Source organism: Diorhabda sublineata, chromosome 8 (assembly GCF_026230105.1).
Source record: "Diorhabda sublineata isolate icDioSubl1.1 chromosome 8, icDioSubl1.1, whole genome shotgun sequence".
NCBI classification, from domain to species: domain Eukaryota; kingdom Metazoa; phylum Arthropoda; class Insecta; order Coleoptera; family Chrysomelidae; genus Diorhabda; species Diorhabda sublineata.
Genome location: NC_079481.1, coordinates 526 through 244,318, shown reverse-complemented (window position 1 = coordinate 244,318; position 243,793 = coordinate 526). Strand labels below are relative to the sequence as shown.

Genomic DNA, 243,793 nt, shown 5'->3' with positions numbered 1-243,793 from the left:
ATTAAAATTCTAAAACAAAATAAAAGGAAAACATAATATTTTTTAGAATGAGTTGAAAATTATTGTATATATTGTTGAAAAAGTGATCTGGGAACTTTTTTTTTTATAAAAAACAAAGGTATCACGAAAATTGCGACGATTTTTCGGTGTTCTAGAGTTAAACAACGAGAAAAACGTTTTTCCGTGTTTTTAACCACACTTTTCGGTACCCCCGGTACGTTTTTAACCGCTTAATAGTGTCATACACTATAAATATATTATATATATATAGTGATTATTGTAATTTCGTAGTTGTTAAACAATAGATATATACCGGTGATCGTAAAGTCATTAAAATATTTATTAAAAAAGAAAAATGAGTCATCGTAGGTGAACCGGCTGGTGACAAAACGTTTCTGGTGGGTGTTAGGGCCCTCACTGTCTCCCTCACTAACACGACTAGAGAATTTGTTTACTTGATTTACACGAATTACCATCTCGAGTCTCGAATTACGTTAAATGCTGTCAGAATTTCGTTTACGAATCATGAGTGAAAACAATCGTTGAAAGTTTTGTTTAAATTTAAATTTTTTGTTTATTTCGCGAGTGGTGATTTCGTTTTATAAACCATGGTTGGAAAAGCGGATTATTCTAGTACGTATTTTAATATAAATTCCTTTTATTATTCTAAATTTTTTTGTTTTTAAATCTCTTCCGATTCAAAATTAGTTTTGGACTTTCCAAAAAATTATCGAATTATTTTAATAAATATGATATTAGTTTGAATCATTAAAAACATTATATATTATCCAAATATTTCACTAAATTTCAATCTAAAACATCAAAAAATAAAATAATATTATATATCAAGTAGCTTGTAATGATGTTTAGGCTGTTTACATAGGACAGACATTTCGGTATTTAGAAAATAGATTAAAAACTCATCAATACGATAAATATTAATTTACGGATTTGAGATTTAAAAACGCATGGATTTACGTGAAATTCTGGAATTAAATTCTATTTACCCTTCACTACAAAATCTACCCTATGCCAATACGTAAAAATTATCGTGAGTGGTAAAAACTACCCCCTATATACATAGAAAGTTATATAAAAAAAATAAAACTCGTTTAATTTTTGAAGTATTTAGTCGATTAAAAAACCAGTAATCACTGCGGGCTAGATCTGCATTATAAGGTGGTCGAGGAAACTTGTGAATCGGTGGATTATATTGTTTTTTCTTCGACGTATAAGATATAAAATATATACGAAACATATGAAATACCATTAATTCGTCGGAATTATTTATCTAGTATCAATATTACAGGGTGAAAATAATATAATTTCGTCGATACGTCCGGTATAATACAGATATAAATCGATATTAGTATTGAATAAGCCGTAAAATCACATCCCTTCATAAACTATGGATGAAGTATTGCATTCTTCGCTTTCATAAAAGCCGTAGAGTATTTCCTGCATCGTTAAAATCGAAAAAAAAAAAGTCGAGTCATCGACCCCGGCCCATATTAGTCGAAGTTTATGTGTTTTAAATATATTAGTTAGCTCATATTAACACATACGTACAATGTAACTGGAACAATGTAATGTCGGGGGGTTATTTTTAATAATAATTGCGGCTCGGGTACAATAAAAATAATCGGGGCTTCAATTTTTCGATCGAATATCTCATCGCGATGTACGTCATTAAGATCAACACCCTGTATGATAAAAGAGTAGCCATTTAAACAATCTATTCACGTAGATAATGGAAACCGATGGAATTTTTATTAGAAAATAAACATTTGCAAGTGAAATATATTGAGATGGCCTCCCTCTAAGGTTTCTAGTAATTTTAATTTTTTCAGTTTATAGAATTTCTCTTGATTGTATAGTTTCTATGATCTATGATCTATTTCCTTTTATCTATGTTCCTCAATGGAATTATTGTAGTTTTTCTTTCCGTTGTAGTCTCTGCAGTTTCTCCAATCATTTCTTTCAACTAGCTGATGTTATTTAATGTATGTAGACTCAATTTATTGTAGTTTCTCTAATTTCTATACATTCTCCAATCCCTCCTTTCTCTTGGTTGATCTAGTCCAACTATTTTTGTAGTTTCTACAGTTTCTCCAGTCTCCTCGGTCTTTCTAAACACTTTTTTCCTTTTATCTATGTTCCTCAATGGAATTATTGTAGTTTTTCTTTCCGTTGTAGTCTCTGCAGTTTCTCCAATCATTTCTTTCAACTAGCTGAGGTTATTTAATGTTTGTAGACTCAATTTATTGTAGTTTCTCTAATTTCTATACATTCTCCAATCCCTCCTTTCTCTTGGTTGATCTAGTCCAACTATTTTTGTAGTTTCTACAGTTTCTCCAGTCTCCTCGGTCTTTCTAAACACTTTTCTCCTTTTATCTATGTTCCTCAATGGAATTATTGTAGTTTTTCTTTCCGTTGTAGTCTCTGCAGTTTCTCCAATCATTTCTTTCAACTAGCTGAGGTTATTTAATGTTTGTAGACTCAATTTATTGTAGTTTCTCTAATTTCTATACATTCTCCAATCCCTCCTTTCTCTTGGTTGATCTAGTCCAACTATTTTTGTAGTTTCTACAGTTTCTCCAGTCTCCTCGGTCTTTCTAAACACTTTTCTCCTTTTATCTATGTTCCTCAATGGAATTATTGTAGTTTTTCTTTCCGTTGTAGTCTCTGCAGTTTCTCCAATCATTTCTTTCAACTAGCTGAGGTTATTTAATGTTTGTAGACTCAATTTATTGTAGTTTCTCTAATTTCTATACATTCTCCAATCCCTCCTTTCTCTTGGTTGATCTAGTCCAACTATTTTTGTAGTTTCTACAGTTTCTCCAGTCTCCTCGGTCTTTCTAAACACTTTTCTCCTTTTATCTATGTTCCTCAATGGAATTATTGTAGTTTTTCTTTCCGTTGTAGTCTCTGCAGTTTCTCCAATCATTTCTTTCAACTAGCTGAGGTTATTTAATGTTTGTAGACTCAATTTATTGTAGTTTCTCTAATTTCTATACATTCTCCAATCCCTCCTTTCTCTTGGTTGATCTAGTCCAACTATTTTTGTAGTTTCTACAGTTTCTCCAGTCTCCTGGGTCTTTCTAAACACTTTTCTCCTTTTATCTATGTTCCTCAATGGAATTATTGTAGTTTTTCTTTCCGTTGTAGTCTCTGCAGTTTCTCCAATCATTTCTTTCAACTAGCTGAGGTTATTTAATGTTTGTAGACTCAATTTATTGTAGTTTCTCTAATTTCTATACATTCTCCAATCCCTCCTTTCTCTTGGTTGATCTTGTCCAACTATTTTTGTAGTTTCTACAGTTTCTCCAGTCTCCTCGGTCTTTCTAAACACTTTTCTCCTTTTATCTATGTTCCTCAATGGAATTATTGTAGTTTTTCTTTCCGTTGTAGTCTCTGCAGTTTCTCCAATCATTTCTTTCAACTAGCTGAGGTTATTTAATGTTTGTAGACTCAATTTATTGTAGTTTCTCTAATTTCTATACATTCTCCAATCCCTCCTTTCTCTTGGTTGATCTAGTCCAACTATTTTTGTAGTTTCTACAGTTTCTCCAGTCTCCTCGGTCTTTCTAAACACTTTTTCTCCTTTTATCTATGTTCCTCAATGGAATTATTGTAGTTTTTCTTTCCGTTGTAGTCTCTGCAGTTTCTCCAATCATTTCTTTCAACTAGCTGAGGTTATTTAATGTATGTAGACTCAATTTATTGTAGTTTCTGTACATTCTCCAATCCCTCCTTTCTCTAGTTTATCTAATTTCTCTCTCTTAAACCCTCTTTTCTCTCTGTTATCACTTTTCTTTGATTATTTATATAAATACCGCCGCCTCCGCACTGGAATCCACACGATAAGTACGCGATTATTGTACATTTTATAATTATTATGATCGTACTTGAATGTAGAATAGCTAATAAGTTGATAAAAAGTTAATAGTGTGTATTTCCGATTTTTTTTTAATCGTTTCCAAGGTTCAAAATGATGATATTTCTAAAAATAACCGCTAGGTAAATTGATAATATAAATTTTCCTGTAGCATATGTTCAAAAAAAAAAAAAATTCTCGACGCCGGAATTATTAAATTTTTTTTTTCGAAAGTATCTCAGGGTCAAATTTTTCATAATACACAATAATTGTCGAGGGCAGGTGTCGCGCACATGTAGACAACGTTGCCACGTTTAGAATGTAATAAGGGCGTTGAAGGAAATGTAAAACAATAAGGTTATGTTAGTATTTAACACTATAATAACTTTCTCTCGTTAATTCTTGTTTAATTACTTTTTAACCAGGTATATATTGAAAAAATATACATTTTTATGATTGATAACGTACTTTTTACCATTTTTCGTATTTCGAATCAATAGAGAAAATCATAACAAACGAGAAAAGTTCTTCGACCTCCGTTTGTATCCAAAGAATTTGATCCATCAATTAATAATTTATTCATATCATAATTGATAACATCTGTTATGACGTGCTTAATTAATTAGAGAATTATCAATAAATTGTTTCTATTGAAGGTCTAGGGAGTCGAAATTTAGAGCAAAAAAATTTTATGTTTGGTGAAATTTTAAATTATAATTCACCAAAAAAAATTCAAATTCTTATTTTTTTATATAACTCCATTAATTTTGAAGCTATTACATCCTACAAAAAACCATTTTAAAGGTAATTTTCAGGGCTACAAGACTATGTATGTTAGAAGGGTTTGAGACCCTTCAGATTTTATTAATAAAGGGTCAAAGGCTGTGGATAAGCAATCCTCGCACTATAGTGGCATTAATTTGGTGATAACTTCGTCAATTTTTATGCTACAAAAAAAATAAAAAAAGCAAAATAATCGTCATAAAAAATCCTTTAATTTGATTGTATATGTGTTTTTGTATCTCTCATAGTTATGGAGAAAACTTGAGCAAAAGAAATTTTTTTAAAAAATTTATTATATAATTCTTATTTTTTTCAAAATTATGCATTTCTAATCAGCCAAATTTTCATATGTCGTAAATAACATCCAAATAAAGTATTTGGTACAAGGAATAAGTTTAATTTTGATTTTCAATGAAATGGCATTAGTTTTAGTGCAATTTCTTTTTTTAAGTTTTAACTATTTTACATCATATCTCACTGTAATTTTAGTCGAAACGACTTTTATTAATAATCATTCGAAAGATCTTTTTAAGCTCTATAAAAAGTATTCTATAACTTTTTTTTGAAAAATGTCCTTTTTTCCTGTTATCTGAGGGTAAATTTTCAATTACGTAAAAGAAAAACTATTCAAGTAACTATAACTTGTTTTAATTAGAACATTAAAATCTTAAAATATATCTCAATTTGTTTGTTTTTTTATATACTTTATTTTTGTTCATTACAATTTTTTCGATAAAATGCATTATTACAGAGTTATACGTAAAAAACTATTGAAAAATACGGTTTTTTTAACGTACTTTTCAATTGCGAATAACTGAAAAACTATTGATCTGTCGAAAATATTTTATATAAAATTTTTTACTTTAAATTTCCCGATCTTTCGATTTCTGTTGTTATTTTGGAGGGGAAATGCTTGAATACCTGGCCCCAGTTCAACCACTTTTATATCATTTAATATTTCGGTTAATATTAGAATCACCCTCGTATTATAAGTAACGCCTTCTGGTGGGAATAACTAAATTCGAAAAAAAGAGTTTATTAAATCGAGTAATTTCTTTTACGTTTTATTTTTATTATAATAAATCACGTAGGTATTGACCTACTTATTATTTTTTTTTTTTGAAACATTCTACCTACTAATGTGAATGTATAAGAATTGCTTAATCCCATTAACACTTAACTCGATTCCTAAAAAAAAATTATCGACAATACGACTGGTCATTTATCTGTCTTATTATCGACTTATTTCTATTCGTAATACGCGTCGTCTGTTAATTTTTATTATCCTCCAATCGCAATACCGCAGGATTTTTAATTGTTTATATTACATCATTGTTTGCATTCAGTCATTCTAAGCAATGACTAAATTTTCATGTAAAACGTTTCCAACGGAAACTGATGCAGTACGTATTTTTAGATCTTAACTGTATTACCGATTTTTGAGTCACGTTTATGAATTTAATTTAATCTAGAGTCTTCAGGTGTTTGTAGATTGAAGTCCTGTTGATCTATTGTTCTGTAGGTTATGTCAATAATTGATTTCGTCTTCTTTTTTATAGATCTACGACTGATACCATTTGAATACCATCCACCTTATAAATGTGGGGGATATCACTCAAAGTTTATTTAAAATATTTACGTTTCGAGATGTGATATTCTCAAAATGTTTCATTTAAATCATCAACGAATAACTCAAAACGAAATAATTATCGTTTGAACTTATAGAAAATCAAACAAAAATGACAGTTAAAATAATTATGATCAATTGAAATGATCAATCAAGAAATTCTTCGATTTGTAAATTTAGTAAAGAGAATCCGTAGTATTTTCGAATTGATTTTATTTTACATAATCGTACATACGTTCTATTGATATATTGTTTGGCACTCAATCATTTTTTTTATATAAAAATACACTGCCGAGCACAAAATTAGGGTCATCCATTTTAATTTTTCTCGTTTTTATCGTGAATTCTTCCGAATCAGTTCAAACGAAAACGTTTTTGAACACTTAAAACATCGAATTGATGAGTCGTCTGCCTTGTTTGGCACTCAATCATTTTGTTTTGATAAAAATACACTGCCGAGCACAAAATTAGGGTCATTCAGTTTCATTTTTCTCGTTTTTTTGTGAATTCTCACGAATCTCACGTTTTTAGACTGTTAAAACATCGAATTGATGAGTCGTCTGCCTTGTTTGGTACTCAATCATTTTTTTTATATAAAAATACACTGCCGAGAACAAAATTAGGGTCATCCCGTTTCATTTTTCTCGTTTTTATCGTGAATTCTTACGAATCAGTTCAAACGAAAACGTTTTTGAACACTTAAAACATCGAATTGATGAGTCGTCTGCCTTGTTTGGCACTCAATCATTTTGTTTTGATAAAAATACACTGCCGAGCACAAAATTAGGGTCATTCAGTTTCATTTTTCTCGTTTTTTTTGTGAATTCTCACGAATCTCACGTTTTTAGACAGTTAAAACATCGAATTGATGAGTCGTCTGCCTTGTTTGGTACTCAATCATTTTTTTTATATAAAAATACACTGCCGAGAACAAAATTAGGGTCATCCTGTTTCATTTTTCTCGTTTTTATCGTGAATTCTTACGAATCAGTTCAAACGAAAACGTTTTTGAACACTTAAAACATCGAATTGATGAGGCGTCTGCCTTGTTTGGTACTCAATCATTTTTTTTATATAAAAATACACTGCCGAGAACAAAATTAGGGTCATCCCGTTTCATTTTTCTCGTTTTTATCGTGAATTCTTACGAATCAGTTCAAACGAAAACGTTTTTGAACAGTTAAAACATCGAATTGATGAGTCGTCTGCCTTGTTTGGCACTCAATCATTTTGTTTTGATAAAAATACACTGCCGAGCACAAAATTAGGGTCATCCAGTTTCATTTTTCTCGTTTTTATCGTGAATTCTTACGAATCAGTTCAAACGAAAACGTTTTTGAACAGTTAAAACATCGAATTGATGAGTCGTCTGCCTTGTTTGGCACTCAATCATTTTGTTTTGATAAAAATACACTGCCGAGCACAAAATTATAGTCATCCAGTTTCATTTTTCTCGTTTTTATCGTGAATTCTTACGAATCAGTTCAAACGAAAACGTTTTTGAACAGTTAAAACATCGAATTGATGAGTTGTCTGCCTTGTTTGGCACTCAATCATTTTTTTTATATAAAAATACACTGCCGAGCACAAAATTAGGGTCATCCAGTTTCATTTTTCTCGTTTTTATCGTGAATTCTTACGAATCAGTTCAAACGAAAACGTTTTTGAACAGTTAAAACATCGAATTGATGAGTCGTCTGCCTTGTTTGGCACTCAATCATTTTTTTTATATAAAAATACACTGCCGAGCACAAAATTAGGGTCATCCAGTTTCATTTTTCTCGTTTTTATCGTGAATTCTTACGAATCAGTTCAAACGAAAACGTTTTTGAACAGTTAAAACATCGAATTGATGAGTCGTCTGCCTTGTTTGGCACTCAATCATTTTTTTTATATAAAAATACACTGCCGAGCACAAAATTAGGGTCATCCCGTTTCATTTTTCTCGTTTTTATCGTGAATTCTTACGAATCAGTTCAAACGAAAACGTTTTTGAACAGTTAAAACATCGAATTGATGAGTCGTCTGCCTTGTTTGGCACTCAATCATTTTGTTTTGATAAAAATACACTGCCGAGCACAAAATTAGGGTCATCCAGTTTCATTTTTCTCGTTTTTATCGTGAATTCTTACGAATCAGTTCAAACCGAAAACGTTTTTGAACAGTTAAAACATCGAATTGATGAGTCGTCTGCCTTGTTTGGCACTCAATCATTTTTTTTATATAAAAATACACTGCCGAGCACAAAATTAGAGTCATCCAGTTTCATTTTTCTCGTTTTTATCGTGAATTCTTACGAATCAGTTCAAACGAAAACGTTTTTGGACAGTTAAAACATCGAATTGATGAGTCGTCTGCCTTGTTTGGCACTCAATCATTTTTTTTATATAAAAATACACTGCCGAGCACAAAATTAGGGTCATCCAGTTTCATTTTTCTCGTTTTTATCGTGAATTCTCACGAATCAGTTCAAACGAAAACGTTTTTGGACAGTTAAAACATCGAATTGATGAGTCGTCTGCCTTGTTTGGCACTCAATCATTTTTTTTATATAAAAATACACTGCCGAGCACAAAATTAGGGTCATCCAGTTTCATTTTTCTCGTTTTTATCGTGAATTCTTACGAATCAGTTCAAACGAAAACGTTTTTGAACAGTTAAAACATCGAATTGATGAGTCGTCTGCCTTGTTTGGCACTCAATCATTTTTTTTATATAAAAATACACTGCCGAGCACAAAATTAGGGTCATCCAGTTTCATTTTTCTCGTTTTTATCGTGAATTCTTACGAATCAGTTCAAACGAAAACGTTTTTGGACAGTTAAAACATCGAATTGATGAGTCGTCTGCCTTGTTTGGCACTCAATCATTTTTTTTATATAAAAATACACTGCCGAGCACAAAATTAGGGTCATCCAGTTTCATTTTTCTCGTTTTTATCGTGAATTCTTACGAATCAGTTCAAACGAAAACGTTTTTGAACAGTTAAAACATCGAATTGATGAGTCGTCTGCCTTGTTTGGCACTGAATCATTTTGTTTTGATAAAAATACACTGCCGAGCACAAAATTAGGGTCATCCAGTTTCATTTTTCTCGTTTTTTTTTTGTGAATTCTCACGAATCTCACGTTTTTAGACAGTTAAAACATCGAATTGATGAGTCGTCTGCCTTGTTTGGCACTCAATCATTTTTTTTATATAAAAATACACTGCCGAGCACAAAATTAGGGTCATCCAGTTTCATTTTTCTCGTTTTTATCGTGAATTCTTACGAATCAGTTCAAACGAAAACGTTTTTGAACAGTTAAAACATCGAAGGGTTCAAAATTTTTTCTTCAATGGCAGTTCGGAGCTCTGGAATGGCGCGTGATCCTCTACCAAAAACGCGATCTATTATTCCAACGACGAACCACCATCCTGCGTGAAATGAAGGATGTTAATGAATTTTGCATCGTTGTTTCCCGATAACTTTGGTTTAGTTATGGGACTTTCAAAAAAGTACGGATCCACGAGACCTTCAACGAATTCTGGTCGCGTCGACTGTAATTTCAGATTGAAGATGGTTATATCTGGCACTGCGTTTCTATACTTTCTTTTAGCAGCTGGAGCTACAAATTTGATGTTAAAATAAATCGATTTGTAGTTTCAGAAGTCACAATATATACATATGTTCAGATTTTGGCCATTGGAACTATTCAATTATACGGTTACATCTTTGGTTGCGCCTCCAATCGACTCCTGGATTACCTAGGAGTAAAATCGTCATTCATTACCTGTTCTATTTGATTTTTTCTTGTACCAAAGCAACCGCAAGCTTCTAAATTATTATTGAAGTGCTTGGATGTTGTTTGATTACGTAGATCCGATCGGTTAGTTTACTTCCTCAAAATTCTACGATACAGTCGGAATTGCAGTATTAGTTTATATAAAAAAATAACAATGTATTAGGTAGCAAAAAATCAGTCAGTCGCTGATACATTTGCGCGAAATCTTCGCAAAAACATTCGGAACGAACGACCGGGAAGTTCGACGTCCAGTCCGAAAGCGTCTCTCATTTTACGGATATCGAAAAGCGTCTCGACGCGTGCGACTTGTTAACAGTGACAGGTGCCATCGGGATGTGTTAATTTTTTTTTTTTCGGGTAACTAATTAGGCGCAAACGACGGATCTCGTCGTAGGGGAAAAAAAACAAAAAATATATAGATACGCGTTGCAATGGTGGGATATTATAATAACCAAGGTATTTATATTTAGATTAGATTGAGGACTATTATTTTTAGTTTTTGTTTACGGAGATTGAAATTTAATGCGCTCGGGAATTTTTTTTTTTTTTAATACGAAATATCGAGTCTTCTAAGTAATATCGTTTTTTATATTTGAAAATATCCAATATCTCAATTTAATTGTGTTGATAATAGATTTAGAATACGATTTATTCACTTTCTTTCTATGTTTATTGACGATTCAATACTTTATAATAAATAGTATACGAGGATGATTCGAGAAGTACTTGACCTAACCTAGAAATTGCGGTAGTTGCTTTAGAAATATCACTGTATTAGAATCAATATTTGAATATATTTGAAATATCTCATCCAAACCAATATAAAAACTCCACTAGATCCTACTCTGGATGAAACTTTTTCTTCAAATGTAACGTTTACGAACATGCACCCTGTATATAACCGGTATTTATAATAAATAAACGAACGTTAATGATTGTTTGTTTAAAGACAATAATTAAATTGAATCAGGTAGATTTTATTTTTACTCGAACGTATTCTATTTTTAGAATGTTTATCTAAACGGTGATCTGGTTGAAAGATTTTTTTTTTTTTTTATAAATATATTTCCGTATAAACATTCGTGAAAAAAATATCGAACATTGTTAATGTGATAGCTGTTTAAAAACTATTTATGATGTAAACAAATAATTTTATATAAATCGATAGTTAAATTGGGTTTGTAGAACTTACTAACAACTAAACCCGACAGATACTGATTCTAGATCATTTTAGACGTTTCTGGAACTTTCTACGACATTCTAAATCGATTATAATAAGTTGTACTCATTTTTAGAACTTTCCAGATCATTCGGAAACTATCTAGATTGATCTTAATCGATCGTAATTAATTGTACTCATTTTGGGTACTTTCTAGATCATTTGAGAAGTTTCTAGAACTTTCTAGAACGTTCTGAATTGATCGTAATATCTTGTACTCAGTTTAGGACTTTCCAGATCATTCGGGAACTTTCTAGCACGTTCTAAATTAAATTAAAACTTTCTAGATCATCCGGGAGGTTTCTAGAACTTTCTGGAATGTTTTTAATCAATCTTAATTAATTGTACTAATTTTGAAACTTTCCAGATCATTCGGGAACTTTCTAGCACGTTCTAAATTAATCATAATAAATTACACTCATTTTGAGTACTTTCCAGAACATTCCGGAAGTTTCTAAAACTTTCTAGAACGTTCTGAATTGATGGTAATATCTTTTACTCATTTTGAAACTTTCCAGATCATTTTAGACGTTACTGGAACTTTCTACGACATTCTAAATCGATTATAATAAGTTGTACTCATTTTTAGAACTTTCCAGATCATTCGGAAACTATCTAGATTGATCTTAATCGATCGTAATTAATTGTACTCATTTTGGGTACTTTCTAGATCATTTGAGAAGTTTCTAGAACTTTCTAGAACGTTCTGAATTGATCGTAATATCTTGTACTCAGTTTAGGACTTTCCAGATCATTCGGGAACTTTCTAGCACGTTCTAAATTAAATTAAAACTTTCTAGATCATCCGGGAGGTTTCTAGAACTTTCTGGAATGTTTTTAATCAATCTTAATTAATTGTATTCATTTTGGAACTTTCAAGATCATTCTAGAAGTTTCTAGAACTTTATAGCACGTTCTAAATTAATCATAATAAATTTCTTCCTTTTTGGAACTTTCCAGATCATTTAAGAAATTTCTAGAGCTTCCTAGAACCCTCTAAATCAATAATAATAAGCTGCACTCTTTTTGAAACTTTCCAGATCATTTAAGAAATTTCTAGAGCTTTCTAGAACCTTCTAAATCGATAATAATAAGCTGAACTCTTTTTGAAACTTTCCAGATCATTTGGGAAGTCTCTAGAACTTTCTAGAACGTTCTAAATTAATCACAATAAATTACACTCATTTCGGGAACTTTCTAGATCATTCTAGAAGTTTCTAGAACATTCTAAATTAATCATAATAAATTGCTTTCTTTTTGGAACTTTCCAGATCATTAAAGAAATTTCTAGAGCTTTCTAGAACCTTCTAAATCAATAATAATAAGCTGCACTCTTTTTGAAACTTTCCAGATGATTTGGGAAGTTTCTAGAACTTTCTAGAACGTTCTAAGTTAATCATAATAAAACGCATTCACTTTGTGAACTTTCTAAATCATTCTAGAAACTTTAAAATTCTTCTAGAACATTCTAAATCGATCATATTAAATTTTAGAAGTTTCTAGACCAAATTTTGAGATTTCTTCAGAGGTCGTTATGTGTTTTTTTGTATTCACCGTATATTTATTAATTGCACCATGATAGTTGTACGTAGGATGCATGAGAAGTTGCAGTTAATTTCATGGGTTATTGATAATATTTACAAGCTGGCTGAGAGTTTTTTTTTTTCGGCTCGCCATGTGTTTCATTCGACCTCATTCCACAAACTATTGCTAAAGATGATTTATCGCTTTTTTTTTCGCGTACAAGTGAACAACTGAATTTGACGTATTTATAAATTATCATTGGTTAATTTTAACTCAAAGAAATACGACTGACCCTCGTAAAACAATCTGGGCATTTTATTTTTTCGAGAAAACTCACAATTTAAATTTTCACTTTGATTTTAAATATACAGGATCGTATCTAGGGGTATTTCTGGGATAATTCAACTTGAATATACGGGGAAAATCGAAAATAACAGTAACCCGATATTATTTGTTCACAAATTTTTCACAAAAGGAATAAACATGATGTAGTTTCGATTATATAGGGTGGTATTGAAATAAATTTCATTGATTGTATTCGATATCAGATATTAACCACAAAGAAACCTATTTTTTCTTCCAATATAGATGAACTAAAAAAACAACGATCATAACAAACAAAATTCTCATTATCGTAACTTGTTTTTCCTTATTTCAATGACCTACACCGTTAGTCCAGTCAACAAAGGTGAAAATAAGATATTTGTAGAAAAATTTTGAATTTGAACAAAGTATTTATGATGAATATTAGATTTTGTTAAATGTAGCGTTTCGTGATTCATTTATAAAGAAAACACCCCTAATTTTCGTCCCTTAAAATGCTTCCAGATACTTTATTTTCAATATAAAACTGTGAATTTTTACGCAATTCACACTTGGGGGACTTGGAGCTGTAGCACAACGCCGACTGACGCCTCAATGTCAACAATGGCGGAGTGAGACGTGAGACGTCTGCACGGAGCGATCGGAGGTTGAAAAAACAACGGCTCTCGTATTTAGAAGGAATTGCTGTTGTTTACTGAACTAAATTCGGTTTAAAATCGGCGCAATTACCAATTTAGTTATTTATTTATTTATAATTAGTAGTGTATAGAATCTACACGTAATTTTTTATATATAAAAACTATCGACAAGATGAAAATTTAGTAAACGATGCATCAAGTTACGTTTCAATTCAATTTCTATCAAGGTATTTTTTCATAACCTCACTATTATTACGTAAATACATCTAATTTGCTTTATATATTATACCTAAACGTTGGAAATTTTCTTTTTAAGGTGTTCCCAATTCGGCAGACTTGGAAAACAACTCGAATCAAAAAAAATACACCGTGAATAGAAATGGAAAACACGGCGTCGTAATTCCGAAAGCTCTATGCGTCCTAATGGTCATAGGGGCGTTACTTTTGGCTATATTAGTAGGTCTGATAGTATTTTTCGTAGTTCCTCGATACTGTGATCAAGAAAAGTTACCAGCGGTTTCTACTAATCAACAAACTTCATCTGTCAATAATTCGCCCGAAAAAATCGAAGAATCCGCCGTGGGACACGAAATTGATGAGAGATTACCTAAAAACGTTGAACCGACGCATTACAAGTGAGATTTCTATCGTATTATTATCATTTTTTTCACCAAATTATCATCTTCGGAGACGCATCGAATGCTTTCGACAAGATCAGACATACCTAACCTAACATAACCTAACTAAATAATCATCTTCCTAGACATATCGAATGTTTTTGACAGGATCAGGCATACCTAACCTAACATAACCTAACTAAATAATCATCTAATCATCTTCCTAGACATATCGAATGTTTTTGACAGGATCAGGCATACTAATCATATGAGTATCTAGATAGATACATTTCAGTAGAGTTTCCCTGAGATGCATTTCTTTTTTATCGCACCAATTGGTTTGAAAAGGCACTTCCATCGAACCAAAAAGGCACCACTTGTACTACCCGAGTGTAATAGTGATTTTTTTCAGTACGACGGTTCTAGAAAATCCAAATTTGTACTCGAAAGATTTTTCCGAAAACACGATATGTAACAAGATATTGAAAATTAATTGGAACCATGAAAACGTGTCAAATTTAACGATCATTAATTTTAGAAATATGAAAATCGATAGTTAAAATAATAAAATAGACATTAGAAATTTTACGATCTTTTCATTACTAACCTACGCGATTATTGGTAGTTATTTTTGTTGATTGTTGATTGTTTTTTCTAAAACAATCATACTGTATTCAATAAGTGTAAAAAATTTAGAGAAAATGACGTAATTATTCATCATTCATCTAATAACCTTAAATTTTTCTTCGGGAAGGTTATTTTATGCAAGCACTGTTGTCAGATCGTCTATATTTCTTTTAGATTAAGGATTTTACCGGATTTGCGAAACGGTACGACTCAAGGTTCGATTGCAATAACTTTGAAAGTAATACAAGACACCGATGAAGTTTTATTTCATCTTAGAGACATTTTCATAGATAAACATTCCGTTAGTATAAGATCCACGAGCGATTCTAGTCAATTGGTTATCAGAGAACAAAATTATATCGAAGGCGATAAATACAAAATAAAACTTTTGAAGAATTTAAACAAAAATGAGGAATACGTATTAAATTTGGAATTTAAAGGGAGATTAAATGGTCATTTAAAAGGTTTTTACAAAAGTAAATACTACGATCGTCAAGGAAAGAAAAGGTGAGGTTATGTTTATATTAAAATTCGTCAATAAAGTTTTTGGTTTATTGTAGATTGATAGCGTCCACTCAGTTTTCGCCAGTCGACGCTCGAAGTGCTTTTCCTTGCTACGACGAACCTTCTTTCAAAGCCAAATTTCAAATTACCTTAGGAAGACCGTCTTCCATGACGACTTTATCTAATATGCCAATTCTAAATTCAACTTTATTCGCGTAAGTCAAAAATTTTGTTACTTTTCATTCGGATCAACAGGTCTCGAGCTACTGGATCCAAATTAACGCAGATTCCACCCTAAACGAAACGAAAATTCACTTTTTTTATGATGTGAAATTGATGTTTCTATTTTTATAATAAATTGTGAAATGTTTTTAGAACAAACACATCTGGTGTTTGGAGTTGGGACGAATACCCCGAAACGCCGAAGATGTCGACTTATTTAGTTGCCTTTATGGTGACGGATTTAATAGAGAGTCCGAGTAAGGGCGAGATAATAAAATTTTGGGCTAGGGAAGATTTGGTATCTCAAACTGCTTACCCCGCCGAAATCGGTTCGAAATTATTGAAATTCTACGAGGAATATTTCGATGTTGAATTTCCTTTACCGAAAATCGACGTCGTGGCTCTTCCCGAATTCGGTTTTAACGCCATGGAAAATTGGGGCTTGATAACATTCAGAGAAGACGTTCTTTTATACGATCCCTCCAGTTCCACGAATGAAGATAAAAGACTTACGGCTACGGTTTTATCGCACGAATTAGCCCATCAGTGGTTCGGTAATTTAGTTACCCCTTCGTTTTGGAACGACTTATGGTTGAAAGAGGGTTTTTCTAATTACATGGTATACATGGGCATCGATACGGTAGAACCGACGTGGAGATTCGGCGAGGAATTTATACCGAGCGAAACTTTGGTAGCGATGAACGAGGACGCTTTGGAAAATTCCAGACCGATATCGTTGGACGGAGCGAAAAATTCGAATCAAATCCGCCAACTTTTCGACCCCATCTCGTATAGTAAAGGTATAATAGTTTAAGCACCATTTTTAAGGGAAAAAAATCGGTGATTTTGATATATTTTCAGGTGCTGCTATAATTAGAATGATGAATCACTTTCTCGGCGAAGAAACGTTCAAAGCGGGTCTCGTCAAATTTTTGAAAAAATATCGAAATTCTAATGCCGATCGTAACGATTTATTCGAAACTTTTACTGAAGTCGCGCATACAAATAACGTTTTACCATCGAATGAATCCGTTAAAACGATCATGGATACTTGGGTGGAGCGTGCCGGTTATCCTGTCGTTAACGCTATTGCTAATTACGCACAGAATAAAATCAAATTATTTCAGGTGAGTTCTATTTACAATTTATTCGATATTTTCCCGAAAAGTTGTAAAAAATCCGGCTCGAAGGACCGAGAAATAACAAAAAGCGCTTTTATAACCCGGCTCGAAGGACCAATTATTGACAAATAGCGTTTTGAATTGAATATCTTCAAATGGAAATAAATATGACGTCGGTTTGAAACAGAAATTGTCGAGATTAAACTATAATTCATAAAAAAAAAAAATAAAGGACAACATTGGAATCACAATAAAAACTTACGCCAGATAACAATGAACCAAAGTTATAGAAAGATTCAAAATATTCCGGCTCGAAGGACCAATAATAAACAAACAGTGGTTTATAATGCGGCTCGAAGGACCATTAATAATAATTTCCAGTAATTTTGATTGTCTGGAATGGATAGAAGCATGGCGTCGAATTCAAATGATTAAAAAATGTCGGTATTAAGAGAAAATTCATAGAAAAACTTTGAAATATTCACAAAAAACCTCGTTCGTCATACTAATAAACGCTAATGTCTCGTAGGACCAATATTAACGAACGGCGATTCTATAATCCGGCTCGAAGGACCAATAATAATACTTTTAGTTGAAAAAAAAAACGTTTTTCTAGTAAATTTGGTAAATAAGGAAAAAATCCGGCTCGAAGGACCAGTAGGTTTATCGAAATAGTCATATCATAAGGATTTCTATAAAAATAACGAAGTGAAATTGGAAAATATAATGAAATAATGCAATAATTCGGCTCGAAGGACCAATATGCGACGTGTGACTCTAAAATAATCCCCATTTAAGGACTTTTATACAACTTACGACTTTATAGTGACGAATATGAACGAAATAATGCAATAATCCGGCTCGAAGGACCAATATGCGACGTGTGACTCTAAAATAATCCCCTTTTAAGGACTTTTATACAACTTACGACTTTATAGTGACGAATATGAACGAAATAATGCAATAATCCGGCTCGAAGGACCAATATGCGACGTGTGACTCTAAAATAATCCCCTTTTAAGGACTTTTATACAACTTACGACTTTATAGTGACGAATATGAACGAAATAATGCAATAATCCGGCTCGAAGGACCAATATGCGACGTGTGACTCTAAAATAATCCCCTTTCAAGGACTTTTATACAACTTACGACTTTATAGTGACGAATATGAACGAAATAATGCAATAATCCGGCTCGAAGGACCAATATGCGACGTGTGACTCTAAAATAATCCCCTTTTAAGGACTTTTATACAACTTACGACTTTATAGTGACGAATATGAACGAAATAATGCAATAATTCGGCTCGAAGGACCAATATGCGACGTGTGACTCTAAAATAATCCCCTTTTAAGGACTTTTATACAACTTACGACTTTATAGTGACGAATATGAACGAAATAATGCAATAATCCGGCTCGAAGGACCAATATGCGACGTGTGACTCTAAAATAATACCCTTTTAAGGACTTTTATACAACTTACGACTTTATAGTGACGAATATAAACGAAATAATGCAATAATTCGGCTCGAAGGACCAATATGCGACGTGTGACTCTAAAATAATCCCCTTTTAAGGACTTTTATACAACTTACGACTTTATAGTGACGAATATGAACGAAATAATGCAATAATCCGGCTCGAAGGACCAATATGCGACGTGTGACTCTAAAATAATCCCCTTTTAAGGACTTTTATACAACTTACGACTTTATAGTGACGAATATGAACGAAATAATGCAATAATCCGGCTCGAAGGACCAATATGCGACGTGTGACTCTAAAATAATCCCCTTTTAAGGACTTTTATACAACTTACGACTTTATAGTGACGAATATGAACGAAATAATGCAATAATCCGGCTCGAAGGACCAATATGCGACGTGTGACTCTAAAATAATCCCCTTTTAAGGACTTTTATACAACTTACGACTTTATAGTGACGAATATGAACGAAATATTGCAATAATTCGGCTCGAAGGACCAATATGCGACGTGTGACTCTAAAATAATCCCCATTTAAGGACTTTTATACAACTTACGACTTTATAGTGACGAATATAAACGAAATAATGCAATAATTCGGCTCGAAGGACCAATATGCGACGTGTGACTCTAAAATAATCCCCTTTTAAGGACTTTTATACAACTTACGACTTTATAGTGACGAATATGAACGAAATAATGCAATAATCCGGCTCGAAGGACCAATATGCGACGTGTGACTCTAAAATAATCCCCTTTTAAGGACTTTTATACAACTTACGACTTTATAGTGACGAATATAAACGAAATAATGCAATAATCCGGCTCGAAGGACCAATATGCGACGTGTGACTCTAAAATAATCCCCTTTTAAGGACTTTTATACAACTTACGACTTTATAGTGACGAATATGAACGAAATAATGCAATAATCCGGCTCGAAGGACCAATATGCGACGTGTGACTCTAAAATAATCCCCTTTTAAGGACTTTTATACAACTTACGACTTTATAGTGACGAATATGAACGAAATAATGCAATAATCCGGCTCGAAGGACCAATATGCGACGTGTGACTCTAAAATAATCCCCTTTTAAGGACTTTTATACAACTTACGACTTTATAGTGACGAATATGAACGAAATAATGCAATAATCCGGCTCGAAGGACCAATATGCGACGTGTGACTCTAAAATAATCCCCTTTTAAGGACTTTTATACAACTTACGACTTTATAGTGACGAATATGAACGAAATATTGCAATAATTCGGCTCGAAGGACCAATATGCGACGTGTGACTCTAAAATAATCCCCATTTAAGGACTTTTATACAACTTACGACTTTATAGTGACGAATATGAACTAAATAATGAAATAATCCGGCTCGAAGGACCAATTTTTTTATAATTCCCGAAATAATTAGTCTAGAACACGGGAATGCAAAAAAATCGTCACGAATATTAATGTTTTTTTCCAGAAACGATTCTATTTCCGTGAAAAAGATGAAAAATCTTCTTGGTGGATCCCGTTATCGTTCACGACTAATATAAACACCACGTATAACGATACCACGCCGAAATTTTGGTTGAAAGGTGAATACGAAATCGACCGAGACGTCGATCTCACTAACGCCACCTGGTATCTCTTGAATTTATATCAAACAGGTATAGCGGCACTAAATCTGGCGAATATACTGGATTATTTTTTTGATTAATTTTAAGGTTACTTCGTCGTTAATTACGACGAAAGAAATTGGATGAACCTCATCGATAATATCATGGTATTACCGACGACGATAAGGGCGCAACTCATCGCTGATTCCATGGATTTGGCGAGGGCAAATTTGATCAGTTACGATATACCCCTGAAGATGATCGCAAGAATGGCCGTCAACGATAAAGACATTATGTTCGTACCGACCGCCATCGCTTTCGAAAAATTGAGGTATTTGAGCGACATATTATCCTCGACCCCGGCTTTCGGATTATTCGAGGTAAGTGGTAATCGATTTCTCGATTTTTTTTTTGTCTAAATTATATATTTCCGAAATTAAAAATTGCGAGAGTTCTCGGTATATTTAATTGACGCTAACAAGTGTCATATGTCATACGGTAATAGATGACAGAAAGCGCAAGGTGACATATGACATATGACAGATGACTTACTGACCTTTCGGCGTTGCCAAAGCTATCGATTTTGTATAAACTCTCGATTATTTTTAATAATTAGCAAACAATAAAAATATTTAAATCGGAAAGCCGTATTTAATTTCCTGCAGCTTTTTTCAAAATTCGAAGCGGAGGTAAGAGTTTTAGTTTAATAAAATAGCTGCGCTAGACTCGACCATAGATACGCTTGTTTTTCGAAATATTTCGCTAGTTTACAAAAAATTTATTTCAGGAATATCACAGGACGATATTCAAGGAGACTTACGACAAAGTGACATTAGTAGATCCCATAGATGATTATAGGACAAGAAGAATACGTTCGACTGTGTTGAATTGGTCGTGTCGAAGTCCGGATTCCAGATGTTCTCATATGTCGAGGACGTTTTTCAGATCGTGGTTATCAGGAACGAAAAAGTAATTTGTCCAGGACACTCTTTAATCCGTATAATCGAATTTGTTATTTTTTTTTGTTCGAAGGATCGAGCCTAATCTACGTAAAATCGTTTATTGTACGGCGTTACGCGAAGGCGGACAAGTCGAATGGAATTTCGCTTACAAGAAATTCTTGGAAACGGCATCGCTTTCCGAGAAAAAAATCCTTTTGGACGCTTTGGGTTGTACGAAATTGACGTGGCTGCTTTCCAGGTACACGCTATAATTTCGATTCCATTATATAACTAACCCCAGTTGATCTTTAATTCTAAAAGTGGGATTGTTAAAAAAAAGATTTAAAAATGATTCATTTCCAGGTATCTCGATAAACTTCTCGATGATTACAGCATAAGGATTCAGGACGCCGATCGTTTGTTCGGGTCGGTTGTTAGTAACAAAATCGGGACGCAGATTGCTTTCGATTTCTTGAGGAAAAACTGGAATGCCTTGATCAAACGGTGAGTTTGACATTTTTTTTTTGACTATTTTGAAAGAATTCGCACCATCAGTAATTTATTATTGGAACGATGAGGCTCGAAAGACCAACAATACATTTTAACCCGGCTCGAAGGTGCATTAATGTCAATTTTAGTTACACAATATTCGAATAATCCGACTCGAAGGACCATGGGACGTTGAGTCTCAATCTATATCGAATTTTTATACAATTTGGAAAGTTTAAAGTGAAAATAATCGATTCTTTTACCAAACGAAACCATCAGGAACAAGATTTGTCCATATTTAGAACAATTGTCGTCGATGAGGCTCGAAGGACCAAAAATACCTTTTAATCCGGCTCGAAGGTGCCTTAATGTCAATTTTTTAGTTACAAAAAACTGATTTTTGATTGATTCCGACTGAATATTCGAATAATCCGGCTCGAAGGACCAAGGGAAGTTGAGTTCCAATCAGTATCATCGAATTTTTATACAATTCGGAAAGTTTAAAGTGGAAATAATCGATTCTTTTACCAAACGAAACCATCAGGAACAAGATTTATCCATTTTTAGAACAATTGTCGTCGATGAGGCTCGAAGGACCAAAAATACCTTTTAATCCGGCTCGAAGGTGCCTTAATGTCAATTTTTTAGTTACAAAAAACTGATTTTTGATTGATTCCGACTGAATATTCGAATAATCCGGCTCGAAGGACCAAGGGAAGTTGAGTTCCAATCAGTATCATCGAATTTTTATACAATTCGGAAAGTTTAAAGTGGAAATAATCGATTCTTTTACCAAACGAAACCATCAGGAACAAGATTTGTCCATATTTAGAACAATTGTCGTCGATGAGGCTCGAAGGACCAAAAATACCTTTTAATCCGGCTCGAAGGTGCCTTAATGTCAATTTTTTAGTTACAAAAAACTGATTTTTGATTGATTCCGACTGAATATTCGAAAAATCCGGCTCGAAGGACCAAGGGAAGTTGAGTTCCAATCAGTATCATCGAATTTTTATACAATTCGGAAAGTTTAAAGTGGAAATAATCGATTCTTTTACCAAACGAAACCATCAGGAACAAGATTTGTCCATATTTAGAACAATTGTCGTCGATGAGGCTCGAAGGACCAAAAATACCTTTTAATCCGGCTCGAAGGTGCCTTAATGTCAATTTTTTAGTTACAAAAAACTGATTTTTGATTGATTCCGACTGAATATTCGAATAATCCGGCTCGAAGGACCAAGGGAAGTTGAGTTCCAATCAGTATCATCGAATTTTTATACAATTCGGAAAGTTTAAAGTGGAAATAATCGATTCTTTTACCAAACGAAACCATCAGGAACAAGATTTATCCATTTTTAGAACAATTGTCGTCGATGAGGCTCGAAGGACCAAAAATACCTTTTAATCCGGCTCGAAGGTGCCTTAATGTCAATTTTTTAGTTGCAAAAAACTGATTTTTGATTGATTCCGACTGAATATTCGAATAATCCGGCTCGAAGGACCAAGGGAAGTTGAGTTCCAATCAGTATCATCGAATTTTTATACAATTCGGAAAGTTTAAAGTGGAAATAATCGATTCTTTTACCAAACGAAACCATCAGGAACAAGATTTGTCCATATTTAGAACAATTGTCGTCGATGAGGCTCGAAGGACCAAAAATACCTTTTAATCCGGCTCGAAGGTGCCTTAATGTCAATTTTTTAGTTACAAAAAACTGATTTTTGATTGATTCCGACTGATTATTCGAAAAATCCGGCTCGAAGGACCAAGGGAAGTTGAGTTCCAATCAGTATCATCGAATTTTTATACAATTCGGAAAGTTTAAAGTGGAAATAATCGATTCTTTTACCAAACGAAACCATCAGGAACAAGATTTGTCCATATTTAGAACAATTGTCGTCGATGAGGCTCGAAGGACCAAAAATACCTTTTAATCCGGCTCGAAGGTGCCTTAATGTCAATTTTTTAGTTACAAAAAACTGATTTTTGATTGATTCCGACTGAATATTCGAAAAATCCGGCTCGAAGGACCAAGGGAAGTTGAGTTCCAATCAGTATCATCGAATTTTTATACAATTCGGAAAGTTTAAAGTGGAAATAATCGATTCTTTTACCAAACGAAACCATCAGGAACAAGATTTGTCCATATTTAGAACAATTGTCGTCGATGAGGCTCGAAGGACCAAAAATACCTTTTAATCCGGCTCGAAGGTGCCTTAATGTCAATTTTTTAGTTACAAAAAACTGATTTTTGATTGATTCCGACTGAATATTCGAATAATCCGGCTCGAAGGACCAAGGGAAGTTGAGTTCCAATCAGTATCATCGAATTTTTATACAATTCGGAAAGTTTAAAGTGGAAATAATCGATTCTTTTACCAAACGAAACCATCAGGAACAAGATTTATCCATTTTTAGAACAATTGTCGTCGATGAGGCTCGAAGGACCAAAAATACCTTTTAATCCGGCTCGAAGGTGCCTTAATGTCAATTTTTTAGTTGCAAAAAACTGATTTTTGATTGATTCCGACTGAATATTCGAATAATCCGGCTCGAAGGACCAAGGGAAGTTGAGTTCCAATCAGTATCATCGAATTTTTATACAATTCGGAAAGTTTAAAGTGGAAATAATCGATTCTTTTACCAAACGAAACCATCAGGAACAAGATTTGTCCATATTTAGAACAATTGTCGTCGATGAGGCTCGAAGGACCAAAAATACCTTTTAATCCGGCTCGAAGGTGCCTTAATGTCAATTTTTTAGTTACAAAAAACTGATTTTTGATTGATTCCGACTGAATATTCGAAAAATCCGGCTCGAAGGACCAAGGGAAGTTGAGTTCCAATCAGTATCATCGAATTTTTATACAATTCGGAAAGTTTAAAGTGGAAATAATCGATTCTTTTACCAAACGAAACCATCAGGAACAAGATTTGTCCATATTTAGAACAATTGTCGTCGATGAGGCTCGAAGGACCAAAAATACCTTTTAATCCGGCTCGAAGGTGCCTTAATGTCAATTTTTTAGTTGCAAAAAACTGATTTTTGATTGATTCCGACTGAATATAATAAAATTCGTTGAATATTGGATTATCTAAATCTCTCTTCCATTTTTAACCATTTGGATCTTGAATTAGGTTGATTTTTTTTGATAGCAACAGTTTGTTAATCATCAAAAGGTAATTTAACGTTTCTATTTATTTTAAACAATCGAAACTGATATAAAAACAATTTTTGAGGCATTCAAAGTGTCGTGGTACTTCGAATCGTATTACAAAGGTTCACTATTCAAAAAATTTTGGTCCTTCGAGCCGGATTATTTTAATATAACTTCCATTTTGAACTATTGGAATCTTGGATTCATTTTTTATGAACTTTAGACGTGGTCCTTCGAGCTGGATTATAAAGTTCGTTCAATATTGGTCCTTCGAGCCGGATTATTTTAATATAACTTCCATTTTGAACTATTGGAATCTTGGATTCATTTTTTATGAACTTTAGACGTGGTCCTTCGAGCCGGATTATAAAGTTCGTTCAATATTGGTCCTTCGAGCCGGATTATTTTAATATAACTTCCATTTTGAACTATTGGAATCTTGGATTCATTTTTTATGAACTTTAGACGTGGTCCTTCGAGCCGGATTATAAAGTTCGTTCAATATTGGTCCTTCGAGCCGGATTATTTTAATATAACTTCCATTTTGAACCATTGGAATATTGGATTCATTTTTTATGAACTTTAGACGTGGTCCTTCGAGCCGGATTATAAAGTTCGTTCAATATTGGTCCTTCGAGCCGGATTATTTTAATATAACTTCCATTTTGAACCATTGGAATATTGGATTCATTTTTTATGAACTTTAGACGTGGTCCTTCGAGCCGGATTATAAAGTTCGTTCAATATTGGTCCTTCGAGCCGGATTATTTTAATATAACTTCCATTTTGAACCATTGGAATATTGGATTCATTTTTTATGAACTTTAGACGTGGTCCTTCGAGCCGGATTATAAAGTTCGTTCAATATTGGTCCTTCGAGCCGGATTATTTTAATATAACTTCCATTTTGAACCATTGGAATATTGGATTCATTTTTTATGAACTTTAGACGTGGTCCTTCGAGTCGGATTATAAAGTTCGTTCAATATTGGTCCTTCGAGCCGGATTATTTTAATATAACTTCCATTTTGAACTATTGGAATCTTGGATTCATTTTTTATGAACTTTAGACGTGGTCCTTCGAGCCGGATTATAAAGTTCGTTCAATATTGGTCCTTCGAGCCGGATTATTTTAATATAACTTCCATTTTGAACTATTGGAATCTTGGATTCATTTTTTATGAACTTTAGACGTGGTCCTTCGAGCCGGATTATAAAATTCGTTCAATATTGGTCCTTCGAGCCGGATTATTTTAATATAACTTCCATTTTGAACCATTGGAATATTGGATTCATTTTTTATGAACTTTAGACGTGGTCCTTCGAGCCGGATTATAAAGTTCGTTCAATATTGGTCCTTCGAGCCGGATTATTTTAATATAACTTCCATTTTGAACCATTGGAATATTGGATTCATTTTTTATGAACTTTAGACGTGGTCCTTCGAGCCGGATTATAAAGTTCGTTCAATATTGGTCCTTCGAGCCGGATTATTTTAATATAACTTCCATTTTGAACCATTGGAATATTGGATTCATTTTTTATGAACTTTAGACGTGGTCCTTCGAGCCGGATTATAAAGTTCGTTCAATATTGGTCCTTCGAGCCGGATTATTTTAATATAACTTCCATTTTGAACCATTGGAATATTGGATTCATTTTTTATGAACTTTAGACGTGGTCCTTCGAGCCGGATTATAAAGTTCGTTCAATATTGGTCCTTCGAGCCGGATTATTTTAATATAACTTCCATTTTGAACCATTGGAATATTGGATTCATTTTTTATGAACTTTAGACGTGGTCCTTCGAGCCGGATTATAAAGTTCGTTCAATATTGGTCCTTCGAGCCGGATTATTTTAATATAACTTCCATTTTGAACCATTGGAATATTGGATTCATTTTTTATGAACTTTAGACGTGGTCCTTCGAGTCGGATTATAAAGTTCGTTCAATATTGGTCCTTCGAGCCGGATTATTTTAATATAACTTCCATTTTGAACTATTGGAATCTTGGATTCATTTTTTATGAACTTTAGACGTGGTCCTTCGAGCCGGATTATAAAGTTCGTTCAATATTGGTCCTTCGAGCCGGATTATTTTAATATAACTTCCATTTTGAACTATTGGAATCTTGGATTCATTTTTTATGAACTTTAGACGTGGTCCTTCGAGCCGGATTATAAAATTCGTTCAATATTGGTCCTTCGAGCCGGATTATTTTAATATAACTTCCATTTTGAACCATTGGAATATTGGATTCATTTTTTATGAACTTTAGACGTGGTCCTTCGAGCCGGATTATAAAGTTCGTTCAATATTGGTCCTTCGAGCCGGATTATTTTAATATAACTTCCATTTTGAACCATTGGAATATTGGATTCATTTTTTATGAACTTTAGACGTGGTCCTTCGAGCCGGATTATAAAGTTCGTTCAATATTGGTCCTTCGAGCCTGATTATTTTAATATAACTTCCATTTTGAACCATTGGAATATTGGATTCATTTTTTATGAACTTTAGACGTGGTCCTTCGAGCCGGATTATAAAGTTCGTTCAATATTGGTCCTTCGAGCCGGATTATTTTAATATAACTTCCATTTTGAACCATTGGAATATTGGATTCATTTTTTATGAACTTTAGACGTGGTCCTTCGAGTCGGATTATAAAGTTCGTTCAATATTGGTCCTTCGAGCCGGATTATTTTAATATAACTTCCATTTTGAACTATTGGAATCTTGGATTCATTTTTTATGAACTTTAGACGTGGTCCTTCGAGCCGGATTATAAAGTTCGTTCAATATTGGTCCTTCGAGCCGGATTATTTTAATATAACTTCCATTTTGAACCATTGGAATATTGGATTCATTTTTTATGAACTTTGGACGTGGTCCTTCGAGCCGGATTATAAAGTTCGTTCAATATTGGTCTTTCGAGCCGGATTTTTTTGTTGTATTTGCCGAAAATATCGAAAAATCCACTTTTCTAAAATATTGCGTACAATTTTTGATTCCAGCCACGGAGATGGCTTCAATATCATCGCTAAAATGGTGAAATCCCTCGGACCTCAACTGAATACGGAATTCCAGTTATCGGAGGTGGGTATTATATACAGGATGTCTCGTTAATTACATTCTTTAAATATTTTTGTTATATAGTTGATCAGATTTAGAGACAGCGTGAATGGTAATCGGAGCGCGTACGCTCGAGCTTTCGACATCGCCGTGGAAACAGTTAGAGGAAACGTGGAATGGATGGAGAAGAACTACCGTCAAGTAGAACAGTGGTTCCAAAAATATAAAGATCGATTCGATTACGTATAGACCAAAAAATTAGAAATATCAATATTTATTTGATTTAGGTGAATAATTTATTTTCAGAAGCGGGGCCGAAATGATAAGTGCCTTAGAAAAACCGACTGAATTTTTTTTTTTTTAACGAACCTTTTAATTACTTCGAAACATTTTTAGTCCGTACGTTAATCGAACCGAAATTCTATTTTTTATTTATCAATTTTGAATCAACAATTTCACTTGTAATGCGAGAAAAATACTAAAAGAAAACAGTAATATAGAATACTTGTAGTTTTTTTATGAACACCGTGTATATTAGCGTCAACAAATCACACTGAGAAAAATTTTATTCGTCTGCATTTTTATCTCTTGCTAAACAATAAAAAGAACCTTGAAAAATGACCATTTAGAGCCTTAAAAATTCTTTTTTCCAATTTTTAACTTTTAACCCCAAATAATGCCTTAAAAAACCTTCTTATGACCTTAAAAAGGGATTTACAGCCTTGAAATTGGGTAAATTAGATACCTTGTTCCGATTTAGCTCACTTAAAAGCCATGAAAGAAAAACCTTCAGTCGAAACATCTCTAAAACTGAATTATAGAGCAAAATGCGTGGTATTAAATGTTTTTAAAGGAGCCTTTTACCGAAACACGTGAAGACCTTGGAAAGTGATCATTTAGAGCCTTGAAAATTCCAACTCAAACACACTTTGATGCTGTAATGTTTTAATGACCTTGAAATGTACCTAAAAATGTTAAAGACATTGGAAAGAGGGAATTTAGAGCCTCAAAACTCGTAACCGAGTTTTTCATTTGGTTTAAAACAAAATACGCTCATGTTTAGAGCTATAATGTGCTCTTATGCCTCTAAAAGTCACCATTTAGAGCCTTAAAAGTTTTTTGAGAAACTTCCAAAGGAAATTTCTCAAAAATTGACCGAAATAGAGCAAAACGAACCACACTCAGATCCTGTATATCCTTCTAAAGTACATATACAGACCGTGGAAAGGACTAAATTGACCTGAAAAACTTCAGACGTCGATATCTCAAAAACTAAGCGATATAGATAAGAATTGATACCATTTTAGAGCCTTTATGCTCTTCCAAATCACTTTAGAACCTATAAAAACCTTGGAAAATAATTATTTATAGCCTTAAAGCCTTTTGAGCAATCTCCAGATGATATGTCTGGAAAAAACTGAATAAAATTGTTCCTGAGTGCTTATAGAGACGTTGAAATAAGGTAATTTAGAGCCTCAAAACTTGCAACTCAAATATTTAGTATTCTAATTGTTTTAGAGCAAAATCTGTTCTGTTTTAGAGCTTTTTGTGGCTCTATAAACAAGGTAAATTGAATATTTACAGATTAGAAAGTTTTTTGACGAAAATATCTCAAAAATTAAGCGAGATAAAGCAAAATGAATCACACTTAGATCCAGTATATCCTTCTGCTTCAAATAAAATCCTGGTACAGACCTTGGAAAGGACTGTTTTGAGTCTTTTTGGTCGATTTTTATTTGATTTAAGTAATAGTACAGGTAAGTTCAATGGGTCGGGATATATGTATTGAAATAAGTATTTTTTTTTAATAAAATCGCCTATTTTATTGACATATAATAATATTTATGTATAACACTTTCTAATAATTACAAGTAATTGAAATGTACAACGGATTCGAGAGCTACGCCATTTTTTTCTTAAAAGTCTATTGCAGTCAATAAGTCGATGAAAAACAATCGAATTAAATAATGCAGCTACTAAATTTAAAGCGTCTCTTTATTTTTACAAAAAAAATCGTAATCGAAAAAAAAAATCGCGGACTAGTTGCAGATTTTTCTTCGTGTTATTTACATCATTTACAACAATATTTTACTCTCTATGTACATATTTATTAATTATCTAAATATATAGGAAGGGAAAACAACTTTTTGCTATCACGTTTATCGACATTCCTTTGATTTCACTTTCGAAAAATATATTTCGTTACCAATTTTCATTTTCCCGATCACTTTTCAGCGGAATCAGACAAAGAAAAAGTTTCTTTCGCGGTATAAAGAAATAGGACAATCGGTATAGTAACAAAAATTCCCGTATTGTTTGTAATTATGAACTAAAAATAAAATATTATAGGACAATCAGTATAGTATAGAAATTTTCGTCGTTCCTGAGCGGCGAAATTTTTGGACAACCGGTATAGTATGGAAAATTTTCGTGTTTTATGGTGTGAAATTATTGAAAACGAAAGTTTGATCGATTCGTTTATCATTATTCCAAGTATTAACACAAAAGAATTAGAAAATGAAATATATTATGGGACATGCTGTATATTAGAAAAAAATTGTTTGTTTTTTATGGTGTGAAATGCTGGGAGACGAAATTTGTTTTTCAAATTTCTATAGATTAACAATGCTAATACATAAAGGAAAATATAATGAGACAACCGGTATAGTAGGAAAACTTTTTTTTGTTTTTTAACTGACTTTCTACTCAAAATTAACATTATCAATGTTAGTATAATAACCTTGACGATAAAAAAAATGAAATTATAATGGGACACATTGTATAAAAATTTTTTTAGTTATATTGTGCAATATTGTGTAAAATACGTTTCGTATTCTGTTTTTTTTTCGAAATTCAAACTAACCTAAACCTAAGTTTAATCAAAAAGAAGAATGGCAGTGTATGTAGTTGATCTGTATAAGTGATTGGCACAGAAATTTTCTTATTTTTTCAAATAAACAATTAAATTTATATCGTTAAATAATTGTAACAACTGCTGATTCAAAAAACACCGTCCAAATTTTTTCACCTAAATACCCTCATCAAATACTAAACCTCAATTCATGCAACCACCATTACACATAGTTCCATTTAGGCAACTAGACTTACACAAATTTAGTGAACCTCAATTTAGGCAACCAGTATTACATGAATTGAGTTTCTATGCTTATTCCAGGCAACCAGTAATACATGATTTACTCGATCGATAAGTTCACATTCTGATAAAACGAAAAAAAAAATAGTTAGTTGGCTAAACACCATAAAAATTTGTGTTTACAAAATACCATTTACTCTACTTAACCACTAAATTTAATCTAAATACAGAATGTCTCACCGAATTTAAAGTTTTACATCTTGAATATTCAGTCGTGATCTAGACGTGAAAACTCGTTAAAAATCGTTTTTATCGTTTAGGTTATGGATGTTTTCACAGCAAGATTCTTAGTTTCAACGAGGGACATTCTGTGTGATAATATTTATTTTAAATTCTATAGTTTGTTTTTTCAAAAAGTAACATTTATTTTATTGATATAAGATATTATTGCTAGTCGATTTTGGTATTTTTTACTTCGTATTAAGTGAAAGTGAAAATTTAAAAAAAAAATGATTTCACTCCAAAACAATAAAATATTTATCAAAAAAAAAACATTTTTTATAACCAAATCGATATACAAGGTGATTGAAACATATGATGTTAGTTTGGTCTTAAATAAATAACGAGGTATCATATACAAGGTGAGCCAAAAACTTTATACAACAATTTAACAGATTTTCACCATATTAGTAGAATAAATTGAATCCTGTATACAGGGTGTGCTAAAAACTGTAAAAATAAATAGAATAAATGAACAAAATACGATGTGCATATAAAAATTACGAAAATATCAAATTGTTTTCAAGTGAAACCTATAAATAGAAATTAACGAACTACAGTCGATATATTTTGATTTCTCGATATTAACAGGACGTCCTATTTAGTGAAATAAATCTTTGTTTTGTTAAAATATTTCACCATAAATATAACAAATATTGATATATAAATATATGGAATTGACTTTTTTCTTCTTCTCTGTTTTTTTCTCTCATTTCTGGAACAAATTTCGAAATAATAATATGCGTTGAGGTTATGTTTTTTTAAAGTGGGCGGTGGCGTTGTCGTTTATGGTTAGGACGGCACGAGGCGTTTCTTTGGTGTTAGAAGACGATAAGGAGCTGCTACTGACGCCGGAATCGCTAGATTTTTCGCTCAAACAACTCCTTCCCAATATATTTGAGATGTTAGATTCCAGGCCTACGTCGCTGTTGCCCGTTCCGCCTGAAAACAAATAATAATCTAATCAGTACTATAACGTCGTTTTAATACGTGATATAATGATTGATACGAAATTGGTCCTTCGAGCCGCGTACACGAGGCCGTTTTCGAGTCCGATATTCATTGAAATCGGTAAAAAGACAGGAATTATTGATTTTTTTTGGAAAAATACGTAGATTGCTAAGAAAATAATGTGAATGGATTTTTTCAGACCTATTTTTATATCAAACATAATACTTTTGAAATATTATTTAAAAAGTGTCACGTAAGCAAACTTTTAAATACGTTTTTTGACATTTTTGGATTTTATTGCTCTGTGGATATCGTTCGAGACAGAAAATTACTAATTTTGGGCCGAAAGTTGGTCCTTCGAGCCGGATAGATGAAAATTTTTAATTTCCAGCTGAATTCCAAGCAGATTTTTATCAAAAATTTCTGAATTTGATACGAAAATTGTTCGTTCAAGTCGGAAAATTTTCAATTTTGTCTATTTTTATTTAGAATTCTTCATTTGAAATGAAAAAAGGCAAAAACTACAAATTTTGAGACGAAAATTGGTCCTTCGAGCCGGAAAATTTTTGATTTTATGTCGATTTTCATATAAAATTACTAATTTTGAAACAAAAATTGATCCTTCAAGCGGGATAGATAGAAATTTTTAATTCCTAGGAGATTTTTGTCAAAAATTTTGCGTCATAATTCATAAAAGACAAAAATTACTAATTGCGAGACGAAAATTGTCCCTTCGAGCCGGAAACTTTTCATTTTATGTCGATTTTCATATAAAATTACTAATTTTGAGACGAAAATTGGTCCTTCGAGCCGGAAAATTATATTTCGACGTTCGTCTTGTTTTTTTTTCAGAAAGAAAAAAGTTTAAAAGGTGGAAACTATTTGAGACCGGAAAAATAGTGATAAGAATAGATAAAAATTCGGAAATAAAAGAATTTGTAAGGAAAATTTTCGAAAAAATCTTTCGATGGACCTTCGAGCCGGAATTTCGGAGAAAGTTGATATAAATATGATTAGAAAAACAACATTTTTTGAAGGATACGAATATGTTTTTCAAATTCCCGAATTTAGAATATCCAAAATATCTTTTTCTCTTCTTACTTTGGACGTATTTATCCGACGGCAACTTGGTCGCATCTTCGGAATCTTCGAAATTTTTTCTAGCAGCACCGACGCCGGTTTGCCGGCCGCCAGCGGCCGTTTTCCCGCAAGGATCTATTAAAGAAGTTTGTCCATGGACACTTACGTAAGAATCTTTCGGTTTTTTCTGTTGCAGCAGCTGCAATTCGATGCTCGTCGAATTCGGTATGTTCGGTTGATACGACAGTTCCTCTTTGAGATTGATCAAATTTTTCTGAGCCTGTTTGACGCGCGCCAGGATTTCGTTGTTGCATTGCTCGACCACCGAATCCAAGTTGTTTTTGTTGTCGCTGAAACCTGAAAAAACACAAAAAACAATCGTTTTCACTTTAAAACTAATCTCCTTCGACGATTTTCGGAGCGGAACATCGACAACATAAGCGGAACAAACGGCCCAGGCGAAAAAGGAACAAACCTGTACTATCGCTGGTATCTGATTCGCCCTGCGGGGAGATATGTTGCGGAATTTGACGTTTACTTTTAACGGGGGCGTCGTAACAACCCGAATCGCGGAGAAATTGTCGTCTACCGAAAGGGGAATTGTTACCGATGTCTCTAGTTAGAGCTCTATGTTCGTCGCATTCGCTACTCGAGCCGGCAACGTCGCCTTCGCTACCTGCTAAAAACCAACGAAAAGTACATAAACATACCTCAATTAGTACCAGATTTAGTTCGCGGTGATTTCATTACCAAAAATCTGTCTTTATTTGTCAGATTTACCTTTTAGTGATACATTATTGGTCCTTCGAACCGGCATTTTCAATTTCAAAACGATTTTTTTCATGGAAACTGAACTTATATTGTGAAATTTTTCTAGTTTAACCACCCAATTTATCAGATTTACACCCTAGTGTTACAATATTGATAATTTGTGCCGGGTAAATAGAATTATTAATTTCAAACTGATTTTTATGAAATGTTTCATTAAATAATTGTTGATATATTGTGAAATTAGTGTAATTTTTATCAAATTATTCATTGAAATTTATTTAATATTGCGATATCTGTCTAATTTAATCACTCTATTTGCCAGATTTACGTTCTAGTGACACAATATTGGTCCTTCCAGCCGGATAAATATATTTTTTTGATTTCAAACTGATTTGTATTGAATTCTTCATTAAAACAGAATTGATAATCTAAAATTTGTCTTATTTAGCCTCTCTATTTATCAAATTTATTCTTTAGCGATACTAAATTGGTCCTTCGAGTCGGATAAACGGAATTTCATAAATTTAAATTATTTATTACAATTATCTCGGTTTCTATAGCAAATACGTAAAAATTCAACTAAAACAAGTTTATAAAAAATTTGATTTTCTATAATTTTCATCCGAAACTTTTTTTCGTAGATCCTTTCGTTTTCGAAATATTTCCAAAAAACTGGAAATTCATAAATTTAAATTATTTATTACAATTATCTCGGTTTCTATAGCAAATACGTAAAAATTCAACTAAAACAAGTTTATAAAAAATTTGATTTTCTATAATTTTCATCCGAAACTTTTTTTCGTAGATCCTTTCGTTTTCGAAATATTTCCAAAAAACTGGAAATTCATAAATTTAAATTATTTATTACAATTATCTCGGTTTCTATAACAAATACGTAAAAATTTAACTGGAACAAATTTATAAAAAATTTTATTTTCTATAATTTTCATCCGAAACTTTTTTTCGTAACTCCTTTCGTTTTCGAAATATTTCAAAAAAACTGGAAATTCATAAATTTAAATTATTTATTACAATTATCTCGGTTTCTATAACAAATACGTAAAAATTTAACTGGAACAAATTTATAAAAAATTTTATTTTCTATAATTTTCATCCGAAACTTTTTTTCGTAGCTCCTTTCGTTTTCGAAATATTTCAAAAAAAACTGGAAATTCATAAATTTAAATTATTTATTACAATTATCTCGGTTTCTATAGCAAATACGTAAAAATTTAACTGGAACAAATTTATAAAAAATTTTATTTTCTATAATTTTCATCCGAAACTTTTTTTCGTAACTCCTTTCGTTTTCGAAATATTTCCAAAAAACTGATTTTTTTCATATCAAAATCTTTTATATATATTTATATCGTAAAAAATTTTTTTTCTCAACATAATTTTTTATTTTTCACTGCCAGATGTACCAGAAAAGTAAATGAAAAAAAAAACTAATATTATTCAACCCCCCAAAACACCAGATTTAGTACCAATAAACGCAGCATTGAATAAACAAAATTCGTATATAAAAATACTAAAAAAAAAAAAACTTACAATCGAGTTCGTGCAAAAGCTGTACGGCGGTCAAAAGTTTCGCCCTGTGATCTGTATTGACGATCCCCAAATAATCCAGATCACTCGGTTCTAATTCTTTGAACAATTCCAAATCTTCGTAACCGTTCAATATAAACACAGATATATAATCGTGCAAACCGATTTTCTTCAAAAGATCCTCAACAGAAATCGGTTTTCCTTTGATGTTCCGGTGCCATTTGATATCCCGCTTCGACTTGACGGCGCGTTCCGATAAAAGTTCCACGTTAATAAATTTGAAAGTGCCCTTTTTCCCTTTACATATACCCCTCCATTGTCCGCTCGGATTCATCGAAACTATATCTATTATATCACCAGCCTGAAACGATTTCATAACATCTGAAGATGAACGAATGGTGGATCGAAACGTCTACTTACCTTAAATTTTAATACTTCCGTATCGTACGGACTCGGAGTTTGATCTACCAATGCCCTCGCCCTTCCTACTATTTGATCTGTCGGACTCGGTTCCGGTTCTTCCGTAGATATAGAGCTGTGATTGCTACCCGCTCTTACCAACGCTTGCGTACCTTTAAAAAACTTTTTGTTTGGTAATTTTCTCGATAAAATAAGCCATAAATAACACCAGATTCAGTTTCTGGTGAGAAAATTACGAAAAACGTTGGAAACCATACAAAACCGATGGAATAACCACTCTTTTTAACAGATTTAGTTCATATTTATCGAAAATTTACTACATTTAATAAATATAGTTACAGTGAGACCAAAAATAAACTACCGGGAACATCATAAAGTTCGATGAATTGACGTATCAACCACGATGAATACCAAACTTTGTTTCTAGTGAGTTTTCCGGTGGAATAATTCGAAAAAACATCGTAAAACGTAGGAAATTGATCAGATAGCCACTCTTTTTACCAGATTTAGTCTTTGTTTTTCGAAAATTATCATTTTTTTACTACATTTAATAAATATAGTTACAGTGGGACCATAAAAACTACCGGGAAAATCATAGAGTTCATTGAATTGATCTATATCAGCCACGATTATTACCAGACTTACATTCTAGAGGTTATTTTCGTCGAACAATTCAAGGAATCGAAACAATTGTTGAAGAATTAAATAAATTATAGATATCGTATGAGAAAAACAAGAAAAATTAGTCATTAAGCCTTCTTATGTACCAGATTTGTCTACAAGTTATTATACAATTTGTTGATTCGATCTATCGAATACTATGGATGAAAATTACTTACTGGAACCTGATCCACTGGGTAAACTTTCTACGGAACTGGCGGAACATTGAAATTGTTGTTCGGGAACACGTTGTTGTTCGGATGCATCGTTTTTTAATTTCGAAATTTTTCTTTGGACGTCCTCCCGAAGTCCTCTAACTTTACCCACCAAGCCGGAAACTCCAGCAGATCTACCATCGCTTGACTACAGATATGAAAAATCATACATTTGTTCGAAAATGGGAATTTTCAATAATTTTATGTCTCAATGGAATTTATACAGAATGTCTCATTTGTTTGGGTTAAACTTTTTGCTTGGTGGTTAAAATACAAATCCAAATTTCGACTTTTAAATGGATTCAATTATGAAAAACTGAATCAATTTTGTAGAATTTTGCATTGGGGGGATGAATTTGGGTGAATTTTCGAACATGTTCCAGTCCAAAACACAAAAAAAAGTTCGTTTGGGTATTGAAATTGAAGTAATTATGGAAGAAACAATAAAATCCAAAATTTATGATTTAATTTTGAAAAACTGAATCAATTTTGTAGAATTTTGGATTGGGGGGATGAATTTGGGTGAATTTTCGAACATGTCCCAGTCCAAAACACAAAAAAAAGTTCGTTTGGGTATTGATTTTGATGTAATTATGGCAGAAACAATAAAATCCAAAATTTATGATTTAATTTTGGAAAACTGAATCAATTTTGTAGAATTTTGGATTGGGGGGATGAATTTGGGTGAATTTTCGAACATGTCCCAGTCCAAAACACAAAAAAAAAGTTCGTTTGGGTATTGATTTCGATATAATGTCGGCAGAAACAGTAAAAATCCAAAACTTAGCTTTCAAAAGGATTTAATTTTAGTAAACTCGATAATTTATCCAATATATCAATTCCCTCAACTTGGTTATCAATTTTCGTACTCCAAATTATCAGATTTTGACACATACCACATGCACGGTCGCAATCTGCTGGCTACAATTACTAAAATCTTCTTGGTCTTCGTAATCCGAACTCTGATTTGGCGACATTCCATCTTCGCTCCTACAATACCCGCTAATTTTCCTAAAATGCCTAATTTTACCTTCCAATTGCGTATAAAATTGCGGCGAAACGATTTGCCCCAAATCGTGATGATCGGATTTACTGGTATCGACAGATAGAGTTGATAATCTCGAACCAACACTTTGTACATCAGAACCGGCGTAATCACCACTTTCCACATCCCTGCACGATCTACATAAAATAAAAATAGAAATCAATACTAAATACTATACATTGTATTTGCGTACCTTAAAGGTATAATAGCTGGTGGGTAACCGGCTTGAGACGGTAGAATTAATCCTCTTCTAGGCGCGATTCCTCCAACGGCTTGAGAATCTCTAGGAAGTGATATATCACCGGCGCTCCTCAAAGATATAACACCTTCTCCTCGGGTATCTTGTCTGGTATTTAACGTGAAACACACCCTACCGTTTTGGATGGTGGCCGAAGATCCTTCGTTGCAACCCATTAAAAAATCCTCGGGATCCGATTCGTAAGGGGGTTCGTCGTACCAATGGGCTGGACGATTAAGGGGATCGGCGTAATGGGACATTGGAGCTAACATGCGGACGTCTTCGTCGTACATATAAGTATCGTCTGCAATAACGAAAACTTATAATTTCAATCGTTTCAAGAAGTAGAAAAAGAAAAAGGATGTTTACCTCCCGATAACGGTCCTCTGATACCTTCTTTACCTAGCTGTAGCAAACCCTGTTTGATATCCCTTAATATCTAGAAATCGAATGAAAATATGAGATAACGGATAAATGATTTATTTAGATTAGATTTACCTCTTCGTGTTCTTTTGTAAACTTTTCGCGTTTCTTCATCGCTTCTTGGAGTTTAAGCTGAAATAAATCAATTTCCAAGCATTTGAAATCATCGGGGATCGATCTAAAACTTTCCATATAATCATTAAGAATCGATTACTAAATGATAATTTCGTAAATTTTCACTATTATCCTCGATAGTTTAACCAGGATAACATTTGAAACGATCTAATCGTTTAAGAAGTTTCTAGATTAATAGACTAACCTCGTACATCTATAATTATGTGATGAAGGTGTGCTATAAATAGCATTAGAATTATCGGAATATAAATTAGATAGTATTTTCGAGTGAAATGTAAAAAAATTTCGATTAGATCGACGGGGAGTTTCGTGGAAAATAAAATTCTGTTTTATGGTGACTTTCATAAGAGAAATCGTTGATTTCGAATACTAAAATCATCGGGGATCGATCTAAAACTTTCCATAATCATTAAGAATCGATTACTAAATGATAATTTCGTAAATTTTTACTATTATCCTCGATAGTTTAATCAGGATAACATTTGAAACGATCTAATCGTTTAAGAAGCTTCTAGATTAATAGACTAACCTCGTACATTTATAATTATGTGATGAAGGTGTGCTATAAATAGCCTCAGAATTATCGGAATATAAATTAGATAGTATTTTCGAGTGAAATGAAAAAAAATTTCGATTAGATCGACGGGGAATTTCGTGGAAAATAAAATTCTGTTTTATGGTGACTTTCATAAGAGAAATCGTTGATTTCGAATACTAAAATCATCGGGGATCGATCTAAAACTTTCCATAATCATTAAGAATCGATTACTAAATGATAATTTCGTAAATTTTTACTATTATCCTCGATAGTTTAATCAGGATAACATTTGAAACGATCTAATCGTTTAAGAAGCTTCTAGATTAATAGACTAACCTCGTACATTTATAATTATGTGATGAAGGTGTACTATAAATAGCATTAGAATTATCGGAATATAAATTAGATAGTATTTTCGAGTGAAATGTAAAAAAATTTCGATTAGATCGACGGGGAATTTCGTGGAAAATAAAATGTTGTTTTATGAAGACAACCATAAGAGAAATTGTTGATTTCGAATACTGGAAGGAAGTCTGCATTAAAACTATCCCTACCGGCATCATAAAACCGGGCAAAGGCAATAAAATCCGAAAAAAAAAATCCCATCGCCTTCACCGAATCTTGGTGACACTTTGATTTAGGTAGCCGTAAGCTAACAGGGGAAGGGAATCGAATTTGGTCTGTTTCTATTTCTTATTCCGTAAATTCAAAGTTCGTATCGTAGAAAGGATACGACAAAGTTTTCCCTTAAAGTAACATACGAGGGTGGTTTCGAATAAAATTGAAATTTTCAACTGTTCTTTTCAGTTATATTCATAATTTCGTATTTCGATCGTTTTTGAACTTATTAATTTACTTTAGATATTATTTGACAACAATATGGAGACGAGATTGTTAATTTTCAAAATTAACTGATACAAATCATCTCAACTTTGTCTTTTTTCTCGAGACAAGGCTCCAATCGACGTGGATTTCTCCAATTTTATCGTCTCACATTTCGGCTTCAATCATTGATGTATATTCAAAGATGTAGATCAAAATGATCGAGTCCGAACTTCTCCAATTCTTTTTTAAATTAACCCTGTATCCACTGAAACTACAGAACGATCTTCCAGTGTGTATAGATTCACTTCTACACCTTAAAAATCGTTTTCTTCGACAAATTTCGTACCCCACTAATTTTCTAAACCGAGAAACAATATAAGCGAACGCGTGCGTTAGAAAGAGATCGGAAACTACGACGAAGGTTACGATCTTTGGAGAAGTGATCGAATACCGTCTGGGGAATTTTAAGTGACCGTCTGAAAGATGTGACCCGATCGCCGTTGATGAGGTAAATATCGATGAATCGATTCGATTTATTTATTTTTTTTTCTTACCTTGTATATTGTTTCTTCGAAAGTATTCGGTGTACCGCCGTTCAATTGTAAATTTCTGAGTCTGTCGTAATCTCTGGGATCTACCATGGAACGCAGAACCGCGTGCTGACCTAGATCCGTTAGACCCAAACCGCTTTGGAGGACGCTATCCGGCGTATCAACCTAGAAATATTTAGTGCACTTGGTTTACGTAATTATGTAAATAACAATAAAAGTAGATTAAAGACATTAATACTTTACTTGACAGCCCGAACTCCAAGTTTGGGGTGCTACGAACGGTTCTATATCGTTCAAAACTTATTATTTCGATTGTCCTTTGGATTTTATAGACTGTAAAGACATAAATCAGCGACGAAAATACCAAACTGAAATATGATAAGTTAAAAACTTCCTTCCTGAAGTTTTTAAAATAACAAATCACCAAGACATTCGAGAAGTTTGAGTTTCTAGGTTAGGAACAGGTGAAGCATACGATCCACCTGCACAAAAGAGGATCTACATGGTGATGGTGTCCATATAATTGAAGATTCGTTTGAATTTTTGTTTTAAATCTTCATCCATATCGCGTCGGTTTACCAAAATGAGTTTTTCGACATGCGTTTATTCAAAAAAAATCTAGTTTCTATTTGAACAACCCTCGTATTAATATCCTGTATAGATATTAGGTAAAATCATTGTCGAAATACTTGGTATGTATGAGGATTTAGGGAAATGAAAAGGAAGAGGTTGTTTAATGGTAAAAATGTCGCTTAGAATCTGTTTCAACATTTTTTAAAAATACTGTTAAATATCAAGGTCTTGAAGATGTTTTCATCGAGTGTTTGGTAATGTTTTAATGCGTGGGTCCATCACTTTACACCCGAAATCGAAGAGCAATCAAAATAATGAGCTGAATAGGGAGTAAAGTTTCTAAAGAAGACAAAAATCGTCGCTTCTGCAAACAAGGTCATGGCGTCGGTTGTTTTGGGATAATTTTCATCAAACTATTAACGGCGAGTGTTATTATAAAATTTGAGCGAAGAAATCAAGCAAAAACGATGATATTTGGTTAAGAAAAAAATGTAGTTCCATCAGTGTACACATACGTTGTTTCGATGGCTAAAATTATTTAATTAAAGTTTGAATTGGTATTTAATGCACCCCGTTTGTCAAATTTAACCGCCTCCGATTATTTTCTGTACCTAGACTTGAAAAAGAAAAAGATTCGACGGTCATAGATTTACCAACAATTGTATCGTAAAATAAAAATATTTTTTTCCAAAATTTTTGTGACGATCCTCGTATATACGATTCTACCTCTTAACTACGCTTTTTAAAATCGTCGTATTTTCATATGTATACTCCATTTAAAAAAATCATTTTTGTTTTATACGAAGCTCTAAAATCGTAGTCGCGGAAATCCTACTTGAATATTCAAAAATATCATCCCGAAACCGCGTGGTCTTAAAAATAAAAAGGCACTTAGAAAATTGAAAGTTAAGTTAGTTAGACGAACTTTAATGACCCAAGAGTTCAGTAAATTTCTCGAATTATTCAGAAAAAAAGTGAAACATAACCTCAAATTCCATTTACAATTTTGATACTACCTATAAAGAGTTAATTGAAGTCGTTGAGGTTTTTCGTACTCCTTCAGACGAAGTTAAAAGCTTCAACTCAACTTTGAATTTACAAAACAAAAAACGCATCGTTTGGGAAAAAATAATGAGTTGGCTACAGTCGATTTTTGCTTATTTATATACATATATCATTTTGATCTGTCATTTGTCACGATTTTGTAGACATATTTTGCGAGTTGCTGTTGGTTTAATCCACGTCGAAAGTCGTAGAAAATCATCCATCGTCGTAATGTCAAATTTGACTTAATCGCATCGGCGTTGCCATATTTCTACTATTTTACCTTTTTTTTTTTTTGAAATTTAGTAGCTAATCAAGGATTATAATCATCAAAATTATTTGTAAAACTTTGCGGTCCAATCTAGTAAAAACGTTCCGTATATAAAAAAATGTGGAGATTATATATATATTTTTTTTTTTCGTAAAAAGGGGTAGTTGAGTGAAAAAAAGATACTGCGGGTTTCGTTAGGAATTTTTGACGTTATCGCTAAAGGGATTAGAAGATTTTTGTTTGAAAACGAAAAAGAAAAAAAAGTAGATTAATTGCAAGCAATTTGCATGAAATAATTTTAATCGTTTCTCTAGACTTTAGAAAAGTTTTTTATTAATGTTATTTAAGACGGTTGCTTTGTCTTTACTTAACTTTTTTGATTACACTTTTTGTAATTGTAAAAAAATAAATTACGTAAGTATTAATGAATTCAATGAATTTTGAATAATAATCAAAATAATTTCGAGTATAAAAAAGAATCTCGACTAAAACGAAAATACTCGATTTGAATACTTTCCATCAAAGACAATTTCACTTGGGCTCAAACACGTACTAAAAGTCGAGTTTCCATTCGAAATAAAATTTTTCGTATTTCAAAGCAGTTTTTCGTCTCTGCGAGCGCCAAGAAAAAAATAGAAACATTAACAAGTAGATATTAATGAAAGGAAGATTCCAAGTGGAGCGTTTTCCGGTAAAGCTCTTTCCGTTTTTATATTTCGATGTTTTGTTTCGGGTTTTCGTCGTATATATAAACTATAAGAAGTGACTATTTCAAGGTTGATGACACGTCTTTAGAAAGAGATACAAATAAGAGATGAGACACCGTTGGTACACGTTTTTTTTTTTATTATTATTATACACAATAGAATCGAACTAAAAAATCAGGGTAAATAACACGCTCCGCCGGATTTTTATCGGGTGGATGAATCGCATCGGTTGAAGAGACCACTCGAGACTCTCTGAAATAAAAGAAGACCGTGACATTGACGCTTTTTTTAAACCGAAAATCAAAGCCGGACAATACGAGATGGTTTTAGCCCAACCATTATGAAAAATGAACTAGTTTATACTCTGTTTCTTCGTTATAAACAGTAAAATATTGTGTAGCAAAGTTTAGACGAGACCGTACGACTTGGAAAGACCAAATGAGGTAACTAGGACATTCTCCACGCACACGGAAGTGTTACTTATGGTACAATCCTCGTATTTAGTTATAGTGAGCGCCATTATCTTATGCAAATAGACCGCATTTACTTTAAACGCGTTCGCAGGTTAAATTTATTCCCGCCTTAACCCTTTCGACATTACTTAGTCTGCGAAGTTCTCGGGTGAGAAAATAAACGGTAACATTTGAATAACTTTCACTCTGGATCCCTTTATGGGTCTAAGAAAATTCGATATAAATCAGAGGCATAGTTTGGGTTAAACTCCAACTATAAATTACTTAAGGAAAAATCAGGATTTTAATCTTCGCGTCCAATAAATTCCGCTACGTAACTTGATAATTTTAATAGTTTGAAAACGAGAAGACATCAGACAGATCGAATAAAACCCAAGATCTGACACAGTAGTTGATAGAAGGTGTCTTCGACGGAGCTTCCTTATACTGGGAGAGTTCTGGACCACTCGAAAGGAATTGCTACGAGTTAGTTACTCCCCAGGTACATAGAACGTCATTTAATCTAATTTCTATCCAAGTTTTTCCATTTTTTGTAATTAGAAAACTATAGAATAGAAATGTTTGATGAAAAGTACGTGCTTGAAAAATTCGTAATGGTTCTGATTGAATCATATTGTTTACAACTCTCAAAATTCTCTCCGAGAAGGTGGAAAACGACGAACCCGAAGAGCTAATCTGATTTCCACTTCGGCAAAGTAAATTGATTCCGTTTTGTATGTACGTTTCGGTTTTGGGTAACTACAACGAAAATTATTGTTTGGATGAATTTGTAATAAGGGTAAATAGACGTTATCTCTAACTGAGGAGAGCGAACTAGATGAGATTTTCAATGTGGGATTAGTTAAATACTAGATGTAGGTCGGGTTAGATTGAATATTTGCGGAGGAATTATCAAAATTGATGAATAAATCTAACCGAATAGTCAAGAATTGATGTAACGTGTCAAATTTTTCCTATACGACTGCGCCATAAACAAAAATTTATTTTATAAACCCTCCATTGTCAATTAATGGACAACCGGTATAGATAATCCCAAATTTCCTTCATGCAATATATTAAAACACTAATACGAGGGTTGTTTCTTAAGTTTTCGAAATCCCAATTCGATGTTTCGACTATTTGTTTTATACGGATTGGATTCATGGCAACCAAATGCTGATGGACTTTTCAGAATTTCAGTTTCAGCCTTTTGAAACTTCACGATTACATCTGAATAACAATTAGAAGAATTACATTCTTTAGAACCAGGAAATTTTGACTCCTCAACATCCCTTTCATCCATGAGGGAGTTTACTCTTTGGCTTGGTTCCCATCATATTTATTTTATCTTCCGCGGTTTTATCTTCTTCAACAACATTTTGAATTGATTGAAGATGATGTCAGAGCTTCCAGTGAAATGCTTCCAGAATTTAAATAAAATCTGGAGGCGGAGGAGTTTTACTGTGAAGAAGATTTTGTACGTTGGCGATTTCCATGGCAAAAGTTGCACTTGTCGAAATGTCCCTCGTATATAAGAAAAAATGAACTTGAACTAAATAAATGTTGGAGGGTTTGTCTTTAATTTAGTCGAGGTCCTTTTTGGAAAACGTGCTACACGAAATTAAAAATCTACATTGTCGTCCCGCTCTAATTGAAACGTCCTACATTATTCAGGTAAAATTAAAAGTTGCAGTTTTTTTTTTGTTGAACGCCGTGGTCTCGTTGTACGAAAGAACAGTAATTTGGAAAAATGTGAACATAAAGGGAGATCAAAATTGAATTTTTAAGTTAGTTTCGTAACTAAAATTAGATCATATAACATTCTAAACTGAGCTATATTAAAAGAATGTTAAAATAAAGATTATAAACTAGTTGAAAACAAAATCAAAACCAAACGTTATGATTTTTGTCTGCTTTAATGGAATTAATCAGCTTAGACATTTCTCCTTTCAATTTTTCTTGACCTTGTAAATGAAAGATCAATATTTGTACGTATTTTTTTCGTTGTAGTATTTCTCCGTATCTTCAGAATCAAATAAAAACTCTAAATCAGGCTACATTCCAATTAATAAATTTTTCGTGAAATTATTTTAGAGAAAAAAAAAATGTATGAAATAAACATGTAATACGACAAGAAAACTCTAACAAAACCGGCTATAAATCAATCAAATTTTCCGGAGCGTTTTACGTTTTCCATTTTCGCCCCGGTTTTTCTATCGCAACCCAATTTCCAGCAACCGTATACCTCCAGTAGTTGAAGAATTTATTGTTTATAGATACTAAATCTACATCTAATTTTCTAAAGAAACCGTTCTTTTAATCACTTCTTAATCCTAATTAGTGAAATCTTGTGTATTTTGCGATGAAGACTTCTTAAAACTGGAAAAACACACGAAATTATGAGTGAAATGAGTTATGCCGACGTTTTTTTACATGTGATTGCTTTACAATTGAAGAAACACACAGTTTTCAAAATCTCTCGATAACTACCAGGTTAAATGTTGTTACCGGAAAGCTAAATTGAGGCTTAACGCCACGAGAAATCCTCGTTGAAAGCTAAATTGAGGCTTAACACCACGAGAAATCCTCGTTGAAAGCTAAATTGAGGCTTAACGCTACGAGAAATCCTCGTTGAAAGCTAAATTGAGGCTTAACACCACGAGAAATCCGCGTTGAAAGCTAAATTGATGCTTAACACCACGAGAAATCCTCGTTGAAAGCTAAATTGAGGCTTACGCCACGAGAAATCCGCGTTGAAAGCTAAATTGATGCTTAACACCACGAGAAATCCTCGTTGGAAGCTAAATTGAGGCTTAACGCTACGAGAAATCCGCGTTAAAAATTAAATTGGTGCTTAAAGCCACGAGAAATCTGCGTTGAACCTAAATTGATGCTTAAAACCATAAAAAATCCGCGTTGAAAGCTAAATTGAAGCTTAGCGCCATGAGAAATCCGCGTTGAACCTAAATTGATGCTTAAAACCATAAAAATCCGCGTCGAAAGCTAAACTGAGGCTTAAAACCACCAGAAATCCGCGTTGAAAACTAGATTAAGGCTTAACCCCATCAAAAAATCTGCGTTGAAAGCTAAATTGAAGCTTAGCGCCACGAGAAATCCGCGTTAAAAGTTAAATTACGTCTTAACGCCACGAGAAATTCGCGTTGAAGCTAAATTGAGGCTTACGCCACGAGAAATCCGCGTTGAAAGCTAAATTGATGCTTAACACCACGAGAAATCCTCGTTGAAAGCTAAATTGAGGCTTACGCCACGAGAAATCCGCGTTGAAAGCTAAATTGATGCTTAACACCACGAGAAATCCTCGTTGGAAGCTAAATTGAGGCTTAACGCTACGAGAAATCCGCGTTAAAAATTAAATTGGTGCTTAAAGCCACGAGAAATCTGCGTTGAACCTAAATTGATGCTTAAAACCATAAAAAATCCGCGTTGAAAGCTAAATTGAAGCTTAGCGCCATGAGAAATCCGCGTTGAACCTAAATTGATGCTTAAAACCATAAAAAATCCGCGTCGAAAGCTAAACTGAGGCTTAAAACCACCAGAAATCCGCGTTGAAAACTAGATTAAGGCTTAACCCCATCAAAAAATCTACGTTGAAAGCTAAATTGAAGCTTAGCGCCACGAGAAATCCGCGTTAAAAGTTAAATTAAGGCTTAACGCCACGAGAAATTCGCGTTGAAGCTAAATTGTGACTTAACACCACGAGAAATCCGCGTTGAACCTAAATTGATGCTTAAAACCATAAAAAATCCGCGTCGAAAGCTAAACTGAGGCTTAAAACCACCAGAAATCAGCGTTGAAAACTAGATTAAGGCTTAACCCCATCAAAAAATCTACGTTGAAAGCTAAATTGAAGCTTAGCGCCACGAGAAATCCGCGTTAAAAGTTAAATTACGGCTTAACGCCACGAGAAATCCGCGTTGAAAGCTAAATTGAGGCTTAACACCACAAGAAATCCGCGTTGAAAGTTAAATTGAGGCTTAACACCACGAGAAATCCTCGTTGGAAGCTAAATTGAGGCTTAACGCTACGAGAAATCCGCGTTAAAAATTAAATTGGTGCTTAAAGCCACGAGAAATCTGCGTTGAACCTAAATTGATGCTTAAAACCATAAAAAATCCGCGTTGAAAGCTAAATTGAAGCTTAGCGCCATGAGAAATCCGCGTTGAACCTAAATTGATGCTTAAAACCATAAAAAATCCGCGTCGAAAGCTAAACTGAGGCTTAAAACCACCAGAAATCCGCGTTGAAAACTAGATTAAGGCTTAACCCCATCAAAAAATCTACGTTGAAAGCTAAATTGAAGCTTAGCGCCACGAGAAATCCGCGTTAAAAGTTAAATTAAGGCTTAACGCCACGAGAAATTCGCGTTGAAGCTAAATTGTGACTTAACACCACGAGAAATCCGCGTTGAACCTAAATTGATGCTTAAAACCATAAAAAATCCGCGTCGAAAGCTAAACTGAGGCTTAAAACCACCAGAAATCAGCGTTGAAAACTAGATTAAGGCTTAACCCCATCAAAAAATCTGCGTTGAAAGCTAAATTGAAGCTTAGCGCCACGAGAAATCCGCGTTAAAAGTTAAATTACGGCTTAACGCCACGAGAAATCCGCGTTGAAAGCTAAATTGAGGCTTAACACCACAAGAAATCCGCGTTGAAAGTTAAATTGAGGCTTAAAGCCACGAGAAATCCGCGTTGAAAGCTAAATTAAGGCTTAAAACCACCAAAAATCCGCGTTGAAAGCTAAACTGATGCTTAACACCACTAGAAATTGAGGCTTAACATCATCAGAAATGCGCGTCGACTATATATATAGACCCAAAGGATTTATTGGAGAAGCCAATGTTTACAACTGAATTTATCGTCTTCAGAGACTTAAGACTAAGTTTACCTTCAGTCTCCGAAGACGATAACATGGTCAATATACTAATTTCAAAGTGTGGTGACGTTGTTTAAATATACTTTGTATAATTTTTACCTGTTATTTTGGAGCAAAAATTCCCGTAAATGTTCCTAATTAAAAGGAATATAATCAAAAGCTTGTTTCGTTTAATAAAATTAAATTTGAGCTCAACTTTATGTATCTTCTTTATTCAACGGAATCGAGAGAAGACGGTTGTCAATTTTAATTGCTAGACAGTAAATTAATTAACATCAAAAGACTTACATTTTTTTTTTTTAACAAAAAATAGGGGTTGAAAATGGAAATTTCTCCAAACTTGCTGAAAGAAGGGAAAGTAATTTTCAGTACGAATTCAATTTCTAGGATAAATAATTCAATAAAAATATACAATATATTTTCGCTTATTTCCTCCACATAATTTGTACCGGGCGCGTCCACCGAATTTGATATAATCAAACAGAACCGGCTTCAGAATCCGTGTTGTGGACGAGCTGATACCAATAACAAATCGTAAACATTAAAAATTTGTCATTAAACGCATATTTTCACTGAAAATTATTATTTACCTCGTAAAAACCCAATCCAATGATATTCCTTATCGAATATATATTCGACGGGAAGGTGTTTCTGTGAATCAGTAATAATTTTCCTTGTAGAGAAAGCAGACACGTATGAAATGAAACTGAAAATTTACATTTTTCTATTCGACCGAAGGAACAGAAGACAATTTTTCCACGTCAACCGTCGAGGAGAGATATTAGATTAAATATCACGTTGCCCAAAGGAAAAGCCAGGCAACGGAAATTGATGACACCGGATATAGATTGAGTTGTTACGTGACCAAGTGTTATTTTTTCTTTTTTTATAGTCGCGATGTTATATTTGGATTGAAGAGTCGTTCTGTCAAAAGTATGAAGCGTTAAGATTTTTTTATAATATTTATACATGATATCTCGAAAAGTATCATCTTATTTTCGCATATTTCACCTTATCAACATCTATTAATCATCAACAGAAGTCTGCGGTGACATTTTCGATTCTTTCGAGGTTTGTTTTGTAAATGTTAATTAATCCTATGGAAAAAATCGAAGGGGGTTGAATCAGGAATGGGGATTCAACCAGAAAACACTTTAATTTCTATAATCTTTCAAGAAAATTTTTGTTTAATTACAAAGTTGTTTAGATAAAATTGCGATTGAGATATAAGCGATCAACTGATCTTGTAAATCGCTTGATTTTCAATGTCTAAATGAAAAGAAACTTCCCGTATTTTCCTTAAACCTCCAATTTTTTTTTTTTTCGAATACGATTCGTCCTTCAAAAGATTTTTTAGTACGTTTTTAATGAATTTCTTTGTCGATTCCTTGTAATCTTGACAAATAGCATGGTACAGAGACGGTTAATGAGTTCTTTTGTTAATTAAGGCTCATCTGGTTTTTTTTTTATAATTTTTAGTCGTTTTTTGCATCAGCGACATCAAAGCAGATTTTAGAAAAAAAATATCAGTGGATTTTCATTGTACAAGTTTCAAATTAGATAAAAATAAATTACGCAAAGCGAATTTTGGAAAATCAGATCATGGATAGATAATACAAACGAAAATATAGAAGATAGAAGCTAATAATATTAGAAAATCAACGATAGATACTAAATGATATCAATAAGGAGGATTCACGAGAAAATTTTAATAATTGGAACCAGATATTGACAGAAAACGGAATGGAAATGAACAAAAACAAAACCAAAGTTACGATAATGACGAATTTTCAAGAAAAACTTTAAATTTGGGTTGAGGACGAACTTATTAAAATGTACAAAGCAATTTAGAAATCAATTTTATTGACAAAAAAGCAGCGGAGATGAAATAATTTAGAAAATAAAAAATTTGAAGGTTGAATCAAGATAAAAATCGTTAGTAAAGATGATGGACGGAATTTATGAAGAACTTTTTATAAGGAACGAATCGAATAGTTAAATTAACACCCCTACATTCAATAGGGTAAAAAATCACCAGATTACAAATAAAACTCGAAATATGAATGCATCTAAATGTTCAAAGGTGTAAGAAATTAAAGAAATTTGAATTATTAATACCATTAAATCACAAGATTTATTTCGAATTTTTGACAATACAAAAGGCGGTTTTTGGAAACAAAAAATTAAGTATATTGAGACACGAAATTTGTTTTTACTATAATAGCGTACAAATTTCAGTTATACAGGGTGTTCATGGAAAAATTTTTTCGTACTACCCCTCGATTCTGAATTATATAGTTTCGATAATTTTCAACGGTTAATAAATGTTTAAATCGATAAAATTTACGGTTTATTACATGCACCAAATCCCGAAATACCCTGTATATGTTTGAAGGAATCTAATACGAAATATTTCTTTATGTTTTCTATACGGGATATCGTCGACGAATCCGGGTTACAAGCTATATAGAAGCTTAACACCACCAAAAATTCGCGTTGAAAGCTAAATTAAAGCTTAACACAACGAGAAATCCGCGTTGAAAGCTAAATTGATGCTTAACACTACGATAAATTCGCCTTGAAACCTAAACTGAGGCTTAAAACCATAAAAAATTCGCGTTGAAAGCTAGACTGAGGCTTAACACGACTACAAATCCGCGTTTAAAACTAAATTGAGGCTTACGCCTCGAGAAATCCGGGTTAAAAGCTATATAGAAGCTTAACACCACCAAAAATCCGCGTTGAAAGCTAAATTAAGGCTTAAAACCACCAAAAATCCGCGCTGAAAGTTAAATTAAAGCTTAAAGCCACGAGAAATCCGCGTTGAAAGGTAAATTAAAGCTTAAAGCCGCGAGAAATCCGCGTTGAAAGCTAAATTGATGCTTAACACTACGATAAATTCGCCTTGAAACCTAAATTGAGACTTAAAACCATAAAAAATTCGCGTTCAAAGCTAGACTGAGACTTAACACGACTACAAATCCGCGTTTAAAACTAAATTGAGGCTTACGCCTCGAGAAATCCGGGTTAAAAGCTATATAGAAGCTTAACACCACCAAAAATCCGCGTTGAAAGCTAAATTAAAGCTTAAAGCCACGAGAAATCCGCGTTGAAAGGTAAATTAAAGCTTAAAGCCGCGAGAAATCCGCGTTGAAAGCTAAATTGAAGCTTAACACTACGATAAATTCGCCTTGAAACCTAAATTAAGGCTTAAAACCATAAAAAATCCGCGTTGAAAGCTAAATTAAGGCTTAAAACCACCAAAAATCCGCGCTGAAAGCTAAATTAAAGCTTAAAGCCACGAGAAATCCGCGTTGAAAGCTAAATTAAAGCTTAAAGCCGCGAGAAATCCGCGTTGAAAGCTAAATTGATGCTTAACACTACGATAAATTCGCCTTGAAACCTAAATTAAGGCTTAAAACCATAAAAAATCCGCGTTGAAAGCTAAATTAAAGCTTAACACCACGAGAAATCCGCGTTGAAAGCTAAATTAAGGCTTAAAACCACCAAAAATCCACGTTGAAAGCTAAACTGAGACTTGACATCACCAAAAATCCGCAATGAAAGCTAAACTGAGGTTTAACACCACTTAAATCGATAAAATTTACGGTTTATTACATGCACCAAATCCCGAAACACCCTGTATATGTTTAAAGGAACCTAATACGAAATATTTCTTTATGTTTTCTATACGGGATATCGTCGACGGATCACCCGCTGTCTCTTAAAATAAAAAAGCGACGTTGAATTGTATTTTATCGAATTAACGTAATTTCCGGTACGGTCCTGTCCAAGAGGGTTGCAAGAAATGCCGAGATAACATAAGTGCGGCGCAATGAAATATGTAAATGTTGTATATTCCCCGTTTTCGGTAAAATAACTAGCGAGTTCTGAATAATTTCATCCCCCTTACTTGTTATTCTCGATGCTTACTCGAAAACACCCCGCCCGAACCTGGATCCCGTACAGGAACGGACTGAATTGGAAATCGAAAGATCTCCAAATGTTTCTTCGATAATTTTTCTGTTATCAAGAAATTTGATATAATTCTTTAGGACAATGTCGATTTCAAAAAGTTTATTCGAAATGGCAGCGAAAATCATTTGGATCTCGATGATTCTTGTTGGGGAAAAAAAATAATTGAAGTAAGACGATTTTTTACCCGTTGCGGGACGCCTCTGGCTGTAGCTGCGGCACGCCCATGCCTCGGAGAGCTGCCTCCGTGTTTTTCTTTTCTATGTGACGTTTTGAGACCGCGAAGAAACCTAGAAAAAGTCGTTCGTTTTTTGTTGGTGTTGGTATAATTTTGATCTGAAACAAAAAATTTTGAAATTATAAATTTGACTGTACTATTACGATGTGAATGCGAAATTTCTTCATACCTCTGTCGAAAAAACCGTCAAAAACTTCTCATTATACTAGCTTTGATTAGATATCGATTCATTAATAAAACAAGGAAAATTTCCAATTAAGATAAAGTGAGAAAAACTTTTAATTTGGAAACTTTTGATGAAACTATAATCAAATTTCAACTTTTCTATTCGAAATAAAAGTAATAAAACCAAATTTTTTTCCTAATTAAACATCACTATTTAGAATTTTTATTAAATAACGAATCGTCGGATGATTTGTATCTCGAAATATCTGTATTTAAAATTATGGCGGGAGCGCCCAAATTTTTTTTCAATATATGGCGAAGGCGTTGTTGCGACCGCCATAATTTCAAAAAAGTTTGTCGAAACCTCAAATTACGTCGAACTATGGATTTTATCGAACTGAATGATATGGAAATGTGGATATAAGAAAATTTGATATAAATAGAAGGAAAAGAAAGCAAGTCAAACGTCAAAATTTTATTTTTCTTTCATAAATTTAGTTTATAAAAAACAGAATTCAAATTACCACGTAATTATTTGTTATAATGTAAAATATTATGTTGTTTACGTAGGACAGACATCTCAGCGTTTAGAAAATAGAATAAACGATCATAAATAACTCGAATTTTATATAAAAAAACTATAAACTATAAAGATCGAAATCGAAATGTTACGTTTAATGGATTGTAAAAGTATATAAAAAAATCTAGGTGACTAAATAAGTTTTTAATAACATACAAATATAAAATATTTAACATATTTCATGTTGTAATGTTTTTTTTTTTGTATCACGTAAATCGATAATTGTGTTTATTCGAAATCTATTCAGGAATCCTGAGCGGAATCCCAACGCGTTTAATCAAATTAACAGTACCAAAGGCATACGTCCTAATGTAATTTCGAAATCACCTTACCACGCATGCATACGGAATTAGGACCTTGTCGAATCCCTTAATTTGTATTTAGATAAAAATCGATTCACTTTTACAATTAAATATTATTTAAAAATAATTGTAATTTCTATAAAAATAATAAATAGTGTTTGACCGCAATACGTATATAATAAAATTAAGAATCTGGCATGGTATAAAATGCCCAAAAGTCCGTTCATTATCAAAAACGACGCTTCCTCTTGTCCGTTTTTTTTTTTCCTAATTTATCGTTCTTAGATACTTAAATGCGGTTTTTTAAGCTTGACAAACCGCCAACTTTTGAACGAAGTTGATTACACTCGTACGATATTCATAAATTTAACTCTCAAGTTAATTAAATAGGATCTAGGATGTACAATATATCTAAAGTTAAAAAAATACACTCTGTATTTAGATATTAAGCTTGAGGATGCAGCAAAGCAGCTCAGAAATCATCCGAGATGCCTCAAAAATAAAACTCAAGAGAACCAAACCCTTCCAGTTAATTTATTGTTTATACTACAGAAATTGTATACTGAACTTTTATAATGATATTTAAGTAACTTTTCTTCGATTTCTGTAAGTTTTTTTCACGTAAAAACTGTCTAAATCAAACATTTAAAATTTTATTTTCCCAGTTTTTCTATATTAGTATTAGAATTGATTTGTTTCGACAGAAGATATTAACAACATGAATGAAACTAACGATAGTAACGAAATTTGTTTATTAAATAGTTGCGTTTAATATAAAATTCAATAATTTTATTAAAACACTTACCGTTTGGTGGAAATTCATAAAAATAAGCTGATCTGGGACTCAGACATCTGAAAAAAAAAACGGTTTTCTTACTTATTATGAATTGTATGTTTTCGATAACGATAAAACATACAAAAATTATGAGAGTAAAGTTAACAATAGAGAAATTAGAAATAGAATAGTAAAAAAGGCCACGAGGAAAATGAAAATTCAATGTTTGAAGAACAGAAAAGCTTCCAGAAATGTTGAAAGTAGGGAATTAGGAAGATTGTAGAATTCTAATAAGAAAAACTGGAAAAAACAGTAGAAATTTCAGATTGTACATTTGCTGAGACATGTAACTGAAGAAATCGAACACTCAAAACATTGTGCATTATCTAGGAGCTAAACTATGGTAACCTGGAGATGAAAATGACAACAAGGTATTTAATCCTCTGGTGAAGATATGGGCGATTCAAGACAAGTAAAAAAGTTTGTTAGATCACAAAGAGAACAAAGAAGATCAAAAGAAACATGGGACGACGTGATTTTTATACAACTAAATTATTTTGCACAGTGTATATTGGAGGAAAGTCTAGTATTGGAAAAATAGGTTTGTAAAAAAACGTGTGACGAACAAAGTTGTTTTCCGGGAAAATTACACTCACGACTTAGTAGTGCAAAAGTAGAATCGAATTTATAAGAAGCAAGCAAATATCAATACGAAAAAAACTTTCCTAATTCGAAATTGAATTGCGAAGTTTTAAGGGATAATCTTGTTTTTGGAACACGAAGAGTTTCACGTAGAAGATCAATGAGACGTTGTACGTGAAAGAAAATGTTTTCCTGAGGTTTCTCCAAAAAAAAAAAAGAAAAAAGTTTTCCCTAAAAACTATTTGTATTTTCAATCGAAATATATAGAAAAAATCGAAGAATTCAAATTTGGTTTTAAGGAATCGTAGTATTTAAAGTTTCAGTACATATTTTAATATCTTGTAAGGTTTTTAACGTATAAAATATATGATTTTTTTTTAATAAATTATTTAACAATTACCAGGGATGAATGTTAATTAATATCCTATAATTATCAAACAATATTAATTATATATGGTTACTACCCCGTTTCCATTAAGTTATTAAGCATAATCACGATAATAAGGTTGTTGAATTTCCTGTTAATACGACAATAATTTTAATTAATTCCAATTATTCTTAAGATGATATGAGATTTGTTGAAGAAACTTTCTTTGTGACCTTATAAGTCAAAATCTTGGAATACTCTACCAAAATTTAAGATACGCTCACTTCGAACATCGATTTTTTTGTTTTTATTTACATTTAAAAATGTTTTAATACCTCCTGTAACTAATTTTAATGAATAATTACAAATTTTTTATCATTTTCTTCTTAATTTTTTGTTTCTTATAGAACATATACAACGATGTGAAAACCAAATATATCCCAAATCATGAATGTTATCTATTTAAACAAAAGTTTGCCTTTTTATCAAAAAAATCTATCGAAAAATTCATCTTTATATTGTACAGATTGTCCCTTTAAAAGTATCAAGAGGAATTTTATGATAATACGCAGAAATTGAGAAAGAAATTGCCGTTTATATAGGACAGACATCGCAGCGTTTAGAAAATAAACTAAACGATCATGAAAAAAACTCACGTTTGGTAGTTGTGTTGTTGCTGATGACTGGCTACGTGTTGATTATGTTGTTGACCTAGAATTCGTTGTTGTTGTTGTCTAGCTATGTGAGCTGCGAATACCCCGTAACCAAATCCGTATATTTCGTCTTCTTCTTTGTCGCTCAAACAACTAGACGGCTGTAAACAAAATATATGAAAAAAAAAATTCAGATTAGATTCCGCTCGTTGAAATATCGTTTCTCGTAGCCGATTCCTCGGGTTCGATAAACCACGTCCCGGCGTTTCGAAAACTGATAACCACGAATCGGCTAACTGTCTTTGGAAGAGACATTTACTGTGTAGAAGAGGTCTGAGTCCAATTCGGAACTATTTAAACCACTGGTACACACCAAATATCAAAGAACTTCACCTGTAAAACGTTTCGTAAAGAAAAAAGGAGATTTCTGGGATTCAAACCTACATCGACTACCTAGAAGAGGATGAAACATTCTAAGGGCTGTATTATATCAAATTCTTGAGCTTTTCGATGCCGAGTTGAAGAAAAACTTCACTTCATTTGATATATAATTAAGTGCAGAGCCCCAGAACTTCAAGACCTCATCGACAGGCAGACGTGGTTCTACAGCAGACCCCGAGAACTTCAAGACCTCCTCGACAGGTAGACGTGGTTCTACAGCAGACCCCGAGAACTTCAAGACCTCCTCGACAGGTAGACGTGGTTCTACAGCAGACCCCGAGAACTTCAAGACCTCCTCGACAGGTAGACGTGGTTCTACAGCAGACCCCGAGAACTTCAAGACCTCCTCGACAGGTAGACGTGGTTCTACAACAGACCCCGAGAACTTCAAGACCTCCTCGACAGGTAGACGTGGTTCTACAACAGACCCCGAGAACTTCAAGACCTCCTCGACAGGTAGACGTGGTTCTACAACAGACCCCGAGAACTTCAAGACCTCCTCGACAGGCAGACGTGGTTCTACAGCAGACCCCGAGAACTTCAAGACCTCCTCGACAGGTAGACGTGGTTCTACAGCAGACCCCGAGAACTTCAAGACCTCCTCGACAAACAGACGTGGTTCTACAGCAGACCCCGAGAACTTCAAGACCTCCTCGACAGGTAGACGTGCCTCTACAGCAGACCCCGAGAACTTCAAGACCTCCTCGACAGGCAGACGTGGTTCTACAGCAGACCCCGAGAACTTCAAGACCTCCTCGACAGGCAGACGTGGTTCTACAGCAGACCCCGAGAACTTCAAGACCTCCTCGACAGGCAGACGTGGTTCTACAGCAGACCCCGAGAACTTCAAGACCTCCTCGACAGGTAGACGTGGTTCTACAGCAGACCCCGAGAACTTCAAGACCTCCTCGACAGGTAGACGTGGTTGTACAGCAGACCCCGAGAACTTCAAGACCTCCTCGACAGGCAGACGTGGTTCTACAGCAGACCCCGAGAACTTCAAGACCTCCTCGACAGGTAGACGTGGTTCTACAACAGACCCCGAGAACTTCAAGACCTCCTCGACAGGTAGACGTGGTTCTACAACAGACCCCGAGAACTTCAAGACCTCCTCGACAGGTAGACGTGGTTCTACAACAGACCCCGAGAACTTCAAGACCTCCTCGACAGGTAGACGTGGTTCTACAACAGACCCCGAGAACTTCAAGACCTCCTCGACAGGTAGACGTGGTTCTACAACAGACCCCGAGAACTTCAAGACCTCCTCGACAGGTAGACGTGGTTCTACAACAGACCCCGAGAACTTCAAGACCTCCTCGACAGGTAGACGTGGTTCTACAGCAGACCCCGAGAACTTCAAGAGCTCCTCGATAGGCAGACGTGATTCTACAGCAGACCCCGAGAACTTCAAGACCTCCTCGACAGGCAGACGTGGTTATACAGCAGACCTCGAGAACTTCAATTTATCTCGTCTCTTTGGAGATGTTCAAGCTTGTGAAATCTATATTACCAACATATGTTTGAGATCAATATCATCTTGATATACTTGAACTAGCCCCTTTTGTGCTTCTCACATAAAGAAAAAACAAAATTTCGTTCTAATAAACTCACCGAATACTTTCCAGGTACATATATTGGTTGAGAAAGCGAAGTAGTTAGAGGTGCGGATACCGGGGTACCTCTACCTGTCGTTGGACTGTAATTAGTAGGTGGTGTACTCGGTGTCGTGACTTTTCTATCTTTCGGTGACATTTCCGCCCATTCTATTCTTCTCAAATCTTCGAGATGTCCCAAAACGTCAACGTAATGAGTACTAAATAAATCGGCGTACCTAGAGGCGAGACCTTCTAAATAACCTCGCTCGCCTTCCTGAAAAAACGAAAATAAATTTACTCAATCCTGTAAACAGTAGGCAAACAATCGCTTTGAATTATTTCAATTTAAATGGCGCGTTCACCACTTTTTAAAATTTATTCGAAATTGTGGCGGAGGTTCCGCGCGCCGTCGCCAAAATGTTGATTACAGAATTAAATTATTAATTATTCACCCTGTATTCTCAATTAAATTGATATGTTTGATATCGTTTTCATTAGAAAATGAATTTTTTTCGATTTGTCTTTGCTTTTTTGAATCAGTGCAATTCATTTGTAAATACTGAACCGGAATACCCAAAGACGCATTATTTTAGTGATATAGAAGCCCAGGAAACACAGTTTTTTGTCTTTATAACGATTTTTATACGTATATGTAATAAATTAGTATAGTTTCATGCTACGAGCTGCAGTGATTTCAGAAAAAATCTTCGTTAACGGCATCCAAAATCGCCTAAGCTGATTCCCGTAGATTATTCCCACGCTTGACAAAATCTAGCTTCTAAAATCAATATCCTTGATATTTAAACTGTTGGTATGACATCTTTTATATAGGAATTGACCATTCTTTCGAGTTTTGAGAAGTTTTTATAAGAAGATGTTCTTAAATCTAATTATTTGTACCCACAGTCATTTATTCCTTTCATTTAGTCCTTTTAAAATGTTTATGTTTCTAAATCTTCTCGATTTTACGTCTCTTCCGTTTCAAAATTAGTTTTTTTTCGATAATTTTTGAAAGATTGATAAAACTGACGTTTCGACTTTTGTTTAAGTCTGTAGGGATCGGGATCATATTTTGATAAGGACTTAAGGAAACGTCAATTTTATCAATCTTTCAAGAAATTATCGAATTTTGAAATAGAAGAGAACTAAAATCGAGAAAATTTATAAACATAAATTAATGATCAATTCGATATCCTTTTGGTAAATATTTTGTGGACGTTTATGGACGCCTACACTCTTGGGAAATCCCGGCATCTTTCGGCATCGCTTCAGTTTAGAAAGTTATCCAAAGACTCTTGAAGAATATAATTGTGCGATAGCGAGTTATTTATATCTGAACGTTCACGAGATGTTATTAGTTTAGCAAACTTCGAGTATCCCGATCCCTACCTGACGATTGAAAAGTAACTTCCAAATTGAATAAACTACGAACTAAATATTTACATAAACCCTTTCGATGAAAATTTTTTCGTTAATCGACGATATAAAAATAGATTCGATGCGCATTTCTCCAAAACGGAGTGTTTGATGTTTGATCCGTGATTGAATCGAGTTTGTTTCTGTTTTCGGGTCACGCAACTTTCGGCTAATGACTCTCTAGAAAACTCCCGCTCCAACTTCGAGAGCTTTGTGTGTAACTTCGCGAAATTAAGAATGCTGCAAAATCAGAACAAACAATAAGGTGAAGGGAGAACTGGAAGTATTGACAAGCGATGAACTCGAGAGGAACCCTAAGAGAAGTTCGGATTTTTCAAGTTGCCCCATTGTTTTTATTGGATTTCGGGTTTAACCACTTAGGGGTATAAAGTCCGATTCGATTATAAACAAAAAGATTGTTCAAATATTATCCGATGTCTGTTGAAAGATTTTATTAAAAGTTTACTCGGAGTTTTTAGAATGATTCGGTTTCTGCGAACTGCAAGATTGTGATTTTTTTTTTTTTTTAAATTATAGTGTTTGGAAAATGTTCAAAACAATAAACGAGGTTGCAAACCGGTTGATTTTGCTCAAAATAAAACTTTTGGATGCACAAGTGGAAAAATATAAATATCTGGATGCAATAGTACAGGAAATGAGTTTGAACACACATTTAATGCAGAGGATTATTCTTTGCCAAGGTCTTTACATGTACAAACCATTGAAGAGATCAAGTTTATCAAGATATCAATACAAATACGGTTTATAAAGTTCATCAATTTGATGAATCACTTTTTCACGCTCTAGTAATTCATTTTGCTTATTAATTGAAAAAAATTGGACTTATTACCTTTGATAAGTTCATTTCTAATCAGTCTTTAGCTTATTATCGTTTTTGAGCTTATTAAACTCATAAATAAGTTTAAAAATTTAGTGAGACACTTTTTAATTGTCGAATTATTGATTCAGCTTAACAACAATTTGAAATTTAATTTTGGAAAAGTTGATTTTCGACAGCTTCTAGCTTATTAAGTTCATAAATAATCTCAAAATATTTGACGAGACACTTTTTGATTCTCAAATGATTCGTTCTTCTTATTAATTAATCAAAATTGATTTCATTATACCCTACAACATCATTTTGAAGCTTCGAGCTTATTAAACTCATAAATAAGTTTAAAAATTTAGTGAGACACTTTTTAATTGTCGAATTATTGATTCAGCTTAACAACAATTTGAAATTTAATTTTGGAAAAGTTGATTTTCGACAGATTGTAGCTTATTAAGTTCGTAATTAATCTCAAAATATTTGACGAGACACTTTTTGATTCTCAAATGATTCGTTCTTCTTATTAATTAATCAAAATTAATCTCATTATAGCCCATAACATCATTTTGAAGCTTATTAAGCTCATAAATAGTTTCGAAAAATCAATGTGACACTTTTCAATTGTCCAATTATTGATTCAGCTTATCAAGAATGTAAAATTGAACTTAACATATTTGGGAAATTCATTTTTGTTAGCTTCTAGCTTATTAATCTTTCAAAAAATTTGGTAAAAGTAAATTTGTAAAATAGTGAAGTAAAAAAGTGAATTGGTGAAGTGAAAGTAATATTTGGTGAAAAATAGTAATATTTTAGCTTAATAAGTCAATTATAGTAAATATATTAAGGTTAATAAAGTCGTTATCAATATTAAATTAATTAATTTCTATGGCCTTTCCCGTTCTGAATGGTGACTAACAAACTAATGTACCCAGAAGAGAAAAAACTAAACGTCCCAAATCCGTAAGTCACGAAACGATGTTTCGAATTCCGAATCGACTACTCTTCAAACCCAAGTAATCTCGCATCATTCAGAAGTACAAAGGAAGTGCCTTTTCAAGGACGAAAATTCCGGTGTGACGTATGGAACTTTGACCGGTAAAGTAGCGAAATTCCATATAGAAAAAAAAAATTATTTAAAACGTCTGTACGTCGTTTCCACTCGAGATTCTTTTTCTATTATTTTTTACGTTCCGTCTCGAGTGGTAAGTGTACATGGTCATTAAGTCTCGCCGAGGGGCACTTTTCAACTTCTTCGCATACACTCAACCGCGGAAAATATTCAAATTTACATAGCGGATACTTTCTTTTTCATTTATTTTTATATTTATATACGAGAAGATGTCGTAATTCGAAAGGGAAAAAATTCGAAAAACTGAACTATCTATTTAACCTCGTATATTTTATATAATAAGTGAGTATTTACAAATAAAGAAATTAACAAAACCAGTAAAGAAAATATAGGACGCAAAAAATATGATGAAGTAATTGATACTATACTTAAAAAAATGAAAAAATGACACATGAAAAAATATTAATGATAGATGAGGTTTCAAAATTAGTAATTTACAATTCAGAAATACAGTCCGACAGTTTCTGGTATCTAAATCCAAAGACAAAGGTCTTAAAGAGCTTGTCGTAACGAACTTTGGGTTAAATTTATAAAATCCGATGGACATCCTTTATATTAACATATAATTGAAGTCTTTAGTGTTAATTTCCTCAAGTATTACCAGAATTTCAATTCTCAATCGAAATATTTTGATACAATTGATGTCATATGTAGATTTTTTTATTATTATCAATAATTATGTCATTATCGTTTGTAATTTTATTAATTGATTTTCGCCACTATAAAATGACAACGACGTTTTACAGTTTACCATTTGAGAAATCCTTCGTTTCCTTGTCTCCTTTTGAATATACGAATAGGTCCTGTTTAGTGCATTTCTCATTCACGTGTTGTGTATTTTCCGGTTGACGAAGAACCACTCCGCCATTTGCATTGTTGATATCACAGACGAATGAATTTGTATGAATAGAGGCACGTATTGCTTTCTGCGTTTACAGACAACGTGCAACATGAGGGTGCCTTCCTTCGTCTTAATCTTTACTAACTTGTTGTTGTAGTCGTTAATTGGTAAATATACCGATTGTCCTTTGTCGTGCTCAAACTTCTAGCTCGGTTATATGTTTAGAAAAAATCATTTTGTTTAAAGTACGATAACCGATAAACAGCGACAAAAAAATTGCAGAAATTGATGATCTGGATCAACGGGTAGTTAACGGTATCAATTAGAATAATGTTTTAAGTCTGTTCCTTTTTAATATGGAAAAAAATGGTCGATCTGGAACACCAGACAGTTAATTGTATCAATTAGGATAATATTTAAATCTTCTTGTGTTCCTAGTGTCTGTTTATGGAGAACAATCTTGTTTGTCCCACCAAATCCTACATGTTCCCCTTTAGTATGGAAAGACTTTTTTGGAAAAATCTAGTTTTTCTGGACGCGTTATCCTTCTTCAAACTACTATCATCGAATAAAACAAATCTGGTTTCGATCAAAAAGAGGATAATTAGTTTAGATCTAAAATCTGGTGTCCGTGTTATATAGGCTATCTCCTGGGAAGTATCTTGGGTATATTTGATGGTGTCCTAGATCGGTTCCAGCAAATTTACGCGATTTTGATTATTATTTTTGTAATACTATCCATTAATGATTTTTTTTTTATTATTTCGTCTGTATTAACAACTTTATATCGTGTAGGTATGTCCGTTGTTTGATATTTCGCAACCAAAACATTTTTCTTTTAAAAATAGATATTCCGGACTCTTATTTTTATATATTCACATAAAAATAGACGATATTTAAGTCGTCTTGTGTTCCTAGTGTCTGTTTATGGAGAACAATCTTGTTTGTCCCACCAAATCCTACATGTTCCCCTTTAGTATGGAAAGACTTTTTTGGAAAAATCTAGTTTTTCTGGACGCGTTATCCTTCTTCAAACTACTATCATCGAATAAAACAAATCTGGTTTCGATCAAAAAGAGGATAATTAGTTTAGATCTAAAATCTGGTGTCCGTGTTATATAGGCTATCTCCTGGGAAGTATCTTGGGTATATTTGATGGTGTCCTAGATCGGTTCCAGCAAATTTACGCGATTTTGATTATTATTTTTGTAATACTATCCATTAATGATTTTTTTTTTATTATTTCGTCTGTATTAACAACTTTATATCGTGTAGGTATGTCCGTTGTTTGATATTTCGCAACCAAAACATTTTTCTTTTAAAAATAGATATTCCGGACTCTTATTTTTATATATTCACATAAAAATAGACGATATTTAAGTCGTCTTGTGTTCCTAGTGTCTGTTTATGGAGAACAATCTTGTTTGTCCCACCAAATCCTACATGTACCCAAAAAAGACTGTTCCCCTTTAGTATGGAAAGACTTTTTTGGAAAAATCTAGTCTTTCTGGACGCGTTATCCTTCTTCAAACTACTATCATCGAATAAAACAAATCTGGTTTCGATCAAAAAGAGGATAATTAGTTTAGATCTAAAATCTGGTGTCCGTGTTATATAGGCTATCTCCTGGGAAGTATCTTGGGTATATTTGATGGTGTCCTAGATCGGTTCCAGCAAATTTACGCGATTTTGATTATTATTTTTGTAATACTATCCATTAATGATTTTTTTTTTATTATTTCGTCTGTATTAACAACTTTATATCGTGTAGGTATGTCCGTTGTTTGATATTTCGCAACCAAAACATTTTTCTTTTAAAAATAGATATTCCGGACTCTTATTTTTATATATTCACATAAAAATAGACGATATTTAAGTCGTCTTGTGTTCCTAGTGTCTGTTTATGGAGAACAATCTTGTTTGTCCCACCAAATCCTACATGTACCCAAAAAAGACTGTTCCCCTTTAGTATGGAAAGACTTTTTTGGAAAAATCTAGTCTTTCTGGACGCGTTATCCTTCTTCAAACTACTATCATCGAATAAAACAAATCTGGTTTCGATCAAAAAGAGGATAATTAGTTTAGATCTAAAATCTGGTGTCCGTGTTATATAGGCTATCTCCTGGGAAGTATCTTGGGTATATTTGATGGTGTCCTAGATCGGTTCCAGCAAATTTACGCGATTTTGATTATTATTTTTGTAATACTATCCATTAATGATTTTTTTTTTATTATTTCGTCTGTATTAACAACTTTATATCGTGTAGGTATGTCCGTTGTTTGATATTTCGCAACCAAAACATTTTTCTTTTAAAAATAGATATTCCGGACTCTTATTTTTATATATTCACATAAAAATAGACGATATTTAAGTCGTCTTGTGTTCCTAGTGTCTGTTTATGGAGAACAATCTTGTTTGTCCCACCAAATCCTACATGTTCCCCTTTAGTATGGAAAGACTTTTTTGGAAAAATCTAGTTTTTCTGGACGCGTTATCCTTCTTCAAACTACTATCATCGAATAAAACAAATCTGGTTTCGATCAAAAAGAGGATAATTAGTTTAGATCTAAAATCTGGTGTCCGTGTTATATAGGCTATCTCCTGGGAAGTATCTTGGGTATATTTGATGGTGTCCTAGATCGGTTCCAGCAAATTTACGCGATTTTGATTATTATTTTTGTAATACTATCCATTAATGATTTTTTTTTTATTATTTCGTCTGTATTAACAACTTTATATCGTGTAGGTATGTCCGTTGTTTGATATTTCGCAACCAAAACATTTTTCTTTTAAAAATAGATATTCCGGACTCTTATTTTTATATATTCACATAAAAATAGACGATATTTAAGTCGTCTTGTGTTCCTAGTGTCTGTTTATGGAGAACAATCTTGTTTGTCCCACCAAATCCTACATGTACCCAAAAAAGACTGTTCCCCTTTAGTATGGAAAGACTTTTTTGGAAAAATCTAGTCTTTCTGGACGCGTTATCCTTCTTCAAACTACTATCATCGAATAAAACAAATCTGGTTTCGATCAAAAAGAGGATAATTAGTTTAGATCTAAAATCTGGTGTCCGTGTTATATAGGCTATCTCCTGGGAAGTATCTTGGGTATATTTGATGGTGTCCTAGATCGGTTCCAGCAAATTTACGCGATTTTGATTATTATTTTTGTAATACTATCCATTAATGATTTTTTTTTTATTATTTCGTCTGTATTAACAACTTTATATCGTGTAGGTATGTCCGTTGTTTGATATTTCGCAACCAAAACATTTTTCTTTTAAAAATAGATATTCCGGACTCTTATTTTTATATATTCACATAAAAATAGACGATATTTAAGTCGTCTTGTGTTCCTAGTGTCTGTTTATGGAGAACAATCTTGTTTGTCCCACCAAATCCTACATGTACCCAAAAAAGACTGTTCCCCTTTAGTATGGAAAGACTTTTTTGGAAAAATCTAGTCTTTCTGGACGCGTTAGCCTTCTTCAAACTACTATCATCGAATAAAACAAATCTGGTTTCGATCAAAAAGAGGATAATTAGTTTAGATCTAAAATCTGGTGTCCGTGTTATATAGGCTATCTCCTGGGAAGTATCTTGGGTATATTTGATGGTGTCCTAGATCGGTTCCAGCAAATTTACGCGATTTTGATTATTATTTTTGTAATACTATCCATTAATGATTTTTTTTTTATTATTTCGTCTGTATTAACAACTTTATATCGTGTAGGTATGTCCGTTGTTTGATATTTCGCAACCAAAACATTTTTCTTTTAAAAATAGATATTCCGGACTCTTATTTTTATATATTCACATAAAAATAGACGATATTTAAGTCGTCTTGTGTTCCTAGTGTCTGTTTATGGAGAACAATCTTGTTTGTCCCACCAAATCCTACATGTACCCAAAAAAGACTGTTCCCCTTTAGTATGGAAAGACTTTTTTGGAAAAATCTAGTCTTTCTGGACGCGTTAGCCTTCTTCAAACTACTATCATCGAATAAAACAAATCTGGTTTCGATCAAAAAGAGGATAATTAGTTTAGATCTAAAATCTGGTGTCCGTGTTCTATAGGCTATCTCCTGGGAAGTATTTTGGGTATATTTGATGGTGTCCTAGATCGGTTCCAGCAAATTTACGCGATTTTGATTATTATTTTTGTAATACTATCCATTAATGATTTTTTTTTTATTATTTCGTCTGTATTAACAACTTTATATCGTGTAGGTATGTCCGTTGTTTGATATTTCGCAACCAAAACATTTTTCTTTTAAAAATAGATATTCCGGACTCTTATTTTTATATATTCACATAAAAATAGACGATATTTAAGTCGTCTTGTGTTCCTAGTGTCTGTTTATGGAGAACAATCTTGTTTGTCCCACCAAATCCTACATGTACCCAAAAAAGACTGTTCCCCTTTAGTATGGAAAGACTTTTTTGGAAAAATCTAGTCTTTCTGGACGCGTTAGCCTTCTTCAAACTACTATCATCGAATAAAACAAATCTGGTTTCGATCAAAAAGAGGATAATTAGTTTAGATCTAAAATCTGGTGTCCGTGTTATATAGGCTATCTCCTGGGAAGTATCTTGGGTATATTTGATGGTGTCCTAGATCGGTTCCAGCAAATTTACGCGATTTTGATTATTATTTTTGTAATACTATCCATTAATGATTTTTTTTTTATTATTTCGTCTGTATTAACAACTTTATATCGTGTAGGTATGTCCGTTGTTTGATATTTCGCAACCAAAACATTTTTCTTTTAAAAATAGATATTCCGGACTCTTATTTTTATATATTCACATAAAAATAGACGATATTTAAGTCGTCTTGTGTTCCTAGTGTCTGTTTATGGAGAACAATCTTGTTTGTCCCACCAAATCCTACATGTACCCAAAAAAGACTGTTCCCCTTTAGTATGGAAAGACTTTTTTGGAAAAATCTAGTCTTTCTGGACGCGTTAGCCTTCTTCAAACTACTATCATCGAATAAAACAAATCTGGTTTCGATCAAAAAGAGGATAATTAGTTTAGATCTAAAATCTGGTGTCCGTGTTATATAGGCTATCTCCTGGGAAGTATCTTGGGTATATTTGATGGTGTCCTAGATCGGTTCCAGCAAATTTACGCGATTTTGATTATTATTTTTGTAATACTATCCATTAATGATTTTTTTTTTATTATTTCGTCTGTATTAACAACTTTATATCGTGTAGGTATGTCCGTTGTTTGATATTTCGCAACCAAAACATTTTTCTTTTAAAAATAGATATTCCGGACTCTTATTTTTATATATTCACATAAAAATAGACGATATTTAAGTCGTCTTGTGTTCCTAGTGTCTGTTTATGGAGAACAATCTTGTTTGTCCCACCAAATCCTACATGTACCCAAAAAAGACTGTTCCCCTTTAGTATGGAAAGACTTTTTTGGAAAAATCTAGTCTTTCTGGACGCGTTATCCTTCTTCAAACTACTATCATCGAATAAAACAAATCTGGTTTCGATCAAAAAGAGGATAATTAGTTTAGATCTAAAATCTGGTGTCCGTGTTATATAGGCTATCTCCTGGGAAGTATCTTGGGTATATTTGATGGTGTCCTAGATCGGTTCCAGCAAATTTACGCGATTTTGATTATTATTTTTGTAATACTATCCATTAATGATTTTTTTTTTATTATTTCGTCTGTATTAACAACTTTATATCGTGTAGGTATGTCCGTTGTTTGATATTTCGCAACCAAAACATTTTTCTTTTAAAAATAGATATTCCGGACTCTTATTTTTATATATTCACATAAAAATAGACGATATTTAAGTCGTCTTGTGTTCCTAGTGTCTGTTTATGGAGAACAATCTTGTTTGTCCCACCAAATCCTACATGTACCCAAAAAAGACTGTTCCCCTTTAGTATGGAAAGACTTTTTTGGAAAAATCTAGTCTTTCTGGACGCGTTATCCTTCTTCAAACTACTATCATCGAATAAAACAAATCTGGTTTCGATCAAAAAGAGGATAATTAGTTTAGATCTAAAATCTGGTGTCCGTGTTATATAGGCTATCTCCTGGGAAGTATCTTGGGTATATTTGATGGTGTCCTAGATCGGTTCCAGCAAATTTACGCGATTTTGATTATTATTTTTGTAATACTATCCATTAATGATTTTTTTTTTATTATTTCGTCTGTATTAACAACTTTATATCGTGTAGGTATGTCCGTTGTTTGATATTTCGCAACCAAAACATTTTTCTTTTAAAAATAGATATTCCGGACTCTTATTTTTATATATTCACATAAAAATAGACGATATTTAAGTCGTCTTGTGTTCCTAGTGTCTGTTTATGGAGAACAATCTTGTTTGTCCCACCAAATCCTACATGTACCCAAAAAAGACTGTTCCCCTTTAGTATGGAAAGACTTTTTTGGAAAAATCTAGTCTTTCTGGACGCGTTAGCCTTCTTCAAACTACTATCATCGAATAAAACAAATCTGGTTTCGATCAAAAAGAGGATAATTAGTTTAGATCTAAAATCTGGTGTCCGTGTTATATAGGCTATCTCCTGGGAAGTATCTTGGGTATATTTGATGGTGTCCTAGATCGGTTCCAGCAAATTTACGCGATTTTGATTATTATTTTTGTAATACTATCCATTAATGATTTTTTTTTTATTATTTCGTCTGTATTAACAACTTTATATCGTGTAGGTATGTCCGTTGTTTGATATTTCGCAACCAAAACATTTTTCTTTTAAAAATAGATATTCCGGACTCTTATTTTTATATATTCACATAAAAATAGACGATATTTAAGTCGTCTTGTGTTCCTAGTGTCTGTTTATGGAGAACAATCTTGTTTGTCCCACCAAATCCTACATGTACCCAAAAAAGACTGTTCCCCTTTAGTATGGAAAGACTTTTTTGGAAAAATCTAGTCTTTCTGGACGCGTTAGCCTTCTTCAAACTACTATCATCGAATAAAACAAATCTGGTTTCGATCAAAAAGAGGATAATTAGTTTAGATCTAAAATCTGGTGTCCGTGTTCTATAGGCTATCTCCTGGGAAGTATTTTGGGTATATTTGATGGTGTCCTAGATCGGTTCCAGCAAATTTACGCGATTTTGATTATTATTTTTGTAATACTATCCATTAATGATTTTTTTTTTATTATTTCGTCTGTATTAACAACTTTATATCGTGTAGGTATGTCCGTTGTTTGATATTTCGCAACCAAAACATTTTTCTTTTAAAAATAGATATTCCGGACTCTTATTTTTATATATTCACATAAAAATAGACGATATTTAAGTCGTCTTGTGTTCCTAGTGTCTGTTTATGGAGAACAATCTTGTTTGTCCCACCAAATCCTACATGTACCCAAAAAAGACTGTTCCCCTTTAGTATGGAAAGACTTTTTTGGAAAAATCTAGTCTTTCTGGACGCGTTAGCCTTCTTCAAACTACTATCATCGAATAAAACAAATCTGGTTTCGATCAAAAAGAGGATAATTAGTTTAGATCTAAAATCTGGTGTCCGTGTTATATAGGCTATCTCCTGGGAAGTATCTTGGGTATATTTGATGGTGTCCTAGATCGGTTCCAGCAAATTTACGCGATTTTGATTATTATTTTTGTAATACTATCCATTAATGATTTTTTTTTTATTATTTCGTCTGTATTAACAACTTTATATCGTGTAGGTATGTCCGTTGTTTGATATTTCGCAACCAAAACATTTTTCTTTTAAAAATAGATATTCCGGACTCTTATTTTTATATATTCACATAAAAATAGACGATATTTAAGTCGTCTTGTGTTCCTAGTGTCTGTTTATGGAGAACAATCTTGTTTGTCCCACCAAATCCTACATGTTCCCCTTTAGTATGGAAAGACTTTTTTGGAAAAATCTAGTTTTTCTGGACGCGTTATCCTTCTTCAAACTACTATCATCGAATAAAACAAATCTGGTTTCGTCCAAAAAAGGATAATTCGTTTAGAGCTATAATCCAGCGTCTATGTTTTACATGCAATCTCCTGGGAGTTAATGGTATCAATCAGGATAATGTTTAAGTCTTCTTGCTTTCCTAGTGTGGCGTGAAGATTTTTCCTTTCAAAAGCCAAACATTGATGAAATCTATTCTATAATAGCTGATGTTTGTATTTAGGAAAATAGACGTTTGGTGGTCCGAGTAGTATTAAAATTTGAAATGTTTTCATGTGATAAACAAAGAAAACTAACAGCGACATTTGCTGCATATACATCAAATAAATTATGTCTGCTTTTACATCCGTCTGCTCTTTGAAATGATATCGAATAAAGCACTCGCTATTAATTAAAATGGTGTCATGCCGAATTTGAGATTAAAAGACATTCGCATAGTCTAATGACGTCCTCGACGACGACGCCCGTCTCCGCCACCGGAGAAGTTCCTAATTTTTATTTCGTTTTAACTTAGACGTCCGACTATTTATAGTGAGTACACCAATGTTGAAATGGTCGATTGTGCAAACGCGTGATTATTATACGAGGTTTCTTACAAAAGATATTTGAGGAATCGGAAGTGAAAAATTAAACTCGGAAATTGAATTATTCTACAATTTTCTTATTTTATTGTGGGACCAGTAAAAAGCACTTGGAAGCTTAATTCCGTAGAATAAACTAAGGTCTCGTAATATATGTCCATTCCGGTCAGAAATACCGAGCTCGAGTCTACAACTGCTTTTCTATATTTAACAACGACCGAGTCTACCGTTTTTTATCCTTTTTCTTTTTGCCATCATTCTAGGTTATTATGGCCCATAAAACGTTAAACTCATTCGAAATAATAATCTTCATGTTTATTAGAGACGAAAAGCACAACGGGTGGCAGAGAGAGCTGCATAAGCTCGACGTATTTATATATATTCCCTTAAGGGCTCACGGAGGTATTATCTTTCTATTTTTCCGTATTTTGAGCTTTGACATAACTTTTCCGCGTCGGAATAGATGAATTAGTAGTTTAACAATGTTTGTATGTGTTTTTTTTTTTGGTTGTTTTTTACAATACAAGACTAAAACTATTACTACTTGGAAATGAAAGATTTTGAATTTCTCTCATCGAAAAATGAGTAAAGAAAATGTTAGGTTAGGGCATTTATGAGGCATCCAAGCTTATAAACCAGTCTCGTCAAATTCTAACAACGTCCACAAACTCCTTTCTCTATCTTTTTATTGGGGTGGTTTACTCCCCTTGCGGTTTTCGCTATTTCCTCATCTGCCTTTGTTTCTTGTCCATAGAGGTATCCATTATCCTTCTCACAGATTCTCGTTATGTGTCCTGCCCGATTTAGTCTTTTGTATACCTCACATTTTCTCCTCCAAGTTCTTCTTCTATTTCTTCATTTTTCTGCAATCTTCTTCTTCTTTTTTATGTATGACAGTTGATTTTTTGATCGTTTGAGCTATCCAGGTCCAATTTTTCACTTTCTACAGCAGTACTGACCACAAATAACATCCCATGAATCCTATTCAGACGTGGAGGTTTTAGATTTATGTTTGCAATCAGTTTCAAATGGTTAAGCAAGAAGTCTTTAGGAAAGTAGGACGAAAAACAGGAAGTTGTCGAAGGAAATGATCGAGGATTTTAATGTAATTATAATATTGAAGGTGGATTCGACGTTTATGTGTGGATTTCGATTCAAATTTGTGTTTTTTTTTTGTCTTTCAATTACCTGGAACCGCGTATGTTAATATAATGTCCCTTTTTTTACATTTGCATTGTGCAAATGCGGCAAATTTATGCATTAAATTTGCTCTCTTCTATTCAGAAGTACCCTTGAAATTAAAAAAAAAAAAAATTCAAAGGCCACCGCAATGTTTTAGAATCGCTCACACACATTCACAAATACAATGGATCCGGCCGTACATTTTTATTTCACATCTAGACGGCTAATTTTACAGGGAACAGGTGTTTGAAATTTTTTTTTTCAATAATTAATAACGTGAAGTAAAAATTGATTTGTTGGGGTTCGAAAATTTTTAAAATATACTTCAAAAATCACTCGTTTCAACATGTATCTAAACAAAGAGTTTATATATAATTATTCAGACAAGAATTTTGAGAAAAAAATCGTAGATGAACTTGGAATTTTTAGTTGGAACTCAACTTGTTTTGTTGGTTTTTATTGGAAACTTTTTGGTGTGAAAACTTTCTAATTGACGTGGTTAAGAGACGCCGCGTTTGGGGTAAAACTTAGGTAAATAGTTAGACCGAAAATTACGAAGTTTAAGGAACGAAGTATGTTTTCAGGGCAATTACAAACTTGTCTCCAACTTCATATCATACTCTAAAATGTTCATTATTTAGTTATATCTTTTCGCTTTTTTACCGTTCTGTAAAGGAAAAAAAAATCCTATTCTGTACAAGTACATCTCAATTTCGTTGCTGAACAAATAAACTCGAATATGGTAAATGTAAATATACAAATAGAAAAAAAGAAGTGCGGAGATCCTGGCGGAGGAATCTAAAGTATAAAAGCTACCACTTGCCGAAAAAGACCCTGAATAAATTCTACTTCGTTTTGGGGTCGTAAAGACTTGGGAAAATTGTTGAATCAAAGTCCCTACAAACAAATATTTTACAAGTGAAATTTGAACAGACGGTTTCGGTATTTTCCTCATCTAAAAAAAGGGATTTTTCATTTAATTTAATTACAATAAAAAACAATAAATTTATATAAGTTTTTATGTAATTTCAATATCAAAAAAACATGTTTGGTTAGACCGTTTCATATATGTATGTAAATCAAATTAGTTTTTCACATCAAAATACTCCCAAATTATTTATTATCAATTTTTTTTGAAAATAACTTCAACTAATACGTCGTTTTAGATCCAAATTTTAATATTGTTTATGGAAAATGTTTCCACCTTAAGAATTAACCGTTTCTTCTCAAAATAGGCGATTATTGATGAACATTTTTCTTCTGCAAGTGAAAATTTGAGGTGGGGTAACAATAAACAGTCGCCGAAGGCTAAATCTGGTTAATAAGGTGGTTTTCCAGCTAATTAAACCTCCTTCTTGAGGCGTTTCTTGAGTTCTGTTGTTTGAAAACCACTGTCTTGATTATTTTTCCGTATTAGAAGTTTAGTAGTGCGAATCCACATCAAAAATTTGGCTTAAACTGCATCAAATAAGTATGAAAAACGGTTGAAATATTGCCGATATCTTTTTGTTAAGAAATTTTCAAACAAAGCGCTTGCTTGAACCACAAATTTTCTTGTACAGATTTACATCTTGTAACTGTAATCGTTTAATTCCACTTAGAAAATCGATTATTTAAGTTGTACGCTTCTCACGTGTATTTTCTAGTTGTAAGGTACGGCGCAATGCAAATTGAAAAAGTATATGTCATGATGTAAAATTGAAACTAGTCTACATCGTCTTTTGCTGACTGAAAAGGCGGTTCGAAAACGTGATAAAACTTCATGTTTATATATCAACGTCCTTGAATTTATTTACTAAACTTTAGAAGAAAATATTCTTAAATACAACGTCCTAAGAATTGAATTACACCAGAGACGGAATTGACGAAAAAAATAACCAAACTTGAAATATGACTTTAAGGAAACTAATAATGTATCAAATACTCTGGAAATCTGGGCAAAACATCAAGCATTTTTCAATCAAGCAGCGATTAGAGCTAAACTACTACCCTGCAATGGATTCCGGGACACACTGTATTAGAGGGTAACGAAATAACTGACAGAATCTCTAAAATAGTGGCGGGCATACCCTTTATAGAACCTGAATCCGTCTGTGGTATCAGCTACAGAACCATAGAGAAACCGTTGAAGATGGTGGTAGATAGAAGTTACTGGGACAATCTACGCAGGCAAAAACTCTTCCGCAAAGTTAAAACCAGAGAAAATATATCGAATGTAATAAGAAAGACACCTAGAAGTTGCTTGATGCTCTATCTATATTCTCTGGAGGTGTCAGATACCATCAGGAAGCGTATGTAACAGAAGACGAGGATCTGTAGACATCCCACATAAAGATTAGGTTCCCCGGTATACGCTGTAAGATGGGGGGGCATAATAGATCAACCACACGTTAAAACCTGTACATTTGAATAAGAAAATTATCGCGTTGTTAATAATCATCCGAGAAATGCGAGATCGCCAAAAAAAAAGCTGTCGAAGACTTTCGAAACCGTAGTTTTGGAATATTAGTTTCAGGTAGCTATAAAAAATTTTGATTAGAATGTTACGAAATAATCGAAAAGCTACTTTACATATCCACCCTGTAGTAAATTTTATATTTTATATTCGAATTTTCGGCATTTTCCAATGTTTTTACACTAATATTTATTCGTTTCCTAAAAATAATTCTTAACGTTAAAGCGAAGTGATTTCGAAATCTAAATTTGTATTTACATTAGTTATCTCGAAATCCGGAAAGCCACCATCCGGACTCCGGGAGTCCGTGGAGGATTTCAATACATTTATATAGCGTGTAGACTTTTATTACTTTTTTCTTTTGGGGGGGAAATCCATTTATTTTTATTAGCATTTTTAGACCGCGCAATCCGATTCTTAGACAGTGTCTAATTGAATCTGACGTATAAAAAAGAATATTTCGAGATTATAATAAGTATGTCGGATACAAATAATCAATTGTAAAAAACAAAATGTTTTTTTGAGGTTATGTTAGTTAAATTTGACATTAACGTCGTTATAAATTGAAAACCGACATGTCTAGGTTGAGAAAAGAGAAGCGTTGCTTTTGCGATGCAATTAAACCGGGTCCTTTGAGTTATAAACGCAAAATTATGGAAAATTTGAGAATTGAGACACCCGCTACGGATAGTAATACCGATTGTAGTAGCGTCCCAACGAGTTCGAGCGCTCCAGATAATTCCAAACCAACACCCGAAGCTACCAAAGAAGAAAACATCAAACATCGAATAATGAAGAGATTTAAAATAAAATCGGACGGTGTTATTACATCTATTAATTGCGATACGTCTGAAGATAATGAATTTTCTTATAAAAAAGACAATGTTAAGGATAAAACTAAGAATAGCGAAAGAGTTTTGTTAATTGAAGCACAAAATGTAGATATTCAGAATCATCATTATACAATTTCTTAAATTATTACGATTATTTGTATTCACTACCGACTCCGGGAGTTTCTTATCGAACCCTTTTCAAGGTAAGTTCATTCTCAAACTTAAGCTTATTTAACAATTTAACCTTCCATTTGTAGCTATCCATAGTTATTAACCCCTAGTTTCTCATCCCTTTTCTTTCCAAATCAATCTGCACACCATCTAATATCTTTGAATCATTATTCTCGATCGTCCAACGTTTATTTTCATTCTCTTTAAACAGCCCCTCAAAAAAAATTCGCGGCAGTTAAATTTGGTGACTCGGGTTGGTACATGATAGATTAAAAACATATTTTTCGTACGGATGTTTGGTACGATGAACTGTATTTGTAGAAAAATCTGCGGGACTTTGAGCCGTAAGGGATTTTGAATTATTATAACTGTGATAACGAGGGAAACTATTAGCTTTTGTATGCACAACTCCGCGCGCGATTTCCCAGGTGGTTGTGTCAGAAATATACGTGACCACAAAACTGAATTTTCCAACTATCATACGTTAATAATCATGTCGGAGCTGCTATCAAAGCACAGATATAAAAACGGAACTTAAATATTGGATATACCTCGTAGTATTCAAAGCCCCGTGATATTTCCGACGATTCCGGTATTAAGTTTAATCAAAGATTTCATCGGATGAAGATTAAAAATTAATTAAATTTTGAGTTTTAAACTGGTATTCGTTTAAACGTAATGGCACCCCAAAAGCCGTTGGGTTATAAAACGACGACGCGCAGTCATTACCATTTTTAAATTACCCAATCAAAAAAAAAAAAAAGAATTAAATAATTGACGTTTCTTGAACAGAAAGGATTTTTCAAATTCCGAAATTGTTCATTTGTAGATTATTTAAACCCACGAACTTTAGAATTGAGGTTAACTCAATAATTAAATCACCGCGCGTTGTTCAACGCGATCCATTTTGATACTGAATTCGAGGTTATGATAATATTAATCTTTATTTTTTGATAATGAGGACAGTTGAGCTTTTGGACTGTTTTTATCTCGAAATAATGCTTGAAATTGGACTTTTAATTAATTAGAGAGAATCCAAAAGAGCTGATATCAAATCTCATCCTTTCAGAAAGCTTTCTCAAACACAGCTTCGTTTACCACAATTAGAAAAGGGGAACGAATAAATGAATATCTGCCCATGTGAGTTTTTTCCAAAAATAAATACAATAAACGGCTATAAAAACTTTTTGTTTGGATTGTCTACCTCAAGTTGTTTGATCTTTAATTAACTTGTTTCACGATAAAAAATATTATTGAGGAGCTTTTATATTTTTTCTGGGATCTTATCCGAAGTGGACATTCTTTTTCGAAATAAATCCGGTCGAGAATATATCAATTCGAGGAGATTATTGGCGAAATAACCAATGCTGATTGATGTATAATGGATGTTTCGAACGATTCATCATCAGATTGCGGATTTGTGGTTCATCGACGCGTAGTTTTAACGAAATCTGAGGATTTTATGGGAAAAATACTTATCATTGGTTACTTATAAATCGTGCGAAAAATAATTAATAAAAAACAAACCGGGTTTGGAATTTATAAAACTGTTCGTGCAATAACGAAAATATCCAAAGATAATTAACGCTTCACTGCTAACTGAATAGTAAACAACTTGTCCAGGTAAACATCGAAATATTTAATTTTCAGAATCAGTTGATCATTCAAAAGTATGAATGAACAACAACATTACACAAACAATTAATTCCTTGGAGTTACTAAATTGAATAAATTGATTTTTTAAAAATTAGTCATAGAAAACTTTGTAAGCAATATATATATATATATATATATATATATATATATATATATATATATATATATATATATATATATAATTGGAATGAATTTTACATTTAACGAATAGCACTTGTCAAATCGTTGAGCAAACAAAGCGGGCATTTCAATTCGCTAAAGCTTTGTAACAGAAATTTAACATTTCATAATAACTCTTGCGAATATTTTGTTTATCCCCAAGGAATATCGAGTTTGTGTGTAGTTTTGCCCGTTTCTCCAAGGATAAATTCGAAAGAGAATTCTCTCGTGTTTCAATACGAAATTGCTTGTAATGCAAATTCAGTTTCATTATAAAATTTCGTTTCTATATACGTGTATTATAACAAATTTTGATCTCGAGACTTCCTCGAGGAGCTCCATATTCAAAGCATCTTATTGTTACCCATATGGGTCCAGTATAGGCCCAGACTTGAACCAAGTGTCCTAAACTTGATGGGACTGTGTATAACTATCATTTATGTATCCCAATAAAGTTGGGCTAAAGTATAACTATCATTTATTTATCCCCAGAAAGTTGGGCTAACGTATAACTATCATTTATGTATCCCAATAAAGTTGGGCTAAAGTATAACTATCATTTATGTATCCTCAGAAAGTTGGGTTAAAGTATAACTATCATTTATGTATCCCCAGAAAGTTGGGTTAAAGTATAACTATCATTTATGTATCCCCAGAAAGTTGGGTTAAAGTATAACTATCATTTATGTATCCCAATAAAGTTGGGCTAAAGTGTTACTATCATTTATGTATCCCAATAAAGTTGGACTAAAGTATAACTATCATTTATTTATCCCCAGAAAGTTGGGCTAACGTATAACTATCATTTATGTATCCACAGGAAGTTGGGCTAAAGTATAACTATCATTTATGTATCCCCAGAAAGTTGGGCTAAAGTATAACTATCATTTATGTATCCACAGGAAGTTGGGCTAAAGTATAACTATCATTTATGTATCCCAATAAAGTTGGGCTAAAGTATAACTATCATTTATGTATCCACAGGAAGTTGGGCTAAAGTATAACTATCATTTATGTATCCCCAGAAAGTTGGGCTAAAGTATAACTATCATTTATGTATCCCCAGAAAGTTGGGCTAACGTATAACTATCATTTATGTATCCCAATAAAGTTGGGCTACAGTTTAACTATCATTTATGTATCCCAATAAAGTTGGGCTACAGTTTAACTATCATTTATGTATCCCAATAAAGTTGGGCTAAAGTATAACTATCATTTATGTATCCCAATAAAGTTGGGCTAACGTATAACTATCATTTATGTATCCCCAGAAAGTTGGACTAACGTATAACTATCATTTATGTATCCCAATAAAGTTGGGCTACAGTTTAACTATCATTTATGTATCCCAATAAAGTTGGGCTACAGTTTAACTATCATTTATGTATCCCAATAAAGTTGGGCTAAAGTATAACTATCATTTATGTATCCCCAGAAAGTTGGGCTAAAGTATAACTATTATTTATTTATCCCCAGAAAGTTGGACTAACGTATAACTATCATTTATGTATCCCAATAAAGTTGGGCTACAGTTTAACTATCATTTATGTATCCCCAGAAAGTTGGGCTAACGTATAACTATCATTTATGTATCCCAATAAAGTTGGGCTACAGTTTAACTATCATTTATGTATCCCAATAAAGTTGGGCTACAGTTTAACTATCATTTATGTATCCCAATAAAGTTGGGCTAAAGTATAACTATCATTTATGTATCCCCAGAAAGTTGGGCTAAAGTATAACTATCATTTATGTATCCCCAGAAAGTTGGGCTAACGTATAACTATCATTTATGTATCCCAATAAAGTTGGGCTACAGTTTAACTATCATTTATGTATCCCAATAAAGTTGGGCTACAGTTTAACTATCATTTATGTATCCCAATAAAGTTGGGCTAACGTATAACTATCATTTATGTATCCCCAGAAAGTTGGGCTAAAGTATAACTATTATTTATTTATCCCCAGAAAGTTGGACTAACGTATAACTATCATTTATGTATCCCAATAAAGTTGGGCTACAGTTTAACTATCATTTATGTATCCCAATAAAGTTGGGCTACAGTTTAACTATCATTTATGTATCCCAATAAAGTTGGGCTAAAGTATAACTATCATTTATGTATCCCCAGAAAGTTGGGCTAAAGTATAACTATTATTTATTTATCCCCAGAAAGTTGGACTAACGTATAACTATCATTTATGTATCCCAATAAAGTTGGGCTACAGTTTAACTATCATTTATGTATCCCCAGAAAGTTGGGCTAACGTATAACTATCATTTATGTATCCCAATAAAGTTGGGCTACAGTTTAACTATCATTTATGTATCCCAATAAAGTTGGGCTACAGTTTAACTATCATTTATGTATCCCAATAAAGTTGGGCTAAAGTATAACTATCATTTATGTATCCCCAGAAAGTTGGGCTAAAGTATAACTATCATTTATGTATCCCCAGAAAGTTGGGCTAACGTATAACTATCATTTATGTATCCCAATAAAGTTGGGCTACAGTTTAACTATCATTTATGTATCCCAATAAAGTTGGGCTACAGTTTAACTATCATTTATGTATCCCAATAAAGTTGGGCTAACGTATAACTATCATTTATGTATCCCCAGAAAGTTGGGCTAAAGTATAACTATTATTTATTTATCCCCAGAAAGTTGGACTAACGTATAACTATCATTTATGTATCCCAATAAAGTTGGGCTACAGTTTAACTATCATTTATGTATCCCCAGAAAGTTGGGCTAACGTATAACTATCATTTATGTATCCCAATAAAGTTGGGCTACAGTTTAACTATCATTTATGTATCCCAATAAAGTTGGGCTACAGTTTAACTATCATTTATGTATCCCAATAAAGTTGGGCTAAAGTATAACTATCATTTATGTATCCCCAGAAAGTTGGGCTAAAGTATAACTATCATTTATGTATCCCCAGAAAGTTGGGCTAACGTATAACTATCATTTATGTATCCCAATAAAGTTGGGCTACAGTTTAACTATCATTTATGTATCCCAATAAAGTTGGGCTACAGTTTAACTATCATTTATGTATCCCAATAAAGTTGGGCTAACGTATAACTATCATTTATGTATCCCCAGAAAGTTGGGCTAACGTATAACTATCATTTATGTATCCCAATAAAGTTGGGCTACAGTTTAACTATCATTTATGTATCCCAATAAAGTTGGGCTACAGTTTAACTATCATTTATGTATCCCAATAAAGTTGGGCTAACGTATAACTATCATTTATGTATCCCCAGAAAGTTGGGCTAAAGTATAACTATTATTTATTTATCCCCAGAAAGTTGGACTAACGTATAACTATCATTTATGTATCCCAATAAAGTTGGGCTACAGTTTAACTATCATTTATGTATCCCCAGAAAGTTGGGCTAACGTATAACTATCATTTATGTATCCCAATAAAGTTGGGCTACAGTTTAACTATCATTTATGTATCCCAATAAAGTTGGGCTACAGTTTAACTATCATTTATGTATCCCAATAAAGTTGGGCTAAAGTATAACTATCATTTATGTATCCCCAGAAAGTTGGGCTAAAGTATAACTATCATTTATGTATCCCCAGAAAGTTGGGCTAACGTATAACTATCATTTATGTATCCCAATAAAGTTGGGCTACAGTTTAACTATCATTTATGTATCCCAATAAAGTTGGGCTACAGTTTAACTATCATTTATGTATCCCAATAAAGTTGGGCTAACGTATAACTATCATTTATGTATCCCCAGAAAGTTGGGCTAAAGTATAACTATTATTTATTTATCCCCAGAAAGTTGGACTAACGTATAACTATCATTTATGTATCCCAATAAAGTTGGGCTACAGTTTAACTATCATTTATTTATCCCCAGAAAGTTGGGCAAACGTTTTTAATAAAGTTTGTTTTGAAAGTTATTCACTACGCAGTTTTCAAGAAATTTTCGGAAATTTGTATCCAATAGACCCAAAAGGACAAACATATTGTGGTGTTTTATTCTAATATGATTGGAGGGGGTGGGACACCCAAAATGATTTATCTATGTCAAACGATTTGACCATACTTTCGTCATTTTTTTTCTTCTTTGGTTTAACTATTTTTATTTACTTAATGAGTGTTTGTCGCGCGTTTTCAGTTTGTGGTTTAACGAAATCGGGTCGTGTGGATATTTTTTCATTGCAATTTCAACTAAACACTGTCCCAGTTCTACCAAAAGATTACTTAGTTTGGGAGTTATTCCCGACGCCGTTTAAGGGGATCATCGTCATCGGAAAACCGTAAAATGGCCGCATTACAACGAGGTCCCGTATCAACTTCCAGACCATTTCCGTTTTATCGTAAGATATATGGAATATACGTCAGAAAATAAATTTTTTTTTAACCCTTTCAATCTGGACTCGCAGAATATGTTACCAGTAAAACGATTGTCGATGTGATTACGAAAATAAATATATTGTATGAAAGGAATTTATATAAAACGACGATTGTTATAAAGATAATCAACATGGTTATATAAACGCGAATCGATCAGTGTATTTGTGAATGGCAGCTTTACAAAGTCTTCTTCAAGATCAAAAATCGGTAGTGACTCTACAAGGTCTAAATTCGATCAACTTTATCCAACAAAATCCCCACCTAGAGCAGTTTTTCCAAGACTTATTCGACAGGTAGCAGTTCGGGGATTACTATTAATGGAAAAGTGCCATCCCGAGGAATCGCTACCAAGGCACGTCTTTTCCGAACAGGACTTCAAAATCATAAAAAGTTTATCTTTTTCTACTTGCATTTTACATAAAAAAAACAGTTTTATTTAGATCATGGTTCTATTTTGTAGTTAAAACTTTCATTCCTTCGACGTAGAGGTGGTTTTCCTTTGGTTTTGTAACAATTTTGATAGATTCTTCTTTGAAACCATTAGGTGAGTCGCCTCAGTGGTTTACGTTCATTTTTCAAACATTACGAAGATACGAACGATATTTCGAATAACAAGGTGATTGTTTTATCATTTTCGAGTAACGTTTCAGCTCCGAATGTTATATGCAAATCAATATTATACCCCGTATGGATTTAAATATATATATATATATATATATATGAACGTGTGCGGTGGATATTTTTGAATTTATTTCTCCATATTCGTCAGGCTGTTGGGAATATTATTTCAATTTTCATATTTATGCATGCGAACTTTTTTTTTTTTTTTTAACAAAACATCGAACTATCTATTGAAAGAAAACCAAATAAATACGTAGGGCAATAACCAACTGAACTAACAAACGGAGAATCGTGTAGATATGCACAAATACAAATTACATATCGTTGATTATTCATCCATAATAATAATTTCGCCTAAAGGATAGAGGAACACGTCCGTCGCAAAGCTGCGGTTCGTTTTAATGCTTTCCAGCCCTGTGGGCTCCGGTAATTGCTATGCATAGATAACGTTTCCCCCCCGATAGATATAACGAATAAACATATGGACGTCGTTAAATAATTATTCACTAAATTTGTATAAACACGGAAATATTTCCGTCAATGTCTGTTTCGACAACAAAACTTCCTTACATTCCCAGTTATCAATCTCGACAACACACGGTTATTATAAGGCAAAAGCTGTAGATTTCTCTGACTTTGGTAATCATAAGTTATCTTGCTAGAAGACGACGACGACGAATTGCTCAAAACTACAATTCAATTGTTTGAAAACTGTTTATTGGAAATAACGATAAGCGTGAACTGGATTCTCTGCTACTAGTTTCAATCTTTTGGTCCTTGTTACATTGATACGTGTTATACCCCTGAACATTAATCAAAATGTGTTGAGTTGATTTGTAAGAAAAGTTAAGTGCCGACACGACGTGAATATATCTACAGTGTGTCCTACGTTTCAATAAAGTTGGCGTTGCAAAATTTTTTCGTGGAATTATGGAAAAATCGATAGTTTTTAATTATGGAATATAGAAGATTTTAAATTATTCATCGAATCTAAAAAGTCATTAGTAAGGGATTTTCATTTAGAGTGAGGATATTGAGAAATCGTCAATCGGTTCTGCAGTCCAAATGAAAATGATTAATTACGAATTCATGTAAATTTTTTTATGAAACGCCTGCCGAATTGCATAGAAGTAAGAGCACTTTTTAAAACTTCATAAATATTCATACACGTCACACTCGATAAGTCGTGTGACTAACTAAGAATCGATCATTTTAACGCTTCTCTAAATTCTCGATGCCGTTCTTTTAGAGGTATTTACCTTTTGCCTCTAAATAGGTTTCAGTTTCGGTATTTGTTCCTTGATTTGAACTAAATTTCTCACCGAAGAGCATTTTTTGGAGCTCGGTAGTCACTGAGGACCAAATCTGGACTATACGGTGGTTTGGAAAGCGATTCGTTCAATGCAACCATCGGTGTATTGTCTTGGTGAAAAAGTGATTCTAAAATAATGAAGACATAACCTTCCCAGCTCACTTTGGGACTTGGTTAACTTCCTACAGTCCACTCAGATGATGGTCGTTTTGATTGAGAAGTGAAGTGATGGATCAATCAAAATCCGATTTATTTCGTGTAAACATATCCAAATATTGCTTTGAATCATCAAAACGTTTTTGTTATTGATCGACCACCTCAATTAGACTACCAGAACGTTCACCATCATTAATGCGATTTTTTTTTCGATAGAACAGAGTCTTGATAACACTTTTGAAGCCATACAATATTTTTTTCATCAAAAAACAATGATAAATAAACAAACGAAATTGTTTTGAAATTAATAATTGTATAGCTTCACTTAAATGATTGTCACTTTTTTTTTGACTAATCGAAATGTCACGAAATTTGACACATAGTTTTTTGAAAGTTGGTACTTCGTAAACGTCATATGGATTTGACGATTGCAGCGCCATCTATGTATCAGTCACACGATTTATTCAACAATTATAGTAACTCTTCTAATTGGGCGTTGCGCTTGTAGTAATTTTTTTCGGGGCTGAAATAAGGGAATAAAATATGAAAATTTTCACTATAATAAAATTTTTTATCGAAGAAAAGAATAAAATTCGAATATAATATTCCCTAGGTGGTTTAAAAGCAGTTTACGAAAAATAAAGTAGAAACCTTTAAGGTCCTCCCGGTGGACGGTAGCAGCAATTTTCCTATTTTCTTTCCAAATATTAAAACGTAACACGTACCCCAGAGAGGTCATCTCCGTTCTCGGATACAAAGGTTCTCGGTTTCGTCGCTAAGAACAAAAGAAAAATATTTTTATTTCCACGACGTTTACTTATCTTTTACATGTAATATTCGGATTTCGAAAACGCAAAACTGTAAAGAACGTTCGAAATAAAGTAGAAATTTGAAAATTTGGGAGGTTTATCAATATTAGAAAACTTTGAATTTCTGTTAAAATATTATAACGGTGTCTGAAGATGATTAGTTATTATAGAAACGTGCGATTTAGTAAATATAAATGGAATCATCGTAAGGATTTGGAAAACAGAAAAAAATCGTAAAAAACTATGTAGAATTAGAAGTGAACATAATAAATAATATAGCAAATGGAGCAAATAATTTTCAATGTCTCTCTCGTCAGTAATATTAGTTTTGTTAATTGTCTTTTGTTCGCTTTATAGTCGCTATAACCTGAAATGATTTTCTTAATACAGATATTTCCATTTTCTTCTTCTCGGCGTCGTGTAGCACTTTACTTGGAATCTAATGAAGTTCATTAAATAAAATAAATCGCGACCATCTGCGCAATTATCTGATAATATTGCCGAATATAACGGAAGCTATTCAGCGCCAGATGTCAAATATTATTAAATGAGTCAAGTGGAAAATATTGTTCACGGTGGGTTCATGAAGTTATTTTGAAAATAGTTGAAGCGATCATTTGTTAGCGGTACCTACACTCTGTATATGTATCATCAGTTTATGTTACAAATCACGAAAAACAGAAACTTTGTTTAGAAACTTCTTTTTTTCAAAAATTAAGCAAAATTTGTTTTTCGGAAATGGTTTATCTAATAACAAACCAAAATTCGTTTTTAAAAATATATTTATATTTGTCTTAAGAAATTTTTATTATAAATTATGAACGAAAATTTGTATTTAGAAACTTCTTTTTTCAAAAGGAAACCGAAATTTGCTTTTGGGAATTGCCATATCAAAAAAAAATCAAAATTCGTCTTGAGAAACTTTGTTTTTCCAAAAAAAAATGATATTTGTCTTAAGAGACTTTCTTTTTCAATTAGAAACCAAAATTTGTCTTGAGAAACTTTATTTTTCCAAAAATAAGATGAGATTCGTCTTTAGAAATTTTGGAAATTTTGTTTTTGGAAAAGCGAACTGAAATTGGTCTTTGGGAATTTCCATTTCAAAAATAAACAAAAATTCGTCTTCGATTTTTCCAAAAAAAATTGATATTTGTCTTAAGAGACTTTCTTTTTCAATTAGAAACCAAAATTTGTTTGTGGAAACTTTATTTTACAAAAAATAAGATGAGATTCGTCTTTAGAAACTTTGTTTTTCGAAAAGCAAACTATAATTTGCCTTTGGGAGTTGCCATTTCAAAAAATAAGCCAAAATTCATCTTTAGAAACTTTGGTTTTTGGGAAAAAATACTGACATTTGTAGTTCCGAACTTTCTTTTTGAAAACCAAAGACATTTGTCTTAAGAAATGTTTTTTTTTCAATTATGAACCAAAATTAGTATTTAGAAACTTCGTTTTTTGGAAAAACAAACCAAAATTTGTCTTTATAAACTTTATTTTTCAAAAAATAAGATGAGATTCGTTTTTAGAGCTTTTGGAAATTTTGATTTTGGAAAAGCAAACTGAAATTGGTCTTTGGGAATTTCCATTTCAAAAATAAACAAAAATTCGTCTTGAGAAACTTCCGTTTTTCCAAAAAAAATTGATATTTGTCTTAAGAGACTTCCTTCTTCAATTAGAAACCAAAATTTGTTTGTGAAAACTTTATTTTACAAAAAATAAGATGAGATTCGTCTTTAGAAACTTTGTTTTTCGAAAAGCAAACTATAATTTGCCTTTGGGAGTTGCCATTTCAAAAATAAACCAAAGTTCGTCTTTAGAAACTTTGGTTTTTGGGAAAAAATACTAACATTTGTAGTTACGAACTTTCTTTTTGAAAACCAAAGACATTTGTCTTAAGAAATGTTTTTTTTTTGCAATTATGAACCAAAATTCGTATTTAGAAACTTCGTTTTTTGGAAAAACAAACCAAAATTTGTCTTTATAAACTTTATTTTTCAAAAAATAAGATGAGATTCGTCTTTAGAACTTTTGGAAATTTTGATTTTGGAAAAGCAAACTGAAATTGGTCTTTGGGAATTTCCATTTCAAAAATAAACAAAAATTCGTCTTGAGAAACTTCCGTTTTTCCAAAAAAAATTGATATTTGTCTTAAGAGACTTCCTTCTTCAATTAGAAACCAAAATTTGTTTGTGAAAACTTTATTTTACAAAAAATAAGATGAGATTCGTCTTTAGAAACTTTGTTTTTCGAAAAGCAAACTATAATTTGCCTTTGGGAGTTGCCATTTCAAAAATAAACCAAAGTTCGTCTTTAGAAACTTTGGTTTTTGGGAAAAAATACTAACATTTGTAGTTACGAACTTTCTTTTTGAAAACCAAAGACATTTGTCTTAAGAAATGTTTTTTTTTTGCAATTATGAACCAAAATTCGTATTTAGAAACTTCGTTTTTTGGAAAAACAAACCAAAATTTGTCTTTATAAACTTTATTTTTCAAAAAATAAGATGAGATTCGTCTTTAGAACTTTTGGAAATTTTGATTTTGGAAAAGCAAACTGAAATTGGTCTTTGGGAATTTCCATTTCAAAAATAAACAAAAATTCGTCTTGAGAAACTTCCGTTTTTCCAAAAAAAATTGATATTTGTCTTAAGAGACTTCCTTCTTCAATTAGAAACCAAAATTTGTTTGTGAAAACTTTATTTTACAAAAAATAAGATGAGATTCGTCTTTAGAAACTTTGTTTTTCGAAAAGCAAACTATAATTTGCCTTTGGGAGTTGCCATTTCAAAAATAAACCAAAGTTCATCTTTAGAAACTTTGGTTTTTGGCAGAAAATACTGACATTTGTAGTTCCGAACTCTTTTTGAAAACCAAAGACATTTGTCTAAAGAAATGTTTTTTTTTTTCAATTATGAACCAAAATTCGTATTTAGAAACTTCCGTTTTTGGAAAAACAAACCAAAATTTGTCTTTAGAAACTTCATTTTTCAGAAAAAAACTGAGATTCCTCTTTAGAAACTTTGTTTTTCGAAAAGAAAACCAAAATTTGCCTTCGGGAATTGCCATTTCGATAAAAAACAAAATTCGTGTTTAGAAACTTTGTTTTTCGAAAACAAAAAAAAATATTGTCACAAGAGCCTTTCTTTTGCAATTAGAAACCAAAAAACGAAAACGAAACGAAAAAACAAACGAAATTTGTTTATAGAAACCGTTTTTTCCAAAAATAAATTGTCAATTATCATAAAAAAACGTTGGGGGAAGTTTTATTTAGATAAACAGACAAACCAACGAATTGATTAAATAAAGTTTGTAAAAAGAAAAATTAGTAGGAACCAGAAATAAGTGGACTTAGGGAGAGATACATAACTTATAAAGAAAATAAAAACCGAGATTATTTTATATATCAAACAATACATGTGAACGTTCATTTTCAAAATAAAATAATTTCGACTATCAAATCAACAATAGATTGTATTCAACGATCTAATTTAATGAACAGTTACAACAAAATTTCTCTGTAACACAGTTTATAAACTCGACGAGGAGGTTCACCTTTTGTTTTCCATTTCCAACTTTTTTTCCCTCCACGCTTTTATTTATTTGGTAGGATGAATTAATAAAAACGTATACAACGTAAAGTTTTACACGCCGTTAGAACTTCATGTACGTTCTGGAAAAAAAAGGGAGACATAAAATATCCCCCAAAATAAAATACGTTGCGAAAAATATTCCGAATAAAACAATTCTCAACGAGGACGTTTTAGAGAAATTTTCAGTGGAGTGTAGTACCTAGTCTTACCTAGAGATGGCGGTAATTACTTGAAAAATATTAGAAGGTACACAATCTATACAAAACTTTTATTTGAAAGGCATTAGCTCAAATAATATGAAAGCTGAACTGAATTCTACGCAGAACGAGATTGCTAGTTCGTTTTCAACAGTAAAATATTGCGTAGCAAAGTTTAGACGAGACCGTACGACCTTCGAAGACCAAATGTTTCAATATTGAAGACACGATCGTGATTGTATTGTAGATTTTAGTTAGTAGATTGATTTACTTTAATTTTTAATTTAGTTAAAATCCGAAAGATAAATAAAAAGCCGACGGTTTTCTTTGCCGAGTAATGTTCCACAATTTCTACTAAACCGGTAAGACTAACGAACAATATAAATCAGCTTAACGTCGTGGCATTAATCTAAACGCCAGAAGGGATTAAATTTTGGACTTAATTGGTATAACTTTCGAATGGTTGGGATTTTTGAGTCCTTACGTCCCTATTTCACACTTAACCGGAAGAAAGATGTGAATAATTGTTTAGGAAAAAGTTTTTTTTTAATACCGTAGTACAACTGTCAATCCGGCACTGTCTATTCCTTATTATATCTATTCCTTTGGCATATCTTGACAATCAAAACGATTACCACTCGAACAATCGATCATAATCGATTATTATTTGATCGTAACTAATCGATTTTTAGCCAATTACGTTTCTAAATTCGTAAAACTGAATGAATTATTATGTTTCAATATGTGTTGTATAAAATTTAATATTCAAACTTTCTATTGGATATTGTTTGTTTTATTAGGGGTTCGTGATGTTTTTTTTATGACTTTTTGACATATAAAATATCCGTTTTTGACTAGCAGACATCACAACATATCCTGCAATTTCCGTTTTTAATTCATTACATACTGTTTATACGAAATGTAGAAGTTTATTTTGTGATACAGCGTACTGCATGGGATTTATTTATAAAAAGCAGTGGCTATATAACCAAACAGACTGAATACGCCAATATAGATTGACGAGCGTTTCGATAACCAAGTTATCATCTTCAGAAACTGAAGGTAAACAGTTTATTCTAAGAGTATTTCATATATCTGATTTTTCGAAAGCTTTGTCTTACTTTTGTATATGTTTATTTAATCTCTTATTTTTTAGACCTTTTAATATGTTTATACTTGTAAATTTTCATGATTTTTGGAGTGTTTTGTTTTAAAAAACGTCAAATTTTTATTTGTATTTCAAAAATTTCCAAAAAAAAACGAAATATGCCTAGAATCAAGAAGAAAAAGAAAATTCAATGAAATAATTTCGAAAAATAGACAAAAATGATACTAAATATGTAGTTAGTAGTAAAAATTTAATAAAAGAACGTCTAAAAATGTACAAAAACAAAAATAAAACTAACGTGTCAGTCTTACATTAAACATAGTCAAAGAAAAATATTTAACAGTGTAAAATTTGTTTTAAAAAATGGTAGTTTCGTTGTTGTTGACTTCCAACCTAAAATTCATCACCCTCTATATGTTGAAAACAATAAAAAAATCAAAAACAATTGCTCATAATGGATAGAACAAATTTTTAGAAAAATATAGAAAACCAAACACGTTTATCGGTTAAATAGTCACGCCCCGATTCGCATCAATTTGCTTTGTACGTTTTTTTTTTGTTGTCGTGAAATATTTTTTTATGGTTCACGCGCGCTTTTTTGCATTTATTTTTTACGACACTTTTTCAATTAGAGTTGATTGGTTCGTGTTTATGTATCCATCTTTTTATAGCGAGAGGAATAAATATGCATTTTTTGCAAATTGGTCATCGTAATTTTGAATAATTAAAAATGTAATAACAAAACTCGTTCACATTTTATCAACAAAAAAATCCAAAAACGATAATGTATAAATTAATATTGATATAGTTTCCGCGTTCTGATCAACCCTGTATAACAGAGTTATTTGATAGATACTTAAATTTCGTGATACGGCAACACTGATGTGAATATGTCAAATCTGTCATTGTCATCATAAAGTTTGACATTTGTAATGGCGGACGTGTTGTTTACTACGACTTTCGACGTAGATTAAATTAACTACAGAATGTTGATGAATTCGGTGACGAAACCCAATATCGAGGACGTTGTTATGAACCCACCCTTCATCTATAACATATAAAACGGTTTTATTTCTGCGAAACATTGTTAACAACCGATGTAAACATCTTCGCGTCGATGGTTTTGTTTCAATGCGCGCAAACGCGGCATCCATCTTGTACACAACTTTCTAATGTCAAAATTTTCAGTTAAAACACGATATACATGTCGAGTATGTTTGCTATAAATAAACTGAACGATCCACGAGATTTCAGACAGTTTTATAGTCAATATCCTTTGCAAAATGAAATTTCGTTTATTTTTTTTTCCCCAAAAAGATACTCATTTTCTTCTCACTTCTAAAACCATTTTGAAAACATCGCTATACATAGTTTTCTCTAGCTAGTATCTATAAGATTCAAGAATGAATGTTACAACGGGACGTAAAAGTGCTTTTTACGATCCCCGATATTAAATAGAATCATACAATGCAGAATTCTACGTTTAAAAACTACACCGAGAGAAATGTTGAAAAACTCATCAATTTAATCGAAAGACTATGGTAGAAACGGTCGAAAAACAAACAAAACATCATAGAAAAGAAGAAGAGGAAGTTTCAAAAGGCATCTAAATAGAAAAAGAACAAATAACAGTGAAAACAAATAAAAATTTAACAGATTGTTTATGAAATTGCAGCGTTTTGTTAGGTTATGTTGAATGAAATTCATATTTTTCATGATATCTCGTATAAGATTGAAAATTTTTTAAATCTATTGATTGCATTTTAGATTTTGAACCACGTAGAACATTTTATAAAGAATAATTTTTTTTCGTAATATCAACAATAAAAAAGTTAGAGTAGGTAATTTAATTTGTTACATGTTTCTCAGTGTAGATTTATATAAAACATGGAAATTCGTAATAAAAGTTGCAGACGGTGGTAGAATGAAGTTGTTAAAGTAACGGCGATGTTCAGAAACTATAATTTTGTATAATGTTCAAAAAAAAACAACTTATATATATATTTAAATAAATTTATTCATAAAATTTAACAAATTATTTAAAGTTATTTATTTGAAAAAATGATTATTAATAATAACAGTATGAGCTCTAATAGTAACTATTCCAACATCATCTAAATTTTCGGAATCATTTTTTGATTTTTCTTCACGATTAGAAGTATCGACAGCGTCTTCATCGAAAGCTACTTCTAGTTGAGGTATTGTCGTATCTTCGTTATCGTTTTCAATAATAGTACCCAGTTTGAGATCTTCTTGTTTAGAACTAGAAGGTTCGCTTAACATGATAGGTACATTCAAATCTTCGACGCTTCTTTCAACTGGACTCACGAATCTAACGGTTTTCTTCGATTTAGCTATTATCGGTTCATCGACGTCGGTCAACGTGGAATTCACCAATTGATTCTTCTTTATAGATTTAGCGAAATTATTATAATGTGAAGGTAATTTACGGATTACGCGCGATTTACTTTTAGTTATAACGATCGAATCGTTGGTATTAATACTTTTTCTACGTAAACAATGTCTCGGTGGTACTCGAGGTAATTTCTCCAAAAGTACTATGGGGAATGTACATTCCGTTTGCGTGGAAGTATCGCTGGTTCTTCTTCTCAATATATTCGTGTTCATTATTTTAGTAAACGAATCGGTAATTATGACAGGTGTCAAAACAGATCTGTCAATTTTGATGTATAAACTGTCAATTATTGTTGTAGAACTAGATATTAGAATGTGGGTTTTTTTTACGTAAAAAACACAAATTTCGATTAAATTTTGAGTTTATGTGAAAAAAAGTTTGTAATAAAAGTTATATATCTTTTAATTACTCACAACTTTGTCATTTAATTTTTTTCTATAAGACCAAAAATCGAGATAAACCGTTTTTCATCGAACTATTATTTTTTTTTGTTTCAAAAATTATTAACCAAGATTTATTATCTTTTAATACGAGGGCGGTTCGAATATAAGGTAATAACCTTCACAGGTTACATATTTTTGGGATTTCTTTGGAGTTTTGTCAAATCTTCATGAGGAATTATGATGAAAATCGAATTTTTTTCATAATTTACTAGTTTAAACCGTTTTGTTTCCCACTAGATCGAGTCAAAACACACCCCAAAAATGAACGATCCTTATATATTGGATCCGAATGTAAGAAAAAAGACTTGGACCAAATAATATCTCTCGTGTTTCATAAAAATCTGTTCAATTAGGAAAACTTTCAACGGATTTTCCTCCTAAAAGCTTTACAGCCTTCATATTCTGTCATATTTATTATTTTAACCCGCGTTGAAAGTATTTATATAACGAAAATCCGGAAGGATGTCTTTTTCGTGTTTACGTTTTGTCATTTTGCAATGAATTTATGAATGCTTTTCCGTGATTTTTTTAAATAAAATGTTCACCACAATTTCGTTTTACTTTTTATACCTAGTATGACAAATACAAACCCCATCTGTTCGCTATTACAGCAATGAACGTTACCAAATTTATGTTTTCAACATGAAGATTGATTATTTTCGTTGAAACATCCTGTACAATAGATTCGTTTATAAGGAAAATTATTTTAAATAAATTTCCTGCACTATACGCCAAATTAACTAAATTCTACAACAACACGCGCCATATTGCTTTCAAATTAAAATGGTTTATCGTAAAAATCATGGTGTAATAGAGACAAGGTGTGTTCTCGCGCACGACCAATGAAAATACCTTCCAAAACGCCGCCATATTGGAAATTCAGCCAATCACAAGACTGCGCGGATTTAAATTACATTTATTTATTGTTTTTTTTTTCACGCCAATCAATGTTTGAATTAAGAAAATATAAAATTTGAGTTTGAGCTAAATAATGGGAATATGGCGGCGTTTCGGAAGTGCGTAGAACAGGTCGAAAATTGTTATACGTGTAAAATATAGTTTTTTTCTATTTTCTTCTACTGATTAATAGACGGCGCTAGTTGTATCACGAAATAAACAGTGTCAAAAAAGTCGAATTCACATCAAGATCTTTAAAGGAGTATCTAATGCAATATTCGTCGAGGTATTAGCCAGGAAAGTAGTTGGTTTCTCTTTTGAAGAACGTCTGAATACATTTTAACGTTCAAGTGATACAAAATTACGAAATTGATGATAAAAATGGACGAACCAAATAACTGTAGTTGTAGGAAAGATATTAAAACGTTGTAAAAAACGATGTACAAATTGTAAACATTCTTTTGGTACCACCTCCAAGTTTAAATGTTCAGCTAGAAGAAAAATTCAATCCAGAATTCATTAGTATCTAGCTCGTGATATACGAGGTCTGGTTTGAGTCGATGGTGAAGCAAAAAATAACAAAACTCCTGAAGAAACTTATTGAAGAAGACTTGGTAAATGAAAAAAACGTATGGAAAGGTGTGTGGCGAAGGGATAAAACGCCCAAATTAGAACTGAAGACTTAGACGGGGCTGCTGTGATACGCTTTGTGACTATTGTTGTTTTTTGATTTTCTTTTTTTACATCTACATAACTAAAACTGAAATTGATTAAAATATTTTTGTATTTATCAATTTCTTCGGCAATAGATGTACTATAAACAATTTTAATATTAATGAATAGTGTACCTACTGGATAATGAGAAAAATTCATAAATTCCGATGTAGCTCTTGAAACATTTTCCATTTTACAAATCTGCGTAATTTTTTCTTCTGTATTTCTTTGAACGAGTAATTGAAAGATCTGCATTGAAAGCAACTCGACAGAAAGAGTCCTAAAAAGGATTTCAACGAAATAATTTCACTTGCAAATTTGAATTCGCAAAGTCGACCGGCGATAATCCATCTTTTGTGGACAATTTACATGGAATATATTCGGTAAAAGCCTCTATTCGAAAAAGAGCAGCAGACTCGGTCAGATTTTATACTCCTCCGTTTACTTTAATCTCTTTTAAACGATCCCAAACCTCTCGAAAATATGATAAATTTTCCAAAAAAATAAACGTCTTTGATTTTTATCTATTATATTATATATTTTAAATTTAAGTACGACCCATCAATTCGATGTTTTGTCTGTTCAAAAACGTTTTTTCGCCAACAACTTGTGGTCATTATGAAAGACAAAAAATTTATCTAGTCGTAGTTTAAAAATAAGAAAATTTCGTTAATAAGAGGGTGTTTCGCAGCTGCTATATTTCAATCTAATGGTTTAATTTTAAGTGGATTTTCCGACATCGTCATCAGCCGCAAATTTATATTGCAGAAAGTAAGTACGAAGTTTATGGGGTTGTGTTCTTCTTAATTAGCTAATTATGCATAACACACTGTATATAGTGTACACGCGGCGGACTTTCATTTACCGTCGAAATAAACACGCGGCTAATTAAAAGTTATTTCACTAGTTAAACTCGTCTACTCGATGGGGTATTAATTTTGATGAAAGTTTCCCGTTTTAGATTGTGTCGGATGTACGAATTTACGAATTTATTTCATAATTTTCATATTAAAACATTTCGTTTTAGATATTTATTATAAATTAAGCCTACTAAAGCCGAAACGTCAAGCTTTGTTAACAAAATCAACTCTAATTCATTGAAAAAAATCATCATCCAGAATTTTTTATAAACTTTGGTCTTATATCTAGTAACTTATTGCCTCAATTCCGTATTTCTAAAGTGTTTGTTGCCAAATTTTAGAATTCCAAAGTATCTGTTATCAAAATTTTGCACTTCTTAAATACCAGTTGCTAAAAATCACATTTTTAAAGCGCTTGTTGCCACAATTCACAATCATTTACTTTAAGTAAATATCTCTTGCCACAACTTACTGTTTTTAAGGTGTTCAAAGCCACAATTTACGATTCTAAAATGTCTATTGTCACAATTCACTATTTCTAAGGTGTTTAATGACACAAATAACGATTCCTGAGTGTTTTTTCCCACAATTTTGAATTTCTAAAGTACCTATTGCCACAATCTTGTATTTCCGAAGTGCTTATTGCCACAATCTTATATTCTCAGAGTGTTTATTGCCACAATTCACATTTGTTGAGAATTGATCAATTGACAGCTGACCCGAACCCAACCCAACCTTGACCCTATCCAACTTCACACTATACTTTTGTTTTATATAGAGTCAAAGTTGGTAGTTATGTATTTTAATGTATTCTGATTTTATTAAATTAGTAGTCGATAAGCACCTTTTGACAGTTTCATGTAATAGTGACACGAGCGAAAAGAAAGGCGAAAGAAAAACGTGCTCTGAAATTTTTATTCCGTCATTATTATTTATTTGAACGCACTTTGAAATCCTGTTCAATAAATCGAACATTGATCAAGATTGGACTCAATTTATTTGCAACTACAAACCCAAAACCCACTGTAAATGAAACAACAACATTTCTGATATATTTGTTGCCAAAATTTTGCTTTACCAACGTATATTTTATCACAATTTGCATCTCTAGAATGTCTTTTGTCATTATATTGTATTCCTCGAGTACTTACTGCCACAATCTTATATTTCCAGAGTATTTATTGCCACAATTCACATTTCTGATATATCTGTTGCCAAAATTTTGCTTTACCAATGTATTTTTTTCACAATTTGCATCTCTAGAATGTCTTTTATCATTATATTGTATTCCTCGAGTACTTATTGCCACAATCTTATATTTCCAGAGTATTTGTTGCCACAATTCACGTTTCTGATATATCTGTTGCCAAAATTTTGCTTTACCAATGTATTTTTTTCACAATTTGCATCTCTAGAATGTCTTTTATCATTATATTGTATTCCTCGAGTACTTATTGCCACAATCTTATATTTCCAGAGTGTTTGTTGCTACAATTCACGTTTCTGATATATCTGTTGCCAAAATTTTGCTTTACCAACGTATATTTTATCACAATTTGCATCTCTAGAATGTCTTTTGTCATTATATTGTATTCCTCGAGTACTTATTGCCACAATCTTATATTTCCAGAGTGTTTGTTGCTACAATTCACGTTTCTGATATATCTGTTGCCAAAATTTTCCTTTACCAATGTATATTTTATCACAATTTGCATCTCTAGAATGTCTTTTGTCATTATATTGTATTCCTCGAGTACTTACTGCCACAATCTTATATTCTCAGAATATTTGTCGCCACAATTCACGTTTCTGATATATCTGTTGCCAAAATTTTCCTTTACCAATGTATATTTTATCATAATTTGCATCCCTAGTATGACTTTTGTCATGTTTTTATATTCCTAAAGTATTTATTGCCACAATTTTATATTCTCAGAATGTTTGTTGCCACAATTTACATTAGTTGTCATAAATTTGGTTCATTAAAATAAAAATGAAATTGATACATTCTATATATTATCATTATTTGATGAAATCATCGGCTTCTGAACCATTCGATTTTAACGAAAAGTGAGTTTGAGAGTTTTGGGAAAGTTAGCGACAGCTTGATGGTGAATTTCGACCACGTTCTTCTCCGATACCAATTAATAAATCGTTTATGATAAATGAAAGGCAAGCAAACAACTCAAACAGCGTAAATTATCTAAAGTAAAGCCGATAAATCAAAGTTTATATGTGATTAATGAAATTCGTAGTTTTTGACAATTCAATTCGAGGAATTCGTACAAACTATCGAACTACATAATAAACAAATTATTTATTGATCAAAATTAATGATTCAAAGTTTGAATTGCTACCTCATACACCATATTCGCTAAATTTAGCCCCCTCGGATTATTTTCTGTTACCAGACTTGGATAAAAACCTCAGCAATTAAAGATTTTCCTTTGTTGGGCCAGGTACTTATGGAACCAACCAAATTTTTTTTCTTTAGTCCACTATGTATTTCAAAAAAAGGGGTTTCATCTGACGCTGTTATAATTAACGAATAAGCTAAAGATATTATTTATTCAACAAGTTTCGAGCAATGGGAGTTTCAAGTTGTGCAATTTGCCTACGATAATGTCTGTTTTGAATTAGTTTTCTCGATGTTTTAATATTCATATGATTTATATTTTTTTAACTTTTTCTTGGAAACGAGTAAAAGTTAGTGGGTCACTCGAATAATACACTTTATTCTCGAGAGATATATACATTTATCAAGATTATCCTTATCCATTCAAAAATATCAAATATATTTAAAATTTTGTGATATCTGTAATTATTAGTGGTTGCAGTTTATTTTATTTGTAAGAAAAATCATGTTTTTCGTCGATTTTTATCATCGTCGTTGATTGGACAACTATTATTTCCATTATGTTATAAACTACATTTCGATGAGTTCGTAGACAAACGGTATTCGGTGGTTCGAAGAGAGTTGACACCTGACAGTTTAATGCACGTCAAAAGTCATAGAAAATCAATCAACACGTTCGGAATACGTTCACCAATACAAACGTCAATGATGACATTGTCAAATTTGACGTATTATAAGTAATTGTCATTTTTATGAATTGATATGTATGAATGGACATTTTAGTGAATAAAAATTATCGTCGAAAGTGGTTTATTTAGCAGACGTCAACGACACAAAGAGCTCCGATGAAATTCTACGGGGCAATTTCTTAACAAAGAGCTATAAAACACTTTGGGCGCGATTTTTCTTGAAACGTGTGACCGGCAAATGTAAGTAGGCGATATGTCTCCCAAAAATTTCCCGTCCGACGAGCTTATATATATAAGCGGATTTTCTATTCTCTTTTTTTTTGAATTATCTGTTCTAAGGACATAAATTAGATTGCGACACGGCTTGTACAAAAGAAAATTACACGAATTTAATGAAATTCAGTTATTTCGACTATACTTTATATTTTTGTAATATTTTATTAAATACAGTGTGTTCGAAAAGAACTCAACAGGTTAAAAACTCATTTTTGGATAGTTAACTTTTCGGAGATTTGATAAATTGATAAAATATTTCTAAATCTTGTCCTGAAATTTGCCAGGATATCGAAATATACTTTTAATTATAATAGAATATATGTATAAAAAAGAATAAAAAGATGATTGGGGTCACCGTATTGGTAATACGAGGCTTCAAACTTCGAATTCTATTGGAAAACACGTTCGAAAAATCACCTAGACCAAAATAATAAGAATATTGACCCTAAATTCCAGAGAAATGTTTTTGAATATTAGATGTATGTAGAAAAAAAATCGGGACGATGATTGGGGTCACCGTTTTGGTAATACGAGGCTACAAACTTCGAATTCTATTGGAAAACACGTTCGAAAAATCACCTAGACCAAAATAATAAGAATATTGACCCTAAATTCCAGAGAAATGTTTTTGAATATTAGATGTATGTAGAAAAAAAATCGGGACGATGATTGGGGTCACCGTTTTGGTAATACGAGGCTTCAAACTTCGAATTCTATTGGAAAACACGTTCGAAAAATCACCTAGACCAAAAGAATGAGAATATTGACCCTAAATTCCAGAGAAATGTTTTTGAATATTGGATGGATGTAGAAAAAAAATCGGGACGATGATTGGGGTCACCGTTTTGGTAATACGAGGCTTCAAACTTCGAATTCTATTGGAAAACACGTTCGAAAAATCACCTAGACCAAAATAATAAGAATATTGACCCTAAATTCCAGAGAAATGTTTTTGAATATTAGATGTATGTAGAAAAAAAATCGGGACGATGATTGGGGTTACCGTTTTGGTAATACGAGGCTACAAACTTCGAATTCTAATAAAAAACCCGTTTGAAAAATCACCTAGACCAAAATAATTAGAATATCGAGATGAGATTCTAAAAGAGTGCTTCTGGAAGTTGGGATATGTTAAAAAAATCAGAAATTCACGAACTAGGAAGTTTGGGACACCGGATTTATCGCCATGCGACTATATTGAGAGAGGCACTTGGCGATGCGGACGTAGAAATTTTTACGTCACGAGACGAGGGATTTTCCACGAAAAAAGAATTGGAAAGTTTCCGGAAAAGAGACAAATGTGTGTAGAATGTGACGTGGACTATGTAGGAAAATTGTGAAAAATTTCGGTCCGGTAACATTGGATGGTTGAACGGAAGAGCTGATCTACGTCAATACCCATTTTATATAAGGTTATGAAAGTGTCTATATCAAAATTTTTATAGACAAAAAATTGATGTTAAAATTCGCGTCTTATACTATACGAAGAAAAATTTATGTTTAATCAAATATATACGCGAATAGCGAGTTCGTTTCTTAGCTCCATAAATGTCTCTCTTTCTTATCCGACGAATGTAAATTTATTTCTGAACCGTGAAAACTGCCACGATCAATTCCTTTTTTAGCATTTTTCCAACAGATAACAAGTGAAAAATCTTTTGTTTTCGCGAAAATACATCCTCTATTTATTTATTTATTTATTAACGATACAGCATGTCCCGAAACTGTTCAACATAATAGAAAATTTCGAAATTTACGATTTTTATTTTCGATATACAGGGAGTTTATATTAGTAAAAGGTAAAACAAACTTTAATCAGTATAAAGTTTAAACGACTAGTTGCGATCGGTTTTCGATTACATCGCTGAAACTTCAATTAAATTTCCGGAAACGTCAAAGTTCGTAAACTAAATACAAATAGAAGCCCAATTCAATATTTACTATTAATTGCGCTAAAGTTTTGGTATAGGAGATGATATTACTAAAGATAAAAGACGTCCACCACACCATATTTTTATTATACGAGGATGGTTCTATAAGTAATTGACTCAGCGTCGTTCAATGAGGATTTGTGGATTTTTATCAACATTTCTCGAGTCGTCGCCTCATTTGGTCTTCGAAGGTCGTACGGTCTCGTCTAAACAATATTTTACTGTATATGTTATAATACGAAATTCGGTACTTAACGCATAAATAATTGTATCCCCATCGGTATAGATTAACAAGAAGCTTTTAATTATACTCATTTCTGGGATTATTATCAATTCATTCATAGTTAAAAGCATCATTTCAAATATCTATACCGACATCAATTTCCGTGATTAAATGTATGCTACTGTTTAATATTCAAACGCACATATACAAGGGCCAATCCCCGCGTCTATTATTTCCATTCGTCATCAACAATTCACCGTTCAGTTTATTTTAATCGATTAGGGGTTGAATCGCATTCCGATTGATGCGATCCGATGAGAATCGTCGCGAAATTTATAAAAATATAAAAGTCGTTCGTTCGATTTAGGTTAGGTATCGAGAAGGGATAATTCTAGCTATCAAAAATCTTCATATTCTATTTGGTATATTATGTTTTTTAAAAATGATATTTTGATGTGTTTTTTTTTAAGGAAAACTTCGTCAAACTTCTATGAAATTATGAATAATACATAAAGCTGTTACTAGTCGCGTATTTTCTTTTTTTTTACGTCTACAAGGATGATTTATCTGACCAGCATTCCTTCTGACACGATTATAGACAATAAAATTCTCGATATGTACACCTCTACATACTCGAGTACCTACGACAGATTAAATAAAATTAACAAGTTTCGCCTACGATTTATTTTGTTAACGGCGACAATTTTCACCGTGGTATAAATTATGTTTTTGTGGGACGTATAAAAGAAGAATGCAACAGAGTCGGTTTATTTCAAAAAAAAAAACGCTGGAAATTTATCGTAATTTATATAAAAACTTATATAAAAATCACAAAAAGACATCAATGATTAAATTCGAGATGATAAATATCAATCGCCACTCGTAAAATTTGCGCTGTATACGTGGGAAGTACGATTATTATTTTTATATTACCGTTCGTATTTAGATATTTAATGATTTGTACGAGTAAATTTGATACTGAAACCAGCCCTGCTTGTAAATCCCACTTCTGTTTTATCATATAAAATTCGATAATAAAACTCGGTCGACTTCAGAGGTAAAGACCACCAGCCGAAAAGAAACAATTGCATCCGTAGGGAAAAAGGTTGTTCAAATTGAACTGCCGACGCTATGTTATGTAAATAAGTAGATTTTCTATATATACAGCGTGTAAATAAATTCATTATTTCGAAAACACGATTTACATTAAGTAAATAAATAAGGTATTGGGGTCTAAAATACTAAATTTATTGAGTTTTGACAGTTCTAAGATACATCAAACGTGCTAAACCTCAGAGGGTATGGACAGCGAGTTAAAACCTTGTATTTGTATCCTAGGGTTAATTTGAGCGCCCGAGAAGCTGCAGCTGGGTCTTGGTGGCAGTTTGGGATAGCAGTATCATCGGCTGTATATACAGATACATCACTCCCTGTGGCACACACGATATTATCGGTTTGGTCTACGATTTTTACGATTTGTTCATGTACCAAACCGTTTCAAAGGCCTGTGCTATATCCAAAAAGAAAGGACAGTATTTTGGATCGAAAATCGATGATACTTGTCGAGAAGATTGAATTGTAAAGTTTGGATACAAAAATGTATGTTTGAGGGTTGTTTTAGGATGATATTTCATAAAAAAACACGTCAAGTTTTTTAAATTTAGATACACTAAATGATTAAAACATTGAATTGGAAGGAAAATTGTATGTTTAAAAACGTAATATCTATAAAAGTATAAAGAGTTTTTTACGGTTATTATTAAAAAAAAATAAACTAAGAAGAGACGTTCAAAAATACGCAACATCTGCTATGAATCCCAGTTGCAGATGTTAATTTAAGTAGTAGCGCTCTACGTATTGATTGACATTTAAAATTGAAGAATTTTAATCAACTGAAATGAAATTCTTGATGCGGATATAATAGTAGGAAACGCGATTTTGGACTTTCGACTTTGTCGAATCGAAATGGATCAGATGTAAGGCCATAATTAATCAAAAAAAAGTCTGCTGGCTATCCACTATATAACTGAAAATAAAATAAAAAAAAAACCTTTACATTTATACGTTCAATTCCGCATATTTATGAAGAGTTATTATACGGAACGTCCCGCTTATTATTTAAAAATAAAAATCAACTGTCAACATTCAAAATGTCAAACTTCAAGATGGTAATGTCAGATTTGACGTAATCATATCAGCGTTGCCGTATCTCTATACTTAAATAGCAATCCTCGTATTTTTCGTTTCTGTGTCGAATTAATAACAAAAGTAAATACAGTTAGAGGAAAAGAATTGTTATCGTGATGGAGACATTATTAAGAATTAAACAAAGTGATTAACGTGATTGATAAACGATTTCTAATTTAAAATATACTTTGGAATCGTGATGTTGTAGGTTAATCACTTAAGTTCAATAGAACGTTAAATTCGAAATTGTTGGATCACGATCGCGACGAGAGAGAGAGAGAGATAGAGATTTCCACAGATCTATTTATATACAGTACGTTCATAAAAAAAAAAGATTGTAGATTGTAGATAAAAACTTCAAGCCTTCTACCCCTCCAAGAAGCTTATTGTATCACGGAGAAAAACTTTTTCGTGATATAAGATACAGTGGTAATCAGAAAATAGTTAACATAGCTTTGGATCGTTCTTGGACATGATTTTTTTTTTGTTTGGGGACTATTTTTTATTTTTATTTCGTTCTTGTTTTAGTTCATGTTCAATAGAAACTTTTGACAAACTCTACAGAGTTATAAACTAGGTTTTGGGCACATCGTTGGGTTTGTTTGACCAGGCACTGTACCTTGCAACCATCTTCACCGGTTGTCCTCCATAGAAACCTTCTTGGACTAAACCATCTAGTTATTCAGTATTACTTGGAGTTAGTCCATAGGATATTTGAAATTTTGAGTATTTGTAACGAAATTATTATACTTTACGTAAACGTATGTGATATTTAACAGTTTGTTACGATTCGTTAATACAGTTAAGTGGTTCCTTTAGTATATTAAAGTAATGTAATTAACACTTATCGTTTTGTCCGCGTTCTAATAGTTTTCAATTTGGTCTTAAACGGAGATCTTTTCTTATTCACGGTAAACATTTAGAACGCTTTGTCGTAGAGACAAAAGAAGCTTTTAAGAAGGTCTCCAATTAAGATAATTAGTTTGTTCTAGTTGAATGAAATAGAAACGATGACAATAGTCGTATACAAGTCGCTTTCGTGTTATTAGATTTCGTCTAAATTGTATTTGAAAAAGAATTCGTCGGGCCAGATACTATGTTAGTTAACGAAAATAGAAATGATAATAATTTGCATAAAAAAAAAACGGAATTTTCATCTCGACGTTTTTCCGGACTGAATTCGTTTCAATTGAAATGCAAAGTATTAAAAAAAAAAAAAAAAGTCGACTGAATATGCTGCCGACAAATAATATAATCAAGGGAAATTAAAGGGGACCTTCTTTGAATTAACACAGTAACCGTTCGGTTCTGAATAGACTAAATAAAAATTAATGAAGGCTTTTCCACTCCCAATCTTCATATAATATAAATATTCATCATGCAAATTAGTGTCTAGAAAATTGATATTTAATTTAAGAGAAATTTATGAAAGAGAATTTTTGAAAACCATATTCCACATAAATACGAAATTTCCGTGGTTGGTTTACTACTTAGAAACTTGTTATTCATTCTGGGGTTTTTGGCGAAATGTTTTCAAATGATAATTTGAGGGATTTTGAGATTTTTTTGAAATCCTCTAATAGATATAAAAGTTTTTATTACGATTATAACACACAAACTAACCGTATTTAATTTTTTTCGACTTTCGAACGGTTTAGAAATATTTTGAGATACTTTGGCTCTCTTTTATATACTATCGACTTTTTAGAGATTTGAAGATGTTAAAACGTAACATTTTGAGTATTCTGAAATACTTTTAAATGTTTAGATATAATTTTTATTTGCTTCAAGACAATTCGAGATATGTAATACGTTTTTGAGATATTTTGAATTACAATTCAATACTTTTTCGAAATGTTTTAGAAAATTTTATTCAAATTCTACATTTCGAGATATTATGAAAGATTTTTGAGATGTTTGCAAGCGCTCTAAGACATTTTCAGGTACTTTTAGACGTTTTCGGAAAATTTTCAGAAATAATTTTTACATTTTGAGGTATTTTAAAGATATTTTGAGACGCTTCTAAGAATTCCGAGATATTTTATAATACTTTTAGGCGTTTTTGAGATACCATTGAAGTTACAATTCAACACTTTTTTAAAATATTTTAGTAAATTTCAAGATATTCATTCAATTTCCACATTTCGAGATACTTTGAAAGATTTTTGAGATGTTTGCAAGCACTCTAAGACATTTTCAGGTATTTTTAGATATTTTCGGAATATTTTCAGAAATAATTTTTACATTTTGAGGTATTTTAAAGATATTTTGAGATGTTTCTAAGAATTCCGAGATATTTAAGAGTACTTTTAGACGTTTTTGAGATACTACTGAAATTACAATTCAACACTTTTTTGAAATATTTTAGAAACGTTCAAAATATTCATTCAATTTTTACATTTCGAGATACTTTGGAAGATTTTTTGAGATGTTTTCGAGCACTCCAAGACATATTCAGGTATATTTTAGAAGTTTTCAAGATATTCTGAAATAATTTGAAATATTTATAGAGCTTATCTGAGGAATTTGACATATCTTAAAGCAATTTTGGGAATATTGGACGTTTTTGAGATATTTTCTGGTACTACTATTGGGATATAGCACTTTTTGGAATATTTTGAGAAACAATTTTTATATTTCGAGGTATTTCAAAGATATTTTGACATGTTTTGAAGAACATTTCCGAGACATTTAGACGTTTTAAGATATTTTGAGATACTACTGGAGTTGAAATCTTTTTGGAAATTTTACGATATTTATTCAATTTTCAAATTTCGAGATATTTTGAAGGATTTTTGAGATGTTTTCAAGCACTCCAAGACATTTTCAGGTTCTTTCAGACGTTTTCGAAATATTCTGAAATACTTTGAAATATTTATATGGCTTATCTGATGCACCTTAAAGCAATTTTAGGAATGTTGGATATTTTTGAGATATTTCGTAAAACTATATTGTGACATAGCACGTTTTTGGAATATTTTGAGAAACAATTCATACATTTTGACGTATTTCAAAGATATTTTGAAAAGTTTTTAAGAAGTCCGAAACATTTTAGAGTACTTTTAGAAGTTTTTGAGATATTACAAGCCATTATGAAGTCTTTAAAATGTCGAAGGCATTTTTTTTACAATTTTAATAAACTTCGTTAAACTTAAAGACAATTTTGAGATATTTTGAGGTACGTATCCAAAATATTTCGAGGTATTGTATGAACCGGAGGTAATTGGGAGAATTCCGGTACAACATAAAATTTACGGAAATATCGGATAATTATTTTATTTAAATTTAATTGTCGTACGACCTAATTAAATCTATAATCAGCCATATTTACCATAAATTCTGTATCGCTATCCCAACGTTCACTCGATATTTTGGAACACGACAAATGCGGGTCCGTTTCAGTTATGAAAACGATGAGGGTCTTTGTCAGACATAGAGAATGGGTTAAAGACCGGAATCGGTCCCTTCAGATCTTTAATGAAACCTTTTGTTTGCCGCATTATCCCGATCATATTCGCTAACTGATAAGTTTCGGTATGTAGTTTCTACGTCAAGAACACCGCGACCCATTTCCTCTTATTAAATATAGAAAATATATACTTATGTATACAAATATCTAGAAAACGGAATGGTTTAAACACGTTTCTGGGATTAGTCGAATGTTAGGTTAATGTTTACAGTTTCCATTAATAAATTATAAGTTCAGAATTTTCTACACTATTATCTTCATTTGAAATAACTTATTTCTATGGTTTTAATTTGACAGAAACTATTGACAAGCGACAAGTGACGTCCATTATCTTTTTTTTTTTTTTAAATCATACCGTTTACACGGTATGGACTTTTACTATGTTGGAAAGTGTCAATTAGATGGAAGTTGAGATCCAATTGCCCAAAAATTACGTTTTACAACAATGGAAACTCGATAAAATCCTACTTGAATATTGAATCATAATCAAATAACATTAATAGAATGCGTTTACTTGGATTTTCAACGTTTTGCGAGTTGATTTGCGACTAATGATGAAAAGATCGTTCAGCAGGATGTTCACTTGGCAAAGTAGCTCCAATTATAGCGTAAATAGATATTTGAAGTAATTAGACGCGGTGGTTCTTGATGAGATCGACGTTGCGTGTAACGGAGACCCTTGATTTTCGGTCTAATGATTCGAGAACGATTTCGATCGAAAAAGGATGCCGCCGTCTTCGAAGCCATATCGAATAAAGTGTCAGCTGTTGAAACTAACGAGAAATTTTCTATTTTCCTTTTAAATCTTCTATTGAACCCGATTTTTTTATCGCTCTGATAATAGTGGTAACTTTTCAACTACAAACTCTCAACCCCTAACAGATTGGGGTGAATTTACATCATCAATTTTATTTTATCTGCCTCGTGGCGCCATCTCCTTTTCCTTGAATAAACGATAGCTGTGAAACTCTTCGACAGCGTTAAGATGTGCGTTCGCCCCCAGGTGTTTATTAAACTTAGACTTTTTTTATTCCTTTAGAAAACAATTCATAAATCCAAAAATAATATTTTATTTCTTTTGATTCCAATTTCGGAGATTCAAAAATTCAAATAATCAAATCAAATATTCGGTTCTGTTTCAATAACATCATACTTATCATTTTAGAACTCAAATCGTATTTTTTTTAACAAAAAATGAATTAAAAGATTTCCAGGAACAAGTTTTTGCCGTTTTTCAAAAAACTTTTATCTGCAATGTTTCTATAATATATTCATACTACACCTTGAAACTTTAGAGAAATACCGTCTTATTTTATTTACCTCGAAAGATTACGAAATTTATTCAACCAGCTTTAATATATACAATGTGATCAACTTGAGTAGTAATCTCGAAAGATAAGCGAGAAAAAACTTGACAGTAAAATTAAACGAGAGTTGCTACTTTTTAAATATGGCAACACTGATACGAAATATGTCTGATATATTTTGATTGTTAAAGAATCCAATCGCTTTTTGGTTTTCTTTTCAAATATTATGAGATATTTTTAAATTATTATAAGATTTATTTAAAATATCGATTTCTAAGGGATCTGAATACGTTAAGACGTGAAATTTTCGTGATATTTTGGGAAAGTTTAGAGATATTGCGATCAAATTAGACGTTTTTAATATATTCTGAAAGATTTTGAAATAGTTTGTGATGATTTAAACTAGCTTCAAGACAATTCGAGATACGTAATACGTTTTCGAGATATTTTGAGATATTACAACCAAGTTGAAATTATCCAAATCAAATTTTTAGTTTGGTTATCTTGAAACTACCCTCGTAAAGAATTTTTCATGGTAGTTTCTCATTTTATAAAATAATAATCGTTCATTATTCAAATTTGACAACTGAGGGTTAATATTCAAGCACAAAAAGCGTTTTTTTTTAAATAAAAATCGCGACTAGAAATGAGCAGAATTGAAATTCAGTAGCATCTACAGTGAGTAAACAAAATGAAATAATTATTTTGGTTTTTGCAAGTATTTAAGGAAAAATTTTTAATTTAAATCATAAATTGACATTCTTCTTGGTGGAATCCCGTCTAATTATTCTCTGGGATATACGGGGTAAATCAAGAGATACATTTTTCGGAACTGAATTAACAAATAATTATTTTTAATGAATACTGTTTTTTCTTTTAGATAAATCAGATACTTAAGATGTATTTCGTGATATAAAGCAATGAAATACGTTAAAACGATAACAAATAACTTTACGCACATCTCTAAATCGTCTCGTGTTCGGTATGCGTGACTCGATGTTTCATTTTTCAATAACAACAAAAAAAAATAAAAGATACCCTCTACGACACGCGTAAATCTATCACATATCAAATAGTCTTTGATCTGCGACTTGGTGACATTAAATCTCTCCTCAAAGTTTACAGGAAGTTGTGGCAATAATTTCTATCGATTAAAAAGGAAATTTGCGATTTAAATATCTGTTAAAATCAATTTTTATATAGCCAAGTTGGAATTTCTGGAACCGTTGCTAATATTCATGATTTGAAAGGTATTTTCATTGTACGGGGTGTAGAAATCTCGCGGTTTTCATAGTGAAAAACATGAGTAAAATTGATTTACTTATTGTTTATTGATAAAAAAGGTCTTAAACAATTTGCTGAACTATAGAATACTTAAGTTTTGATTCGATTGATGATAATTATCATTGATCATACCTCACAATTAATCAATTCTCTTATTAACTATACTATGATTTTATTAATATAAAGAATGAAATTTCTTCGTACCTAGAAGCAATCGGAAATGGCCCGATAGAACGGAAAGTTCAATATCCGCCGGTCGAGTACATAAACTTTGAAATTTATGGAGATAGTTCTTGCATACACTCAATTCCATTCCGTTTTCATGTTACCTCCTGTTTAAGAAGAAGTTTTTTTTTTATCTAAAACTTGAATAATAATAATAAATCGTTTTTATTATGAATCTGAATTAACAAAATTACATTACAGAGTCGAAATCGCAGTTAATTATCTGTATCCCACTAAATAAATGAATGAATGGACTATAACAAACTCCGTCTTTGTTCAAAAAACTCTAAAATGTTATTGATCTATAAATATCTTAACGTAACATTTTACGGAGTATTTTCCTTATCAAATCTGAAGCAGGTTTATTTGGAAACATAAATGTTATTAAGCACAATTTTCGTAATCTCTCGGCAATTTCAAAAGTTCAGAACAGTCGATATATCAATAAAAACGACTGAATGTCTACAATAAACACCCCATTACCCTAAATTTTATCGAAAACCGCGCTACAATATGCAATCATGTCTTTATATACGTTGTTCAATCTTTTGGGTTATGATTACCGTAAATAAATACCTAAAATGGTCACTAACAACTTTAAAACATTTTTTAAACGTAATTTCTAATGCAAAACTATAGTTATTTAATAAAAGTAACTGAACTAAAACTAATTTTCGATCTATTATTAGTTTTTTATAATAAGTTGTAAAGAACAAAAGAAAAAGGTTTGGACAGGCCGAAAACCCATGAGGAAAGGGGCGCAGACTGATAGTACATCTATAGTAAAACAAATTCGGGCGGTTTGTTGACTAAATTGACTAGACTTTTAGAAAAATTGACTAAATTCAAAGAATTTTAAGTTTCATCTCGATTCTGGAAGAGAATGTGGACAATATTATTTAAACGACGTTTAAAAGTCAAATTTTAAACTTATATAACCAACAAGACACCAAGTTCTTATAGTATTTTGTGGGAAAAAATATTTAATAAAGACTTTGAGATGTCTACGGCTATTTATCTTGAACTTCTGTAAGTTGTAGTCATCTGGATCGTCTATAAATCAACTCTGAATCTTAAGAGCCAAGCCCGAAATGTGCTAGCGATATTCCAAAGATGTACGAATCGTGGTCTTAAAGAGGAATCAAAGTTTTTGTGAACCTGCTTTAGCTAAATCGTCCACGACACGAGAATGTTTGGTAATATTTCATGTCCTGAGCTGCAGTTCCAGTCCTCTTTGTTAAATTGGCAGCTTGAGTTTTCGCTGCTTTAAACACCCGATTCCAGAATGTTTTCTAAATCGATATTGATGGTGGTGATCGTTGGCGCAACTACAGATCGGTCTTGTAGTTTTGTTGAGTAGAACGTTGTGGTACAGGGGAAAGAAACTCGGTGTTGTATCCCTGGAAAACACCAGGATTGACCTCGAACCTCTCCGAGGTGCGTCCATCAACAACGATCTGTATTTAAGAATGATGATGTTAGCGGATTTTTTGATTAACGACTTTTTCTATGATCTTGATGTTTTATTATTATTTTAAAATTATAAAAATAGAATTATTGATTAGTGAATCTGTTGATGAAATCAGGTCAAGATAATTATACAATTACGTCAAAAACCTCAAACTGTATATCCGGAATTGAATAGAAACCTCGGATGCAATTTTCCACCTACTTGATTCTGTTAGAATCTCAGGACTAAGGATAACCATCGTCTTGCATAATTTAAAACTCCTTATTCGCCTCCGGTTCTAGTCGGAATCTCTCCCATTATTAAAAGGACAATTTCAACTTCATTATACGCCCTTAACGTCGAATCTTCCATTTATTCCATAATTCGACATTCGAACAAGGTAAATTTAATAGGAAGATGTTTCATATAGTACACACACCATTAAACTGAATATTTATTTTATGGATATGCTTTATACAATCTTCAATTGACTTCATAAATATTATAAGCATGCGGAAAAACGTATTTCCTCTATCTACGCCGGTGGTTTTACGTCTTGGAAGAAAATTAACTTATATTTTATCTGTCTTGGGTGCAATTTGAAAGCCGCACCTGCCTTTCTATCCCGTAAAGGTCCTTCTTTCGCACTAATACGCCTTATACCAAGGTGAATTTAATGAGAAAGGTTCGCCTGATGGATGAACTACCCTTTAGACGTCCGAAAATTCGTAATTAAACATGACAGTCTTATATTTATCTATTAAATTAAACACACTTCGGAATTGGCCAACTAGATCGCGTGATTTAACACCGTTAGATTTATTTTTATGGGATTAAACTTGCGGGTATTTAAGATATTCACCAGAATTTATACAGAATGATCATAAAAACTTTTAATTCGGTGCGTTTGTGTATGCGAAGCTTTGGAGGTCATTTATACGATGTATTTTCTGATTCCTTCAAAAAAAAAAATAGTAATCGAAAGATTAAAAATTGTGTATCCCATTCAATTCAAATATTTTTTCTTTTAAAATATCAATTATTTTGTTTCAAATTTCGTTTTCTGGTTAAATTTTCTTTCAACGATACGCCCATGCATCGATAGTACCTTATCGTGTTTAGCCCTTTATACGATCTTTTTACGAGGAATGATTCGTCCTTTCTGAAAGGGAAACTCTGTTTTTTCTCTCTCTATGAGGTTTTTTCTTTTATATTTTCACCCAAATTGCTAGTTTGTCTTCATATTAACTTAAAGATTTTCGGGACATGCTTTAATAAAAAGTTTTTGTACATTGGTAGTTCAATGAAATAATTAAACACTAAAATGATTAATTATTTCATTTTTAATGTGACACTTGGAATCGCGATATCTCAGAAATAATAAATTTAAGAAAAAAAATTATAAACATCATTTTTTGTAGAGAATTTCAAGATCTACAATATTGGTTCGAAGTTTTTTTTTGATGAAATCTAGGGTTTTCGAGAAAAATTTAAATATTTCGTGATCGGTTTAAACATGAAAATAAATATCATGTGTAATGTGACACTTGGAATCACTATATCTCAGAAATGGTAACTCTTAGGAAAAAAATATCGTAGACCGTTTTTGTAGAGAATTTCAAGATCTACAATATTGGTTCGAAGTTTTTTTTTGATAAAATCTAGGGTTTTCGAGAAATATTCAAATATTTCGTGATCGGTTTAAACATGAAAATAAATATCATGTGTAATGTGACACTTGGAATCACTATATCTCAGAAATGGTAACTCTTAGGAAAAAAATAATGTAGACCGTTTTTGTAGAGAATTTAAAGATCTGCAATATTGGTTGGAAGTTTTTTTTTGATGAAATCTAGGGTTTTCGAGAAAAATTTAAATATTTCGTGATCGGTTTAAACATGAAAATAAATATCATGTGTAATGTGACACTTGGAATCACTATATCTCAGAAATGGTAACTCTTAGGAAAAAAATAATGTAGACCGTTTTTGTAGAGAATTTCAAGATCTGCAATATTGGTTGGAAGTTTTTTTTTATGAAATCTAGGGTTTTCGAGAAAAATTTAAATATTTCGTGATCGGTTTAAACATGAAAATAAATATCATGTGTAATGTGACACTTGGAATCACTATATCGCAGAAATGGTAACTCTTAGGAAAAAAATAATGTAGACCGTTTTTATAGAGAATTTCAAGATCTAGAATATTGGTTGGAAGTTTTTTTTATAAAATCTAGGGTTTTCGAGAAAAATTTAAGTATTTCGTGATCGGTTTAAACATGAAAATAAATATCATGTATAATGTGACACTTGGAATCACTATATCTCGGAAATGGTAACTCTTAGGAAAAAAATAATGTAGACCGTTTTTGTAGAGAATTTTAAGATCTACAATATTGGTTTGAAGTTTTTTTTGATAAAATTTACCGTTTTCGAGAAAAATTTAAATATTTCGTGATCGGTTTAAACATGAAAATAAATAACTTGTATAATGTGACACTTAGAATCACTATATCTCAGAAATGGTAACTGTTAGGAAAAAATTATTGTAGACCGTTTTTGTAGAGAATTTCAAGATCTACAATATTGGTTTGAAGTTTTTTTTTATAAAATATAGGGTTTTCGAGAAAAATCTCGAATTGTGATTGTTTTTTCCATCACATGCGATTGATGCGTTTATAGAAAAGTAGCTGGTCGTGGTATACGAATATCCTTTTCGCTAGTCCTTCGGCATCATTAATTATCCCGTTTTCGGCTTTAAAATGATGAAACAAAGGACCCAACATAAGCCTCAATTTACTTTCTATTTCCCAAACGCCGACAAACAACTCTCGGAAAAGGGATCCTCAAAAAGGGAAGATTGAATTATAAAACAACCAAAAGAAAAATGATTTTGAGTTTGGAATTATTGGTATTAAATCCAATCGGATTTTAAAGATTTAAAAAGTAGTTGAACCACGATGAACTTACCAATTAAAGGATCTGAAGAAAAGATAAAAATAACCAAACAAATAGGGGAATAAATAATCAGCAAGTTTCAACAAGTTCAACAACGTTGTCAAAACTTGCAGTTTAATGAAACAAAAAAATGTTAAAAATTGAATCAGAATATAACATTCTGAAACATTTAACGAATACCAACATGTTGTGGTATTTAGACAAGTCCCGAAAGACATTCGAAGTAAAAATCGAATTGGGATGGATGCGAGAGAAAGCTTTACCCGAAACTACACCGAAATCCCACGGGACTCGAAGGAATGGTTGGCCCTATGGATATAATGGGAGCCTACATTAAGAGAATGAAGTCTCGATCCTGAAATTAAGTACAAGGGCGTTCGTGACAATCGGGAGGTTAAATATACTTCATTTTTCAATTTAAAACTTAAATCAAACAACAGGATTTGAAATACTTTCATTAGATTTAATTCAACCGTTTTTTTTTTTTCGTTTATTTCGATTTAGTTAGTTCATCGGTGGTAAAATCTTTCAAACAACTGATTCTACTACAAAATAACCTCGTATATATTCTGATTATTATGTAGAATAAAATTTATCGGATACCCATACATACAAATAAAGCCTTTCGTAATCTGAAGACGAAATTCTTAAAGGGCCGGTACATAGATGGGAAGAAATCGTACAAAGGACTTCGTTAAGTAAAGGGACGGCTTTGTGGAAATAACGAGGAGTCGGGATCGAGGAAGACTTCGTAGATGTGCTCGATTATTGTTTAAGAAGCGATAGAACAAAAAATTTTCGGATAAAAACTCGTATTATTAATAGTTTAATGTTATATTGTAAGAGACCGCGTCGCGGTTTGGTATAAATATTGACTTACTATTTATTGACCGCGCGTGTAATAACAGTAAATGTAAATATACCGCAAGGTAGGTAAGTCAATAATGTTGTTTATCGGGATAGTCGCTTAGCTATTAGAACCTGATGGGTCTTTTGTACTTTGCTTACTTTGTTTGTGTGCATTAACAGATTATCTAAAGTTGACTTTATGTTTTGGATAAATCCGAATACGTTTTGGAAATTATATTAGCGGAACGACTAATAGGTTCGAAATTTGACTGGGAATTTCATTTATTTTATAAACTATACGCGTTCCTTGGTAGCATTAGTGGATAGATTGATGATTCAACTCTAACCCTTTTCAACCCTCAACTGAATAAATAAATTTGGTAACGTCAGAAATCGATTCTTCGTATATCTAATTATGTATTAGCAAAATTTTACAAATTATCTTTTTTTTTATTACGTTTTATTGTTGTTAATTGATTTCTACAAACGGGAATCAATTTTGAAAATTTAATATGTTTAATGTGTCATTTTGATTCGCGATATCTCAGAAATGGTAACTCTTAGAAAAAAAATCACGAGTACCATTTTTGTAGAGAATTTCAAGATCTACAACTTTTGTTTGAGGTTTTTTTTGTTAAAATTTACAGTTTTCGAGAAAAATCTCAAATTTTATTTAATATTTTGTGATCGGTTTAAACATGCATTATGTGACACTTTGAATCACTATATCTCAGAAATGGTAACTCTTAGGAAAAAAATAATGTCGACCATTTTTGTAAAGAATTTCAAAATCTACAATTTTTCTTTGAGGTTTTTTTTGATAAAATTTACCGTTTTCGAGAAAAATTTAAATATTTCGTGATCGGTTTAAACATGAAAATAAATATCATGTATAATGTTACACTTAGAATCACTATATCTCAGAAATGGTAACTCTTAGAAAAAAAATGATAAGTACCATTTTGGTAGAGAATTTCAAGATCTACAACTTTGGTTTGAAGTTTTTTTTGATAAAATTTACCGTTTTCCAGAAAAATTTATTTCGTGATTGGTTTCAACATGAAAATAAATATCTTGTATAATGTGACACTTAGAATCACTATATCTCAGAAATGACAACTCTTAGAAAAAAAATAATGGGTACCATTTTTGTAGAAAATTTCAAGATCTACAACTTTGATTTGAGATTTTTTTTGTTAAAATTTACAGTTTTCGAGAAAAATCTTAAATTTTATTAAATATTTTGTGATTTGTTTAAACATACATTATGTGATACTGTAAATATTGAATTTTAAGATCGACAACTTCGGTTTCAGGTTTTTTTTATCAAGTTTTATCGATGTAAATTAATTTCTCCAAACGGGAATCTGTTTTGAAAATTTAAAGCACGAAAAAAGCGTATCCATTTCTCGGAATTAATTCAGGGAGTTGCACGGTTCTACCACCATCTTCTTTAATATTCATTTCCGCACGCAGAATCTGTCTAATTTCGGTTGGTAATCGCGAAATAAGAAAAGACGTGATTCGGGTCATTCTTGTTTTATTAATTTCATCACTAAATCGTTCAAATTTACATCTAATCGATATTTTCTTTGATTATTTTTATCACAAATATCTTCGATATTAATAATTGTTGATTTTAAATTAAAAAAAAAAAATCTTCCCCGTTCTATTTTTGTGAAACGAATCCTTCTGTTTAGTAAACATCACATTGAATAGATCATACAAAGAAGAAGATAATAAAAAACACCTTTCGAGTAAAGAAAGTCTCCAAAATGCTTTCGAGAATAAAGGAAAGAGAATTTCATTCCGGTTTTGAATCGCAGCCCATCTTAGAGAAGATAGATAACACTGATAACGACACTAAGAAAAAATAGTTGCGGACGTTCGGTATTCCCGTGGGACATAGATAAATTTCGTCGTTATATAGCGAGGCGTTCAAAAAATAAAAACTTTTCCTTCACGTTGAAACAACCAGATTTAAAAACTAACAAACAAGCAGGTGTAGAAATTTATGATTTCACCAAATTTTCTTGTTCTTTTCCTTTTTATTTTATTTTGTCTATGAAAAACCACGTCCAAGTGCTTTTTCCTTCCTTATCTATACTAGGCATTTGAAAATAGATCTAATGGTTTTGACCGTTTCAAAGGCTCAGAAAACATAAATTTCCACTTAATAAATAGACTTCCTGGAATGCTATTTCTATTTATTTCTTCTGAAAGTTTCCATAATGTGATTCGACTCATTTCAAGGCAATTTTTATCGCCTAGAAACCGTTTGACATGATGCAAAATAACTTACATGCAAGATCAAAATATTCCACGTCGGTTGACATTAAACATGTCACTTGTCAACGCGTCATGGTTACCAATAATCAAAATTCTATAAGTAAAAGTTAACAATTCCCCAACCTCAAATTTTAATAAATGAAAATGAATATCATGTAAAATTTGACATTTGAAATCGCGACATCTCATAAATGGTAACTCTTAGGAAAAAAATAATGTGGACCGTTTTTGTAGAGAATTTCAAGATCTACAATATTGGTTTGAAGTTTTTTTTGATAAAATTTACTGTTTCCGAGAAAAATCTAAAAAATCTTTTGACCTTCGACCTCGAATAACTAAATTTGTAGCACACATAGAATCGATTGGGTTTTTTAAAACTTTATTTATAATGGTAAACCCCAGCTCTCCGTCGAGCAATTTTCGCGAATTTTTATTATTTTAATTGTCTATACTAACCCAACTAAAAGCTAGGTAAAGTAAATAATAAAAAGTTCATCAAACTCAATAATTATATCTGCTGCTTTGATTTTTCAGTCTCATAGACAGAAAAGTCCACCAAGCATTCGAAATCAATGAAAAAACATAAAAAAATCATTCGAAAATAGATGAAAAACATTTGGTAAATGAAAAATAAATCATTTTTCTCTAGAATTGCAGCTTGCACGCAATAATCAATTAAAATTTGCATCTTGCATTGATTTGCTTGTTGTATTGCATCATTTTCAAATTGTTTTTACATTCTCGTACGTGAAAATAAACTTGCGGGTCAAATTCTATAACAAACCACATCATTAAAGACCTTAATTTCATCCTATCTTTATTCGATTTTATTCGGTCTATTTCGAAAAATCGTTCACTTCGATAACTTGAAAATTATCTTCATACTTGTATACTTTTGAGGAAACGAAATTAAATACTTCAATTGAATAGATAATGACGACAGTTTTTGAGAATCATCTGTTTGAGAAAGCAGTTAAATTATGTATTCACATTTATTTTAATGACGACTAGTTCCTACCGGAATCGATATTGAAATTAGTCTACGAGAGTTTATAAACACAGCGTTGGAATGAATCAAGCACGTTATCATATTTCTGTAATCTATGCTATTCTAATTTTCCACGACGGTGCTTTCTGAAGAATTACCTCCCTAGGGGTGTAAAAAGGGAGGACGAAGAAGAGAAAATAAAACGATGAGGTTATTGGGAGTCGAATATTGAAAAATTTAGGAGAAACTAAAAATCAACGTAAAATGTTTTTTTTTTTAGTTACCTTGAAGCGAAACGTATTTTTCTACAAAGTGAATATTAAACAACCATCACCGTAATAGTTTAGTAGCGAACAGTCACCTGGATCCGCCGCCTCCGGCTGACAAACCTACAAAGGCAAAAAGCTGTTGCCGACTTGATGGAATTCGACTTGACAAACTTCCACGAGGGTTTCCGCGGAATTAGACTTGATAAAGACGAAGAAAATTCATATTTTTACGTTAAATACTAAAAAAAAAACGTTTCATATTTATTTCATGTATAATAGCATCCAAATTCTTTTCAATCATCTTCAATGATACAAAAACTGAAGTACTAATACGCAAAGCAATTTTCCAAAAATTCAGGAACTATTTGGGGATATGTTTAAAATTGCTTCGTCCTGCTGGAACCGCGTTTTTTTTATTTTGCATTTCAAACACCAAAACAATCAAATGTATTTTTTCTAATACTTTTCAATAAGTAACTACCGCCATCTCTAGGTTGGGTTAGATACTGCTGAGATCGACTTTTTAAAATGCATCCGCTTTGAATATTTTCGATGTGGTTTGAACTGTTTGAAAGGGAGTTTCTTGTAAGGAACCACAGAGACGTCGGATGGAAGTCGATGCATATTTGAAAAGCTCATATACTTTGCTTTCGTATTTTTCCATTTATTTTAAATGTTTTTTTTTGACAGAAGAAAGCGTTTGAAGTGGATTCGCAAATCATTAAACGAAAATATTTTTATTTAGGAATTCCGAAACTAGTAATCGATCCGAAATTCGTCTAATCCCTAAAAGTAATACTAAAATATCCCTTCCGTTTCCTTTGTTCCTTTGGGGGATGTTGTCTGTTGGGAAATCGAATACTGACTGTCTCGTATACATCCCCTTTCGTGTCCGTCATCTTGTTACCTTCAGTTGTCGTCACTTGTCAATACGGTTAAGGGCAACAACGGAAAGGGATGTAGGCGACGTGTGCATCCCTTAGGATCCCAAAATTTCGAGATTCTTTTTCAACGAAACAAGTTTCTATTCCAATAGTTCAACTTTGGATTATCAAAAATTTTTTTGTTTTAGGTTTTTGAATGTGTTGGAACGCAAATTAATTGAAAATAACCAATGGAGAAATTTAAAAAAAAAAGAAGGAACTGTTTTCTCTTTCTCTATCTTAAACAAATCAGAATGAAATAGAGTGAAGCTATTCTTTTCCAATTTGATATCGTTAAGGTAAAGAAAATAGGAACGGCGTAGAATCAGAACAAATTGCGGTCATGTTTCAACGTGAATTGGCGCTTTCTTTTCTCGCCTGTATACTGACTCGGATTTCGGGGCCAAAGCTCCATTTATAGTTGCCCTATAAAACATTGCGATGGTGATAAGTGGCCCCTTTCTGCCAGACTTAAATTTCTTCCGTTATAAAGTTTATTCGACGAAAAATTTCCAAATTTTCTAATCGGAAAAGTCTATAATGAATCCGATAATATGAATAATTTATTTTGTTCAAAATCAAGTTGAATTTCGAGAGGAAAAACTTGAATCTCGTAGTTTCTTCCAGTCCGAGTCAAAGTTTGAGAAACAACAACTCGATTTTAATGATTTTTTACAGCCTAGGTCAAATTTTAGAAGGGAAAAAACTTGTTTCTAATGATTCCTTGCAGTCCAGGTTGAATTTCGAGAGAAAAAACTTGAATCTCGTAGTTTCTTCCAGTCCGAGTCAAAGTTTGAGAAACAACAACTCGATTTTAATGATTTTTTACAGCCTAGGTCAAATTTTAGAAGGGAAAAAACTTGTTTCTATTGATTCCTTGCAGTCCAGGTTGAATTTCGAGAGAAAAAACTTGAATCTCGTAGTTTCTTCCAGTCCGAGTCAAAGTTTGAGAAACAACAACTCGATTTTAATGATTTTTTACAGCCTAGGTCAAATTTTAGAAGGGAAAAAACTTGTTTCTAATGATTCCTTGCAATCCAGGTTGAATTTCGAGAGAAAAAACTTGAATCTCGTAGTTTCTTCCAGTCCGAGTCAAAGTTTGAGAAACAACAACTCGATTTTAATGATTTTTTACAGCCTAGGTCAAATTTTAGAAGGGAAAAAACTTGTTTCTAATGATTCCTTGCAGTCCAGGTTGAATTTCGAGAGAGAAAACTTGAATCTCGTAGTTTCTTCCAGTCCGAGTCAAAGTTTGAGAAACAACAACTCGATTTTAATGATTTTTTACAGCCTAGGTCAAATTTTAGAAGGGAAAAAACTTGTTTCTAATGATTCCTTGCAGTCCAGGTTGAATTTCGAGAGAAAAAACTTGAATCTCGTAGTTTCTTCCAGTCCGAGTCAAAGTTTGAGAAACAACAACTCGATTTTAATGATTTTTTACAGCCTAGGTCAAATTTTAGAAGGGAAAAACTTGTTTCTAATGATTCCTTGCAGTCCAGGTTGAATTTCGAGAGAAAAAACTTGAATCTCGTAATTTCCTTCAGTACGAGTCAAATTTTGAGAGGCAACAACTCGATTTTAATGATTTTTTACAACCTAGGTCAAATTTCAAAAGGAAAAAACTTGTCCCTAATGATTCCTTGCAGTCCAAGTTGAATTTTGAGAGAAAAAACTTGAACCTTGAAGTTTCATCCAGTCCGAGTCAAATTTTGAGAGGCAACAACTCGATTTTAATGATTCCTTGCAGTCCAGGTCAAATTTAAGAAGGAAAAACCTGTTTCTAATGATTTTTTATAGCCCAGGTCAAATTTTAGAAGGAAAAAATTTGTCTCTAATGATTCCTTGCAGTCCAGGTTAAGTTTCGACGAGAAAAAACTTGAATCTCGTAGTTTCCTTCAGTACGAGTCAAATTTTAAAAGGCAACAACTCGATTTTATTGATTCCTTGCAGTCCAGATCAAATTTTAGAAGGAAAAAACCTGTTTCTAATGATTTCTTGCAACTCAGGTATAATTTCAAATGAAAAAACTTGACTCTAACGATTCCTTGCAGTCCTTACACCCAGTATGTATATATTTTATTACTAAGACATAATATTCGTTCGAAGATATCACACGATTCTATTGCTAGACCACCATTAATACACAGCGTGTTATTTAATTTGGTTACGTTACAAAATCCGAATATAAATCGGTATAATGTAAATTATAATTATCATTTGGTTTTTTCCCCAACAGGTAGTCTATTAAATTTAAATACAATGATGACTTTGTGAATAAAAAATGAACAAGGAATCCTTGTAGGGTGTTTATTTGTCGGTAATTTATAACATTCCTTTGATAAAAGTAAGTGGGATTTTATATATGTGGGCGTTTTGGGTGTTCCGGCACTGTTTTTAACCATAGTAAATAAATAAAAAACTTTTAAGACCAGTTTCGAGTTTTTCATTGTTAAAATTACAATATTGATAAATATTAATAATAAGACCAATGAAATATTTCATCAACATCTCTTCGTTTACTTATTTGAAGTGCGGAAACATTTTTAAACAACTATGAAAATTTTATGATCTAAAAAATATGATAAAAAACATTTTAACCATTAAAAAAGCGAGTTTTTGATACAAGTTTTCTTGTACACCGAAACTCATTTAGTTAACCATCGAGATTACTGAATGAAACAATGAAGAAACTCTTTCTTAAACAAAATCGGTTAGAAATATCGAATGAACTTTGAAATCGTTTCAGAAACGACTTTGAAAAAGTTAAAATGACTATATTTGACCGACATTTAATAAAAAAGTTTGTTCTGAACACCAGAACAATGAGGAAAAGGAAAAAAAAAGAGAAGAGGGAAAATCTCATTCGAATACCAAATTGCGTTAGTCAGATTGTATTTAGCGAAACCCAAATATTACAGAACCGGATCCAAATATTTTCCCTCAATCTGGTTGAAATTTTTTCTTATTAAAGAACTGAATTTGCTTCAAATTAGCTACGGTCATCATTTCTTTCAGTCCAAGTCAAATTTTGAAAGGCAACAACTCGATTTTAATGATTCCTTGCAGTCTAGGTCAAATTTAAGAAGGAAAAACCTGTTTCTAATGATTTTTTATAGCCCAGGTGAAATTTTAGAAGGAAAAAATTTATCTCTAATGATTCCTTGCAGTCCAGGTCGAATTTTGAAAGATAAAACTTGAATCTCGTAGTTTCCTTCAATCCAAATCAAAGTTTGAAAGGCAACATTTCGATTTTAATGAATTCTTACAGTCCAGATCGAATTTCGAAAGATAAAACTTGAATCTCGTAGTTTCCTTCAGTCCAAATCAAATTTTGAAAGGCAACAACTCTATTTTAATGATTCCTTGCAGTCCAGGTCAAATTTAAGAAGGAAAAACCTGTTTCTAATGAGTTTTTATAGCCCAGGTCAAATTTTAGAAGGAAAAAACTTGTCTTTAATGATTTCCTGCAATCCAGATCGAATTTCGAAAGATAAAACTTGAATCTCGTAGTTTCCTTCAGTCCAAATCAAATTTTGAAAGGCATCAACTCTATTTTAATGATTCCTTGCAGTCCAGGTCAAATTTAAGAAGGAAAAACCTGTTTCTAATGAGTTTTTATAGCCCAGGTCAAATTTTAGAAGGAAAAAACTTGTCTTTAATGATTTCCTGCAATCCAGATCGAATTTCGAAAGATAAAACTTGAATCTCGTAGTTTCCTTCAGTCCAAATCAAATTTTGAAAGGCATCAACTCTATTTTAATGATTCCTTGCAGTCCAGGTCAAATTTAAGAAGGAAAAACCTGTTTCTAATGATTTTTTATAGCCCAGGTCAAATTTTAGAAGGAAAAAACTTGTCTCTAATAATTTCCTGCAATCCAGATCGAATTACGAAAGATAAAACTTGAATCTCGTAGTTTCCTTCAGTCCAAATCAAATTTTGAAAGGCATCAACTCTATTTTAATGATTCCTTGCAGTCCAGGTCAAATTTAAGAAGGAAAAACCTGTTTCTAATGATTTTTTATAGCCCAGGTCAAATTTTAGAAGGAAAAAACTTGTCTTTAATGATTTCCTGCAATCCAGATCGAATTACGAAAGATAAAACTTGAATCTCGTAGTTTCCTTCAGTCCAAATCAAATTTTGAAAAGCAACAACTCGATTTTAATGATTTTTTACAGTTCAGGTTCAAGGGAGCAAACAGTTGAAGATGATAACTTGGTTATCGGAACGCGCGTCAGACAGTGTAATTGTGAGTGTTAGTGTGAGCAATGTATTCAGTATAAAAATTTCTGTTTACCCCGAAAATGATCCATCAACTTTAAATGCTTGTTTGAGTTCACGTCTTCCAAATACACGTATGAAATAAATAGAAACAGTGGCTGTGGAAAACTAAGACATACAACTGCGATATTGCAAATGAAAAATTCAACTATGGCAACACTGTTTATTTAAATAACCGTATCGTGTATCGAAACAAAGATTTCTTTAACCGATTAACCGAAATCATTTCATTATAATGGCGTTTAATTGATCAAAGTAGTTTTTCGTGTCGTAATTTTAACAAGGGCGCGATATGCGAGAAATGTCAGATTATAAACGATGTTTTCTTTGACCCCCTAACGTTATGATTAATCCCTTGTTTGTAGTTTGAAAACGTATAACGACGGATGTATTTATTTGAAGTTCGCCGTTTGTCGACCAAATTATAAACTTTTAATTACTTTCGTGTACACAAATAATTTGAATAGTACGCAAAACCACAGTTTCAACGTCATGTATCATTTACAAGTTCGATGACATCAATAATTTCGTGTTTATTATGTTCATCGAGTCCGTATAACCGCGAAATAAATATAAAAGAACCATTTTGCCCAACTTGTACAGTATTTTTTCATCAAGAAACAATAATTAATTAATTAATAAACGAAACGGTTTTAAAAACAACAAAAGTAGTGTCACTTAAACACTTTTGAAAGTTGGTACTTCATAAACGTCATATGGTTTTGACAATCTATATGTCAGTCACAGGACTTGAGTGATGACATGGAATAAGAAAAATGGACGTCGAAAAGACACAGTACGTGTGTATTGTACAAGTTACAACCTCCAGAATTAAAAAAAAACAACGTAGAATATATAACCAGATATATAATCTAAATATACGTAGTCCTTTGTGACTTTTTTATAAATTGGTGATAGTTGAGGTTAATTATAAAATTGTTAGACACGATTTTCTTTTAAATACCTCGTATAACTAACCTCAAAAATGAACCCAAACAAATCTCGATCATAACCTAGCAAATACATGTAAATAAAATATGCAAATTTCAACTTGCACTGTCTAAACTAATAGACATTTTTTTCTTCGTAAGAAAATATATGATTTTTATTTCAAACGTCGAATACTTAAAGTGAAAAATAGTTTTCTTAACATTTTTTTCCAAATTAACTCCGAGGATCGTTTATCTCTTTCGGCATTTACGAGAATTGTTCGAAAAGAAACTAATGGCGTAATATCCGTTTCACTGTTCCATAAGGGATGTTCCAGTTGGTTCCAACAAGTATCTTATTGATATACCGTTTTCGATAATCAGTATTGCGTGCAATTTATAACGAATTTTTTTTTTTAAATTTTGATCCGATTCAGCATAGTGTAAAAAATCCATTTCCTTCTGAATCGATTGCTCGTTAATCCCTTTTTAATACTTTGCGGATTGATGAAAAGCATATCAAAGCGCCTTTTTTTTTCGTAGTTCCGCTACCTATTCAAAAAAATTTATATGCAGAAATGATTCGAACCAATTGGCCGTTAAACATTTTTTCGAGTTATAACTGCGGTATGGATTTATTCGTAAAAAATTTCGAGTTTATAATACAAATTCTTTGTCAAACTGTTTGTTATAAACCAAATCTGTATAAATTCTAATCATTTTAGTGCGACTTTTATGACTCAAGATCTTAAGGCGTGTACCCACTTGTCGAAAAACCGCGAACGAACCGTCACTTAAAATGTTGCGGGAACATTAATCTCGCAATAACTTCGAAGGATTATTTTTAGGTTAGGTTATTAGGTTATGTAACTAAAAGTCAAATAGATAATGATTAGACAAGTATAATACGTATCCAGACCACCCCAATTACCTTTTTAGATGTCTATCTATCATTTATAAATAATTATTTGTGAATTTAACCAAGTTATAATCGTAAATTGTCGAAATAACTTTCACAACGAAATACCTTGTTGAGTTAATAAAGCTCGCTAAAAAAAAAACTATCAATCATATACGTTGTTAGCGGTAAAGCAATTTAGAAAGTAGTTAGAAAAGCAATTTTTCTTACAGAAAACTCTAAAACCCGTTAAAGAATTAAATAACGAACGATATACATATATAAAAATAATGTTTCGTGTCTAAAAACATTTATTTACATACTATACGTTCAGTTGGAATCTAACGAGATGTTTTTATTCGAAAAAATTATTGACGTGATTTTGAAAGTCTTCAAAAGTTTTTTGAGGTGATCAAAATCAATATTCATTGGTTCGATGATGTTTATGTTGAATACTGATTTGAAGAATACGAAGGACCACTCGGATTAGATGTTTTCTTGACGAAGAAGTTTGAAAAATGGTTCATCTGAGGCAGCGAAAACACTCATACCTCAAGTCCAGACAACTAACCCTTAACATAAATAGAAAACTCCCCAAATCACCCGTATAACTTAGTCTTCACGAGTGATTTTCATTTTTGTATTGGCTTTTTTCAAACAACAAGCTTTGTATAGTACGACGCATCAGCTTACAAATCGCCAAAATTAAATTTGTATTCCGTACAGTATAATCGCCAGATTTAACCCTCTTGGATCGTTTTTTGTTTCCAGTTGTTGAAAAAACTATTTATTCGAGTGAAGATATTAATATATATAGTTCGAATTTACCTGATAAGCTCGGTAATTTCGATTTTATTCAAAAATACAAATAGATCATTCGCATTTACATGTATTCGTATAATCAGCGCCATAACGGAAATGGCGATAGATTTATAAATCATTTGAGCAGATTTATATATGTATATATGCGTAAATGAGAAAACGGGAAACGTTGGGGATATATAGGTTATCATAACAAAACACCGTGTTCGTTATAAATTACTCGTTCGAACACGTTTACTAATAACGCGCTTTCACTTTAATGGTTTAATATACTGTGTACGTTTACAGAATGAGTCTTCGTTCTGTTTTTGTCGTCGTTAAAAATTGTAGTAAACACGTTAAAACGAGATATCTCACGCTACATTTTCGTTTTATCTGTATTTATATTCGTATACGAAGGATGTTATTGATGTTTTCGAATTCGAAATCGGCGAAAAAAAATGATCGCGATGTCGGATATGATTTTAAGTTTATTATGAAAGAATTTGAGTTTACATTTAATAGAAATAATGTTTATGAATATCCCACGATAAATCGGATATCTCATATGCCTCTAGAAAGAAAAAAAACCGGGTGGTTCTATTTAAAAAAATTAAAGAAACTCGATATTTATGAAGTTGAACTTCGGACACTTTTTATACACACCCTGTATAAAATGGAAAATTTTTCAACATAGATTCAAATACGTCTGACCTTGCTTAAAGCAACTAAAGAGAAACCATTTTCATATCTTGAAGTGTATTATCGTAAAAAAATAATTTATAACTGCAACGGTGAAATTTTTTACAAAAAAATTAATAACTCAATAAGTATGCCGTTTTCGAAAAAAATTTTTATACAAAAGTATACTGAAATCTTACGTTGATTTCAAAAATTTATTAATAAACTGGGTGTTTTATTTAAAATAACAAAGTTACAGACACAAACGTAAGAATTTTCATGATTTTACTATAAGTATTTTGCCATATATACAAATAGTTTTAACTCGCCTTGGAACACTCTGTACAAAATGAATATTTTTTTTAATATACATTCAAAAACCTGATATTACCTAAGGCAACAGAACAGAAATCATTTTTATATCTTTAAGGGTATCATCGTGAAATAATAATTTATAAGGAACTGCAAGGGTGAAATTTTTTCCAAAAAAATTAATAATTCAAAAAGTATGCCGTTTTCGGAAAAAGTTTTTAGACAAAATAATACTAAAATTTTACGTAGATTTTAAAAATGTATTAATATACAGGGTGTTTTATTTAAAATAACAAAGTTACAGACCCAAACGTAAGAATTTTCATGATTTTACTATAAGTATTTTGCCATATATACAAATATTTTTAACTCGCCTTGGGACACCCTGTATAAAATTAAAAATATTTCAACATATATTCAAATATGTTTAATTTTGCCTAAAGCAACCGAACAGAAATCAATTTCATATCTTTAAGGGTATCATCGTGAAAAAATAATTTATAAGGGTCTGCAAGGGTGAAATTTTTTACAAAAAAATTAATAACTCAAAAATTATGCCGTTTTCTGAAAAAGTTTTTAGACAAAATAATACTAAAATTTTACGTAGATTTCAAAAATGTATTAATATACTGGGTATTTTATTTAAAATAACAAAGTTACAGTCGACTTTGAAAATTTTTTAGTTGATCGTATGGTATCCGAAAACAACCCGAATATATTTTGTCATATACAGATAGTTTTAGTTCGTCGTGGGACACCCTGTATATTCTAAGAAAATGAAATATCAAACAATCGTTTATCACATTTTCCGACTAGACAGAATTTAATTAAAACTATAAAATAAACTTCCAAGTTAAATTTTCCGATATTCTACGACGTTGAATAACCAAAAATTTTCGTTGAATTTAAAACTAGTTAACGAATTTCTCAGACTCGTACCCGAAGGACTAAACGAACTTTCTATTTAATCACACGTTGAATATGAATATTCTCGCAACGAAATCGGGTAGAGTTTTAATAAAGAAACTTATTTTGATATCTGTTATAAATCGATGGGAAAATTACAGTTTTAAACCAACTTTCATCATTCGCACTTTTCTTTATCGTTCGAATAAGCTTTTCCGATTAATCGCCATCTGTTTAATCACTTCCACGACTCGAGTTTTCACCTGATGGAGTTTCCCGTTGGTCAATCTAAAGAACGCAATTTTTTTTTATGAATGAAATTTTAATATTCTTTCGTCGACAATTTTCTATTCCCTCTCGTCCTCTCATTGTTCTACGTGGCGCGGCGATAAAAAAATTTTTTTGTCAACATCGCAAAAGGAATATAAAGCGGTGCTTTGTTAAAAAAGGAGTGCAATAACACGCTTCAAAAGGTTAAATAACGGAATCTGATTCAGTACAATTTGAAGTCTAGCAAGGGGAAAATTGGCTTTTTTTTTCTCTTATCGACAGCCCCGATCCCGCTATTCGCCGATTCTTCTAGGAGACTTTCAGTTGTTTTCACTTTGACGTAAAGACATATAACACATCCTTATTACCGACGACGACGTCTACGGCGTAGAAACGATGTCAAACTGGTAAGTAGACAGATGTTTCGTTCTTCTAGACAAAGCTTATTGTGTACATCGCCGTTTCGACATACATTCCGTCATTTCTTCTTGTCGTTTTAATAGAAAAAGTTTATCTCCTAGTCCTTCACTTATTTTTCGATTTTACGACGTTTAATCATATCAAAAAGTGTCTTTTTAATTGCCTCCTTTGTCTAATTTATCAAGTATATGTACTATTGAAAGTGTCCTAAATCGAAACTTTAACGACTCGTCGAATATTAATTGATGCATCCACTATATAGTCCTGACATAACTCCGACAGTTTTTTATCAAAAAACTTTTATAACTGATAAAAACGAAAATCTTTTGAAATTTCATCAAGTAAATTACTAAATACAGAAACGTGTGAAGTAATTAAAAACAACGTAGCTCGATTTGAATGTTCTAATTCAATTTCTCTAAATATACCCGGATGAAAACTTTACAAAAACTGATCGACGCGACGCCGACGCTTTACGTCCGTTAATGAATCGTTTGTTTTGTATGTTTCTATTCAATCATTAAACTAACAGAAAATGTAATAAATCCTTTACGAACACGTGATCGATATTATTATTATTATTATTTGGCTAAATACCGAAAAAAAAAACAACACCCGAAGCTCGTCGCCGTTTCACGGATGATTGACATGGAATTTAATCTAGAAGTTAATTGAAAAAAAAACCGCCGCGCCATCTGGTGCACGCTTTTTAAATTTTCCATCACTTCGTCTTTCTGATGTTTGGTAGTGCTATCCGCAACCCAAATTGCATTTTACTCAATTTGTTTCATTCAGTTGCGTGATCTATATAACGTCGAAAAGAAAATTTAAATTGCAGACATGAATTTATTTATTACAATATTTGTACGCGGTTAATGAAAAAAAAAAAAAATTCACAAATGAAAGAAATCACATATTTTGGAATGGAAATTGATTCAAAAGTTTATTGATCTCAATGGAGAATCGAAACTTAAGAAGCAACCCTGGTTTACTAAAACACATGGTTGATATCGCGTCTTCAAAGACTGATTGTACACTACCTTTGAAGATGATCACGTTTCCATAATAATCATTAATAATACTACGTCTTCTCCTAAGATATATCTTTTTGAAACACTTACAAATTCTCCTCTAACGACTTTTTCGCTTCCCTTTCGGTTTACCCTAAGATAATCCCATCAAACAACTCAAAGAAACAATTCCCCATATTCCAGACCGTTATTGAAAAACAAGTCACGTGTCTTCGATATTATAAACGACCAATGGAGTGAACGTATTAATTTTAGCGTATAAGGGATGAACCTAAACCTTTTTATATAAACTTTTTCACTGTTTATAAATCTATATTTTCGTAATAAAATAAATTTCCAGCCAATCAACGACGTTTTCCATTACGTTTTAGAACCAGTGCCGTTTGTGCCTTCAAATTGGATTGTTGTCAGCGATTTAAGTCGATTAGAAATAGATTAGGGGGTTGGGGAGATGAGATATGCGGTCGAGAGGGTTCAAATGAACGTACGGATCGACGATATACGCGAATTCGATCGATCGGTATTCCCGGAGGGATGATAATAACGAAATTAGTACGATTTTTATACTGCGAAATGTCGTTTTAAATATTAAATCAATTAAATTGGAAATTCTTAACGTCGAGCTCTGTTACCGACGAATTAAACCCGCTTAAATACTGTGATTAAGTGCAGAAATCAATGCTGGATATCTCGTGGGTCCTTATTAGTTGGGTATTCTCGAGGACCGCGTTTTTACTAAAAATAACCCTTTTTTTTTTGAATTTCTCGCCGACCTATATATATTCAGAATATTTCACATTAATTTCGTAATCGAATTTAAAGGTTTGAAGTGCTCGTAAATTGCTGGCGTGCGTTTGATGTGGTCCTATCGCATCGTGACATCGCTTAAAGTTATTCCCATCATTTAATCATCGTATTGAATCAAGTGCTGCTCGTGTAGGTGAATTAATACGTCAAATTCGGGATTTTTTTTTTTCGACATTTACCGTATAAAATAGAATTCTGTTCAGTGTGAGGCGCGTCCCTTTCGCAATTCGTAAATCTTCTTAATTAGTTTCAATAATCTAGCACGCCTTGATTCTCCCAAGGCTTTGAGTAATTTCGACGGTATTTTATACACGCGAATCCTTGAATTTAAATCCTTTATTTGTATAGGGTGTCCTAGAAATTTCCTATTCGTAATAGAATCGTCATCGCATCTAACTGAATCTTTTAATCTTTTATTTCCTCCTTTGTAGAACGTCCACGTGATTAAACTTGCCCCCAAAGTATCTACAAAGTAATTGACATGATTAAAACGATTGCTACTAAACTTTTAAGGTTTTTTTTACACGAAGTTTTCTTTATATAGGCTTAAAATAGATGATCCAGTTTCTAGTATTTGAAAAAATTTAACTTTTAGATAAAATTCTATGTTATTTTCATTAATATTATCACTTTCAAAAAGAGTGTTTTCTTTCTGTTTTTGGAGTGAAATAAAATAATGGTCGAGTCAAAAAATAGAGCGTCTAAAACTGATTTCGTTATAGGAATGATTTTTTTTAAGAATGAGAACTATTAAATGCAATTCCTGTAAAAGCAATAATTGTCTGTATTGTGTACGTACATTCTGCTTTATCCACCTAATGGTTTTGCAGCGTTTATAGTCCGCCCGAATGAACACGGGGTCTTTTTAGAGTTGGGCGTAAAATCGTTCAATATCGACGATTTTCTTAACTAAATACTACAAATAGAACTTACCGAAAACAATTTTCGTAAAAACTAACAAAAATCGTTGTACGAGCAAATGAATTTGATCTTTTATGTATCCTACGTGATTAAATTCAATTTTCAATTGAAAATTATCGATAAATTTCTGAATAGTGATCTTAGTGAAACAAAAAATGAAAATAGAATCCTCAAAAATCCATACTAGGTTTTATTTTATAACGAATTGAAACGTCCATTGTTCCAAATACCGGTTCCAAAATAACGAAATAAGTTTCGAATCTCGAGTCGCCTTCTGAAAAGCTGATGGGATTTCGTGAACCATTGTTATAGAATAGAATGTACAAAACCGTATAAAGTCGTTATTCACCCCGATAAGTTTATTAGTAAAACATTTTGTGGGTTGTCCCTAAACTAGATGTTAAAACCTTAAATAACATTATCAAATCCGGGATGTTATTCAAGACGTATTCGCAATATGTACTAATGACTTTTCCTTTGTACAAAAGATCGTATATTAGTTGATCCACCTTGTTGAATTACCTCACTGTTTATTCAACTTGACGCACTATATAAATTGAAACAACTAATTACTTTCCGTTCGTAAAACAACTAATATCGTTTATGGACAAACTGTATAGTATACAGTGACATGATATGGCGATAAAGCAGACTAAGAAAAAGCCCGAACCGTTACAAAAACTTGTTGTTTAAGCGACTCGGTAAAAGATGTTTCCTATCGTCGAGTCTTTCTATGCGATTAAATGAAAAAAAAAAAACTTGCTTGTTCGTAATTATTTACGTACTGATTTTTTCATTCGTTTTAATGACTCGACAGATAAATTACTTATCTAATACATGGAATTTAAAGTTTACACTCAATTACCGCACATTTCTTTTAGAGAAATATAATATTTCCACATTTAGATACTTTTATTTTAAAGCCGGTATCACACGATGCGTCAAATGCCTCCGACGTTGGACGCGTCGCGTGATCGTAGTGCGCATGTCGTTCGACGAATGTTTTGTTTCCGACGTACCACACGATGCGTCCAAAAGAAGTTTGTTATAACCTAGTTTTGCTCAAGTTTCCCCCGCAGTTTTAAAATCGTAATTAATCTATTTTCGTTATAAAATGATATTTTTTTACGGCGATTTCGTCGAAATTAGCACAATTAAGTACATAAAATCGAGTCTTCAGGTGTTTCTAAATGTTTATTAGCAATCTAACCGGAATGACATTGTGATCAGGTGTACGAATTGAATCACCTGTTAGTACCTAAGGACTGCTTTCAGTTTAACGAAAGACTACGCCCATGTAATTAATTTATCAAGATGAATTAACGCACGCTCTGTACGTGTGAGATAAATATAAAAACTAGCAGACTGAAATTGGAATGCGAGTTATAATTGAAGTACAAATACGAATGTTGGAAATAGATAGGAAAGGTAGAAAGGAGACGAGTCGGCGAAAGTGAGTTTCGTCTTTACAAAGTTCCATATTGTTTCCCAAGTAAAAAGCTTTCGGATTTCAGACTCGAGGAAAGTTGTATCTTGTTTTCTTTTTCGGATAACAATATTCAAATATTTGTAAGATTCTACTTCTAAATGATGAAAAAATAAAAGAATGTCGTAAAGAGATAACCGATTCTATGGTAGATTATTGACGGTGGCGTCATCTATCGAAAATCATTCTTATTACAAACATAAATTGACGTTTTGAAGGTTGTCGATTCTCGATTATTTCTATGGTTTTTTGTATATGTATATCTGTGGTCGTGATATTTTCGGTTTGTCGAACGTAGATGTTGATTTCGATGGTTGTGATGCAGTTCATCGATGTTGAAAATCTTATAATTCGCATTGAAAGTGTAGAAAAAGAAAACGATCGTTTGAAAGATATATTATCAGTATTTTAACTAAGAATTCAGTTAATAATTTATGGGAAATTACGGGTGTTTGTCGAAATCATTTGTGAATAATTGAATTGGATTGAAAATAACTAAAGTTAGTTTGAAAATGGCGTCATTTCAATGAATTTCATATATTGACGTGACATATGGTACAACAGTCATTCTAATTAATTTCATATAATACCCTGACTTGAATTTAAACGAATTTACGTTGAATATATGAATACACTGGCCTACATGATTTTTGTAACTGCAACCGTAACTCGAAGCAAATAAAACGATTGGTTTGTGTAGAGTAGTGTAACTATTTATCGACCAAATAAACGATAAGATTCGAATTCGACATTTTTACGTTTAGATTTAATTTCAAGTATTGGAAATCGTAAATTTTTAAATAATACACATCGAAATTAAATACGCGAATATATCACCCAAACTAAATTAACAATTCTCCCGTTTATAATATCTAAATTGGAATTTGTGTATCCCGTATTAACAGCCAATTTACATATAATTAGTGGCATATGGATATGGACGGATTATGGGATACTGCCAAAGGGCGTACACGTTTTGTTACGTTCAAATTATATATCATGCTATTAACCTCGTACTAAAATAGATAGAGATAGATAGATATTAAGTCATTTCTATACAGAATATTCACGAATACGAGGTGCGCGCGAAAAGTAATATGACGTTTAAAAACAATGTTACACCTATACTCCAAACGTCAAACTTCGACTGTCAAATAAATATTTCGAGTTCCAAAACGAACTCCAATCAGGATATATGACAATTGACTTAAAAGATCAATATACAAGATTCTCGTCTGAAGTTGAGTTTTTTGAGTACAAATTTTTCGCTTGTCGATATTTAATTCAACTATACATTCTGTACGATTCAATCTCATAAATGCAACGTGTACCTGAGAGGAAATTATTTGCTCTAAATTCGAGTGCTGTAAGAAATAAATTAAATCTATTAAGAGGTTAGATATTGAAGTTTTAAGATATGGCAACACTGATGTAAATATGTCAAATCTGACGTTGACAACATGACGTTTGACATTAATGGTGAACGTACTGAAAACGTGTTGGTCAAAAAGTGGAATTGTGCCAAAAAAAATCAAAAAGATTTGTTAATATGAATAAAAAATAATTAATCAATACATTGAACTATTTTTTTTTAACTGCGCATTCAATTGAAGCTAGTTTCTATTAAATTAAATTATTACTAATAATATAAATCAATATATAGGGTGATTCGGAAATGAAATAATAACATAAAAACTTTTGTTAACGTCTAAACGATCTTACAATCACCCAACCATAGAAGACATGGTAGTTAAACCAAGGAAATGATAAACGGACCTTGTTAAAATTCGTTTATGACGGAAGATAGAATGTAAAGACGTTTAAAATGTGTCGTAAAATATTTATCGGACTATTATGTCATTATTAAAACCGAAGACGCCTTACAGACACTTTTATTTTAATCAATTAGCTTGTTGCTTCTGTACCAGATAGACACGATCTCTTTGTTTTTTTTTTCTATTTGATATAGACAGGACGTCGTGTTAAATATAAATAATAATTACGATTTGCCTGTTCCATTTAATTTATAATAGTACCTAATTACCTACCTGTAGATTGTTGCTGTTCTCTTATATCGAGTTTAACTTAATTAAATCCACTAAGTATGGTGTAGACTCAGAAATTATTTACATAAATAACCTTAGGGGTATACATTTAAATTCTTTTGGTTATTGTAAGACGTACAAAATGGAATAATTTTAGATTAATTACAGTGAATTACGAGCGAACCGGTTTCATTAAATAGACAAATATTTTTTGTTAGTTTGCATCGTAACATAGTTTTTTCTTTATTTAGGTTAATTTCTTCTTCTTTTTCGACGTACGTTAGGACTTATCCTGTTTTTGCATCAATGGTTCCATAGCTGCAGCTGGGATGACGAAGACCAGTTTTCACACCATCTTGTAGGTGATTTTTGTGAGTTAAAAGGAACTAAATAAGTCAGAGGTTAATTCTTCGGGCTCATTAAAATCATTTATCATTACAATCATTAAAAAGTGTCAAGGAAAAGCTTAAAACGAAAAATATTAATAGAGGAAACTTTTTCATTTTGAAAATAAGATATCAAACTATTCGTATTGTTTTTTTTTTCTGAAATTTCGTTAATTATACTTCGAAAATATCAAGAAAACTAGAATTTCATTTGAATATAATAACTAGACCGGAGAATGGATTTAATAACAGGGATTTTGAGGTCTTACTCATAGAGATATTAACTCGAAAGCAAATAGAAATATCATTTTATTAATTCCGTTTTAAACTCTATATTTGTTTTTTTTTTTTCGTGTTTTAGAAACTTAAATAACTGAAATTCATAACACCTTCAAATTTATAATGAAAAAGATGAGCCAGAACAAACTTCGAAAACTGAAAAACAGCAAAAAAAGCTCATGCTATCAGTTTGGTTGGATTCTAAAGGTGTTGTGGTACTTTCAATGAACCAAATGATCAATTCTGATTGTTTACCTTCAACAATTAATGAAACTGGATGAAGTAATCAACAAAAAACGTTCAGATTTGTCAAATCGGAAAGGTTTAGTGTTCTACGATGATAATACAAGGCCTTACACATCTTTGGCAACTCGTGGGATGTTATACTACATACAACCCTGATTTGGTACCATATGATTACTATTTATATCGAAGTTTGCAGATTTATTTGAATGATCAAATTTTCACAATTGACGATGACTTTCAATCGCACCTGGTATAGTTTTATGCTGATTACGAAGCTAAAAGAAAGATGACAAAAGGTCACTAATAACTATTAATATTACCTGTGTGTGTATATTAGCCTTTTATAACGCCCTATATACACATAAATGTTTAGTAATCAAGTAGAAAGTTGGAAATTGTTTATTTTAGACTAAAATCTAAAAATATTCGGCCACATATATCTGTTACAACCACAACATAATTAATCTCGTTTTAAATACAAATATAATTTAGAATTTAGTATATTCGAAATGTCACACCTGTTTATTTTAAGCGCCAATAATTAATTTTGGAACAAAAACTTTTTTATACTATATCAAACTTTCGAACGACTTTACATCAATTTGTAATAAATACAAAAAAAAACTAGTTTATAAACCAATAATCTTACTTGTCCCTGTCGATTTTTAGCCAATTTTGAGTTGATTTTTGAACTCGTATACGAGGGATAATCGGAATTTAATGCGAGATGATGAGAATTTGATTTTCCAGCACGTAATTTTTTTTATAGTACTAAATGTTTTACTAAATAAATAGTATAGTATTAACTAGATACATCTGTGACCCGCTAAATTGTCTTATTTTCAAAATGTCGACGTTGAATTCAATACAAAATGACATGAAGGGGAAAATTCAGAGAAGCGTGAATTGTTGGTATGAATTTCAAAAGCGAAAACTATACTACTTGGTGTACGATGAAATTGGAAATGTCGTTAATTGTGTTTTATGATGAAACGTGACTATCAAAAGTTATGATGAAACCTGGAAACTCGCGAAAAGCCAGAACGTCAGTTATACTCTAATACAGTTTAGAAGTTAGACTCTATGATAGATTATCTGAGGGTTTCATCGATTCGATATTAAATTATAGTTTCTAAAACTTAGATTACGTATAGGACATGTCATACATATCTATTTATCGAGATGGCAACTGTTATTTTAGATGACGGGGTTGCATCGATATTTCCTAGTGACAAATTCGTTTTGCTTAATTAGTATATTTGTTTTTTTTTCTTATTTTCTTGTATTAGAACTGAAATTAGAAGAGGCCAGTGCTCTTAAGCTTGAAAATAAAAAAATAAATTATTCCAAATTGCAAAAAAACAAACAGTGGAATTTACAATGACATATCTAAAAATTTAAAGTTTAGGTATGAGAAAATATACATGAATTTGTCTTGTTTTTTACCCCTGTATGCATTAGAATCGAAAAAAACAAGAGGTTCTATTAAAAAAAATAAAGAAAATCGATATTTACGAAGTTAAACTTTGAACACTTTTTATACACACCCTGTATAAAATGGAAAATTTTTCAACATAGATTCAAATACGTCTGACCTTACTTAAAGCAACTAAAGAGAAACCATTTTCATATCTTTAAGGGTATTATCGTAAAAAAATAATTTATAAGGAACTGCAACGGTGAAATTTTTTACAAAAAAATTAATAATTCAAAAAGTATGCCGTTTTCGGAAAAAGTTTTTAGACAAAAGTACACTAAAATTTTACGTAGATTTCGAAAATGTATTAATATACAGGGTGTTTTATTTAAAATAACAAAGTTACAGACCCAAACGTGAAAAAATTTTCATGAATATAGTATAAGTATATCGTGGGACATCCTGTATAGTTAACAGAGGGAAATCGCCCTCAATAGACAGGTAATTTTCAAACTGTGAAAAATGAGTAATAAAAAGAAAATTTATTAAACGACACATGGCCTGTACATTCGCTTTTTTCGATGGCGGAAACAATTAAAAAAAAAATTAACTACGACGCTATAAAAACCAAACAACAGAGACACATGTTTCACAAATTACGAGAAAACCAGACACAAAAAGGGCCGTCGGTATCGTCCCTTTTTTTGAATGTTATTAACGTACATTCGTCGATTATTAAATTCGATTTTTTTCCCGCGCAAACCGACGTCTTGGAAAAGCGACAAAACCCCCGAAGATATAGAAAAAAAAAAGAAGAAATTACCGAACATCGGATATAAGTTGACTTGCAAATCGTATTCACAATGTTCCGACACCACGACGCGAGATGATAAATCAGCTGAAACACGTCATGAATACAGTCGGCGTAATCCGCATTCGCAAAAAGGGCTATACATTCTGGATTTAAATACTGGGAAAAAAAGCGGGAAAAGAGAAAGCCAAAAGGCGGGAATATGATACAAAATATTACAATATTTTTCATTTTCGAGAAAAACGAGCAAATTTACAACAAGATCTGATCATTTTGTATACGAGATGTCGTATCGCGAGTTTATAAACTACGAGAATTACTAATCAAGTTTTGAGATATAATATTCTCGACTCTGGTACGCTTACGTGAAGAAGATTAAACAGAATAGAAGAAGAAGCACCTGAAAGGACACACCAATCCAAAAAAAAAACGGGTGGATAGATAGAAAAAGTGTGAAATATAAATAGATTAGAACCAAGGAAATATCGCGGAATAAATATTTTGAATTATTGATAGTTGAGCAAATTTTTTTTCGTACCGTGAGTGACTACGATCGTACATTGTACCGGTTGGTATAACCGCGAGATGAGGTCAACCTTCACCCGTGAAAGTAGATTCTTCTTCTTATTCAAGTGAAACAAATAAAAGGAATAAAATTAAAACGAACAATGATTAAATTGACGATGAGTGTCCGTTGAACCGGTAACAAGATTTAGAAAAAAAAGAGTTTTTATACTTTATTAGTTATAGTCCATTCGTTTAACAAAAGTTTCTTTTCTTCTTCTTTTTTATACAACTATCAAATCTTGTCTTAAGATCCCTGCGATGTTATTTGCTTATAGACGATCTTCGGAGTATTCAAATTTTGTTTTCCACGTTATTTTGGTTTTAAGGGATGATTTTATTAGAATTCGAAACCACCTACTTCAGTTTTTTATTTCTTTCGTGACATTTTTGATTACTTTTTTGGATGTTTGTCGTATCGAAAGGTATTTCAACTAATTTTCGAATGTTAGTCTATTGGAAAGAAATTATTCGTTAGAAAAACAAGTTTTTATACTTTAATGCTTTATTAGTTATAGTCCATTCGTTTAACAAAAGTTCCTCTTCTTCTTCTTTTTTATACAACTATCAAATCTTGTCTTAAGATCCCTGCGATGTTATTTGCTTATAGATGATCTTCGGAGTATCCAAATTATGTTTTAACGTTATTTTGGTTTTAAGGGATGATTTTATTAGAATTCTGCAGCATTTTCCTTTGAATTCTAAGCTAAATGTTAGACCATAACGTGATTCCAAAAAAGTATGTGGATATTGGGAAATAATTTAATAATTTCGTTTGATACTAAGCATTTTTGATAAGAGTGTTTACTGCTGATTGAATTAGATCAGTAATAATTGAAATAATTATTATTACATCCCGTATACAAATATTAGTAACAACCAAACACATAGTAAAAATAAACATGAATCCAATTATGTTATTCAACAACGAAATTTTGTACATATACCTAATTTATGACAGTTTCATTAATTGAAAGTATACGCGCATAAATATTCAAAATTTATGCATAATCTGTATGTAATTTCGAGGTAGATATTTAAAAACTTTGTAAAATTTATCGAATAGTTTCGTGTAAATAAATACTAGTTTTTAATTAATTAATATATTCTGTTATATAGAGTGTAGTAGATACGATTCAAATATGATTTTTTCTCATTATCGAAAACAGGATTCGATTATACGAAAAAAATCCTCATAAATAAAATGATAAGTGTTTTCCCGTTCCCTTATAGCTACCATTTCCCGTACTGAAGAGCAATTCCATAAAAAACACTGGGAAACTCGTTGAAAACCATTACAATTTTTTTTTGGTTGTTTTTCTAACTGCCTCGATCTTTCCACACAATATTTACTATATAGATGTAACTTCGTTTTGAATTATTCATCTTACTTTTATGATTTTTATTGAATTATACACCATATAACTTTTTCTTCGAATATTTCTCTTTAAATATATTCGAAAATCCAACTAAAATAAAGACGATTTTTCATCGGGACAAAAGTGTATACTAGATACTTTTTTTTTAAAGTTCAATATATAATAATTATATATTATTAATTTAACTAATAAAAAAACCAATTAAAAATGAGTTTTCGTAATTGGTCTGTATTAAAACGAAATTAAATACGTTCGTTATTTGGAAAACATGATTGGGGATTTACTGTTTTCAAACAAAATCATTAAGAACGTAAACTTAATAAATTTTATCGAAAATATTGTGTGAACAGCAGCTGGATTAAGGTTTATCGAAGATACGAGGGGAGATAAATAAGACAAACTATGTTTCCATAATATACTTTATGTGTTATTACAAAATATTTTCACGTTAATTTAAACTATTCAGGTTTGCGTTATATATATTTTTTTTTCGTCGGCTATTATTTCGATTAAGTAGATATTTACCAGCATTGTTTGCTATAAACAAACTCGATAATACACTAATTAACAACTTTATGAGACATGGTATCATCAAACTTCGTTATTTTTATCTTTATGCGTAATTTTAAGTAAACCATATGGTAATCTCTATCGAAATAAAGAGCAATTACATTTGTTTATTGAATGAGTTTAATATTGGTACGACCCGAGATAGAAAACGATATAAATAAAAAAAAAACTCGGTTTAATTAAGATGGAAAATGGAATTTTTTTTTTTTCATTAATGCGATTATAAATGTATTTAGTTCTATTTGGGCATAAATCAACTGCGCAGTAACTAAAAACTGAGATAATTTATGACATTCAATTTATATAGAGGTGGGATCAACTTTTACATATCCGCATATTTGAAAATTAATTTTAAAATTCGTGAAAAAGTATTTTTTCGCACGAAATAAAAATATACATACGTTTTTTCCTAAAAAAAATTAAATCGATATTAGACTAGAATATATTTCATTCCCTAACAACAAACAAAATCTAATTCAAAGAACAGTTATATTGGAACATGTGATATGTCAGTAAAAAATCCCATCTCTATTACTGCGTTAAGTAAATTCTAGTAAATAAAATAAAATTAATTAACCTACCTGTGTTGAATACGGTTGCGAACTTAATCGAATACCGTCCTGACTTAATTTCTCCCTTAATAACACTTTCAATTGCAATCTAGGTATTTTCACTAACTCGGCTTTACCTTCTTCGTATTCGTCTAAATATTTAGCTACTTCTTGATTGCTTTCCGTTGACGAACTAGCTCCCGGACTCGCGTTAACTCTTTGGGTATCTTTTTCGGATCTACCGGAAGACGTTCTAGATGATCTGGCACTCACATTGTCACAAAAACACTCGTCGTGAACACCTGCACTTTCTTCTAGAGTGAAATAAACTGACGCGGCACCTTCTTCGCGGAGGGTTCGTACGGATTGTAATAATCTGTTGCGATGCACTTGATTGAACACTCCGATAGCGTCTAGATCGGGATCACCGACCTGTTTGCATATTTCTAAATCGTCGTAACCGTTGTCTATGAAACTTTCGGCGTATTGACCGAGGTGAAGAGATCTCAACCATTCAGCAACGATGTTGCCTGACATGGTCTTCGGAGTGTACATACGTGCTTTGCGCGACGCTAACGCGGTCTGATTATTACGAAGGAACGTTGTCGATGTGCGTTTGTCATGATGTCATGATGAAAATGCCGGTATACAGCTTTTCAAAGCGGCGTTGCCGGCTCTAACACCAATAAATCGCGTTGCATTTCCATCTACAATTACATAAATATTCAATAATATATACATTAACGAAAAACGAAACAAAACTCATTATTATTCGAATATAAACATCGATAAGACCAACGAAAAACATTTCACCTCATAAATATTTAATAGTGACCCGTGATTTTTTCAATTATAAATGTATAAATGTATAAAAGTAATAGAATAAATAAACATCATAACTTATATGTATATTCACTCAATTCCAATGAATAACACACTGAAAAATACAAGTCCGATTAAAAAGTAATTTTCTATTTATATCTAATTATATTATAAGCACATCGACAACAGTGTTATGTTGGTAGACGGGCGCACTCGCTGTACGACCGGTCACGGAGCTACTCGAAGATATCTCGAGAGAAGGGTTGTTGTGGTGGTTTTCTTTGGTTCGCGTTTCGCGACTTCGCGATGTCGACGAGGCTGCAAGAGCACCTGAGGGAAATGAATATAAAGCGACGTTGTCAAATTTACCTAAACCGAATAAGATCTCTGTTGATGGTTGAAAGAAAACTATAAATATTGATGAACTTGAAAGGTCGCGGAAGTTGAAAGAACTCTGTTTTATCGAGGAATGATTAATGAGAATTGGGCGGAGATTCTTTTTTATCAACTAGTATATTTAACACGTTAGGTAGCGAAATTTGTACAATGGAGGAATCGAAAAATGTATTAACCTCGATTGAATTACTGTAAATTTTTTAAGCGTATACAATGGGCGATATAAAATGCTGTTATTCTCTTTTGAAGTAGGTAATTTATAAATGTATTTAAACATAATATGTATTTGGAAATATAGTATCAAGTATTTTGTTATAAATTGAACTAAAATTCCATATCATGTTTCTGCAGCAAATCAAACCGGCTTATTTCGTATCAAACAAAATAAAAAGTGAGTTGGAAGTCTGTAACTTCATTGCCTCCTCTCTATCGGTTCTTCTAGGAGTTTGTTCGAACTTCTGGTCACGTTCCGATACTAAAAAGAACTTCAGGTGAAAAATAAAATATGAAGGACGTAGGAAAAGTTGTTGTAAAGTGCCTCGACAACACCTAAAGACATAGGCGGTGCCGTCGGAGGTATTTAAGTAAAATCAAACTTCGTTTTCGAATATTCATTTACTTTAATAAATAAAATAAACAATTGTATCATAATACGCAAATAAAAATTAAGGTTGTTACGATGTTAATTGATATTACCAAGAAAGTATATTCAAGTTCGATATTTTATTTTTTTTTATGTTTTTGAATCAAAGTTCCGCCATTGGGTAGATTTAGTTGGCGAGAGTTCTCTGCCTCTGGGGGCATGACATGTCCGACCTGCAGATTGAACCCATGTCCTCCAAGGACCAAGTACATTTCTCAGCTTTTATTGCTGCTGTTAAAGAAGTTTTACTGACCTTTTAAATGGCGTTTGGGATCGTATATTCTCATATATACATAAACTCGTAAAAAAGTTTGGCGTTTCATAACTTTTATTATATACAGTGTGTTACTATATTGTCGATCAAACAATAAAACAAATTTCTTTTTTTTTTACAAACAATTCAATTCTATCGAGTTGTTGATATACAAAAACTGTCTCGAGGTTTATATTTACGTGAGAATTTCTTTATATAAAAACGATAGAATATTTTTTTAAAAAGCATCCGGTTCATCATCTTTCTACGAAATTATTTTTATCTTAATTAATCTCGAGTATCAATCTTTTTAAGATAAAGATGTAATCAATTAATATTGATACATATATAAAAAAAGATTCAGTGTTTTTTGATTTAATAGTATAATTTTGAATTGAAGTGTATCATCAGAAAAAAGAATATGGATTGTAAGTGATTCTATATATACATATTTTCCATTTATTTAATATTTCATTTCGAAAACTCATTCAAAATTGCCACTATTTTTTTCAACCAATTTATTCAGTTTTTAGTAATAAGTCAGATTTAGCAGAAAGTAGTGAAATCTGACAACGTTTAAAACCATTCTATAAACTCACGAAACAGTTAGCCGTGGCTAACATTCCGCACATACTCAAACGTATAATAATTAAAAATATATTCACGTCCAATATGTGTTTATAACCATATAATGATTATAAATATTATAATATTTAACAAAATATTGATTTCGATAATGCAATAAAATTTTAACAAACACACCCGAACTGTTTGAGATCATACAAAACGAACGGTGAGTTGTATTAGGTTTGTTCTATCAGTATGCTCTGATCATATTTCGAACTTTGGTGCACTCTATTACTAACACTAACCGATCTTATAAAACTTATTTTGATAATAATGAATTTACTCGTATGTTCATATATTCAATCTAGTGTCGAGTGTTTTGTTTTATTTTTAGATTTGATCGGATTATGTATCGTCCTAATGGCAGGTGGTGAGTACCATTTGATAAGACTATTTCTAATTCCATTATTACTTTTATTTTATCTGAACAGTATCTAGATTTTCAAATGAAGATAAAAATGCATTTTATATTATCAGTATCTAGTATGCTATTTTGACAAAATTACTTTCATACAAATTTATTTTTCAGCACGGTTTTATTTATTTTGATTATTCATGAAAATTTCACTAAAACCTAGTACGTACCTGCTTCATTAATACCCGACTTGTTATTTAGATTCATGTTTTTACTTAAGTCTATTGAAAGTCATTAAAACGTTAACTAACTGAAATATAATTCTCGAAGTCCGTTGTTTACTAATATGTATACATACACAAATATGAATGCAAAATGATTCGTATTGCATTTCTAATTATCTATAAGGTAAAATGAGAAAATAAATGACTAAATCAATAAGAAAAGTGTAAAAAAAACTGGCAACAGCGCGGTTCACGTGCCATTATAGAACGGATTTATTATATTCAAAGAGTCATTGCTCGCTCGTCAAGTTACCATATTCTATGTTTTGAAGAATAAAAACTATGAAATATTTATTATATACAATTTTTTATATTCTTTTAAGAATAATATTTAGTGGTATTTTTACGAAAAGTTTAAATAATAAACAGAGGCACCTACCACCTATATGTCAACCGTCAAAGTTAGGAACACAGAGTAATCGACCTGTAGAGTAGGTGGTCGGTGGTCTCGTTTGTGAAAGGAACTAGCTACAGTGGCTGGTATCAAAACCATAGAGTAATGAAACACGGCGTCGTCTGATCGCATTAACCCACTTGCAAACAGATAGGATCGTAGCATATGATCACGACCCGATTAATTTAATCAGTTTCCGAACAACAATTAACGTAAATCGATGTTAGTTTTCGAAAAGTCCTTACATTCTATGTTTCGAACAATAAAAACAATCAAATATTTTATTATATTAATAATTTACATAATTATTATTCTTCTACAAACTTTTTGACACCTATATGTCATCCGTCAAAGTTAAGAACACAGAATTATCGATCTGTAGAGTAGGCGGTCGGTGGTCTCGTTTGTTAGTGAAACTATCTAACAGTAGCTGGTGTCGAATCGATTTTATATACGCATTATAATACATAAAAAAGTGAAATTGATTTAGCTCGTCGTATACAAGGTTCATCAAATATAAATATTTTCCAAGGTATTATTTATGTCTAATTTATTTTTTTGTCTATGTAGCTAACGTACTTGCTATAGAGTGTCCTCTACCGGGCGATTCAATAACATTTTATCCTGATTACACAAATTGCTCCAGATACATCGAATGTTACAAAGGAGAGGCTAGTTTAATGTCATGTCCTGACGGTTTATGGTGGAATCAAAAATACTTAACTTGCGATTATCCAAAGGACGTAGATTGCAGTAAGTTGATTATTATTTCATTTAAATCGTTATTGATTATTTTTCTTCTTATTTTTTAGAAACTGATCCTACAGCTACGACACCATGTAAGTACTTTTTTTAAATAGTTTAAATTTGCCACCGTTTCTTCTTTTTATTGTAGTGAAACGTCCCTTAGTATATACGAGGCGAAATTAAATTGTTATTGTCGTTTTATATTAATGTGTATTTACGAGGCGATGTCAAAATGTTAATAATCTATACGAGGAACAGCTAAAATTTTATCGTTAAAGTAATATTTGCGTTATTTTGAGGGTTGGTTGTAGCATATACGGGGCGAAATTGAAATATGATCAAATAATTAATTTTTGAAATATCTATCTACGAGGTGTAGTCAATAATTTTTTTTTAATTTTAGCTACTCACAGTACTTCCGAAGGAACTACCTCTTCAGGTGAGAACATATTTTATTTTAAAACGTTATTTAACGACAGAAAAAAATATAATTTCACTAAATTTTTCTAAAAAACTTCCCAAAACGGGAAAAATTCATCTTTTAATTCCGATATTCTGCAATAATTTGACGTATTACTCGAATCATTTTTTTTAGGTTACAAATCTTCGTTTTTATCGAAGTATATTTGAACTACTGTCAAATTCGATGATATTTCTAGGTTAAGTCTAATATACTACGGTCATGAAACAGTAATCTCGAGGCAGCGGTGCCATACTTCATTGAAAATCCTCAAAATTCAAACTATTCATATTCTTATTGAGTTTTTGCAGATTTTTTTACGTTTTTGATTTGTAGCCGATTTAGAGTAACGTGGAATGTTTTTCGTGATGATTTTAGGTCTCTTTTTTACGAAAATCAGTTTGAAATAGTATAAAAAGTTCTAAAAATGTTTTTTTTTATTTTAAAACGTCAACTGATAAGAGAAAAAATGTAATTTCACTATATTTTAAAAGAAAACTTCCCAAAACGAAAAAAAATTCATCCTTTAATTCCAATAATTTGACGTATCACTCGAATAATTATTTTTTAGGTTAGAAATCTCCGTTTTTATCGAAGTATATTTGAACTACTGTCAAATTCGATGATATTTCTAGGTTAAGTCTAATATACTACGGTCAGGAAACAGTAATTTCGTTGCAGCGTTGCCGAACTTCTTTCGAAATCCCTAAAATGTTTTATTTTTCACAGGATGGACACCGGATCATCAATGTCCGTATCCAACGGATCAAATAACCTACGATTACGATCCGTTCGATTGTCAAAAATATTATGAATGCGATCACGGAAACAGATACTCGATGACTTGTCCCGACGGTTACCTTTGGAATCACATCAACAATTATTGCGATTTTCCCGAAAACGTCGATTGCTGTAAGTATCGATTAATCGATAAATAATCGTTATATATAATCGATTTTTTTTGTCGTTTCAGCGCGTACTATTACGACTCCAAGTAAGTAGTAACCGGTTTATTTTTTATTTTTTTTTTTATAAATATATAAAAAAATTTATTTAGAACCGATTTGCGACGACCAAGACGGAACTTTTTACGCCAACACGACCGATTGTACGAAATACATCGAATGCGTTAACGGAGAAGCCAAGGATTTGACGTGTCCTGACGATACGTGGTGGGACGAAATTAGATTAACCTGCGATTATCCTGAATACGTCGATTGTAAAGCTGAAAAAAATTAATCAAAACATTTAAATATGTACAATAAAAGTTGTTATCGATTGAATTTTTATTCAAAAAAATTTGAGGTTAGGTTTGATATTATTTTCGATTATTTAATAACATTTTTCAAATAATCGAGTCTCGTTAACTGTTCTTCCAATAATATAATCTAAAACAAAAAAATAATTAATAAATACAAAAATTAAAAATCAAAAAATCACCTTTTTCGAATGAATTTCTCGTTTTTCCAAACCGACGTTCATTTTATACGTAGACCCCGATACCATCTTCTTAATTTTCTCCAATTCCTTCTCCAATTTTTTCTTCTTCTTTTCCATTTTATCCAAATCGAATTGTAACGTTTTTCGAATTTCCTCAGACATTTCCAAATATATTTTCGTTTCGCCGATTTTATCTTTAAGGCAATTTTTCGAAAAATCATCCTTTACTTCGTTCGATACTTCGATATCGTTAAAACCGGTTAAATCTTGTATTACCGTCGAATTGTTTGTTATACAAATCGATGACGTCGAAATTAATACTAAAACGAAATATTACATTTTGGCGGACGCGATTTTTTTCTTCTACGATATTTCCTATAATTCGAATGTTCTAGACGTAATTTTAATGTATAAACCGGAATTATAACCAATTTAACTCACGTTTCGGTTGCGTCTTGACGCTAACGTTGAAAATCTTCTTCAATCTTCTTATCGCCGCTACGATTTCCAAAATATCTTCAACGTTTTTCTCCAGATTATCGTCGAGGTAATTCAATTTCTAACGGGGAAAATTTTTATAATTAAAACACGTCGTTATTTAAAATATTAAATGACGTACTTGAGGAAAACAGAATATTTTTTCTTCTCCCGGTAATTGAGGTAAACGGGAATGTAGATGTTCGGTTAAATAGGGCATGAAAGGCCCTAAAGCTCTTAAGGCAACGTCCAAACACGTCAAAAGTGTCCGTACATGACCAGGCGCCTTTGAGCTACTTTCGGAACAACGTAAACCTCTTTTAGTCGTTTCCTAACAACACTTTTCAATTAAAAAAAAAAAAAAATTGAACGTTTCATTTTGTTTTTATGTGGATTCCAAAACATTTTTCAAAATTATATGAGATAATGTAAAATATTGTATATAAAAGAAAAATTCAAATAAATTTTGTCTATAATCAAATCAAATCAAAAAAGTGTCAAATACTTACCAAATAAATATCACAAAATTCGAAATACAGAAATTTTTTTAAAGCGTTCGTACAAATATAAAAATCGTAATTTTCCATTCCTCCGATTACTTTATCCACCATTCGAGTCAATTTACTCAAAATCCATTTATCCATAATTTCCAATCGATCGTACCCGTTAGACAATAATAATTCTTGTCGATTATCGTACCAAGTTTTGGTAAATTTAGTCGCCTGCCAAATTTTATTACAAAACAATTTATTCGTATAACATTCGTTCACGTCGAAATTTATAAACGTATCTACAAGAAAACAAAAAAAAATCGATTCATAACCTCTAAAACAATCGATTATTACTCACTTTTCACGTTATGAGATAATAGAGTGAATCTTAACGCGTCCGAACCGCATGCGGGAATTCCTCGCGGAAACATTTTTCTTTGACCTTGAATTGATCGTTCGAATTCCTCTATCGATAAAATTCCGATGTTGTAATTTCTTTTAGTCGCTTCTTCCATTTCCTGGTATCGAAAAAAAAAAAAAATAAATAAAATATAAAATTACCTTTCGTACATTTAATAGTTTGTTTTTTACCTCGAGGCTAATTCCGTCTATCACGTCTTCGGGCGCTACGACGTTTCCCAAACTTTTCGACATCTTTCTACCGTAAACGTCGCAAATGATACCGTGAAGAAAAATTTTATCGAAAGGTAATCGATCGGTAAGTTGAATTCCCAGCATCACCATTCGCGCCACCCAGAAAAACAAAATGTCGTGACCGGTTTCCATCAGAGATAACGGATAGAATTTTTCAAAATCGATCGTCTTAAATAAAAAATATCATATAATATCAAATAATACTCAACTGCGGTAGCTGAAACTCATCTTATTGACCATACAAGTGATTTATGTGATTGCAGTAAAGTACCTGCTTCTGAAAATTGTCGTGGACGAAAAAATATTTATTTTGGATTTGTTAAATGATATAGAAAAACGAGGTTCAATACTTAAGTTTTGAGATATGTCAAATGACAAATCCATCGCGAATATTCTCGTGCAATGACTTTCCACGTGAATTAAACCATCTCGAGACATCGTTATTAGCTACAGGATGAATTTGTTTATCTCAAAATTTAAGTAGCAATCCTCGTAGTACCTTATCCGGCCAACCAAATGAAGCGAATGGAAGGAGTCCAGAAGAAAACCAAGTATCCAAAACATCTTCGTCTCTTTTAACTCGGATATCGGACGTATCGACTCCTAGTTGTGCAGCACCTTTCGTAATAGCCGTTTGTTCGTTTCCAGCAGCTACCCATACGGTCGTTCCGGATTTGATGCTCGAACACGAATAAGCCGGTACTCGATGTCCCCACCATAATTGTCTCGATATACACCAATCTCTAAATAAAAATGTTAGTACCAAAACGTTTTTTTTTTTTATTTAACATACCGTATGTTTTCTAACCAAGCGAACCAAGTTTTTTCTAAAGATTTGGGTTCGATTGATAAACTACCTTCTTTAACTGTACGTACGGCTTCAGCTGCCATCGATTTACAATCGACGAACCATTGCGGACGTATTAGATATTCGATTACGTCTTTGGTACGACTGAAATTTTATTCTATAAATAACTATTTGTACGCGATTTATTTTTAAATCACCTGCAAATCGGAATCGACATCGGATGTTCCTCCGTACCTTTGAACAATCCCAATTTACTTAGTTCTTCGGCGATGATCGATCGAGCTTCGAATCGAGGTAATCCGGAAAATTTACCGCAATTCGAAGTTAAATTACCGCTTTCATCGATTACCGACAAAGGTTTTAAATTATGTTTTTTCGCTACGTCGTAATCGGTAAAATTATGAGCGGGTGTAATTTTTACGGCGCCTGTATAAAATAATGATAAAAACAACGATTTTTCATATCTACTAATAGAGTCGACGATGAAATTAACGTTAAGATATATACGAAGAAACGAAAATGAAATTACAGAAGAAATTAACAATGTAGATGAAAAAACAAAATGGGAAAAACGATCCCGAGTAAGTAGAAAAGAAGGGACTAGTACCGGTTTTAATTTACAAAAAATTGATTATTTTTTAAATTTTTTCGAATCCTTTTACTTCCAAAAAATATCTAAAATTTCATAACAAAATTCGAAATTATAATAGTTCGAGCGCCTACTCGTTTTACGTACTCTATAATCGACGGATTTTTTTTTTTAATTCTTCGTGCGTTTTATTAATTTCGTTGTATTTTTAACAAAAATTGTCGTGGGAAAAAAATTTGAAAAAAAAAACGTTAATTTTGCATATTTAGTTTTGTTTCGAGATTTTAGCAGTCACAATTATGACGCCCTCTATGAAATAATGTCGAAAAAAATTCACTCTATCATCAAAAAACAATAAAAAAAAAGTTTTATGTGGGATTATAATAAAAAAAAAATATTTTATTACGAGTCATTTTTTATCCTTATAACCGGTACTAGTCCCTTAAAGGTTTCGATGTGAAGGGGGGCTGGGAGGGGGTTTTGAAAAAAAAAGACTGTATCACAAAACATCTATTTTACCTCAACAATTCATAGAAATAACACTTATCAACTAAAAGGTCCTTTTAATTGAAATAATACAATAAATATAAAGTAAATCTATATAATAAATGGTCGATTGTTTTTTTTTTTTGATCTATCACAACAATTTTAATATTTTTTTTTATTTCATACTTTAATCGCTATTTCTACTAATAATACTGCCGTTTTCTTCGTTTCTACGTTCGGTGACGCTAATATCGAACATCAAATTTTCGGTTTGCAATAATGATTTAGCGGCCGCCACGTCGATATTCGAATACAATTCGTATCTCTGTTGTTGATTGTCGGGATGTTTTTTCGAAAATTTGTGATGTTCCAAAAAACAGATGTTCTGCAAACAATAGAGGCAATGTTGTTGTTCGTCGTACAACGGTACTTTCTCTTTGAATAAAGTAAATCTATTCGAATCGGTATCCGAACGAATTTTAATTTCGAAATCGTGTTGTCGATTATCGCAAGAAAATACGCCGATTAGAACGGCGGTTTCGCCGAATTTTAAACAATGTATAAACATCAAAAACGGCGTATCGTTTATTATGAGCAATTTTATAAAAGATTGATGATGCGTTATGACTTTAAAATTTAGAGTAATCGGTCCGTAGTGCATCGATCCCGGATGACACGTCTCGAAATGGCTGACGTCGTTCGATAAAATGAAACTTATATTTTTATCTCGGCAATTCCAAAACGGGCAAGATATCCTTCGAAATTGGCAGGATCTCTCGTGTCTTTGTACCTCGTTCCAAGACATCCTATCTTTACATTCAGGATACATACAAGGAAATCTCAATTTCGAACCGATGGATTCGTATAAGGTGTTTCTGTTATTTAATGTCGGTCCTTTGTATTGGCATCTACCGCATTTCGTTATTTTACCGTCGTCCGATGTTAATACCGGAGGTATATTCAAATAATTCTTGCATATACTACATTTTAAATCGTGACTTTGCGTCCTCTCTATATCCATCATTGTATAACTGAAAAAAAGAAAAAGATTCTCAAGAATATATATAATAATGCGAGGATGATCCCAGAAGTACCTTGCCTAAACCACGGATGGCGGTAGTTGCCTTCAACTGTATTAGAATTATTCCTTCAACAGCCATCAATAGGACATTTGTAAACGTGGAACAAATTGATCATCGTTATTTGATACTAATTTGAAAGGTTTTAGCCCAACCAATATGAAATCTGAACTAGATTATACTCTGGATTAATAAAATATTGTGTAGCGAAGTTTAGACGAGACCGTACGACCTTCGAAGACCAGTGGTCGATCAAATAAGATGAAGACTCCAGAAATGTTGAATTAAAACCACGAAATGGATCTGGACGATCGTCGACTGAAAATGCGCGAGCTAGCAGATATAGAAGGTGTTCCAAAAAGTGCGGTACATCGCATATCAACTGAAAATTTTGATGTGAGAAAACTGTGTACAAGATGGGTCCGCGATTAGTTACAAAAACAGTATCGTGAAGATATTTCCATCGAGTGTTTGGCAATGTTTCACTGAACCGTCACCTCATACCCAGAACAATCAAAACAATGAAGAACCTATTCAAAATACTACGGCAGGCAATGTCAACTTCTCGGACCATCCTCGTAGTATTACTAACGACATTAAACCCCAAAATTATCGCTTTCGACTTAGTGACTTGAGTATCCGTCTGGTCTCGCTTTCAAAAAAATCTCGCCATTTCGGTTAACCATTTTCTTACCTAGAGCTTAAGTAAAATACGTATTACCAACTTATTAATCATAACATCCCCTTTTATGTCGGGATAACAACCACGGTTGGGGATTAATTTGAAGTAATGGGTTGAAATTTTATGACTTAACCTAACCTCAACCTGTAGATAAGAAAATGGTCGACCTAACTAGTGTACAACGGATTTTTTCAAAATTTTGATAATTAGAAAGTACGCATACAGCGAGTTTTATCTAAAAACAAATAGGCGATGGATTTTGGAAAGATTAAATAAAATAATTAAACGTTGAGGGTATTTTTTAAGCAAAATTTAGAGATGCCTTTAAAGCAAACAATCTCGCACCACGTACACGTTTTAATACAATTATAATATTTTTTTTTAGCAGTGTAATTAGTTCGTTGATCGGTATGCGTCAATTTAACACGAACGGCGACATCTACAATTCTTTAATCGTATGTCTATAAACAGAAACCTACGCAAAAAGAAACTGATAGCCCTATCGATTAATTTGGATGTACTGATTATTTACTTTAATAACGCGAATAAATTCTTTCTCAAACCGTGAATTTGACGATCTGCCAAGTAAAGCAATAATAATTGTAACAGATACAATCTAGAATAAACAATTTAATATGTTTCTGGGAAATTTTAATGTTTATTTTTTCATAATAAAATCTAAAAAACTCCGGCGCAACTAATTCCAGCGAAATTCACGATCTAACGGAAATTTTTAATCGGATCGCTTATCTGATAAAAATTCCACTTATACATGTGTTATTTTTTTTATCACGATGCAAAACACATTTTATACGACTGCTTCGATTGCGTAATTTACTACCTTTACCTGGTCACCATCTAAAAAGAAAGAGGCGTTTAGCAATAAGTAATATTTTCCCCGTTTCAATCCCCAATTCACGTGAATTTTACGTGGGGAGTTCTCGGTTTAGTGATGACGATTCTTCCCGAAAATAATCGATTTTTAAATCGATTCGAATCGTAACTTCATGAATCGATTCATACAAAAATAATTCAGGAAATTCGATAATAACAAGTATATTGGGATCAGAACCAGATAGGCCCGTCACGCCCCACTAGACGCTTTGGCTTGAACCCTTTGATATCATTAAGCAGATTGTGGGGTTTGCCCAAGTGTTTAAGGCATTCACAGATAACTTGGTCTGCAGTTTGCATCTCGTAATTAGCGATGATTTGGTCCGAGGAATCGATTAATCGATTTCAGATCGTCTTGGAAAAAGGAACATCCAGATAGAAAAATTTTCGTGTTGACAAGGATTATTAATTATACATAGTGATGTCACAAGTGCTATAAATATATTAGCAATGCCAAAACATCGATGAAAATTATGTTAAGAAATAATAACGATTGGATAGTGATTAGCCTTCTTCTTACTAAACCGATTTAGCACTTTGTGATACATAAAATTGGAAATAAGATATAATTATTTGAACAAAGAAATTTGTTTTCTACCGATTCAAATTAATAATTTTTGAAATCAAACGCAACAATGAAAAATTATTTTGAAAATGAATATCAATAAATAAATCATACCTGTTTTTCTTTTCGGATTATTATTAAAAAATTTCTTGGTATTAAACAACGTACAGATATCGAATAACTACAAATACAGCTCGGAGATTTTTTGATTTTCTTCAAAATCGTAACGTTTTTGATTACAATTGACGCAATATAAATTATTGATATGATAATGACTATTTATTAGATCGAACTATAAAGATAAATAATTAACACTTCACATTTTAATCGATTTTATTGAAAAGTGTATTTATGCGAACAATACTAAAAAATATACGCGTTTTGTTTTTTAACGATTGACGCAATACTGATAACTAAAAAGTACGATGAATGATCGAAAAGAAGAATCGAATTAACCATTTAGAAGAGCTGTTTATGCAAAAATGTCTATTACAACAAATGTATCAATAAACAAAGATATTATGTACTGCAATGACACGCCTTTAAATTATTTAAGATTCCATACGATATTTGTTGTTTCACCCTCGTAGTTATTTGCTTTCATGGCATTATTCAAACCTGTCGACGTGTGAGATAAGTTTTAAAGTAAAAGCAAATGGCGTTACCGGAAATTATTTACATTTTATATAATAAATAATGTAAGCGATAAGGATTTTATCGATTCCTAATAGCAAATGATTGAGATTTTTTCGTAATTGTAATAAAAAAAAACCGAATTTCAATAAAAAATTACAAAAATTCGTGTATAGTATAAAATAATTGGTCATCCAGATGAATCATATCGTTACGTCATTCGGTCCATACGTCTACGCCCTTTTCTACATGTGTCAATTTAAAATTTTTTTTAAAAAAAAAAAAGAAGAAATAATCTAACCAGACAGACATTTTTAAAAGATGTTAGAAAACGAGATTAGATGTAATAGAGATAGTAGTAATCGATAAATCCGTAAATGCGGAAGTAAAAACTAATAAAAAAAAAGTAACGCAAATAAGATAATTATTATGTACAATGATTAAAGAAAAATCTAATAAAAAGGGGGGGTAATCTCTACAATTTCCTACTTACGGATTAGAATCGTCGACCTGAAACGAATCATGGCGACAGAAAAATTTCGAAAAGAAGATTTTGTGTCTCGCGTACCGTATACGAAAAAAATTAAAAAACAAACACACTCTGCTTATAATCGTCGTCGTCGGTGGTTTTATTTAATAGATGATAATTTTCTCGTCACGCATGGGTATGTGTGACCATCCATCGATGGGATATACTGATGGGAAACGAGAGCGACCACCTGTCCTATCCGATTTATCGACCAACTAGGGCCTCTCTTTCGCAGAGAATGGCGAAAAGCCGAGAACGGAGAAACGTGCAGAAGATTTATGCGCTTTAAACGGTGATCGCTTCGTAAACTGTTACGTATCCGTATACAGGGCGAAAAAAAAACACACGAATTTACGATCTTAATCAACTATAAAATTCGAAAAGTGTAAATAGAGATCATGTAAACATTCACCGATTACTACATTTAGAAAGATTCATACAGGTCTTTAATATACAGAAGAACCATCGTAAAATTACAGAAAATCCAGAATTTGAGATGGTTTTTAACTGCCAAAGATATTCGTAAAGGACACCTATTCGGTTGTTACATTGAGCAGATTTGTTTCCAACGAGGGTATTTATCTGTCTCAATTCCTGTAGGGGTTGTCCTAATAATTGGTTTTGCTTCTCTCCAAACTATTTTTCTATCGTTCAGAGCTTGTCGTTATTCCTGTCTAGTTCGTTTAAGTTTGGATTTTACGTTATTGGAACTTGGAGCTTGGCTATGGGACACGATGATGATAGTTGTTTTCTAGATTGCATCAATTTCTGCTCGAAAATCGCTTGGTATGTTGCACGGGGTTTTAGAGTGTTCGGTTCTGGGCTAGTTCTATCGTCTGTTGCTATTTTTGAGGAAAAATTGAGTAACGATATTTACGATGAAGAGTTCCCTAAAAGGTATATAAAAAAGGTACGGGCAGAATCAGAAATTACCGTTCACGTTTCATAATCTGTACAATGTTTGTTCAAAATATTCTAGTTATGGAGGTATTATAAACTCGAACAAAAAGATTAGTTAGAAGTTCGTATTACTCACCAAAATTTTTGATAGACAAGAAAATATTATAACCGATGAAATGGTTTATTTTTTCAATTACACACAACTTCACACTAAACAGTTAATCTTCGCATTTTGTTATAAAGTTGAATCTAGTAATTATTTCTCGCGCTCTTTCCGACCAGATGTTGACTCACTAACTGTTATAAATCAATTTCCAGATACAAATATTTATCCAACAATGTTATAAATAGAGAAGGAACTATGTGTAGGTACGCAAGAATGAAGAGACAGTGAGATTTTTCAACGAAAAAAAAATCTATCTAAAGCTAACTCAATTTAATTGAAATATATTCGATTATTATCCTTAAAAATAAGTATTTTTCATGGTTTTATATCATCCCGTATATTTATAAACATTTAATTTATATTTGAAAATTATCTTGAACGTAAATAATTTGAAAATATTTACCTAAAGACTACTCAAATTCGATATTATTTCTTATATAAATCACTCACTCGGCTACAATAAGTATAAATCGAAGTCTATTTTGGTCTATAATGAAAGAAACCGATCGATCTGAAGTGTCTTCTACAACACACCCGTACAACAACAAAAAAAAAAGGTTGAATAATTTCATATATTTTGATTTTTATTTATACAGTACGTCCTTTTAAATCGCGTCGATAAAAATTGAACGAGTGCATCGATAAATGTAGGAAATGATTATTTTTCAAATGGAAGTTATCGAAACGACACGGTACTTACGTAATCACAAATTATATCTGTCGAATTCAAAAATAAAATAAATAAATAATTAACACTGGCGAACGACCGTTCCGAAACACACTCGACAAAATTACGTAACGAGCGATTTTAAACTGCCAAACAATAGACATTTGTAAGTCTCGAAAATCTTTATCGTAAAATGATATAAATAACCGGGTTCGATCATGAGTTTTAGACGACCGAAAAGAACTATGCCAAATTTATATTTAAATACCATTTTGAAAAAAAAAAAAAAATCTAATCTGCTAAAAATAATATTTTATACGACGAGACTGAGACTTTAATGGGTTTATAAATACATCAGATGAATAACTGGGAGAAACACGGATGCTTACACAAAACATTTGTAATATCTCGAGAACATTATAAAGGATGTCTCTTATTACGAAAAATAAATTTCAATTAATAAAAATTTAAAAGAATGAAACTATAAAAAATACAGTTTACACGAAGAAAAATAAATTTACACTACAACAAAACTAATAAGTTAACTTCGATTAATGAACGGGTGTGTTAATTACAGTGAAAGCGAACTTATTATACCTTACCAGATTTTTTTTCAGGTATTTTAGGTAAAGATAACGGAAAAAAATCCACGGGATTAACAGGCGCGGAGCCTGAAGAAGCTGCTAACTGCTAAAACCAGGAGATAGCTACGAACTAGCTGTCTATGGAAACGCCATCTCCTGCAGGACAAAGAACGCTTAAGCTATTGGTGGGGTGGCGTTATACATCGGGAATAGTTGTAAAGAAGATTTTGTCGAAGGTTCGAAAGGGTATAGCGAAAAACAAACGTTGAAACGTCCAGACAACTAAGAAGCCATAAGCTGACATGCCAAATTTTAACATAAACGAGGTTGAGGATCTGTTGAAATGTGTGTGTGTGTGTGTGTGTGATGTCAAGTTATTTATCTCTTTCTTCGCGTCAATTCTTAGTGTTTCAACTAAGAGTTGTTTTACATAATCATGAGCGTCGTTGCGAGTTCGATTTAAAATCAAAAACAAATTCCTAATATAATTATTAATTTGTTTCTCTTGCCAAACTAATCTACACGTTACTTATAATTCACTTGTCACTTTGCCAAAAAAAATAAAAAAGGAACGCGATTATATACGCTTTGTTTTCATTAGATTACAAACATCGAACGTAAATTAACGAATTTAATTTGTACTAAATGTTTAAACAGTAATAAAATCCGTATTATTAACTCGACGATATATTATACGAGGTGTATTCGCGATGTTTGTAATTAGCAGCCATCGCTGTTAGCGCCATTTTATGATCGACGTTGCCGACGTATTTTTTGTAGTGTGAAGTCAGCTTTAATTGAAAACATCGCATGTTATACAATCGAATAAGAAATTCGTGTGCTAAATGCATAAAGAAAGTTGAACCAATCATTAAATAATTCAATGGGGTGCACGATGGAGAATGATATGGACGTTCGTTTTAGATTTATTGATGAACTAACGTCATTTGTCATATTACAACTTCGCGTCTGACTTTGTTTCCGATACGACAATAAAGACACGAAAAATCCACATTTTTCTAATTATAAAAAAATATTTTTGCGTAAGAATAAGACTATCCTGAAGTTAAAAACATGTTTTTTAACGAAAAAAAAAAAAATGAACTTTTGCACTTACCTTGTTAAAAATCACTCTGTATTGTATTAAATTAAACGACAATTAGACAATTATCAAACCACGATATTTAATCCTTTTCAAATGAAAAGGATGAAATCATATTTTTCGTAAATGCAAGTAAAAACGAAGTTTTCAAAAAAACTAGTTCTAGATTTACTCCTGTCTTCTTTATCAAACATAAAGGTTTCCAAAAAAAACTAGGTTAGGTTTTATTCTCGTGATTTTTTTCGTAAATTCAAGGTAAAAACGAAGTTTTTAGAAAAAAAAGTTCATTGAAACCGGATTTTTTCCTTAAATCTAATCTATTCTCTCCATTTTATTTTGTGTAGGATATAGATTTAAAATGATAAATTTGATTTATTCATATCAAAAAAGTTTCTCTTTCGATTCGTATAACTTGAAAAAGTGAAATTTCAGTTTCATTTCCTGTTAAATTTTCACCTAACCAAAACACATAATGATCTAGTACCTTAATTTTATGTTAATAAAGGATTTTATTGAAAAAATCATTATTTAAATTCCGTTTTTTTGTTGAATTAAACTCACCTGTTCCATAATCTCGATCTACGAAAGTATCAGCAATCACAGGAATCATATCATTCCTAAATGGATGCTTTAACTGCTTCCCTATATAATTAGAATATCTAGAATCTTCTGGATGGACAGCCACGGCGACATCACCTAACATAGTTTCCATACGAGTTGTTGCTACAACTATTTCTTCGTCTATTAAAATAAAAACAATAAAATCGTTTTATTATGTAATTATTGAATCAATTACCTGTACCGTCTATTAAATAAGCAAATTTTGTAATAATACCAAATTCTACTGGATTTTCGAATCCAGGAATGGAAATTTTAGTTAATCCATTAATGGAGAGTTGTTCCACTTCTATATCAGATATAGCAGATTTTAATATACAAGACCAATTTACCAGAGCATCTGCTCTAAAATAGAACTTTACAGTGCTTAGGAATTTGAAAAAAAATAAATTTTAAATCATAAAACACTCAAAAATGATTTAGTAACAAAAACTTACCTATATATAAGCCCGAGATCAAATAATCTTATAAAAGCTTCTTGTACTGCTTTTGATCTCTGTTGATCTAATGTAAAAATTTCTTTATCCCAATCAAGTAAAACTCCCATACGTTCAAGTTGTTTTCCTAGTAAAACAAGAATAAATTTAAATACAACTACAATTATTAATATACTAACTAATAACGGAGCTTTTTTCATTCTTCCAATTATTCACTTTTTCCAAAAATAAATCTCTACCAATTTTTTGTCGTGTTTGTTGATTTTCCTTCCATAATAATTTTTCGAGAATAATTTGTGTAGCTATACCGGCGTGATCCATACCCGGTATCCAAGATGTTTTTACACCTTGCATTTGTTTCCTTTAAAGAATTTCGTATTTTAACTTTATTTAAAATAGAATAATAAAAAATGTTACCATCTTATTAGAACGTCCTGTATTGTAGCGGTAAGTGCGTGTCCTAAATGTAAAGTTCCAGTTATATTTGGAGGTGGTAGAACTAAACTAAAAGGTTTCACATTTTTAACAGGAGGCTTAAAATAATTCGTTTTAGACGAACATTCTACTTTGTGTGGTACGTAAGCTTGGTCTAAAGTCTTGGTTTTAGCGTACGAAGAATACCAAATGTTATTTTGGATTTTTTTAATTCGTAACGTTATCATATTATATATTTTTAAATTTCTATTGTATTATACTTTAAAAACCCATTTTGACACACTATAATATTAGGTTATGGAATAGTTTAACAGATTGGCCAACAGTATAAAACGCAATGTACTATCTAATATAATTTTGAAACTGCAAAAAAAAAACCACTTTTATTTATTATAGTTCCTGAAATAGGGTCTGATTTCATAGTTCTAACAACTGGTTTCATAATTTAAAAACACAATAACAAGATATCATGTACAGGGATATTAATAAAATGAATACTATTTCGTAATAAATATGTCAAAAATGCTGGGTAAAAGTGTCTGCAATCGGAAACCTATAGACTTGCCTACTTAAAACTCGATATAATAGGCTAAAAGTAGAGAAAAATTATAATTTATTATAAAATAAACAAAAAAACGCTTCTAATATTTGACAGAGAACTACACCGTAACTCTCTTTTGTTCAATACGAATGCACAGTCTAGTGTTATTATGTCTATGGTTGCATTTAAAAATGACGTATTCCAAATCAACGTTGCCAAACCGTTTCGATTTTTTATAAGATTTTCTTTTTCTATATTTTTTTGTTTATTGATCATTATGACCCATTTAATTATTACTTAGATAATTAAACTGATACCGTTTGAGTTAGTAATTTATCTTATTAAGGTGAACAAAATTTTTTCCAAAAAAAAATAACCAATAATCAAAACTAATCATTTATTTACAACATTTTCATTAAAATTTCATAAACGATCCAAGTAAATACTAATAATATTAAAAATTTTTTCAGATTTTTCGAATTTTATATCATTGTAGCCCCCTCGTGTTGAGCAATATTCCTTTTCATATTGTAGTACCACCCGCCAATTTTTGTATTTTCCAGCAAATCTTTAAAAGCTAGACACCCTTCTATGCTACTCAAAACTCCGTATACGGCTAAATCTGCTAAATTCGGTCGCGATCCACCCATAAACTGTCCGCCTTTAGATTTGACCGCTCTCAACCAATAATTACATTCATCATACAGCGATTGTCTAACGTCATCTTTAAGGTTGTGTCTCTTTTTCAGCTTCTTTCCTATCAACCACATCGCAGACGCTCCAACGTAAATCATGAGGTAACGTTCCCATATGGGAAAATTCGCTTCCCATTCACCCACTTCTGAAAACCAGTTGAAAGCTTGTAAAGCTTCATCTTTTGTCCTGTATACGTTGGGGGATAACGTATGTACCAGTACATTGTCTGCCCATTTTCTCCATTTTCTTTCCTCGCTGTAAATAAATTATCTATTATTATTATATAAGATTACAAGAATGATAATCTACTACCTGTTTATTTCTTCTGCGGTTTGATATTTCACATTATTCAGCATGAGGAAGTACCTATTCATGATTTCATTCTTTTTAATACCATCATCATCTACATAACTAATCAGTGGGAAACATTTAACTATTTCTGGCAAATTCTTATTGTTATTATCAAATAAGTAAGAAGCCAAAGCAGATATAATCATAGTACTATCATTTAAAGGCTAAAAATTGTGTTTAATAATTATTTTTATATGAATAAAAATTGTGTCAAGTACTTACTTGAAATCCATCGTCTACTTTGGCTACTAAAATCGGTACTTTACGATAAGGTGACCATTTAATAGCTTGTCGTAATACAGGATCAACTTCAATAACGTTATAAGATATACCGTAATAATCTAAGAAAGCTCTTACTTTGCAACAAAATGGACAAGTTTGATACTGATACAGTGTTAATTCTAAACCACTACGATCTTCGTAATTTTTTATCTACAATGAATAAAAGGAAAGCAGTACAGAAATTTGAATAACCCGTTAATAAAAACACTTACAACTCTGGTGGGTTTGATGTCCGGTATTTCTTTTACTGTAGGAATTGTAATTTCTTCATTTAAAATGTGAGCACGTGGTTTGTTGTAATAATGTATAGAATATCCAGTTCCGAGTAAAGCGCCTACCGTTATACCTGTAAGTCCTATTCTAAAAGTACCTTTTAATAATTTAGTTGTAGATGAATTTCTGAGAAATCTTTTGTCTACGGTTACCCTTCTACACGGCGAACATAATATTTGTGCTATTATTCTTTTTGAAAATATCTGCATTTTAAATTTTTTTTGACGTTTTCATGAAACCTACCGAAATAGATACTAAATATTACCTAACCTACAAATCCTGTTTCTTATTTTTGTTTGCCAGAATTTTCTTCATGTGTGGCCAACGTAAAAAATCACCGTGTTATACATAATGGATACATTAGATAGGGAATCTTTATTTTTTAACACAAATTTTACTAGATAAATTATGTTTTATTAAAATTTTAGTTACTTAGCATTAATATTTTTATACTATTCCCGATTGGCTGTTTCTATTACGCTCGATATATTGGGAAGCCTTTATTCTATTCAAGTGACCGCATCTTTAATGTCACTTTGTAAGTTTGACATTTTGACACTTTAAATGGCAATTAGTCATCATATATTTGTGTTTTGGTCGTGGTGTTTTCATATGATTATTTTAACCGATTAAATAACCAACAAGTGGAGAATATCATTAGTGAAAAATATTATTACTATACTTTCTTTCCCGTAATATAATGAGTGTATATTATTGCGATGGCATGTATACAAATTTTTTAAAAATAGATACTAGTTTCACATGGTTCAATACGTTTCATTTTATAATTTATCATTTTTGTTTTATATCCCATTTTTGTTTCGTTCAAATAAAACGTTATCCGAATGTGAGCAAACATTTACTTACTAATAAATGAATATTTTTTTTAGGACGACATGTTACCAGAAGACGTAAATTTGTTGAGTTCTTTGGAAAAATTGGAATTAGATATTAAAGCGAATAGAAAATCCATCGATTGTCCTAAACCGAATCCATTCATGAAACGAAGACGTACAAAATCGCTTTCTTCTATCAATTTCGGTTCAAAGTGTACTTGCAATAATTCAAGTCCTCCAAACGTGAAACAAACTACTTCGTTCAAAAGAACCAATAAAAAAATATTGAGGGACCCCGTATTAAAATTTTTCAAGTGTTCTCAAAAAGTACATAATCAGAAGAGGGAAAAACAGTTTGGTGAAATGTTAAACAACGCTGATGATTTCAAATCTATTATCAACGGTTGTGAATTATTAAGTATAGATAATCAAGTTAATTCGACTAAATACTCATCTCCGAGTTTTTTGATGGCACAAACTCAGAATAATGTTCAAAAAACAGAAAATCAAAATCCGAATCTCGGTAGCTGTTCCCATCAGGCCAGGATGAACGTGAATCCACCCTGTGACATAACTATTGACGAACTGGCTAGTTATTTTGAAACTTTTGTGCATATTCCAAAAAAGATGAGTTCTATGGCTGAAATGATGTACATTTAAATTTTTCTTTTTACAAAATAACGGCGTACATGAGAAATAATGTGTGCTTATTTCTTTATATTTGTTGAGCAGCTCTTCTTTATAAAATGTAGATGCTGTATAGGTGTAATTGAAATTTCATAAAATATAAATTACATTGGCACACCTCGCTCGTAATATAATAAAAAGAATTTTCTATTTCATTTAATGTACTATAATTTGAGAACATTATATATTTTACTTTCTGTAATTTTGTAATAAAGGCTTTTTTTTTATTTTAAACACGTTTCTATAATATTAAAGAAGATTAAAATACGTAGCTTTTATTATTTTTCTCCTTTCGTTTAATATGTACTATTCCCAGAAAAATTTTTTAATTAGGAAAAGAAATTTTGTGTAGTTAATCGTGCCATCTAGTAGTTTTCCGAAAAAACTTGATGCAGTTTATTTCTACACAATGGATAAGTAACTAGGTCAAGGTCTTATGTATATAAACAAAAGAAGAACGCAGAATTATCATAGGAACGCGACAACCACAGAACTATAAATGACGAACAATATTAAAATTGTTAACTCGGGAGAAATATTGCTACTATACTAATTAAATGTGAATTTCTCTTCATAAAATTATATAGGTATGAACCTGAAATCAAAAACAGTACCATAAAATCACACAAAAATCTGTAATATAACTAAATTTCGAACGAAGTAAATCGGGCAACCTATTTTCTATCAACCTTGATCGAAAATCACATGATATGACATCATAACCAAATCATATGTTTTATTTGACAACTGTCACAAATAAAAACAATGTACAATTAATTAAGAATGAAATAATTGAATTAAAATGAGCGAGGATTTAGAAACGACCAACAAATTAACTGAATTTGGACGTTTGGAAGATCCAAAACCGAATACGGTCGGTCAGTGTTTAGCGAATTTTTTTTGGAAAAGAAATGTGAACGTCGACGAAATAAATTCAGAAAAAAGTGATACGGTTGGTGATTCTCTTCCTACTTGGGCCGCGGACGTAGTTTCTGATAGTTCCTTTTCCACACAATCATCCTCGAATGTATACGACGTGGATGTAAATGAAGGAAGGAGTTTACCAAACGTCTTGAAAAGAATAAGTAATCTTTTAGCTTTAAAAAGCAGTGTTAGTATTATATTGATATATATTGATTCATTCTACATTTAACGAAATTTTTTGTAGAATCTAAAAGATTACGGAGACACAAATCTAAAACAGTATTGGATGCAGGATTCTGTTAGTAAAGAATGTTACGAATGCTCAGAAAAATTCACGTTTGTGAGAAGAAAACATCATTGTAGAGTCTGCGGCCAAATATTTTGTTCACAATGTTGTAACCAGCAAATTCCAGGAAAAATATTTGGGTGTACTGGTATTTTTAACATCTAATAATATAACTAATGGTATTTTTCAAATATTGTTTTTAGGTAAATTAAAAGCGTGCACTTATTGTTGTAAGGTTGTTCTATCTTATTTAGAATCTTCCGATTTTAATGCAGTATTAACGAATGATTTGAAATTACTCCAAGAAAGTTTGCAGTCAAAATTCGGTATGATTTCTCCTAAATCACTTGAAGATAATACTTTGCAAACAAGCATTGTACATGATGATGATCACACGGCAAAAAGAAAAATTTCTGTTGGATATCAGGAAGAAAATTTTTTTTCAGAAAAGTGAGTTTCTTATTTATCACATTGAACCCATTTTGTTTTAATTGTAGATTGAATATATTACATCAAAAACTCATTTCCAATTCATCATATAATTATCACTCTGTATAATATTTAATGGTTGTGTAACAAAGTTAGTTTCAACTGGAACGAATCTATTAGATATTTCATTAAAATCTATTCATTGCGATTAAACTGAATTGAGTAATCTATGATTTGCTTTGAAACATTTCTAGTACAAATACAACATATCTAACAACAGAAGAAAAATGTAGAGCTCTGCAAAATTCCACGTCTCTAAGAAATTTGTTTGAGGAAATGTGTAAACCTGTGACAGGTTTACAATTTGAATCTCATAGGTATCGTCTTAAGACTTATACGGATTGTTTTTTGGGTTCAGAATTGGTGGATTGGTTGATTTTTCAACAAAAATCCAAAAATAGGTAATTACTTTTTTCATTTTTAATAATTATATTAATAATCATATTCACATTTTGTTCATTATATTGATATTGATATCAATTTAAATTTCTATTTAGGATTCAAGCATCTGCAATCTGCCAAGCTCTTTTGGAAGGCGGTTACATCGAGAGCGTTTCGGATCCAACGGCGTTTATAGATGGTTACGCTTATTATTACAAAAAATTGATATCTTATCCCGAATTATCAACTCCAGGTACGAATTTCGATGTACCTTATACAGACGAACCCCATTGGGTACAGCAAATTCCCCACGAATCCAGTACAACTGATTCTGATAACGAACAAGCTTCACCTATGGATATTCGACAAGGAAACTTGACTTCATCTTCGTCTTATTTGCTCGATTTAAATTTGGAAGCTAATACTGTATACTTATCACGACCGCCAGATGAATATAAAACGCAAAATGCGGTTACAGTGTCGGATCATCAAGAAAAAAATGAAATGTTGGTTGTTAGACCTACAGAACAAATAGAAATTGCACCAGAATCAGGTAATTATGTAGGAATTTTTTTATTTATAACTTTTTTTTATGTCATTTCGATTTTAATTAAACAAAATCATTTTGAGATTGATTCTTATAAATACTTTGATCAATCTTATAAAACAAAATAATGTTTGTTATTTGCATTGTGAAAGATTGAATTATATTTTATTGATATGGTTTTTTAAATAGAAACCTTCTGTTCATTTGAACTACTGCTTTACTTTATTATATATAGGTTATGTTATTGACGTTAGTAAACATTAATTTTAATTCAAGTTAATTACTATTGAGTATTTTCAATTAAATAGAAATAAATTAGATACTGTATCAAATCGGTGTGTGTAATTAATTAATTCTTTTTTTTTTTTTTCGAGGTTGGTTTAATGCAAATAATAATTTACGCGAAGAAAACGAAGAAAAACTCGCTTATACTATTTTGAGTGAAACTTTCGAACAACACGAACACAATTTATTGAAACAATTATTGTTATCGAAAGGTCTTTCGTATTCTTGGTGGGAAATAATTATTCCATTACTACATGAAATAATTGGAATTATTCGACCAGGTAATTGATTGTATAATATTAAATAATATAATGTTGTTTAGATTTTAAATATTTATTTTATCTGTTTTTTATTCTTAGATAAAAATCACGATGCTACAGATTTGGATATACGACATTATGTTCAATTTAAGATCCTATCGGGTGGTTTGAGAAGCGATACTACTTTGATAGGAGGCATAGTTTGTAGTAAAAATGTAGCGCACAAAGATATGTTGACCGATATAGAAAATCCGAAAATTCTTTTATTAGAATGTTCTATTGTTTATCAAAGGACGGAAGGGAGACTTATGTCATTAGAACCAGTTTTAATGCAGGTTTTTATTTTTGTTTTTTTTTTTTTTAGATTTATACATGAGTTGTATAACTAATTTTGATTTGTAGGAATACGAATATTTAAAAAATGTAGTAACTAGAATCAGCGCTCTAAAGCCGAATGTTGTATTGGTGCAAAAAAATATATCAAGAATCGCTCAGGATATGCTACTAGATTACAACATCACTTTGGTTCATAATGTTAAACAGAGCGTATTGGAAAGATTATCGAGATGTACTAAAGCCGATATCGTTTCTTCTGTAGATGCTCATATCGGAGTACCCAAACTGGGAACTTGTAAACGTTTCTACGTCAACAGTTACAAAATCCAGGGAGGTACTTAATTTATTTTTATTATTAGTACGAGGGGTATACGAAAAGTATATTATTTTCAGATCAAAAGAAAACTCTGATGTTTTTCGAAGGTTTACCAAATCCGCATCTGGGTAGTACCGTACTATTACGAGGGGGTTCCGAAACGGAATTATCGAAATTAAAAGACGTTTCGGTTTTTATGTTGTTCGCTTTGTATAGTTGGCGTTTGGAAAAATCTTATCTAATGGACGAATTCGCTATGCCTCCGAATCCTAACGAATTTCTAGACGACAATACGCCGGATACGCCCGAAAAGAAAACAGAAGAACAAAAAAGAATCGAACGACCGGTGATGAAAAGGTTCAGTCGAGACGAACAACCGGGGGAAAATCGAAAAATTCTCGTAGACGATTTTACGGATCCTCTACAATCGAAACAAGAATTTTTCGATGTTAAATCGACAGGGGAAACGCTCGCCGTCGCCGAATTACCGTTTTCGAATAATTTCAAAAAACAATTGGACGATACAATTTTGTGCGTTAGTCCTTATGTCGTTTTTTCGGTGCCTTATTTGGAAACCGAAACAGGTAAAAAGTGTAAATTGAGAAGATATTTTCCGGACGATTTGTATTTTAGCGTCCATTTTGAAAATAACGTTAAAAATAAATGGAAGAACAATTCGGAAGAAAACAGAAGCGATCAAATCGAAATTAAAGAAAAGGTAAGTTCTTCTATAAATTATTTAATATTCTATTTATAATTTTCTTCTGGGGTGTTGAGTTTCTTGCGAATATTTTCTTAGGTTATTTAATTTACAGAATATTCGATAGATAAACATATAGGTGAAGGCCAGATTACCGGGGAAAGAAGAACGGCAGCTGATTTAAGTCAAACTGCCAGCCGTGGGGTAAACAATCCATTTGCTCGTAGCTTTTCTTGGTTTTTTTCGGTAGTTTGTACTACCTAGTGGTAACCCAAAGGTACAAGGATAAATTTGAAGCTTTTTTATAAGATTAAAAGTGCCTTAGTTGGAATTCTGTTCGTTTCCCACAAATTTCCGATATATTTACAATTTAGATTATATTTACTGTTTGCCTACACTGAGAAAACACTATGTAGTGAAAAAAATAACCGATACAGCCACTTTGGCTCTAGAAAATCAAAAAATAATGGTTTTCAATAATTTTTTTTTGTTTTGTTTTTTAATTTAGATTAATGATAAAAAATCAAATTTCTGATATATTTTGTATATATAGATTAAGAAAAAAAATATAAATACTTCCGTTTTTCGTCTAAAATATTCCGCCAAACGTCAATTGGGGTCTATAAAGTCGCTCGTCTACGTGTTTATATTGAATATTGAAGCGTATTTTCTAAATTCGTTACAGATAAAACCTCTGCATCCGTTTCTTTTGATGAAATTAACGGAAAGCGGCGAAGACGTCAACGTCCAAAACCTCCTGGCTCATTTTAGAGCTTGCGGTGGACGATACGAAAAAAAAGATAACATTTGCATCGAAATTCAAACGCGTACCCGTCCAAAATCTTCCGAAAATAATTTAAAAGACGTTCTAGATCCGGCGAATCATCAAAAATTGGCGGTGCTGTTTTGTAGTTACAGCACCGAATCGAATAACGCGCCGGCTTTTTGCGTAAACCCTTGGTAAGAGTTTGATAATTTTTTACCGAACGAAATTGTTTAAAAAAAAATTTTTTTTTTCCAGGATTGTTTATATGGATTTTTACGGTCGTAACGACATACCGTTGGGTTGTTTTTTGGAACGTTATTGTTTTCGGTCGACTTATAATTGTCCATCGAAATCGTGCGATACTTCTATGGTACATCACGTTCGTAGATTCGTTCATAACGTCGGTTGCGTTACTATTTGTTTAAATCATTTCGATAACGAATTTTACGATGATCATATCGTTATGTGGACTTGGTGTACGAAATGTCAAAAGGTATCGCCGGTGGTACCGATGTCAGTCGATACTTGGTCCTATTCTTTCGCCAAATATTTGGAATTGAAATTTTACGGCGACGTTTTTAGTAGGAGAGGTCAATCATCGTGCAATCATAGTTTACATCACGATCATTATCAATATTTCGGGTATAAAAATTACGTCGCAACGTTTAAGTAAGTTGATCTCTTTTTTTTTTTTTTTTTCATTTTTTTCCCGATACAAATTCACTGTTTACGCTACCATTACACAGATACAATTATACCGAGACTCGGTTCGATAATTTTAGTTACCGTCTTCAGTACCTAGTTTCGACGGTAACTACGTCTTCAAAGACCAGAGATAAACTGATTTCGATGGCGTAGTTACCGTCTTGAGAGACTGAAGATGAACTGTGGTGGCGTAGACGGTGGATTGGTCGGTCAATTGCTGCATAAATTTCAATCGAGTTATTTCCAGATATAGCCAAATAACAATACTGGAAGTATCTTTGCCGCCTCCTTTGATAGAGATAAAGTACGATAATAACAAATTGCACGATGAATCGATCGACGGTATTAAGAATATAGCGCAAAAAGGTCACGATCTGTTTTCTTTGATACAAGATAAATTGAAGAACGTAACGGGAGAAGAAAGCGAATCGAATTTGAAACAAATTTTATTAAAGGAACAGAATCTATTTAAACAGAAAATAGAAGAGGTGCAATTGAAGTTGACGTCGCCGAGTATAGAATGTAAACAATTCGACGAGAAAGGTATTATATTTAGATATAACGAAATAATGGATTTTTATTTTTTTTTGCGTGTATGTTTTTCAAGTTTTGATCGGAGCGTATTGGAACATTTCGGATTCGTTGACGAAATTAAAAAGGAACGTCGTTGAAATCGTCGATATTTGGAATGTACGTTTCAACGAGTTGGCGAGAAAAAAGGACGTCGATAAGAAGAAGGAAAAATCGAACGTCGAAGATATTTTGGATTATCAAGAATCAAACGTACGCGATGAAAAAGAATCGATTAATAGGAAAATCGGAAGTTTCGATAATAGCGATAGTAAGTTTTTCTTTTCTTTTTTTTTGTATAATTAATTGTTATTATCATTATTATTATTACAGATGATTCTTATAGTTCTTCGTCGCCAAAAAGTCATCATAGATCTCAATCTGAGAGTGCGGTATTTTCACAAATCGATGATTCGACGGACGGTAAAAAAGAATCCGATAAAAAAAGCGTTAAAACGATTTTATCGTCCTTATTACCGTCGTCGAATAACGCATGCGTTATACCGGTAAGTTTTTCTTTTAATATATTGTTGTTCGTTTTTAATCATGTTTCTTTTTTTTTACTTTAGGCGCCGTTCAGTGCTAACGAACATTACAATTTATCGGATTCTTCTATACCGTTGATCGTTTTCGAAAATCAACCGAGTTCTATCGTATCTTATACGCTCGCTTCTAACGAATATAGAAAATTATTCGACGAATTATCGGCTAAAAAAACTTCGACGACTAGTTCGGACGTTTCGAATAGTCCCGTAACGATGAAAAGGAAAAGTTACGGCGAAAAAGATAAAACCGACGACGACAAAACCAAAAATATTTTGGGTTTCTTAAAAACAAAAGAAGCCAAAATTGATAACGCCAATCAAATTAATTCGACGAATGTACCGGAAATAAGGTAAATTGTATATAAAAAAAATGTTACAACCCTCGTAAAATAGTTTTCTTTGTAATATTTTCTCTTTTAATATTCCGATTACACCTCGTATGTTAATATTCGTTCGTAAATATAATTTCCGGACCTCGTAACAAACTTTCCCCATCGTTTATTTTTGTTTATCAACAATGTATCGTTTTTTAATCTCAAAACCCCCGTAAAATTGTTTGTTTTCTATATTTGGAATGTCCCTCGTATAATAGCATTTCCGCGGTTTTAATTATTTCATGTCCCCCGTTCGTTTTATGCGGTAGAAATATTAAATGGACCTTTTAAGTAATTTTTCTAATTGTTTATTTGTGATATTAACAATTTATTCATTGTCATATTATTGTATACCCCTCGTAAACTAACACGCTATACATTTTTGATAATTTTTGTTTTTCGGTTAGCTTTGAAGCGTCGCAAATAGTATCGGGACCTCAGGAGGCGGCGAAAAAAGTGAGAAAAGCTCACGTCGAAGTACAATTTCAAGAGGGTAGCAGTAACTTTTTCTGTAGGGTATATTTGGCGGAACAATTTGCTAAGTTACGCGCCGCGGTATTACCGATGGGCGAGGAAGCTTACATTCGATCATTATCTCGATCCGTACAATGGGACGCCCGTGGTGGAAAATCCGGATCGAATTTTTCCAAAACTGTCGGTAAATATTCAATTTTTGAAAATTATTTTCCCATCCGAGTATATTATTTTTATATATTTTAGATGACAGATTTATATTGAAAGAAATGTCCAAGTCCGAAGTGGATCTTTTCCTCGAATCGTCCTCCAATTATTTCGCTTACATGAACAAATGTCATACGACTAAACAATTGACGCTTTTAGGAAAAATATTGGGCATCTATCAAATAGTATTTAAAAATAATTCGAGCGTACCGTATCGATCGAATATATTAGTTATGGAAAATTTGTTTTATAATCGAAAAGTATCGCAAAAATTCGATTTAAAAGGATCGATGCGTAACAGATTGGTCGTACCGGATAATCAAGGCGAAGAAATCGTTTTGCTCGACGAAAATCTCATGAAAAGTAAACGATACGGAATATACGGAAAACCGTCTTTTTATTTTTCGTTTTTTTTTTTGTTTTTCAGTGACTTGCGATTCGCCGCTTTACGTATTGCAACATTCCAAATCGGTTTTGATAAATGCCATACAAAACGATACCGAATTCCTTTCTACTCAATCGGTTATGGATTATTCCCTATTGGTAGGATTGGATCCGGATAACAAGGAATTAATACTTGGAATAATAGGTGAAGTTACGATAATATTAAAAAATTTAATATCCCTCGTATATAAAATAAGATATTCAATTACATATTTCGAATAGTAACAATTTGAATGTCCCTCGTAGAATGTTTTTTTATGTTATCGGGTTTTATATTCTATTTTCAAAAGTAAAAAGAAATTGAAAGCCCCTTGTAATCTCTAATTTGTTTCATAGATTTGATTAAAAATTTTGATAAACATCAAATATTCCTTGTAAAATAACTTTGTTTCTATAGTTTTATCGATATAACTAAAATGTTTTGGAATATTAATGTAGTAACCATCGTGAAATAATTATATTCAATACAAATATGGTTCGAAAAATATAAAAATAATTGAGAACAACTCGTATAATAAAGTTTTTACGGTTTTATGGATCTGATTGCAATTTTTTTTAAATACACATCCAATAAAAAAATTTATTTAATTAGATATTTTGAAAATAACAATTTCAATATCCCCCGTAAAATGTTTTTACCCTTTTTTATTATTGTTACGGGGTTTTATGTTCAATTAAATAGTAACTGAAAACCCTTCCTAAAATAAATTTATAAATTTTGCAAAAATACCAATCTAATACCTCTTGTAAAATAACTTTTAAAATTTAATATTTTTTTTGCTTTTTTATCCATTTAATTAACTACAAAAATGAGAAAAACAAAATGGATCGCATTTATACAGTGTCTATTAAAATTAATTGTTGTATTATATACAAGGTGAATTGTTATATTTTAGATTATATACGAACGTTTACTTGGGACAAGCGATTGGAAACGATGGTGAAGAAAAGCGGCATTTTGGGTGGACAAGGAAAATTACCGACGATAATATCTCCTGAAGAATATCAGAAACGTTTCATTGAAGCGATGCATCGATATTTTTTGGAAGTACCGGATCATTGGGCCGGTTTAAGTAAAACGTTTGAACCGTAAAAAGAAAATTGTGATTTTGATATTACTATATAAGTTTAAAAAAATTTATAAATATAAATTAGAAAAAACATTCATCATATATTGATCCCCTATATACTTGTCGATTGCTATTTTCTGATCAACGAATTTGTCTAGAGAAAAAAAACGAAATTTTGATTAAACATCCTGTATATATATATATAAATACGTAAAACGTATAGAAATAAAGTATAAAATTATATTTTTGGAATGGATTAATCATACCACAGCCGATAACGGTATCGATTTAAAATTCATTATAGTTTCATCTTGTAACAGAGGTTTTTTATCTTCTTTTTTCTTGTTGTTATTCTTCCTTTTACCTCTTTCTCTGTTCGTTACGCCGTCTTCTTTATCCATCATCCTTATTATTTGTATTTGATCGGAAGAATCGATCGGCGCTACCGATATATCTCGAACCGCCCTAAATTGACCGCAATTATTCAAATGTTCGTTTTCCAAACGGAAAAAATTCCATACGAAACGTCGAAACACTTCCAATATCGCCAATATTGACGTCATTATGTCGCTGCTGACGTAACCGTATTCCGTAAGGTACAAGGAAATTGTCCATACGAAACGTAAAACGAAATCTTCTATGATGGCGAAATAATAAAACACCTGAAAGAATTGATTCGATTAATTTGGCGATTTTGTAATTTTTTATTTATATACCTTCGAAGAGTATACTGTTTCTTCTCTAAGGAATCTATTTTCTCCGGCGGATTTATCGAATAAGCCCCAATCCATTTTGATGTCCCACATATAGGCGTAAGTCGAACTTAAGACTTGGGAAGCTATCCACAGGAACATGTAGGGATTTTCCGAAGATGATGCATAGTCGTCTAAAAATCATTACTGTTTGAACACGAAACATAAAATCGATTCCAACATGGTAGAATCGATAAATTTCCCAACATAACCATAGAAATAAGAATGGCGATATGAAATGGAAGAATAGATTTTTTTAAACAGAAGAAAACATCGATTTGTAGTAGCGAATCGATATTTCATCCCAAATGTATGAAATATTAAGTAAATCTTGTTATTCAAGATCAAAGAATCTATTTTTATTTCAATCGAAAAATCTATATTTTACCAGAGAAGTAAGAAATAAAAATGACGAAATAGGTTTAAAGAATCGATTATTTTAAAACAAAAAACATCAATATTTAGTACGGAATCGATATTTTCTTTGAATGTATAAAGTAGAAGTGGCGATTTAATATGAAATAATCGATTTTTTGCGGAAAATTATACAATATCAAATCAAAATATTGAACTAAAAGGAGGAATCTATCTTTAGAAACAAAAAATTTATTTCTAGTACCGAATCGATATTTCACTTGGAAATTATTAAATTTAATAAAGATACGTCTATTTTAAATTCATGAATCGATTATTAGAGTCAATAAAATCGATATTTAACCTAAAAATTATAAAATTTACAATAGATATGTCAATTTTATATCGAAGCATCGATTATCTGAACCTAAAATATCGATATCTAGTACCAACTCATTATTATATCAAAAAAGTATGAAGATCACAATAGATATGTTGATATAATTTCGAAGAATCGATTTTTTGAGCCAAGAAAATCGATATCTAGTACCGAATCGATATTTAACCTATAAATTATGAAATTTACCATAGATATGTCGATTTTATATTAATGTAACGATTATATGAACCAAAAAATTGATATCTAGTACTATTAAAAATGATCAGAACCAACCGAGATTTTATGAAATTTTTAAATTCAATATTCCAACACAATGAAACCAAACGAAAGTTATACCTTTATAAACTTTTTTGAGGGTAGAAAAAATCACGACCAGAAAGGTAGTTGAATATTTTCCAGCGTTGACTAAATGAGGAAAAGCATCTTTTGAATCGTAGTATCTTCTTAAACATTGAGCGAATCTCAACCAGGCCGGAATGCAATTAACTATCGGTCTAATTATATAATTGGTTTCCATACAATGGGTAGTATCTAAAACGAAACGTTTATGTAAAATGGATTCTACTATCTCGAAAACGCTAAACTACTGTGTTTTTACCTCCGGCTTCGAGCCAATTTCCGTTAGTAATATAAAAACAAGCTAGAAATTGGAAATCTAAGAAAGCAGTTGCTAGACTGTTGAGTTGATCGGCGAGCCAAAAATCGGCGAATCCTACGTGAAAGAATGGCGATCCAAACATCCTTCCCTGAAATCGTAATCATGTAGTTTTAGAAATAAAAAAAAAATGTAAACTTACGCAAATTTTCAAAAACCAAAATCTCGCTTCGTGTCTAAAAACTTTCAAAGGATTCGTTAGGAATACAAACATGATGACAACCAAAGCTAGTGGGTTCACGTAAGGCGGTATACTCAAACTAGCGCTATAGAGAAAATTCAACAAACTCAACGCCCATACTACTCCGAATATTGCCGCCAATTCCATCAGGTGTTGTTCAGATAGGTGATTCCTTGGATCCAATTCAAAGATAAGTACGTGGTTCACCCCTGATGAACGCCATCCGTATATATTGACTCCAATCAAAAATAACAGTTCAATTATTAGTAACGGACCTCTGTATAACCGGAAGGCTATTTTTAAATTCTCTGTTGAACCATCGTGGAAAACAGCTGAAAAAATTTTAGTTGAAGCCCTGTATATAATACAATTTAATAACTTCAATAAATTAGATGAATTTAATGGATTGAAGACCGTAAATTATATTATGGAGGATCATCTGATATGGAATTGATAGTAGAAATCAAATTTGTAAGTGTAAATATTGAAAAATATACTCAAAAATATGACAAATTGTTATCAGTTTGTTGATAATTTTTCTCTAAATCTTTATAACATTAACAGTAATAATTTTTTTTATCAACCAATTCCCATATATTATTAGATAAAACAAATATTTTGAAACATATACCTGATAGTACAACGGCGATTAATAAAACTATAAAAGAACCAGAAAAGAGACCGACTTTGAAAGTTGTCCACGGTGATTGTTGCTCCCCCAAAGGAGGTACTCTTAACCGTTTCATTGCCCTTTGTCTGTCGCCTCCTTCTAGTTCATTGGTTACGGCATTTTCAGTGTCATTTATCAATTTATCTATATCCTTATTTATGAAAAAATGCGAAGTTTCGACGTGCTCCTCTCGCCATTTTACCCCGATATCAGTTGATAATAACTGAAATTATTTATAAAATTCCCCATTTCGAATTTAATTAGTTAATTAATATTCTTACCTTATCGTGTTTTTTCAAGATTTTTCTAAACCCCGTATGATTCAAAGTTTGATAATTTTGTAATAAAATTAAACTCAGATAAAATTCGCTAAATGCTAGTTTTAATTCTTGTATTTTTCTTGTAGGGACGCTCTTTTTGTTTAAATTTTTCTTTTTCGGAAAATTTATTTGATTTATGGAATCCTTTAGTTCGCTATTTAAACTTGCGAATTTTCTAGTGGCTTCGGCTAGTTTTTCCGCGTAAAAAGTATTAATTTTCTTCAATTCTTTATCACAATAAAGAAAAAATTGTTCCTCGAAATTTGCTAAATGCCTCGTTACTACTTCTGGTTCCACACTTTCTGCAGATGGAGTTTCTTCTACTGCCATGTACAGCATGCTTTTCATTTCCTGAAAAGTTTTTGTTAGTATTTAAATCAATAAATGGAGTTACAACTATATCACTTACTTCGTAATTTATATATTGCTTTCTCCATTCTGGCGTTATGTGAGCTGACAAGTGTTCTGCAAATTTCATTTTAAAACTTAAGCTGGAAGACTCATAAATTTAATCACACCCAACACCAATATCCTCCATACAATCATCTAATTACAAAAAGATTTCTAAATGTTAAATAAAATTGTAAATATTGAATTTTGTCGATTTATTTATTACTTCACATATTAAATTCGTTAGATAAATATTTGGTTTTCTTGTTAAACGTACCCGAATATTGCTATTGATTTATTTGTACGTACAATCTATTGTAATGCTTATATTTATTATCTCGTGATTGCTATTAGTAATAATTATTGTTTACATTTTTTTATATTTGATTGGGTTGTAATTTTAATTGTGACGAGTTTGGAAGAACGTTTTGCCGTACAATTTTTCGTCGAATCATAACATTCTAAATTAATGGAGTATTTTCATGTTTTTGTTGAAAATCGATACATAATATTCGTATTTTTTTAATAATTCCCAATCAAGAATCGAAATTAATTTAGAATTATAATATGAAAAATTTTACGTATTGCAAAACGCCGAAACTTAAAATCCAAATGTTGTCAAATGTCCAATGTCAAACATCAAACTTCAGTCAACAATCAACAACTAACGAGGGAATATTAATCCACGAGATGAAATAATAATTAAGTTGTTTAGACTCGTGTTGACTCTTAAATTTAATAAAAACAGGTGTTTAAAATTATATCTCTTTTTATAAAAAAAACTTATCAAAGAAAGTAGTGTTTTGTTATAAAAATGACGACTCAACCGCACAGTAGGAAACGAGTATGCTATTATTATGATAGTAAGTATTTTTACTATTAATCCTTTATAAATATTAGATTTCGTTGACATATTTTTATAAGATTTATTTGTTTTAAACTTGCGTGTAGGTATCACGTTGGTTTTTCTCAATATAAAGTTTGTACGATATTTTGTACCGTAAATGAAAAACTTCATGATAGACTAATGGCGACCGTAGTTTTGATCACTTGTTATTGGTCAGTTTTACACTTGACGTATGTATGATGCTCTTTTTCTACGGTTGACCGATACAATTTTATGAATCTATCACGAATATTTCTTTAAATATCTCTAAATTATTAGTATTTTTTTTATAATTTAATAATTATCAGGTGATATTGGAAATTATTATTATGGACAAGGACATCCCATGAAGCCTCATCGTATACGTATGACGCACAATTTGCTTTTAAATTATGGGCTCTACAGAAAAATGGAAATTTATGTGAGTATAAAATTGTAAAACTACTTTTTTCACATTTCTAAAATAAAGAATTGAAGCAAACTGTGTATAATTCCGATAAAAAGTTGATTATCTTAAACCACACCTCAATATCTATTGTTTAATCCTTGGCTTCTATCGAATATTTATATATTTTATATCACAGTTGACTAATTATTGGAGATTCTATAACTTTAAAAAAAATTTTTTTCCCAATTTATAGCGTCCTCATAAAGCGACGGCAGAAGAAATGACAAAGTTCCATTCAGATGATTACATCAGATTCCTAAGGTCGATTCGTCCAGATAATATGTCAGAATATAACAAACAGATGCAAAGATTCAATGTAGGAGAAGATTGTCCAGTTTTTGACGGTCTATACGAATTTTGTCAATTATCGGCGGGCGGTTCGGTGGCCGCCGCAGTAAAACTTAACAAACAGGCATCAGAAATTTGCATAAATTGGGGCGGAGGTCTTCATCACGCCAAAAAATCGGAAGCTTCCGGCTTTTGTTACGTAAACGATATAGTGTTGGGTATATTGGAATTACTCAAGTACCATCAACGAGTATTATACATAGATATCGACGTACATCACGGAGATGGCGTCGAAGAAGCATTTTATACAACGGATCGTGTAATGACGGTATCTTTTCACAAATACGGCGAATATTTTCCTGGTACGGGAGATTTAAGAGACATAGGCGCGGGGAAAGGTAAATATTACGCCGTTAATATACCTTTAAGAGACGGAATGGACGACGAAGCTTACGAAAGTATATTTGTACCTATAATAAGTAAAGTTATGGAAACTTTCCAACCGAGTGCCGTCGTTTTACAGTGCGGCGCCGATTCCTTAACTGGCGATCGACTCGGTTGTTTTAATCTAACAGTAAAAGGACACGGAAAGTGCGTAGAATTCGTAAAAAAATACAATTTACCTTTTATGATGGTAGGCGGAGGCGGTTATACGATCAGAAACGTTTCGAGAGCGTGGACTTACGAAACATCGGTAGCCTTAGGGGTGGAAATCGCCAACGAACTACCATATAATGATTATTTCGAATATTTCGGTCCCGATTTTAAATTGCACATCAGTCCCAGCAATATGGCCAATCAAAATACGCCGGAATATTTGGAAAAAATCAAAACGAGATTATTCGAAAATTTGAGGATGTTACCACACGCACCAGGTGTACAAGTTCAAGCTATACCTGAAGACGCCATCAACGAAGATTCCGATAACGAAGACAAAGTCGACAAGGACGAAAGATTACCGCAAAAGGATTTGGATAAAAGAATAGTGCCGGAGAACGAGTTTTCTGATAGCGAAGACGAAGGTGAAGGTGATAGAAGGGACAACAGAAGTTACAAAGGTAGAAAACGACCCCGTTTAGACAAAGCTGGCGAAATTAAACAGGAAGAAGATAAGATCAAAGAGGAAATCAAAACTGAAAAAGGTTAGTGGAATTATATCACTTGTTTTTCTATTATTTGACCAAATAATGTAACATGTCTATTGGTACCATTTTTAACAGCCTTCTAAAACGTTTCTTGGTGACTTGTAACCTCTTAAATTGAATATAACTTTGATTAAACGAAGGATATTGTTTTTTGATGGTATTTCATATTTTATTTCAATGTATTTCTTGTTAAAGTGTCTAATGTTGATGGGGCAATGCTGTAACAAATGTGAAGCCACTTTATTTGTCTGATTTTGTACTGAGTGATTACTAACATTCATTTTTACTTGACATCAAAGAAAATTATTAAGAGAAAAATGTTTATGAAAATTATTGTGTCGAAGCTTAGAATCAATTTTGAAAGTTGAGTTAATAGCTTGGAAGTGATTTGTTCTTACTCTTTCCTATTTTTTGCTTTCGTTTTCCAGTCGTCAATTTCTCTCTCTTATTTCTTCCATCACTTTTGCATATTATCTTTTCCTTCTTCCTCCTTGTTCTATGTCCATAATTTTTTTTGTTCTAAAATCTGGTTTTTTCTTTTTTCATATTATTTTGCTTAGTTCCGCTTCTCCAAATTATTCGTTCTTTTTTTCCTTTTTATCCTGTAGTTATCCTCCTTTTTCATATGTCTAACTTCTCTTCTTCTGCTGTTAAGAATTGAAGCTTCACATCCGTAGTTCACTATTTTGTACTGATGTAGCTTCTTTTTGGAGATTTTTTTGTAATATATTGTTGCATTCAGTGCTACCGATTGTTTACTTCTATTTACTGTAATTTTGTATTTTTTTTTTTAATTATAGGTGAAGACGGTTTAGTAAAATCAAGTCCGGATGATACGAAAAAACTGTTGGGACCAAATCCATGACATCGTACTAATTCGATAATGTAAATTCCTATTACATTATTATTATTATTATTAATAATTATTATTACTAATCGGAAATAAGACATTTTTTTTATAATAATTCTAGTTACAGATAAGACGCGTGAGATGTGCAAGTGAATTTTTTTTTATTTTTTTGGTGTTCATATTGTCTCAAGTACAATTCTTTTTGATTGTATATACATATACTTTAGATTTAATTAAATTTAAAATAAAATTGGCGTTTCTTACATATACACAATTTGAATAAAAGATCCCACGGAATTATTTTTAAGTTTTGACGTTTATTTTATTTTTTAAATTTGCGTTATAATATAATAAGTTATATATTTTTGATATTAATAGGTTCGTCGTTTTCTTCTTCTTCTTCTTCTTCTTCTTCTTCTTCTTCTACCACTTCCGGCATTGGAGTGAGTAATTCTGAACAAATTACTTCAGAATTGTCGTTTTTTATTTCGGTATTGTTACCTAAAAGATACGGAAGATTTTTCTTTTTCGTTATTTATTTATTTAAAAATCTCACCTCTAAATGAAACTCGTTGTTTTTCTCTTTTACTATCTACCCTTTTGATAGGTTTCACAATTAATTCTTCCCTGACTTCATCTTTTGAAACGTTAAATGAATCGCTTGTTATTATTCCATTGAATTTTTTGGACGAATCCTCCGCCTGGAATATTCATAAAAAATAATCGAAATTACTTTAATTAAAAATCCTACAAAATAAATGGAGATAACGGAATCGTGATTTTATTGTAAATGGCAGTGACTGTTCACAGTAGTTTATATCCAAGTGATTTATTTAAAAATGGCGGCTGTACAGCATCAACTAATTTTTTAAATAATATTCAACCAATTAATTTTCTTTATTATCTGTAATGACTATAGAGGTAAGTAGAATTTTTGCGATATGTTGTTTTTTTTTTGGTCGAATTGCACACTAATAAAATGGAAGCTCAAGAATCTAACCTAACCTTAAAAAATCGTCAGCTAGTTATTAATAACAAACGAACTAAGCAATATTAAAAAAAAATCTATATTTTTAAAGATAATGTATTTTTCAAAATATGTTCTAAAGCCAATTGATTAAATATTAAAGCGCGCTTAAAATCTACATCGTTCCGATTAAGAAAGACAGAATGATAACGGTTTCTCTATCCTTCGAGGCTCAAGCTCGGTTCTGCGCATTCTCAAGTATGCGTAGTCTGTATGAAATATCTGAAACGAGACAAAGTAGTATATAATCTGCACGTTACGGTGGCGCCATCTATTGTGCTAACGGGAAATCATCAGATTACATCATAATATAACAGAGGGGGACGTATGCATAAAATATAATAGAATCGCGTTTAATACTGCACAAAAATACGTTTATAAAATAATAATGATAATAAAAAGATGAAATACTTAATAAACAGCAGTTGAAATCAAATTAATAAAAGTAATAGTAAAGAAACAATACATAATAAAAAATTGTTTCGCCATCTAGTGTCGAATACAGAAGTTAAATGTTACGATTAGAACGGATCAGTGCGGATTTGATATTTTTCGATACGAAGCTTTTAATAAGAGAGTGAGAATGGTTTTTTTGGAATAAAAAAAAATAACGAGTCCACTTACGGTTTTGTTATTTTCCTGTAGAAAAGCGGCTTGTTGTTTCGATAATAAAATATTGGCGTCGGTTTCGTATTCTTTTCTTCTTCTGTATTTTTTATCAATTATAATCAGGTGATATATAAAAAAAACTATTACTAATAAAAAAAAAGAAGATAAAATTATAACGACCAATTGGCCGGTGCTGTCTTCCTCTTCGGCCGTAGTCGAATACATCGATGTGTAAATTACTCTTTGAGGAGCGTCTTGGACCCAAGTTTTATCGGTTCCCTGTGAATAAAAATTTTTCTTACGAGAAAATCATTTCAGAGCTATATTTTTCAATTAAAAATTGTTTATTTTTATTAAATTTTGCCAAAAATGCCATTTCTACACTGGCAAATGGGTTCAATTGGATTGAGAATTAATTTTATTACATAAAAATAAAACTTTACTAATACTGAAGTTTTCTACACAATTCCGTAATGGTATCTTGGATATTTGCTCGTAGATAGCGTTAGGGGTGTCATAAATTAATATTCTACATACGGTAGTTGGAGAAAAAGTTTATTTATATGAAATATGGCAAAATGTTAAGATTAGTAGTTGGAAATTATGAGTGTTTACAGATTTTCATCGTATTTACCTGGCTTATATTAAGATTAATAGAAACCGGAATTTTTTCGTGTATTTTGTCGAAATCCGAACTACACTGCGCGCTTCTGACACCATGTTGATTCGATACATTCACTTTTTCGGTACCAGTTTTAGTGAACAACATATATTCTTCTAAAGGTTTCATAACGTGTTCGTTTACTTTGATGAAAATATCTATAAAATCGTAAAAATTGTTTATTTATACAATCGATTCTATTTAAATATATACGGCGCTCCAACGAAAACTTGATAAATTTTTTTAAATAGCATCATCATTATCGCTTTTATTGAAACGCCGTGTATATACTGACTTGAAAGGCAGCCGCTATATCTTTTATAAGTAGCGAATCTCGGATCGTTGGTATCGTGACCACCGATTTGGACTTCGTTTCCACCTTTTTCGGGAATATTGGTGAAAGTTTGTGCTGGAATTTGTTTCATAGCCGTTAATTCTCTGTCGATGTATAATTCGGAATCGTTAAAATTTCTTTTGTAATAAATCGAATGTCTGGCGCCGTTTATGAAATTTTTCGTATTTACGGTAGCCGAAAAGACGGCGCCTTCTCTATCTTCTTGTACCGTCAAATAACCTTCGGTACTTAAACCGACAACCAAATAATAGCTACGACTACAAAATGAAAAATAATATTAATATATACGACATTTTGTTATTATTATTATTTATGATTTTTTTTTTTACCTGTTTTCAGTTTGTAATAATAATAAGACGGTACTTTTTTGACTAATATCGACGCTGGAAAACGCCAATTGGAATTTAACGTAATCAACGGATCCGTTTAAAATGTATTCTCTCCAAATAATAGATTCTCCGTTGAATTCAGCACCGATTTCTTCAGAACAAAATTCCCCGTAATAACTAGTGTGTTCGCAATCGCAAGTATGTCGACGATTTCTAAAATCTTCAATACATATTCCACCGTGTTTACAAGGTACTTCGTCGCATTTCATGTTGCAATGTGCGATCACCCCTAAAAACCACGTTAAATAAAAATATACAATGCGACTCGTTTTATAAAAAATCAATTTACTATACTTACCTACGTCTGTCTCGCTTACTTTAGATGAAAGATCGATCGAACGGTTACCAATTTGAAGACCTCTCAAACAACCCACGTATCCTTCGAGTTTCGGTGGATAATCAGAAACTTTTAATAAAGTTTCGGGATCGTAACCCCCTAAATTTAATTGAAAATATTCAGTCGGCGGAGCGGGTGGACGTTGAGGAGCTAATACCTCTAAAATATAGTCTTTTACATTCAAGAACATTCAAATAATGAAATCTCAACTTACCCATATTAGGGTTTATCCAGGGTTTGTGGGAATAGTCTTCTAAAAGTTTAACTCCGTACGGTATAGTTTTGTTTTTGTCGTTAACGTGCATAGTAGTAAAATTTTTCTCTCTGACTATAGCTATTTGTACGGATTTACTAGTATTTAAATTGGCGTAATCAACTGTTATATTGAAAATTTTGTTACCGTAATTAAAAAGAAATATGACTTGGGTATCGTTGTCGATATATAAATGGGCGAAATTGTTTAATTGATCGTTAGCGTAAAATATGAGAGCTCGATTTTCGTAGGTTCGTAGATTTACCAAAATGTTTTCTTTAAACATACCGCTCAATACGGATTTTTCATCGCTGGTATCGTTCGTCAAATAATTCCTCCGTAAATATGAGCTAGGTAAAGTAAAAGTTATGGCGTTTGTGTTGATATCTAGAAAATAGTTAATTTATGAAAAATTAAGTAGATGAAATGAATAAATAGCTTACTGGTTTCGCAAAACTCCCCACTGTAAGCCCACGGATTTGGACATATACATTGAAAATTACTCCAAAGTTCTTTACAATGCGCACCGTTTTGACAAGGATTCGGATCGCAAGAAGGTTTACAATCTTTGATAATTTCACTAAGATGGACGCTCATATAACTGTATATATCTAAAATTTCTTCGTTCACAACTAATCCTCTGAAGCATCCTATCAATCCTTGATGAACAGATGATTTTTGATCGAGCAAATCGCTAGAAAAATATCTCAACATTATACGAAGTAATTTTTTATTTTTTATTTTTTTTTTTTTAATTAAATGATTAGGTACCTAATAGCGCCTCCGATGAACATAGAACCTTCAAAAGGACCGAATTCTTCTTCCGGTTTTAAATTTACCATTTGAAAATCTTCGTTTATCATAAATCTAACATGATATTTGTTATAATCTATCCAAACTTTGTGCCATTCACCACCGTTTAATTTTCTACCGGAAATTATGACGAGTTCCTTAGAAACGCCGGTGTTTAATGTAAAATTAAAAGTTAGTTGAAAATCTAAAGTAAAAAAAAGTAAAAAAAAAGAAACGGTTATTTAATCATTTCGATTGAACATACCGCTAGTTAAAGCTACCATAAAACTTGGATAATTTGGTCTTATCGGTGGTTGGTAGAGAAGAATGGCTTTTTTACCGGTAGTCCTAAACGAAAACGCCAAATCTCCTTTTATCCAACCGGGTACTTCGATATAAGACTGACTCGTAGTAAAAGTAACAACGTATCTTTGGGTATCTGTGGAATAATAAAAAAAATAATATTATATTTTTAACGTTCTTTTAGAAACTTACTAGTTTCGACGCATTCTAATGGTCCTAATGTTATTCTTCCTAGTGCATCATCAGGTAAATCGGATTGTTGAAGAAAAACCATTTCGGTAATACCAACATTATTCGCGTTTGTGTAATAACCGTCATCGGTATACCATTTTTCGTCATCGATATCTTCACAATTACACCATTGGGATTTGTTTTCGCATTTCTTTCCTATAGAACATGGGCATGTACCCCTGTAAAGCTGGTATTAAGAAATAAAGCGGTCATCTAATATGCCGTTTAAGGCTTTCGTTATTTATTATTTATCAATTTTAATTTATTTCATTTATTTATTTATTATTTACCTTTTAACTTCTCCGATAAAATCGACGGTTTCGTTTGCGGAACTTATAAACCACGTCGCCGAATGTAATTCTAAAGGTGCTTTTTGGCAATCGTATCTGATGTATTGACTACAATTCAACGAATGCGATACTAATTCTTGTATCATTTCGGCGTCGAATTCTCTATATTTTATAGTGAACATGAAATCTTTTTCAGATGGAGATCTCACGTCTATTTGACTGGGTAAATTGTGTTCTACGATTGTTTTTGTTGAATCTTCGTGACTTTGAAATTCGCAGCGTACGTGTGCCGGAGGAAATTTACCGTTACCGTCAATGTCTATTAAATATACGTCCGGTTTCGTATAACCTAAAAATATATTTATATGACAAAAATTTCGTCGAAACGGAATTAAAAACGGAAACGGAAATTGTCGAGATAATTAATTACCTAATAAGGCGAGTTCTTCACAAGTTTTTCTATATTGAGCGAAATGGCAATTCTTTCCCATGTAACCGGTATTTGTACAATCACAAATTAACTTATCTTCTTTAACGGAACATTTTCCACCGTGTTTGCAAGTATTTGGTCGTTTGCAAGCGTCGATGAATCTACAATCGTCTAAAGAAACTTCCCCGACGACTCGTTCGCTCTGTAAAACGGATCTAGGTTCTAGAAGAGCGCCGTTCACCATTATATCCATCATACACCCTACGAGACCGGCGTTCGTTCTCGAACCGGCAGCTACTTTTATTTTATCTCCTATAGCAAATTTGATATCGCCGATTTTTTCTTGTTTCGTTCTATTATCTACGGTTAAAGTTATTTCGTCCACTTCTCCTTTATAAGTTAGATTGAGCCAATGCCAAACACCGGGAGTTTTCTTAACGCTGATTAGATGAGTTACGTTTTTCGTATTATCCGAAACTTCGAATCGAACTTCGTCGTTTACTATTCTAACTTCCCAATAGACGCCGGTTTGAGCTTCGCTCGATGCTACGACGCTCAAATTCGTGCTGGCTTTGTAGCTAAACGACAACGATAGGCTATCGGTGTGGTTGTTGTGCCACCAAATATGAGACGAAGAAAATGGAAAAGTTATCGGTATATCTTTGACGTCGATCTCGTAAAATTCCGGTCTCAATATACCGATATAATGAACTTTCGGATTATTTTTATTCAACTCGTAAATTATAGATATATCGTTGTAAAATACGTATTTCAATGAGCCGACGAAATTGTTTGTCGATTTCAAACCGGGTTTCTTTTGCAATTCCGGACCGCCCCCTATATAAATTTCCGGATCGATATACAATAAAGGTATACCGGTTACGTTTAAAGTTACTTTCTCTTCGTTTAATATTAAATGTATCCTATTATATTCGTGAAATATTGTTAAATTATTCCATTGATACAATTTGAATTCAGGTACTTGTCCTAATACGGTTAAAAGGGGATATTCGCCGAAATTCACTTCAACGAAAACAGTCTTGTTGAATATCGATGCTGCTATATAATGATTCAAATTTTGAACGCCTCCAGCTGCGAATAATAGAGCGGAATCGTCAAATCGCGTTTTAAATAACATCGAAAATCGAGTTACCGAAGAATGGACTCTGTCCTTCCAATCGTACACTCTATAGGAAACGTATGAAGATCCTTTCAGCGTTAGAATAGTAGCGGCTAAAACATAGTTAATCATCGATAACTAATTACGACGATATTTTATAAAACAAACTACTTACTATAAATATCACAGTATTCTCCTTCGTATTTGGTACCGAAACAATCGCAAGTAAAAGTGTTGTAATGATTGATGCATTTCGAACCTTGAAAACAAAGATTTTCCACCGTTATACATTTATCTACGCACCCTTCTTGTACATTTTCGTGTTTGGTGGCTATTAGAGGCGATATCGGTAGTAGATCAGACGCCGATTTTCCCGTACTTAAGATGACGTTTTTTATACAACCTACGAACGATTCGATGATGTATTTCACTCCGTGTAATCGTTCTTCAGAACTTAATCCTAAAAAAAAAAAAATTAATCTAAAAATGGTTTCTTCTAACGAAATAATAATTTACCTCCTATTAAAATTACTGAAGTAACGTTTGCTGAAACTCCATAGTTATTTTCTTTATCTAAACCTTTTAACGTCGTTTCGTCTTTTAAATCATCAACGGTTGCCATTAATCTAGCACCGTGTACATCAATTCTAACCTAAAAATGGTATTATTCGAAATTTTTCAATCGAATTTTCAATAAAAAATTGTTTACCGTAACCGAATGCCATTCATCTCTATTCAAACCGCTACCAACCGTAAGGGCCGTCGAATGTTTTCCATAAACGTGTACGACTTTCAATTGACCCTGTTGAACTATAATGTACAGAGCGTATGGTTGTAAAGATATTCCTTTTGGTACTTTAACGTTGTGGTAGACTAAAAGTCCGTGCGGTAATCTAGTTCGAAATTTGAAAGATATCTGTCGACATAATCTGCGAAAATACCACATAAAGAGAAAATATTTAAAACTCATTTAGATTTTTATGTTTACGTAAAATCGTCATACCAACATTGTGATGATATCTTAATTTTAAATTAACAATCACTAACCGTAATTGGAAAGTTTGAATGATATCACCGTCGATTTGGATAAACGTATTCGATTGGGCAAACATAAAAGTAGTTTCGTCTCCGGTCTCTTGGAAAGTCAATACTGGTCCTCTGTCTTCTACTATATTAATCCTCGGCGAAGATGTATCGGCTAAAAATTCAATTAAAAATTACAACTGGCGATTTAATTGTGTTAAACTTACTTTTTGAATTTTTACAGATATCTGTACAGTTATTTTCATTATCGAATCTATTTCGATCGTTGCCACCGCAACCTCCCCAAACAAATTGTACACATTCTTGTCTGTCGTGATCGAATGCCCATTTATATATATTTCTACTACAAGGACCTTTTTCAATTGGTCCTATACATTGTCGTAAATTAGTTAGCTCAGGTCTTGCTGATATTGTAAGTATTAATATGCAACTGTAGATTAGCTTTAATTTTATCTGCAACAACATCTCGAATTCATACTATATTTCAAAAGAAAAGTACGAATTTCAAATTTATAGTATGACAATTGTTCAACAAATTTGTTCGTCGCATCCAAAAATCATTTACTATTATTCAAAATTAAGTGTTTTTTAATAAATCAGTATTTCATTCGACTAGGTTTTGGAGTAAGTTGCAAAAAAAATAAATTACAGGAAATAGACGCGGAAATCCCATGATCACATTAGTTAGCTAATTAACAATTCGTTTCAGTATTACCAATTGCTTTTATGTAAAAAACAAAAAGACTAGAATTTGCGCCTTTTTGTAGACGACGTACCTACTTAAAATAAAGTATACAAAAAGTGACATAATTCGATGTTTGTCGATTGCAATAATGAAAAATTGTTGTCTAAACTTTCCTTTCGAGTAGCGTTCCCTTTTATATCTAGCAATCATTTACGTTTGAGTCTATATTTTTCAAATTTATCGTATTCGAATATAAAATTCATATTAGCAGGTTCGAAAATAAGAAGACATCATTAAAGATTAGAACGAAGAATTTATTGCGAGATTGTGTTTGTCACATGATCATATTATAACTTTCAGTATTCAGAATTGAACAATTGCATAGATTTGTGTCTATTATGAATAATAAGCGACGACGCTTACCCTTCCGAACAAAGGAAATGCGGTGACGTAGTGAGTAATTGAACTTCTCATTGTTACTTATTTCGTTTAAACACTTCACTAGTAAAAGAGAAAAAAAAATCAAATGGTAATTATTTACCGGACGTTAATTTAGTAGTCATGCGTTTCATAATGTTAGTAAATTAGATAACGTGCTTTATATTTGATTTTAAACGTTATTTTTGATATTAACTTATTGATAAATTTTTAATAAGAAGATTCAATAAACTATTTCGTTGTTAACGAATAACTAAAACAACACAAGTAGACGGATTGTAACTGATGACTGTTTGTAACTCTTTTCTTTAAGTGGCATGCCGGAAATTATTATGTAGTTACTATGATAATGATCATATTGAAGTAATGTACATAATATTCGTGTAGTAAATTGAAAAGCTTATACAGTTTGTCCCGTCGAAAGAAAAATACACGTGAAGATCTATATATGTTTAGAAAAATACTTATTTTAAATAATACCAGGTGCCACCGCCAGGTGCTTCTAAGAATTTTGTTTCTTTGTAGAATCTTTTAATTATTTTATCTTATCCCTTGTATATTGCGTAAGAACTGAAATTTTTTACAAAACTACTAGGAATTATATAAATTATTGGTATTCTTCTTACATCATATTGTTTTATTAACATTATTGTTGAGAAAAACCCCGTATATTATAATTGACACAAGTAATTTCAGAAATAAAATAATGCTGGCCCTTTTATACTGTTTTACTACCTAAAATATTTCTTGTCATTTTATCTCAGATTGTGGACTGAAAACTATTTTCTTTTTTATATCGGTAATATTTAATTAATTATTATTTGATAGTTTAAAACATAATATCATCAAGTTCATTGACCCCTTTTGAATTCTTTGTTATTGTCTAGATTCGTTTTTGACTTGCGCACTGCGTATATTAATATTTAAATAAGGAAATTTTGACAGTGTTACTAATTCGGGCATACCTACATAATTGATTATAAATTTTCTATTCGTAAAATTTCGTGTAATTTTGTTATAGATTGTGTGGTGAAAACTATTTTCTTGCTGATATAGGTAAGATTTAATTCTCTTTATATAAAAATTAACGAAAATTGTCCAATTAAAGTATCCATAAAAATGTATGAATTTAGTGAATTACATTTTATCGCAAGCTACGATTTTATTAGAGTTTTTATTAATATTTCAAAGTAATTTGAATTAATAATCCTTTTCGGCTTATTTGAAATATAGCATCAAAAAGTTCGTTGACCCTTGTCTGTCTAGACAGCATGTCGGCCATCTTTATAGTTCGCCATAATTACTGTTAACGTCAAATCTTTTCAACGGTAATGTGTTCTTTGAGTTATTAATATTAATGTCCACATTTTTTTGGAGATCACAGCTACAAGGCTGAAACTAAAATTGAGTTTTTTTATTCCAGATTTAAGTAGACAGAGGAATTTCGTGCTATCGTAAAAATACTATCAACCGGAAAATAGTAACTTTTATATATCTATAAGTTCGAAAGGAAAAATTTAAGATTAAGAATTGTTTCAAATAAAACGGCATTTTAAGTATTTTTTATTTTATAATATTATAGGGTGATATATCCATAGAAGTTAGTTGATACATGGGAAATTAAACCTCAGTTATCATTGAAATGTTTCCATTTTTGTATAATTGTGTGTAATGAAAATGATGATGATGTTTATATTGTACCTATTGTCAAAAAATAATGGGGACGAAATTATGAAATAAATGAAATTATTGAAATTTCTCTTGTTTTATTTTTCTTAGGGATTTCCTTTCGGCGAGCAAGAGGGTGACGAATTTTTCACTATACGATGATAAATGAAATTATTTTATAAAAAATAATGTTCAAAAGATGCCAGATCTGAAGACTAGGACGGTTATTCGTATTATGCTTTTGGAATACGAAAGTTTGCTTTGCAGCTTTCATACCATTAACTTTTGACGGTTTATTTTTAAAAATTTAGCATTTGAAGTTCTCCAAATAAAAAAATCGAGATATGGAAATTTATGTGGTGATTTCCATATGAATATCTATCTAAACGACTAACGAAATACTTACGAATAGGTTTTGCGAAATGGAGAGACGCACCTATATCTTGATATCAGAAGTCTCTACTTAAGACAAAAATTAATGCAAATTGCGACACTTATTCCTGCAAAAACTTAAAAACGTATAATTTTTGGTTTAGACTTTTAGCACTAGCAGTGCTATCTGTGTACGAAAGCCCATATTGAGCTTATTTCAATATCAATTTCTGCTATTTCGTACGTCTCGGATCTTGACTTTTTATCACCTATTTACAAAATTGGAAGAAAGATGGCGTCTGTTATTTTCACATCAATTTATTTTTTCAAGAAGAACAAAGTTGTGTCAGACTGTAGGAACATATTTTTAATAAATAATGTGTCAATCATCACGAAAATATGAATAAATGTCTAAAAATTGAATTACACATACTTCAAACAATGGATGATTATCGAATGCCCGGTAACGCCATCTCTTATTGAATAGTTGGATTTCATAAATTTTGAGTACTAATTTCCGTAGGAAACATTGTTTGTGCTTAGTTCTCTTTGTATCCAGTAGAAAATTATATTTATATGGTGCGCCAATTTTGTTAAAAAATTGAGTATTAGGGGGTCATTTTTTATTAGATTTCTTTGAGCTCCAAATTTTGAAATTATCTTGAACGCTTTAAATATAATTTTTTAAAAATGAGACTGAAATTTTTTGATTTCTTTGAAAGATGTGTACAAATTTATATGAGAATCGTATTTACCTAACTGACTTTCTTAATAAAATGCAATATCCTCGTAGTCGATTAAATTGTAATTAATTGTTATTTTATATACAAAGTGAGCCCAAAGTCGAAATTCTCATTATATTTCTTCTTTCAAATTTATCACACTGTAAGTTATATTCCTAAAAAATTTTTTTAGTATTCCCTAAATGTTAAATTTATAAGCAAATTGTTAAAATTAATTGTAAACCTTAATTATTACCATGTATACTATACAGTGGCTGCCATATAAAAAAATAAAATGTTTGGTGTGTAAAGGAGTTGCAACAATCTGTATAGTACGAGATAATTTCAAAATATGATGTTTAATGACATCTATTATTCTTTATCGTAAGATTGATGCATTCTGTGTAACTCTTTTAACACTAATGTTAGGATAGAAGACAAAAATAAATTATTACGTATAAAAAAATGAATTGGTAAAATCATAAGATATAAGAATCCTTTTAAGATGGTTCAATAGTTATTTAAAGATCGTCTATTTGGTTTGCTTGATTATTTTGGGGACGTCCTGTAGATAACTTTACATTGTAACAGTAATTGATGTTTAAATAGCAACGAAAAGGAATTTTCTTAAAATCTCAAATACAATTGACTCACCCTTATATATATTATATACTTTCCAAAGTTTTTACAAAAAAAATGTGTTGTAAGAACGAAATTTTTTGCAAAACTACTAGAAAACATATATATAATTGATATTTTTCTTATATTATATTAGGAAATACAAATAGTTGAGAGAAACCCTGTATATCATTATTGATAAAAATATTTTCAGAAATACAATAATGTGGGTCTCTCTTCTGTTAAATAACAAAAAATCTTTAAACTCTAAGTTGTAAACAACTAATAAAATCAGGTTTTGAAACAAAATAGGAATTTTTTGCATAATTGGAATTCGAAAGCGACAGAATTTTATTTTAAAATATCGTTTTAGTGAGAATGATTTTGTAGGGATTTTGTTTAAATATTAGAGAATCGCACATTTAGTGTGTTAAATAAAATTCTCGTGTTATATTTTGTGTAAAGTGAAAACCATGAAAGCGAATTCGAAAAATTTGATTAGATGGGTAATTTTTCACTTGGAACTCAGATTTTTTTGTGAAATACATTTTGAAAATATGATTTTATTGATAAAATTTTCAATTACAACTAATTCACTTATATATATATTATAGAATAAGTTATAACATCTAAGGTTATAAAACTATGAATTTATAATACCGGGTACCATTTAAAAGCTGTAGACTTGATATTATACGAGGGGGAAAATTTTAGTGGCTGACAGATTTAAGAAGTAATAAAAGTTTTTTTTTTGGAATATATAGTTACATAATTTTCAGTTATTATTCATACAGGGGCAATCAATATATGGTTATAATGTTTAATTGAATGGTTTGACGTGAATAAATAAAGGGGACAAAATCCATGTATTAAAGCAGACATTTGCATAACCCGTTAACGAAACGAAAGGTACATGTAGTGCACGTTCCATAATGCGGTTTGCCAAAAAGTAGGTGATTGTTGGATAAAAAACAAAAAAAAAATTAATTTTCCATTCTTCATAACAAATATTTCAAACTACATATTTTACGTTTCTACTAGGTACTGCTAGATAATTCAATCCTTTTAAACGTACCATCATCATTTTGTATTAGTGCGGAATCAATTATTTGTACACACCACTTTTGATTTACTGAAAACAATATGGAAATAATCTCAAATCATTCTGTGAGATAAATATACGGAGAAAATATGACTTTTCAATGGAACAGTTACTGTTAGAAATTATCTCTTCATTTAATAAACTTTTTGTCATCACCCCTTCATTTGTTCAGAATCGCTTTTCACATTTTATACACAAAAAATTCTTTTCTCTTCTTATTAATCGAATAACTAAAACATTTTTCTTCATATTTGTATAAAAGTTGATTGATTCTAAACTAATAATTTAATTTTCTTACGAATTTTCAACAAAATTGAGTTATTTTCATTTCATTCGATCGACATCGCAGTATTTATTCTCCAAAGTGCTTGAATGTGCAAATTATAACAAGTATATAAATAATTTCGAATGCAGATCGAAAGTAATTGAAAAAAAAATATAAAAGCCAACCAAGTTCGATAACTACAAAACATTACTTTTGAAGAATCTGTACCAAAGAAAACTAAAAATATTTTAATTCTGGTATGTTTATGTTAGACATCTTTTATGGACCATTATTAGACCCTTTTTTTGTTGAAAGTATCCTTTATTTATTTTTCTACATTGGTTATGGAGAATTTACAATAGGTATAATATATTTGAAAAACAACACATGCTGTGCAGTTCTAGAACCCTTTTTATCAGTTTGAAGAATAATTTGTTTACATTATATAGAGGGTTCAATACCAATAATGAAAAATGACCATGCAGACCCTTCTTGGATGCCTTTGTCTTTGTTCGAAGAATTTCTTGTTTACCTAAAATTTGGAATATATATTCTTTATATATATGAAATAACATTCAGCAGAATCGCTTGTGAATGTTTGTCTAATTTGGGGATATGAGAAATTTTAAAATCATAGTATTCTACATATATACTCGTAATAATACCAAAATAACTATACATGTTGAGGGTTTAATACCAATAACGAAAATAATTGTCCATGCAGCCCCTTTTTGGATGCCTTCTGATATTTGGGGATGAGGACCACCCTACACTATAGGAACTGAAAATTTTGAAATCACAGAATTCTCGATATCAAGATAACAAAAATATTTTAGTTTTGTACTTTATACATATGCAGCTATTTTTTGGAACTTGAAATAAATCTTAATAACATTGTTTTAAATTCTACGTTCTTCAATTAATAAACATTTTCATATGCCTACCTGTAATCAATAATAAAATTACTAATTCATAAACGTAGATATGGCCATAAGGAAAAATAACGTTCACTACGATCCTATCTAATTGTTTTATTTAATTTGGAGTTAAATACCACCTTACACTAGGAGAAATTTCCAGTATTCTCGATAATTAATAAAAATAATAGAATATACCACATCCATAGCTTTTTCCATTTGTTAGCCAGTGGTGAAGTCAAAGCTTCCTCAACTGTCTGTAGATCGGTCAGTTCAGTAAAGAAATACATATGATTTTCATGATTATCACCGTGCTGTTTGTCACTTGTAATATCTAGGTGGATAGTAAGTCTCATCTAAATCCCCAGAATCTGTTTCATACTCACTTGAGTCTTCGCTCCTACTTATAGGTTCATTCAATTTCTTACTTGATGACTCCTGAGTGTGTATTTCCTGATTTTGAATATCAGATGACATCCCAGTACTGGTAGGAACAGTGCTATTACTGGCTGACCGGCCCTCCATGTCTGCAACTACAACATCAGAAGATATAAGTATATTATTATCTTCAGTATACTTTTCAATAAAAGTTATGTCTCTACTTTTTACTACTTTATGTATTAAAGGGTTTATTAATCGATATCCTTTGGAATTTTCACAATAACCTACCATCAACATTTTCTCAGATTTTTTTATCCCATTTTTGACGTTTTTCTTTTGGTACATGTACCATAGCAACAGAGCCAAAAATCTTTAAATGAGATAAAATGGGTTTTTTACCTTTCCACAGTTCATACGGTGTTTTACCTTCCAAAGCCTTTGTAGGAAATCTATTTACAATATACGCAGCAGTTGCCAAAGCCTCAGCCAATAGCTCCTTCTCCAGGTTGGCATAAAACAACATACACCTTGCTCACTCAACTAGTGTTCTGTTCATTCGTTCTGCCAAGCCATTGTGCTCTGGAGTGTACGGAGTAGATGTCTGATAAATTATACTATGATTAGTTAAAAATTTCTCAAAATTGTTATTACAGTACTCTTTACCATTATCTTTTTAATTTTACAATTTAATTCATTCTCTACTTTTGACTTGAAATATTTGAACGTATCAAGTACACTCATTTTATCTTTAAGAAAGTACACATGTACTATTCGTGTGTAGTCATCAATGAAAGTTATAAAATATTTCTTACCTCCATATGAAATATTTTCCAGAGGGCCACATAAATCAGAATGTATTAGTTCAAGTGGTCTTAATGGCAACCGAGCATGTTTTCCCTTGCAACAATGAATACATGTGATCACATTACCTTTGTCTGAAGTCAAAGACACACCTTCAACACAATTTGGCAGTTTCTTAATTTCTGAAAAATTCAAGTGTCCCATTTGCAGATGCCACAGATAAGTGTCATTAGAATTCACAGCACTTGAAGTCAGATGAACCTCTTCTCCACTTATGTTCATAACATATAGGTTATTTTTTAATACTGCATTACAGATAACCTCTCCTTTAGCATTCTGAATGTCACATCCCTTGTCATAAAATATAACATTATGCCCATTCCTCACGATTGTGCTGACTGAAAGGAGATTGGCAGCAAGACCAGGAACAATCAGTACATTTTTAACTTGTATTTTATCTTTTTAATTTATTTGAATGTCCACACATCCAACTCCTTTTACAGTTAATGGCTCTCTGTTTGCCACAGTAACAATTTTCACAGTTGGCTCAGTGACATTATACAACCAGTCATCTCTGCAAGTCATGTGCAAAGATGCTCCTAAGTCTATTAGCCATTTATCACTCACATTTTGTTTAACAGTTACGGGGAAAGCAGCTACAAAACTTGAACCTTCTCCTTTATTCGCTAACTTCTTTGGATGTTTACATAGTTTAGCAAAATGACCATATTTATTGCAATTATAGCATCTTGGTCCTCTGTTTTTAACTTGCTGATTATTACTTCTGGATTTCTTATAATTTGTATAAAAGACTGTTGACTTTGATGTACTAATTTCTTGTATTAGCTTAGACTTAACTGAATCAGCACTTATTTTAATGTCTGAGCTCTCAAGCCCCATAATCATGGGCTTGTATTCATCTGGTAAGCCTGCCAGCATCAAAGTACCAAGCCATTCATCGTTTACGTCAAAATCAATGTTACGCAGCTTGTGAGCAGTATTCATGATCTTGCTCACATATTCTTCAACACTATTACTAGATTCCAATGTAGTATTTATCAAGTCTTTTACTAAGCCAACTCTTCGCGTGAGTCCTTCATTATCAAAAGCTTGTTGTAAACATTCCCATACCTCTTTTGCAGTTGAACAATCTTGAACATGAACATAATTTTGAGGGTCCAGAAGTAAAATCAACTTGGCTTTGGCCTTTACATCCTTACTTGCTTCAATTGGTTTGTTATAAGACGGTTCGATACAACACCACAAATCCTCATGCTGTAAATATGTTTTCATACTGAATTTCCAAGTGATAAAATTTTCTCTTCCGACTAGTTTTTCCAAATTAAACAAATTTGAAACCATTTTGAAGATGAAGTTTGACGAGAAGCTCGTTGTAATTATAACCTCCAAATTACTAAACCTAATTTTAACAGTTGTATAATTACTTCCTTCAGTCTTCTGTTATTTCCACGGAACCACGCTCTGCTACCATAAATACAGAAAAATTACGTGGTTTGAAAATAATAACTGATATGATTTTCAGTACAAACAATTTATTGTAATTTTAGTCTTACACATAAAACAGCAAGTTTGATAAGATCGATTGACAGACGTCGATTTACATTAACAACATTTGACAGTTAAATAAAAATTGGTTGCGTTCCACATATTCTAACAGGGCAGATATATTTGATGCTAAATTTTCTATTCGTAAAATGTCGTATAATTTTGTTTTCGATTGTGAAGTGAAAACTATTATAAAGAATTTTCCTTGTTTTAATACAATATTGTGTTGTGAAAATTATGGATACCCGGAAAATTCTTAACTACCAAGATGGTAATTTCCTTATTTGTGAATTGGTGAGTGATTTTTTGTTTTATTTATGTGATTTTAAATTACTACCTAAAATATTGTTGACATCAATAACTTTAAACAATGCATTTAATTATTTAAATCATGAAATTTTGACATTGTTACTTATTCGGCCAGACATGTAAATTTTCTATTCGTCTAATTTCATTTTAGATTATTAAGTAAAAACTATTCTCTTATTGATATAGGTAAGATTTAATTCTCTCTATGTAAAATCAACAAGAATTATCCATCTAAAGTTTGTGTGAATTCAGTTAATTACAAATTAGGATAACCATCATTCTGCAGGTTAAAGTTTATTCTAGAACAACACATCTAAAGGGCCTAGAGCAACTGTTTCAGGCAAATTAAAGTTATTGATCAAGTTATGGAAGACACTTCAATGTTACCTCGATGAATATGAAGTCTGAGAAGTCTCTGCTGGATCCATCTTGAATCACAATCCATTTGAAAACAAATATGAAACTTGAGCTGACAAATCTTAAATTGAAAAAAGGTGAGTATGTATCTGAATGTCTCAAATTTCATCAATATATTACTTTTCTAATTTATTCGATGTTGCATTGAACTTTGAAAAATTTTTTTTGTATATTCATATATTTGGCAATCGTTTCATGATAGTTAGAATAATAAATCTCCATGTATTTGGTACAAATGAAAACAGAACTTGATTCGTTATATTCTTTTTTCGATAATGCTTAAAGCAAAGATGTATTCTAGATTTTGCTTTTTTTATCAATAAATTTCTTATGCAAGTTATCACTTTTATATTTCAACTGCTGTCATGAATGTTTTTGAACTCTTAAAAGTTGATCATATATCTGCCTGTTAAAATTTTTGCCCTTTATCAATTTCAGATTTGAAGAGTACCTGATGCCTCCAATGTAAAAGCAGCCAATGTTTCAGTATGAAAGTGTTATCAAAGATAAGGATGACAAGTGTCAATTCCATTACTATTCAATCCTGATGTTTCTTTTGTTGAAAAAATAAATAAAGTATTAAAAATGAATACACCAAACCAAGTGACATTTATATTAGTTGGAATATCATTTTAATATGGAATAAAAGTTCCAAAACTGTAGCATCTTATTAGTAGTTTTACATAAATGGAAGTAAGTGTGTTAATAATTCGAAAATTATACCAACAGATAAAGCATGGTGGAATGTGAGTATGGATAAGATTTTCTGATTCATTTAGTATCAAACTGAAAACAAAATTTCGAAATGGAAGATGCCGTTTGTGCAATTTATGGGAGTTACATCTTCATGCATTGATTACTTGTGATGGACTGTTATGGATTTCACTTGAGTAGAATTTTTTTGCAAAACTACTAGGAAACGTATAAATGATCCAATTAAACTTACAAAACAATGTTTTCGAAATCTTTAGGGATCTTTTGAAATATAAAGTTAAATTTGAATATTTTATTTGTTATTGTTAATCTCGATAGAATTGATTATGTTGTGATTAGAATTTTGTGTAAAAATTAGGGAAATGGAATGAAATATGAAATCGAAATGAAACAGTGTGAAAAAATTATATCTCAAGAAAGATTATTCGATATCAATCTATAACTTTAAATTAAAGGAATCATTTGATGACAATAATTATATAAAAGTATCTAATTCTGAATTTACAACTTTTAATGGTTTACTATGGAGTCTGGTATGCTTATTTTAGATATATTTTAAGGACCATCATTACACCCTTTTTTTTAGAAGTATCCTTTATTTTGTTTGTTTGTTTACATTATATCCAGGGGTTTAATATACTGATAATGAAAATTGACCATGCAACCCCTTCTTGGATGCTTTGTCTTTGTTCGAAGAATTGTGTGTTTACATTTCAATCTTATTTTTGGCATTTATGAGATTATGTTCAACAGAATTTTTAAAGAGATAAGGACCACCCTACACTATAAGAAATTTTAAAATCGCAGTATTCTAGATAAATCTAAAGTAATACCAAAATAACTATACATGTTGAGGGTTTATTACTAATAAACGAAAATTGACCGTTCAGACCCTTCTTAGATGTCTTTGTCTTTGTTCCAAGAATTTCTTGTTTACTTATATGTGGAATATATTTTTTTTATATATATGAGATAACATTCAACAGAATCCTTTCAGGACATTTATTTAACTTGGAGATAAGGACCACCCTACACTATGAGAAATCACTGTATTCTACATAAATAATCGGGGAAATTTTCAATTCACAGTATTTTCGATAAACAATCAAAAATAATACCAAGTTAACAAAAATGTTTTGATTTATATGCAGCCATTCTTTTGAAACTTGAAATTGTTTTAGTCAGTAACATTGTTCTAAATTCTACGTTTTTTAATTAAGAAACATTCTCATGTACCTGTAATCACTCATGATATTACTAATTGCTGCTCTAATTCTAAAAACGAAGATATGTCGTAATACATTAAAAGTATACAGATTCCCAAAAGGAAATTACTATTATTTGCTGCCCATAAACTCTACTTATATAGTCATTTAATAATATTAAGTTATTGTAAATTGTAATAATTAAATCTATGTCATGTTTTATTATAAGTATTATATGTATTATCACTAATTATTTAAAACTTTCTTAGAAATATTCTAAAAATATATCTTGCTTTATATCACTTTATTTATTTTATATTTGAAAACACTATTTTATTCAATATGTAAATTATATAACAAAATATGTAATATTTAATTACTTATTATTTAATAAATCACAACTTTACATCTTCAAGTTCATTGACCCCTTTCGAATTTCTTTGCGAATGTCTAGACTTGTTTTTGACTTGCGCACTGTGAATGTTGAAGTCACAAGCTTTAAACAATGCATTTAATTATTTAGATAATGAAACTTTGACAGTATTACAAATTCGGGCAGACATATTTGATGCTAAATTTTCTATTCGTAAAATTTCGTGTAATTTTGTTTTCGGTGGTAAAGTGAAAACTATTTTCTTATTGATATAGGTAAGATATAATTCTCTTTATGTAAAAATTAACGAAATTTGTCCAATTAAAGTTTCCAGGAAAATGAACGAATTCAGTGTATTACATTTTATCGAAAGCTAAGTAATTAAAATTTAGCATTTTCTTCAAATAGTTTGAAATTGTGTAAATCATTGATTTACTTATAAACATTAAACAAACGGTAATCAAAAATATAGCATCAAAAAGTTCGTTTATCCTTGTCTGTCTGGACAGCATGTCGGCCATCTTTGTAGGTCGACGCAATTATTGTTCACGTCAAATCTTTTCAACTGTAATATGTTTTTTCATATAAAAATATATATAGATATTAATATTAAAATACCTTATTTCGATTGTAGTACAAAATAGTTATTATTACATAAATAAAATACAGAGATACCGGATCTATTTAATAACGACAAAAAAATCTTTCGATTTCTAATTTTAAAAACGTGACTAATGTTGAAAATTTTTAATGGAAACTTTGGAAATTTTCAGTATATCGATAGAAAATAGTTTTTAATTTAAAATTTTCATGAAACGAATTGAAAATAAACATTAAAAGTGATTTGTTTTTCTTTGATGTTCGTATTCGTGGCGTGGCGTGGCTTTGTTTTTGACTACCAATGTTGAAATCAATAAGTTTAAACCAATGCATTTAATTATTTAAATAGTGAAATTTTGACATTGTTACCAATTCGGGCAGACATGTAAATTTTCTATTAGTCAAATTTCGTGTAATTTCATTTTAGATTGTTTAGTAAAAACTATTTTCTTATTGATATAGGTAAGATTTAATTCTCTCTATGTAAAATCAAAAAGAATTATCCATCTAAAGTTTGTGTGAATTCAGTTAATTACATTTTATGGAAAGCTACGATTTTATTGATTGATTTTTTACATATAATAATAATAATAATCATTTATACATGGAGTAAGAGTTTAGAAATATGACTTATATATAATTATTTGTGGAAAATAAATATAGGTTAGAAAAGGTTAGTGTAACATGGTTATACGATATTAGAATAAATTAGAAAATATGTCGGTTTTGGAATGGTTGAAAATAATGAATGTTATTTGTACTAGAAGTAATCTCGAAACAAAAATTCTTGTATATTGCAGCATTCAACTTCTAATTATTGTTCACACAAGAACACTCTGTATTCAAAGAGTGGTGAATTTCGGTTTCATCTATATTTAATCGAAATATCTTTTTCTTTTGAGTATATTCAAAATTATAAAACAAGTTGTCAATTATCAAGACACAGCAATTTGAAATATCATTGTTCTTAAAAGTTGAAAATAAATTAGTTTATATTTCACATTAATACTTTGTAAAAAATGTCGTAGGCTTCTATAGTTATAGTCCATTACGCTCTTTCGAAAAAATATTCTCACATCTGTGAACCAGATGTTTTATTGCTGTAGTAGTAGGTAAAGATATGGATTTTTCCAATAAGACCCATTCAAAATGTACAGATAACAAAATAATAAAGTAAGAAATATTATGGGTTCGGACCATTTTACATTTTGTACAGAGCTGACCAAAAGAAAATAGTTCACTATCATATTTTTACCGTCTCTCCAAAATAATATAAGTCTCAAAAATTCTTCTCTAATTTATAATTGTTTTCTTGGTAAACACAAACTTGGAAAAACAATATGATAATTAATAAAGTTTCGAGGATTCACAAACTGGAGATCTTTTGAGTGGTTTAATAAAGCATCTTCTTCTTCTTTCATTCAAATCCAATTTGGAGAAAATCGTTGATTATATTATTGCAACTATGTTACAAAGTGGGGGTGTTTATTTTGGAGGAAATAGAGATCATTTTTTTAATAACCATCATCATTTTGTATTAGTGCGGAATCAATTATTTGTACACACCACTTTTGATATACAGAAAACAATATGGAAATAATCTCAAATCATTCTGTAAGATAAATACACGGAGAAAATATGACTTTTCAATGGAACAGTTACTGTTAGAAATTATCTCTTCATTTAATAAACTTTTTGTCATCACCCCTTCATTTGTTTAGAATCGCCTTTCACATTTTATACACAAAAAATTCTTTTCTCTTCTTATTAATCGAATAACCAAAGCATTTTTCTTCATATTTGTATAAAAGTTGATTGATTCTAAAATAATAATTTAATTTTCTTACGAATTTTCAACAAAGTTGAGTGTTATTTAATCGACATCGCAGTATTTATTCTCCAAAGTGCTTAAATGTGCAAATTCTAACAAGTTTATAAAGAATTTCTAATGCAGATCGATAGTAATAGGAAAAAGAATATAAAAGCCAACCAAGTTCGATAACTACAAAACATTACTTTTGAAGAAACTGTATCAAAAAAAACTTCAAGGTTCCAAATATTTCAATTCTGGTATGTTTATGTTAGAAATCTTTTATGAACCGTTATTAGACCCTTTTTTGGTGTTGAAAGTATCCTTTATTTATTTTTCTACATTGGTTATCGAGAATTTACAAGAGGTATAAAATATTTGAAAAACAACACGTGCGGTGTAGTTCTAGAACACTTTTTATTAGTTTGTAGAATAGTTTGTTTACATTATATCGAAGGTTTACTACCGATAAAAAAAAATGACCATGCAGACCCTTCTTGGATGCCTTTGTTTTTGTTCGAAGAATTTCTTGTTTACCGAACATTTGGAATATATATTTTTTTATATATATATGAAATAACGTTCGGCAGAATCCTTTGTTAATGTTTGTCTAATTTGGGTATGAGGACCACTCCATATATGGAAATTTTAAAATCACATTATTCTAGATACATACTCGTAATAATACCAAAATAACTATACATGTTGAGGGCTTAATACCGATAACGAAAATTGACCGTGCAGCCCCTTTTTAGACGACTTCATCTTTGTTGGAAGAATTTCTTAATTACTTCACATTTCGAATTTATTTTTGATATTCATAGGAAATATATTTGGGGATGAGGAACACCCTACACTATAGGAATTTGGAGTTAAGGACCACCTTACACTATGAAATATTTCCAGAATTCTCGATAATTATTTAAAATAATACAATATATATTGAGGGTTTATTACTGGAAACTCCGAAAAATTACACGTGCATGGTCCTTCTTACTTACCTTTGTCTTTGTTTGAATTTTTTATTTACTTTACATTTGGAATTGATTTTTGATATTCATAGGAAATATAACGTTCAATAGGATGAGGACTACCCTACATTATGGGAAGTTTTAAAATCACAGAATTCTCAATATTAAGATAACAAAAATGTTTTGATTTGGTCTTTATACATATGCAGCTAATTTTTTGGAACTAAATTTCAGTAACATTGTTTCAAATTCTACGATCCTTAATTAATATTAAAAATTTTCATGTACCTGTAATCTCTAATGAAAGAATTAATTCGAAAAACGAAGTTATGTCGTAAAACATTAAATGTATACAGATTCCCAAAAGGAAATTACTATTATTTGCTGCCAATAAACTCTACTCATATAGTCATTTAATAATATGAAGTTATTGTGTATTGTAATAATTAAATCTATGCCATATTTTATTGTATGTATTATATCTATTATCACTAATTATTTAAAACTTTCTTAGAAATATTATTAAAAATATATCTTGTTTCATATATTTTATCCTTGAAAACACTATTTTATTCAATATGGAAATTATATAACGAAATATGTAATACTTATTATTTAATAAATCAAAACTTTACATCTTCTCAGATCATTGACCCCTTTCGAATTCTTTGCGAATGTCTAGACTTGTTTTTGACTTGCGCACTGTGAATGTTGAAGTCACAAGCTTTAAACAATGCATTTAATTATTTAGATAATGAAACTTTGACAGTATTACAAATTCGGGCAGACATATTTGATGCTAAATTTTCTATTCGTAAAATTTCGTGTAATTTTGTTTTCGGTGGTGAAGTGAAAACTATTTTCTTATTGATATAGGTAAGATATAATTCTCTTTATGTAAAAATTAACGAAATTTGTCCAATTAAAATTTCCAGGAAAATGAACGATTTCAGTGTATTACATTTTATGGAATGCTAAGGTTTTATTATTTTCAAAGTAATTAAAATTAAGCATTTTCTTCAAATAATTTGAAAAAGTGTGAATCATTAATTTACTTATAAACATTAAATAAACGATAATCTAAAATATAGCATCAAAAAGTTCGTTTATCCTTGTCTGTCTGGACAGCATGTCGGCCATCTTTGTAGGTCGACGCAATTATTGTTCACGTCAAATCTTTTCAACTGTCTTATGTTTTTTCATAAAAATATATATATATATATATATATATATATATATATATATATATATATATATTTATATATATATATATATTTATATAAATATATATATATATATATATATATATATATTTATAGATATTAATATTAAAATACCTTATTTCGATTGTAGTACAAAATAGTTATTATTACATAAATAAAATACAGAGATACTGGATCTGTTTAATAACGACAAAAAAATCTTTCGATTTCTAATTTTAAAAATGTGACTAATGTTGAAAATTTTTTTTGGAAACTTTTGAAATTTTCAGTATATCGATAGAAAATAGTTTTTATTTTAAAATTTGCGTGAAACGGATTGATTTGCATTTTGAAAACTGTTCAGTCAAAACTTTCAATTATTTAATTTCTTGTATGAGCTTCTCGGGGTACAATAATTCGTAGGTAGGTAGAAGATATTTTTTAGTGTTGATATTTCAATATCTTCGGAGGGATTGTTATTCTATTTTTAAATTTTTATGTTTATTTTATGGTCCAAATGTAATATTTATGATCGATATTTTGATAAATTGTGAAACCTTCTCAGACCCTTTCTTTATCCTTCCAAGAATTTACTTTTTTTTGCTACATTTGTTATATCAAGAATATAAATGTGTTATTGAAAAATTACCCTCTACTACCTACTTTTTATTTGTTCCAAGGATCTATAGTGAAATTAGGTATTATATATCTTCGAAAACCAAACACCCTTTTTTGTTTATTTAAGCAAACTGATATACCTCTTCTAGATGTTTACTTTTGTTATTCATATTCTAAATGAATCCAAAATTTAGCACTTATTTATTACTGCGTAGAAAATGAAACAGAAATTTTTAAACTTGAAATAAATTTAACACTATATAAATTCTACGATGTTTCTTTACTTAATAAACATTTTCATGTACCTACTTGTAATCACTAATGAAATGACTAATTCGAAAAACGAAGACGTGGAATATGTATATTTTTATTTGGCATTTTATTTGAACATAACAAATATATGATAATTTTTTTAGACGAAATGTTCTATTTGTTCAAATTTTCAACTCGACATGAAAAGTATGAGTCAGTGTTGTGTAAATTACCATGTGTCTAGATTTTGCTAAAATGTTTTATTTTATTGTTTCAAGTACTTCTAATCTACATATATTAATAATAATAATATATAGGAGATGATTGTTTGTATAAAAGTAAGGTGCATTTTATTGATGAAACATTATTTTCACTCCACCTTTTTTTTTGGGATATCACAACTACAATGTTGAGACCTTAAATTGAGTTTTTTTTTTATTTCGAATTTCAGTAGGCAGAGAAATTTCGTGCAATCGTAAAGATATTATCACCCGGAAAATAGTAACTTTCAGTTTCTTTATTATCAAATTTGTATTTATGTTTCTCTCAGAATCTATAGTTATTTTCTTAGTTATTTTTCTTGGAAATTTCCTTTCGGCGTGCAAGACTGTGAGGAATTTTTCACTTATTTCAAACTATACGATGATAAATGAAATCATATTATAAATTCCAAAGATGCCAGATCTGAAGATTAGGACGGTTATTCGTATTATGCTTTTGGAATACCAAAGTTTGCTTTGCAGCTTTCATACCCTCTACTTTTGACGGTTTATTTTCAAAAATTTTGCATTTGAACTTCTTCAAATAAAAAAAAAGTTCAAAAATTTGAGATATGGAAATTTCTGTGGTGACTTCCTTTTACGTATATATTTAACCGAGTAACGAAATACTCTCAAATGAATTTGCAAAATGGAAAGGCCCAAATTTATCTTGAAATCAATAATATTTACTCGAGACATAAATTAACAAATTGCATCACTTATTCTATTTACAAAAACTCCAAAACGTGAATTTGGTTTAGATTTTTAGTACTAGCAGCGCTATCTATGTACAGAAGCTCATAACTGAACTCATTTTAATATTAGTTTCTACTATTTCGTATGTCTCAGCTCTTGACTTTTTGTCACCTATTTATAAAACTGAAAGGAAGATGGCGTCCGTTATTTTCACACCAATTTATTTTTTTATTAAGACCAAAGTTGTGTTAGAGTGAAGAAACATATTTTTATAGAATAATGTGTCCACCATCACGGAAATATGAATGGAAACTTCTAAAAAATTGAATCCCATACTCTTCGAATAGTGGTTGAAGGTCGAATGCCCAATAGTGACATCTCTTATTGAATAGCTCGGCTCCATAAATTTTGAGTATTAATTTCATTAGGAAACATTGTTTGTTAAATGTTTAGTTCTCTTTGTTTCCACTATAAAATTATATTGATATACAGGGTGCGCCAATTTTGTTAAAAAGTTGAGTATTATTTGAGGTCCATATTTTGAAATTATCTAGAACGCTTTAAACATAATTTTTTGAAAATGAGAATAAAATTTTTTGAGTACTTTGAGAGTTGTATACAAATTTATATGAGAGGTAGGTAAATATAAGAACCCTCTGTAACTTATTGTAAGTTGAGAAAAAGAATTTAACTAAATGTCTTTCTTAATAAGATGCAATATCGTCGTAGTCGATTAAATTGTAATTATTTGTTATTTTATATACAAAGTGAGCTCAAAATTGAAATTCTCATTATATTTCTTCTTTCGAATGTATCACATTGTAATTTATCTTCGTGTAAATTTTTTTTAGTATTTCCTATACGTACACTTATAAGAAAATTGCTAAAATTTATTGTAAACCGTCATTATTACCATTTCTTCAAAAAATGTGATCAATCCGGAAGACTCACCCTATATATATAATCTACTTTGCAAAGCATTTACAAAAAAATGTGTTTGTAAGAACGGAATTTTTTTTGGAAAACTACTAGAAAACATATATATGATTGATATTTTTCTAATATTATATCGTAAAATACAAATAGTTGAGAAAAACCCTGTATATCATTTGGTAAAAAAATTTTGGTAAAAATAATTTCAGAAATAAAATAATGTGGTCCTCTCTTATGTTAAATAACAAAAAATCTTAAAACTTTTAGTTGTAAACAACTAATAAAATCAAGTTTTGAAACAAAAAAGAAATTTTTTGTATAATTGGAATTCGGAAGCGAACAGAATTTTATTTTAAAATATCGTTTTAGTGAGAATGATTTTGTATAATTTTGTAGGAATTTTGATGAAAAAGTAATTTTCCGTAAGAAATTTTCTTGTTATATTTTGTTTAACTTGAAAACCACGAAGGCGAATTCGACAAATTTGATTAGGTGGGTGATTTTTTACTTTTTTGCTTGCAACTCGGATATTTTTTGTGAAGTTCATTTTGAAAATTTGATTTTATTGATATAATTTTCCTTTATAACTAACTCACTCTCAAACTAAATTATAACATCTTGGGTAATATAACTTTGAATTTATAATACCGGGTACCATCTAAAAATTGTGGGCTTGATTTTTACGAGGGGGAAAATTTTAGTGGCTGACAGATTTAAGAAGTAATAAAAGTTTTTTTCTGAATATATTGTTATATATTTTCATTTATTATACATACAGGGGCAATCTGTTTATAAATATAGTGTTTGATTGAATGGTTTGACGTGAATAAATAAAGAGACACAATCTATTTGCATAATTTTTTGTACTTTTTTAATTGCAAGGGTATTTAGAAAAAATATTACAATTCATGTTTTTTTTTCAGGTGTTGCTGCGCGATTCTACGCGAAATTTTAACCCGTTAACGAAACAAAAGGTAAATGTAGTGCATGTTCCATAATGCGGTTCGCCAAAAAGTAGTTGATTGTTGGATAAATAACAAAAAAAAATGATTTTCCATTCTTCATAACAAATATTTCAAACTACATATTTTACGTTTCTACTTGGTACTGCTAGATAATTCAATTCATTTAAACGTATGTTGAAATTTTCCAATATTTTAAATCAAATAAATTTTTCTCCATCCATTATTTCAAAATTTATCCTGAGAAATTGATATTTTTCCCAAAAATTGAATGTAATACAATTTCAATATGATATACGAGGTATATCCACAAAGAAAGTTCCAATCATATGATAGAATTGCTCCAATAAACCTCAAATTCACTTTGATTCGAAATAGTAGTACATGGATCCTTCTGATCAATATAAATGATAATTAGATAAGTAAGTAACTTGAAGATGTGATTTCCATTCAAATGACTTTCTGAGTAATCTGTTGAGATTTTCCTGATCTTTGAGAACAAATCTGTTGGGTTAATGAGATGATTGTGTGATGAATGTCTTTGGAATTTGATCAAAAATGAGGCAGGCAACCGCCGCGATATGGAAAAGTGATTCGTAATTTTCGGTATCGATTTCGGTGTGTCGCGAATCAGTTTTAAGTGATGGACATCATGGAAATGGAAAATGGATATGGAGGCTTTCCTATATGGACAAAGTTATGTGAGTACAAATCATTTTACGTATCAAATTAACTTCCTAACTCTAAATCATAAACTTCAATAATATTTGCATAGTAAGTCAAATTACTAATTTTTTTTATAATTTTTCCATCTTCAAACATTATTATTGAAAAGTAATGAACGCTCTGTATAATTAGTATCCAAGCAAGATTTATACTTAAAGATCGTAAAATTAAACCTCATTTTGGAAAATTTTCTCAATTTTTTCAAAAAATTACTCAAGGATTTTTATAATCTGAATGAATTCTTTTTTACTGATTAGTAATTTTAGCCATCATATGTTCAGAAAAACAATGGTTTACTACTATGGAGTCTGGTATATTTATTTTAGATATATTTTACGGACCATCATTACACCCTTTTTTTTGTTAAAAGTATCCTTCATTTATTTTTCTACATTGGTTATCGAGAATTTACAAGAGGTATAATATATTTGAAAAACAACACGTGCGGTGCAGTTTAGGAACCCTTTTTATCTGTTTGTAGAATAGTTTGTTTACATTATATCGAGGGTTAAATACCGATAACGAAAAATGACCGTGCAGCCCCTTCTTGGATGCTTTGTCTTTGTTCGAAGAATTGTGTGTTTACATTTCAATCTTATTTTTGGCATTTATGAGATTACGTTCAACAGAATTCTTAAAGAGATAAGGACCACCCTACACTATGAGAAATTTTAAAATCGCAGTATTCTAGATAAATCTAAAGTAATACCAAAATAACTATACATGTTGAGGGTTTATTACTAATAAACGAAAATTGACCGTTCAGACCCTTCTTAGATGTCTTTGTTCCAAGAATTTCTTGTTTACTTAATATTTCGAATATATTTTTTTTTATATATATGAGATAACGTTCAACAGAATCCTTTCAGGACGTTTATTTAACTTGGAGATAAGGACCACCCTACACTATGAGAAATCACTGTATTCTACATAAATAATCGGGGAAATTTTCAATTCACAGTATTTTCGATAAACAATCAAAAATAATACCAAGTTAACAAAAATGTTTTGATTTATATGCAGCCATTCTTTTGAAACTTGAAATTGTTTTAGTCAGTAACATTATTCTAAATTATACTATTTAATTAAGAAACATTATCATGTACCTGTAATCACTCATGAAATTACTAATTGCTGCTCAAAACATTTCCTCATATAGCCATTTAATAGTATAAGTATTAATTATCACTAATTATTTAAAACGTCGTTTGAAATATTATTTGAGAAATCTCTTGCTTTATATTGTTTTATTAATGATTTTTTCCATACAATGATAATAAAGATATACAGGGAGTATCAGTTGAGAGATAGGTATGACTTATTTACAACTAGGATAACTTGGTTATACGATATTAGAATAAATTAGAAAATATGTCGGTTTTGGAATGGGTGAAAATAATGAATGTTATTTGTACTAGAAGTAATCTCGAAACAAAAATTCTTGTCTATTTCGGCATTGAACTTCTAATTATTGTCCATACAAGGACACTCTGTATTCAAAGAGTGGAACATATCAGCTAAACAACTATTCGAATATTTCTATTAATGAAAATTCGGTTTCATCACACCTTGTTTCTTTCTTCTTTAATATTGGACATATTCCACCACCTGATATAAGGTACTCTGTAATTAACTGTGTCCTCTCGGGATTTTTTTGTTCTATTGGTAAAAATTTCTCAATTCTTTGTTTTAAAACTTGATGGTAAATGAAACTTTTCTCAGAGTTGACTTCAAATTCAAAAATGTGATTCATATGTTTCATTTGTGCAACTAATTTTGGTATACATATACCGTATTATGAATAAACTCTGAATTTGTGCACACTTTGTGCACTAGAAACAACTGAATTATAACATGTAACTCACCCTATACACATGATCTGCTGTCCAAAATGTCCATATCAAGTAATGCTATTCTCAATAGTCTTTAATAAAAGTCTTGTACATTTTTTTCAAAAATACCCAAAATTATTTTTAGTATACGGGTAGGTTGTTCGTTCTATTGATGTCGGTATTTAGTTAAAAGAATTTAATATTTTATGATGGACTTCCTTTTTATTATTCTGAGGGTTTGCAGCTTTATTATACTTTTATTGGTGCCGAAATGTAAATTTATTTATTTTCGAGGAACATCACGTTCAATGTAACCTTTTTTTATCCTTTCATGTTTATTATTTTACAAAATTTCATATTCAAAAATACACGTTTCAGAGTTTGCAAAAATACCCAAAATTATTTTTAGTATACGGATAGGTTCGTTCTATCGATGTCGGTATTTAGTTAAAAGAATTTAATATTTTATGATGGACTTCCTTTTTCTTATTTCAGGGAATGCAGCTTTATTATACTTTTATTGTTGCCGAAATGTAAAATTATATATTTTCTAGAAACATCACGTTCGATGGAACCTTTTTGATCCTTTCATGTTTATTATTTTACAAAATTTTATATTCTCTCAATCGTTATTTAAGAACGATAACCGCCCGATACTAATGTGTCTAAATTTTACATTCACCAAGCAAATAATATCTCTATTTGAAAATACTTGTAATCATTAATTGAAAATAAGGCTTTAAAACAAAGTAGTAGGAAAAACTAAGATATGAAAGTACAAACAATACCCGAATTATTATGGAGGTGTATCTTTATATGGAAAATAACCATTTTCTTTTCTATAATTTGAATGTAAATTCACTTATAAAAACTGAAACACATTATGATGTTTCAAATACGGGGTAGCGCGAAAAACAAATTTGGTGTAATCTTAGTGGTAATCAATTAAAACGAGCTTCACGGAAAATTCCCGTTTATGAATTTTCCGAAAATTGTTACAGATAGTTTCCAATATTCGTGTCCATACCTTATTTTCGTAAGTTTTTGAAAGAAAAATGATGCGAAAACTTTTTTTTGTGATACTAAGATAGGAACGAGGACCACATGATATTTTTGAAAAATTTTCAAATCACAGCATAAATATTATACTGTCATTCTTTTACTATTATGTTTTGAAATATAATTGCTAATCATCCTGTATATACGGCAACACCAATGTCTTCGTGCTCCATACTCTCAATTTTTTCAAAAAATCACTCAAGATATATTATAATATGAAATCCTATTCACTGATTAGTAATTTTAGCCAATAGGTATATGTTCAGAAAAACAATGGTTATTCTATGAGAAATTTTTATAGTGAAGTTAAATTATTTTAAATATTCAAGATTCCTTCGGACAATTTCATATATCAATTAATTCTATAACTCTATTTGGATTGCAACAACATTATTTTATGTAAAACTTTCATACGAACTTTCTGCAGTAGCTTTCATATTTTCAATGTAACTGCAAAGCGTTATCATTTGAAAAATAAAGTAAAAAAATTTCATTTGCAATAGAATACCAAGAAAGGATTCAAATATTTATAATCTCTACACCAAATTAAATTGTTATATATTATAAAGGCAAAATAAAAATTTGAGATACCCATCCCATCAACAGTTTGACAAAAGTTCAATTTTGGGAAATGAAAGTTCAGTTAGTTTCTTAGTTTTCATTGAAATGATTTCATTTGTGTTACTTATTAGGTGTATATTGAGAATGCTTATTATTTTCTAATGATTATGATGTTCAGATTGTATCCAGGATTTTCTTATTGTAATAACCAAGAACCAATCATAATTTTTCTTGTTTTAATTATCATGGAAATTTCCTTGCGGCGAGCGAGCAAAAACGGGACGAATTTTCCACTTATTTTAAACTACACGATGATAAATGAAATTATATTATAATTTCATAAGATTCAAAAGATGACAGATCTGAAGACTAGGAAAGTTATTCTTATTATGCTTTTGGAATACAAAGTTTGCTTTCCAGCTTCCACAGCTTTAAGTTTTGACGGTTTATTTTTCAAAATTTTGGATTTTCTTAATTTAATAACCACAAATCAATTACCTATTATGAGAAGTTTAAAGAAATAATGAAATAATTTTTGATTTAGATTTTTAGCACTAGCAACGCCATCTTTACAGAGAAGCTCATACTGAGCTTATTTTAATATTAATTTCTACTATTTCGTATGTCTCGGCTCTCGACTTTTTGTCACCTATTTACAAAACTGAAAGGAAGATGGCGTCCGCTATTCTCACAATAATTTATTTTTTCATTAAAACTAAAGTTGTATCGGAGTGTAGAAACATATTTTTTATTGAGTTAATAAGTTAATTATGAAAAAAATATAAATAGAAAAGTCTAAAAATTGAAAAACACACTCTTCGAACTGTTGATGATGGTCGAATACCCAATAGTGCCACCTCTTATTGAAAAGTTGTATTTCATTACTTTTCAGTAATAATTTCAGTAGAAAACATTTTTTTAAGTGCCTACTTTTCTTTGTATCGGATATAAAATTATATTGATATACAGGGTGTACCAATGCTGCTAAAAAGTTGAATATTAGGGGTTCATTTTAAAACGTATCAAAAACATTTTTTATTAGAGGTCCATAATTTGAAATTATTTCGAACAAGCGAAACATAATTTTAAAAACATGAGGATGAGGTTTTTTTTAGTTCTTTGAGAGGTGTGTGTGGGTAAATTTATATGATAATCGTCGGTAAATAAAAGAACGCTCTGTACTTAATTCAACTAGACATTACAACAAAAACTCTAATGACAAAATGTAATGTCCATCGAAATAGATTAAATAAATTGCTTAACAGAAATTTTGAAAAAAAAAACATAATATCTATGTATTATAATTATTTGATTTCATATTAACGTTCAAGTTATTTTTCAAACAATTTTAAAAAATGGAAGATTTGAATTTTTTTTTTCTTACAGGTGTTTGTGCGCGATTCGACGCGAAATTTTAACCCGTTAACGAAACGAAAAATATATAGTGTGCGAATCGATAAAGTGGTTTGCCAAAAGGAAGGAATAAATAACAAAAAAACATATTTCTTCAATTTTTATAACAAATATGTATTTCAAACTACAAATATGTGTTTCTAAAATGGAAATGCTGCTGCATCAGGAATATAAAAATAGATGTAAAATTCTATTTTCTATTATCGTTTTTCTGTGTCACGTTTCTTTCCAAAACTTAACCTGTCTGAAAAAAAAATTTTATGTAATAAATTTTTTACAAATTAAATTTACAAATATAAAAAAAATTATAGATATCTGGAGAATAATATTCGAATGAATTTGTCTTTTTATGTTTGGTATTTTCAGTTGAGTAAATTGAAAGTATGTGTGTGATAATTATTGTATCTTGTATGCGTGTGCCGTTTTGCAATCTTCATATCGATGGCTACTTCATTTGTTATAAATTTTCGTTTTTCTTTCCCAAACTGGACCTGAAATTTAAAAATATAAAATGTTGTAAACTTCGGATATGTGAATTACTTTGATAATAATTGAATGATAAAATTATTATACACTATTTTGTTCTAATACGGAACTTAATAAAATTGAATTTTTCGAAATGAAAATTACATTTTTTTAATAATAATTCGATTTTCTGGACATTTTATTTTATAATCGACTATGAACAATTTAATCAAACGTTAATTGTTTCTAAGTTATATCAACCCTTAAAAAAAGAAAACTGCATCTGTTTCTTTTTTAATTCTGAATGTTTTCTGCTCAAGTTAGTTGAATGTATATGTGTAATAATATATTTTGCAAAATAAAAGATTTTCTCAAGGGTTTATTGAATATCGATAGCTACTTCATTTGTTATAAATTTTCATCATTCCTGCCCATGTTCGACTTGAAATTTGAAAAGATAAAATGCAATAACTATCTAAACTAAACTTCGAATCTTACTTATAGACAATTAAATAATAAAATCATCATATATCGTTTTTTCTAATGCAGAACTTTACATAATTAAATTATTCGAAACTGCAATTCCATTTTAACAATAATCATTTGAGAAAAAAACATCTTCTGGGCTATTTTATTATAGAATTGACTTGTAAAATTTTTCCAAACGTAAATTATTTCTAATATATATCAATCATTTAAAAAAAAGTCTGAATCTGTTTATTTTTAATATTCTCTGATTAAGTTAATAGAAGAAAGTATTATGTAATAATGATAAATACCATTTATGGAATGGAAATTTTCCAAAGTCCATCAAATAGGAAGCAAACTTGTGTGAAAAATCAAGTTTTCCAATCTTCATAACGACAGCTATATCATTTGTTATAAATTTTCGTCTTTCTTTCCCAAACTGGACCTGAAATTTAAAAATATAAAATATTGTAAAATTCGGATCTGTGGATTACTTTGATAATTGATTGATAAAATTATTATACACTGTTTTGTTCTTATGCAGAAATTGATAAAATTGAATTTTTCTAAACTAAAATTCCATGTTTTTAATAATCATTTGAAACAAAAATTATTTTCTGGACTATTTTATCATATAAGCGACTTGGAAAAATTTTTCAAAGTTATTATACATCGTTTTTTTCTAAAACAATTTTTTATAAAATTGAATTTTTCGAAACTGAAATTCCATGTTCTAATAATCATTTGAAAAAAAAAATCATTTTCTGGACTATTTTATTAATTAAGTCAGTTGGAAAAATTTTCAAACGTAAATTATTTCTAATTTATATCATTAAAAAAACACTGAATCTATTAATTTTTAATATTCTCTGGTGAAGTTAACACAAGAAAGTATGTATGTAATAATAAATACCTTTCACGAAATTGAAATTTTCCAAAGTCCATCAAACAGGAAGCTAACTTGTGTGAAAAATTAAGTTTCCCAATCTTCATATCGACAGCTATTTCATTTGTATAAATTTTTATAATTTGTATAAATTTTTATAATTTGTATAAATTTTCATCCTTCTTTTCCATTATCGACTTGAAAACTTGAAATTTGAAGATATAAAATCATATGATAAATATCGTAAACTCCGAAACATTTAATTGAATGATAAAATTATTATACACTGTTTTTTTTTCAATTTTTGAAAGTTAGAATTTTAATATTCTCTATTAATTTTTGGAACAAACGGTCTTGGTGTTCAGAATTTTGAACCTTTCACCACAAAAATACTAAGAAGAATGAAAAATGCCCCACCCCACATGTTCTGATCGCTTTGTTGGGATTGGCTACATCTTTCGAACCCTTGTTTCGATTGGCCGAGAACAAAGTTGGGTGAAGGAAGAAGGGCCTCTCTTATAAATACGTCGTTTCTCTCAGTTATAGGTCATACCATTTTAGATTTTCGCGGCGCTTAAGCTTACGTTGTAACTTATTATTCAAAATCATTTTGAATATTTTTGTGAATTGTGAAGTGCATCATTTACAAATGTAAGTAATTTCTGTCTTTTCTATTTTGATTTTTGTATTATTGATGTTTAATATTTTTGTGAATATAAAATTTATTCATTTTTATTTTTGAATTTATTTTTTAAATTATATACTGGGTATATTTTTATCTTTTGGACTCATTTCATTTTTTATTTCTGGAATTGTGATATTTTAAAATTGTTTTTTTCTTCTTTAATTTTTTTTTTCAATCTTAAATTATTTTCTTATATTTTAAATTTCAAGTGTAATTTTGTGGATAAATGTTAAATTTTCACTGTATAATTATCCCAGATTTTCAATTGTTACTCTGAAATTAGTTATTCGTTGTTACTGTATTCTTGCATAAATTTTATTTCCCGTAGAAGATCTTTTCATCTTCGTTTTGAGTTCTTACAATTTTTTTCATTATAATACTTTAATGAAATTTCTTAAGAATACTCTAAACTATCATTCGAATTTATTAAAATTTATTATTTTCTTGTATCCAAATCCAGAAGTAAATTCACAAATTCAAAATTTTCTCGTAATTCAGTAATTGTCTCATACCGCATGTTTCATATCTTTTTTTTTATTTTTGAGAGGTGGTTGTTATAGAAACGTTCAATTTGAAAAATTGTAAAAAAATTCCCTATATTGAGTTTAATTTCTAGTTTCTATTTTTTCTACTAATGTTTAAAATTTATCTGAATATGAATAATTAGAATGGTCGAAAAAAAAATGTTTTTGTAGTAACACAAGAATGAATAGCATATTGTGATAAAATGAAAAATATGAAAAAAAATAAATAATAGTAACACTTAAGTTTTTAAGTTACATTTTCAGAATCATATTCATTTGTAAAATATTTATTGAAAAAAATAATTTCACGGTTTTTAAATCTTACATATTTTCACCATAAATGAACTGCGGCGCGTTTGACTCGACATTTTCGTCTTTATATTCACTTTTTGCATTAGGAACAGAAGAGAGCCGCTTACTAAGAAACTAATTTTTAATGTTATTTTTATGTTTATTATTCTGAATAATAGAGTTCAGGTACTTTTTCGGCTATAAAATGTACCGATTTTATCCGCCCCTTTATAAAATTACCTACCTGCTAGCCAATAAAAATAGGGATAATTGAATTATTGAAAAGTCCTAGGTATTAGGAATTAATGAATATTTTTTTTATTATTAGACTGGTATTTCCATTTTAAAAATTAATGTCTCACTTGTGTTATGAAATTCTTGTCGACCATTTTTATTATACACAAAAAATTTAGGGATATATCATAAAATATTGGGGTGCAGTAAGTTTTATTTTTATATAAATGAATGAATTAATTAAAAGGTTAGGTAATGACGATAAATAGCGGCTTGTGATAAATTCATCCGAGAATTAACTTTGGACGAAATATGACGGATCGCAGTAAAAACAACCATCTATCGTTAAAAAAAAACTGAACTTGTTATTCAAATATTGGAGAAAAAAATGGTGACATCTTGTTGTGGTTGGGCTGGTGCATCATACTCTGCAAAAAAGTTCATTGACTGCGTTTCTTTACTGACAGGCCGTTCCGGATTTTGAGCTGCTGGTGCTGGTACTTGTTTGATTTGTAGGTGCATAGTCGGGTAATTGTGTCTGGTGACGTCTCGTTTCGACGGTTAGCAGTTTTTAGCCGGTCTATAGTTTCCATTTTTCTATTGTGCGTACTTGGAAGATGATGGAAGTTTTTTTATCATCATTTTTCGTAACATTTATCGTAGGGCATAGTATGTGAAACGAGTTTTTTATCATGTCGTGGCGTAAAAACGTGAGTAGGATCTTGGAATAAAAACTGGAAAACGGTCGAAGGATGAAAAAAGTCGTGAATGAGGGAGGGTGTACCTGTTTAATGCATTTTTACGCGAATTTTCATATAAATGAGGATAATGATTTAAGATTGGAAAAGGCGATAAATAGCGGCTTGTGATAAATAAATACGAGAATAGCTTTGGACGAAATATGGCGGATCGCAGAAGAAACCTAACCAACTATCGCTGACATAGCTGAAGTTGTCATTCAAATATTTGAGAAATTTGGGATTTATATTAGACAGATTAAATTTCTATCAACAATTAACCTCTCAAATTATGTTGAAATAAATTTGAAAATTTGTTTTATATTCACAAAGTTCATAAATGATGCACGTCCTATTTTTTTATGCACGCACTGTATTTATAATTGCGACAGAGTAATAATTGTTAGCGTTGTTCCTTGCAAAACTAATACATGTTTAACAACTTGGCAAGTTAGTAATTTGCTTTTGGTAATAAATAATCATCTCACTAATTTTCCAATCAAGACTTTGATTAGACTAGAGAATAAATCGTGGGGTGCATGAAATTTCTATCAACAATCCAACCGCTCGTATTAGGTCATACCGGTATTTTTTACACAGTACACACAGATTTCTTTAGGACCTACTATTTCGTTAATATTGATTATTTATCAAAATTATCTTTTTCAAGAGATTTGGCAAATTTAATCTTTCATTTTTAATTTTCAAAACTTTTATTATTATTCACACAACCATTAATTGATAAACTTGGAATATATACTCAGAAGGCATTAGGATCTGTCTCTGAAGCAACCAATGGCAAAACAGTTATGATAATTAATTACAATATTCAATTTGAGGCCTCAATAACTGCATATATATATATATATATTAAATATATATATATATATTAATATATATATATTAAATATATATATATATTAAATATATATATATATATTAAATATATATATATTAAATATATGTATATATTAAATATGTATATATATTAAATAAAAATGCACTATCTTACGGTTCAGTCTAATCAAGGGTTAAATTTCGACTAGTTACTTAGAACCTAGCTAATTATTTTTCAACTTCGATATGTTTCTTACATAATTCTTAAATAATTCAAATCATTTTATTCAAGTTTTTAAGATTCGTCCACAAGACATTCACCGAAAAATAATTAGTTAGATGTTAGATATCGAGCTAAACACACCATGGAAAATTACACAGCTAAAAATTTATAAATAAATGAATAGATTTTTATAAAGAACTATCTCTTGACTTGAAACAGATTTATTAATGCTCTGTCGCATTTATGAATAACTTACTGTATCTACTTTCTACTCAATTATTATCTGGCTTTCGTCACATTTTTTACATCATGATTATTTTTTATTTTCAATGGAACTTTTCAGTTTTTCCTTATATTTTCAAGGCCTGGAAATATGATCGATTAGTAAATTTTTGTAATGAATCGTACGCGCATCTTGAGAGTAAAATCACATTATCAATAGTATTAGACTTGGGGCGCGTGAAATTTCTATTCATATTTATTCAATTTGGTCCATTATATCCCTCTTTTAAATAGAAATGCTCAATTGTTAAGGCTTCTATCTTTATCTATTCCAATACTCAGAATCCATACAGCAAGCAAAGTTCTCTATTTGACAACATCCAAGATAAAGTCAATCTAATTGTGTCTCTCGATAAATAAAATTTTATTCGTTCACCTCACAATAAATAATCAATTTCTTTTATTCGCGTCGATTTAATTGGATAATATTAATCGGTTATACAAATTATCACAATACTCCTCATCAATTTAGGGTATTTATTAGACTAAAATGGGGTGGGGTGCGTGAAATTAATATCAATACTCTATCGCTCGTATATATTAACTGCTATTTACATAAAACATATCAAATTATTCTTAATTAATAATAATTAGTTGTTATTATTGTAGATTGTACCTTTTCAATATATCAACAACTCTATGAAAAACATCATTTTCGTTTATTATTTGCGCTGAAAATCCATAATAAAGACTTTTTCATATTTTAATCTAATCAATATCCTAGATTGATGAGGAGTGATGAGATAAGTGATAACGAATAATAAACTATTATCTTTCTACATATTCTGCTCTATCACAACAGAATTTCTTTGGAAAATATCCATCATTCTAGTGCATGAATAAAGGCAAAAAAATTGAATCGTGGGGTACACCATTTTATCAGTCAGATTAGGAATTAGTAACAATGGACCAATAATATAATTATTGATATTTAGTCTTCTCTATTCATTTCTTATTAGGTTGAGTTAGGTTTTTAATTAGCTGCACATGGATACACAAACATTTAATACTTCAAAATTATATAACATTATTTAATCTTTCGATGTGGGAAATAAGTTCAGGTAAAAACTGATACCAAGGTTGGAGTATTTTCACTATTTTTCAGTTGATAAAGTTAACAAACATATTTTTCTGTTGATTATATTTTCAAGTTTTCGGGATAAAAAATTTTTCTAGAAAATTTGTACACGAAATCCAAATCGATCACTTTTCCAAGATGTAATAAAATTGGATATATTAACTTATTTAACATACATAAATTGAAAGCTTGATTATCATTGAGGAGATCTGATAAAGTAGGTACCAACATAATTTATATAAAATTGGAAAACAAAATAATAAGTTATAACCCGCGTACCGGTGTTGATTCATTCACAATCGAGTGAATGAGTAATCGAACAGTGTTGTGCCGCGAACACTATCGTGATCTCAGTAGGAATATCAACGGCGTATATTAGCAGCCCGATCAAAAGGTAAGTTTTTTTGAGTTATCCGCATGAATATGAAAAATGTATAAAGTCATCTAAAAAGTATTTTGCCCTTTTCGATTTAAGTTTGTTGAAATATTTGTGTCCTAAAATCTATGTAAGTACATAGGCGCTTTCATTTCTTATCTTGGATATTTGTGGACATTTATTTTTATATCAGTGACGGAGTGGGAATAAATTTGAGGTCATGATTTTCGACGAGATTTTATTTTGTACATTGAGGCTTTTGTCAGACTTTGCAGTATCATGGCTGTACGATTTGATACGATACGACGCAACAAATTAATTTTGGATGCTGGTGTAAGGCCTGGCCTGATTTTCTTTCTATTGCCAAACTCCGGAAGCTCTAGTCAGTATAGTAACCAATGGACCATTGTACCAGACCAATGCCTACGGGCAGTAGTCAGTATGTTTTCATTTATCAAAATTCCTACGTTACAATTTTTAAATAACTTTCTTTGTTTATTGGCGATTTTATACTTAAAGATCGATCGGATCGCGCTCAGGTTGTACACTTGCGTGGAATATTCTGGTTATAAGAGAAGCAGGAGAAAATTAAGTTAGAATCGGGTTCCTTTAGGCCTTCTGAAGATATCATATATCGTCATTTGAAATAATTGGCTAGGATCTATGAAAGTTATGGGACTGGCCCGCTGCAAAAAGAGATCGATTCAAGCGAATAGCCTTGTTGTATGTTTGGTGGAATTATGAAAGATGATAAGTGTACTTTGAAATTATTCCAGATGGCGGAGTTATCTATACCGAGGTATATAGTGGACAGCTGATTCAAGGTTTTATGTTAAGTTCTCAAGGATCCTGCTGAATGTTGGGTTAAAACCATAGAGTAGGTACGATTGGCTCTAATTTTGAATATTAAGGCTTTCTTTTAGTATGATTTATTAACAAACGAAATGAATATTGGAAACGGACATTATTTATGAGACATCATCAATATTTTCTATCGTATTGAGAAATTGCTCCTTTCCCTTTGCTTCTCAACACCGCATCCTCTTTGTAAAACGGGAAAATACTTTTTAGGTAACTTTATAAATTTTTTATGAATAAAATAGAATCGTACATTGTTGTTTATGAGACTGGTACTTGAATGCTAGCTAATTATTTTCCAACGTCCGTACATTATCTACATAATGATTGTCATATTTTCAATAGATTTGACACTTTCTTATATTTTCAAGTTTAACCTTATCCAATCATTGATATTCAATTGGGTATTTTCTTTTAAAAATTTATACGCAGTTTATTACGGTTTGACTCTGTGTGTATCTCTGAGTAATTGCATCATTGTACCACTCAATCCAAGACATCAATTAGACTTGAAATAATTCGTTGGGTGCGTGAAATTTCTATCAATAATCAAACTGAATAGGAAGAAGACGGCGGACGCGGCTCGTGAATATCGAGCTCGTCTGCAGACGCCCGGAACTTTGGAATTTAACGGAACTCCTTTCTTTGGAGAAGTGCAAGCCTGAGGAATCAGCTACTAAGGCACGTTTTTCCGAACAATACAATTTACATTAAAATTCAAACCAATATCAGCTTTACAAGGCAGACGCGCACCACACTCGGAACTACTCGAGTGTAATGGGGTTTATCCTCTTGTGCTTGATTTTTACATGAAAGGAAAAAAAACGCTCATATCAAATTAACTGCTATTTACATTTTTTTGCTTTAGATTCAAATTTCAATGTCATTTTATTTTTTGTCCAATCAATGCTTTAGATTGACGTGGTATGATCAGTAGGTACCTAGAAGGTAATCAAGTATATTCTGACTCGAAATTCATTCTTTTTGTTAAATTTTATTATATTATATATTATTTTATTATATTCTTTTCACCTGTTTAATTTTAATAGTTTTTTATTAGAAAGCATAGCATATTTCTTAAATATGTAGATGAATATTATTAGTGAATATTTATTCGCTCAAAAACGTTAAGAAATAACTAGATCTAGCTACTTTATATCAAAAACAAAACTCAACCGACTTGTCTTGTTAAAAATAGCTCCAATAGTTAAAACTTTGAAATTACGAATACTTATATATTACTAAATTTAAAAGTTGGAAAATGATTAGGTAAATCTTAGGTATCAGTCATCACAATACCTCCCAAGTTCCAACCATACCATAATCGTAGGTAATAGGTAGATATCTACCAATTATTTTCGGGGTCGGGGTAGCGTGAAATTCCTATTAAGAATTAATGTCTCATATTCATTTAATTTGGTCCATTATATCTTTCTTTTATATAGAAAAGTTTCAATTTTTTGGGTTTCTTTTCTTATCTATCTCTATGCTCATATATAGCAAGGACAGTTCTCTATCTGATAGTTTCCAAGACAAAAGCCAATATAAATAATTTTTTTTGTCGTGTATCTTAAAATGAATAAATAATTTCTTTTATTCGCGACCATTAATTTGGATAATATTAATCGGTTATATGTTATATCACAATACTCCTCATCAATTTAGGGTATTGATTAGACTAAAATGGGGTGGGGTGCGTGAAATTAATATCAATACTCTATCGCTCGTATATATTAACTGCCATTTATATAAAATATTTCAAATTATTCTCAATTAATAATAATTAGTTGTAATTATTGTAGATTGTACCTTTTCAATCTATCAACAACTCTATGAAAAACATCATTTTCGTTTATTATTTGTGCTGAAAATCCATAATTAAGACTTTTTCTTATTTTAATCTAATCAATTTCCTAGATTGATAAGGAGTGATGAGATAAGTGATAACGAATAATAAACTATTATCTTTCTACACGATTCTTTTAAAGAGAGAGCCGCTCAATTCAATTCTTTCTCCCAACTAATTTTTATAGTTTTCTTTTTACATACAACCATACAATACCCATACACACAACTTACGATTAAGAAAATATTCTTGGAAATATTTAGCTCTATCAACAAAATTTCTTTGGAAAATACCCATCATTATTCCAATGCATTAATAAGGGCAACAAATTAAATCGTGGGAAATTTGGAAATTCTATCAACTATCAAACGGTCATATATACTTTTATTTTTTTCTCGAATTTATCACATTATTTTATACATACTTTTTGTCTTGCTTTTCAATTAGAATCCTCCGCTTTGTTTTTGCTAATTTTATTTACAGAAATTATTTATTTTCCTCCATCATATATTCGTTGGACTACAAGTAGTTTTCTTTTACTTTCTCCTGAAAAAAAAAATGCTAACGTGCAATTAGTTATACCAATTAAATAAAAAATAAAAACTTTGTGTTATCAGAATTTGGCTGAACTTGGGAGATTAGTTAAATCCTAGTTATTAGTAATCTTATAAGCGGCATCTATCAGAAAGAAATGTGCGAATCCACACATATAAAATCATATATACATATCAACAGTATTTAAGAATTATTATCACACATGATACGAATTTTTAGTTTAGATTTTAAGATTAATGGTTATTGGTAGCTAGGATTAAATTACTTTCTGGCTTTTAAAATATTACTGACAGCTTTCCAATATTATTAATCAAGTTCAATAATCTTCTGTTGTGCGCATTTTTCAGTTTTAACCATTGTATTCTAATAATTTCTTATGAAAACAAAATATCAATCTTCATAAAAATTAATTAATCCAAAATCTCTTGAACGATTTTTTATAAAATTGAAAATTGAATCGACATCCTACTTTCTATTCAATAAAATTAACTCTTTTATAATTTTCTCTATTTTTGAACTTTTAATTGTTGGTTTAGTTGATAATTTACGTCTATGTAATGTAATACACATTTTCTCTTGACAATAATTTGAATACAGATGTTAATAGCATCCAATGACAAGCCTAAAATTTAAAAGCTGGAAGGTAATTAGTAGATATTTCAAGTAGTTTAGTGGCATTAACAGTGAGAAAAACAAGAAAACACCAGCAGGAACAACAAGAAAAACATGAAAGCACCAGAGGTATATCGTCGAAAGGTAGGGGATTGTATTTAATCATTCATAACAATCATCGTTTCGATCAGACTAAAAATTAAACACTAGAGTCACGTGATATTCTATTAAAATATTAGCCGATATACATTAGTATTAGTATTAAAAATAATTTGGATGGTAGTGGCGAAGAAGAACGACTTGCAAAAATTTTGGATTTCATATTCTAGTCAAATTTCCTAAATTAGTCATGCCATTAGTACTCACGTAGAGTTTACCAAACTATTATCTTTTTGCTCGATAAAATTATTTTTCTTCTCAATAGAAAACTGTTTTGATTAATCAAATTTTTGTACAGTCGAAAAAAAAATTTTTTCTACATCTCCATCTCTCTAAGTCAACAACCAATAAAATAATTTCTATCAAAGTTTTAGCTAGCCCCTTATGTTCATTTTTTTCTTCAAAAACTTATCTAATATCTAACTAATCTTGATAGATATTCTATTCTAAGTTATCACAATACTCATCATCAATTTGGGGTATCGATTAGACTGGGGTGGGGTGCGTGAAATTAATATCAATATTTTATCGCTCATATATATTAACTGCCATTTATATAATACCCAGATTTCATTATTTATTTCAACCAATTCATATTTTGGTCTAATCAATACCCTAAATTGATGTTGAGTGGTATGATAACCGGTAGGTAGGTACCCACTCGGGACCTAGGGAATATCTTTGTTCAATTACTCTATTTTAAAAAAAATGAACCATTTCAAGTTATTTTTTTATGCACTAGATAACAATATCCACGGAATTTCACTTAATTTTCAGTTATTATATTTTGAAAATTCATATGGACCTCTCGATTTGAATAACGACATTTCAGACAATATCAATGGATTCGGCATTTTATGACTAAAAATGTCATTAACAAATTCATTACAACATGAAATTTTTCTTCATGAAATTACTAGCAACTGAAAAGCTAGCAAATACGTAATTATTTAAATTTCAGTGAATAGTCTACTACAAATACCATATAAAAATATTCAATTATTAATTTGAGGGTAAAATATACTTGATTATTATTATCACAGCAATTCTTTGAAATATATGGATGATTGATGATTGTAGTAATTTCAATAAACATGTATACAAAATAATTTAAATACTAAGTACTAGGGTTTAAGAATAATGACTTGGAATTTTATTATATATTGTATGTAATCAAATTTTCAAAATTGGTGGGTAAAATCTACAGAACTAATTACTCAATAAAATGATTTTTCTTCTCAATAGAAATGCGTCGTCATATCACTTGAAATTATTGGAAAACTACAAGGTAATTTTTTAATGTATAGTCAATAAAGACAAGCAATATGTATGGGTAGTTAGTCCTTTGTACTACTCTTCAATATTTTTTTCACCACTTAGGCTTACGATAAAATGAAAACTGACTTACTCATATTATGAGCGGTCAGAATGATGAAATTATAACGCGCCAAAAGACAAATTTTTAGTCTGATCAAACGGATTTGTTTATCTTTCAACTTTTATTTATTTGAAATTTCCTGCTTCAACTTTATTATTTGTATATGTACAGTAATTGAATTGTCAAAAATAAGGAATCAAACTACTGATAAGTCTCACATTCTAAACTTTTTTTTTCGACTCCTCTTTTGTGTCCTCTATGAGTGATTTCATTTCTCATTAATCTACACAGTCAACTAAGGGTTGTAGTTCTCCCTCCTTTTCTCATACGCAAAATACAAGTTTTTCTTCATTATATTGAAACCAATTGTTGGCGGGTCACCTCAAATCATCTTTAACATTCGTTTCCAGTACGAAAATCCCAAAATTTTCTCCATTATATTCACGTTGATTGTTTTTATTGGGAATACGGATTGGTGATTCGTGTAGAATTGATGTAACAAAAGCAATATGGATAATTGGTCCTAGGTATTATGTTTTACACTCTCATCGATCTTAGAGCCTTTTGAAACGACTAAAAATGAGATTTGGAGTAAATTAAAAAATAGCAGTTAATATATATGAGCGGAAGGGATTGTTGATAGAAATTTCACGCGCCCCACGACTCATTTTTTAGTCTGATCAAAAGAACTCGATTGATGAGATAGTTTTGTGAGGCTTAGTACCTGGGGTTTCACCGATTATACCTGCTTTTCATCCATCACCTGCACTACATTTTTCCTCTCGATCAAACATTCAGCTGAATAATTTTCCTATTTCCCCTTCAATTAATTCAACCATTCCTGTTTCGATCCCTCTTTTGTGTCGTCTAGGAGTGATTCCATTTCTCATTAATCTAGGCAGTCAACTAAGGGTGTTGTTTGTTTCTCGCTTTGATTCGTCATTTGTGTCCCTAGGAGTGGTTCAATTTCTTATTTACTTACGTAGTTAATTAAGGTTTGTTCTCTCTTTTTCTCGTGCGGAAAACACAAGATTTCCTCTATTATATTGAAACCAATTGTGTTAGTGGGTCACCTCAAATCATCTTTGACATTCGTTTCCAGTACGTAAATCCCAAAATTTTCTCCATTATATTCACGTTGATTGTTTTTATCGGGAATACGGGTTGGTGATTCGTGTAGGATTGATGTAACAAAAGCAATGTGGGTAATTGGTCCTAGGTATTATGTTTTACACTTCTTTCCATCAATCAAGAATTTTGAAAAGACTAAAAATGAGATTCGGCGTAAAATAAAAAATAGCAGTTAATATATATGAGCGGAAGAGATTGTTGATAGAAATTTCACGCTCCCCACTACTCATTTTTTAGTCTGATCAAAAGAACTCGATTGATGAGATAGTTTTGTGAGGTTTAGTACCTGGGGTTTCACCGATTATACCTGCTTTTCATCCATCACCTGCACTACATCTTTCCTCTCGATCAAACATTCAGCTAAATAATTTTTCTATTCACATTAATTAATTCAAACTTTCCTGTTGCGATAGGCCTTCTGTGTCCTTTAGGAGCGATTCCATTTCTCATTAATCTACGCAGTCAACTAAGGGTGTTGTTCTCTCTCATTGTTTCTCGTTTTGATTCGTCATTTGTGTTCTTAAGGAGTGGTTCAATTTCTTATTCACCTATGTAGTTAATTAAGGGTTGTTTTTCTCTCTGCTTTTCTCGTGCGGAAAACACAAGATTTCCTGTATTATATTGAAACCAATTGTGTTGGTGGGTCACCTCAAATCATCTTTGACATTCGTTCCCAGTACGTAAATCCCAAAATTTTCTCCATTATATTCACGTTGATTGTTTTTATCGGGAATACGGATTGGTGATTCGTGTAGGATTGATGTAACAAAAGCAATATGGGTAATTGGTCCAAGGTATTATGTTTTACACTTCTTTCCATCAATCAATGATTTTGAAAAGACTAAAAATGAGATTCGGCGAAAAATAAAAAATAGCAGTTAATATATATGAGCGGAAGGGATTGTTGATAGAAATTTCACGCGCCCCACGACTCATTTTTTAGTCTGATCAAAAGAACTCGATTGATGAGATAGTTTTGTGAGGCTTAGTACCTGGGGTTTCACCGATTATACCTACTTTTCATCCATCACCTGCACTACATTTTTCCTCTCGATCAAACATTCAGCCGAATAATTTTTCTTTTCACTTCAATTCATTCAAACTTTCCTGTCTCGATTCGTTTTTTATGTCCTCTAAGAGTGATTCCATTTCTCATTCATCGACGCAGTCATCTAAGGGTGTTGTTCTCTCTGTCATTTTTTCTCGTTTTGATTTGCTTTTGTGTCTCCTAGGAGTGGTTCATTTTCTTATGCACCTACGTAGGTAATTAAGGGTTGTTTTCCTCTCTGCTTTTCTCGTGCGGAAAACACAAGATTTCTTCTATTATATTGAAACCAATTGTTGGTGGGTCTCCTCAAATCATCTTTGACATTCTGTTGCAGTACGAAAATCCCATAATTTTCTCCATTATATTCACGTTGATTGTTTTTATCGGGAATACGGATTGGTGATTCGTGTAGGATTGATGTAACAAAAGCAATATGGGTAATTGATCCTAGGTACTATTCTTCACACTTCTTTCCATCAATCAAGGCTTTTGAAAAGACTAAAAATGAAATTCGGCGTAAAATAAAAAAATAGCAGTTAATATATATGAGCGGAAGGGATTGTTGATAGAAATTTCACGCGCCCCACGATTCATTTTTTAGTCTGATCAAAAGAACTCGATTGATGAGATAGTTTTGTGAGGCTTAGTACCTGGGTTTTCACCGATTATACCTGCTTTTCATCCATCACCTGCACTACATCTTTCCTCTCGATCAAACATTCAGTTGAATAATTTTTCTATTCACATTAATTAATTCAAACTTTCCTGTTGCGATAGGCCTTCTGTGTCCTTTAGGAGCGATTAAATTTCTCATTCATCTTCGAAGTCAATTTAGGGTTGTTGTTCTCTCTCATTGTTTCTCGTTTTGATTCGTCTTTTGTGTCCCCGAGTAGTGAACTCAAAACATCTTCTATATTCACGTTGAACGTTTCCATCGGGATAAAGGATTGGTGATTCGTGTAGGATTGATGTAACAAAAGCAATATGGGTAATTGGTCCTAGGTATTATGTTTAACACTTCTCTTTCATCGATTTTAGAGCCTTTTGAAAAGACTAAAAATGAAATTCGGCGTAAAATAAAAAAAATAGCAGTTAATATATATGAGCGGAAGGGATTGTTGATAGAAATTTCACGCGCCCCACGATTCATTTTTTAGTCTGATCAAAAGAATTCGATTGATGAGATAGTTTTGTGAGGCTTAGTACCTGGGGTTTCACCGATTATACCTGCTTTTCATCCATCACCTGCACTACATCTTTCCTCTCGATCAAACAATCAGCTGAATAATTTTTCAATTCACATTAATTAATTCAAACTTTCCTGTCTCGATTCGTTTTTTGTGTCCTCTAGGTGTGATTCCATTTTTCATTAATCTACGCAGTCAACTAAGGGTGTTGTTCTCTCTCATTGTTTCTCGTTTTGATTCGTCATTTGTCTTCTTAAGGAGTGGTTCAATTTCTTATTCACCTATGTAGTTAATTAAGGGTTGTTTTTCTCTCTGCTTTTCTCGTGCGGAAAACACAAGATTTCCTGTATTATATTGAAACCAATTGTGTTCGTGGGTCACCTCAAATCATCTTTGACATTCGTTCCCAGTACGTAAATCCCAAAATTTACTCCATTATATTCACGTTGATTGTTTTTATCGGGAATACGGATTGCTGATTCGTGTAGGATTGATGTAACAAAAGCAATATGGGTAATTGGTCCTAGGTATTATGTTTTACATTTCTTTCCATCAATCAATGATTTTGAAAAGACTAAAAATGAGATTCGGCGTAAAATAAAAAATAGCAGTTAATATATATGAGCGGAAGAGATTGTTGATAGAAATTTCACGCGCCCCACGACTCATTTTTTAGTCTGATCAAAAGAACTCGATTGATGAGATAGTTTTGTGAGGCTTAGTACCTGGGGTTTCACCGATTATACCTGCTTTTCATCCATCACCTGCACTACATCTTTCCTCTCGATTAAACATTCAGCTGAATAATTTTTCTTTTCACTTCAATGAATTCAAACTTTCCTGTTGCGATAGGCCTTCTGTGTCCTTTAGGAGCGATTAAATATCTCATTCATCTTCGAAGTCAATTTAGGGTTGTTGTTCTCTCTCATTGTTTCTTGTTTTGATTCGACTTTTGTGTCCCCCAGGAGTGAACTCAAAACATCTTCTATATTCACGTTGAACGTTTCCATCGGGATAAAAGATTGGTGATTCGTGTAGGATTGATGTAACAAAAGCAATATGGGTAATTGGTCCTAGGTATTATGTTTAACACTTCTCTTTCATCGATCTTAGAGCCTTTTGAAAAGACTAAAAATGAAATTCGGCGTAAAATAAAAAAAATAGCAGTTAATATATATGAGCGGAAGGGATTGTTGATAGAAATTTCACGCGCCCCACGATTCATTTTTTAGTCTGATCAAAAGAATTCGATTGATGAGATAGTTTTGTGAGGCTTAGTACCTGGGGTTTCACCGATTATACCTGCTTTTCATCCATCACCTGCACTACATCTTTCCTCTCGATCAAACAATCAGCTGAATAATTTTTCTATTCACATCAATTAATTCAAACTTTCCTGTCTCGATTCGTTTTTTGTGTCCTCTAGGTGTGATTCCATTTCTCATTAATCTACGCAGTCAACTAAGGGTTTTGTTTGCTCTCTCTCATTGTTTCTCGTTTTGATTCGTCATTTGTGTCCTTAAGGAGTGGTTCAATTTCTTATTCACCTATGTAGTTAATTAAGGGTTGTTTTCCTCTCTGCTTTTCTCGTGCGGAAAACACAAGATTTCCTGTATTATATTGAAACCAATTGTGTTCGTGGGTCACCTCAAATCATCTTTGACATTCGTTCCCAGTACGTAAATCCCAAAATTTTCTCAATTATATTCACGTTGATTGTTTTTATCGGGAATACGGATTGGTGATTCGTGTAGAATTGATGTAACAAAAGCAATATGGGCAATTGGTCCTAGGTACTATTCTTCACACTTCTTTCCATCAATCAAGGCTTTTGAAAAGACTAAAAATGAAATTCGGCGTAAAATAAAAAAATAGCAGTTAGTACATATGAGCGGAAGGGATTGTTGATAGAAATTTCACGCGCCCCACGATTCATTTTTTAGTCTGATCAAAAGAACTCGATTGATGAGATAGTTTTGTGAGGCTTAGTACCTGGGGTTTCACCGATTATACCTGCTTTTCATCCATCACCTGCACTACATCTTTCCTCTCGATCAAACAATCAGCTGAATAATTTTTCTATTCACATTAATTAATTCAAACTTTCCTGTCTCGATTCGTTTTTTGTGTCCTCTGGGTGTGATTCCATTTCTCATTAATCTACGCAGTCAACTAAGGGTGTTGTTCTCTCTCATTGTTTCTCGTTTTGATTCGTCATTTGTGTTCTTAAGGAGTGGTTCAATTTCTTATTCACCTACGCAGTCAACTAAGGGTTGTAGTTCTACCTCCTTTTCTCATACACAAAATACAAGTTTTTCTTTATTGAAACCAATTGTGTTGGTGGGTCTCCTCAAATCATCTTTGACATTAGTTTCCAATACGTAAATACCAAAGTTTTCTCCATTATATTCACGTTGATTGTTTTTATCGGGAATACGGATTGGTGATTCGTGTAGGATTGATGTAACAAAAGCAATATGGGTAATTGGTCCTAGGTACTATTCTTCACACTTCTTTCCATCAATCAAGGCTTTTGAAAAGACTAAAAATGAAATTCGGCGTAAAATAAAAAATAGCAGTTAATATATATGAGCGGAAGGGATTGTTGATAGAAATTTCACGCGCCCCACGATTCATTTTTTAGTCTGATCAAAAGAACTCGATTGATGAGATAGTTTTGAGGCTTAGTACCTGGGGTTTCACCGATTATACCTGCTTTTCATCCATCACCTGCACTACATCTTTCCTCTCGATCAAACAATCAGCTGAATAATTTTTCTATTCACATTAATTAATTCAAACTTTCCTGTCTCGATTCGTTTTTTGTGTCCTCTAGGTGTGATTCCATTTCTCATTAATCTACGCAGTCAACTAAGGGTGTTGTTCTCTCTCATTGTTTCTGGTTTTGATTCGTCATTTGTGTCCCCTAGGAGTGGTTCAATTTCTTATTCACCTATGCAGTTAATTAAGGGTTGTTTTCTCTCTGCTTTTCTCGTGCGGAAAACACAAGATTTCCTCTATTATATTGAAACCAATTGTTGGCGGGTCACCTCAAATCATCTTTGACATTCGTTTCCAGTACGAAAATCCCAAAATTTTCTCCATTATATTCACGTTGATTGTTTTTATTGGGAATACGGATTGGTGATTCGTGTAGGATTGATGTAACAAAAGCAATATGGATAATTGGTCCTAGGTATTATGTTTCACACTTCTCTCTCATCGATCTTAGAGCCTTTTGAAACGACTAAAAATGAGATTTGGCGTAAATTAAAAAATAGCAGTTAATATATATGAGCGGAAGGGATTGTTGATAGAAATTTCACGCGCCCCACGACTCATTTTTTAGTCTGATCAAAAGAACTCGATTGATGAGATAGTTTTGTGAGGCTTAATACCTGGGGTTTCACCGATTATACCTGCTTTTCATCCATCACCTGCACTACATCTTTCCTCTCGATTAAGCATTCAGCTGAATATTTTTCTTTTTACTTCAATTAATTCAAACTTTCCTGTTGCGATAGGCCTTCTGTGTCCTTTAGGAGCGATTAAATTTCTCATTCATCTTCGAAGTCAATTTAGGGTTGTTGTTCTCTCTCATTGTTTCTCGTTTTGATTCGTCTTTTGTGTCCCCGAGAAGTGAACTCAAAACATCTTCTATATTCACGTTTCCATCGGGATAAAGGATTGGTGATTCGTGTAGGATTGATGTAACAAAAGCAATATGGGTAATTGGTCCTAGGTATTATGTTTAACACTTCTCTTTCATCGATCTTAGAGCCTTTTGAAAAGACTAAAAATGAAATGCGGCGTAAAATAAAAAAAATAGCAGTTAATATATATGAGCGGAAGGGATTGTTGATAGAAATTTCACGCGCCCCACGATTCATTTTTTAGTCTGATCAAAAGAACTCGATTGATGAGATAGTTTTGTGAGGCTTAGTACCTGGGGTTTCACCGATTATACCTGCTTTTCATCCATCACCTGCACTGCATCTTTCCTCTCGACCAAACATTCAGCTGAATAATTTTTCTTTTTTCCCTTCAATTAATTCAAACATTCCTGTTTCGATCCCTCTTTTGTGTCGTCTAGGAGTGATTCCATTCTCATTCATCTACGCAGTCAACTAAGGGTGTTGTTTGTTTCTCGCTTTGATTCGTCATTTGTGTCGTCTAGGAGTGGTTCAATTTCTTATTCACTTACGTAGTTAATTAAGGTTTGTTTTTCTCTCTTTTTTTCTCGTGCGGAAAACACAAGATTTCCTCTATTATATTGAAACCAATTGTGTTGGTGGGTCACCTCAAATCACCTTTGACATTCGTTTCCAGTACGTAAATCCCAAAATTTTCTCCATTATATTCACGTTGATTGTTTTTATCGGGAATACGGATTGGTGATTCGTGTAGGATTGATGTAACAAAAGCAATATGGATAATTGGTCCTTGGTATTATGTTTTACACTTCTCTCTCATCGAGCCTTTTGAAAAGACTAAAAATGGAAATCGGTGTAAAATTAAAAGTAGCAGTTAATATATATGAGCGGAAAGGATTGTTGATAGAAATTTCACGCGCCTCAAGACTCATTTTTTAGTCTGATCGAAAGAACTCGATTGATGAGATAGTTTGGTGAGGCTTAGTACCTGGGGTTTCACCGATTATACCTGCTTTTCATCCATCACCTGCACTACATCTTTCCTCTCGATTAAACATTCAGCCGAATATTTTTCTTTTTTCCCTTCAATTAATTCAAACATTCCTGTTTCGATCTCTGTTTTGTGTCCTCTAGGAGTGATTCCATTTCTCATTAATCTAGGCAGTCAACTAAGGGTGTTGTTCTCTCTCATTGTTTCTCGTTTTGATTCGTCATTTGTGTCCCCAAGGAGTGGTTTAATTCCTCATTCATCTACATTAATCATTGGTATCTAATTTCTAGCTACACCCTGTATTATTTTAATTTCTTGTCCTTCGCATACACTCCGTACCGAAATGTGGTCTACACTTTCGTATATACTCCGTACAGGATAGGTGAGACTAGTTAGGGGAAAACGACTGCCACTTTGGTTGTTTTATGTTAGTAGAATAGAATAGAGTAGAAATAAGTAGAGTAGAGTAGATTTATGATTCTCAGTATTTCTTTTTATTTGTTCCATCATTTCAGAGATTATTATATACCGATAAATCGAGGGATTTAATGTCAAAAAACATTCATTCCCTGTTGTGTATTATATAAAACTGAAGAGAAAGGATTTTCTAGTTAAACACAAAAATATCACATATAATAAATAATTTCATAAAAACAGATTTACGAACTCAAACCGTGAATAACCATTTTTTTTTCTGTGCTGCAAACTAAAAATTCTCTATATTATTCATTCATGTTTTCAGGATATCATATAAATTTTCATATTTCGAAATTTCCGATTTTCTACGGAGTGTTTTTAAGTCCCATTATTTTCTTTTCATCCTCCATTGATGTGGTAGATGTGACCCACTCGCATCGCCCGGTGAAATACCACAGCATCGGATCGAGGCAACGTGAATTGGATTAATGGTTTCCAATTTCGTCGCTGTGCCGATGCGTCCGGTTTCCAAAGTGGGAGTAAATAATTCTATTGTTTTGCCAATTTTCCAAAATTGTTGGTCATACACATAGTCCCGTTTTTTGTTTCTTGTTTTCTGTGCTGCGAAATACTCGAAATGTATTATTTTTAAACTAATCGAATTCATTTAGGGCTTCGAATCTTTCCGAAATTCTCGATTCCAGAGTTCTTCAGTTCAGTCTAATTTATCTCGTAAACGTAAAACTCAAAATATCCGCTTATTTCATCATATTGAACATTTTCATGGGACATACGTATTGTTTCTACTTATATATATTTGTTTTCAAAATAATCTTGATACTACTGGGGTTCAAGAACTACTTACATTTTCATTTCATAATTTAATTATATCTTCGAAATTGGTCATGATATTTTATTGCCGTTCTCTATTTTACATCACTTGAAATTTTCTTCAGTTCAATCTCTATTTAACAACAAATGAAAAATATCTATGAACGTTTTAGCGAACTCATTTTGATCATTTCACATTTCACTCTTCAAAAATATTTATCTTGCTCGAATTTCCATGTGCCTACAAATCATCATGATATTCGTCATCAGTTTGAGGTATCGATTAGACTAAAATCGTGGGGTGCGTAAAATTAATATCAATACTCTATCGCTCATATATATTAACTGCCATTAATATAATATACAGATTTCATTTTTCATTTTAGCAAATACATATTTTAGTCTAATCAATACCCCAGATTGATGATGAATGTTATGATAACCGGTAGGTACTTGGGATCTAAGCATTAACTCTCTTAAATTTAGATCAATTATTCCATTTCCGGAAGAATGGGGCACATCTTAATTTATTTCTTCATGTTCTGGATTTCAAAATTTAATCAATTTTAAACAATTCTCAATTATCATGTACAAATTGAAATGTTTAACCTCAAAATACTCCTTATTTTGATTTTATTTGGAAGATAAATAAAAGTAGTTTATTGAAGACAAAAAATGTCCCTATAAAACTTTTGACTGAACTGAAGAATGGGTTTTTCTTTCCTTTTCACTTTTATCAATTGAAAATTTCCTGGTTTAATTCAAATTTTGTATCCCCCCGTGAAGTAGGTAATTTTATTTCCTTCTGAAATTAGAATCGTTGGACTTGCTTTAGGCTCTCGTTATCTTATCCTTGCCATCGTCCCAATATTCTCGGTAATCTACGTAGTCGATATAGGGTTGTTCTTTCACAATAAATCATATACCCCAAAATTTCTCTATTTTATAAAATCAAAACTAATTGGTTAGGTCTCAAATCATCATTCACATTTACATAAATTGTCCTTTACCTTTTCAGTTTCATTTCCTGGGCTATAAACCCAAAAAAACTTCTATATTCCGTTGAACGTTTCCATCGAGAATAAGGATTGGTGCTTCGTGTAGGATTGATGTAACAAAAGCAATATGGGTAATTGGTCCTAGGTATTATGTTTTACACTTCTTTCCATCAATCAAGGATTTTGAAAAGACTAAAAATGAAATGCGGCGTAAATTAAAAAAAAGCAGTTAATATATATGAGCGGAAGGGATTGTTGATAGAAATTTCACGCGCCCCACGACTCATTTTTTAGTCTGATCAAAAGAGCTCGATTGATAAGATAGTTTTGTGGGGCTTAGTACCTGGGGTTTCACCGATTATACCTGCTTTTCATCCATCACCTGCACTACATCTTTCCTCTCGATCAAACATTCAGCTGAATAATTTTTCTATTCACATTAATTAATTCAAACTTTCCTGTTGCGATAGGCCTTCTGTGTCCTTTAGGAGCGATTCCATTTCTCATTCATCTTCGAAGTCAATTTAGGGTTGTTGTTCTCTCTCATTGTTTCTCGTTTTGATTCGTCTTTTGTGTCCCCGAGGAGTGAACTCAAAACATCTTCTATATTCACGTTGAACGTTTCCATCGGGATAAAGGATTGGTGATTCGTGTAGGATTGATGTAACAAAAGCAATATGGGTAATTGGTCCTAGGTATTATGTTTAACACCTCTCTTTCATCGATCTTAGAGCTTTTTGAAAAGACTAAAAATGAAATTCGGCGTAAAATAAAAAAAATAGCAGTTAATATATATGAGCGGAAGGGATTGTTGATAGAAATTTCACGCGCCCCACGACTCATTTTTTAGTCTGATCAAAAGAATTCGATTGATGAGATAGTTTTATGAGGCTTAGTACCTGGGGTTTCACCGATAATACCTGCTTTTCATCCATCACCTGCACTACATCTTTCCTCTCGATCAAACAATCAGCTGAATAATTTTTCTATTCACATTAATTAATTCAAACTTTCCTGTCTCGATTCGTTTTTTGTGTCCTCTAGGTGTGATTCCATTTCTCATTAATCTACGCAGTCAACTAAGGGTTTTGTTTGCTCTCTCTCATTGTTTCTCGTTTTGATTCGTCATTTGTGTCCTTAAGGAGTGGTTCAATTTCTTATTCACCTATGCAGTTAATTAAGGGTGTTTTTCTCTCTGCTTTTCTCGTGCGGAAAACACAAGATTTTCTCTATTATATTGAAACCAATTGTGTTGGTGGGTCACCTCAAATCATCTTTGACATTCGTTCCCAGTACGTAAATCCCAAAATTTTCTCCATTATATTCACGTTGATTGTTTTTATCGGGAATACGGATTGGTGATTCGTGTAGGATTGACGTAACAAAAGCAATATGGGTAATTGGTCCTAGGTATTATGTTTTACACTTCTTTCCATCAATCAAGGATTTTGAAAAGACTAAAAATGAAATGCGGCGTAAATAAAAAAAAAGCAGTTAATATATATGAGCGGAAGGGATTGTTGATAGAAATTTCACGCGCCCCACGACTCATTTTTTAGTCTGATCAAAAGAGCTCGATTGATAAGATAGTTTTGTGAGGCTTAATACTTGGGGTTTCACCGATTATACCTGCTTTTCATCCATCACCTGCACTACATCTTTCCTCTCGATCAAACATTCAGCTGAATAATTTTTCTTTTTTCCCTTCAATTAATTCAAACTTTCTTTTTTCGACTCCTCTTTTGTATCCTCTATGGGTGATTAAATTTCTCATTCATCCTCGTAGTCAATTTAGGGTTGTTGTTCTTCCTGCTTTTCTCGTGCAGAAAACATAAGATTTTCTCTTTTATATTTACGTTGATTGTTTTTATCGGGAATACGGATTGGTGATTCGTGTAGGATTGATGTAACAAAAGCAATATGGGTAATTGGTCCTAGGTATTATGTTTTACACTTCTTTCCATCAATCAAGGATTTTGAAAAGACTAAAAATGAGATTCGGCGTAAAATAAAAAATAGCAGTTAATATATATGAGCGAAAGGGATTATTGATAGAAATTTCACGCGCCCCACGACTCATTTTTTAGTGTGATCAAAAGAACTCGATTGATGAGATAGTTTTGTGAGGCTTAGTACCTGGGGTTTTACCGATTATACCTGCTTTTCATCCATCACCTGCACTACATCTTTCCTCTCGATCAAACATTCAGCTGAATAATTTTTCTTTTCACATCAATTAATTCAAACATTCCTGTTTCGATCCCTCTTTTGTGTCCACTAGGAGTGATTCCATTCCTCATTATTCTAGGCAGTCAACTAAGGCTTTTGGTCTCTCTCATTGTTTTTCGTTTTGATTTGTCTTTTGTGACCCCTAGGAGTGGTTCAATTTCTTATTCACCTACGTAGTTAATTAAGGGTTGTTTTTCTCTCTGCTTTCCTCGTGCGGATAACACAAGATCTTCTATTATATTGAAACCAATTGTTGGTGTGTCTCCTCAAATCATCTTTGACATTATTTTCCAGTACGAAAATCCCAAAATTTTCTCCATTATATTCACGTTGATTGTTTTTATCGGGAATACGGATTGGTGATTCGTGTAGGATTGATGTAACAAAAGCAATATGGGTAATTGGTCCTAGGTATTATGTTGTACACTTCTCTCTCATCGATCTTAGAGCCTTTTGAAAAGACTAAAAATGAAATTCGGCGTAGATTAAAAAATAGCAGTTAATATATATGAGCGGAAGGGACTGTTGATAGAAATTTCACGCGCCCCACGACTCATTTTTTAGTCTAATCAAAAGAACTCGATTGATGAGATAGTTTTGTGAGGCTTAATACTTGGGGTTTCACCGATTATACCTGCTTTTCATCCATCACCTGCACTACATTTCCTCTCGATCAAACATTCAGCTGAATAATTTTTCTTTTTTCCCTTCAATTAATTCAGACTTTCTTTTTTCGACTCCTCTTTTGTATCCTCTATGGGTGATTCCATTTCTCATTCATCTACGTAGTCAACTAAGGGTGTTGTTCTCTCTCATTGTTTCTCGTTTTGATTCGTCATTTGTGTCCCCTAGGGGTGGTTCATTTTCTTATTCACCTACGATTTAATTAAGGGTTGTTTTTCTCTGCTTTCCTCGTGCGGAAAACACAAGATTTCTTCTATGATATTGAAACCAATTGTTGGTGGGTCTCCTCAAATTATCTTTGACATTCTTTTCCAGTACGAAAATACCAAAATTTTCTCCATTATATTCACGTTGATTGTTTTTATCGGGATAAAGGATTGGTGATTCGTGTAGGATTGACGTAACAAAAGCAAACTCGATTGATGAGATAGTTTTGTGAGGCTTAGTACCTGGGGTTTCACCGATTATACCTGCTTTTCATCCATCACCTGCACTACATCTTTCCTCTCGATCAAACATTCAGCTGAATAATTTTCCTATTCACATTAATTAATTCAAACTTTCCTGTCTCGATTCGTTTTTTGTGTCTTCTAGGAGTGATTCCATTTCTCATTCAGTCAACTGAGAATGTTCTCTCTCATTGTTTCTCGTTTTACTTTATTTGTGTTCCAATTTTTCTATTTGCTAAAGAGAATCTAAATTCTAAGGACTGAAGAATATCTAAAAATTCTAAAGACTAAACAAAATCTAAAAATTCTATTTGCTAAGAGAATCTAAGAATTCTATTTGCTAAAGAGATGCTAATAACAATCCAAGACTAAAAACAACATGCTCAAGTCAAAGAAAATATCAAAATTCAAGAATATCAAAGAAAAATGTAAATATCAAATCTATTTCGTCAACTTTAAGGTAAGAACTTGTTGCAACAAATTGTAACTATTGAGAGTTGAGTGTTTTAATGTTTTTGATTTTATCTTTCCATTTAATTCTTCACCATTCTGTGCGAAAACCAACTACTAACTATTAATTTTTAACGTAAAGTTACTAAAGTGTTGTGTTTAATTTGAAGGTAAGTGTTTACTTGAACAATTTTATGTACAAAAGATTAATTAGGAAATGGAATAAATTTTATTAGCTTTATTTGAAGAGTTGTATTAATTTTTGTTTGTTTTAGCGTCCCGGAAGTTTGTGTAATGGCTAAGGAGGCAGCAGGAGTTGAAGTGAAGTGTTGTTATATTTATGTTGTTATGTGATGTATTTTTTTAGTTTTATTGTAAGAGGTAGGAAATTGACTTTAATGATTTGTAAATATGTTTATAGTTAGTTTATTAAATGTAAGCTTAGGTTAGGTCCACTCCTGGGAGCTGTAAGACCTTGAAGTTGGTGGAGTGGCTCAGTAACTTGCTACTCTTTCGAGCCTTTAGGACGGGAGAGTAGAAGCGAAGCTAACAAACAGCTCACTGTTGAAATAAATTTTAATAAAAAATACGTTGAGACTTTAATTTATTCCCAATTTGTCAAATATTTGTTTAGGTTTTATTATTTGGTTTTTCACACAGAAAAAAATGGAAACTCTGAAAAATATTTATTTAGTATTTGAGAGAAGTTGACACTTTTCAGGAATTTGGTTGTAGAAAATAAATAAAATGGTACACGAGGTTGCGTCTCTATTGAAACTCTTAATAATTCCATCTATTTTAGTTATTTAATATAACATATTTGATTGATACAAAATATTAGTTTTAGTAAATAGAATGCGAGTTGGATGAAGTCTGAATGAAATCAGTGTGGTGTCGTGCTTTTTGTGTCTTGTGTTGCTTTTATTTTCATAATTGATTCGATATAATTCCGGTTTATTTTGAAAATTGAATCATTTGACAAAATTTATTTTATTTATATAGAAAGTTGAATTTTGTTGACTAAATAGTTGAGATTCAAAAACATTTGTAAAAAACGATAGTTGTTTCTTTTTGAGAATTTTTATTTTCTTAAATTTTTGATCGAAAATCACCTAACCTAATTTATAAATGAACATGTATACAATTTTTTGATATTTACATTTTTCTTTGATATTCTTGAATTTTGGGATTTTCTTTGACGTTTAGAATATTTTCTCTAGACTTGAGCATGTTGTTTTTATTCTTGGGTTGTTTTTAGCATCTCTTTAGCAAATAGAATTCTTAGATTTTGTTTAGTCCTTAGAATTTTTAGATTTTGTTTAGTCCTTAGAATTTTTAGATTTTGTTTAGTCCTTAGAATTTTTAGATATTCTTTAGTCCTTAGAAATTGGATTTTTTTTCTCTCCCACCTTTAGCAGTTTTAGAGGAGTTTTAGATTTTTTATTTTAGTGTTAGGTTAGCATTCTTTCAATGAAAATAAAAATGAATTTTTTCCCTCCCACCTTTTAAGCAGAAATTTTTTTTTTTTATTTTATTTTTTTTTTCAGTATTTTTTAAATTCTCGAGTCTTAGAATTTAAAACCTAACCTAACCTCGCCGTTTTTTTCTTTTTTAATGAAAATTTTCTCTCCCTTTTTAATTTTCTTTAGCAGTTTTTAGATTCTAATTTAAAACTTAACAAAAAAAAACATGGCAAATTTTTTAATTTTCCCTTTCCCCCCCTTTCCTTCCCCCTTTCCTTCCCCCTTTCCTTCCCCCCTTTCCTATTTCCCTCCTTTCCTTTTTTCCCTCCTTTCCTTTTTTCCCTCCTTTCCTTTTTTCCCTCCTTTCCTTTTTTCCCTCCTTTCCTTTTTTCCCTCCTTTCCTTTTTTCCCTCCTTTCCTTTTTTTTTCCCTCCTTTCCTTTTTTCCCTCCTTTCCTTTTCTCCCTCTTTTTTCCTTTTTCCCTCCTTTTCCCCTCTTTTTCCCTTTTCCCTCTTTTTTTCCCTCTTTTTTTCCTCTTTTTTCCTTTTTTCCCTCTTTTTTTTTTCCTTTTTCCCTCTTTTTTTTTTCCTTTTTCCCTCTTTTCCTTTTTCCCTCTTTTCCTTTTTCCCTCTTTTACTTTTTCCCTCTTTTCCTTTTCCCCTCTTTTCCTTTTTCCCTCTTTTCCTTTTTCCCTCTTTTCCTTTTTCCCTCTTTTCCTTTTTCCCTCTTTTCCTTTTTCCCTCTTTTCCTTTTTCCCTCTTTTCCTTTTTCCCTCTTTTCCTTTTTCCCTCTTTTCCTTTTTCCCTCTTTTCCTTTTTCCCTCTTTTCCTTTTTCCCTCTTTTCCTTTTTCCCTCTTTTCCTTTTTTCCCTCTTTTCCTTTTTCCCTCTTTTCCTTTTTCCCTCTTTTCCTTCCTTTTTCGTTTAGGTTAGGTTAGGTTAGGTTAGGTTAGGTTAGGTTAGGTTAGGTTAGGTTAGGTTAGGTTAGGTTAGGTTAGGTTAGGTTAGGTTAGGTTAGGTTAGGTTAGGTTAGGTTAGGTTAGGTTAGGTTAGGTTAGGTTAGGTTAGGTTAGGTTAGGTTAGGTTAGGTTAGGTTAGGTTAGGTTAGGTTA

General features: G+C 31.5%; 11 protein-coding genes and 1 long non-coding RNA gene across 24 annotated transcripts; 6 read left to right on the top strand and 6 right to left on the bottom strand.

Moving 5' to 3' along the window:
* Positions 1-279: 279 nt before the first annotated feature.
* LOC130447294 (aminopeptidase N-like) lies at positions 280-28,154 on the top strand. Of its 2 annotated transcripts, none has more exons than XM_056784028.1 (13): positions 280-633; positions 14,094-14,412; positions 15,196-15,528; positions 15,582-15,740; positions 15,901-16,547; positions 16,609-16,874; positions 19,839-20,025; positions 20,083-20,354; positions 20,762-20,943; positions 21,007-21,174; positions 21,279-21,419; positions 27,583-27,664; positions 27,725-28,154. In XM_056784028.1, the coding sequence occupies exons 1-13, from the start codon at positions 609-611 to the stop codon at positions 27,887-27,889; spliced, it is 2,946 nt and encodes a 981-aa protein (XP_056640006.1). In that variant the 5' UTR covers positions 280-608; the 3' UTR covers positions 27,890-28,154. The 2 variants fall into 2 exon arrangements, with proteins under 2 accessions (XP_056640006.1, XP_056640007.1); XM_056784029.1 differs by lacking the exon at positions 280-633 and adding an exon at positions 10,323-10,528.
* Positions 28,155-29,437: 1,283 nt separating this feature from the next.
* LOC130448333 (uncharacterized) lies at positions 29,438-141,093 on the bottom strand. Of its 4 annotated transcripts, none has more exons than XM_056785636.1 (16): positions 140,499-141,093; positions 58,106-58,363; positions 56,057-56,214; positions 54,422-54,468; positions 52,519-52,667; positions 40,417-40,578; positions 38,440-38,496; positions 38,311-38,380; positions 37,897-38,245; positions 37,555-37,840; positions 36,623-36,806; positions 35,784-35,935; positions 35,367-35,724; positions 33,520-33,723; positions 33,066-33,401; positions 29,438-31,955 (listed from the first exon to the last, which is right to left on the bottom strand). In XM_056785636.1, exons 1-16 carry the CDS (start codon positions 141,021-141,023, stop codon positions 31,765-31,767), a joined length of 3,486 nt encoding a protein of 1,161 aa, XP_056641614.1. In that variant the 5' UTR covers positions 141,024-141,093; the 3' UTR covers positions 29,438-31,764. The 4 variants fall into 4 exon arrangements, with proteins under 4 accessions (XP_056641614.1, XP_056641615.1, XP_056641616.1 ...); XM_056785638.1 differs by having other exon boundaries at positions 31,694-31,955; positions 33,211-33,401; XM_056785637.1 differs by lacking the exon at positions 33,520-33,723.
* A 1,841-nt stretch (positions 141,094-142,934) lies between these two features.
* LOC130448332 (peritrophin-1-like) lies at positions 142,935-147,923 on the top strand. Its single transcript, XM_056785635.1, has 8 exons — positions 142,935-143,010; positions 143,544-143,579; positions 144,813-144,995; positions 145,055-145,081; positions 145,393-145,428; positions 146,179-146,361; positions 146,423-146,443; positions 146,507-147,923. Exons 1-8 carry the CDS (start codon positions 143,004-143,006, stop codon positions 146,686-146,688), a joined length of 675 nt encoding a protein of 224 aa, XP_056641613.1. The 5' UTR covers positions 142,935-143,003; the 3' UTR covers positions 146,689-147,923.
* LOC130448330 (valine--tRNA ligase-like) lies at positions 146,710-160,002 on the bottom strand. 4 transcript variants are annotated; one of them, XM_056785626.1, is made up of 15 exons: positions 159,668-160,002; positions 159,430-159,611; positions 159,251-159,377; positions 158,992-159,158; positions 158,757-158,936; positions 149,517-149,745; positions 149,305-149,463; positions 149,011-149,254; positions 148,449-148,679; positions 148,216-148,375; positions 147,876-148,156; positions 147,509-147,697; positions 147,331-147,448; positions 146,890-147,209; positions 146,710-146,837 (listed from the first exon to the last, which is right to left on the bottom strand). In XM_056785626.1, the coding sequence occupies exons 1-15, from the start codon at positions 159,910-159,912 to the stop codon at positions 146,778-146,780; spliced, it is 2,892 nt and encodes a 963-aa protein (XP_056641604.1). In that variant the 5' UTR covers positions 159,913-160,002; the 3' UTR covers positions 146,710-146,777. The 4 variants fall into 4 exon arrangements, with proteins under 4 accessions (XP_056641604.1, XP_056641605.1, XP_056641603.1 ...); XM_056785627.1 differs by having other exon boundaries at positions 149,517-149,553; positions 159,668-159,994; XM_056785625.1 differs by having other exon boundaries at positions 158,992-159,179; positions 159,668-159,989.
* On the bottom strand, positions 150,404-158,293 carry LOC130448331 (uncharacterized). Of its 5 annotated transcripts, none has more exons than XM_056785634.1 (2): positions 158,211-158,293; positions 150,404-151,425 (listed from the first exon to the last, which is right to left on the bottom strand). In XM_056785634.1, exon 2 carries the CDS (start codon positions 151,416-151,418, stop codon positions 150,582-150,584), a length of 837 nt encoding a protein of 278 aa, XP_056641612.1. In that variant the 5' UTR covers positions 151,419-151,425; positions 158,211-158,293; the 3' UTR covers positions 150,404-150,581. The 5 variants fall into 5 exon arrangements, with proteins under 5 accessions (XP_056641612.1, XP_056641607.1, XP_056641611.1 ...); XM_056785629.1 differs by lacking the exon at positions 158,211-158,293 and adding an exon at positions 156,543-156,874; XM_056785633.1 differs by lacking the exon at positions 158,211-158,293 and adding an exon at positions 156,246-156,518.
* A 607-nt stretch (positions 160,003-160,609) lies between the features above and the next one.
* Positions 160,610-162,385, bottom strand: LOC130447711 (prostaglandin E synthase 2). The gene is made up of 4 exons (XM_056784677.1): positions 161,768-162,385; positions 161,496-161,705; positions 161,235-161,437; positions 160,610-161,177 (listed from the first exon to the last, which is right to left on the bottom strand). Exons 1-4 carry the CDS (start codon positions 162,035-162,037, stop codon positions 160,709-160,711), a joined length of 1,152 nt encoding a protein of 383 aa, XP_056640655.1. The 5' UTR covers positions 162,038-162,385; the 3' UTR covers positions 160,610-160,708.
* On the top strand, positions 162,369-163,672 carry LOC130447712 (uncharacterized). The gene is made up of 2 exons (XM_056784678.1): positions 162,369-162,550; positions 162,719-163,672. The coding sequence occupies exons 1-2, from the start codon at positions 162,548-162,550 to the stop codon at positions 163,322-163,324; spliced, it is 609 nt and encodes a 202-aa protein (XP_056640656.1). The 5' UTR covers positions 162,369-162,547; the 3' UTR covers positions 163,325-163,672.
* Positions 163,673-164,084: 412 nt separating this feature from the next.
* On the top strand, positions 164,085-173,060 carry LOC130447462 (1-phosphatidylinositol 3-phosphate 5-kinase). Its single transcript, XM_056784292.1, has 19 exons — positions 164,085-164,462; positions 164,520-164,709; positions 164,765-165,011; positions 165,245-165,451; positions 165,548-165,984; positions 166,353-166,544; positions 166,623-166,858; positions 166,926-167,193; positions 167,253-167,893; positions 168,561-168,835; positions 168,897-169,310; positions 169,594-169,889; positions 169,954-170,187; positions 170,250-170,422; positions 170,486-170,811; positions 171,243-171,493; positions 171,556-171,879; positions 171,944-172,105; positions 172,857-173,060. The coding sequence occupies exons 1-19, from the start codon at positions 164,154-164,156 to the stop codon at positions 173,051-173,053; spliced, it is 5,379 nt and encodes a 1,792-aa protein (XP_056640270.1). The 5' UTR covers positions 164,085-164,153; the 3' UTR covers positions 173,054-173,060.
* Positions 173,061-173,203: 143 nt separating this feature from the next.
* Positions 173,204-177,155, bottom strand: LOC130447463 (xenotropic and polytropic retrovirus receptor 1). The gene is made up of 9 exons (XM_056784293.1): positions 177,030-177,155; positions 176,772-176,908; positions 176,324-176,713; positions 176,004-176,265; positions 175,334-175,704; positions 175,135-175,282; positions 174,873-175,067; positions 173,747-173,916; positions 173,204-173,692 (listed from the first exon to the last, which is right to left on the bottom strand). The coding sequence occupies exons 2-9, from the start codon at positions 176,838-176,840 to the stop codon at positions 173,291-173,293; spliced, it is 2,007 nt and encodes a 668-aa protein (XP_056640271.1). The 5' UTR covers positions 176,841-176,908; positions 177,030-177,155; the 3' UTR covers positions 173,204-173,290.
* Positions 177,156-177,372: 217 nt separating this feature from the next.
* Positions 177,373-181,428, top strand: LOC130447591 (histone deacetylase HDAC1). Its single transcript, XM_056784488.1, has 4 exons — positions 177,373-177,615; positions 177,947-178,059; positions 178,280-179,516; positions 180,320-181,428. The coding sequence occupies exons 1-4, from the start codon at positions 177,567-177,569 to the stop codon at positions 180,382-180,384; spliced, it is 1,464 nt and encodes a 487-aa protein (XP_056640466.1). The 5' UTR covers positions 177,373-177,566; the 3' UTR covers positions 180,385-181,428.
* LOC130447590 (axotactin) lies at positions 180,667-189,702 on the bottom strand. 2 transcript variants are annotated; one of them, XM_056784487.1, is made up of 20 exons: positions 189,319-189,702; positions 188,417-188,663; positions 188,214-188,364; positions 187,876-188,095; positions 187,683-187,818; positions 187,342-187,626; positions 186,047-187,279; positions 185,617-185,965; positions 185,288-185,505; positions 185,058-185,231; positions 184,772-184,997; positions 184,444-184,694; positions 183,962-184,387; positions 183,709-183,906; positions 183,351-183,639; positions 182,962-183,278; positions 182,640-182,824; positions 182,021-182,284; positions 180,926-181,070; positions 180,667-180,870 (listed from the first exon to the last, which is right to left on the bottom strand). In XM_056784487.1, exons 1-20 carry the CDS (start codon positions 189,367-189,369, stop codon positions 180,725-180,727), a joined length of 5,511 nt encoding a protein of 1,836 aa, XP_056640465.1. In that variant the 5' UTR covers positions 189,370-189,702; the 3' UTR covers positions 180,667-180,724. The 2 variants fall into 2 exon arrangements, with proteins under 2 accessions (XP_056640465.1, XP_056640464.1); XM_056784486.1 differs by having other exon boundaries at positions 183,351-183,906.
* An 18,719-nt stretch (positions 189,703-208,421) lies between these two features.
* LOC130447719 (uncharacterized) lies at positions 208,422-219,743 on the top strand. Its single transcript, XR_008910278.1, has 3 exons — positions 208,422-208,597; positions 209,029-209,768; positions 214,632-219,743. It is a non-coding gene; the product is annotated as an uncharacterized LOC130447719 (long non-coding RNA).
* Positions 219,744-243,793: the final 24,050 nt, after the last annotated feature.

Coding starts and splice junctions, on each gene's coding strand:
- LOC130447294 (XM_056784028.1), top strand. CDS start 609: ATGGTTGGAAAAGCGGATTATTCTA. Junction 14,413..15,195: donor GTTGAACCGACGCATTACAA/GTGAGATTTCTA, acceptor TATTTCTTTTAG/ATTAAGGATTTTACCGGATT. Junction 20,026..20,082: donor CTTGAATTTATATCAAACAG/GTATAGCGGCAC, acceptor ATTAATTTTAAG/GTTACTTCGTCGTTAATTAC.
- LOC130448333 (XM_056785636.1), bottom strand. CDS start 141,023: ATGTACACTCCGAAGACCATGTCAGGCAACATCGTTGCTGAATGGTTG. Junction 38,246..38,310: donor CAGAGGACCGTTATCGGGAG/GTAAACATCCTT, acceptor TCGTTATTGCAG/ACGATACTTATATGTACGAC. Junction 35,936..36,622: donor ACCCAGTGGATCAGGTTCCA/GTAAGTAATTTT, acceptor AGTTTTTTAAAG/GTACGCAAGCGTTGGTAAGA.
- LOC130448332 (XM_056785635.1), top strand. Junction 143,580..144,812: donor TATCGTCCTAATGGCAGGTG/GTGAGTACCATT, acceptor TTGTCTATGTAG/CTAACGTACTTGCTATAGAG. Junction 146,362..146,422: donor TCCCGAAAACGTCGATTGCT/GTAAGTATCGAT, acceptor TTGTCGTTTCAG/CGCGTACTATTACGACTCCA.
- LOC130448331 (XM_056785634.1), bottom strand. CDS start 151,418: ATGATGGATATAGAGAGGACGCAAAGTCACGATTTAAAATGTAGTATA.
- LOC130448330 (XM_056785625.1), bottom strand. CDS start 159,912: ATGATAACGTTACGAATTAAAAAAATCCAAAATAACATTTGGTATTCT. Junction 159,612..159,667: donor CAGGACGTTCTAATAAGATG/GTAACATTTTTT, acceptor AATTCTTTAAAG/GAAACAAATGCAAGGTGTAA. Junction 148,157..148,215: donor ATTATCTCATAACGTGAAAA/GTGAGTAATAAT, acceptor GTTTTCTTGTAG/ATACGTTTATAAATTTCGAC.
- LOC130447711 (XM_056784677.1), bottom strand. CDS start 162,037: ATGCAGATATTTTCAAAAAGAATAATAGCACAAATATTATGTTCGCCG. Junction 161,706..161,767: donor ACATCAAACCCACCAGAGTT/GTAAGTGTTTTT, acceptor TATTCATTGTAG/ATAAAAAATTACGAAGATCG. Junction 161,438..161,495: donor AAGTAGACGATGGATTTCAA/GTAAGTACTTGA, acceptor CACAATTTTTAG/CCTTTAAATGATAGTACTAT.
- LOC130447462 (XM_056784292.1), top strand. CDS start 164,154: ATGAGCGAGGATTTAGAAACGACCAACAAATTAACTGAATTTGGACGT. Junction 165,452..165,547: donor CAACAAAAATCCAAAAATAG/GTAATTACTTTT, acceptor ATTTCTATTTAG/GATTCAAGCATCTGCAATCT. Junction 170,188..170,249: donor AAGTTTCGATAATAGCGATA/GTAAGTTTTTCT, acceptor TTATTATTACAG/ATGATTCTTATAGTTCTTCG.
- LOC130447463 (XM_056784293.1), bottom strand. CDS start 176,840: ATGAAATTTGCAGAACACTTGTCAGCTCACATAACGCCAGAATGGAGA. Junction 176,714..176,771: donor AGCAATATATAAATTACGAA/GTAAGTGATATA, acceptor AAAACTTTTCAG/GAAATGAAAAGCATGCTGTA. Junction 173,917..174,872: donor CCTCAAAAAAGTTTATAAAG/GTATAACTTTCG, acceptor AATGATTTTTAG/ACGACTATGCATCATCTTCG.
- LOC130447591 (XM_056784488.1), top strand. CDS start 177,567: ATGACGACTCAACCGCACAGTAGGAAACGAGTATGCTATTATTATGAT. Junction 177,616..177,946: donor AGTATGCTATTATTATGATA/GTAAGTATTTTT, acceptor AATAATTATCAG/GTGATATTGGAAATTATTAT. Junction 179,517..180,319: donor GGAAATCAAAACTGAAAAAG/GTTAGTGGAATT, acceptor TTTTAATTATAG/GTGAAGACGGTTTAGTAAAA.
- LOC130447590 (XM_056784486.1), bottom strand. CDS start 189,369: ATGAGAAGTTCAATTACTCACTACGTCACCGCATTTCCTTTGTTCGGA. Junction 188,096..188,213: donor ATTCAAACTTTCCAATTACG/GTTAGTGATTGT, acceptor GTATTTTCGCAG/ATTATGTCGACAGATATCTT. Junction 184,998..185,057: donor TATGGTAGCTTTAACTAGCG/GTATGTTCAATC, acceptor TTTTTACTTTAG/ATTTTCAACTAACTTTTAAT.